The sequence below is a fragment of the Nymphalis io genome, chromosome 16 (genome assembly GCF_905147045.1).
Source record: "Nymphalis io chromosome 16, ilAglIoxx1.1, whole genome shotgun sequence".
Taxonomy (NCBI): Eukaryota; Metazoa; Arthropoda; class Insecta; order Lepidoptera; family Nymphalidae; genus Nymphalis; species Nymphalis io.
The window spans coordinates 7,752,002-7,979,971 of NC_065903.1; the positions used below are offsets into that span (position 1 = coordinate 7,752,002).

The 227,970-nt window shown below is 32.6% G+C and overlaps 13 protein-coding genes and 1 long non-coding RNA gene across 27 annotated transcripts; 9 read left to right on the forward strand and 5 right to left on the reverse strand.

The window, feature by feature from the left end:
- Nucleotides 1-23,197: 23,197 nt before the first annotated feature.
- On the forward strand, nt 23,198-26,751 carry LOC126774175 (ribonucleases P/MRP protein subunit POP1). Its single transcript, XM_050495573.1, has 4 exons — nt 23,198-24,774; nt 24,852-25,213; nt 25,725-26,000; nt 26,402-26,751. The coding sequence occupies exons 1-4, from the start codon at nt 23,361-23,363 to the stop codon at nt 26,699-26,701; spliced, it is 2,352 nt and encodes a 783-aa protein (XP_050351530.1). The 5' UTR covers nt 23,198-23,360; the 3' UTR covers nt 26,702-26,751.
- Nucleotides 26,752-27,052: 301 nt separating this feature from the next.
- On the reverse strand, nt 27,053-39,170 carry LOC126774170 (zinc finger CCCH domain-containing protein 18). Of its 5 annotated transcripts, none has more exons than XM_050495557.1 (16): nt 39,055-39,170; nt 37,559-38,350; nt 36,764-36,918; nt 36,241-36,360; nt 36,012-36,150; nt 33,624-33,774; nt 33,189-33,336; nt 32,762-32,943; nt 30,273-30,438; nt 29,937-30,181; nt 29,273-29,356; nt 28,844-28,997; nt 27,931-28,018; nt 27,672-27,789; nt 27,486-27,565; nt 27,053-27,413 (listed from the first exon to the last, which is right to left on the reverse strand). In XM_050495557.1, the coding sequence occupies exons 2-16, from the start codon at nt 38,346-38,348 to the stop codon at nt 27,271-27,273; spliced, it is 2,763 nt and encodes a 920-aa protein (XP_050351514.1). In that variant the 5' UTR covers nt 38,349-38,350; nt 39,055-39,170; the 3' UTR covers nt 27,053-27,270. The 5 variants fall into 5 exon arrangements, with proteins under 5 accessions (XP_050351514.1, XP_050351515.1, XP_050351516.1 ...); XM_050495558.1 differs by having other exon boundaries at nt 36,012-36,141; nt 38,773-39,148; XM_050495559.1 differs by having other exon boundaries at nt 29,273-29,341; nt 38,773-39,147.
- Nucleotides 39,171-39,505: 335 nt separating this feature from the next.
- Nucleotides 39,506-43,698, forward strand: LOC126774224 (meiotic recombination protein DMC1/LIM15 homolog). Its single transcript, XM_050495646.1, has 5 exons — nt 39,506-39,828; nt 40,212-40,379; nt 40,498-40,600; nt 42,017-42,184; nt 43,431-43,698. The coding sequence occupies exons 1-5, from the start codon at nt 39,506-39,508 to the stop codon at nt 43,686-43,688; spliced, it is 1,020 nt and encodes a 339-aa protein (XP_050351603.1). The 3' UTR covers nt 43,689-43,698.
- A 1,044-nt stretch (nt 43,699-44,742) lies between these two features.
- On the forward strand, nt 44,743-51,183 carry LOC126774217 (ethanolamine-phosphate cytidylyltransferase). 2 transcript variants are annotated; one of them, XM_050495637.1, is made up of 8 exons: nt 44,743-45,020; nt 45,330-45,580; nt 45,960-46,026; nt 46,102-46,179; nt 46,446-46,602; nt 49,453-49,641; nt 50,322-50,480; nt 50,673-51,183. In XM_050495637.1, exons 1-8 carry the CDS (start codon nt 44,968-44,970, stop codon nt 50,853-50,855), a joined length of 1,137 nt encoding a protein of 378 aa, XP_050351594.1. In that variant the 5' UTR covers nt 44,743-44,967; the 3' UTR covers nt 50,856-51,183. The 2 variants fall into 2 exon arrangements, with proteins under 2 accessions (XP_050351594.1, XP_050351592.1); XM_050495635.1 differs by having other exon boundaries at nt 44,745-45,020; nt 46,443-46,602; nt 50,673-51,181.
- A 4,330-nt stretch (nt 51,184-55,513) lies between these two features.
- On the forward strand, nt 55,514-90,160 carry LOC126774169 (phosphatidylinositol 4,5-bisphosphate 5-phosphatase A). 8 transcript variants are annotated; one of them, XM_050495548.1, is made up of 8 exons: nt 55,514-55,668; nt 68,794-68,852; nt 74,335-74,380; nt 83,024-83,249; nt 83,483-83,625; nt 84,972-85,037; nt 85,346-85,479; nt 85,567-90,160. In XM_050495548.1, exons 2-8 carry the CDS (start codon nt 68,832-68,834, stop codon nt 87,688-87,690), a joined length of 2,760 nt encoding a protein of 919 aa, XP_050351505.1. In that variant the 5' UTR covers nt 55,514-55,668; nt 68,794-68,831; the 3' UTR covers nt 87,691-90,160. The 8 variants fall into 8 exon arrangements, with proteins under 8 accessions (XP_050351505.1, XP_050351511.1, XP_050351509.1 ...); XM_050495551.1 differs by lacking the exon at nt 55,514-55,668 and adding an exon at nt 58,222-58,344; XM_050495549.1 differs by lacking the exon at nt 55,514-55,668 and adding an exon at nt 67,708-67,834.
- Nucleotides 90,161-91,970: 1,810 nt separating this feature from the next.
- LOC126774256 (protein cornichon homolog 4) lies at nt 91,971-92,444 on the forward strand. Its single transcript, XM_050495691.1, has one exon. It carries the CDS (start codon nt 91,971-91,973, stop codon nt 92,442-92,444), a length of 474 nt encoding a protein of 157 aa, XP_050351648.1.
- Nucleotides 92,445-92,454: 10 nt separating this feature from the next.
- On the forward strand, nt 92,455-94,585 carry LOC126774206 (uncharacterized). Its single transcript, XM_050495619.1, has 4 exons — nt 92,455-92,977; nt 93,056-93,404; nt 93,800-94,049; nt 94,164-94,585. Exons 1-4 carry the CDS (start codon nt 92,455-92,457, stop codon nt 94,461-94,463), a joined length of 1,422 nt encoding a protein of 473 aa, XP_050351576.1. The 3' UTR covers nt 94,464-94,585.
- Nucleotides 94,586-98,693: 4,108 nt separating this feature from the next.
- On the forward strand, nt 98,694-160,176 carry LOC126774210 (heparan sulfate 2-O-sulfotransferase pipe). The gene is made up of 10 exons (XM_050495624.1): nt 98,694-98,722; nt 100,667-100,944; nt 129,796-129,932; nt 147,213-147,301; nt 150,452-150,665; nt 152,388-152,526; nt 154,533-154,689; nt 159,000-159,124; nt 159,265-159,419; nt 159,673-160,176. The coding sequence occupies exons 2-10, from the start codon at nt 100,901-100,903 to the stop codon at nt 159,891-159,893; spliced, it is 1,281 nt and encodes a 426-aa protein (XP_050351581.1). The 5' UTR covers nt 98,694-98,722; nt 100,667-100,900; the 3' UTR covers nt 159,894-160,176.
- A 1,151-nt stretch (nt 160,177-161,327) lies between these two features.
- Nucleotides 161,328-209,281, reverse strand: LOC126774196 (glycogen-binding subunit 76A). 2 transcript variants are annotated; one of them, XM_050495600.1, is made up of 2 exons: nt 209,065-209,281; nt 161,328-164,038 (listed from the first exon to the last, which is right to left on the reverse strand). In XM_050495600.1, the coding sequence occupies exon 2, from the start codon at nt 164,030-164,032 to the stop codon at nt 162,419-162,421; it is 1,614 nt and encodes a 537-aa protein (XP_050351557.1). In that variant the 5' UTR covers nt 164,033-164,038; nt 209,065-209,281; the 3' UTR covers nt 161,328-162,418. The 2 variants fall into 2 exon arrangements, with proteins under 2 accessions (XP_050351557.1, XP_050351556.1); XM_050495599.1 differs by lacking the exon at nt 209,065-209,281 and adding an exon at nt 179,316-179,769.
- On the forward strand, nt 205,767-206,181 carry LOC126774267 (uncharacterized). The gene is made up of 3 exons (XR_007669795.1): nt 205,767-205,803; nt 205,908-205,938; nt 206,011-206,181. It is a non-coding gene; the product is annotated as an uncharacterized LOC126774267 (long non-coding RNA).
- A 2,758-nt stretch (nt 209,282-212,039) lies between the features above and the next one.
- Nucleotides 212,040-214,761, reverse strand: LOC126774193 (SRSF protein kinase 3). The gene has a single exon (XM_050495596.1). It carries the CDS (start codon nt 214,647-214,649, stop codon nt 212,835-212,837), a length of 1,815 nt encoding a protein of 604 aa, XP_050351553.1. The 5' UTR covers nt 214,650-214,761; the 3' UTR covers nt 212,040-212,834.
- Nucleotides 214,762-215,468: 707 nt separating this feature from the next.
- Nucleotides 215,469-217,400, reverse strand: LOC126774530 (monocarboxylate transporter 6-like). Its single transcript, XM_050496095.1, has one exon. The coding sequence runs from the start codon at nt 217,398-217,400 to the stop codon at nt 215,469-215,471; it is 1,932 nt and encodes a 643-aa protein (XP_050352052.1).
- An 858-nt stretch (nt 217,401-218,258) lies between these two features.
- LOC126774188 (DNA replication factor Cdt1) lies at nt 218,259-220,806 on the forward strand. Its single transcript, XM_050495589.1, has 3 exons — nt 218,259-218,893; nt 218,968-219,100; nt 219,210-220,806. The coding sequence occupies exons 1-3, from the start codon at nt 218,343-218,345 to the stop codon at nt 220,374-220,376; spliced, it is 1,851 nt and encodes a 616-aa protein (XP_050351546.1). The 5' UTR covers nt 218,259-218,342; the 3' UTR covers nt 220,377-220,806.
- A 641-nt stretch (nt 220,807-221,447) lies between these two features.
- LOC126774231 (pyrimidodiazepine synthase-like) lies at nt 221,448-226,416 on the reverse strand. Its single transcript, XM_050495653.1, has 5 exons — nt 225,896-226,416; nt 225,169-225,336; nt 223,498-223,655; nt 222,952-223,194; nt 221,448-222,776 (listed from the first exon to the last, which is right to left on the reverse strand). The coding sequence occupies exons 1-5, from the start codon at nt 226,056-226,058 to the stop codon at nt 222,645-222,647; spliced, it is 864 nt and encodes a 287-aa protein (XP_050351610.1). The 5' UTR covers nt 226,059-226,416; the 3' UTR covers nt 221,448-222,644.
- Between the last annotated feature and the right edge of the window lie 1,554 nt (nt 226,417-227,970).

Consider the following 227,970-nt stretch of genomic DNA (forward strand, 5'->3'; position numbering starts at 1 on the left):
AAACAATATATGCAGTCAAAAAATGGTCGCAGGTGGACTTGAAAATAGGAAGGCGTCTCCAGTAAGGTTTGTTTAGCTAGATAAACAATAAATATGTATTTGTTTGCGTCAGTATTTTTTATGAACGTTTTTTTTAATAAGATATTATAGGCTTTATAGCTAAATTATAACCCTCATTCTCTATAGGGAATGGGTTAATTACAAGGGGATAAATCTACAAGATAGAGACGTAATTCTTAAAGTTTAAGTTCCAAATTTAAAAAATGATAATTTTATTAAAATATTTCTTAAAGCTTTTAATGAAATCTTTGAATGATTGAATGAAGTAGGGGCGGTGGTAATTAATTTGTCAGTGATAATCATATTAGGAAGAGATCGATCAAATCAATTGCATAGCTGTTAATTCTCGGAAACATCCGCATTCCAATAGATCACGATGAACATGTTCTTAATATCCTACGCTGACCGGCAGATCGAAGATCAACATGACTCATTTATGACACTGCACCGCAGTCATCAACATTCCAGTAAACACTAGTACTTCATCAATCGGCTCATCTAACTCGCCACTGATTGACTCTATTCGGACCTCTCGACGAACAAGTTAAATAGGATTCCGAACATTCTTGTATCACATTTATGAAATTAAACGTGGTCGTTAGTTAAATGAAATATCTGCCCAAAGATGTCGGACTCACATAAAAATTTTAGTGAACATATTAGGGAACAAATTTAATACCTACTACAAGGAGCACATTGGAGAAATAAAGATTTAATCAAATAACTGTTTCCGAATTGAATCCGAAACTTGTTTACATCTCCGTGGGAATCCTTACATGTGTATTAGCAAGAAACAACGTGCATGTAACCTTATCTACCCTCGTAGACTCCCTTCATAATGTTATTAATAATTATAAAAAATGTATGTATGTCATACACAATATCATGATTTGTCATAAATTACAACCTGTACACAGTTACGTGAGTCAACGTCACTTCGTTCCTTCTTTTAATGGTTGGTAAGATCTTATTTTATGTGTCTTTAGTTTTAATTTTCTTTAAGATTAAGATATACATAGATAATTATTCCTATTCGTCGATTATAAGCAAATCCATATAGATTTGCTTATAATCGACGTTTTTACGTACACGTACACGTATCAACATCTACCTTTCAATTAAAAATAAACCGTTCATTACAAGCACTTTTAAATATAACTACTTTATATGCCACTGTCAACTACATGGAAAATTGTATTGAAGTAGACACCTGTTAGAATTGGTTGTAACGATTGTTAGGAGTAATGTCGTAGCTGCGCACGCGCAGGCATGCGAGTCCCCCCCCCCTCTTTAAGTTTCCTCCCCTCCTCTCAGCGCTCCTCACCATTGATTGGAATGCGGGAACTGTACTTCGATACACCTCATTATCAATGCTTACCATTTAGTATTATTTGAGGATAGCTTTGTACCAAGAAACTACAAAATTGAGGAAGAAAGATATATTTAACTAATTTTCTCATTTAATAGTTTAGCGGATGGAATATTTTATTTATGATATATTAAGGATCGCGAGAAAGCTTGTTTACGTTATTAATCCATTTGCACAGCCTTTTCATTTTAACCCGTAAAACGACCTATGAAAACAAGAGGACAGATTATGAAGACAGTTTTACGAATTCATTGAAACTTATGAACATAATTTAAAGGGTTTTTCAACAACAGCTTCTAGGTATCAGAGCCCGTTATTCGCCATATTTAGTAATACTTGGGTATTACTAAATATGGCGACACTTTGATAGATACCTAGGGATTATTGTAAATATAAGTTCTTATAAAAATACTACAATCAGCAAATTTAGTTTTTACACTAATACGTACTTTTATGAGTTTCTTTCTATTTGAAACTCTTTGACAAACCAAATTAAACTAAGCCTCATTACGAATGTGTCCTACACTTTGTTCCTTACAAAATATAGCTTATATAATCGGTTTAAATATTTCACGAGATCTTCCCAACAATATAGCGCATGTGACAGTTACAGTAGCATTTCCTTTAATAGAACTTGAGAATCGAGACAAATTCTTGGATCGCTAACGGAAATAGACGTTACAAAAGCGATGCATGCATTACACTGCTTCGATAGTAAAGAGTTGAACAGAAAACAGTCGAATACAATAGTAATGGAAGTGATTCATGAATCGTACTTTAAGTAGGAGTGAATCGCTACAAGTGGTTGGGTGGCGGAGCGCAGGGCACGAGGCACGATAGGAATGCGCGGCCCTCGGCGCCGGTTTACAAATAGAAGGGCCGCTAGCGCGGACTGCACGTGTGATACATTGCCGTGATCAATCTGTTAGCGCTGATGGTTGCGCCTGAGCTGACGACGCGTACGCACCGATACTCTACTACAATTATTAATTAAAACAACATTCATCACCGACCCCAACTGCATAAAAGGCCGTAACGCAAACGATCGATTTCGCATACGAGTGAAACGAATACATTACCTATGTACGAGTAAATACATTGCTTTAGAGTTGGCAGACCAACGCGGTCCCTCGTTTCTGGACTTCAGTGACTTCTTCGTAGATTGTGACAGAAATAGTGACATTTAAACTGTTCCGGTGTATACGTCTAGGAAGGCAGGAGAGATCATGTTAATGACATCTCGGAGGGTCGTTTGTCGGGCATAAGAAAGTGATCAGCGGCCCTGCGTTCGCTGACCCCGGCCGGACGTCACGGCTGAGAGAAGACGAGTGCAGCACGCCACACGGCGCCCTGTGTCTTTCCTCTGATGTTCCCATTCGTGATCCCGTTAAAGACATGAAGAATGACATATCACATCTAATCACGTTTCTACGAAGGTACTATTATATATATATATAGACTCACTACTACCCTCCGTTTTAAGTTAACTTTAATTCAGATGTACGTTGACTGATATCATTATATTTGACGTTGTTTTTTATAACTGGTCGACAAAGTACTTATGTTTATTTACAAATTTATAAATAAATTGCATATATACAACATGAGGCATGAAGTAGTTATATGTTATCTGTAGCTATATCGATATCGACATTTTAATACCAAAGTGCACTTTAATAAGTTCGTAGAAAAATAAATTATTTTTGAAATATCTAAATTTTATTTTAAACGAAACTTATAATCTGGATAGTGTTGCCATCAATTTAATACGATGCTTTGTAATATTATAGTATACTTAGTAATTTATTAAGTAAAAACAACGATATTTATTTCTTAAAAACTTAAAACAATCATTGCATGTTTGACATTCACTGTTACATTAACTTAAATATGTCCAGCACTTACTTACCTACATACTTTTAAAAACTTAGGTTACCCATACTATTAATAAAGCACCTAATCGTTGGAAATGTTTTAAAAGCTTTTTCTAAAATAGGTATGTAACTAGAAAAAAATTATATATAATTTTTTTTAAGTAACCAAATTCGGGACCAATGAATTAGTTACTTAGCTTAATCGGCCGAAATACCGTATTATATGTAGATACTTAGTAATATTTTTAAGCTGGCAACTTTTACGTTAGTAAACATTATTTTATTACCATTTTCAAAATAATTTAATAGTTATCTATTACTATAATTTTTATCAATCAACGATGACAACTTGCCACTATTATAACTATAATTGTTTCCATATAATATAATAAGTAATTATTCGTTACAAATTGTGTTAATGATGTTTTTATTGTAAACATTTAAAAGCTTTTTAAATCTTAAAAGTAATATGGATAAACGACAATCTATAATATGATATACTTAAATTCTAAATAATGTTAGTATGTAGGTGCCTATATGAGTGACAATTTATATGAATTTGTTTTAAAAAGTAGTTACTTTTATCTGAGACTGAGACCAAGATTAGATAGGCACGGCCCTATGTTGATAAGAATACCGGATTCCAACAATAAACACGCCTCAACTTTTAACGTATTTAGTTAAAATGTGTATTTTCTTTAAATATCTAAATAAAGTAATTTTTTATTCAATTTAGTTGACATTTTTATTTAAAATTACATATTTTATAATATGATAAAATTATTAGTAATATAATAACTGTTTAAAATGAGGTCATCACAACAGATACCTACCTACACACATGCCTATAGTACTTTTTAAAAATAAGATAAAATTATAAAACTTTCTTCGTTAAATCAAATCAATATAAAGAGGTATTTTTAAACCTAAGCGAAAGATTAAAAATAATAAAATGTGAAAATTGGTAGAAATATAAAAGAGCGAGCGCGTGGCGAGCCGCGGGGCACCGAATCACGCGCACTATTACGCCTGCGTGTGGCAACACTAACACGCACTTTTCGCGCAATTTCTAACCGTCAACCCCCTGTACAACTCAGCGCCTATATGGGGTTGTAAAAAAATTCAACATTTTAATCAAATTTCTGTAAAATATAGACATTTTATGGACACCTTACGTTTGGTATAATTCAATTTATAAGATTCACCTTTTATTTATTCCTTTTCTATGATTATATATTAGAAAGTCACCGAATTTAACTCGATTAGAAAAACCAGCACTTTAACGTGTAAAAGACAATATGAATAATAAGAATATTATATTATGAATTAAAATTATTAACAAAAACGGATAGCGCTGTAAACAAGAAACTGATCTTACACTTGTTTACACTGTAAACAAGCAATTTTACTTTTATTACTAAAGCGACACTAGTTTTCATTTATTTATTTCATATTTATTAAAGTCATTTTCCAAAAAATATTTTTTCTTTACATTATATTCTGCGATTCAATACTTTTAGGTGAAGAATGTTGAATAAACATTCTAACAACTCAAAGCTATAGGTGGTATTTTTGTTTTTATTTTACTATAGGTATCTAAAAATTTTATAAACCAGGCGTAGGTATATTAACTTTAATTAGGTAGGCGTAGGTATATTAAATTAATGCATTAATTTATTCTTAATAATGCATTATTCTATAATTTCAGCTTCAATGGAACTATTGCCAGTGCAAAAAAATGAAATTAATATTGAGATTTGTTTTTTAAGAGATATTTAAAATTATTAATTTGAAGAAATATTAGGTTAATATTTGAACGTTATAATTTAGAAAACATATTCTTTTGTAATAATGCTGTAGGCGGAAAATATCTGACAATTGATTATTGCAATATTAAGTAGCATTAAAAAATGGCTTCTATGCCTAATCAGTAAAAATTGGTTTTAATTAAGGAATATATTTAGTGTATTGTTATTTGAAACCATCTAAATTACATAAAAAAAAATAGAAGGTAGGTAGAATACGTACCTAATTAAAAATATTTAAAAAAACTATATAACACAAATTAATAAATTATTTATTAATATTGATTAAATAATATTTTAATATATAATATTATATGATATAAATAGAAACAAGTTACAAATTGTAAGCTTTTTCGCTGCGATGTAGTTTTCATATACTTTTTAAATGCAGTTTCCGTTTCGATCACTTGACTTCAATATTAAAATTATTAATATAAGACTGTTTTGTGATTGATATTTTAGCGCATTTTAAGAGCACTGGCTTACTTTAAATAAGTTGATTTTGTTTCAAGACCACTCTGTAAAGTGTGTACCTAAATAATCACTTCCTACAGATGTGGGTGGTTCTCACAAGACTTGGCCATTTCTAAAAAATATGCTATCAAGGCTTTAAAAATTCTTTATCATATATTTATTGAACGTTATTTTTGAGATCTTAACCATTTTAAAAATAAACCCTAACTAAATTGTGTACCTATATCTTATAGAAACAATTTTTCTGTATGAATTAGTAAAAAAATTACTAATACAGTTTTAATATAATGATATAAATCTGCTTTTACGTTTATACCAGCAACTTAAAAAGCCACACATGGCTGAAAACATTATTGTAGTTAAAAAGACGTGTAGTAACAAGACTATTGAAACTGACATAATTGCTTATATTTAGACGAAACATAATTAACGTGCAATATAGTTTGCGGTTTCAGGCTTAAAAAAGGTTGAATCTGGAGCAGTACATCATCTAGGTACAGCCACGTGGCGCAGCCGCGCCTCGTCCACGGCAGCGCTGCATGTCAGTTTTCTGGAAAAATTGTCAAAAGTAGCACAGCGGTGCGGTGCGACGGCGCGCTGCGACGAGCAAGCAATTCGCGAGGCTCATGCGCATGTGTGTATCTCGTCGAGACCGCGACGCGCTCGTGTGCGTGTACGTAAAGTGAAGGTCGAATATTTTGTCCCTACTCCTCGGTCTATTGGTGTTCACGAGTCGACACTGTGATAATGAAGTGTCGCGGTCCCGCTCGCTCTGCTCGACTCGCATTCCCGCCGAAAGGGACGGCAGGTGGTGTGCGCGTGCGTCGGAGCCTCCGCCGGCGCCGGCGCGGCCTGCCCTCATCAGTCTCCCCGCGGCGGGGAAGCAGTTCGTGTGTGCGATTCCGCGTCGGCTCGCCCCGCGGCCTCCGATCGCTCTGCGTCGCAAACGAATATTTTTAGATAACGGCGCGAATAATTTATTCGTAAGTTGGTGATCGCGCGCACTTTTGCGGATATCGGAATCGGCGCATGCGGGTCCGTGCGTTCCGTTCAACGCAAGGAGGCCGCCGGCGGAGACGTCCCGATAGGTAAGCTGCGCACTTCCTGCGCGCGCGCCGCCATGTTCAGTGGGAACGTCACTTCCGTCAGCGCGAACGCCGGAACCGGCGGCCGCGGATCTCAGGCCTGCGGAGCTGCGCGGCGGCACCGACGGCGCTCGATCCCGGCTCCACTCGCCGCTCAAATGCTCAGGTCAATGAGCGACGGCTTTCGATTCATAAAATGTCGGTCGTTCCATTCACGCCGCGGGGCGATGCTACGCCGACCGTTCACTCGTGACCCTCGCGTCTTCGAATATTCATGTCTCCATCGATAACATCGTAACCTCTGACTTCTTTTTGTATTATCGCGTTGTTTAGTGAACACCGCTACTTGAGGCCGGACTTCGTGCGAAGTGCTGAAAACAAGTGTCATTTCAATTGTTGGACGATATACGTTAACTGTGAATAATGTGTGCAAAGTGAATTTATATTGTGACTATCACTTGTTGATGATGGAATTTTACATACAGTAGCGTAAGATTAGAATTTATTTCTATTCATTTTTCAATTCTTAATCATTTGTCACTTCGATCTACTTTTAAATTACAATTGAATATTTTATTCTCTATTTTTTGTTAAATATATAAAATTCAAGTGTATTTAAAAAAATACAAGTGTCATTTTTTGCAAATAAGGGTTGAAACAAATTGCATACTTTAAGGATGACGTATACATAGCAAAAAAAAAATGATGACACACGAAACAAATGATAAGTGACGATCGAAATGATAGCAATCTCTCTCGTTCGTAAGTAATAAATTTAAACAATGAGATGTAGTAGCGGCGGCCGCGTTATCGACAGGACATACGTCACTAGCGGAGCGTGACGTCTGGTTCTAGCGTCCCTCGCGCTGCGCCCGCGCATGCTCCACTTCTCGCTTCTCACCCCCGCCTGTTCATTACCCTCTGTTTGTAATCCGCACCATATTCATTTAAACCCGTACGCCGTTAATTACAATGCATTCATCACCGCTATTTGATTTTATTTTTACAATATATAATATTTGTGATGATAGTATTTGCTGATAACTTAGTAATAGATTTAAAGTTTTATCATTTATAAATATAATGTATTTATTTTAATATTTTAGTTTAATTATCATCAACTCAGTTTTAAAAATCATTTAATCTATAATACTAATTTACGTGATGAATAAGAATAATTTACATTAAATTATAAAAAAATAATTAGTAATATAATAATTTTTCAACGACATTTTTTTATGAATGAAAACATTTTTTTTTATTTTCATTATGTATGAAGTAGTAGCAGTTAATATATCCCTGCTAAATGTAATGTGAGATAATTAAGGTGCTACGTCAGCGACACGTGTACCTACTGGCAGCTAGTAGTTGTGACTCAACTCGCAGCATCTCATGCTGACGTAGTTTTCGCCGCCGTACGCGCCCTTCGCTCACTAACCTTTGCTTATGATATGTAGTATCGCCTCACCCGCTCTCCGACTCATTCATGCCTAACCGACACTTGAATATAGGACATTTCGTTGCGACGCCTACAGGCGATGCCGAATCATGAGTGGTGCGCCTCCGCTTCCGTCGCAGTGCGCGGCGTAGGCGCACATGTCATAAGCATTTCCTTCGTCGTACTTCCACCGAAGGGATAAATGTACACTGGCCGCGCTGTGACCGCGCTGCTCCTATACGAAAGGAACGTGATAGCCAAATTTGCGTGCAGGTCGATTTCGAGTGCGATATGCAAATGTCGCTACTGTTACTAAATTGGTCAGTCATTATTATATCCGCAGTTATGTATATACGAGTATAAAACGCGACCGTTTCGTCATTCATGATCGTATTCAAGTCGGGTGGCGCGACGCTTCCGTCCACGCATAATCCGCACTTTAAAATTTGTGATTGCTGATTTCCGTTGGAGCACGGCGCTGGGCGAATCGCGCTGGGCATGTCTCAGTGAGTAGAGGTAGGTGAGACGGCGGGAAAGAGCCGCTTCGCACGTCTCGCTGCGCCAGTTCTCAGCCCCACGATAAGCCAATAAGGGTCGCGCCACAAAAAGCAATCATTATAAAGGTTGTAAAGACTGCACCGGCGCCGAGCCTTCCCAGAATCGGAGCCATTCTTATTTTGCGATCCCGCCTTATTCACGGGCCTTTTTTGTTTAGCGTTGGTCATTTTTTTGACGGGAGCGGTATTCTTGTGAGAGCTTCAAGGAAATGGCTTATTGGGTTTCGTATAAGAGTCGGGCTTATCTTAGAAGAGAGATCGGCACCGCAGCCGAGCATGGGAACGTACGTCAGAGGTCTCGCGAGTCGCGACGGACCGTTACGCGAGCCGCATGCCTGCGCCACATTCCAATGCATCTACATGTCATCGCCTGTCTTGAGTTCGTGACGTCACGCAGCAATCATAGATAGCACCGGATACTTAGCTAATTACTTTGTGAAATAACTTAGATATATACGCGCTCACTTTGTTGACTAATGTCATTTAAGTATTTTTGACTCGCAGTTGTTTCTTCGTTTAAAATAAATTATTATTAATTATTTTTTTATAAAGCAACATTATATTTATATATATATAATATAATATATATATATATTATTTTATATATTTATATAATATATATATATAATTTTATATATATATATAAAATTATAAATAATATATCTATAATTTCATCACATACAAATATTTATTTCACATTAAACAAAGCAATATTTGGAAAAAGTAAAAGTGCTATGCTTTTATTATTTCGATAATTTTATTGATGACGCGTATAATGCGCCTTCGTATCATGTCTAAGGAATATATTAATTGCTATTTTTAATTGAAACAAATATTGTCTGATATATGTCGAATAATTTCTTGACATAGTTTCACACAATTAAATAACATTTATAAAGCGCTACAAATATTAAGCAAACATTCAACCAAATTAGCACGAAAAATTGATAATTGCCTAAACATGCTATTTTCTCACAGTGAACGTACCGCGGCATTTCCCACCGTCTGCTCGAGGCGCTGGGAAACTGACGTTAGCCTTATTTCCATTACAAGTAACACTGATAAGAGCTTCTGTAAAAACACCACGGATATTTCACCTTGTCAAGAATTTATTGAATCATTTCATATTATTCCGACTTACAAATATTCTGGAATTAACGAAAATTATGTGGTTGTTTCTTTTTTTAAGTGCTTAAATGTCTTAAAGAAATCTTAAATATATCCAAATAAGTTTGTAAATATTTTGTATAAATTTTTTTATTGTTTATTTTTATCCGTAAATTAATTTAAACTTTTGCTTTTTTCAGGAGCTGAAAGCTATTTTCCTGGCGAATGAATACAGATCCTATAACTTCAAGGGAAGTTTAACAAGCAGCGGCTCTGATAATCTGGGTACGTATATCCTTAAAAATTAATAATTATTTGTATATGAATTGTCACGAGCCCGATATTTTCCAATCTGACACATTTTAATTTTCAAAACACTTACTTCAATCTTCAATCAATCAACTTTGGATTAGGTAAATATGATAAATTGTCTGTGACCTGTGTAGTATTCATAGAGTAGTTGAAATGTATGTCATTTTGTTGAAATGTATTTAAAAAAAATCATTAAAAGATAACTTTTGTTGTAAAATTAATACGTTTAGCGAGCGATTTTATTTACATTATAATAAAGTCAATAGTACACACGTGTCGAAATATTTCCGTTGAGGAGTAGAGTAGAAGGTGCTGAGGTCACGGGCCCTTATTGGGGGCAAAGGGAAGTTATAAATCTGTCGGCGCGAACAATAGCGCGATAAGGAGCACCTTACGTTCGAGCGATAGTGGCGCCCTCACGCTCTGTGGCGCTCCCGCAGCCAAAACATTTTGTTACTTTCTTGAGCTTTTAGCTTGGTAAGCCATACCCTTTAATGTAGGTAGGTATATAAATACATAACTATTATGAGTAACGAGTAGGTACAAGAATTTCAGTGTTAAGCTCCAAGCGTTTAGTATTTATTGTTTTCTGATACTTACAAAAATTTTAATAATTAAATCTATGTACCGAAAGATAAAGTGAAATGGGAAATCGGCGTAACTCAAACCTTATCGGTCATTAACCTTCACTCCTAAACCGGGCCTCACATCTCATTTGATGAGCGCGTTTTATGTACCTACATACAATTTTATTTATGTTCGAATTTTGTCGTCTCATTTTTTTACAACTTATACGTATTAAACCTTTAATAAGCTTATTATATATATATATATATATATATATATATATATATATATATATATGGTATATGGTATAAACTTATAAATAAAATAGTATAAATTACAATAAGTTCATACTATTATGATATAATAAAATCTGGACGTCAGGTAGGCGCCAACGAAACCTTGACCTCTTTACCCAATACGCTAGCGGCAGCGGCCCGCGGGGGGTGGGGTGTGTGGGGGAAAGCGATGTCGTACACACAATGGACTATTCTGTGACATCCGAACCCACCACTAATATCAGCAATCTCATCCCTTGTATATAATAAATACATAATACATACTTATGTAGACACATTTGTAGTAAGAAATCGAAATACTGCATCTGATGATGATGATCTGCATTCGATAATAGTTCTTTTCGTAATTCGCTTTTTAGTTTTTACAATTTATTGTGTAAACCATTGGCAGTCATCAAAATAATCGTGACACGGTAAAGTTGGTCATGTTAGTATGTAATTAGAGGCGTCGGCGGCGCGCGGGACGAGACAAGGCTAACAAAATTCAGGGGGCGGCGCGGGTCGCGGCCCGCGCTTGAATAAAACATGCCGTGTGCGCCGCGCCTTGGCGCCACCGCGACACGTACCGTCGATATACTAAAACAATACACGGAATCTAGGTCCTAGACGCGACGCTAAGCGGCCTCCGCCGACCGTCGAGACGACTGCTGCCCTGAAAACTAAATCGATGTCACACGCCGCCCGCGCGTTTCGCTTAACCATCTACGTCTACGCTTAAATATATTCGTGCACAACTTATAGTCCTTTCCAACACGATGTTTACATCGTAATAAACGCTCCCGATGTAATAAAACCATTCACATGGTCAGGAGATTTGAATTTCATTCTATTCCTATTGCAGTTGCAAATTATTGTACTTAAATATTAATATATTTTTTTCAAATATGTTTATCTGGAAAATAAGGTGTTTATATGTATTAAAAAATTAAACTCATTAGTAATAGACAAAAGATTAGAAACAAGAACATAAAGATGTTTTAATTCAACTTACTCGCTAAGTCTCGTACTTAGTTTATTTTTTCTGTAATATAATGGATTAGGAACGTTCTTAAGTATTATTTTTGTAAACGATACTCTTTCGGAAATACGATACGAATTACGGAATGTAATTTCTTTGTAAATAAATTCACGAACGCAGTAGCAATAATCAGGAATGTGAATTGTCTGCAAAAAGTGTGCTTTGAATACGTATCGTGTTAGGCGACATTTTTGTTTTAAGTCAAATAGGTAATATAAAGTAGTTTTATACTTGAGCTTATATTTCAATCTTTTCCTCTAAATATAGCCTTTTCAATATATGTATAATGTTTACTATCAATTTTAATTATTAAATCTAAAAATCAAATAGAATGTTAGAATATTAATCAATATCATCTCAATTATTAATTGATTACGCTGAAGGCTTCGTAGCAAAACCGTAGCACCTACGTAGCACTGCGTTTTGTTTGCATAAGTCTACAGGTTTATGTTATAACCGCTAAAATTTAAAACATTAAAATGCAGCAGAAGTACCAAACGAGTATACAAAACAAAAAAATTAAGATACGAGCAAATAACAAGTGTTTAATAGTTTGTAATACAAAAATGGTTTATTTAACCGTATCATTTAAAAAATGAACCCTGAAAGACGAATTTCCGCTAACTTCGAATCCCGGGACCATAAACTAAAGCAATCTATATTTACTCAGAGTGTCCAGTCGCGTCGTGATGATTTTTAAATGTAAAAGCGCGCCTTAATTACATGCATTAATATGCGGGACGCGCGCTATGGGCACGTCGGAGCTATTAGCTCGGAGGAACTCGTGTCGCTTGAACACGCCGCCTTGTACATATTGAAGTGACATTAGCACTCATCTTTCATTAAACATTTTTTAACTTATTTTTATTATGCTATTATATATTTATATAAAAAAGTTATCAAAGTCAACTGATTTCGATTTTCGATAGGATAGCGCGGTCGGAACTTACATTGATGTTAGTATCAATTTATAGAATTAAACTTCATGTATTAAATTTTTTTTTTCATTTAAGCCTGACATTTGTTAAAATAGCTTGTATAACATTTTTCTTAAATACATAATGAGTAGTGTGCACACATGCGTTTAGTTAATTGTTCTAGTATCGTGGCAAATCTCTTATTAATTATGAGTCATGGAGGTGAACATTTATAGACCTTATCTCCGGTGGGCCCTTACGCTTTCCTTGCGGGTTGCGCGCTCGGCTATGAGAATGTGCGACACCGGAACGAACCAACAGAATTACAACTTGCCGAAAACAGAATTAAGCCCACCATCTTATTAAATATGTAAAAATTGAAGACTACCGAACGTTATATGACATTTTTAATTTTGAAATTTCAATACTTCGTTGGACATTCTGCATTCAGACCAACAAATTGTGTAACGCACTGAGAATTTTAAACGCCAGATATTGATAGGAGTTATTATAAAAATAACAGTTATCAATTCTCTTGCATTATACGGTGAAGGGCAATTTGACGTCAGCGTTCGTCTCGCGTCATCGCACGCGATTTCTACGTCTGATCAGAGTCTCGGTTTCTTTGCTATTGTACTATTTAAATTAGATCTAATTTTGCATAATGGATCCGAAAGTCTTATTCTTTTGTAGTACATATTAAACAGACGAACATTGATCACTCTTCAAAGGACTAAGTCTGAAACGAGCGCATTGCATAACAGCTGTTGATGAGCGCATCCGCACCCTGCACCGATTATAAATAGCTCGTCGGTCCCTTAAGGCGCGAGCGCAAGTTTCCGGGCTGGAAGTGTGCCGCTTCCGCTGCGCGCGGTCGTTGACGCGCGTGCATTGTCGCCGCACATTCCCCGCCGCGGCCGGCGAGCGGTGCGAGGTGCGCGGCGCGCGGCGTCGCCGACGACGTTTTTAAATAGAGGACCGATTACGAGCGTCTGGCTATGGCGCCGGGCACATGACCGCGCGAAAGTGCAGCGCTCGCCGCGCCGCGTCACGGGCTATTTGCGACGCGCCACCTCCGCGCTCGCCTCGCTCCCGGCCGCCCCGTCACTCGAGCTGCACGTACCGACTCTACACCGTCTCTATACCTGCCGGCTGCCAACACACAGCTGATAAATGCCAATTACCTACCTCCAACTCTTTTCACACGTCCCAAGATAATGACTCTTAACAGCAAATATTTTAATATTATTCTAAATTAATCACAATAATATTATTTAAATTCAATGATGTACTCTTTTGACGTCTAAAAGATTGTATTTTTATTACATTTAGTAACATAAATAATTGATATGTATAAAATAAAAATTGCCTCCAAATGAAATAATTTACTCATAGAGAAAAGAAAATAAGAGATTGAACATAAAGTCATTCATACATCATAATAGTATGTAAAGATATATCTCGCTATAAAACAGCAATCTAGAAATTTTTCTAACAGCATTCATTGTAAATCAAAATTAGCATAGAAGTGAGTAATATTAGAGTAGTTGTAGGACTCGCGGCCGTAAACATGGGCCGACGCCAGCTTTGGAGTAGCAGAGGAGCTGCGGCGATGCGGCGCGAAGCGGTTGGTTCGCGGCTGAATAAATTCGGAGGGAGGCGCGCTGGAATGCGGGAGGCGGCGCGGCGCGGGCGGGGAGCGCCGTGCGACTGGCGCGCGCGCCGCTGTCCCACGGTCGCGCAGGCCCGCTCTCCTCACCCCTCACACTTTCTTTCGCGCCATAAAGGTCGTTTCAAATATTTCGGAATGCTGTTTGGTGACATTTCACCGACAAACAGAGGGGGACGATTTCAGCTTCCAGCGTTTAGGTGAGCATTGCGCTCGACGTCGAAGCCTGCTTACTGCGCCCGTTCTCTACCTTAGCGAACATGCGATATTCATTTGCTAGCTACTCACTACAGCTATTCGGGATTTCCCATGTGAATTCACATACCTGATTTTTTATATCTATTACAAAGCAAACATGTTATTGTTAGGCATAGTGCTGTATGCTTTATCAAAGTTTTGACATCAGTAAATTCTCACCGAAGATTTACTACTTATCTAGTTTTTAATCGACCATATCATCACCAAAGGTGTTATAATAATGTGTCATAATGAATAAAATAAGGTGTCATACATGAGGTTAGCTTTTTAGAAGGTTATTTTTCAAATGATTGGCGCTACACCGTTGCAGGTTCAGCTTCGTTAGATTAAGATTTTGTAGCAAAGCTTACTCGGTCTACTTTCCACGCTCATGTGTGAACTAAGTTTCTCCAATTAATAGATTCGTTCCAATAGCAAACAGCGAGTTGGAGAAAGCCGCGGCAAGGGGTCAATGTCCGGCGGAATTCACGGCGGGCGACCGTCGTGAACTTTATCAAGAAATGTGGCGTAACGTTCTAAATTTTCAAAAACTGTTCTTGCTTAGCCTTTCCGAGAAGATGAGATCGGTGGCCGCAAGAAGAAGCAACCGTCAGCGACAAAGGCAGCGGTCGCAGTCGCGGAACTAACTCACTGTTTGTTGAGTCGTGACTCGTGCGCCGCTATGAATGGAATGTGGCGGCGGAGGTTGCGCAAGCGGCGAGCGGCGCGCAGCTCGCGGCTCGCAGGAATGCGGCGCGCGCGGGACGGAGCGCAGGCCGAGGGGGCGCGCTGCAGCCTGCGCTGCATCTCCCGGCCATTCACGCCGGCCGCCGTGTGCTCCGCGAAATAACTCACCGTTACAGCCGCGGAATGCTCGCTCTATCTCTAAACCTGCAGTCGCACCATCGCGCTTCTACTATACCACATTCCTACAGTAATGCCGGCCGCCCGCATCGACTGCGCTCGCTAGTGATATTCGCCGATAACGAGTGATATTAATTCCGTGATAAGTGTACTACTCTTTGTTTACTACGTTCACACCAGGTCTAGAATATCTCTTGTTGATTCAATCGCTGATTAGACAAATAATACTAGCCTCTCTTGTTTTATAACGGGTCATTATAGTTTACTTATGACACTAAGATAAATATGACAGACAATTGGAATAAATATTTTATAATCTCGTGATTTTTAATGAGTGATCTAAATATAGGTAGGTACCTTCCTATCTATATTAATTATTACATGACAAATACTGTTTAAATATTATAACGACTTCATAATAAATCCGCTGGTATAAGTAACATTTATTTAAATTTAATATGAGAAAAAAATATTTGATAGATAATTTTAGATTGTTATAAATATCCGATACACAATGTACACTTGTATATATATGCTGATATGCCCGATATGCTGAACCGATACTGGTTGTTGTGGCATCGTAGGCGCAGTGTTAATGCGCGAAAGTGAGCGACGCACTATCAATAGTCTGCTCGTCACTCGCCCTACTTACTTGTCGGCTGTCGCGATGTCGCATTTACTATATTTCAATTGTATATATACTAACATTGCTTTAATAACGTTTTCTAGTTGCTTGTCCTTATTATTTTTATACATACACAAGGTATCTACATAATGTATAATGTATGCGGTGATTTAGATTCGAACGTAATTTTTCATCAAATCAAACAATTGATTAACTCGTGTAAACAAAAAATAAGTTAAATTACTTTTTTTTATTATTGAACACACAAAGTTATTATTACAATTATACAAACATTTAAAGTAACAACACAAGTGCTAACATTTTCGTTGAACTTACTATTGAAATTGCTTGTGTTATGGGGTTACTAATGTACCTATTATCGGACCGAGTTCACAGTTAACATTATTTAAAACGAGTCCTTGTAATGTTCCAACGGTACATATGTCATTATCACAAGTGTAAACACAGAGTTCTTGATAAAAAGTAACATATTTGCACTATTTCCCATAGTTGACAGCAATTAGAACAGTGTTTGCGAGTACGGGTATGGTATGAACGGAGGTGGTGGAGGGGAGAGGAGGGGGCGGTGACACGTGTGGCCCACATAGTGCGAGCCCATTGAGTGTTGCGGACGTGACGTCATCCTAGCTTCACGCACCTGCAACTGCGACGATTCTAGTGCCGCTGATGCAATTATCGATGCACTTTTTATTTTACACAAAATATGAAGTATACTGTTTACTATATAATAAGTTTCGTTTCTGGCTCAATTTTTTATTAACTTTAAGACTCACGTTCGAAACTTTACTACTACATCGGGTGACGTATTAATAACATACCGCAAGCGATCGGCGTCGATAAATTAGCAAAATAATTGTAACGGCGCCGCGACTCCCGCGCAACCGCCCCAACAAGGCCGGAGCGCTTATTCGGACCATTTGTGGTAACCACTGGCGCACTCCGAAGTCCACGCCTCGCCTAATTAGTACCCGGTCGTGGTGTGGGTGAGCCCGCATTGCTTTACTATATTGCGCGAGCCGCCTTCGTTACTTCTATATCAGTGAGCGACACTGGTAAATATACTCTGTAAACGATGCTTTACGTCGGTCGGATTTACTTATTGATAGATAAATGATCATCATTATTAGGACCATATTCAAATGTATGTTTGTTTAATGTTACAGAGAGGAGTGAGGTTGCCGTGGTAGCGGCTGAGTCAGCACCAAGCATGATGTCATATGGCATGCGGATAATTGGAGCGTCCCGGCGCACGTCACATCCCATTCCCGCCGCATACTTCACCCAATCGAGCGATGACAAATCCATTCATATTACCCACTCTATTGTGCGTTTATTGTGCTCTGTTTAGAATTAATTTATCCTACACTTTATTTGCCTTATTTGTATGTTATTGTATAATATAGTTACTATAAGTGCATTATATGAAATACGTGAATCTAGAAACGACGTAGCCTTTGAACACACGAAGAACCTGAAAAATCGAAGATAAAGAAGAAATAAGATTTACGAAACTGGTTTTCATAATGGTTTGACAGATTGTTCTATATTCTGAGATCATTGTGAAAGCTGATTTTGTTCCTAAATCGATTCAGTACTGTCAACGGATCAACGCAGCACGAATACTCGAAGATACCATGTCAAGTTATTTACAAAAAACTCAATATTACTTGTTTGTTAAATTTAAATGTTTAAACCTATTATATGTATGTAATAATAGTTAAACTAATTGAAGTTGCAGAGGGCACGATCAATTAGTTCGATTAATGTGTATTTTTAATGCTATTTTAATGATAAATGTTTATATATTATTAATTTATAATTATGTGTTTGTGTGTTGTTAATGTGTGTACCTACATTTCCTGTATTATATCTGTTATGACATTGTTTAATATATTTGATGTTATGATTTTCGGTATGAATATTATTTTTAACATTTTTGTCTCGTGAACTGTTATTTTTTTTTATGTTACAGCATGCATGTTCACTGTTGCGTTTATTTTATTACTTACAATGTTAATACATACTTTCTTTACAGGTGAAATATGGGTATGGCTAATTTTTAAAATGTATTGTTGCCTTTTTGAATGAACTACGTTTATATATTTTTTAATCTGATTTATGTTATTTTGTATTTCTAATAAAAGTATAATTTTTCTTACAGCATTAGCTACGTCATCGACAATGCATAAAAAAGACTTTAATTGGCATACACACTATACATTATAAAAAAAAGTTCTATAAACGAATAAACCTTACTAAGCAAAGATCAAATGAGTTTTTTTTCTGAGCGAGTGTCCTCTTTTTAAGATCCCGTAACTACTTTTTATTAACTGAATCCGTTCAAACGACTATATTTTTAATTATTTCTAAACTCTTAATGAAAAAGAGACAATTAAAAAAAACTTACGCACTTTTTTATACCTACCCGGTTTTTAATCACCTAACAATAGTATTACACAAACTAAACTTTTCTCACATAACTTTTTCTTGTAACATACCAACATATCTACTTGTATAAAATATTTACTTAATTTATAATAACTTTAATTATATTTTATAAGTCTATAACCTTCTAAACAGAAAATGTATTTCTTGTTTACATTTAAAAATTGAAATATAAAATATATAACTGAATCATATTATTGTGGAATAAATTAAGAATTCTAAATGCTCCTTATAATAAACATATAACCAACAAATCAACAATTATACTGTAATGAAATCTAGATATTAATTGTTTTATTATTTTATTATACATACTTACTATACTTAATCGAGAAATAATAATTTATATATATAAATACAGATATATGTATAATAGGTAACCGAAAGTACCTACCCACATTACATTGCATAATTAGTTTAAATTTGTGAAATAATGAATAAATACGAAACATTATTTTATAATTATAATAATAATAATATCCTGGGACATTTTTCACACACGGCCATCTGATCCCAAATTTAGCTTGTACAGAGCTTGTACTATGGAAACGAGACAACTAATATGTAGTATATACTATTTTTCTTTTGTAAATACATACTTATATAGATAAATACTCAGACTCAGGACAAACAGACATGTTCATGCACACAAATATCTGTCCTGGATGGGAATTGAACCCACAACCGTCGACGTGAAAGGCAAGCATCCGCCAACCACGCCAACCGGCTCGTCAAAATTAATAATATCTATTAATAATTAGATGTCTCGACATAATATCAAATATAAACAATGAAAAAAATATTATTTCTCGATCAAGTTACATATTTATTCGTCAATTTTTGATAGCAATAATTATTTTGTCCTGTGCGTGCATATGCGGCACCGTCATGCGTGTCGTTGGCCATCGGTACACTAGACTAACGAGGCAGTTAAAATAAGTACCTATAAATCCATAAATGGAGAGATACAATTACCACCCTCCTTTTTGCTTAACCATAGTCGGTTAAAACTATCTAAGAATAATCTGACTATAATAAATTATTGTTCTCCAGACAGATTTCGGCCACGGCGGCCAATCTCAAGAGAGATTAGCCAACTACGCAGAAGATATTATAGTGTGCGCACAAACACAAATGCACTCTCTATTCCCTAACTCTCATAATCCGATGGGACGGCAATCCGACACGACCGGAAAGAGTTCAGGCGCAGGACCATCGGCTTTACGTGCTTTCCGAGGCACGGGAGTGTACACACTTCCAACTTCCAGACTCCGGGCTGATACTGAGAATTTTCTGACAGAAAATCCCAATAACTTTTTATAAGCCCGACCTCGGAATTGAATCCAGGACCTCCGGGTCTGCGACCTTACATCAAGCCACTAGACCAACGAGGCAGTCAATCTGACTATATATATGTATGTATAACAAATTACGTGCGACTATACATCTGATACTGATAGCAATGTCTAGGCTTGAAAGTTAGATGACTGTTATCATCTCTCTTATCAAGTAATTTTCTAAAATGAAATAATCTAGTAGTAAGCATGTAGGCTCTTTTTAGAAACACTTTGGAATATACACTGCTTAATATTAAAGGTACACCTTTTTTTCGCTGGAAAAACGCTTTACGCGTTTCCCCCACGGAAACAGTGGAGGGGTATGTGGGGCTCGCCGGTGTCCAAGGCGTCAAGTGAGCCCCGAACATCGGAATACCCACCAAAAAATCAGCGGTACCCTTTCCATCTTAGCGAGGGGCGCCACAGGATAGCTTTCGCATGCTACAGTGACGCTCTGACGAATTAAAGGTAAACCTGCCACTGTGTAGGTTGCCACAAATATGCAGATTCTGAAGAAAAGAACCAGCTAGAAAATTAGTAGCTACTTTTTTATAGATTACACTCACATTATCTAACCATCATCATCATCATCATTACCCTTTTCGCGTCCACTGCTGGCCATAGTTCTCTCCAATGGCACGCCACTGAGCTGGATTTTCAGCTCTTAATCTCCAACCGCTGCCAGCCACCTTGCGTATATCGTCACTCCACCTAGCTGGAGGGCGTCCTACGCTACGTTTGCCAAGGCGTGGTCTCCACTCCAGAACGCGTCTACTCCAACGGTCGTCGGTTCTGCGACATATGTGTCCAGCTCAATGCCACTTCAGCTTACTAATCCTTTGGGCTATGTCGATAACCTTGGTTCTCTGTCAGATCACCACATTTGGGATTCGATCCTTCAGAGAAACTCCGAGCATAGCCGTCTCCATAGCTCGCTAAGCGACCTTAAAATGGTGGACCAAACGCACTGTCAGTGTCCACGTCTCGGCTCCGTAAGTCATAACCGGTAAGACGCACTCGTTGAAGACTTTTGTCTTCAAGCATTGCGGTATTCGTGACGAAAAGACTTGACCGAGTTTTCTATACGCTGCCCAGCCCAGCTGTACTCTTCTTCGTGCTTCCCACTCGAAGTTGTTTCGACCCAACTGCAAAGTTTGCCCAAGGTACACATACTCCTGAACAACTTCGAGAGGAACTCCGTTAAGAGCTATTGGTTCCGGACTGACGTGTTCGTTGAACATTATCTTGGTTTTTTCAAAGTTCATCCGGAGACCAATTCGAGCAGAAGAATCAGCCAGGCTGCTCAGCATATATTGCATGTCCTGCACGGTTTCTGTCACGATGACGATATCGTCTGCAAATCTCAAGTGCGAAAGGTACTCACCGTTTATGTTTATGCCCCGCCCTTCCGCCCAGTGCAGCGACTTGAACATATCCTCTAATGCATTAGTGAACAATTTCGGTGAAATGACATCCCCTTCTCTCAGTCTTCGATGTAAGAGTATAGGGTCAAACTGCTGATTCTGTACTTTGACGGTCATAACAGCAGCGTCATGCAGGCTTTTCAGCACTTGGATGTATCGCCAATCGATTTGGCACCGTTGTAACGACTCCAGAACAGACCAGGTCTAGAGTCAAAAGCCTTCTCATAGTCCACAAATGCTAAGCACAGGGGCTGATTATACTCTTCGGTCTTCTGTATAATCTGCCGCACTGTGTAAATGTGGTCTATGGTTCCGTACCCTCTTTGAAATCCGGCCTGTTCCGGGGGCTGAAACTCGTCAAGTCTGCGTGCTAGACGATCCGTGATGACCCTAGAAAACAGCTTATAGACATGGCTCAAGAGGGAAATAGGTCTGTAGTTCTTCAAAAAGGTTTTGTCTCCCTTTTTGAAGAACATTACGACAACACTCTTGTTTCATGCCTTTGGAGTTCTCTCCGAGAATATGAGCTGCGCTAGTAAAGGATTTCCAGCTGCCTTTATTAGCTCCGTCGTAATTCCATCTTCCCCGTGGGCTTTTCCATTTTTAAGCTGCCCCAAAGCCATCACGATTTCGTCTTGGCTTACTTCTGGCAATTCTTCTGTGAAGGGGGCTAAAGTGGCTCTAGGATCCCTAGGGTCGAGTTGAGGACGAGGCGCTACTAATGTATATAATTTAATTTTTAATTTTTTTTATCTAGTGTCCTACAAAGTGCAGTCTAAAAATAAAATATTATCCTTCCTTTAATATCATTATATTAACGTCCGCGCGCTATCAAAATGTAGTCAAAGTAAATCGAAAGTGACAGAAATCAAGTGAAAGAGCGTTAGCGAAGAAGTTCTGAATAATGACTTTTCGACTCTGGCAAAGACGAAATGGTAATTATGGTTTAAGCAGATTTGTCTATAGCCTATAATTCCAATCGAAAGATTATTCAAGATGTCGACGAATGATACGGCGTCAATTCAATGTCAAAGTATTTTTTTGTCTTTACTTTCCTTGTGGTTGGAATAGGCTATATGTAAGTTTGTTAGAATTTTTGTTAACATGACACATACAAGTTTCCTACACCGCCGAGGGCTACAGATGAATTATAAACAAAAATTTAGTACATGAATATCAGTGACAAGCACCATCAGTGACCATGGGTTAAAATCCATGGAATTTACAGGGCCATCTCAAAGCATCGAAGATGACTTTTGTTTTTTCTCAAAAAATCATATTTAAAAAATTTCGCCACTTTTTTGCATTATTCTTGATTTTATTTATATTTCGATTAATATTTAAAAAAAAACTATGCCGACGACAGCAAAGTAGACACCGGCCGCGCTAATATTTTTCAGGAACACTTCTATGAGAATCGAAACAAACTTGTGACTGAAATCGTGTCTTTATTAACCAAAGTCTCGGTTTGAGGCCAACTAAACTTGGTAACACTCAACCCCAATAAGACTCAAGTTTGCGCGTTACTACTTATTTTAGTACTTTTTGTACTATATATATATATATATATATATATATTTTTACAAGCTGCAAAAAAGAAGTTTACTACTTAAATACAGACAAAATTTGTCTATTAAAAAAATGTTGAAATATTTATTTTCTATATATACATACGTTTATCACTGACATCAGACGTCTTAAGGTGTTGACAGTTGACTTGACAGTCTGTTTTAAAACAGTTTGAGGTTATTAATGTGTAAGATGCGAAGCAAGTAAACCCAAAAAGCAAAACCAACAAAAAGGTGTTGATTCATATTCTGTTATTATAGAAACGTTTTAGATAATTCTTCTGCAGCAACATGGAGTTGGGTGAATTTGATGCTGCTCTTGGTGGACCCGAACAGTTGCCACATTCAGCAAATAGTTTGAAATTTGCTGCTTCTAGAAGTGTAGAAATAGCTGCTATGACTGAAAGTATCCTTAGGCCAAGTAAAACGAAACTCATATTCCAAAGTTTACCGGTACACATGCGCCGAAGGGTGATGAGCCACAATTGCAAACGTTTACCTAGACGATTACGAGAGAGTCATTTAGAACAACTTAAAAAGAGTGGAATATCTCCACAACAAAAGCGAAAGCCTTCTCGAAAACATAGACGGAGGAAAACTAATTTACTAGAAGAATATAATAGGCGGCAAAGAAGAAATGTTTGGTTAGAAACTCATATCTGGCATGCTAAAAGGTTTCATATGGTAGAACGTTGGGGTCATCGCTTAGCTTACAGACCATGTGATAAAGCATTCAGAGCCTGCTATCGTGCTAGCTCTGCCCACTGTCTTATGCAAGACATATCATACTACACTTCTTTTCAAATTAAAGGACCTGTTGACATCATCAAAGACTTGTTCAGTAATATCACAGACAATAGTTGTGGGCTTGGTGTTTGTGCAAAAGCATATGTAAATGGATATAGAGAAGGCATAATTAATTTATATAAACCTAATTCTTACCCATATGAATTTATTGGTCAAGTTGATTTTTTATGGATATCTTCTGAAAATAGCCATAAAGAAATGTGGTTATTTGTACATCCATCTCAAGCAAAAATGGTAGAGAAAGTTCTAACTGACTTTGTGAGTAAATCAAGTACCGATCTGTCAAAACCAGATACAGAAGAAAATTTGGCTGTAAAACGAAGAAAAATATCAACAAAATACTCGGATGTTAAAATTAAAACATTATCTGGTTTCAATAGAATTCGCTTGACTGGACCCAAAAGTCATGCAGTATTGGTTCAAACACTTAAATGTGTAGAAAACATGGAAAATGTAGAATCTAATGATTGGGTTCAGTATTTATTGAAGAAAAAAGTTAATTTATTACTAAAAGAGAAAAAAGAATATTGGGACAAAATCTCTTCTCTGACTTCACCATCTCAACTATCTCCAAGATTAATAATTGGTTTAGTTATAAAAGACCCTCGATGGAGTCGCCCAAGTAAGAGGACAAAAGCTAATAACAACTATGTTACAAGTATTGATGAGGAAACATTAATTAGTGTGCCTCCATACTTATCCTCATCTCCATTGTGGGACACATCCATATGTGATATTATAAAAGATAAAAAAATTACTAATGCCAAATTTATTGAACATGTAACTAAAACACATTTTGTCCCAGGAGAAATCAATGAAGATGATCCAACACTACAATGTATACCTATTGTTTTGATACAAAGACCTGGATCACAAAATCCAGAACACAAAAAAATTGGTACTTAATTTGCTTCTTATAAATCCTTACAAATCATTTCTTAAAATGTAAAAATATTATAATTTATCACATTTTAGGATATGGCAGTGGGTGGGATATCATTATACCTCCTGGATATGGTCTTCCATTTTGGCTAACTTTTATAATGTTTGGAGCAAGGTCAGGTGGATTGAGAGAAACAGAAAACTTAGCATTTGAAATGGGTCAGTGCTATTTGCCGCCAGACTCAGAAGCAGGAAGATTAGAAGAAATAAGAATTGAATCTGATTTAAGAGAAAAATATTTTAAAAGACCACCAAGTAAAAGAGTTAATTTTGTTAAGCTTGCAGTTCCTTGTCCATTTTTATGCCCATGGAAAATATTACTTAAAGATTGGGGCAACAATGTTGAGGACAAAATGTTTGTTCTGCGTGATAAAAAAATGTTAAATACATTACAGGTGATTTATGTTTTGTACAATTATTCTTTATTGCTTGCACATTGGCTATTGTCGCATATGCTTGTGCAATTGTTTTAGCTGTATTATATACTTTAAATAACTTTTATAGCATATAATTTACCTAACACCACAATACACAAGAAAATATTTGTTACTTACTGAATACACAGCGATTCTCTACCAGAATTTTTTGGGTATAAACAATCATTCTAGTAAATATTTCAGTCTTAATGGAATTTTAAATCAAGTTCTAATAATCGTTTGTTGTGTGCAAACAACATTTTATATCTAAAAACAAACTGAAGACATACATAAGTTACATATTAATTTAGGGGTTCACTACTAGAAAACATCAAATGTATATAAATGACATAATTATTTGTTGTCATACATGATCAAAAATTGATGACACCATCTTTGATTTAAATAAACGTATAACCTTTAAATAAACATATAACCACATTTTGTACATTAGCAATTATGTAATATAGCCACTATATATTTTTTTCAGGATTGCATAAACAAAAAAATGAAGCCACCTAAAATTGAAAACTCTGATGCTTGTTTAGTGCCTGTTTACATACAAATGCTAGGAAGAGGAAATTTAACCAAATATGCAACAATTTGCTTACCACTTATAAAAGACATCACTGCAAATCAAGAATTAATGGAACCCCACCATGAAGATCCTAATACAAAATTAAGAAAACAGAAACGGATAGAACATAAGAAATTACTTAAGCAAAGGAGAAGAATGCGTATTAAATTGAGAAAAAAACAAATTGTAGTAAGTAGGTTTGTTATTTTAATTCTAAGAAACTCAAATGCATACTGAGTCTCAGCAAGTAAATTCATAATTTTCAAACATCTTACTATAAAAAACGTGTAATTATAAAATTTCAATTATTAAAATATATGAATATGTAAACAATGACAATGCTTGTGGGTTTATTTTCGGAGGGACTTTAAATTTCTATTATTTTAAAAAGGTACTGTTACTTTACAAAAGAAAACTGGTAAGAATTAATCTAAAAGTACAAATAAAATAAGAATTTCGTTCACAAGCGATGCTAGTAAAACAAGTTGTTTTGATTGGTTTATAAAATACAGCATGAGTTACTGTGAAAGGAAGGTTTATGTATATATTGTTTTGATGTACTAGTTTATAACTTTTACTTTATTTTTCAGATAAATAAAAAAACTAAGAAGGGTAAAAAAAAAGAACCATCTGAATATGTTAAAATTATGAGGCAATTGTGGCTTCCTTCGAATACAGAATCCGTTCGCAACAAGGGTATTAGAGAAGTCATGGGATATGTGACTCATGGAGCTTTTAGTTTTTCTGAAGCTAAAATTTGTGGAATTGGATATATAGCATATAATGCAATTAATAAACTTGACAATCAATTTTTAAACAAAATTCTTGTAAGATGCACAACTTCAAGAAAGTACAGGCTAGCTAATATTCATATCATAAAATCACCTTAAGTTTTAGGTTGGTTTGGAGTAAAACTAACCTCATACTTAAGGTTATTTTATTACACATTAAGAATGCTGGATCTTATCTATCCAGAAAATCAAGTATCATCGGACAATTAAATCAAACTTAATTTTTATACTATTAAAGTATGTAGTCAACAAAATTAAATTACATTTCTTTACAAAATACTTTTTTATTTTAGCTCACCAATGTCAAAATTTTTAGATTCATAAACCGAAGGCCTAGGTTTAGTAGTCACTTTGTATGAGGATAACTAACACCCAATTTACAAATACTTACGGTCGATATTAAAATAAAGATGATTTTAATATTCATACACATGAATTAATCATAAAAAATTCAATATTACTTAAGCTAATTTACTTTCAAGCTTCAAATACAACATTCAAATGCTGCGATCTGCCAGTATAACACTTTTATTGCTGCAGTTTGATTTGCAAGCAAAAACAGTTAACAATATATAGGTCTTGTTTTTATTTTCTCAAAACCCTGGTACACACTAGTAGTATTTCAACTACTATCTGCGAGTTCTGCTATACCAGCGTTTCTCGTACTCCTATATCTTCGACCTCTTCCTAGCGATTGCATCCTCGACAGCTTTCAATTGTTTTAAGAGTTCTTCTCTTCTGGAAACAGATTTTTTCGACGACGCTGCCCCACTCAGGGGTGAAGTTGCTCCTCTCTTCTTAGCTACTATTTCTAAATAAAAAACAACATATTAATATATTATGTTTACAAGGTTTCACATCAAGAATGTGAAGTAAATAATACCTTTATCACTTGAGACTTCCTTTTTACTAGTGACAGCTGAAACAGCGGTTACTAAGCCCGTATTTGACTTTGCATTTAGCCTGTAAATATATAAAATGTCAAAAATCTGTTTATACATTTTATTAGAAAAATACCTCATTTTTCGCTTTCATTTAATCAATGTCGTAGCACCCTTATGAAGCATACCTCGGCCTAGCGGCAGCATTAAGTAGACGCGCATGTCGAGCCCGTCGTGCGCCGGAACTGCCTGATGAAGACGACGAACGCGACTCGCTCTCAGATTCGCTGGATGAAGATGATGATTCTGAAAAATATAAAAGAATTTTTATGATATTTCTTCGATTAATCTTAATCATAGTGAGATACCAATAACAATTATTTGGCATAAAAAATGAAATAAATTTTCATCAACTCTATATAATCTGTTTTGTAATGATAATTTTACCTGAACCAGATGATGACGACCTGGAATATTTTTTTCTATTCCTATTGCGACTTGCAGGTTTATTTCGACCATAGGAATCCATTTCCTCCTGCAATTGGATAAAAAGAAATATGTTTAAATTTATATTACATGCTAGCTTCAATTTCTTTAGTTTTCGTGACTATTTCGTTTTTTTTTTATATTATAGGTAGACGGACAAGCAAATGGGCCAACTGATGGTACGTGGTCACCAACGCCCATAGACATTGGCATTGTAAGAAATGTTAACTATCGCTTACATCGCTAATGCGCCACCAACCTTGGGAACTAAAATTTTAAGTCCCTTGTGTATGTAATTACAGGAATTACACTGGCACACTCAGCCTTCAAACTGGAACACAACAATACCAAGTACTGCTGTTTTGCGGTAGAATATCTGATGAGTGGGTGGTACCTATCCAGACGAGCTTGCACAAAGCCCTAGCACCAGTAATTTTAAACAAATTACAACTTTTTAGAAACAAAGTTATTATTTTATCTGTTATAATATCTACATCACATAAAAATTAAACTGTTGTTTCTATTTATACTATCCATTTCAATTAAATTTATTTGACTATCAAATTGCACTACAATTTTCAAGCTTGTCAACTGTTGCTGTGTTTCCTAAAACATGTGCTGTTTCCCAAAAAGGTAATTACTACGATATTTATACACTTTACTACTAGATAAGTATGGCCACTTTCGATGTCACATTAATTTCATATTACAACTTTACTTTCACACAAGAGACAATTGTTTTTTCACGAAATGCGGCTCACGCCTGTAAGTGTGTAAGATCAAAACGCGCTGCGCCGCGCTCTTAAAGTGACATTTTAGCATCTCTTTAGTTTGTATAAGGGTCGTTTTCTTTCCAGCGGGCGGGCGCGCTCACCTTGTGGCGGTGCGGCACGGGCGGCGGCGGGTTGGCGGCGAGCTGGCGCGCGGCGGCGGGCGAGGGCGCGCGGCGGCGCGGCGCGGGCGGGTTCATGGCCGTGGCTCGGGCCGACGCCAGCCGTCGCTCGCGAACTATCATCGATGGCGACAGCCTGGACACAGATATAGTTTCAAATAGTTAGGACTACAGCATATTCATTATTACGAGAGTCATTTATTAATAAACAGAACCAAATTCAATCAGAATATGTATACATATAACTAGTAATTTTATCTAATCTATAAAATAATGTTATTTATTGATTGAACCGAAAAATATAAAAATACATTTAAAAATGATTTACAATGAGTATTAAATATATATGAGTGTTTTCATATTCAATAAATTAGATAAACATGCAAGTTATATATATATCATATTATTCACCTTTGTCGTGAAGATGACGATGCTCTTCTTTTACGCCTGGCCCCAGGCTGGCTGCCTGAACTACGCGAGCTGGAATTTGAAGAGCTGTGGGCTCAAAAGGAAGCCAGGGCGGGTAGGTGGAGAAACACACACACGTGCAAACAAACAGGTGGGTACGGAGACACGCATATTCGTAGTCGCGTACACACACACAATTATATCGCATACACGCACATTCACAACCAGCAGCAAATTCCAGTGAGTTTCATGCAGAGGTAAACGAAGTAATGAGAATCGTAAGTGAAGTCCAAAACACCACGACATTAGTTATGAAAGCATAACCCAGCCGGGAAAATAGTGGGGAGGAAGCGGATAAAAATAATATAATTAATATATTTTTTTATTTTAATAATATTGTCTGTTAGTTGGTTACTGTATAAACAACAGGTGTAATGATTATAATATTTATGCTTTTATTCTCTTTAATATTATTATTTCAGAAAATAATTTATTATATTAATATAATTCAACTGTGTTTGTATAGTAATAAAGTCTCTTCTATTTTAATACAACTTCCTTACTTTACTTTTCACTACACAAAACAGTGCTAAAAGTGCACTATCACTGATACAAGTCTCATCTTAATATTAAGTCTACTAAGTTTTCATAACCTCAAAGCACATACCTGGACGACGAGTAGGAGTCCTCAGAAGAAGGAGGTCTTCTTTTCCTGGCTGCGGGTTCGGCGCGCATCCAAGGATCGGCCCACTCGTCTCCGCGTCCGTCGCGCCCCTCTCGACCCTCTCTGCCCTCTCGTCCTTCCCGCCCCTCCCGACTGCGAACTTCTCGCCCTTCTCGAACTTCACGGCCTTCCCGACGCTCTATTTCAGCGCGTTGCACTATGACTTCGCGAGACGAACGGACTCGTCGCTATAGCGAAATTAAATACCAAGTCCAATTACGTTAGTGTTTTTGATTTTGCAAATCGTAATCAGCGATATACATGTATTGTATATGATACCTTGTGGTACGGCAATTCTTCAGGAGCAGGCATGTGTTCGTCGTAGTACGGTGGACGCTCAAAAGGACGTTCACGATCGAAACCACGTTCACGCTCGTAGTATCGTTCGCGCTCGTCCACAGGCGGACGAGGGAACCGACCGCCACGATACATCATGCCGTATTGCCTTTGAATAAAATTAATTTTACAATAACCTCATAAGTATTACTATAATAAATGAAAGTGGAAAAATGTGGAAGTCCCGAGATCGCAATTTACCGAAAAGCTCTAACATTTGAAAAAGTCATCTAGTCCCTGAAATGTACATCATCAGGCAAACAGAATTTAATTTTACATAATTTGAATTTAATTTTGTAAAATTGTTAAAATTGGATAATCAAATAGATAAAACGATTGATATTTCATTCATAATTAATGTGACAAGCGAGAAATGTGACAGGTCCTCAGACACCGAGACAGACACCAAAATAATTCAAATTAAATATTTATTAATAATTGGTAATGAGGAAGATGTAAATTAAAAAAAATATATTTTTTTATTAAAATAATCTTTAACAGGTGTGAAAAAATTATGATTATAACATATAAACTTTTTTTTAAGCAAATCAATTTGACGCTCTCGTATAATTTCTGCTCGCTCGGTGACGTCACTTCGCCCATTCGTTATTGCGGGCGACTCTTTTGCGATGCGCGCGGTGATAATTTCGGTTTTTTTTTTATCCCTCTTTGTGATTTGACGCCCTAACTACATTCTTTCCCTTATAATAATATTAGAGCGATTATAAAATAAGAGCAGTATTTTCACGTAAACTATCAAATAATCTACCGAAAGTCGGATTCTTTCACAAATCATGCTAAATATATTAGTGAACTTATTATTATTGTTAATTTTAATATTTTGTTAATGCAGATTGATTATAACTGTGATCGGCAAAGTCCGTATTCTTCATGTCGATACTAGAGCTTTCCGCTTTCGATAAATGATAACATCGATATAGAATATAATATACAATTCCTACATTTTAATTTTACGTGCACAGTTCGAGGCGCGATAGTTACGATACAGAGCCACGGCATATTATTGTAAATTTGTTTCCGATCAAAGTGCAAATAAAATTAACAATCTCGAATGTGAATGATGCAAACATACTATGGCTTTGGTCACATAGCGATGTGAGGAGCCTACTTTTAAGCAAATAAACTGTTACTGGAAGAAACCTTTTTTATGTAAAACAAGCAAACAGGGGGCAAACAAGGAGGAAGCTCTCCTGATGGAAAGTGATTACCACGGCCCAAGGACACCTGCATGACCGAAGTGCTCGCAAATGCATTGTCGGCCTTAAAGGAATGCGTAGGCTTAGGTTTTTCTTGAAGATTTCTATGTCATAACGGTTTGGAAAAGTCGCCGGGTAATATGGTTCCGCTTTGCGGGGTAGGATTTAGAAGTCATCGCGCTAACTTGTGTCGTATTGGGGTTGAGTTGTACCCAATTTGGTTGGCCTCAATCTCAGGCTTTGGTTAAAAAACACTTGTTATTTCAGACACAAGTTTATACTGATCGACGTGTTCCCGACAAATGTTAGCGCGGCCGGTATATAACGCGTCTACAGTGCTGTTGTCTGCCAACATTGAATTATGCTAATTTGCACATGTCATTAAAATGCAGAAGAAGCAGAATAGGTGATAACACGCATCCTTGTGGAACACTAGAATTGACGATTTTTAATGCACCGTCGACAACGACCTTGATCTGGTAAAACTGGCGATCCAGTTGCATTATTTCCTGGGAAGCCCATAAACGAAAGCTTCGAAACAAGCGCTTTATGCCATACTCAATCAAAGGCTATTTCTATGTCCAGACTAGCCACTAATTTTGTTGTAGTTGAGCCATTGGTCAGGTAAACTAGAAGATCACCGATGGTGGCTTTCGTTTAATTCTATACTGTAACATGGCGATTCAAAAGTGCCCTTATTAGCCTATTTGAATGAAGAATTTTTTGATTTCATTTGTATCATATTTACTATTTTATATATTATATATAGTACCTATAACTAGCCTGTAAAAATTAAATGTTTAAACGACAATTTTTTTCTACTAAGGTACTCACATTAATATGCTCATCACGAAAACATCTACTTGTTTTTTTTGGTAATATATATGAAAAAAGTAATTTTTTTGAATTATATTTGTTGAATTAGTGTGCTATGGTACTGTATAATAAATATATAAAAGTTTTTTTTTATATTAACCAAAATATAAATAAAATCAAGAATAACGCGAAAATACTGGCGAATTTGTATGGGCGAGCGAGCGACGTTGGGTGATGTGACGTCACGCGTCGATCGGTCGCTCCAGAAAAGAATTTAAGAACTCGCAACGTAAACAAAAAAATTAAACGAAAAAAATATTTAGACGAAAGGCAAACGTAAATTTGAATGAAAACAATGGTAGAAGTACTGTGTTCCAATCAAGAGTGTTTGACAGCTACCTGTAGACGTCGGGGTCGCGGGGCGCGGGCGGCAGGTCGCGCGGCGGCGACGCGCCCACGGCGGCGGCCGCGTACGCCAGCTCGGCGTCCGGGTCGTGCACCACGCCGCCCACGGACAAGTGCAGCTTCTTCTCCTCGAAGTCCATGTCTTGTTCCTTGCGCTTGTTCGCTATTCGGAGCATCTGATTTATAGAACAATACAATTATAGAATCATATAAGTTACATGTTTACGACAACCATATCACTAATATTAAACATAATACAGCTCGTATTATGTTCTTTAATTCACTCATGTCCTATTTAAATTACTAATATTAGACTGCATTGTTTTTAGAAGAATTTACATAAAAACATAATCATGCCACAGTGAGAGTTATACTCAAATTGACTCAATATTATTATTAGGGTGGGTGCGGTGAGAGGTACCTCCTTGGCGGTGCGCAGGCCGCGCTCCCAGGCGGACTCGGGCGGCGCGGCGTCGCGCGGCGCGGGGAAGGCGGCGCCGGCCGGCACGCCGCGGATCACCTCGAACATGTTGTAGTTGCCCTTGTCCGTTACGCCTGGGTGTAGGAATCTGCAATGCATCATTTTATTTTATGTGGGTAGGCAGAGTGGCGTGTAGTTGTACTGGCTAACTTAAGAGTTCAAACTGGAACACAAAAATACTAAGAATTGCTGTTTGGCGGTAGAATATGTGATGAATGATTGGTACCTACCCACGCGGGCTTGAACAAAGACCTACCACCAAATAAATACAACATGTAGTATAATCACATTAATAAAATGAATAGTTACATTTATATAAAAAAGGTTAGTTCATTTATATAAAAATTACTGGGAAGAACGAGTTCCCACAAGCACCTGCAGCTGACGCCCCAGGTGCAGGCTCCCCTCGAGAAGAACCTACAGACCGGCCTTGGCTCGTTCTCCTCGGGTCGCCGCTCTGCCTCGTCGGACACCTCGCCCTCTTCGAGGGAGGAACCTCGCGACCGCCGAACGGCTTTCACTTCCTCTGAGAATGCATTATTAATTTAATGTTAGCCTAGTTTTGTAGTTTTTTTATATTATAAGTAGGCGGACGAGCATATGGCCCATAGACTTTGGCATTGTAAGAAATGTTAACTATCGCTTATATCGCCGTTGCGCCACCAACCTTGGGACCTAAGATGTTATGTCCCTTGTGCCTATAATTACACTGGCGCACTCACCCTTAACACGGAACACAACAATACCAAGTACTGAGAATATCTGATGAGTGGGTTGAACCTACCCAGACGAGCTTGCACAAAGTCCTACCACCTTTAAATTACTTAATATTTTTATTTACAGTTTATTTATCAAACATTATGGATAATCGGAATCCTATTGTTTTATATCGAAAAGCGCATTTGCGGTACTTATTCAATACTTTTGAAACGTTACTGTTCAAACTAATAACAATGCAATTTTGTCCTTGTTACGGCTTTTTCTTACAGATTATAACATTCCCTATAATTTTCCCTATGTAATGTTTTCATTACTGATTTAATTTTACCTATGGATATAACTTTTAGATTCGAGATTTAACTCTTCCCTGTCCATTTAGTTATCCTCTATAGTTTGATGAGTAATTCTACAGCCTGCCTCGCCTGACAATTACAACCTTGAATCTGAACGTCGGAGCCTAGCTTCCTCTGCGTCTAGGGTGCGATTTACTACCAACAGTACTTGTCCTTGCTTGTACTATTAAATCAAACTGCACACTGTTGGTAAACTCAATATTTAATTAAAGCAAAGAAATGTATTGTACAAATAAAGAAAGAAAACTGTTGCGTGATCTAGGATTGGGTACAATGCCATCTACTGGTGGGAAGCGCAAAACAAAAAAAATAGTATTACTTATTATAATTTTGACTTGAGCGAAACTATACCGCGATTCAAGAGTATACTAGCGCCATCTATTTTTTTTTTTTTTTTTTTCGCCGGGAGGACAAATGACTCTACTCCACCTGATGGTAAGTGGTAGTAGAGTCCAAACGCGACGACGGCCAGTACAGACGGGAAAAACGTTCTGCACTAGCCGCCTTCGCCTTGCCGGCCCGCAAGATGCCTCTTCACGCCTTTTATTAAATTTAACTTTAATTTAATAAATATGTAATTCATTAACTTGTTGTGAATTTATCATTCTTTTTTTATTTATTACTTTATTTAATTTATACTTAATTGAAATATGAAGCATCCACTTTGAGATGAAGAGTGCAATGGTCTATCTGACATAGCATTCCATCTGGCAACCACAGCACTGTCTGTCTGGCCCCGATTCTATTTGTTATTATCTTTTATTATTTATATGGTTGCTCTTTTACTTATAATGGACAAGGCACTACGACCTGGCAAACATCTAGTACTTCACCTTCACCAATTTCTATATTTTTCTTCATAATTATATAAATCGATCGATTTATACACCACATTGGACGCACATTCACTTTTAAATCTTTTTTTATAGACATGGTACAATTTCAATATTGAAAGCCTAATTTTCCACATTGATCTAATGGTAACGTAAAAGGCTGCTAATCTAGAGGTTTAGTTCAAATTTGTTTTTTTTTTCAAAACCGAATATCATGCTTGATGTTTCTCTAAAAGTATTGGACAGATTACCGTACCATACTCCTGCACTCAACAGTGCCATTTTATATTTTTAGAGGTACATACTTGCCCACTATAACAAGACACTTCTGCGCAATTGGTTAGCCCTGGAGACTGACCGCCATAACAGAAATTTTGTCAGCACTTAGTTAAGTCTGTTATAGTGAATAGGTGTTGTTAGCAACTATACATTATCTTTTTGAACATTAAAAATATGATTAATAAAATAATCTTAAAACGAAACTAAAATATAATTGATTGATTGACTGGGTCCAGATGGGTCCAAAAAATCTAATTTAACTGTATGAAGTTCAGGCAAGTAGAGAAGCTAAGTAACATTGATATATATTTTCTTACTTATTTCTCTGGTATATGGTATGGTATGCTATATTCTTCTGGCACCTCATAAAAGTATAATCATATTTAATTATAGAAAATACCTTCACCATATAAAGAAACTTAATAGTTTTAAACATAATTATATTTCTTGAGAAGAGAAAAATTGCAAAAAGATTTTTCGTCAGATTATATTAATTTCATCACTTCAAGTAAATAGTGTGGTATCTATTTTACCAACATGTTAATGCAATTTAACAACTTAGACCAACTTAGCCTTACCTTTCTCTCTGGGTTGTGCTTCTATGTCTCCATTTGACTGATCTCTAGTTTTTGCAGGTTCAATACATTCACCCTCTTCTGCCTCAAAATCTAATTGTTCTTCAGCATCTTCAGTATTACTTATTTTTTCCTGTGGCACCTCATAAAATTATAATCAGATTTAATTATAGAAAATATGCCAAGCATATAAAGCAAAGTTTTATATATATTGATAAAAGAGAGCTCTTACTTTTTCCACTTTGTAGACTCCTTTCCCACTATCTGACTTGGGAGATGATTGGGAACTTGTGCCTTCATTACCGTTGACAACTTCTTTTCTCTTCTCAGGTGATGGAAGTTTTGATTTAGTCTATAAAATAAAAAACAAATGCAATTTCAATAAAAATTTTAAGTATAGGATTTTTTTTAATTCTGTGTAAACATTTCAACTCAATTTATTAATTTAGGTGTTTGAAATTAAAATGTTTTAAAATATACATCTACAAATTTGCATATAATAACAATTTTTAGAAGAGAAGAATCAAGTGGCTCTCAAGAATTGAAAGAAGAATTCAAGATTTTAATGAAAATGAAAAAATGCTTGTCTTGATTTTTAATCAATTTATAAAGATATGTTTTTTTAATTAATTGGTATTCGATCAGTTATTTTTTAAATTGATTTTATCGTGGTACACCTCATGAATCTTCATAAGAAACATGTATAATCATGTTCATTGAAAAAATGTTTTAATGATATCCTCTACAAGTCTTACCTTTGTTTCTTTTTCTGTATCATCTGGTCCTATTGAATCGACATCAGAAACATCTGACAGGTCTTCATGACTTATATTGTGATCTTTATCTTGTTTGTCGCTTGTTACAGACTTGCTTCTTGACTTTCCATCTTCTTGATCTGATTCCATTTCACCTACATAATTTTTTAAACTTTATTTAAAAAAAAAAACAATTGACAATTATATGTTTGCAAATAATTAAATTCAGGCTAAATAGCAACTGTACATTTCTTTTGTACTTTAAAAATAACAGATGTTTGATAAATAAGCTTCAAATTAAACTGAAATATAATCGATTGATTGACTGGGTCCATATGAGTCCAAAAAATGTAATCTAACTTTATGAAGTTCAGGCAAGTAAAGGAGCTAAGTAACATTGAATTATATTTTCTTACTTATTTCTCTGGTATATGGTATGGTATGGTATATTCTTCTGGCACCTCATAAAAGTATAATCAGATTTAATTATAGAAAATACCCCCAGCATATGAATAACCTTAATAGTTTTATACATATTTATAATATTTCTTGAGAAGAGAAAAATTGCAAAAAGATTTTTCGTCAGATTATATTAATTTCATCACTTCAAGTAAATAGTGTGGTATTAATTTACAAATATGTTAATGAAATTTAACAATTTTTCTTATTTTACTTGAAATAACTTGTAAAAGATATCAATCTCACTTATGAAACTAAAATCTAAACCTTAATAGAATATATAGGCAGGGAGGATATGGCAGAAATATGTTCATTTTTAGAATAAAAAAAAATTACCATCTGATATAGCTTCAGTAACGGGATCCTTAGAATTAGTTCTTTTGTTATATGTAGTAGAACTCCTGCTTGATTGACTTGACTCTGACCTACTCCTGTTTCGAGGTGCAGCAACCATTTTTTGCTCAGCCTTTGTGTGTCTTCTCCATTTTTCTTTTGGACTCCATTCTTTTTTCTTAATTGGGGATCTGGGAGGGGATGACCGAGATGATACTCTGTCTGGTGATGGACTTGAAGTAGGAGAATGCGGCTCTACATTTCTGGAAGGTGGTGAAGTGGCCTGAGATGCAGAATCAGGAGACATAGGTTCTGATCTGTTTGTAGGTGTAACAGGTCTAGACTTAACAGAGCTACCAGGGCTCTGAGGTGTTTTTGGACCCTCCCCAGCAAACGGAGGGGCTGATGAATAATGCTCATGTTGTTCTGGAGAACCAATGTTTGAAGCAACATCACTAGGTGATTTTGGTGGATCTGGAGACTTAGGGCCCAATGGTGAAGCTGGCAATGAATTTTCTGGTGAATTTATATCTGAATGTGCACCACTCAAGTTATCTGGTGAATGTGGTTGTTTACCCATAGATGCAGATCTCTGAGATAGTTGTGAATGACTCTCTGGTGAAGGAGAATGTGGTCCATTAGACCTAGGTGAGGTAGGAAAATGGGGCGGGGACTTTGGGTCTTTTTTAGAACTTTCTGATGATGAACTTCTACGACTTCTGGAACTGGAACTACTACTGCTTGATGATGATTGTACGTCTCTGGTAGCATCTCGAGAATCTTCTGAATCCATTTCTGAAAATAGATGTTAATATTCTATGGAATTATTAGGGAGTTAAAAAGCCCATCCCAATAAGCTTTTTACTGTTGTTAGATTATTATGCTCAAAAAATGCCAATTCAATGTTTAACAATAATAAATTGATTAACATATTCTAGATACACAATAAAATACAGCAAAAATATATATTAAAAAAGTTAAAATATACTGCTCGCTGAAAAACAATATAAATAATAAGACGCTCATGTTTTTTATAACGTAATTTAATATTTAAATCCTATCTGCTGTTTTAAGAAAAGAAAAATTAAACAGCCCTTAATTATTCTCAAATAGTTATATTACGAATTCTATTCCCTGAGTTTCACTATTCTTGATAAGAAAAAATTGGTTTGTTAGAACTACGTTCTGATGTATATTGAAGACACGTCCAGCCTTACCTTCAAGATGACGCCTCGACGCCAGAATTGGTAGCACTTTATAACACTTTTCATTTTGTTAAGACTTTTCAACTTTATATTCACAACACAACTAAACTTGGGTCTGTCACATACTTGTGAACTTGAATAAACTTTTAACTTTCTATTAAACGATATAACCGACGGAAACTTAGTAAAATCAACACTACTTCAACATGGCTGTGATACAGGAGGAAATATATAATATGAACATAATAAATAATCACTTTTCATAAGTTCCGTAGGGTTAATATACGCCCTTACCTTAACTGAGATGAATAAGACGGTAAATTCTTGAAGTATTTAAAAAGATACAATAAAATAATCTTCAATTTGCGCCGCAACAAGCCCTTTCATCGCATCGCAGAAATTAAATTCATGATCATAGACAAAAAATATTAAACGTCACAGTACTCAAAATTCAAAGTCAAAGAAACGGTCCAGATTAATAATATACACAGTTGAAAAAATAAAAAATAGAATAATAAACAAAGTTATATATATATATTTAAAACGTTTCCATTTTAAGATAGAAAAATAAATAAAAATATTTATAAATGTTTTTAATAGACCTTACAAAACATACCTTTATAAAAAGGCTTAAAGAGCTAACATTTATGCTCAAATTAATAAAAAAAACGAATACAATTTTCGCGGCAATTACAAAATAATTTTAATTTGATTTTGCATGAGGTGTTAATTTTTTATTTCAGTCATGATCGATCAAGCGTTGGACGATAATATTTCCGAAAACGAAGAAGAAGAATGTTTTTTTCAAGATGTAGACATTTTACAAAAACATGGAATTAACGTTGCAGATATTAAAAAATTAAAAGGAGCTGGTATTTGCACTATAAAGGGTATTCAAATGTCCACGAAAAAAAAACTTTGCAACATTAAAGGCTTTTCTGAAACTAAGGTAGAGAAAATCAAAGAAGCTTGTTTAAAGGTAATATCCTTAGGTTTTATGACTGCCCTAGAAGTTAGCGATCGAAGAAAACACGTCTTTAAAATCAACACTGGAAGTAATGAATTAGAGTAAGTGAAAATCTATAAAAATATTTATTTATACAATTGACGAGCCGGTTAGCGTGGTTGGTAGATACTTGCCTTTCACACCGAAGGTTGTGCATTCGATTATTAGCCAGGACAGACATTTGTGTGCATGAACATGTCTGTTTGTCCTGAGTCTGGGTGTAATTATCTATATAACTATGTATTTACAAAAGAAAAGTAGTATATGTAATATATCAGTTGTCTTATTTCCATAGCACAAGCTCTGCTTAATTTGGAATCAGATGGCCGTGTGTGAATAATGTCCACGATATTATTATTATTACATTGCTTATATATTATTTATATTTAAAATATAAATTTCTATACATTATTGGCAACAATTATATAGGCATATTTTATGGTAGTAAACTTCTTGCTGGTGGAATAGAGTCAATGGCGATTACGGAGGTATTTGGCGAGTTTCGTACAGGAAAAACGCAATTATCTCACACTTTATGTGTTACAACACAAATGCCTAATTCGTCAGGCTATAGCGGTGGGAAGGTTATGTTTCTTGACACTGAACACACATTGTATCCTTTTTTGAAATAAGCAGTTTGTCTTAATATGGCTTTATTGGTTAGTTTTAAAATTATTTGCATTTTATGTATTTAGCACAATAATATGAATAAGATACCCTTAGTGTCACAGTCGACCAGACAGATTAAGGCCCATCGCAGATAGATTTAACTTAGAACAAAATGCCGTCCTAGACAACGTTTTGTATGCAAGAGCTTATACTTCTGAACATCAGGTAAATTAACTGAAGTTATATATTTTTATAGACTTGACATTAAAAATTGTGTGATCTAGTATACATTTATTTTAATTCTGATCTACAGAATGATCAATTGATTGAATAACAATCGACAATATAAAAAAAAACATTTCATTTATCCTTCGTTGAATACCTCTTAGCCGAATATATTTCAGATTAAGAAAGAGTACAAGTTACAAGCCATTTACAGAGTTGCATCGTTTTAAAATTTCGGTCGGATAGTTGACCTTCGATTCATTTAAAAATTGGATCCGCGCTAATTGCAATTAGCGAGATTCAATCGCTAATTCCAAATATTCGTTAGGGTCATAGGGTAGTAGAATTGTATTGTCCGAGGATTATTGTTTTTTATATATATTAATTATTTTTAAGAAATAATTTATATATTTATAATGACATTATGTATGTATTCGATAATATTAATTATGATTTTTAGTAATACAAACGACGTGCAGTTTGTCTGGGTAAGTATGTACTTCGTATACATTACCCACCAATTCAAAGTTGTAGATATACGTAGGAAAACCTATGACAGCCGATCATTGTAGATCGGCTCGTTTTTAGTAGGTAATCTGGCATTCGGCCCGGAGTCACATCGCCTCCCACGCTTACACGGGGAGATGAATCAATGTATATATATTATGTCAGTATTAATACTTATCGTCTGCCTTGGGTTTATTAATCAGTGGATTCATTGCTATTAACACGTATAAGGAAATACTTCAGTAGGTACTTTGACGCGATTGTTATATTATCAGCAGGTAGGTGTGTTCATGAGTCAGGTGCGTTTTTCATAGTGGTGATTTAAAGTTAATCTTTCCCATCTTTATCAATTATTATTATCGTATTAATTTAAGATTATACACTGTAAAAAATTAATTGCAATGTGTATTTTTATCTAGACTATTTTAATCTAATACTTATATAATTTACGTAATTTTATCATAAAAAGATAGTTTCCTTGTTTAAATAGTAGGTTATTGACTATTAAGTTATAATTTGTTACATTAATTTAATTTATTTTACATGGTGTCATCGTGTTAAAAATAAATATATAAAATCAATCCGTTTTATTTTTATGAGAGCCTCATTGCCAACTTGGTGCTTCCTTTTTATAACTCGCTGAAAACATATTTAGGTACGCGTATCTTCTTATTGTCGTCTCGAGATCGCTTGCGCATGTTGCCTTGATGTCCCAAGATATGTGGTTCCTCTTACGAGAACCTGGTGTGACTTATTGTCTAACAATTCGCAAGAGCTCTCCACAAGGTCCAAAAACAACGTACATGTCTATTTCAATACATAAATAACCTTTAGTTCGTCATCCCAATATAGTAAAATTGTGTTTGTCAATATGTAGTATGATTTTTTTTTATAAAAAATTTTGGACAGGCAGAACTGCTTGATTTCGTTGCTGCGAAGTTTCACGAAGAAGCTGGTGTATTCAAATTATTAATAATAGATTCAGTCATGGCATTATTCCGTGTTGACTTCTCTGGACGTGGTGAACTAGCTGATCGGCAACAAAAGCTAGCACAAGTTTTATCCCGATTACAAAAGGTGTGTTTGATACCTTTTTTATTTCTATTAATACTTATACTTTGTTTTGTAAAAAAGCCGAGATGGCCCAATGGTTAGAACGCGTGAATCTTAACCGATGATCGTGGGTTCAAACCCGGGCAAGCACCACTGAATTTTCATGTGCTTAATTTGTGTTTATAATTCATCTCGTGCTTGACGGTGAAGGAAAACATCGTGAGGAAACCTGCATGTGTCTAATTTCATTGTAATTGTCACATGTGTATTCTACCAACCCGCATTGGAGCAGCGTGGTGGAATAAGCTCTAAACCTTCTCCTCAAAAAGGGAGAGGAGGCCTTAGCCCAGCAGTGGGACATTAACAGGCTGTTACTGTTACTGTATACTTTGTTGATCTTTTGGTAATAATATTCATCTACAAAAAGTTGCGTTGCTGTTAATTACTGGTACCTATGTTAAAACTATTGTACCCGTAGGTTTTGCAGTACTAGATTGATTTATCTTTTGAAATCTGCTTGGAAAAAATCCTTGATTGCCATGTAAAGTACTAGCGAGAAAATAACTCCCAAACTTGGGCATCGTCTACCAGATCTAGCCTAACTACTTACAGAGCTGTCTTATAACTTATATGTATATATGTAGTTCCATTATTTACATTTTAGATCTATTATGTTTTTGGTATAATTAACGAGTAATAAAAACCAAAAAAATTGTGATAAAGGTACATTTCTATTTTAAATACTGGCATTGGTTGTAAAAACATTTTCAAAAACAAATTGTTATGTAATCAATATAAATAATCACACCAGATAAGTTCTTTTGCAAAATTAAATAAAAGTTCATCTGTAATTATTCTTATTAAATATTAAAACAGAGTACATTGCTCCGATCTCGTCTTAGATAATAATAGGAATTCTCTTGTGTACGAAATGCAAGTTCACTGGGTGAATAGATAAACAGTATCCGGGTATACCATGGTCAAATTATCGTATGTTTCGCCACTCTTGATAAGACAAATTAATTGGTCTGAAATAAAATACTTTATCGTAATATTTAAGCATACATAGGTCAATGCTAGGACGCTTTTAAAATAGTTTTCTTGAAAACAAAAAATAATTTAATTTCATGAAATTATGATTTATACAATATAAATGTACAGAAACTATATTATTAATAAGAATAGATCGTTACGCTTTCCTTCATAACAAATTACAATAGAAATACAAAATTAGGTATGCACACACCTCCAAATTTTACTTTCGTACCAGATATCAGAAGAGTACAACGTTGCAGTTTTCATAACAAATCAAATGACTGCGGATCCTGGAGCCACATTGTCTTTTCAAGCCGATCCAAAAAAACCAATTGGTGGTAATATTCTCGCTCATGCTTCCACGACGAGAATATATCTCAGAAAAGGACGTGGGGAAAATCGTATTGCAAAAATATACGATTCACCAGACTTGCCTGAAAGTGAAGCTACTTTTGCTATAACTAATGGGGGAATCACAGATGCTAAAGATTAATAAATTTATTTGATACAAAAATGACCTTGTTATTTACGCACTCCTACAATTACTTATACCCGAAACTTTCACAATAAAATACTTAATTTAACGCTGACCATGAAGAAGCGGCTGCTTGATATACCAGCATATTTTTATTTCCAACGACATTAAATAATAAGGTATCAATTATTACCTTCTTTTATCTTATCAGTTTATGTAATATCTTGAAATGTTTTTTTTGTATGGATTAACCAAGGAACTATATCATTGCAATAACGCATAGTACTTCGAGATAATCATTGGCTTACGATGCAGAGAGTTATACAATATTCATAATTATTTTTGTTTGTAAATAATAATAGAAGCGAAGTTACGATTTTTTTAATTTAAAAGTAAAATTTCCCTTAATTCATATAATTTAATTGTTAATTGCGCATTTAGTTTATTTTTGTCGCTACTGTTTCTTATGTATTGTATATAATTATATTCTCGATACTATGTTTTAAAGTTATTGACCTGTCAATTTAAGACTTATTCTGATAACTTTGTAACCCGTTTGCTTAGAAGTTGCTAGCTCGGAGAACAATAAAACAAAGTCCAGCCATTAATAAAATGGTAATTTAGTCGTCACAGTGGCGTGATTTGTGTGAACCAATTATATGCGTCTTTAAGATTAGATAAAATAATATTATTTTATTATTGTCTAAATATACGCACTCTTATAAAATAATGTAAAAAAACGTGTTAATAATTGAGATTACATAAGGAAACAATCTGATACAATTATTACAAAAGCACATATTTCTCTCAGTCGAACTTTTTGTTTTTTGTATTATATTGGTACCCATTCAAATAATTCCATGAAATTTGCACGGTAAATTTCCTTTAGATGGTGAAAATGTAAATGACGCTCTTAAAAAATGTTTTTTTAAATAATATTCAAATACTTTTTATTAATTTATTTTAAATAAAAAATAATTACAATTGTAGAATCGTGTGATCAATGATCACTACAATAATGAATCACGCACCCGGTTCGGCAATCGTTATACACTATCGACAGTCATCAATTCATCATTCGATTCGATCTCGCCAAGCTGAACAGGCCGCTTTTTATCAGTAGAATCCATTCAGTTAAGTCAGTTTTCAGTGTGCCAGTGTAACTGTCAACCGTAAATCGTGTTGTCTGTTTATATTTCAATATTTTGTTCGTGTTTGTTATAATTTACACTTTATTTATTATATATTAAATAAACAATCATTAAATACTCAATAGTTTCATATAAAATATCAAAGTATGAGTGACAACAAGGAAGATAAAAAGCAAATACGTGTGTGGTGTGATGGATGGTAAATCAATGATTTTTAATTTTTATTATAGTTACTTGACATTTTTGGTAGTATACTGTTTTTAAAAAGTAGTTATTGAAATCGTAATAATGATATCATTCTTATTATAAAAAAGTGATTTATTACGCCGGTTTTAAAATATTTTTTCTTTCAATTTTTCCCATAGTAAAACGAAAACTAACAGAATAAACAATTAATATTGTATATGTGTTTGTTGTTGCGTTGTATATTTATTATAATAAAATAAGTTTAAAATATTGTTGTAATGTTACTTCATTAAGAAAACATCAATATATTTTTGTATTTCAGCTATGACATGGTTCATTTTGGCCATGCAAATTCTTTGAGACAAGCAAAAGCTCTTGGTGGTGTATTAATAGTAGGCGTACACACAGATGAAGAAATCTCAAAACATAAAGGCCCTCCTGTCTTTACACAGGAGGAGAGATACAAAATGGTTCGTGCTATAAAATGGGTCGACCAAGTGGTGGAGGGAGCACCTTATGTTACAACATTAGAAACGTTAGATAAATATCAATGTGATTTTTGTGTGCATGGAGGTGGGATATGGTTTTAATTTGTTAATTTTTATATAGCTTATTAACACAAATCTAATATTATAGTTTTTAATTTGTATGTCCAAATAAATGATAATAAGTAGTTAATATAAGTAGTAAATGATATAAAGTATATGATGCTCAAAATAAATAGGTATGTGCATTATTATAATAGTTATAAAAATGATTTCAAGCTAAATATTATATGATATATTGGCATGAAAGTTTCAATTTTATTTATAAGTTAATAAATTGTATTCAATTAATTATACAATTGAAATCTAGAATATAAAATAGTATGATGTATATGGTAGATTTTATTTGGTTTGATATATTACTATGTTGAATGGGACAAAAATTATCATACTCTTTTGTATTTCAGACGACATCACAGTAACTGCAGATGGAATTGATACATATCATTTGGTCAAAGAAGCTGGGAGATACAGGTGTGTATAATGAGCAATATCATAATAAAGGTGTTGATTTACATGTAACTAATATATAAATTAATGTTTTTGCAGAGAAGTAAATAGAACTGCTGGTGTGTCTACCACAGATTTGGTAGGAAGGATGCTATTACTTACAAGAGAACACTTCAAGTAATTAACCAATTATTATAATTTTTAAATTGATATAAATATACCTATATATATCATTAAATAATATATTTTTTAAAGAATTAATATTCAGTCATTATAGATGCAAGTGTTAGTGCTGCAAATGATTTTGACATTTTATATCTTGAGTCATAATAATAATGCAAAAAATAATTTTAGTGTATAATAATAATAGAATATAAAACTCTTACATTGTCCAATCATTTATTTAAAAAGTGTCTCTTAAGGCTTGCTATAATTTTCAGGAGAGGTGACAAAGAATACTCAGTAGCCCTGGAACACTCGTCAAATCTCGGTACAGATTCAACTGCAAGGTCACCTTACACTGGCTGTTCACAGTTCTTGCCCACCACTCAAAAGATCATCCAATTCAGCAGCGGCCTCTCACCAAAACCTTCCGACAAAGTATGTTATTTTTTTACCTATGAACAATACAGAGTGAAGATAATATCTGCGATTTCCAAATCGATTATTTTAGAGTTTTAGCCGATCATTTGGATGAAGTAACTTATTTCTTCTACTATATTAAATTTGTAAATCGCTTATTTACGGAAATAGACAAAGACACGATTACGCATTTTAAAATAAAAAACTCGTGCTCAGTTTTGAACGCTCGACCTTTTGTTAATTGTACTAAATTCTCAAATAAAATAAGTTAAGGTTATTAAAAATAAAATTATGTTAGCTGTTATTGAAATCGCAAAAAAGTTATTTAGAATAAAAATAAGCTATTTTTATCAATGTTCTAAACAAAATAATGCAATATACTAGATATTGTAACAATAATCAACTCTAAGCGATAATGAACTGGCAGTATGGGTTTGTACGCTATGCTAAAGTATTTCACTTATCTATCTCTACACATCAATTAGTGCAGACTGCTGTACTTGGTTAAAAGGATGTTTAAGCCATAGTTATTCGAACTTGTTTTATTGTTATTATCTGTTTTTATTCATTGTTTATTCAACTATATACTAATAACGTATTAATTGTTACTGAGCTAACTGACAGACCGTATTCATCCGTAGCCTTGATGCGGATCTTATGAAAGACATCAAGATGAGATCATGGACAATTTTTATTACTTTTTATAGTTTTGACATATTCATAACGAAACTATAATTATAACACAACATCTAAGAGCTCATCCTTGGCGGCGCATTGACGGCGCAAGGAAGCTATCGACTTCTGCTGGTTAACATACATGTTTATCGATTTTCATGCAGGCTAAATATTAATTTAATTAATGTGTTACTACTAAGTGCGTTATTCTAATTGATTTATATTTTATAATTTAATCTTATGAAATTAATGTGACGATATCTGCTAAAATTATTGAGTGATACCAGCAATCAAAACCAATTCAGAATTAATTATATAAATAAATAATATAAATACAAACGTTTCTCTGTGGGTAATTGTTACTTACTCGTGACCGGAAGTGGAATACCAATAAAATTTGGCATAGAAACTATGTCAATAAATATCTAGATGTTATGGAATTTTACTGCCAACCCGCAATTGAGCAGCGTGGTGGAATAAGCTCCAAACCTCCTCAAAAAGGGAGTGGAGGCCTTTAGCCCAGCAGTGGGACATTCACAGGCTGTTACGGCTTACAGATGATTTTTTTTTTTAAATAATTCATGAAAATTAATTAACGCCAAGCGAAGTGCAAGATTTTTTTTTAATAATGAATGTGGTGGAATTATATTATAAACCGTGCCGTACTTCGTCAATGCGCCATCAACCTAAGTTAGGAACTAACGTGTTATGTCCCTTTTTCTTGTATTTACACTTGTACTGTACACTTCTTCAAACTGGCTCCCAGTTTGAAGAATAAGTACTCACTCACATGCTTTTTTTTATTTCTAACTAAACAGTTATTGTTTATCAAATGTCGAGATTACTCATTGTCAAAACGTACTAATTACACCTTTTAAACAAAAAAAAAAAAAAAACGTTTTGTTGAAATAATTTAAATAAATTACAGTTGTGATTGTAATTGCATGTGAGATAAAATGTTAATTTACTAAAATAATATAATACAAACAAAACTAAAATAATATTAAGTAAGTAATTTGTATGTTAGACCTTGAACTTTGTAGAAAAACCTTGAAAAATGTAGAAATACAATAAATTTATAATAGATTTGTGTAGAGTTGTGTATAGATGTTGATTTTTGTCCGTATAATGATTACATTTTTGTGGACTTATTGAGTCTTTCAAAGTAAAAAAAAAATTTAACATTTATATTATACATTTTTAGCAAAAACATTACGGCTTTAAAGGACTTGATCTTATTGTTGGATACTTAGTAAAATGATTTATGCGTTATTTTATTTACCTGTAAAATTAATAATTAATTATTCTCAAACCCTTCGATGCACCTCTAACTATAAAAACTAGCATGTTATGTTTTGTCTGCTTGTTGTTGCTTTGTCGTTTGTTGCTTACACTGATTACGAAGCTGCTGTCTCGCACTAGAATATTGATGATCGAATGGTAGGCCCCTTCTACGCGAACTTAGACCACAAATCCCTACCACCGGTAACTAGTCTAGTAAAATAATCGTTTTAAAACGAATTTTCATGTTACTGGCTGAATTTTTGATATAACCTGTGTAACAATTCAAATGAGAGAAGAGAAATAATAATAATTAAAAAGTATATTTAATCTTGGTGGTAGGTCTTTCTGTAAGCCCGTCTCGGTAAATACCACCCGCTCATTACAGTTGTGTTCCAGTTTGAAGGGTGAGTGAGCCAGTGTAAATACAGGCGCAAGGGCCCTACCTCTACATAAATCAAAATATGATATATATTAATTTGTCAACTTAAAAATTTGATTTAAATTTTAAGTATATTTATGTATGTAAAATATGTAGAGTTGTCACAAATTTAGATAGTTAATTTATTGAGAATTGAGGTTATAGATTATAATTTTCAAAGCACGCTACGATTACGATACACGGGGGGCGGAGCTTTTACCGCGACTTAAAACCACGCGTAGCAGCTAGGTCGGTTCATGTAGGGAAATTTTTACGGTAACAGTGTCGTATATGGTATGGCCGAGATTATCGCCCGCGTATAGGTGTGGGTAACAGGTACCCTATGTTCTTTTCTGTATCCCTGACAACGTGTATACAAAATTTCTTGACGATCAGTAGAGTGGTTAAGATGTGCAAAGCGTAACAAACTAACTTTCGCATTTGTAGCAAGTAAGAATGATGCATGTTAAAATGAGCACAATGTATTTTAGGTAGTGTACGTCGCGGGGGCGTTCGATCTGTTCCACGTGGGACACTTGGACTTCCTCGAAGCGGCGCACGCGCACGGGGACTTCCTCATCGTGGGCCTGCACACCGACCTCGAAGTGAATCGATACAAAGGCTCTAATTATCCCATAATGAACCTCCACGAACGTGTGCTCTCTGTTCTTGCTTGTAAGGTAATCGCTTTGTATTTATGTTTTGGTTCACTATTACAAGTATACGTATGATATATATATAAAATTATTTATCACTTACCAGTTATTCTACCGAGCATTGTAATTAATACTTAAAATGCAATATTCCCGTATTAAATTATGATTGAACTTAAGAAACAAAATGACTTAGTTCCCACGGTAGCAATAGCATCGGCAATACAATGGTTTACAGAACGATCTATAATATATTATAACCGATGTTTCCACTACGTGTTAATTACACTAATTACTTGAACCTACGTAAGCTATGAAGGTGTAAATAAGTAATAATAATTATTATTTTTACTTATTTATAAAGGTTGTGTAAATCGATTTAACTTTACAGTTTTACAATCACGTCCTACCCAAAAAAAAAACCAGCAATAGTAATATTTAGAATTAAACAATTAGTTCTCATAAACGGGTCATATACATATTTTTTTTTCTTAAATGTAGTACTAGTAAATATCCGTTTTTAAATAACTGCTAATATTCCTATTTATCCTTCCAATTAAGCGTACATATAGTGTTAGGAGTGGAGACGACAGTTTACATCGCCAGGCGAATTATTATATTATATTAATAATGTAAAATGTATTTATATTATATTAAGTAATATTGTAATTTAAAAACAGTAAATAATTAAATTGTTTGTTGCGCAGTACGTTCATGAAGTGGTGATCGGAGCGCCGTACAGCGTGACAGCGGAATTAATGGATCACTTCAGAGTAGAAGTTGTGTGTCATGGCCTAACGCCCATTGCGCTGGACGCCGATGGTTCTGATCCTTACAAAGTGCCCAAACAACGTGGATGCTTTAAGGTAAAAATGATGTTTTTTGTTGTTAGATAATTCTATTTTTTGTTAGAGCCGAGATAGCCTAAGGAATGAACACATGAATCTTAAAGTTTTTGGGTACAGTTAGAGATACTAGTTTTCGCCCACAGGCTGGGCGAAAACTAGTTTTACTTTTATAACATACATTTAAGGTTCTGAAAATTCGTAATTTCACAGGTATTAAATTCGGGCAACAACATGACAACTGAGGACATAGTTCAACGAATAATCCGCCACAGATTAGAATTCGAAGAAAGGAACTCGCGCAAAGAACAAAAAGAAATCGCCGTAATGAAGTCAGTACAAAAAGAACATATTAAACAGAATGGCAATTGTGAATACAAGGGATATTCTGGTTAATAAACATTAGAACAAAAACTAAATTATCTGTACCCAGTACATTCGTTGAAAGTTCATGATACTCTGAATATTATTTCTCATTCGATAATGGCTTTCAATTAAAATAATTTTATTATTAATAAATAAATTATATTTAGTAATATATTGTATAATATTAGATACAATCGTAATATCAAATTAAAAGTAATCAATCTTAAGCTAAACAAACTGTATTCATTCGCATTTTATAGAAATAAAATTCTTCCATTCCGAAAAATAAATTAATTGTTATTATGTCAAACAAATAATGTTGACGAATATATTGAATTTCAATGAATTTTAAAATTTAATCGTGCTTTAACACTCAAAATTGTAAAGTTATTATATTGTAAAAATATAAATATTATTTATTTCATGGATATTTTTTTTTTATATTTTTAATCTCAACTGATAACAAAAATATAATTTAAAAAACCCCTTATAAATTATGATTATCCATATAATTTAAAGAATATATAAATTATTTAATTTTCCTTTTGAATTTATTTGTTTCCTAGACTATTATTATTTTATAATTACATATATTTTATTATTGGATAATTATAACCATTCACTATAAAAATATGCTTTGAAGTTATTTTACGACATTATGCTATAATGCTAGAATCATTTATTTGCATATCTGAAGCTAAAGGTCAATTAACTATTAACATACTCTGAAATAAATTTTCCATGCTTTACAAATTGTGTGTTTCTAGGTGAAGTTTTTCTTACTGTATGGGCTTCATGCCCAGGTGATTGCATTCTGCAAAGAAAAGTTATCTATTATAATATTATAATAGTTAAATGATAACTGACTAAGTATGTTCGTATCTAAAATAAGGACAATATATATTTATAATTATTATTATGAGCGTACAGAATGCTACACATTTCAAAGTAGAAACCTTAGTTCGTAGGCTGCCAGTAGTCACACTGGGACGATCTGATTTACAAAATGCCAAGGAACGTTCAAACTTGGTAGATTACATAGAAAAGCGTCATGATTAAAATTCGCAGTTTGCGACCTTAAGCGACGCCGTCACTAAAAAATTGTACCACATACAAGTTATTCGAAAATATTTTCTCATCAGCAACATCTATGTTAAAAGTATTTATATTTTTTATAAAAGATAAAATGTGTTGCAACATTTTTGCAACGTTTTTGAATCAAATTAGTATTAGGTCCTTTCATATTAAATTGGCGTTTTGTACGGGAGGAATATAAAGTCAAATTTTTTTTGTAAAATATATTTAATTAATCAAAGTATGCACCGTTGCTATATATGCACTTTTGCTATCTCATAGGTAGTTCATTGATCCTTTTACTAAAAAAAACCATGGGGGCGAGAATCAATAAACTCTTTGAAGGCGGTTTGGACTGCCGCATCGTAGTTGAATTTTTTTCCTTGTAAGAAGTTGTCCAAATTCCGGAAAAATTGGTAATCTGTTGGAGCAAGGTTTGGGGAGTACGGTGGATGTCGCAGACATTCCAATTGTAGCTCATCTAACTTAGTGGTTGTTTGTTGTGCAGTGTGTGGTCTAGCGTTGTCGTGAAGCAGTAGTGACCTAGAGCGATTGACCAATCTCGGTTGTTTAGCAGCTAGTTCTTCCTTCATGGTTTGCAGTTGCTGACAATTGATATCTGCCGTAATCGTTTGGCCAGATTTTAGAAAGCTGTAGTGAACGCCACCGGCGCTAGTCCACCAAACACTCACAAGTAACTTTTTCTGAGTCAATTTTCGTTTAGGGAAGAATTTGGCTGGGTCTCCAGAGTTCAGCCATCGGGTCGAGCGCTTCCGATTATCGTACAGTACCCACTTTTCATCACAAGTAATGATTCGATTTAAAATCCCTTCATTATTGTGTCGGTTGAGCAAAATAACACAGCAGTCGACGCGTGTTTGCAAGTTCGACTCACTCAATTCATGAGGTACCCATCGTTTAAGTTTTTTACTTTCCCGATTTGCTTCAAGTGGATTAATACAGTTTTATCACTTACCCCGAAGCCTGCAGCTATCTCTGAAGTACTTTGTGATCGATCCGCTTCCACAATAGCCTTTAATTCTTCATTCTCCACTTTGGTCTCCGGCCGACCATGGGGTTGGTTCTGAAGGTCGAAATTTCCAGAACGAAAACCTTGAAACCAAAAACGTACTGTGCTTTCTTTTGCGACACCAGCGCCGTACACATCATTAATCCTTCGAGCTGATTCTGCAGCACTGGTGCCACGGTTACTCGTAAATATACCAATATTTCATGTTTTCCATTGTGCGGTAATAAGCGACGCCAAAGAAAAAAATAATGAGGAAGAAACAAATGAATGACTGTTTTCAAAACTTAAATGTACCAGCTAAATGAATTTATAAATTTGAATTTGTAATTCTTAACCAAAGAGGAGATATTTCAGATTAAAGTCAGTACAACGAAACGCTAATTTCATATGTAAGGACCTAATATTTCACGAATTACAGCCGAGTTAAATTCAGCAAATCTTACATCACAGCTCTTTTCGATCTTACATCATATAATGAAATATATAATTTCTAGGACTAAAATAAATATCAATTGCATTTGACCAAAAGTTATTTGCTGTTTGGCTATAGTTTTATCCAGTAATTTACTGCTTTTAATGTTGCAGAAGTGCCGATCCCGAGCTTATGGGGTCAGGCCAATGAATAATTTTATTGGGGTTTTCTAACGAGAAGGCACTTATTTTGATTTTGCTCGTGTACTCTTCCCGATCGAGTCGGGTGTGGGGCTGCTAACTACTTTCTACTGGCAAATGCTAATACTACGTCATACGTGCTAGTATTTGTGTTTGCACACACTTGTGCTCTATAATACCTTGGCAATTTGCTAGAGACTGCTCGCTGTGAACCGAAATCGGACAGGAGGATATCATCACTAAGAAAATACGTTCTGTATGTTCTAATGCTACCCCAGTTAAAACATATGTATTTAACCTTTTTCCATACCTTAATATTCATTTGTATCCATTTTATATTTGGATAGTAAATATAAGAGATTTCTTATAACATACTTTTTTCTAAATAACAGTATGTTTTAACACGAATAACAATAACATTATATTTTCTTGACCATATATTTGACTCATTTTTCGATGAAAAAAGTTATGTGATAAATCACACTAGACGAAATTTTCTTTTAATTCATGTACACTAACAGTTTTTTGTAATGTTACAGCTTACGAAAGCAGCAAACCAACATCCTGATCCATCTACAGTCTACACCAACACGCGTTTTTCGTATATTACCCATCATAAGTACCATCCCAAGTATAAAGAGTTGTTTGAATATATATTTATTGTATGTTTTTAAATTTATAAAGTAAGGTTAACAGTAAACAACGCTATCTCGTGTCTTCTATGATATAAAAAAGGAAGAAAAGTGGATCAAAATAATCCTTTTGAGTCTCCCACTTTTACTGGAGCTTCGGTAGATCTCTGTCTATCCACTCATTGAATGCCATTGCTCAGGTAAGAATTAATTATTCATAATGATGTAATTTCCTAATCATTTTCATATTGAAAACTATAAAATGCTTTGTATTAAAAAAACATCAAATATTATAAGGTACATTAAAAGGTAATTTAAATTAAATGTTTTTTAAATGTCTCCCAATTTTGAAGATGAGTTTATTTTTTTATAATCTCAAAAAATCGTATTTAAAATATAAAAAATACTGGTGAAAGAATTTTTACGATAGCTGCAAAAATTAATTTTTTACAATTTTTTAAAGTTACGAGTTTTTAAATTCTTTTCTGGAGCGACCGATCGACGCGTGACGTCACATCGCCCAACGTCGCTCACTCGCCCACACAATTTCGCTTGTATTTTCGCGGTATTCTTTATTTTATTTATATTTCGGTTAGTATAAAAAAAAACTTTCATACATTTATATATGACATATACAGTACCATAGCACACTAATTCAACAAATAGAACTCAGAAAAAATACTTTTTTCATATATTCCAAAAAAAACAAGTAGATGTTTTCATAATGAGCATTTTAACGTGAGTACCTTAATAGTAAAATTTGTCGTATTTATAAGCTTTTAGTTTGAGGATCAAATAATTAATTTTTACAGGCTAGTTCTATAACTAGCTTATATTAAAGGAATGCCTATGTATTCTTTTAATATTCGTTATATATCGTTTTGTGTCAAAAAGTACTAACTTTCGATGCATGTACTTGGAAACATTGTTTCAAATATTATCTCGCTAAGAGTAGTGAAGTACCCTTACTACTAAAAGATTAAACTACTTACAAATTTGATAAATTTATCGATATTTATTTTCCATACCTGTGAGGATGTAAAAGATATGCTTAGTACGTATTTGCTCTTAAATTTCCTAAACTGTCAACAGTATTAGTATTTTAATTTAAGCACATTTAACGTCAATAAGTATATATACATACTGCAAGCGTAATCTAATCGATTAATACTATAATAATAAAAAAGGTTTTTGATTTGTACTATTTATTAAAATTATATATAGCTATTCAATTGGTATTGAAAAATCATAATTACTAATAAAATATTGCAACATTTTTTAAGTCATACTATTTAATTTTTCGGCATGGCAATTACTGAATGATTCAAAATGGCAGAAAAGTGTAGAGAGAATATCGTATCTATTCTATCTTTACGCGACAATAAAATAGTTAGTGACGTGGTGTAACGGAATTGTAGTGAATTTGCAAACAAAATCTTTCTTTCTACATGGTTTTCGTACAAGAACGAGTGACTAAAAAGTCGTGATTTGATAGGTAAGTTTATTTTAAAAGCCGCCCACTACGACAATCTGCTCGCTTTTATCTAAATATTTATGTATTGACTAAGTATTAAGGAAGACAATACCTTTTGATAACTATACAAGTTATCAATAAATGAATAAGCATGCTATATTCGAAACCAAATTCAGAAACACCGGATTTTTATAGACATCAAGGCACTGCGTATTGGCAGCAAGTTATAATTATCGATTTGACTAATTCATAGTTAATTTAAGTAATTTTAGTAAAAAAATAAAGGCAGTTTTAAAAATTTATTTTCAAGTACCTTACAATAATTTTTTCTAAAAAGTTTTTTCGACGCACAATACATTCCACAGCTTGTTATTAACAAATTAATATCGCTCATTTGTTCACTTTTTCATCACTGAACAAACATTTTTTTTCATCACTAAAATAGTGTTTTAGATTCGTATGTGTATAGATTGTTAATTTTCATTTTATAATAAATTTTATCTTTTTAATATATTTATATTAAGAGTAAAATGAATCTTTAACATATTTTCAAAATAATCTTTAGAGTCAACCCTTAATTATTTGAAAATACACAAAATTTAGCAGTTTAGAATTTACTTCGTAAGTAGTACGGTCATTAGTATAAACCATACATTGCATAATACTTTCCGCTTCATTTATATAAATATGATTTCTACTATTGTTTTTAAAATTGAGCCATTACTTATTGTTTCAAACATTATTTGTAACAGGTAGAATAAAACTGACCATTAATCATATTTATAAGATAAGAAGAATCTAACTTACAACAGATTTTTATCAATTGAATATTGATTTGAGTGTTTGAATATAAATGATAAATACTATTTTTAATTTACACATGCTGCCAATGCCTCATTTTATGAAATGTGAAGACAAGATTGACAATTTCTTGCTTGTTTTATGATTTAAATGCATTAGGATGTTTTAATGTTGTAAAGTAACTTACAATGTTATCTCATTAGCAAATTGCTGACGTTTAATATCATTTCATTGCCAAATATAAATTTATATAACAATAAATCTTGAATATTCAATGTAATGTTGCTGAAATACAGTTATCCATTCAATGTGGATTTTAATAATTTATAAAAAGGCACGATGAATGAAAATCAATGATTCCAATTTAAGACCACCATAAACCTTTGATAATTCAAAGATAAATGGACAATAAATAAATATAGCTTTAATTGATAACATTAATGTTAAATAGAGGAACTGTATTTTCACATTTTATGATCATAATGAGATAATTAATTGTTAATGCATAAAATTTTGTATGAAAATATTTAAATAAAACTGTTTTATTTTATAACAATAATAATAATAGTTTATTTGTATAAAACATGATAGTATACATTTTAACACACACATACATGTTTAATCATATAAATGACATGCAAATATTATTATAGACTTACAGAATTAGGGCAATTGTATGTATTTATTCCATAACTTAAATAATTAAAAAAATATATATTCATAATTGTCATTACCATTACATCATTAAATGTCAAGTCAGTATACATCACATTTTGTAAATTTAAATACATGGTAGGGTTAATAAATTCATCGCTTTGTAAGGGGCTTGCATGATTGCATCGGGCCTTTGTTGCAAATTGCTCGTATGCACTTTTTCTGAATTCGAAAATCTTATTTACCTCCGAAGTGTTATGCCAAGCTAAAATACCCTAACAAATATTTGACACTATGTACCCATGATATGCCGAAATGATGGTTTTTTTGTCTACACTTGTAATACATACATCGACACAAGTCAAGTAAGGTTGACCTTAAAATAATATTTTATTTAATGCTTTAATATAACCATAAAACTGCATTGTATTTTATTTAATTTTAATTATTAACAAAATAATCCAGCAATTATTTTTTATAGAAATATAAAATATTGAATATAGTTTTCATCGCATAGCATATTAAGTAAGTTTACTTAATCAACTGATAAAAAGTTAACATTAATATATTCTATGTTCTTTTATTTTGTTGCAAACAAACTGGTAAAAATATTTAATAAAAAATACATGTTATTTTAAAGTAACATAATAAAATTAAATATATGTAGGTATTTATTTTGTTTGTTAACACATTTGGCAGACTATTCTTTTATTCTTATTAAAAAATCCATATATAACATAGAAACAATTTTCATGAATGATTTTATTCATAAATTTCAATATCTTGATTGAAATAGGTAGTTCCTACAATCGAGCTGGTCACTATCTGGATGATCTGGATAGGATAACAATGAAATCTTTATAATAATAAAAAAAATTATCAACATTGGGGAAAATATTGTATAAGAAGTGTCTATCAGAACACTTCATTTCGAATAGGGTACCGTAAAAAAGCCTGTGATGCGCGGGCGCCGCTCATCGCAAACATTGCAGTTGAGCTGTGACTCACGGTTGCCCAAAATAACTTGCAAATGGGCGCCGCCTACCGGCCGGGGCGGGCGGATTGATCAGGCTCAGTGGCAGCCGAGCCGCTAGAGAAGCGGTCGACGTGAGACGCGTGAACCCCGTACTGACACGGGTGGTGGCGGCGCCGGCGCGGGATGCGCCGCCATGCCGGTACGACATCGCGAACTCGGCGACGAGCTCGCACCCCCGGAGCCCAAACGCTGCAGGCATTGCGACGGTACGATTATTTATGTTGGTTTGAGGATATTACTACACAACTGCCATTTACTTTATTTCCATATAAATTAATATGAGAAAGATACATATTTTTTTTATTTATGGTATTTTATATTTATAATATTGAAAAATCACCTTAGGTAGATGTTATTATCATTAGAATCTCTTAATTCATTAAAAAACTCCCGTGGTTCTTAATTGTTTTCACGCCGCGTTGAGCCACGTGCCCTGTTGTTTACATCGGATACCTGTTCGATATTCATTTGCATAATATTATTGAATCTTTGATAACAATTTATTGAATCATATTGTTTGCTTTATCCTGTGTAAAAGTTCCATTTTGACTTTATCCTAATACAGAAATATTATATATTTTAAATAAATTGACAATTTGTTTGGTGTTTCTTTTAAAGTTAGGATTAAAATTAACAGTAGCGGTAAATAAAAAAAACATGTTGATAAATTTATTGCTTTAACTCATATTTATTAAATGTTGCGTTGAAATGAATAACATTACTTAATTGCCTAGTTTATTCAGTTCAATTGAGTGTATTATATTGTTTGCTCTTTAATTTGAGATCATAAGTTTATAATGTTCATTTCAGTTAACATTTTTTTAGATTTTAAAAATGATAGGCGAAATAGTACGTGTAACCGACCAAAACATCTCGCAATCTAATTAATTAATTCTACAAAACCGTTAATAATCAAAATTCCTAATTTTAAATGCAGTGGCAAGTTAATAAGTGGATTTATAAATAAAAATCACGTATAAGCTTAGCTAAGACGTCCATAGTCGTTTTATAACCTATTCGTATCAAATTTGTTACTGCCTTATTTCTAACTGCTACATATATATGAAAAAATGCTTAAGTAATAAAAATTTAAAAAATAAAAATAAGAACACAATCATTAATAAAAAGTTAATATAAATATAATATACGTAACCTCGTTTAACGTCTTGCTAGCTAAATAATGAATAAGCAAACCTAAAATTTTGATTAAGTAATTACATAGTTAAAATGTTACTGCGCTTTCTTAAACTAAATTTAATTACATTACGGTAGTATTTTAACGGGAACGCAATGCAAAGCGTGAAAAGTACTATAAAATGCTAATACGACGTCCGATAAATTCGGCTAACGGCTTGGTTAAGGAAAATCATCTTTAGAGCTCCCTTATTCCGGTACGTGATATGTGTCACGGGGCATTGGAAATGAAAAGTGTGTATTATAAATAGGTAGGACACTCCAGATCCAGCCGCCTTATGTAACGGAAGACTCGTAAACAAATGCAACTCGAATGCCGTGCAATCCGCGCATACACATTCTATTCTTCACGTAACTTGTCTCTTGCATAATTAGGACGAACTGCAGTGAGCCCGTGTGCATTTTATGACGCAGAAATTAATTTAATATGGTATATATTCATTTATTAGTTTTTAAATACAATAATAAGTACGAAACTGACAAAGATATTGTATGTAAGCAATCATGACATACATGACTTACATCTTCTTTTTCGACGAAACCTCATGAATAAGGGTCGTGACTACTGTGGAGTTCTCCAGGCCGGCCGATTTTCTAAAATATTTATCGTAAATATAAATATAACCCATAGTTTTGCCGGTATTTTTTCACATGAACAATTTCTTGGTGATTAATACAAATAAAAGTTAATAATTATTGTCTTGAGCATATACATACCTATCAATCAAAAATCAATCAACGAACGAAGATTTGACTTGATCTTCAAAGGGAGGTTTGTTTGTTTTTTGAATATATAAATTTAATTGTATTTATATGATTATTACTACATATTATTGAATTGAAGTGACTACAGTTTCTAGTCGGGTCTTCTCAATATAATCTACACGCCAATTTGCTGGTAGTTCAATATAATGCCTGTAAAGTTAGGATTTGCTTGTGAGATTCTATTTCAGTATATTTGATTGTTGTAATTATTACAATTATAATACTATGCAAGCGTGTTGTTTTATTAATTTACTTAAATATGTAACTTTAAGAAAATATTTTTAATTTAAAAACTACGTCGTTCAATAGCTTCATTTACAGTTCGACTGCAATTTACCTCTCTCTCGTCTCTACAACTGAAACACCGATGACAAGATCTGAAAACGTTACCTGCATTGTTATTGGATTAGTCACGTTATTTATATACGTTTAAAAGCACGTTACTAGAACGTTTATACCTGGCATCCATTAGATTCGTAGCCCTGCGCAACGCCTTGCATAGCTCTTTTGTAACAAATTATACTTTGTCTTTATATCGCTTTTAACATTCAAGACCAAATATAATACATAATATAAAGCTTTCATGGCGCTAACCATCACCCTTATTCAACTCGGGTGTTATTATGACTGCGTTCAGAAATGTTGTAGCAGGTGTCGGCCGTCCTCCGACGCTCGACGATGCCAATGCCAAGCACTGTTACTGTGTGTTACTGATTACAATGACCTGATCACCCCGTATCGTGCCATTTCAATGCTAAACTATTATTTCATCGGTCTATATTTGTATTAAAATCGCCTTGCATATTAATAGATGATGTTAATTTTTTTTTAGAAATATTTATAATTTTATGACATAAAAATTAGACCTCAAAGAAATGTTTTAATTTACAACATTATTTTTAGTGATGTTTTACCTTTTTAACAGCCAATTATTCCTTACTATTATAGATAAACGATATTAATTATATGAATTTGCATACAATACATTTTTCTGTGCGTAAATCGATGATCTAAATATTTGTTTTGCGTTCTCGACAGCTTTTGTTTAACTTTAAAAGAAACTTTATAGCCCCTTGTCCTGACATTGATCTATGCCTCAACACAAAAAAATAGTTTACCATGTTTTTTTCACACAGAAATAATTCACAAATGTTGCTATTCGAGCTAACGTATTTCTTTATTGACAACATGTTTTGTCAGATCGTAAATAGGCCGTGACTACAAACATTTTCTCGCTTTTGATGACGGCCCTAGTATAAAAGTCGTGAATTTCCATCCAAGAAAATGAATCTATTTATGCAGCTCGCGTTGGCGTATGGGTTGTAGGTAATTCTGTCGCACATAAGAACGGAATGTTTGTTTTGAGGAATCGCAAACAAACGCATTATTATTCGCAGAAATGAAGCAGTGTTACATTATGTAGTTAGAATACCGTTGATGAAAAACAATCGCTTACCATCCTATCTTGTAGCTTTAAAATCCACAAAATGTTTATTTTATTTAAAACCAGTCACTTTGACTAATCTGTTTTAACGTATTATTTCTCCTAGTTTTATTAATTTTAACTTTAGATCTGCAAGGTTAGTTAGTATTTTGCCGATTCAGTTTTTTCGACTTCGTAAACTATTAAGGGTTAATTTTCCACAATACTCTTGTTGAAGTCGTCCATAGGTATTGGTTATCTTAATCTTAATGAGACGAACAATATTTTCAATAATTTTATCAAAGTAAGTAATAATTTTATATACCAACGACTGTTTGACTTATATTTATAGACTACGGCTACGGTATTCATTAAATGATTATTGTTATTGTTTATATTGTGATTGTCCCGTGTACAAGACAGCGTTCAACAGTTTATGGGTGGCAGTTAAATATACCCGTCTCGGTTTGTTACAAATAGAATTTTGGCACTGGTTGTCTGTGGTTGTGTAATTCATATGTAAACCACTTGTATAATTTAAACTATGTTTTTCTTGTTAGTCCACATTCTTTCGCTGTGATAAATAAAAAATATATATATTTCGAAATAAAGACGTTTGATATATATTTTCTGTTGCTATTAATTAAATGCTCCTATACCTACATCGCACACCTGTTGTACCCTTTGTTTACTAATTATATTTATATACTCGATTTAATATACATGTCACGTCACTGTTTAATTACATGTATTCCATTATTTATTTATTTTGCGGCATACTCTAAAGACTACCTGATTTTATTCATTCAAAACTACGTCTACGTCTTTTTTCTATGTGTAATAGATTATTTAATTTATTTTGTAAATCCATATTCAAGTATTAATTTTTATTAACGATTAAAAATGTATTTATTATATATTTATTGGGCACTTTTCTTGCTTGTGTCTCAAAAACAATTAAAAGTTTATACTTAAAAGTATACAAGATATTAAGTAAAAAGGAAAATGAATAAGTAAACTTTATCACCAAATTGTAGATATTTATATAAGAACTGTAGTTTTAACGCTATCGACATGGAAGCGTAATTAGTCGTTCCCATTCTAAATCCACCTTGACCTCGTTGTTGCTGCTTTACGATGTTTTATCCAGTTTTATTCTTTTCTTTCTAAACACAACTCGTAAAACTGCAGGTGGTAGTTTTGTCGGAACATTATAAATCTTCATAACGAAAATATGTACGACACTGATTAAAACAACACAATACTTTTAGCCTATAGCTTCGAAAAATACATACAAACTAGACATTTTCAAAACGATTACACTATTATAACAGCTTTCAGATAACTGGTGGTACTGGTGGTAGGGCTTTGTGCAAGCTCGTCTGAGTAAGTACCATCCACTCATCAGATATTCTACCGCAAAACAGCAGTACTTGGTATTGTTGTGTTCCGGTTTGAAGGGTGAGTTAGCCAGTGTAATTATAGGCACAAAGGACATAACATCTTAGTTCCCAAGGTTGGTGGCGCATTGTCGATGTAAGCGATGTTTAACATTACGTACAATGCTAATGTCTATGGGCGTTGGTGACCACTTACCATCAGGGGATCCATATGCTCGTCCGCCAACCTATACTATATATTAAAAAGTATAAGTATTAAGTGATTAACAATAACTAAAGAAGGAAACGTCTTACGCGTGTTACTTCATGATATAAAATTAAAAATCTAACTAGTATCTAACGTTAAGCAAAACGTTAGTGGTGTATCTATCTCTAATGGTACATGTAAAAATAAACCTAAAATAATGGTATCCCCGCTGTCAGTTTACTGCCAAATTCATTACCGATTGAGACACAAACTTATGGTACTAATATGTTGGCTACTGAGCCACGAACGTATATTATGATTAACGGTGGGGTGTCGTCGAACGCGATTAACTCAAGGTGTGACCACGTAAACCGTATTACCGTTATCGTCGACAGCATCTTGGACCTGTGTCAACTGTCCGCTGACTAACACTTTCATTTTCGACTCATTCCTTATCTCTTTCGATACTGTGATAACGTTGATCCTTTTATGTTATTGTGTTATTTCTTACTATTGCCAACGTTATATGAGTATAACTATAGAGTAAACATAACCACTCGAAGCCCAAACACGCTTAGAAGCTAAAATATTTGGCAAACGTATGAACCAGTCCAATATGAGATTGGAATGCTTGGAGAGCATGTCCATATAACTCCATACATTTAATTTATCGTAGCATCAAAATAAACACTAAACACACGAGACTGTATATAAAATAATCAGCTCATCATGGTCCAACTATTTAACCTTTTAGTAATAATTATGTTAGAAGCGAACGAGTTACAAAAATGAACTTCCGACTATCCTGCATAACAAATTATTATATATTTACATTAATCTGAAGATTTAAGCAACTTTTATTGTTTTAAAAAGCTTATATTTTTGAGATTTTTGCATGTAGTTAAGTTTTGTGAAAATCGAGTCAGCATATTAGTGCCATTTAGCCATTTATTGAGCGTTGTCAAGCATAACTTTGAACATTTAAGTTACGTAATAGATTTTAGTTACTTAATAAACAATTGATAACTACATTTTTAAGTATTGTGATTACATATTTAGCTACAAGTACAGTCACTCAGTCAGTGTGACCTTAGCCCGCCGGGCCTAAATATAAGACACGGCAAGATAACTTGCCGGAGAGAAATAGCCCGGGTAAAAGGGGCAACCCTGAGGCTCGTACCCAGACTGGCTTTTTGAGCCAGTCAGAAAGAACCTTCACACACACACACAACACACTCCTAAACAATGTGTAAATAGAAAGGAAGCTTTATTTAGTCTTGTAATGCAAAACTACTTATTAAATGCAATAAATCGAAATTTACGATTTTGTAGAAAATACAAGCTAAATTTTTGAAAGCTTACCGTGTTGTATATAATTATAGAATCTTTGTGTATATTTTAATGTTATATTTTTTCAAAATTGTTATGTGCGAATGAATAAGTTTTAAAGTTCTTAATATCCAGTAGCTAACGTCAGTTCACTGATCAGTAGTAATCTCCATTTTGGCAAACGCATTGCATGGTCACAAGCACAACTTGCAGTGATAATAATTAATTAATAACACATATTTTACAGGTTAATAAACGTATGATGTTTGATGCCAATTATCTATAATTCATTCTTCAATTGATTGGTTTTAACAAAGTTACAGGTGTGATCTTATTTATAGTGAGCTGTTAGAAGGCTCACAGGGATGGATGGATGTATTCTCATATACGATGAATTTGAATTTTCGTTTATCCGGGAAAATATCCATAATTATGTTATTTTTTCAATATCAACGGCTCTATGTGGAATTAATTTCCACAATCACTCTCCTAAGTAAGTTTTTTTTGTTTTTTTTTTCGAATTGACTTGTTGCTGTTGGCCCAAATGACCTCGACAGCGTCACCGGGCGGGGGCGAGTCTTTAAGATACTCAGCCAGATGTTGGGAGCCCACTTAAGGGCTCAGAATACACACATATACGTGTCCTAAGGGTGCCTCCTGTGAGGCCGAACCTCGGCTTAGGACACCGTCGACGTCAGGAAGGAGAACACTATGTGTGCAATAACCACGTCATACGCCTAAGCGCGGGCGGGTTATAATAAAAGAGGGACCCCGCCGGCGGGGTCGGTGTTTGTATTGGCCTATACCTAACGTGTTGATATTGGCCGATGTAATCTTATCATCGGGGGCAATAAGGATATCTTTAGGACGCCTACGGATCGAAAAGGTAGCCTGAGTAAGTGCACGTTTTAATTGCCGCGTGCGCCCGAGAGAGTTAGAGCCACCACATCTCACGGAACATATCATACCGATTTTTACAGATTTTTTAACTATGTGTTGTAATAAACTCGAAGCCAAATAACCCTCATATCTACGTAAGTTATGTTTAGTATATTTAAATTTAACAAATAAACAGGTGTGAGAAGTCTACCCAATTTAGATACGATAATTTCATACTTGTGACTCAGTTAAGTAGTACGAATGCTTTTGCGTAATAATAAACATATATATAATATATTGGATTTAGAAAACGATCGCGAGCATCATCGCATATGCATTATTTACAATTCGAAAATAGGTCAACGGCAAATATTTGTCTGCTTCTTTAAAATTCACTTATGAAATAAACGTATTATAAAGTAGTAGCTAATTTCGGGAGACTTAATTTTGCACCGTGCACAGTGCATACGTGTTTGTGTCTGCCGGAAATGATGAGTTTGTTTAGCTTGCAGATTTATTTTTGTATTTTTGATGTCGTCTTATTACATCTTCCACTTTAACCGTTCCGCGACGTCGACGGCCGGGGGCGTTTGGCTCTTGATGACGTGAATTTTGCAATCTCTTGCATTATGCGTATAGTATTGCATTGGCCGACAAAGTTATGATTTTTAATGCCTCGTACATCTGATGATTTTCTCATAATGGACTATATTAAAATAAAGAATTAGAAAACGTGCTAAAAGTATTTTAAGAAAACAATTGCAACTAACAGGTATTTAATTCTTCATTAAAACAGCGGGATATTTTTTACAGGTGCAAACGGGTAAATAAATCTTGTACACGCATATTGTATTTTAAAACGTAGGAAACTATGAAAGCGTGTAAAAAATACTGGTGGTCTAAAATTACTGTTACTTTATGCACCTGTCACTTGTGCACGTCCAAGATAAACAATTTCACGCCTCCATTCAATTTGGTTGCTACTTTTGCAATTGCAAGCGTGTAAATGTTCTTATCTCAGATTCAGTAACTATTTGAATCAAAAAGACTCGTCATGGAAAGACCAAGAAATATTGTGATATTCTAATAACTTTAAAAACTACTGTAAATTATTATTCACGAGGTGTCGGTTATAATGAAGCTTACGACTTGTTTCTCAGAAGATATTTTATGTTTACGCTTTTTACATTTTTTTATGTACGGCAAGTTAAACAGAGTGAAATAATGATTTCTTTAATAAACAAGTTTCTGTGGTGCGGAGGTATAACTATATATCTGTTTAAATATCTCAAGATTAAAGTATAGAATTATATATTTACTAAGATTAATATTATCGTCTTCACCATGCCTATTATCGAAAGCTGACAATAGCTAAACGAAGTACGCATCCGAACTCCCGACCAGAGTCACCAGAGAGTCAACAGTTAAACAGTCGTCTGCAGGGTTAATCTTGGCCTTGTGAACACCACGTAGCAAGCCTAGCAAAACCTTAATGCTGGAGTTTGAGAAAAAAATCGAACTATAATTATCGCTTTGAATAAAGTATAAAATTGTAGTAATAATAAAATGTAGGTTATACACATGGTATTACCATTAAAAATCAACTCTTTGAAATATACATAAAAAATAATTAATTCCACCGTAACGCAGGTCAACGACTGTGCAAGGAGGAAAAACTAACACTTATACTGTGACGCTATGATCACATATAATAAGTTTTAATTTAAATAATTGAATCATCCTGTTTGTAGGGAAAGCGATGGTATACTTAATGAAGAAGACCATACGATAAGTCGACTAAGAACCTCAACATAGTTGCATGTTGGCGGCCAGACATTACCGTTCAAAATGCCAACTTGGGTCACGTAATACACATTAGTTAGGCCTGAATTCACGTTCCTTGGTACACAGCCAGAATGACCGATCCTTTTAGCTTGTCGATACGACGCCGACGGTGAGCATAGCGAGACTTGCACGAAATAATGTCAGTAGAGAGATTAACGAACCTGATTCGCCTGACCTATAAAATAAATGAAAATTAATTAAATAAAGCATTAGCGATAGCATTACGTATGAATTTATATAATTTGATTTATGGCCTTTTTTAAATTAACAATTGACATTATAAGAATAGGTCGCTTCAGACGCTGTTTTAAAAGTTTTATTTTTTTTGGTTAAAATTACTTTGAAGTATTAAATAAGCTTATTTATAATACAATATTAAGAATCATGAATATGCGTTGATTTATTATGCCGTTGTAAGTCTGTAAAAGTCATTGAGTAACCTTGTGAAACCCATGCGTGCTGAGGGTTAGTTTACGACGCAGTGCGCGTGGGCCGGCCGTATCGCCGCCGCTGGCGTAGTGTATTTGACGTGGCTGTCAAACTTGTTTACCCACCGTTTATCTATTCGTGTGCAATTGCTATTTAGTGATGTATTATTGTATAATGTGAGCCCCGGCTCTGTTATTTCTGTTAATTTTCGTCCATTTTACATAAAAAAAACACCTTATAATATTGTAAGTATTGTATTAACTACCCGACGAGAACTATCTCCATTAATTTTGTAATAGTATTACCATTGTATCAACTGTGTGCTTAGTGCAATTTTTTTACTTATGTGATAGCGTTGACGTTACCTGCGATTTGTATAGAATTCCGGTTATTATTGTCATTAGACGGAGCTGTTTTCATTCCATAAAAATCGCAATTAAAGTCAACGCTATCGAATAACTAAAAAAAAAAAAATTAGCACTAGGCACACTGAAAATAATCATTACTTGCTTTTTAATATATGGATATTTTTAATATATGGACGTTTACGTGCGACTTGAAATATGCCTAGTTACCTGAAAGTTACCTTATTAACTAATAACTGAGGGTAAATTAAGCTTACAACAAATATGACTTAGTGATAACTTTAATGTCTCTTCAATTGTATTTAACATATTTTTAACAGTCATTCACTTTATTTTACATGTTTTTTTAAGCTTATTTTGGCTCATGTGATGGGTATCTACGTCACGGTAGCATGCGCAAGCGATCCCGTGGCGCTCCTTGTTAATACGGAAAGGGTACTGCTGGTTTTTAGTGGGTATTCCGATGTTCGGGGCGCACTCGGTGCCTTAGACACCTTGGCGAGACCCACATTACGCCACACTGTTCCCGTGGGGGAAAGGCGTAATGCGTTTTTCCAGCGTTAAAAAAAATGTGATGAATCTCGAGAGTTCGCGATAAATGTACGACTGATGTTTGTGTATCAAAGGATACTAACTTATGTAAAACAGTACTGCTTTTTCATATATTAGTAAAACTGTCTATAGTATTGTTTGCTTCAGTTTATATCAGAAATTTGTTTACATCAGATAAATGTGTGTATGTTAATGTGTTGTTAGCCATAAATTTTCAAAGTATATACTTACGTTACAGTTTAAACTAGTTTTTGCAGTGATACTAATTGTATATTCTATACTTTCAGGTAATTAACCTTCACGTTCCTCTTTACCGATTGGCTAAATGCTTGGCAACAATAGATCGGTGAGTTCAGAGACAAACATTAGATAATTAGGGTTGCAGTGATAATTATGGGCTTGGACATATACATGTTGTCAATGATGCAACTATTTATTTCGTTTGTGTATCTGTAAGTAGTATATCGCTTTTTATACTGTATATTGTAATGTGTTTGACATTACCTTAACCGATTAGAATACATGACACTTAGTTATGAAATATGTTTTTCTTATTATTGAAATTATTAATCGTAAAACATGTTATATGATATGATTTTCATGAATGTTATGTTTCTGTGGGTTTGAAATATTTTTGGATTATTGTATTCAATTGTGCATGAAATTAGTTATTGTTCAATATTAGCTTTTTATATACATATTTTTTAAAGGTGGAAGAGTAATGGTGTTTATTAGGTAATATTTGCAACGTATTTTTTTTTTATTTCTGCTACTACCCACTAGCTTGAGATTTAAATTACTTTTTAAATCAGTAGCATATTACAGTTAGTGATACGTGTTCACTTATACTGTTTCAGAAAATTACACTTAACTAGAAGGGTTTTTATTGTCCTATCTTCGAATTAAATATTTCATATAATTTAGAAATATCTTATATCAATGGATATGAAACTAAGAATGGTATATCCATATCCAATATAGTGACTCATTATATATATATATATATATATATATATATATATATATATATATATATATATACCATTAAATACATACCATACCATTAAATACATAAAAATATCTATAATTCTGTCCAGTATATGCGTTTGGTTGTGAATGAGTCCGAATGTGAAACTAACTGTGTGTGTATTCCCCACATAATTAGATGAAATATTCGATGCGTAAAAAAACATAGCTGATACTATGTTCTATATTATTATTACTGTAATTATGTTAATTCAATTTAATTATGTATGATGTAGTTGCTAGTTGACTTACATAAAAATCGAAACAAATGAAAATCGATTTGTGAAATAAATATCTTTGTACACGTAATATCAAATGGTACATGTAAGATGATTTTAATAAAATTTTTGTTGCTATGTTAGTTCCAGTACGATTCGGCATACGCCTACGCTTCAACACCAAACTCAGTGTTTTACATATAAACTATTTTTGAAAACCGTTGAAAAATTATAGTCGTCAAGCGTGAAATTTTCTATCTTTTATGAGCTCCACGAGTATTATGAACTGTATTAATGTTTGTGGCTTTAGTATCGGTGTCGAGGTAATTACTCCGTTTTATATTCGTTTAATGTTCACTTTTTACGTATTGTTTTCACCAGCGTTCATTTAGCTCAGCTTATAATAATCAAGTTAATAGTTATAATCAATAAAAGTAATCATTGAATATTAATATTATTATTGTTTCGAAAATGTTGTAACTTACAAAAATACGTGTGCGGTATTGTATATAGCACATTTTAATAGGTTCTTGTTTTTCGCGTCTCAGAAATAGACACTTTGCTAAATAATAAGAAAAAGCTCGGGATTGGCCGTGTACGAAATGACCATCCTCATCAATCAGCTTCTTGGAATGAGTCCAAGATTTTTTCCACGTTTAGGTTTCGTAGTTTAGTTCAATAATTCTACTAGCGCTTGTCTCCCTCGCATAGCTCTGTAGAATATATATATATATATTATATTCATAATTTTATTCATGTTTAGGAAGTGTTAAAAACCTATTTACAAATGAGACCTATAATGATCTTAGAGCTTTTATATATAACATATTCTAAATTACTATTAATTGCAATACTTATTTATGTACAGTCGTAAGTATTCGTGTCGTATTTTAGATCGATGAACTGCAATAATACAATCGAAACAAAATATATAAATGAAGAGATATGCTGAAACTTTGTACAAATTAATTGTATATCTAAAAGTAGGTGACAGGAAAGTCTATGACAGTGTTTAATTAATATATATAGCTGGTTGGGAATGTTAAGATGTCACAATAAGTGTTTTTAAGTTTTTATTTGTAACATATTATTAATCTTAAGAAAAAATGAAGAAGTCATTTTAAACATAGATAACTTTCTATAATTTGTAAGACGAAATCCGTAGGGCGTGTATTCGAGCTGGGTGATAAATGGACGAAAATGGGAAGAGAGATAGATTTGCGCGGATTACTATTATTGATTCGAATATTGTTTATTACTAATATGCTTACAAACCATAACTATAAGAGGCTGCTCGCTTGTCGTCAATAAATATTATGGGATTGTAAATTCATAGATATTTTTGTGTTTCGCAAATGATACATCTGATGTAACAAAAATGTTACAGTTAAATAAAATTATAGGCAATTTTTCAAATTTACAAGAGCCCCAATGATCATTATATCGTATTTATTTCTGAATAAACAGCGTTCTGATAATAATGACCATGTTTTGAATGTTCTCTGGTTATTTTCGACGCTGTTGACAGACGCTAATAGTATTTCTGTATTATCGATGTCACAAAAAGTTTTTAGGCATTCGAATGAAGTGTTCACGACACCTTTACGCAATTCCTGTCTCAAGCTTTTGCGCTTGCCAAGGTACTACGTCATCACAATCCTTCGGCCGAGCGAAAGTATTCCACCAGTCGTTTGAAATTTAGTCTAATTTTCTACGAAAATTAAAGTCACGTCACGCAAACACCACAGATGACAGGTATACTGACCCAATTTACCACATACTCATTTTCTGCCACGTGTATTATTTCTTCAAAGCGGAACTTCGTTATGTGTAAAATACTTCTCATGACTCGTTCATTTCGTTAATGTCCAATTGCATTCCATACAAAACTCTTATAGTAACAAATAAAAGGAAGGTTTCCAACTAACTACGCCTAATGTACACTATAGCTACAATTGGTATGTAGAAACAAATTTATAAAGAGTCTAATTTGATTGTTCGATTATGACTTGTCACATCTCTTAGGCTATCTATTTCCTCGTCGGTGAAGGGGGCCGTTGAACTTTTGGTCCTTATTTAGATAGAAGTTAAGACGACGACCGATCGAAACGTGCTGTACTTGATCCGCAAAATTCGATTGTCCGCTTCCGCAATCTCTGCGGAACCTATCCCCTAACTCTCTCCTTATATCGGCTACAAGTAAATTATTTTTGGGCAAGACACTTGAAATGTAATGAACTTATAAAAATAAATTACTAAAGATCGATTAAAATTTAATTCCTGATATTGTAATAATAAAAATATCAACTAGAAGAACGGCTAAAAATCTTTTAATAATAGTAATTCGTTACAGTTTTAAGCTCTAATAACTTGCTTCGACAGTGAATATTTTACCACTTCATCTATAGGTCAAAGGTATAGTATATAAAAGTAATCAAAGAATTATAAATGGCAATAGTCGCAAAACTCGACGGTGCAATATTCCAAGGCGTCGTTTTGATGAAGTTCAGAAATAGAACCCCGGAAGCGTCCGAGCGACCCGTTTGGTATGTTCAACGTTGACCTAAAACAGAACTCGCTTTGCTCGTTTGTTATTTGCATGTCCCACCCAGCCGACTAGCTTATATACGTTAATGTACGATTTTTCAGTATCTTCTATTTTTATGACAACACTTTTTTTATGTGTCGGAAGGATTGTCGTAAGTGACTGAACTTTGTTCGACACCAACTGACCAATGACCAAAAATTATAAGCGACGCTTTGTTATTTTTATAATTTTTTTGGTGTATTAATACAAATAGTTAATTGCTTGCCGTTGTATCGTATCGTTCCGCGGCACAATGCCAAAGCGTGAGGAATCGTACCACACATACAGTAAGACAGATGAATGGAAAGCATAACGTGCAAATCAATCTTTTGCTAAAACTTATCTGTAAGGAAAAAATACTTATATACATATACAATATATGTATATAATATAAATCAATATAATATAAATATTGACTGCCTCTTTGATGATTGGTCTAATGGCTTGATGTAAGACCGTAGACCCGGAGGTCCTGGGTTCAATTCCCAGGTCGGGCCAATAAAAAGTTATTGGGTTTTTCTGTCAGAAAATTCTCAGTAGTATCCCGGAGTCTGGAAGATGGAAGTATGTACACTCCCGTGCCTCGGAAAGCACGTCAAGCCGTTGGTCCTGCGCCTGAACTCTTTCTGGTCGCGTCGGATTGCCGTCCCATCGGATTATGAGAGTTAGGGAATAGTGAGTGCAGCTGTGTTTGCGCACACACTTGTGCACTATAATATCTCCTGCGTAGTTGGCAAATCTTTCTTGAGATTGGCCGCCGTGGCCGAAATCGGTCTGGAGGACATTATTATTATATACGGCTGGCCCGTTACCCACTTTGTTGGGCGGTAAATTTTTTTATTATCTCTTTAACCTTTCGTCCAAATTATATGCAATAAAACTGAAAAGTCTTTTGTTTTAAACATTTGAGACGATAAGTTTATCGGACTCAGAGCTTAGTGTGATACACCCTTACACGTGCCAGCGGTTTTTCAAAGGCACTCTAAGGTGCCACCTGCCGACTCTGGTGATGTCACATTTAAAAAAATTTGCTCGATGTTGGGAAATTATTAGGGCACTAAAATGTGCATTTTAAATTACAATTATATTTTTATATTAATCAATATTTGATTTTAAATACTTTTTTAGTAATGTCATATATGCCCCTTACGGGTCAGACAGGGTTTTTTTTACACATTGTATATATAATAACTGTTCGCTGATTACATTTCCTAATATGCTTTTAATTTATTAATATGAGAGAACATTATACGGTCAAACAATCATCGAAGTAAATCCACATTCTGTTATTCCTTATATGTAAAAATATTGTATATTTATGCGTCTTATTGTATACTGCTATTTAACTAATGGACAGGTTGCAAATGTAAAGTTATTGTTTATATGATGACGGTATAAAAATTATTTCAACTAACTGTTGCGGCAATTGGCAATAAAATCTTGTTATGGATTTTCGTAGTAAACAAGATGTCTTTTATTTGCCTATATATAATAAAAGTTAAGATATTAAGAATTATAAAACATTCTAGAAAAAATAACTACTAAAAAAGTAAAGTAGTGTTTTATGAAAAGAAAAATATTTTACTGGTCGACGTATAATTTAGCAATTTGTTTCTTTGTAATCGCGACATCGTTTTAAATGCTGCCAAAAAGTGAATTTTATTGTGCCACCCATTGCTTTTTGTCCCGGGTGAAAAAAATTAAATTTACGAGTTTTTAAAATAATTACGTTGCTAGATCTGATCAGGTGCCAGTGATAGTTAAGCCCTGTTTACCTTGGGACGTGTATAGCTGCTTTTGGAAGGCCAAAATTGCGCTTCAACTTCCTTTCTTTATTTTACTATGCTATTCAAATAAATTAGAAATTTTACCCTATTTAGATAGATACTAGCACGCTTTTAATTATTTCATTTATTTATTATGCACTTAATTTATGTAGTTGGCATGTTAAATAACAATAAAAATTTTTACTAACATTTTTCGTCTTTCTGTTGCAGGCCTTTACTCATAAAGGAATTGAAATGAAGATTTTGAAAGTCTCAGGTTAGGTTAATTTTATGTATTATTTAGGTACTTTTCTAAATATAAACGGTGTCTGGGGATAACACTATGAATGGAATTTCGTATCAAACGGTTCTGATTAATTTAATTAAACACACATTTATTTAGTTTTACACAAGTATTATTTAAGCTTCCTTGAATACGAAAGTAAAACAATACTATTTATTTATGAACGACCTATTGATTTGCTATATTCAATGTTGAATGATTGCTTACAACCTTCCTAAATAAGAAGTATAAACCAGTCGTTCGTTTATTGGTATAATTAGGTATTTCAAAAACTTTCTACTACTAATATATAAAGATGGCTTGCATTGAGCAATGGAAGATGTCTACTATATTTTTATAATTTTGTCTTCCTGTCTCAAAACAAAATATCTAACATATTTTTTTCTTCAAATAGTTGTCCGCTATGATATAAATTTGTAAAAAAGCTTTTAGATATTATTTTGCTACAAAATTTCCATGAAATAAAAATTCTTTCGTATTTATTAATAACAACAATACTCATATAAGTACGTATTCTTAGATATAAGCCAAGCAGTAAATTAGTTTTATTGCACTCACACATAATTGAGTTGAAATAGATAGTGGTCCGCGACCAGGAATTATTTTAGTATTTTTACCAATAGACGTAGACGGAGTATCTTAGAAATATTACGTACAATATTAGATTATAACTATATAGTTAATATTATTTAATATAAGAGATGTGGGTGAAACTAATACTTTATTACCTAAATATAAATCGGAGGAACGTGTAATATTAAACATTTTTTTTACATAACTCGTGTTTCCTCTTAAATTAGATGACAGCATCTAGTCATTATTTTTGTGGAGTTTTAACATTGTTGGCATTCAAAATCGATTTAAATTGTGAGAATAAAATTGCGTCCTGACAGTTTATTTGTCTTAAGTTGATAATAGATTCCTACATTTATATAAGTCTATTGAAGATCATTAAAATTTTACTTTAAAAAACGATTTATTGATGAATATTTATTTTGTCTATACTTATATATTTAACTATAAATAAGCATAAATAATAGAGAATAGCCTACGAAAGAAAAATATTGGAATCGTTACGCTAAATACAAAATTTATATTATAATAGAAACTGGTGGATGGGCTTGTGTTGTTAATCCGAAGAGGTGCATTCAATCCCGATCCAATAAATTAAATTATTCCCATAACTGAAATATAGATTGAAAGAAAAACGCTTATTCTAGTAATAATATAAAAACAACTATGAATACTTTTTTGTAAAAGTATTTTTTTAAGTTTCAATACTGTTGAGTATTTAAAATGATTGTAATTTCTAGTTTTGTATCATGTGAGGTTAGCACAGATGCGCAATTATCACGTAAGAATAATTGTTCCATGCTCGGCCGTAAAACACTGCTCTATCACTGATAATAAATCTTTCTCGTGTGATATATTAAGAAAATATGTTGGAGTTTTTTCTTTGTTTATAATCTGTTGTTATGTTTCCATTTACGTGGGCGCCGCATGCCGCCAGTTGCGTAACGGGCGAGCTATCACATTGTATGAACATTTATTGCGAATGCTAGAAGTGGTGTAATTCTGTGTGTTTTTACAGCTGCATTTCGGTATAGGCAAATCTGGGTGTAGCTCTAACTGTTTTCCGACGATAAACAGACGGCCGCTGTTGCCTACTCGCTGAAAACATCCTTTTACGTCATCACTCCGTTGTGGTTTCAGCTACGAATTATTCTAAGCTGTCTTTCAAGACAATACCATCTTGTTTGGATAGCTGTTTTGTATGCAAATAAGTATATCACGATTAGTAACCGATTAAGATGCTCGATACAGTTATGATCGTAAACATTGGAAACTTATAAACCTTCGTTAAAATTTCGATGACTGTAATAGTCATCGGAATTAGGAAGCATACAAATATATTTTATTTACACACGAATGTTTGATTTACACGATTCGTTTTACATTTAGTTTTATGAATATATTGTCATCGAACAAAATAATTTATATAAATGTACGGTACAAGTTTAGTGTTTCTTGCGATTCATTCATCGGCTTACAAAGTCAATTGAGATCCGAATTTAGCCTAGCGCAGAAAGCCAAATCTATATTGTGTTGTGCAACGGGCAACTCGCCTCTGAACTGCTGTCTATCATTCCGATTAACGATATATAAATATGTAAGTAATTTATCATTCGCTTTGTGCATTCTGATTTCCTATATTAAATAAAAGGAGATTTAATTTTTGGTTACATATTTCGTTTTTATTTGAACTTATTTTATTCGTAAAGCTGTCACAATATTTATTAGAGAATATAGGTCACTCGACAATCTTATATTTAAATCTGAAATAATTTAAGACGCGTTTCACAGTAAATAAGTGTTCATGGTAAAGATGCTGTTTTTACTTGTGTATCTGAGCGACAAGCCTAGCAGTGGGCATTGCGCGGAACGAGGTCACTCGCCTGTTGTTTTCGAGATTTGTCCCACAAATCATATTTAGCTTAACGCTGTGAACTGACGAGGCTATTGTTGTTTAATGAAAGTGTAACAAACAAGAACTGTCCTGACATCCATAATCTATAAGACAATAATATTAATACTTTTATAGCATTTAAGTATTTATATTAGTTATTTAGTAGACCCCACAATCCCGTTTTTGCTAAACCATCAATTTACTGATGCTAGGGCTTTGTGCAAGCTCGTCTGGGTATGTACCACCCACTCATCAGATAATCTACCGCAAAACAGCATACTTGGTATTGTTGTGCTTCGGTTTGAAGGGTGAGTGAGCCAGTGTAATTACAGGCACAAGGGACATAACATCTTAGTTTCCAAGGTTGGTGGCGCATCGGCGATGTAAGCGATAGTGGACATTCCTTACAATACCAATGTATATGGGCGTTGGTGACCGCTTACCATCAGATGGCCTATATGCTTGTCCGCCTAATTATACTATAAAAAAAACCAGCTGAATAATATTAATCATTAGCTTAACTGAATATTATAAACTGGCATTTATTAAAAAAATCGGAAAAATAACGACTGTGTATTTATATTTATTTCATTTGTCGAGAATAACACTTTACCGTAATAAATTACAATTGTATCATGATAGCAGTACGTACAAGTCTAGTCATTGGCTTAGGTATATAATATAAGAAAATGTATGTACATCAAATGCTCCCGTGTACTAATAATATACAAATTAAACGAAACTCATTAAATCCTTAACCTCTAAAAGACGGGTGACTAGGTGAGTGGGATATGGTAATGGGAAGTAATAAACAAGTGTAGCCAGGTTGTGGGCGGGCGCCCACGTGGTCAGTGCCGCGTGCATACGTGACGTAACCCATATAGCCTTCCACAAACGTTCCTTTCGAGGGAGATAAGTATGATTGTGTTTTTGTAACTGACCTAGCCTTTGTGTCTAATAGGTACTGTAAGCTTAAATGTGTTACAAATATTACGTCATGTGCCTTTGAATTAAAATTTCACTTAAAATTATTTATATTATTTAAATTACCTAAATAGGCGAAATTAAACTTTAAGACATAAGGTGTGATATATATTTTATATATGTAATTTACTATATAAATATCATACTTTTTATTTCTAAGAATGTTTATATTCACTCAGTTTAAGAACGTTTTTCAATTTAAAATAAATGTGCGTATATTGTATGCGGTAACAAGTACTGAATGAGTTTTGAACTGAACTGATCTCAACGATGCCTGCGTCTGTTTCAACGTTGACATTTTGATTGACGGACTTGATGGTTCACACTTGATGACCAGCGGCTGTTTATTTTTTACAAATTTTTACTTAAAAGTTATATGTTTTTCAATCTTGAGTTGAATTTACCATAAATGTTATATTTTTGTAATTATCTTTAAAAAATTAAAATCTAATACATAATAAGTATCCCAAACCAAACTGACTGAATGCGAACTGTGTTTGTTTTTTTTACTTTTTTTAATACGTTATATTTCAATGATAATTTCCTTTATAAGAACTCCAAGCGTCGACGATGACGTCGGAACTGGACATCGTATGATATGTAGACCACGGCGCCATTTAACAATCCAAAAAGGGTATTACCGTTTAAGTATGAATGCGTTAAACTACCATTAAAGTAGATATATAACAACTATAATGGTTATAATATACCTATGTGCTATTATAATATGTGTAATAACCATTAAATTACCATTGCCTTGTATTAAATAATTCCACGCAATGAAATGTGACTCGCATAAAATCTAAAAATCGTTCAATGCTTGTGATTAATCGCCGTAGCCCATAGGTTATTTGAAGTAAAGTACTATGATTTACAATAGTTGTACATACTTATGATTAATTCCATGCGTTACTCCAATGTTAGAAAAAATATTAAAGAATTATTTGAACGAATGCACTTAGAAAAGTCGAAAAATAGATTTGGCATCGATAAAAGCATTGCTTATATTTAGGTAAGTGAATAGAAGGCCATTCTGTAGATGTGGATTCGATTCTATTCTTAAAATTATACAGACCAGTCATAAAGGAAAATTCATTCGAGATGTTAAATTATCTTAAAAGTATCTACGTTTATAGTAACGCAATCATTGTTTCAAATATGGATATAAATAGTAAGTCCAATCAGTCTGTTACGAATAAATGTATTCAATGATTAAAACTTTATATAGCGTGGGAAGATGGTAACAAGACTCACGAGTGACAAATCAGTGCCACGTAATGTATCTGTCTACGTTCGTAAAGTCTTCGCGAAAGGGAAATTGGCAACTTTTGTGATGTCAACAAGCATTGGTGACTAAAATTCTTGTAATTACCTAAGCTTTGTTTAGAATTAAGAACTAAAAACTTAAAGTGACAACCATTTTAGAGACAAATGCACCATAAGACATCGCTAGTCATTATAAAGATTCGAATATGAAAAATCCTAGTTAAAAAGCGAAAAATGGTAGGAATAAAAAGTTGAAAATAAAGCCTACTAATAAGTATTTCCTACTGTATTGAACCACAATTCAGTAGGAAATACGTACTACAGGTACATATTTTCCTAAGGGCGATCATACCTAAACGCATACAATTTATTAAGAATTTTTTTACTAATTTTTTAGTGATGTGAATTTTATTTTTTTGATAAAAGATTGAGATAGTAACTAAAAAATATAAAGCAATATTATAATTTTAGAGTAAGTACATGTTTTATCTTATTTTATTTTAAAGATATAAATATCCGTATGTAGTCAGTTTCAATTTTTTATTAAATTTAAATAAAACCTTGGAATATTAATCGTACTGTTCAAAGTAGTGAGTAGTGTATCGACATCTAAAATAGTATCATTTTTTAGTTGTTTCCTTTAAAAAAGATAAAATACAAACAAAATATAAAACATTTATGCTCTCACATTTTACTAGAAAAATAACAAGTTATTTGATTTGTGTTATGTCCAATGAGTAGAATGCTATCAATAAATAAGTAAAATTTTATTTCTACGAAAAATATACGCTAACATTTAACCGTATCAGACAAATACGTCACGTATTTCAATACAAAATACTCTCATTTAAAGGATCTTTTACGAATTTAGCATAAATATATAAATATTTAAAAAGCATTTAAATATCAATTTGCAAAGATTAAGTACATCTGCCATTATAATCAACACTAACTTCGCAATGAGTCAGCGACTCAGCGGCGGTACGCACGTGCGCTAGTTTGTTTACAAAATTGTAATCTGTAACATTTTAAGAAGTGTAACACATGATTTATGTCTTACTGGTCTTGTGTAACAACTGCCAAGGCCAGTTGCATTCATCCTTCGTATACTGTAACCGACTAAAAGATTATATTTAAATAATTTTAATAAAATGTTTGTGAAGTTTTGTTTTACATTTTTTTATCAATTTTATAAAAAAACATTGTGGTAGACAATCAGAGGCGTAAACCTTTTACAATATTAGCAATAAAGTATTTGAAGTAAATGTAGAATTGTCACACTTATACCAATAGTATAAGTGGTATCCGTAGCAGTGCGGTGGAATAAACTCCAAACCTACTCCTCCTCTTTTTAGGGATGATTAACTAAAAAAAAGATTGCGATATATTTTCCAGTATATACCTAGGAGTTGCCAAATGTTTTAGAATCCAAAATATAAAGAAATTCAACTATATATTTCCCTAAATTTAATAAAGAATAAATATATATTTGTAATAATAAGATTTTTTTTTCTTTATTATTATTAAATTCCAAACCAAAGTTGGCACAAAGCTGTACCTATTTATTTATCATACTTATATGTTACAAGCCGAGATGGCCCAGTGGTAAGAACGCGTGAATCTTAACCGATGATCGTGGGTTCAAACCCGGGCAAGCACCACTGAATTTTCATGTGCTTAATTTGTGATTATAATTCATCTCGTGCTTTACGGTGAAGGAAAACATCGTGAGGAAACCTGCATGTGTCTAATTTCACTGAAATTCTGCCACATGTGAATTCTACCAACCCGCATTGGAGCAGCGTGGTGGAATAAGCTCCAAACCTTCTCATCAAAAAGAGGAGAGGAGGCCTTTAGCCCAGCAGTGGGACATTCGCAGGCTGTTACGGTATATGTTACAATATGTGCTATAAGAATATAAATAAGATTTATACGTAATAATATTTATTTTGTTACATTTTCTGATCAACATTTACACGACAATAACAACGGACAAATACATATAGTATTTTCACATTGTTAACGTTTTGAAAAAATGACCTGAAGTATCTTATATCAGTCTTAATAACTCTTGCGACTGCTACCTCGACTGACTAGAACTTTGACTGTAAGGGCAAATGTTACAACCTTAATAATGTAGAAATAGTAAGAGGAGTCTCTTTACTAAAGCGTACTTCTAACGAAAAAATAAAAATCACGATATAACCTTCAGTACATCAACATAAATAGAGCAAGAGAGTTATGTCTTAATCATATTATATTTGTTATTGGGTACGGTAAGAATTTGTTTACACAAACTTAAATTTTATAACACATAACTCACATGAACGCACAAGATTTATTTATTTCCGACAATATATACAGGTATACTGCGATATAAAAATATTACGTAATGCTTCATTTTTCCGATTTAACATAATAACTAGTTTTATACGTACATTTAAAATAAAATTTATGCTTTTATCATAATTATTACAACAGAATGAATATGAGAATATTAATTTTTCAACAAGGTACTTCCACCATAATAAACAGATAACAATATGTTTATATTTTTAATAGCATAAGTAATCGACAAAAATCTCCAAGTGTTGGTACACTAAGCTAGTAAAATCTTAGAGCGCTCCTACACCCTCTATGAAATGACATGAACATAATCTATCTTATGCATAGTCTTGAAGGTTTTTTTATGCATAATTCTATAGATCTAAATAAAAAAAAAATACTAAAGCATATAAAAGATGCGTATTAATATTTGTACCTTATGTAAGAATCACTTTAAATATTTTCAAAGGAATATGGCCTTTAACCAATATTACTCAAAGTATCATATAATACTGTGAGTAATATTGGTTAGACAACAATATTAATGCTGCATAACCCGTTTATACGTTTGATTAGTTTTAGTTCTCTCGTATTTCAAACCGTAACCGTAAAAAAATGCCGGCCTATGCTTCAACCTCACAAAACATCTGAGATCAAAGAATGATATATCTCCGTGATTTGACATTTTTATCTTAAAAATACTCATACTGTTGTAGACAAATAAGTTTTGATTGTAAGTTTTACCGGAGTCACGCAAACTACTACTAATCCGATTGATATATAGTATAGTTTCATAGTATCATGAATTTGTAGTAGCAAGATAGACGTAGCCTACATAATATATTAATTCATATACGGTATACTTTTATTATGCCAACGGAGTTGGAGGAAAATTGTTAGTTCAAGCGCTTTCTTAACGAAAGCTGCCAAAACTATGAAAGAAAAAAGAAAACGTGGTATGCATCATTTGCAAAAAAAAATCAATCATTCATCCTCTTATATATATATTATAGATAGTGGAATAAAATAAACGATGACTTCAGTTAGATTTACTTTTATTAAACTTTATCAAAATAAATGACATATTCTTTTCCGTAACTAATTTGAAAAATTGCCTTATACAATTCGCCATTTGAGCTAGTACTTGAAGATACATGACATAAAAAAGACGTGTTGCATGTGGTATAGATATCGCGACTCTAAGCTCATTCCACTTTATAAAAATATTTGTATAATAAATTTAAATAGAACCTCATTGAACTTGTGCGTAGTCAGTACCGGTAGCTAGTAGTATATTAAACAATTTTCGGCAATCGTTTTTGTTCAACAGCGTTATTTTACATAAGATCATTGTGGCTGTTAAATATGTACTTATCAATAAATGAGAGCGATTCATTGGAGCGATACGCCCAGGCCACACCTATCGCTATCCAAATTGCGTTACCGATTTCCGATCTTTATTCCGTGACTCTTTACTATGAGTACACTATTAGTTTCTATTTCATGTCACTGAGCAGTCACTATTTGAATTAATTTACTTAAATATCATTTGTATAAATCATAAAATATTTCAGAAAGCCGTTCGTCGTGCGGCGGAGGCGGTGGGTCGGAGGGCTCTGAGGGTCGCGCGTCGTGGCGTGTGACGCTGGACCACGACCTAGTAGAGACTTTGAGTGCGATATATCCCGAGTGGTTCAAGCAGCCCCGACGTGCCCCCGAACGTAGTCGTGCGGCTTCGCCCTCCCACTCTCCCGCCTCGCCGCGAACCCCCTCAACGTCCCCTGAAGACGACACCTTCAGGTATCTTATATTTTGAACATTAATAAGGACTCTTATTTTAACACATTATGTAGTCTAACAACCTCGTAAAAATGTAAAATCTTGTTTAGTTTAAATATTTTCAATTTATCGACTGTTGTTTGTTTATGATGTGTGGTTTTAAACAATGAAAAAAATTATGGTGACAAATTCAGCATTAATGATTATTTGTAATATTAATTAATAAATGTATTAATATTAGTAAATTGGTTTAGTTCGGGTGCAGAGGAGATGGCCGGTCGACAAGCGAGTTGTAGCGGCACGAGCGAGCCGCCGAGCTCGCCGCCGCGAGTCTCACCCCCCAAGGTCGTCGTGGACGATAGCCCGCTGCAGCCGGCCATGGGCAAGCATAAGGAATGTAAGTATCGCGCATTAGCGAGAGAGACCGCTAAGACCACTCGCATTGGGTGCTTCATGGTCACCAACGATTAATGTGTATGCATATACAACTTTAAATAAAATACATAATATGAAAAAAGACAAACAAGTATTTTTTAATTTAAGTATAGACTTCGTCAGTAGTGGATTAGGCATTGGGTTTTAAGCTATTACATAAAAAATTAATTTTTTTACTGGTTTTATATTACGTAATGATTTTTTATGCATAGCTTTAAACGATCCCCGTATAAACACCATTAAATGTCGAATATAAATTGCATTCAGTATCCGGGAAAAAAAGTAAAATTTGCTCATAAAATAGCGTAGCTGCTTATCTTCATGCAGCATTTATCAAGTTTTCTGCGATATACGCATCAGAATGCGGCGCGCAACGTTCACATCCGGCCATACTTGCGTCTCCGCCTGTCTGCGCGTGCATCGCCAATAAACAAGCCGTCTCTCCGTCGGTACCATCTCGTACACATTGAACTATATATTACGGCTCACGTAACATAATCAAATGACTGAATTGACACCGTAGTCTTTTAATATATTTTCTTTATCTTAATAATTTTTTTATCAAAGGCGATAAAAATATTTATGACGTACATTATGACTCCCGAAAAATATAGTAGCTAACGACATCGTTAAGTTTTAAAATAATATATTGCAATGGCTGTCCACGTCATTTTATATATAAAAAATAGTGGCAGAATGCTTAGGTTCGAAAGACTGAAATATTTTCATAAGTGAATGCTCAAGGAAATCGAAGCGAATGTTAACGCCCAGTAACCCACAATATTCGGCCCACTGGTAGTGAATGTTTCGTCTGTAATACGGTCGCGGCATAACACTAGTTTCCTTGTGCAGTGTTTATTTATATTGGCACTTTGCCAACGATGTCCGCCCGTCTCTCTGCTCTTTGCTCGTCTACAGCAAACAAGAATATAGTTCTGTATGCGCCCACGCCCATTTGCCATCTATATCAATATTATCGTAATGTATCGATCGACGTATCGACGTCCACATTACTTTGCATGTTACGTCAAAGTTCGTCACCTGGATCTGGACCGTCATAGCTCTTATTCATTCTTTCGGTTAGCTATTAAACACTTATGATATAATAAATGCGGTGGCCAACGATACCGCGGTCGGGGCCATATTTTTGCTTGTACTTACGTATAAAATTTAAATATTTCAATTAATATAAACAGGAAAAACAATTTATATAAAGCGTCAATAATATTGAGGAAAAGTCTACATAATTGAATAAGATTAATGAACTTAACTATATTTCGTATCATTTAATTTTGTTTTGTCTTTCAGCGTTAAAAGTTAAGTTGATGATGCGGCGTCCGATCAACCAGTTGGTGGCCCAAGGGATTATGCCACGTAAGTGTTCAAGTTCTTGATTTATCAACAATATGGTAATAAAAAGTACTGTAACAGAACAATTACTAATCAACTAATCATGTAAATGACGAGTCTTGGTTAGGCGCCCAAACGCCTGCGCAGCTACGCTCTCGTCGCAGCTTGCGCGTGGGCGAAGGAATTTTATTTACGGGCTTAAATGCCGCGGCTAATGAGATTTTCTAACCGATTGGCAAAGAAATCAACATTTTTGTTGTTATAAAGTACGAGAAAATTAAAGCTAATTATTGAAATGTCTAAAATATTTTAATCCGTAATCTTACTTACAGCTTTAAAAACGCCACCAGCGTATTTTAAACAAAGAATGCAGTTGGAAAGAGCAAAAACGGGAGATTTGTTAAAAGCTAAGATTCAGAGTCGACCGGATCGTCAAGAATTGGAAAGGAGACATATATTAGAACAGGTTAATGTTTATTTAATATAACTAAATAAATAATATTATTATATAAATCATAAAATATAAAACATTAATCGATACATTTATTTTCAGGAAAGCCATGTAGATCCAAGTTTGGCGGAGAAGCAAAGAATGCTTAAAAAGGCGCGTTTGGCAGATCAACTGAATGATCAATTGTCGCATCGACCCGGTCCACTTGAACTCATAAAAAAAAATATACTACATACAGAAGAAAACATTGAAACTGCTGTAAAAAGCGGAATTCTAGCTTTTAAAGCCACAAGCGAAGGATCCTCCGGTCGGCCTCAGCATCCATCTTCGTATTGCGGGCCTTCAGAGGAGGTATCGCCTTCGCCGTCGCCGCCCTCGACACTTTCGCCAGTCAGTAGTACATCTTCTTCTCAGCATCCTGCACCCGGCAAAGATCCGACGAAACGTAAGAAGACAAAACAGAATAAGCAGCTAAAATCCCGTTTTAAATTTCACGAGTACAAAGGGCCGCCGAACGCCCAGAAGGCGTCGTCGCCTCCGGGCTCAGTGGAGACACCGTACAAGTTGCTCCTCCAACAGCAACAGCTGCTGCTGCAGTTGACGCTGCCCTCGTCGCCGGCACCGTCGCCGGCCGCGTCCGACTCGTCCGACGCGCTGGGCGCGCCGCCGCCGCCGCCGCTGCCGCCCGCGGCCGCCTCTCTGCCCACCATCTCATTGGCTCGCTTCGAGGACATGAAGGTGTCGGACCTGCGCGCAGAGTGCAAGAGGCGCAACCTTCGCGTATCCGGACCCAAGCCGCAGTTGATCGATCGCTTGCGTCCTTACCTCTTAGAGATGCAAGAGGAGGCGCCTAGGTCACCGGTGTCCGTCGCGTCGCCGGAATCGAAGGCTGAATCCGAGCCTTCCGAGGATATAGTGCAATCGCAACGCCGACTTATAGAGGAGCTCGAGCGCCAACTCGAAGAGTCTAGGCAACAGCTCGAGGCGGTTAGAAGGGAAGCCACCGGCGCGGCCGCTAGTGATCAGAGACGAAGGCTCATTCAGGCGCACTTGTGCGTCACGCAGTTACGAGCGAAACTCGATGCATTACAACAGCACCCCGCACCGCCACCGCCTCCGCCGCGTTACGTTATTGCGGCTTCCGACGCCGCACCTGAACGATTTCTTCGTCTGTTTACTGTCACTCCACCGACCGCCACGGGTGAGGTGAGCGCTGATGTTACCTCGTCGAAGTCAGGAAATTCGGCATATATTTTAAATGGTGTAAAAGTTGTCCCGATTGCTATTCTTCCGACAACACACTACGAGCCCGAGCATAGTATTCCCGTGCCTCCTCCGCCGCCGCCGCCGCCGCCACCGTTGCCGCCGGTATCGCATGCTGTGGTCGCCACTTCTATACACGATAGTGCCGAAGATAGTCAGATTATGGATGACGTCCTTGAAATACTTGTAGAAAATGGAGAGCTTCCGGCTTCGGCAGTCGGAGAAGTAACTCCGAACCGATCACTCGATACCGGCTACCTCACTGCTGGTTCTAGTGAATTCACACCAACCGATGTACTTAGTGATGAAATACTTGGAGATTCTCACGTTCGCGACTCGCTCGCAGCCGACGAGTTGCAGAGAGAACTTAATGACATCGAAAATGAAATTATGAATCATGCGGATTTAAATTCGGTTACCAGTCGATGTGACGTCGATCACACCGTTACCGACATCGATTCGGATTTGAATGTCGATCTATTAGCAAATAGCGAATTTAATGCTAATTTCTGTAATTCGGATTCGACGTCTGACAATCATGACGACTTCTTCGGTAGATTACTAGCCGGGGATACTCACGTCGCCATGGACATCGACGACGACGTACCCGAGAGAATGAGCATGACCGCGCTCACAAATGGAGACATCTTAGATCATACACGAACTGGCTTTGAAGATATGAACGATTTATCATTACCATCTTTACAAAACGAGGACACGCATCACCATTCCTTCGATGAGCGGTCTTGCGAGTTTGACTTCAAAGATTTCGATCTAAATTCAAATATGAACGTCGACAGCGATACGTACGACTATATGAACCATGAGCTAATTCCGAATCTGTTCAGACGGGGCCACATGCCGCAGTGCGACCCGGTGCTGGGCGGCGTGCCGGCCCGTCCGGCGCCGCGACCGGCGCTCAAGCACTACTCGTGGGACAAGATCGAGTTTGACGCTACCTGACCCGTGCTCGCCTGTTTATCGCATTGAAGTGGCGCTCTCTAACGATACATAAACTATGATCTCTTAATACACCATAATGTCGTAAGTCAGAGGAATCTTCGTCTACATGATTTTTTTTCAAGTTTTCGTACTCCCAATATCGCCAATGAACTCTCGGCGGTTAGTGTTTAGTTTAAAAAAGTAGAATTATTGAAAAGCTACTGGGTAGCGATTAACGTAAAAAACGCTAGTCTCGTGCAGTGACACGTTCTTCCAGGATGGTGACTTAGTAAGGACTAGACATAAACTTAGGCTTATTTTCATAAAACACATAGTGTTTGCAGTGATGAGAGAACTGGACGTTATAATATTTGGTACTTAATATACGATTGTTTGTATTGCTAGTGGTTAAATTATATTAAGTGATTTGTGTTTTATTTATTAGTGAGTGTTAAGCGTCAGTCACCAACACGTGTGCAGTGACATTCTTGGCTCACATATTTATGATAAATCCATTTATTTACTGAGGCATATCTACTTATGTATATAATGAAAGTTTAATAATAATACTCAACATAGTTGTGGATAACTGCATTCCGCCCGATGACTAAAACTTAGGGGAAAAAAATTATCATAAGGGATATTATGTGTCCTTAGAGATGGTTCATCATTAAAATCATTTGACTTTTATTTTTCAACACAATGACGTTTATGTATTTAAACTATCTCTTTTGCATGTTTTACTAATTTCCCAAATCAGTAAATGACATTCCAGTCTTGTTGAATTGCAAATTGTTATACTTACGATCTCTCGGGCTTACAAAGAATTCATAATAACTGTTAAATGAGAGAGCAAAATGCATATTCACAAGTCATCGTCATGGGTGGGACCAGCTCGGGAACAATATTAGATATGAATCATTTAGTTAATATAGGGAGCCGGCTCCACACATACAAAATCATATGCAAGCATTCCTAATTCATTGTTTATAAATTATACCTACAACTTCCACTTATTGTTTAAGTTTAGACCCTTCATAAGTTAGTGTTGTTTAAATGATTCAATAAAATGTTCTTTTCCTAATTTGTTTAATATTTATTATAATCTAAAAAAATTATTATAAATATTGTATGAACGTAACATTCTTGAAAAAGTATCATTCCAGTGTATTGTCTAAAGCTTAGGATAGGTGCACCTTTATCTATAATAATTATTCTTAAACAATATAAGGAATGTTTGCATAGGATTTCGTTGTATTATTTATTTGTAAACCCTCATTAGAGTACCTTCGTATTTTATTTCGATTTCGTTCAGATATAATAATTAGGCTTTCGTGTAATTGCGTTCATTTTAGTTTTGTTCCGAATCAAAATTATTCGTGAATCGGAATTAAATATGCCATTATTTGCATTTATATTTTTTAATAATAAAAAACCGATTACGACAACGAATATGGCTTTGCTGCCTCAATGTGCCAATGTTTAATAGTTTGAAATTTAAAAAGAATATTTTCCATGTATGTAGTTTATTTTTAATAATGTTAGGTTTCTTTCGCCAGTGGTGTGAATGTATGTTGGTGGGTAATATGTGATAGTACTTTAAGAAATAATATAATTTTAAAGTACATTCACATATGGTATGGTGCTATATTTGTAAGTTATTGTATTTAAAACTTATATGATTTAAAGTCAATATTAATTTGAGCCATTCAAAGTTAACAGAACAATAATAATAATTAAAGAAAACTTATAACTTAACATTGTAACGAAAACGAAACTTTGGAAGTAACAGATAGTCATTCAAATGTTTTTATTGCTTTACTAAAATTAAGTAATATTCCATAATCTAAGTGAATTAATAATAATTTTAATAAAAATATTTGTTAAATTTAATTGCTCATCAAAATTGTACCTATCCATTTAACAAAATATTATTCTTATAAGGAAAATGTTTGAAACACGATCTAACTTTCGTTAATTAAGTGTGTTTGGTTTATAAGTTTTGGAGGGTTAGTTTAAATTTATATTTAACAAGAAGATATTAAGTGAGATTAAAGTTTTGATATATATGTATGTAATCTATCTGCATATTTGTTATTGTTGTAATTATTGTAGGAGAGTTTTAACATTTGTTTTCTAATAGTTTTTATTCCGAAGTGATATACAGTGCTAAATTTGAATAATTTTAGCGGTTTAATATAGTTATGGATAGTGTAACTGGCTTCGTTATATTGCTTGTATTAACCGTACATATTGCGTATTCTCATGTAATCACCTTCATAATTATATTTTATATAAATTACTCTACCATGTTAAGAGTCAGATGTTGACTGTGACAGACCCAATATTATAGTCATGTGATAAGATTGTATTGATTAGTGATTCTGTACATTTTAATAATTTTTTACCTTGCCGTATAATGAAGCCTTGTAAATAATTACCAAGCCTTTACTAGTAATAAGGAATTGTTGAAAAAAAGTTTTGACATAAATGTTGTTTTATTTTAATATCGAAAAAAGCCTGTCTTGAGAGCTATATATTAAAAAGTTCGTCTATATACAAAATTTTGATTTCTTAGAATATAATGCTGCCGTAATGAAGTGATGCATCTAAGACATAAATTGAAGAAAAAAAATTAGAAAATAATATATTTTTTCAATGTGTATAAGACGATAGTAAAATAATCTTGGTATACGGTGTAAAACATTTTTATTGTAGTTCTTACTAAACATAAAATATATTATATATACTATAAACTATAAAATACACTAATATAGTTTTAATCTTTTTTTACGGAAATTAAGTGCCAATAGACGGAAAACCCTTTCTCATTAGGTATTATTTTAACATACGTTTCGAAGAATGTATGTAATGTCGTTTTTTCCCTTTCGGTCTGGAGGACTATTATACGTATAATAGGTGCAGGTAACATTACCGAGATGACCCAGTGGTAAGAACGCGTGAATCTTAACCGATGATTGTGGGTTCAAACCCGGGCAAGCACCACTGAATTTTCATGTGCTTAATTTGTGGTTATAATTGATTAAAAAAACATCGTGAGGAAACCTGCATGTGTCTAATTACACTGAAATTCTGCCACATGTGTATTCCACCAACCCGCATTGCAGCAGCGTGTTGGAATAAGCTCCATACCTTCTACTCAAGAAGGGAGAGGAGGCATTAGCCCAGCAGTGGGACATTCACAGGCTGTTACTGTTAACATTAAGCGATCCCGACCGCTGGCCCAACGAGCAACAATCTAATAGGATTGCTAAACTAACTATAGGTATATGGAATTTTATTTATTGTTTCATTCGCAAAACATTAAATAAGAATAAATTAATTGTATTCTACTAGATTCAAATACAGCATGTTACCATAATTATTTATTACAAGATTAAAGAGTTTAATAAATAATTCCTTTGGTATAAATTTAATATCGTTAAATAAAGGACAATGAAGTTACTATGTTATCAATAAATTATTAATTAGTAATTTTGAAAAAGTTCAGTGGCATCGGGCGAACGTTACACGATCATCGCGTAGACGTACTCGATAACAGATACTCTGTACACGGGTGCAGAGGTATTCGAGAAAGCTTCACCAATGTTTCCATGCAATAAGGGAATCATATTAATCATTTAAGAAAGATCTAATTCACAGATAAATCATTGATGTAGGTGAGAAGCAGGGTCGGTCATATGCTGCTATTCTGTGTCAATGTAAAAATTTGGTGAAACTCAAAAATTAATTGTATCAATTATTGTACTGTCAAACAGCAGTACTTAGTATTGTAGTATTGTTCCGGGTTGAAGGGTGAAATTAGTATAACTAACAGGCTCAAGGAACATAACATCTTAGTTCCCTAAGGATAATTTAGTGGGGGTATTGACGATGTCAGTAATTGTTAATATTTCTTACAGCTCCAATGTCTATGGACATTGGTAACTATTTACTAGGTGGTCCGCTTGTACATCCGCCTAAATATGATATAAAAAATACCACTATTTTAAATGTTGCTATTGAATTTAATATTAAAATGTTTCTAACTGAAATATCTGTTTCGATACTATTAACGATAAATATTGTCTTTCCTAGAGGCTATATAGTCGAAATAGCAACACTCACAAAACGTCCATAACTAACGTGAATTTATACTCTTTGATAATTAAAAAAAATCTCGAAATTTATATTTTATTTTAGTAAAACTGAATTCTGAATTGTGGTTCCTTAAAAAAATTATTATAGGGGTATTCGAGTGACATCTTTTTTAAAATCGCTCAGTAATAGCAGAAATAGTGATGATATTGGCTGAAACTTTATTGTTTTTTTTGGCTCTGATCGATAATGGTGCTATATTATTTCTTTTAGTTTACTATATAATAACATTATCTGATTTAGAATGCGATTACTTGAATGCTCAAGAGTGCTGCGAAAGACTTAATTATTGGTTGCTACCTAAATATATCGCTCATACGTTTCTTACTATTTTGTTACTTCTCCATGGTCATGTCATTCTTTTTTTGTTTCATTTACCCATGTTTATTTATTTGACGTTTGAGTACTTTACGATACCACAAGGAAATTTAGGAGCATATGATCCTGCTGAAATTCATAACAGAGGTCAACTTAAAAAACATCTTAGGGATGTTATGGTCTACATTGGATACTACTTGTTATTTTTCTTTGTTTATTTGTATTGTTTTATTTTGGCCTTGTTAAAAGGAGATCCTATTCGTCGTGGTAGTGATGATGAGATTGTGACAGAAATTTAACAAAACAGACATGTCCGCCAACTCCCTGAACGTTACATACTCGGGATCGGGGGAGCAAGACAATGAGAATACTGAAGCTGTTGTGAGTGAAGTTGTGAGTGTTAAATGTGTTAAAGTACCGTTGGATGAGCATATTTCTGCACATATAAACAAAAAACATCTTGTAAGACAAGAAGAACCCTTAAAGTGTAGTAGTAATTTAGTAGACAAAGTAATTCAAAACTATATTGTTGTTAAGCAAATACTTAGTAATTTATCATGGCAAGACAAGCAGCTCTGTGAACTTGTTTGTACTACATGGAATTCCGCTGTGCAAACATTAAGGAGAGAGCAGTTAAGTCCAGGAGACTTTGTAACAGACTTTCGGACTCATTCTTTAACATGTGGAACTGTCTACAAGCAATCCGGAAAGTTTTACAATAATCCATTGGTAGTTATGGCTTTTGTTAATACATCTGGGTTTAATATGTCCTGTCAGTGTAAGTTGATTAAACCAAGTCCATGCCCTCAACCATGTAAAAAGGAACATTGTTGTAAGTTGCAAAAATGTATTATTATGCTTAAATTGTATTTAAAATTCTAATTCTTTCATAAACAACTGTTTTTTTCAGTGATTGATGTGGTACATAAAATCAGCTGTGCTCCAAAGGACTGTATGAATATTATCAGATCAGATTACATTACATATATGCCTCTTCCACAGTCTGTGACATTTGAACACACACTTACGAATCTCAAATCACTTCCATTCATTGGGGGATTATATATTCCAGTAATACCCAGTGTGAAGTTTCATACCATAAACTTAAAGTCAAATGGTAATATGCAAGATGACTTCTATAATGTTGTGGATGAAATAGCAAAAGATAGAACCTTAAAAGGAGTCCTCGTATATGTTACTGATAAGTATCTATTGAGATCTGTTGAGGATATTGTTTTTTTAAATTATTTAAAGGATGTGTAAGTATCATTTCTTTTTTATTTGCAGACTGTTTTAAACACATATCAGAGAGTATTTTTTTATGATTTCTTGTAATATACATATAATGCTACATATAAATTTTTATTATATATATATATATATGCTACATATAAATATTTATATTTAAATTTTTACTGTAAGTTAGAAAATGTTATTAATGGCTAAAACTTAATATGTACAAAAATAATAATAAAAATTATAATATACAATAAATAAATTATAACATGCTTAATATAAATGTATCTTCTGTTATTATTTTAGCACTATGACTTATTAAAATTTCTAGTTGTATATTAAGCTGTTTTCAATGTAATTGATGTCAAATAAAAAATAGCTTTTGTGTTTAATTAAAATTAAATGTTAATTTTTCTAGGCAACCCAATATACCTTATGCTTTAGGAGGCTGTATCATTGAGGATACAATATTTGAACAGAGGGACATAGACGGAATTGTTGAAAGTGTTAATAAAGGGAATGACTTCATTAGTGAAAACTTGATCTCAATGGGCTTATTTACTATCCCAAAGGAATCTCCATGCAATGAGTACAATTTTGAAATGTTTTCTTTCATTCTTGAGTCATCAGACTGGACAAAGGCTAAAATACAGCAGGCTATTAATGAGGTAAACAAACTACTTTATTATTATACATTGGTAACTATTTTCATTTTCAAATAGGATTGGCACGACATGCTATCTCTAAAATCTTTATTAAAAATACTTAAAAAAATTTTACAGTTCTCAAAGAAAGTTCCCAAATTTGAGTACAGTGTTGTAATCAAACTCTCCTGTGTGGGTCGGGATCAGAAACATAAATGGGAACAAGAATGTTTCCGAGCAGTTTTCCCAAACACAAGAATTATTGGATGTTTTGGAAATGGTGAGATAGGTGTAAACCATCCAACAAGACTGCCACCTGTGGTGCCCACAAGCTGTGTAAAGAGACAAAGACATGACTCTGGACCACAGTTTGGTATTGTTTATTCTTATTCTACTGTTTTTGTATACATTGGTTGGGGAAAAATAACACTTCCTTAAGGGTTGAGGAAATATTTTAACATTTTACGTAATGTAAAGAATCTTTGGGTTTAAGGTCACACTAGTTTAAAGAATATGCTAAGAGATTTTAAATAAAAAAGGAAGCATTTTTCATTAAATTACTAATTTTTTTTTAATTGGTTCTTTATCATAAGGAGTTCTAAGTTCAAGCTAAAACTTGTCTAAGTCACCTCACATTTGAGGACAATTGAGGGTTAATTTAGTAGATTAAGCATGATAATATTTATTATATTTTCATAGTATTAAGAAAAATATTAATTACATAGGTATGGTAACTAATATTTGTAAAAAAGTAAAATTAACAAACATTTTTGTGACAAAATCAAACTTATTTCGCGTTTTCAGTTTTATTTTGTTTGCTTTAAAAAAGAATAGTTAATGTTAGCCATATTTTATTATGGTTAAGGATTATATTTGTACAATTTTTAAAATGATTTGTAATCATTATTGTCTTATGTGAACAAAACCATTATTAAATGAGTTTAAAGCATCATAACAAATATTTATTCTAATCAATGACGTTTTATTTCTAAACACTTATGTAACATAAATTAAAAAAATGTCATAAGCAATATCCAACGAGTGCCTCTCTTCACGAATATTCGTGTCGGGCATTCAAGATAAATACTTTGTGTTCGGTCACCGACGATGTTCCTGTCCACGTTTAGTGTCCAACGTTGGCATATGGTGTTCGGGAATAAAGTTTGACGGAAAAAACTTTTTGATGTGTACTAAATTACCGATAGTGTTAATGTGTGTCATGTAATGAACACTTTGGTCAGACATGTTGCGATAAAGCTAACCTCCGCTGAATCCCGACAGTGTGGCCGCAGGGTTAGAACACTAAACAGCCTCGTTGCACATGCAAAAGGTGCTCGCATAATATATACTATATCAACGAAAGGCGGCAGATTGAATGATTGACATGTTCATAGTATTTTTTTTATTTAGTACAATACAATATTACTAATTTTTAACGTACGATAATCTATTAAGATTAATTTCAATGCAAAAGACAGTTGCGCGGGCATTTAGATAGATAGCGGCGGAACTTAATGAATACAGGGCATTTTATTTAAAGATATAGTAAAAATAAGAAATTACACACCAAGACAACTCCTGCATCTCCACTTGATTTCAAAGCTATTTTGTACGACACAGTTTAATACTATTGTAGTTATGTATTAATTATTCAAAATAAATAAATAAATATTTAACTGTATTCAGCAAGTGTCATAATTTTGTCATTAACGTATTATAAATAAAAAACAGGAACACCGACCGCCTCGCTCACCTGCATGGACGCGATAGCCGTTTTTAATTAACAGGTTTACATTATTTAGATCATACACGATCTGCACTTTCTTAGCGAATACCATATAAAAATATTAAAAAAAAAACCTTTTGTGGTAGGTGGATAATTTTCGTGATGTAATGCTATAACCTTTTTTTTTGTGTGATGTAACCTTATTTTATTTACTCTATTAACACATTAAAATGCTACTTTATACTATAGTGGGTACATAAGATTACAATTTTATAAATTATTTTAAATTCAGAATTTGTAAGATGTCAGGTTCATCATTCATGTGATTATTTAAAAAATAGTTACCAATAAAATATAATTGAATTTACAGACTAAGAAATAATTATTTGTAGTTTATGTAGGTACGTATAAAATATTTAAATTGTAATTTAATGAAACCTACACATTTATACGACAAGAGGTTACTGATAAATAATTTAATAATTTTTACCTAATCAAGTCTAGTTGTTTGTAACGGTATCTAAATATAACTGGAGCGCTTATCTTTGTAACGACACATTATTGAAATAAATTGTACAATGAAAATAAGACGAGTAAATGATTGATATCCATACAAAGCACGCTTTTTATTTGGTAGATTCATCATTTCGTCGGTTTGCTTACAACAATAATAGTTAGCTCGATTCCATCGATTATGGGGTGTAAGAAAGGTAAGGAGAAGTATCTATTTCTTTGTATAAAAAGTGTCCTTCCAGACGTATAATTTTTTTTTGGCGCTGCCGGAGCTAGAGGGTGAAATTTGAAGGAATCTTCGAATACTCTGTAAGTAAAACAGATTTGGAGGTAGAAACATAAACACCCGCCATTAGAAGGCGCTATTTTCAAATTATTATATTCATTAATTTATAAGTTCCAACTATACTACTATAATAAACACATAAATGTAATACTCTCTAGCTACAGTCCCGAATTTATGCCCCTAGGCCTGCCTAGGGGAATAAACTCTGCTTCGAAATGAGGCAAATGTCAAAATGACTAAGGCGCCCAGGCATTGGGTATGTTACAATCCTAATCGAGGTCAATAAAAGTGCCTATCAAACCATGTGGGCAAAGCCTGGGCAAGGGTTTGACCGAGGCATCATAAAATCATTATAGTTCGTAACCAACAACATCTTAAGCAAATCCGTAATCCGACTCGCACTTGATCGAATTTCGAAGGCTTGATCTGCTAGAGGCCTTGGATATCTAAGTCCGTGTCTGGCTACAATAGCCAGGCAATTTATGGATATTAGAACCCTTAATTCGTTTTTAATTACATTTTGGTAGACATTTTGTTCAGACCCATAGTATGAGATATTTTCCCTTAACTCTACACTCCATTCCCGTGATAGACTCGAAGTGAAGTATTTCTCCTACTATAATAGAAAGGCAATCCGAGAAAACGCAAATGATAGCTACATACTTTGGGCTTAGCACACATTAAAAAAACGAGCCTACGTCAAGTTTTTACTAGTGGTAGGGCTTTGTGCAAGCTCGTCTGGGTAGCTACCTCATAAGTATTCGAATACTCATCAGTATTCTGTCGCAAAACAGCAGTACTTGGTATTGTTGTGTTCCGGTTTGAAGAGCGAGTAAGCTAGTGTAACAGGCACAAGGGACATAACATCTTAGTAATTGGTGGCGCATTGGTGATGTAAGCGATGCTTAATATTTCTCACAATGCTAATTTCTATGGGCGTTAGTGACCACTTACCATCAGGTGGCCCATATGCTCGTCCGCCTACCTATACTTTAAAAAAAATACATGGCTGTTCTGATGTTGTTGGATATGCCGATGTTTTTGGATATATAGATCTGTATTGTTAAAATAATATTGCAATTATAAATAATATTACATTAATTGGTACTTCCAAGATAGTCTAATATGGCGGATTTAAGGGATGGAAAAATTTCTTAATCATAAAATCACGATTAACACTTTAATGCAAAACTCGAAAGTGTTTAAATACTTATTACCAAACCAGGTACTTGCGGGTTATGGCACAAAAGTCATAAATCTTTGATGAAAAACACAATTTCTTGCGACGAATTTAACCGATACAAAAGATAAATTCATAAGCTTTGTTTAAATAATAATACATTACAATAGTTATCAATTATCATACAGTTACGATTTAATAAAATGAAATTGTATGTAAACTGGTGCAACAAACGGTGTCTCAAACAATAATGAACGCAGTCCCGACTTAGTTAGCTTGTATTTTTTGAATTAACGTGCAATTGCGTGCACATTATAATGTACCATGCAATGTTTTGTAGATATTTTTCTTCAGATAAACGAATCTGATATGTATATTCCGTGATCATGAGAAAAATCGCATCGCATGATTATAATAACCATTCAAATTGTATTACATACTCCCGACACCCGTCTTATTATATATGTTACCTAAATTAAATAAGGTTAAAACTTTATTGGTTTTACATATTTCGCATAAAACAAATTTGCACCTTAACCTAACTTGAGGCAAAGCAAAGAAATATCTGCTATACACATAAAATGTTAATGTAGGTATTTAAGTAAACATTAAAAAATACTTCGAGGTAATCTTACTATTAATCAAGACTATTCATCAAGATTTTCAAAATTATTTCATTTTACTGTAATACTCCTATTCTGATCTAATAATTGTACACATAATAAGAGATTATAAATTTGGTTGTTTTCTTGTTAATGTTTCTTACGTTTTTTCATATAAATGTAGTATAATCAATGTAAAATGTACAGATAACATTTCACTGATCCTCTCTCCAATCGCCCTCTTAGTAGCAAATCGGTCGTCACAGCGACTCCAGTGTTCAGTAAAGCGCTCGAATAGCTGCACGCTTCCTAAGCTTAGCGCGTTGTAACGATCGCGCGCGCAATAGCTAAAAATATTAACAAAAAGTTCTTTCATTTTATTTTCTAGTGGTGAGAAAAATTACACTTAAAAATATATGGTTAGGGTTTATACTAAATTTGAGCTAGTAAAATTAATGTGTGCTGGTTTTAGATTTAAATTCGGTTGTCTATTTTATTATTATTAAATAATATATATTACTAAATAATACATTTTGTTGTGAATTAGAGTAATCTTGCAGAAAGTAGAAAAATATACTGATGAAAGTTATAAAAAATAAAATATAACGAATTGAAAAATGGAATTAAATACAAACTCTCTAACGTATTTCATTATAAAAAAAGTAATATAGCTTTAAGATTATGCATCACTTTAACTTTTTAAATTAAAATATGTGCAAATATGTGCATGGTAATGGTCATTTGTAATAGAAAAGATATAAATTTTATTTCCTGTAAAAACTTTACTATAAGTGCAACCTATGTCATTTATTTAGTTATTTTTTTGGGAAACATACAATGTGATGACACTTATGAGATAATAATACAAAATAAAGTTTCTACCGATAATATCGTCATGTTGTGTCTTATAGCAAAAATAAAAGCATTTGACTTTGTTTTGATTTTCGTTAGAATTGCATCGATAATGTTAGTTAACAAAATATCGCTGATAGTGATTTTTTAAATAAAATTAAATGAAATTGAGCTGAATAGATAAATAAGTATTCTGTTATGTTTTGTGAAGAGTTTTTCAAGCTTTTACTTCATATCTGCTAGACCAGTTTTTGACCAGCTACGAATAGGCAAATCGGCGAATAGTATTGTGACATATAATTATGTTTTAACTAGTTCATTTTAGAAAATGTCGTAAAATATTTAATCCAAATAGCTTTTGCATTGTTTTAAAATCAAATTATTTGTTGATAAAAGTACAATATGTTTTGCTGATAAATAAACAATATTATTTTCGTTGATATCATCTTTTTATGTAATAAGCCTAAATGGACTGAATTATACGTAAATTATTTATTTAAATCACGAAAAGAAAGATTTAGATAATATTATATTTGGTGATTTACTCATCTATTTACAGATCTTGTCTTTCTTACAAGAGGTTGAAGTTAGCGTCGATTTCCTTTCGTTCATGTGATTTTAAGGTTATAGGCATGATTATTATTTTTTAATTTATGTGATTTACAAATTTGATATAGATATAAATATCGCTTTACTGGAAAAATCATATGAAACCAAGAAAATATTTTGACTTCAAGTTCAGAAATGATTTATACCTACCGAAAATTATTATTACAAAACAGGCAGGCATCTTATTGCCTTGATTTATTATTGAATTATATAAACTATACATATTATTAACAAAGAACAAATAGAAACATATTACGCTTGTTACTCGAATGTTGAAAATTTTGTGGCATCTCCTGCTTCATTTAAAATAAATAAATAAAGAAATTGAAATTTAAAAAAAGTAACATCGTCGGTTTAGAAATTTATAAAATTAGCTGTAGGTGCTGTGACACAACATGGCATCTTGGTACCTTAAAGCTACATTTATATAAGCATTTTTCATTCATTAAGGGACAACGTTTAAATGTTGAAACCAAGCAAACACAACTAAACAAAATTATTTGTCTGACAAGTTTTATTACTAAGGCATGAACAGTAAACTACATTATACTACCATTCTGAGCTATTAAAACTCAGCTACTGGGAAGTTTAATAATAAAATTATCTATAGTAGTATTCCCTACTGTGCAGCAGTAGGGACTACTACTATAGATAATTTTATTAATTAAATTTTATAAGCGATTACTGTCTGTAAGATGGCCAACATGTAAAATATAAATAACATTTAATTTTGCAAATTACAAAGCACCCTACTACTATACTCGTATTGTAGTATATTAATTATATCGTTTATAGTATTTATGTTGTATTATAGTTTTAGTTAATTTTTTACTCTATTTTAATGGTATTAAAGTTAAAATATATCTTTAACAGAAGCCACCGGCGTAACCGACTGTATAAATATAACTTAACACTTCAATGATTGTTGAATGATTAATGAACTATTGTGAGTGAACTTTTTTATTGTGAAACACGAGCGGATAGACATACTATTTGCGTATAAGTATATTGTGAATTGTGATTCCGAGCTCGTTGGAAATAAAGACAAGTGAAAGTTGTAATTTTTATTGTGGGACAGTCGGCAAAAGTGAAAAGACTCAAGAAACAATGGACCACATTTTTCGGCAACGTAGGATTAGCGTGCCTAAACGGTAAGCACTATAGATATTTTCTAATTAACATAAGAAAATAATTTATTGTGACGAACCGATTATTTTTACTCAAACAAATACCTATGTTCAAAAGTTTCAGTTATTATTTTTTTGCAAATAAAATATTTAATTAGACCTAAGTATACTTTTAATAAGTTATTTTATAATTTAAACGTTCTATGAAAAATTAAAATATTTACTACACAAACAAACATTTTAAGCGAACATATACCGCGGAATAAAAAAGCCTATTATTTATACACTTTAAGACGAAAAAAATCGTTGCTAAGAAAACAAATATAAACACTTCGAACAGAGAAGCGTGGCCTACCACTACACCACTGGTAAAATCTATGTGAGCGTATCTGCTCAGGTACCCTCTTTGTCGCGGAAACAGCCTCATTTCCAACCGGACGCGCACGACCTGAACGAAATGCAATTATAAATAAAAATATTGTATGAGAAAAAGTTTTTTGAAATTTATATTAAATTATTTTTTTCTATTAGTTAATCACAAAAAAAATCCTTACAATGAATTTTTATTATAATATTAATTGTTTAAATATTGAAACCTGCGTCAGATTTGTAGAGATAAATAATTTTATTAAAGTTAAATAATTTTATTACCTACGTTAGCTCTGAAAAGTATATTTTAAGTAAGACTGAACGTCATTGTCCAATGTTACTTGAATACTTACGTTCTGTAACTTCAGTTATATTCATACTAACTTATAAGTTTTTAATTTAATGGTAGGTCATCACTCGAGGCTTTTAATTTTTTGGAAATAAAATATGTCATTGTCATATAACTAAATAACCTGATGTATATTTCGCTGATATTGAATGAATTTTAGTGACATTACGTAGGCAAATATAATAATTGGATATTAACAGTCTAATTGGTTACTGGCAGTGCTTCATATTGATTGCAGGTGCAGTTCTTATAATCCCTAGTATTAGCCATATGTAAGTATACAGTTAACTTGTACGAATCAATTTATACGTTTTATTTATTTTTTATCGTTCTAATATTGTAAAAGCCATTTATAAATATTTAGGTAGAAATGTTCAAAATTATTTGGAAAAATTCACCGCGAACAACTTTCATGTTTTCTCGTAAAACATATTTTTACAATTTTAGTCAGTTGTGTAATACTAAATGAAATTCGACCTGGGCTAATTCTTATTTTTAAAATAAAAATATAATGAAATAAATAAATTAATTAGAAAAAAAATCAAGATGCATCGCGTTAGAAACCGATTTAGCATTATAAACATAGATTTCCTTAAAGGTGAATGACACAGAAGCGACAGTGTTTTTTTTTGTGCAAGAAACTTGCGCATGAGCATTGTTGTTGACAATGAGGAGTCGCAGCACAAGAGTTCCTACACACGACGGTTTTATAATTTTTTTTGTAAAGGCGAATTGAATTCATTGAAATCTATTTTATTTGCCGTTTTGATAATTCGTTTTAAATGTTTCTAACAAAACTGCAATATTTGTTAGTTAGGAAATATTTTATATTTAAATTTATTACAATCTGTTGTTTATTTAATTTACTACTGTAACTTTTTCTTGCTTATCCAAATATTTATTTTTTATGATTAAATATATATGTGATTCTTTAAAAGATTAAGATATTTTTGAACTTTAACGCTATTCTTAGTTTTGAAGCGAAAGGTCATGCCGACAGGATTACCCACCAGTTTTGTGTTCACATTTTCTACTTTTGTTCGGATCCCATAAATATCGATAACGTCCAACCACGCACAAAATAAGGAGAAAACTTGCTGCAATGGAAGCTAATACACTATAATTTATTGTTTGGAGACATGCCACTGAATATTAGATAATTTATTTTTAAATGTTTCCTAATTTACAATATTCGTATCTACTTCATTTTTCTTCAAACAGATTCAACGTCAATATTTTAATGTTTCATCGTGTATTATTTAATTATTTGAAATACAATTCCTAATTAAGCAAACAATTTTAAAACAAGCTGGTTTCACTCCACATTAATATAGATATAACTAAATGGCATTTTTACTAATACTATTACATATAAAACATGTCAGTATAGATACGCTTAGAGCTAAAACCTTCAACATTATGAAACAAAGTACTTGCTGTAATTTGACTTCGTTACGTATTATTAAAAAATAATCATGGTTTATTTTTTGTTAACGTCACAGAACTTTGAAAACCTTTTAAGAGTGTGAGAAATGCAATAATAATGATGTCATTTACAGTATATTTATTCAGAGCGTAGTTATTAAGATAGATGGATAAAACTTTCTAGACATAATTTTCTCTAGATTCATTCACCGTGCTCCACATTTTTATCACTGAGCACAGTTTTTATGTTTATTTTTTTTCCAACGAATAAGAAATTACTGCTTCTCTAGCATTATATTTTACTGTTATTACTTTATATACTGCATATAGTTCGAGTTAAATAATACTCCTACTCACTAGGATACTTACAACAATGTAAATGAAAACATGATGTTTTTAATTGACTGCTAAAGTGATGAAAAGCGGATTACTTTTTTTATACTTAAATAAATATTTTATTTTGATTATGTATTTTGCGTACCTGTACGTAAAAGGGTTTCACAAAAATATATAAAAATACATAGAATTAATAAGAGGTTTATGACTAAATTTTATCGTTCTCCTAGCTGGAAGAAAATTTTAAAGCAGGATTTATTTTTTATCTTTTCTGCATTATTCAAATTTTTTTTACAATTTGTTTCTGTATCGACAGTTAGTCTGCTAGCTACGCTTCACTTGCCCCCTCGCTGCGTGGCCAGCGTCTTCCAATAATTACCCTACTCGTCCACTTACCAGCACTGTGTGTAACTGTGATTGTAGCTCGATGATTACTATTAAACCTGACGTATTAGGTTTAATATTTACCACTGGACTAGCCTTGATTTATAATAAGTTACCGTCATTATACTTTATGTATCATAATATGTTGGTTTTGGTTTTCGACCTCGATGTCAATTCAAATGTTCATAATAATGAAATATAAAATTGACGAATCCTTCAACTCACAGCATTTTATTCGTATTGAAATCGGTCCAAGCTGAGGGAAACTATAGAACCTAGAAAGTTTATGATCTAATCCCATTTTATTGTAGTCATGATATTAACTGGTGTAATAGGCGGTTTAGTGAAGTTGCTTTCGGATTGTAGTTGGATAGGAAATTGGGTATCAACAAACAGTTACATTATTTTGTTCTCGAGGTCAATACACATTGATCTTTTTTTATCACAGAGTCACCGTTCGATGTGTATTCTTGTCGCGTTGCTCATCGTAATTGTCACTGCTTATTTGTATAAACTCGGCTATTAGGTCGGCTCGATCTCGTCTTCTTTTCGCAATCTATCGATAAATTCTTAGTGTGGTTAAATTGGATTTTTTTTTTATAGAATAGGAAGGCGGACGAGCATATGGGCCACCTGATGGTAAGTGGTCACCAACGCCCATAGACATTGGCATTGTAAGAAATGTTAACCATCGCTTACTCTTCACCACTGCGCCACCAACCTTGGGAACTAAGATGTTATGCCCCTTGTGCCTGTAATTACACTGGCTCAGTCACCCTTCAAACCGGAATACAACAATACCAAGTACTGCTGTTTTGCGGTAGAATATCTGATGAATGGGTGGTACCTACCCAGACGAGCTTGTACAAAGTTCTACCACCAGTAGTCTGGTGAGAATAAATAGTGTTGCCCGTGTAAGGCTGACTGGGCTAATACTCGCATATATCTTTACTTAATGTATCTGATGACTGATCAAGTGATTTGTCAACTTTGGCATTTGGGTGTATCTAAATAAATTAAAAACTATTACATTTTGTAAATATGGCAGTCGAATAAGACAATTTTTAAAATCGTAAATACTCGGTATTTAAAGTATTTAACGGCCTGTAAATTGTACATTGCAATGTGCAGAGGACTCCTTTTTATTAAGGGGTAGGCTGGAGCTCATCATTCATTTTTCATTCATCATTATTTGGCAACATATTTCCTGTTTCTGCTTAAATTGTCATACGAGAATAATTAAAACTGCTTAGAATTCGATCAGTTTTGCACTGCTCTAATATTTGTACTATCTTTTAACTTTGTTGGTTCAAGTACTTATTCGAAATAATTGTTTGATTTAATGTAATACTAACCTAACTGCTTGCAAAGTAAATAAAAAAAATCTGCTCGAATAGGTAGTAGTAGCAACAAGGTAGGTTATACTCCTAGGGTCTCTATAGGAAGGTTTGGAACTTATATAGTAGTATATCAAAATAAAATTGGTACTTAATATAAAATAATTCACATCTTGTAATTTTTTTTAAAAAAACTTATATATATTATAACGTTATGGTAACTTTAGTGTTTACTTTTTCGAAATAATTTTTTTTTTATGTAATTCTAATTTATATCGGTGCGATGAAAGTTGACTGTTCGTTTTCTATTAAGACGTTATAACTTTCTACGTGTATTCGCGTTCGACCACGTTAATGACATGTACGGGTCTCGAATATCATTGGGATGCGATGCGCGTTGGCCCGTTAAGTCTGACTTACTTGATGATACGTCCATCAAAATTTATGTAGACATTTTGTTGCGTATGCCATATTGACTTGTTTAACAATGATAGTAGTATCCATTCTTATATAAGCCATCAAATAAAAAAGCTCACCTCACTCAGTGGATGGATGGCTTAAGTATGGGACAATTCAAGTCCATGTTAATTCTCAGTAAACATAGTCAAGCTTACTTGATTAAACGGTCTGAAATAGTCGGTGGTACTCAATGTATCGCCGCCATTCGGTGGCCACATTTATTTTGTTCCATCAATTGATATTATTCTATGTTTAAATTCGTAATTTCTTTACCAAATTATTTTAAGTAAGGAATAAAATTAAAGAACCTCTTGGTAATAACAAATGCATGAAATTAAACGTGACTTTAGCAGGCTTAAGCGGAATTTACGCTTATAAATAAACTATTGTAAAGAAAGTGGCGCGTGTAACTCGGAAGAATTATCAGCTAAGGTATCGAGATCTGGGGTAGGAATCGATTTTACGCGAAAGCGTGTTATCGATAACGGGTTCTTCTATTGAATCGGAAATAGATTTAAAGGTTTTATTCGTTTTAAGATTATCGCGGTCACAATACGGAAAATAGAATCGACTGATTTGGTTAATTTACCGGTTCTTACCCTGAGCAACGATTCAAGTAACGATTGGCTTTACGACTTTTTACTTGTCTATTTCGTCTTATTATAAAAACACTTGTCGTATAGGATATTTCTAAGCTATAATACTGTAGTTATATATAACTATTATTTACAGCGAGTACATAAGTAAGTATACTTATACAAATCAATATTAAAAGCTAAAATTTTTCCATCTCATAGATAGTTGAATCTTTATTTCAAATAACAATAAAAAAAACATTTAACTGCAACATTTTCAAATTATTGTTATTGATTATATTCTACAGTTTAAATATTTACATATAAATAGCATATTATCTGATTCGGAAATGTCTTCCGTTTTGTAATGTAGCATCATAGCGAGAGTATCATTGATTAGCAAAGCCTACGCATTGATTTATCTCCGAGTTCCTTAGAATTAAATTCACTTAGCTTTTATAACTAAGAATTGAGAACAATAAATTTTCCACAACATACATAATTTATTTTATTATTATATAACTACTCGTATATTACTTAATCAAGAAATCTTATTCTCTGTATTATATTTTAACTTTTCTTTAAAATTTTACTTCGGGTTTTGTTAAATTTTAACGTTTATCTAAACACTTTCTAGTATTTTTTCCCATGTTTAATATAATATAAGCCACGGTGTAATTACAATTTTAATCAAGTATTTAATTTTATCAAAATTATATGTCAGGTAAATTTTAGTTAAATTTATAGTGATAAAATGACAAATGTGAATTTACAGACTATTTATTTATCCGCCATGGCGGATTAGTAAATTGGCCACCTGATGGTACTAAAGTGATCACCTACGCCCATAGATATTGGCATTGTAAGATATGTTAACCATCGTTTACATCGCCAAACACAACAATACCAAGTTCCGCTGTTTTGCGGTAGAATATCTGACGAGTGGGTGGTACCTACCCAGACGAGCTTGCACAAAGCCCTACCACCAGTCGATACGAAAATCTTTACAACATGACTATCGGGATGATCTATATTATTCCCTGTCCTTTTATCAGTGTACGCAAAGCTAAATGACCTAGCAAACAATCACTGATTTATCTTGAAACGTCTATTTTACTTTCCGACCGGACGAGCCTACTGTTACTGCGCAAGTAATTGTCTAGTAACTGACACATCTAGATAAGTGCAAGACAATGGTTTTCCATGGAAAACCCGAGGCATCTTTTGCTATGCAGTATGACCCTATAAAATTGATATAAGAACAATTTCTTTTAAGGCTTTGCTTTAGTTCCAGTGTTACATCGAGGCTTAAGCATAAGGCTGTTTTCCTGTACTTCTTCTTTGTCTTGCTCATTTATATGTATCATTTTGTTTGTAAAATTCTTAGTAAAAGGGTTTTGTCGGTTAGTCTGATAATAAAAACAATCGATTCAATTGTAATGGAACACACATTTATACTTTGCACGTACGAACAGTAAAATTGCTAATCTTCAAGTTCATGATTCCGCGTGAATTAAATGCTTTGAAATCGAATTAAAATTTGCGCTTGAGAACATTTTCATACGTTAAATGACGATAATAATTTAATTAAACAGACAGAGGTTGTACCATATTTTTTATTATATAGTAAAAATATTCATAAATTATAAACGATTATCGTATCGGATGCAGTAAATAAGCCTCCGATGTGATATGGACATCGCAACGTACGAATAGATAATCTGTAGTAGGCGTTAATCAGAGCGTAAGTAAACATATTAAGCCATTTAGGTGCTAAGTTAATGACTATTAAGAAACCGCTTGACAATGGGGCGGTATATCTCGTTATTTCCAGTAAATTTACTATTACGGTATTCGTAACTGTTATATGCAAAATATGAGTTTCTATTTAATTTGCATTCATTATCGAATGTGTAAATTTAAATATAATATTATCTAATTACAGTCTTAACATCGTCTACCAGGAATGATCTTCTTTTGGTTTCGGTCTAAAAATATTTTAAGTTTTTTTTATTGAAGGAATGTAATCATGAGTCTATAATAAAATATACTCATTAAATTGATTTGAAGTCAATATGAAGTCAATGTTGGCATATCTTTTCGGGGACCACAAAACTTTATTAAAATACTAACTTTGAAACTAATACTTCCAAATGATAATATGAATAATTCATCATTCATTCTTTAGAAAAAAAAAATTATGAAAATTTTCATAACAAATGCGTTTGTTAAGTGTTAAGACATTGATTGAAAATCGTACTGCAAAGCCCTACATACAAGAACAGTGCATTACATTCCAAAGCGTATTGAATTATAAAAGCTTTTTACCTTTTTGAAATAAGCTGTAACGCGCTGTATATATTCTTGCGAGTAGATATGTACTAGTTTTTAATCAAATTTTGTTTGTATTTGAGCGCCACAATGCGTATTGAAAATGTAGTTACTGCCTTATTAACTATTTAGTACGGCTTTGAGGTCGTTTGATCTTGAATATAATGGAAAGGCATTTGATTAAGTATTATTATTAGACCTTTATATTTTAAATTGGTTTATTAAATTTACATATTATCTAACTAAAAAGGAATATCATTTCACGTCTGAATTTAATTGTTAAAGAAGAAAAGACATAAAACATAATAATATATTTTGTCGTTACTTTTGTTGTCAACAAATTTATATAAAAGCATATAAATGCTATGTTTATTAAGTATTAATTTAAGCATCGTGCTACATTAAATTAAATTACTTAGATTTGTATTTGACACGGCAATCACGTAATGTTTTTTATATTCAATACGTGATGAAGTTCATTGGGTCTAGCTTCGAATCCACGACCCCATTATATTTTGGCACGTATGTTCATGGAATTTAGTTATTACCACTTACGACACAACTACCGCATGTGTCTTTAAAAAGAAAGTGACAACGCTGCCCTTCTTTATTTCAAATTCCACTTAACTTTTAACATATTAGATTAGGTTTTTTCTTTCGACAGCTACTTATACTGTGACTGTCACATACTCGTAAGAATAATTACAAGCGATATCTTAAAGAACCTCGTACCACCGTACTTAATGGTAGGAGGTTTTGCAAGCCTGTGTGGGTTAGTACCACCCACTTATTACATGTTATAGCGCCAAGTAGCAATACTTTGTATTATTGTATTCGATTTCGAGTGCTATTGAGCCAGTGTAATAAGAGATAGATCATTTCAGTTTCCAAGATTGACGCATTGACGATGTACTCAAAAGAGATGATTAGTATTTCTTATAGTGTCACATCGATGGGCGTTGGTGATCACTCTCCAACAGGTGACCCATTTGCCCGTGCGCCTACCAATTTTGCATAAGAAAACAATTTCGGAACCAAATACATAAATATCAAGTAATGAACCTACTCAGTATTCTTTTTTAAATTAAATTGACGATAGTAGTAAAAAAGGCAACCTAGATCGTACATATCAAACGTCTTGTCAGACTTATGTATATTGTAATTATAAAAAGAAGCTGAGCACAAGCAATAACACAAAAAAACTAATAGTTTTACAAGATAAGTTATGAGAGGCGACAGGATATTAAATTATCTTGTTTTCTCTTACAGTGTCGGTTAATTTAGTGATTAAAACGTGCCCACTATATGTGAATTTTAATTGATATGTTTTTACGTAGATATAATTTATGTATGAGCCATACTGTGAATGAGACAGTGTAATACAGGTACATGGGACATAACAACTAGAAAGGGATAATTAATATTTCACAGTGTCAATGTTTATGAGCGTTCGTGACTACTTACCATCAGGTGATCCATTAGCCAATCTACCTACCATTATGAAATAAAAAGATAAATTCAAAAGTTTGAAAAGTTCAGTCAACGTTTTACTTCATTAATAAATAATTATAACCTTTGTTATTTTAAAGACTTTTTTTGTGATTTGAATTTTATTTTTCTTACATATGTTAATTGACGGGCCGGATGGCGTGGTTGGTAGATACTTGCCTTTCACTCCGAAGGTTGTGGGTTCGATTCGGACCCAGGTCAGACATTTGTGTGCATGAACATGTCTGTTTTTCATGAGTCTGGGTGTAATTATATATATATATAATTATGTATTTACAAAAGAAAAGTAGTATATCAGTTGTATGGTTCCCATAATACAAGCTCTGCTTAGCTTGGGATCAGATGGCCGTGTGTGAATAATGTCCCAGGATATTAAATAATGTTTTTGTATAAAACTTGTATTGTCAAAGATTTTTGACGATCCTAAATAATTAAGTTAAGTAACAATAGGCTTGTGCCATTTTATTACAGCAAAGGCAAATATAGGTAATTATGACAAAAGTTAATGTTTGGAGGTGAGCTACAAACAGAAATGTTAATCACAAATACATACATAACTATACATATAGCTATTAACATTATTTTTTTCGCTTAATAGCATTATTTGCACACTTTTAAGGCAAACATAATGCAGCGCATTAATATTTTATGAGCTGTGACCCAGAACTTGAGATTTCTAATCTAGTAGTTAACCCAAGCAACACCGTATTGTATGGTAATAAATTGGAACCGTAAGAATACAACAGACATATTCATTTATAAAGACGAGACAGACTTGCTAAATTGCTAAGAAAATATTTAAAAAAAAGTATTAAAGTTTGATTAATTATACACATTTAATATGATAAAAAATAGGCTCGATCGATATCGTGATCCATAGACAAGTGACAGTTAAAGAAATCATTAGGAATGCTCGTTGGTTTCACGTATGAATGTTTTTATTCAGCGTGCTTGAATAACAATATTTTTATACAGTTGTTGTCCTCCAGACCAATTCGGCCACGGCGGCCAATCTCAAGAGAGATTAGTCAACTGCGTAGGAGATATTATAGTGTTCAAGTGTGTGCGCAAACACAGGTGCACTCTCTATTCCCTAACTCTCATAATCCGATGGGACGGCAATCCGACGCGACCGGAAAGAGTTCAGGCGCAGGACCAACGGCTTTACGTCTTTTCCGAGGCACGGGAGTGTACACACTTCCAACTTTCAGACTCTGGGCTGCTACTGAGAATTTTCTGACAGAAAAACCCAATAACTTTTTATTGGCCCGACCTGAGAATTGAACCCGGGACCTCCGGGTCTGCGGCCTTACATCAAGCCACTAACTACTAACCCAACGAGGCAGTCAAATTTATAAATATAACATAATGTGTAAATAGTTCCATTGAGAGTATAGAAGTAGTGAAAGTGAAAAGTGTATACATCAAAAGATGTTTACAAATGATAATCGCTGCCATGTCAGACAACTTGACTGACACTTAGCTATTGAATGCGTAACCATTGATAACTTGATGTCAAAATAACGAGGTATTTAAAGCGGTATATTAATGTACGCACACGTTGTTAACAAAGGAATAAGTAAAGATTATTAGAATAAGTCACATTACTTAATTTGTAACAAAAAAATCTTATCTCATTTTCAAGTGTGGACAAAAGTACGGATTAAGCTAAAAGTTAAAAAATCCTGCTAAAAAAAGTCTACGTTAATTTGATGTATCAAGACAACGGAAATAAAGGAAATCAAATTGAATATGATACTTACAATTAAATATATACCCGTGAGCGTCCCCGGGCGTACTACGTATTAAAGTAAATAATTATAACATAGTAATTGCGGGTTTATATAAAATAAATAATTAACATATTATCGACTATCGACGTTTAACACATTGGTACGACAAGCACACTTTCACATTTATTACATTATAATGATAGCAAGATTATTTAAATCTTTATTACTGTTTACGGTTATTGTTTCGGCCACATCATCATTGCATATCAAAGTCTTTGTCCTGACTGACTATCAAAATTCGGCTTAAACTATAAGACAAAGATCAATAAAAATAAAAGAGATTTCAATTTAGGGATCTTACTCTTTCAATATTTGATTGAACGGTAGGCTCTGCATCCCCAATTATCAATCAAGTTCTTCATCCAATGGACCCGTTGAAAGTGCTATTCTTTTTAGCACCCAAAGAAAAGTTAATAAATATTTTCACATGCCGATGTGTAATTAGACAAAGCGTGGCGCTGTAACGCCCTTATATAGATATATATGTATAACTTTCCGCGGGCGTATACGCGACGTTAAGTACAAGTTTTAAAAACAAGTCACGTGATTGAACAAACAAAGCAATTTAAATAAAGACTAATGAAGTGAAAAACGAGAAGCTTGCATACATATTAAATGCTAGTTGACCTCTCGTATAACAACGTTCTTATCCTACCATCTGTGCTTAGAACTCTAAATATTTATGCTGCAGCGAAGTGTAAATAGTTTGTACAACTAAATTGGCTTCATTAGCTTCTAATGATGCTTGAAAATTTTAATTAGTCATTTTAAAGTGTTACGTGCTTAGTTCATACCTCAAACATTAATACGTAACGGTTATTAAAAGGAGCTTTTATCTCAGTAATTTATGTAATGTTTTGACGGCGCTCGGCGCAACTATTTAGTTTCGCGAATAGAAGCTTCGTACGTGGCTCCATGTCACTGTCAGCTAACAAAAAACTAATGGATTCTCATTGAGCTGAGATGTTTTTCTCACTGTTTGATGACTTATAATACGTTGTATTTCGTTTTTGCCTTCCCTTACATAATTTTAAACAGATGTTAAACATAGTGTTGTTTTTTTTTTTATAAAGTAATGATAATAAAAATGTATGTATTTTATGTACGATTTTTTATGACGTATTTAATTGATCTTATCTTTGTATTCGTTAAACGAGGGACTTTATGTGTTTTTTTATTAATATCGTTTTCTACATTATTCGCTTTTACCTTTATTCCATATATCTGAGATCCATGTATACACTGTAAGGAAAATATCTTCTCAGAATTTTACTGCCAGCTGCCTGCCTGACGCCAAATCTTCTTATTTTCATTAAGTCGGCTCTAACGATAAGGATAACGATAGCCACGGACTTAGATGCGGTGCTTCTATTCTACTCTACCTGCAACCACGTACACTTATAACATTTTATCTAAAATACAAAAAATAAAATCTTAAAATACATATTTGTTTAAATTAAATTACAGGGAAAACTGACTTTTACCTTCTTAATATAAAGACATATATAACTTTTAGAATTCCCAATAGTATAGTTAGTATTTATATTAACTCTTAAGTTACTCGCGGACAACATGCGTATGACATGATTGAGGCCAAAAGGTTGCTTATTGAAATAAAACCGTCTTATGCGTTTGACATTTTAATAAATTTAAACGTTGCTTTTTGCCGCTGATCTATGCAGGAACATGTGACGATAAGTCTTCGTATCGAAATGACAGATTTACATAATATCTTACTCTGAACATTTTAGTTTTGTATTGATAAGCGATGTAACAGAGATCGATGTAGTTAGCTGACGCTAAATACTAATCTTACGAATGGACAAGTGACAATGTCAAATAAGCCGCATTATGTCAATGCGAACGTAGCTAATATATCCTCTTAAGCTCGTAATTACATTGGTTTACTTTGTCAATATTTTAGAATATTATCTTGTTACATATTGTACGGTATATTTGCGATGAATTGCGGTAAACTTTTGCTTTTAATTTTGGACAAGAAACTAATACTGATACTCTCGCTAATTGCGAATCTAAAAATAATTATCACAGCAAAATAAAAAAAATAAGTATTAATTTTTTATAAAAAGTTTCATATTTTTACGTTATATAACACTAAGGTGGTCTCATCGTATTTTATTATACCTTTACTGTCGATTAAACTTTCAAATTAAACACGTCATTGCGAATATTTCCAAAATCTTAAGAGTATAACAAACATTTTGGAATAAAATAAAACACTTTATTTGAATGGCAAATGTATCCGCCTAACTTTTTTTTATTTTAAGCAGACAAGCTTTCTTAATTAATTATTTAAAAAGCCTTTAAAGTAATAAAGTTAAGCGTTATCTCTTGTTAATAAAAAGTAAAATTAACGTCTTTTGAGCTTTCTGTGGAGGAAAAAAACTTACAATTATATTAATAAGTGTATATTTTATTTAACTGCATCGGATGGTAATACTTTTTATAATAATTTAATTATTATTTTGTAGAATATCATTGTTTTTTTCACAAAAAAAGTAAACTACCTTACCTCCTTAAAGAATAATATTTATATAATCAAACGAATACATTTTATAACTGAGATATAATTTAAAATAAAAAAAGTGCTGGTATTCTGTCCTTAAATAAAATGTTATATATCAGATTCTATTGAAACAGAATTTTTTGGCTCTTCCACTAAAATAAATTTAACAAAAAAAAATTAGTAAACCTTTAGTTTCTTAATCATAATTTAAACTGAACGGTCAGTTTATTAATATTTTACTAAAAAAAAGAAAAAGTGCTTTTTAAAATGTTATCTGTTAAAAAAAATCACTATATGTTTTGAAAAATATTGGACGCAGTACAATTGTAATTCAATGCGGCAATACATAAAACTATCAGAACGATCTGTTTTCATTAGATTTTGAATGTATTAACCAATTAACACTTAATTGGGTAATACTCCGCCTTGGGCACAGTTGAGCGCTACGCGAAAATGATTAAATATTCATTAAGAGCGATACCAAAAAACTGTTATGGGATTAGATTCGTAAACATGATATGAAATAGACCAATTAACACTATTGAAATACTTTAGCCAAACAACGGAACATTCAAACATTTTTTTTCTCCTTTTGCTTGACTTTTTTCATGTTCCTAATGTAACTTTTTGTGACTGTTCGCAATACGTAGAACTATTCTACTTTGTCAAAAAGTAATATTCAAATTTAGTGTTGTAATCATCCGGAGTAGATATATATTTTCGTATATTTTTTTTAATATTTCTATTTTCTTTTATTTATTACAAAACTTATCAACAAGGGTTTCATAACAACTTTGATTTAATGTCTTTTGTAATTTTGCATATGTAACATAACAGCTGAAATCGGCCGAAATGAATGAATTTGAATTTTTTTATACTTTTACAAAGTATAAAAAAAACAATATTATTTTTCCATTTTATACATTTTTTCATGACAACAAGGCATGGTTCCAGTATTCGTAATTCAAGATGCACATTGTTTTTTATTTATTTCAAGAAGGTGGAGCGAATAAGCAACCTGATGACCTGTATGGGCTCGTTTTCGTCCGCAGACACTGATACTTTAAGAAGTATAAACCATTGAATGCATTGTCAACGTGCCGCCAACCACGGGATCTAACGATAAGATGATATGTCCCTCGTGTCTGTAATTTCACTCGCGTACTTACCCTTCAAACCGGAACGGCAATACAAAGTATTACAGTTTAATTATACATAATTAATACATTGTATTATATTAATATTATATATAATTGTATGTTTTTTCACATGTAAAAACAACGAATCCGATTGATATGGATCTTATAATTTAAGTCGGTTGTTTTAGTGATTTCATAAGATATTTTGAATAAACATATGAGAAAAAAAGGCGAGGTGAGTGGTAAAATGTATTAGAACAGTCGAAGGGCGTAGGGACCTTTTGATACGATACATATTGTACCTCTTTGTTTGCAGTATGAGACACTAATTTTATTCATGGAGCTTTTCTTTTATAATTATCATAATAAAATAATGAGTGTTTCTTGCCGCTTCTTCTTAGATATATCTACATTCTCAAAACGTATTATATTTAAATACAATTAATACAAAACTCTTACGATGTTTGCGTTATGTTAAAACACTTAACATGAATGAACATAGGATATAACGTAACTCGCAAAACAGATTTTTTTAGTAGATCAAAAAGAAACAAAACAGTTTTAGAGGTAAGCTGAGCTTAGCATATTACAAACCAATTTACAAGTGATTTAAGTAACGGAAACATATTCGACTGTAATTTTAAATTTATTAAAATAAATCGAATAAGAAATGTTTGTTTGAATACGAAAGCGTGCACGTAATTGGCTGAAATAGCATTTTAACTATGTGACGTATACTTATTCTGTGTTACTATCTGTCTGAGAACACGTTCTAAATTTCTGTAAAGAAACGAGAAAGTTTGTTTTGTATTCGAATATTAAATTTATTAAATTCTGATTCGAAAACGCCTTTAAAATGTATCTATAAAGTATGACATAATTATCGCCGGTTCTGATTTAAGTGATCACACACGTTTATTGTGTTCGTTTTAAAAATATGTCAAGTTAAGTTTCAATGCTTTATATAAGACAAGATGTGCCAGGACATACAAATTATTATGGATTAGAGGGGATAGATATTTTTTAATTATTATTATTTAAAATCATTTTATCATAACACAGTAAAAAAGTGACAACTTGTAATCAGTAATACTACTATTTACTGTTATTTAATGTTTTTGTTCACGACAACATACGACATGTCAACAATTTGTAATATATTATCTGCCACTCCCATTTGGGATGCAATAGCAGTTGGAAGAGCAACATTACATATTTATATACTGATATATATATAATTATTAAACTTTAAAGTACATACTATATACAATTAAAGCCATGTTGCATTATTATTCAGCGTGTTTTATAAATTAATGTTTTGTAAATTCAATCTAAAACAATAGACAGAAGGATATTCCCATCACAGTTTGCTATTTAAAAGTAGATATTTATCTTGAAGAGACTTCATGGACATATGCCACCTTTGTGTTCAGTTTAACTTAAGGGAAAAATAATAAAGAAACCGTAGTGGTTCAAATATTTATTTCAGTCGTATAAAAGTCAGTCTGTCTTTCTGTGCGACGAAGCATGCGATTTCATCGTGAATTCTTTTCTTTTGAGCGAAGTGTTTGCGAGTGGAACGGACGGATGCTGCGTTACAATAGAGATCTATTGTTCGAAATTATTATGACATCAATGTCAACTAGATGCGCCTAATTGAATTTACAGTCAGAGATTCAAATTGTATAAGTTTTATTGTTTTACGAAAAATACACATCAGCGGACATAGTTATTCAATAAAATCGTCGAAATTATTAGACTTTTTTTATTTTATTTTTTTATTAATGTTTAATTTTATTTTTGACACCCATAAGTCTTGTCAGCTTGTTTAAGTGCTGTTTAAACTAACAAACATAAACTCTAGACAAACTAACATATATAATTAAAAGACACATCAAACCTTATAAAAAGAAAAACAAAGTAAAACAAAAATAATATACAGGTATATACAGGTAAAAATAATATTCACTAAATAAAGAAAAACAAAGCTACATTAATATTGTACGTATTATGAGCGTACAAACATATTTACAATATTAAATATAAATTATATTTTGTCAAATTAGCTTTCAAATCTAATTTTTTTAAACGTTAATTAGCTTTGATAGGAGATAATCTGTAGTTCGTTTTCCATAAATGTAGTTTGCTTTAAATGTGATTAGCTTGTGTCTTGTTATATAATATAGACCGTGTTGTGATTTTATGTGTTATTAAGTTTTTGTTGTAGTCGAAATAATTTTGACAAAGGTACTTTATAATATTCGAATACTTCTTCGTTGTCGTTTTAAATTCTTCAAAAATATCCTTGACGTTTTGGTGTTCAATTATTTTCTCTAAGGTAATTTTAAGTTGGCTTTTGTTATTATTGCTTTAAACATTGTGATATCCCCGCAATATTAACATTTTTCAATATACAGTTCCCACTATACTCATAATTATAAAACGCTATGTTATATATGTGCAAAATATTTTCTTAAACTTCATACCTTTTTAACTATTATTATTTAGCAACTTTATAATTATTGTTGTCTTAAAAATGTTAAGATAATACTTCTATTATGAATAAAATAATCTTAATTTGAAGTCTGATATAAGCAATAATAATTTTCATTATAAATCTTAACCTTTTTAACACAGACCCCGCATAACAGAACGCATAGGGAAAAGTAAGATATACTAAACCGATTTCATACGATAAAAAAACTTGATTGAACAACGTTGATTACAAACTAAGAGTAACTTTCATAAACACTTTAATAGTTATCTCACATTACGAACACACTTTGAGTGAAGATGATGTCATGCAATTTATCTAACTTCTCATCTTGCTCGTTGGAAAGTAAAAGTATATAGATTGGACAGTGTTAATTTGCAGTAGAATGGATTATAAGGCATTGAGCAAAACCCACGCCTTATCTCGCAAAGTGAGAGGATGAATTTGGGTTGTAAAGGTTGGGTTGTAACGCATTGCATCTTATGTAGAAAAAAATTCAATCAACAGTTTTGAAACTAACTTTTGTTAGTTAATAACTAACTACAAAATAAGTACATAATGAGGCAATACCAGGCAAATACGTAAAACAGTATGTAAGTTTCAGTTCCACATTACATGTTTATATAACTTTAATAGTAATAAGTTTATGACCCCAAACATATTTTTTTGTTTAAATTAATATATTTTTTCGAACTTTCGAAAAAAATTATTTTACATTTCAATATTCGCCTTATACGTTAAAATAATATTGCAATACTAAACGTTAGGAGACAAGTCTTTATTTATTTTTAAAAGGCTACACAGAGTATGTATAACGCGCTTAAAAAATGATATGACCGCTGCTCGGAAATAAAAGTTCCTATGCAAAGCGTTAGAAAGTAAACTGATTATGCAACAACATGACCTAGCCTAAAAAATTTAGTGGATTTTAAATAATATAAAAAAAATCCTTTCTATCCGGTCACGAGATTTTTTATTATCATTAATTAAATAAACATTTCCTTAATGTTTGGAATAATATAACCTTTATTGCATAACATTGGTGATATGTTTGTTCCTTTTTTAAATCTAGACTGTGTTGATTTAATATATCTTGCATAATGGTTATCATCATGTTTTATCTTGATGATTAATTTCGGTTGTTGATGTTTTTGTATGTGCTACGCGTAATGAATAGTTTATCTTGGAGCCCTTGCGGCTTGGCGTAAACCCGTATGGGTAGATACCATCCACTGATTTATTGACATAATGAAAAGTGATCCAATGTAAATTCAGGCACAAAGGAACATGGCATCTTAGGTTAGTGGCGTATTGGCACCTACCACTTCCATCAGTTGGATAGTATTGCCAGTTTGCTTGCCTATTTTAATAAAAATAAACAATCAACTGTTAAGTTACATACCGTTCCTGGGGGCTGTAATACGGAAGTGTAAAATTTTAAGTTTTAACTCATTAACTCATAATATTTTCAAATCATAAAAAATAAATCGATATTATAATACAATAGACTATCTATGTATCTGTCCGTCTGTTTTGTAATACATACCATACCATACCACACGACCGACGTCTTCTATTCATGCATTATTCAAATTAATTTAAATATGTATTAAAAATTCCAATATATCATAAAATATACAAAAAGTTTTTAATTGTTTATTAAACTTAGTATTTTTTGTTATTTTATAGAAAGTTATAATTTCTATATTTAATTATATTTTTTTGATTATTTGAACAATTAAATTAAAAAAATTGGAAATACTCTATTGGAGTTGGTTTTATTCGTTGTTGGTTAAAAGTTTTACGATAGACCACATTTTAATGTTGGGATTGACGGTCTCCATCTCAAATGCCGTTGAACCAGTTTCGGGTGGAAATCCAAGGTGAGCGGTAACCATTCAGGTTCCACGAAAATGAGGCGAGTCAAGGCTCTAGCTCAAAGAGCCCTGACACGCAAATGTGAGGAGGACCTGCACTCACCTCATCAGCAAGCCTGGTGACAGTGGACGTGATCCACCAACACCCCCACTTAAATTGCTGGATAGCAAGAAGTAGTACTTATATAGTAGTATATAGTACAGGCTGACGCTGTAGCTTACCGGACACTACTGTTTCAGTCACTTCCAACGTTACGAGATGGTAACAGAAATCCAAAAGAGTAAATGAAAATAACATATATATCATTATTTGATTAATTATTTTTGTTTGTTATTTTAATTAAACATAAAAATGATAATTCACTCACTCATCAAATGTCTAACTTAAAACATTCCGTTCCGGTTTGATGAGCGAGGGAGTCAATAGAAGTACAGGGAAAAAGGGTAAACAACAATTTAGATACTATTTTAAGACCTATGAAGGTATAATTAAAGGATTATATTTCTTACAATACCAATGCTTATGAGCGTAGGTGACCACATGATAAACTATATAGTCATTTGCCCGTCTTACTAAAAACAATAATAAAATATTGCCGGGACGTGTTGCGGTTACTTCTCCGAGGCAGAATAGTTGTTTTTATAACTTGTACAAACAAATTGTACGTGTGCGCAAATTAATGACACGAGCAATAATTACAAGGCTTAGAGGCAGCGAAACGACCGCTTGCATATCGCGGTTTTAGATCATGCTTGGGAAATTGCTCGTTGTTAAGTTTATAAATACAACGGGCTTTAAATAGGATAAGGTATCGTTTTAAATGGCTAACTGTGATTGACGTTGAGAGTAAACAAGTCGTCAAATTTCTCAACAATTAAGGATAAGAATGCGGATCGTATTCCACCACGTTATCCGAGATGCATTTCATTCATAATGTTTTAATTTTTCAACAGATCGCAATGTGTATTACCAAACAGCATAAAATATCTGGCGAACACCTGTATAAATGTAATGTAAAATGTAAATTTAAAGATATGGGGAAATTGGTATGTTCTTTATCGCCTTGTGTCGGATGAACATGGTTAGATGATATCGAGATCATAATCAAACTATTAAAATTTCTTATCTGACTTCATACAATCCGTGGACAAGAGTAATTGAATAAATCTTATACTGCTTGAAAAATCTTACAACCGTACTTACAAAATTCCAACTCTTACCAGTTGCAAAATCTCTAAAATATATAAAGATATTGTTCGATCCTTGGGTTTGGATCCCTTTGGGTTACTGTCGTTCTTGCTCCTAACACCAACTTTACGTTTAAATAGAAGGATAAATAGGAATATTAATAATTCCTTAGAAAACAGGCATTGCTATAATTCTGTTTAAAATATATCCGTTTAGATATTATTATTATATAATTTTATTGAACGACAAATGCATGATTTCACAAAACACAATCAAATAATTTCATTTCCTGTATAAAGTATGCAGATGAGACGGCAGTTTATGTAATGGTAAATAGTCACCTCTACCAATGGACCTTGACGCTGTAAGAGCTAGCAGTAATACAAACGCTCTCACTCGTGGACCCAAGTTGTTTGTTCTTCATCTCTACCAACCGGTTCACTCACCCTTTATAACAAACTACTAAACAATAATGTAGTGTTTACATTAAACTACTAGTAGTTTATTTATTGGAGGATATGCAATATTTACTCAGAAGAATCTGTATCGATTAGACAAATTAAAAGTTACCAGTAAAGTGACTATTGCTTAATCATCTAACAAAGACCCTAGCTTTGAAAATTAATTGTAAATAATATATCATATTTCCAATTTTATCAATCCGTGTCATGTATAAACCGTTTACTTTTATATAAATAGGTAATTCAATTGTGACAATTGTTTGTGCTAGCTTTGATATGAAAGCGCATCTTGTGTGGAAAGTGCATTCGCAACCCGTCGGTGTGGTCCGGTTGCACCCAACTTTCCAATCTCGTCTGAAGTTGGGCTTACAATTAATCAGAACTTTCTAGGTATCTGTACAGATTATTGACTTACTTAGATTTTACTGTATACCTAATTATACGACCGCAAAACACGACTGCGCTGATTCTTTTATACAATCATTAATAAATAACGAACATTTTTTAATTATAACTACTGACAGTTATAGTGATTTTCCATCAATTGATTACGAGGTCAATTTATGATTTATTCATACCATTCTTTTAAAAATAATGCATTTATTTAATTTGATTAACATAATTAAAATATTTTTACTTTTTTAAATCTATTCCCATAATAGGACGTGAGTACAATTGTACAATTGTACGTTTGTGTAATATTATTTTATAAGAAGTTATTTAAAGAGAGAAAAGGAACTTATATCATTACAAAGGTATTAAAAATAAGCAAAAGTAAATTAGTCAAACATAAAAAAATATATGAATTTTAAACATATGTGATACATGTAAATATTAATATACCTAAGGCATATAAAATGACTTGTAATATATATAAATAAAGTAAGTATGATTTAAGAGTAATAGTTTAAAGTAAGTTAGTACGCTGTGTAAACCAATAAAAAATTTACGATATAAACGTTTTACGTGGATCCTTATTCTACCCGTGCGAAGCCGGTTGGGATAGGCAGTATGATATATTATAATAAGACAGGACAAATAAGAATAAAATGCACTTAGATACATAATATTAGACTATATTTTCGATAGGCTTAATATATTTTACCCTAAACTTCCATTTTTTATACCTAACCACATTTGAGTTGTACTAACAACATATACTTGTATCATATAATAATAAAAGCTCAGTATAACTAATTGTATAATTTCGCTACAGTACCATTACTATGCTGACATCTATCATTGGCTCTATTTATTTACAAATGTAGAAATCAATGTAAATAACTTTTCGATATAAATTTTATCACAGGAAAGTAAATGAGATGCGAGACATTCGTAGCGAATCTAACTAACTGGGCTGAATATATGAATATTCTCCATAAATTAAATGTAATTAATGCAATAATCGATCACGATGACTAAATAACATCTATAGTCACGTGCTATATACGAATATAATATACGAACTAGTATCGCACCGGATAAATGTTCCACTCAGCTAAGATACTTTCCTTTCCAATGCAATATTTCGTATTGTGTGATAATAATACGCTAATAATTTTGCAGTACTTGGTCTGAATAATAAGTTCTATGAAATGAACATTTCGATGTGTTATGAAAAGTAGAAAGTGCATAAATCATAAACTCGTGCAATTTAGAATGTAACTGTTTTATGCCAGTGTTAGAACATCTAGATAACACCTGGTTGGAAATAACGAACAGTCGATTCACGGTTAATATATGCATATTAAGCCTTAGGTGCATACACTTACCAGCTGTAGTTTAACCGGTAGTATGGCTTTGTGCAGGCTCTTCTTGGTAGTTACCACCTACTCATCATTATTCTACCACTAAACAGCGCACATAGTATATAATAGCTATGTTCCGGTTTGAATGGGTATGGGCTAATGTAATTACAGGCACAAAGGACATAGCATCTTAGACCCTGTGGTTGGCGGGGCATCGATAGGGACGGTGACTAAAAACAAATGTTTCAAAATGATTTACTTCTTTCACAGTGGTTTATAATTCTTAATTTTTGTAAGAGGCTCGTTTAGTCACTTGCTTTTCTAAAATAAAAAAAAAAAACACATTTCTGAATGCACAACAAGACCCCAAATTGTGGCCATGAATCCAAGAGTAACTTTCACCTTAAAAATATTTTTTTACATTTAGTGGTACTTTACAGTAACTATATTCGTTTTATCGTAAATATTAATGACTCTTTTTCTACGTAGGTTCGTTCATGATCCTGCCAAAGGTAGTCATTTAACTACACTAGATTAATTATTGCAATTCAATAGAAATGCTGCCACCATTCTACAAGGTCACGATCAGTACAGTTGCTACTTTTAGTTTGTATATATAATGTAAATAATGGTACTCTATTATGTATGTAATATACATTTTTCATTTGAATATTTAGTCGGCCAATGTACTCACGTCCTAAATATGTTAACCGCATTAATCAAAGTATTGCAAGCGGATTAATGAGACACGGAGTTGTTAGATCATTCTATTGAAATGGATAAATGAAGCACGCGTCTTGTTTTATTACCTTCGCAGCTTCTTCGTGGGATGCATGTCAAGCTGGGAGATTGATGTCCGTTCAGATAATAGGTAGAATAGATCTGTTATTTTATAAAGCTACCAAAATATTATCGAAACTGAATTCTTAAAATACATTTAAAGGAAGTACGGAAAAAAAATAGTTTAAAAATGGGTAAAAGCATAGTTTTATATATATGTATTATAATTTATGTGCTTTTGTCATGCACATAAATATGTAAAATGTCCAAAAGAATTAAAAATATAAATATGTAAATAATATATAGCCGCATTTATAACAAAGATTAAAATTCTTCTCCAGTTTGAAGTGTCAAAATAAATAATAAATGAAATCACAACAAAAGGACAACAAATATATATAAGGCTTAAAGCTTTGATTGCAAATAGAATTGCAAATTTGTTCCACATTTCGAATTCAACTCGTAACTCGATAGGCACTAAACGTGTAAATAAATTAAATTTCTCCGTTTGCCTTTAAAGCTCAGCATTACTTCGAATTCCTAGATCATTTAGATAAATATGTATGAGTACTTATATAATAATAATAAAAAAACTTTATTCACCAAAAAGAAACAAAGACAAAATTAAGGTACAAAGCCATAAAAAAAAGAGTACATTCGCTCAAAAGTTTCAAACTAAAGTTAAGGATATCTCAATTTTTTTTTATTATCATTGATAGACATGGGAAAGATGATAAAAATAAGTAAAATAAATAATAAAAACTTTTAAAAAATCATGAAAACATCACAAGTATCAAAAGACTGCAAAAATTCTTCTTATTCAGTTGAATGGAGGTGATTTACCATTAAGTTTCAAGTTTTAAAATATGCAAAGTAACAGGTGGAGTGAAATTAAAGTTCGTAACTCCAATAATCGTTAACTTAAACTTAATTTGTGACTGATTAAATGAATAAATGGTACATACATAAATGTCGATAAAATGTAAAGTTGACAAACTGCAAGATTTAAAGTAAAGATTCATACGTGTACAATAAACTACACAAATTATATTATTTTTTTCTCGAAATATTCCTGATGTCAATTCCCAATTTAAAACGGTGCCAGTGAAAGCGTTAACGACATTTTTATTTATTGAAAAAATATTTTTATAGGCTAATTTGCATTTTATAACGTTTATTGTTCGCAAAATATTTGAAAATGTAATCGTAATTGTTTTCATCAATTCTTTGATAACTTGACTATCTTAAAATCAAATGATACAATATAAAGAAATTAACTCATACTTGACAGTATTGAAATATAAAGCTTTAGTTATATATAAATATATATATATATATATATATATATATATATTATAAGCTTATTCAAGAAACTAATGTAAAATATATATATATAAGCATTCACATTTAGGTAAAACAACGAAGCAGACTCCCAATTGTTTGATTTTCGTTGCATGACCATAGGCACGAGTAAAGTGCTCATTCATGTCGACGTCAGCTCACGTTTAGACACCGCAAGCCTAAAGTAGTAGTTTCACATAGAATTTAGTCCTATCTTGTGGTTAAAACACAAAATTTCACTAGTCTCACTTATAAAGCGGTGTATGTGTTTGTTTTAAAAATATATTAAATGTAAGAAAATAAACAACTTATGAATTATTCCTTTGATTAAAAATAAGCTGAATTCGATTTTATATTAACCACTAGTTCAGCAATTATTCGATGCCAGTCGCGCATTATCTATTGTATAGTAAAACCTTCGTATGCGTGAGCACTCCAAGACACCGAAGTTTCATCGCAATAGGATTAATGGTATAGGGATAAACAAAAAAAACATTGATTAACGCTTATCAGTTAAAAGTAAGATATATAAAGTTTAACACTAAAAATAGACAAATACATATGTATATGTATAAACACAGTGCATTTGTTTTCACATATATTTTTCTTTTTATAAGTCCGATGTAAAAATATGGCTAAGTACCTTATAGTGAGCCGTATTAACGGTAAATAGTGTTGCTTTTATCTTAAAAAGTGTGAAAAAAATCAAAAGCTGTCGATTACAATCGTTAATATTTTTATTACAGAAGTTGCAGTTAAATAAGCGATTGTTATTGTTATTGCCACATTTAAGCTGACTTACTCTACGTGACCTAAATGTGAAACCGTTATAAAAAGATAAATAACTTAAAATAGCCCTAACTGTTCTGTTTTAGCTGCAATACATATCGGTCAAATAAAAGTCGCTAAAACTGTAATGTAATTATTATTTATTTTCAAATACTACGAAATTGATTTTAATACTTTATTGCATAATCCACAAAATTAGAATAAATCAAACATTTCTATTACTTCGTATTTTATTTAGCAAATAAAATAGCGTGTAATGAGTCTTCATTTCCCTCCCAAATCTGCATGCAACTAAAAATTTTATTTATGCATGATATACAAATGTCAATATTATTGAGGACAGTGAAAGGATCGTTTCCATCGCAATGCATTTGATACAGTCGGTAAAAGGGAAAGGGGAAAATTAGCGCTCAAATGTGGCTCTCGTGGGAAAAGGGTTCTTAGCCTCGTTTTATAAGACGCCTTAACTGTCCTAATCATGGAGAAATCTACAATTTACGTACTTACTTATATTTAAATCAGGTTATTTAGAAAATGTATACATATTTTTTAAACATAAACATATAAATTTTTCCTTTTTTTTCTAAATTAACAAGATTAGGTTAGCTTAATTATAAAAGAATGAACGTCTGATACGTTAGAAGCTAAGTTTTCCTTATTAGAATTGCAACCGCAGTTAATTGTTCAATTAGTTATATGTTATTAAATATACAAACTTGAAATTCCGCAAAGACCCAACAAGAAAAGTTTGCAATTAAGTTGATACGTGACTTGTGTATTTATACATTTTAAACGAATCTGTGATGGATCGAATCCCTCTACTCTCTACTATTAGTTAATTGCTTACAGATCATCTTTTCTATAAATATGAAGGTTTTTTTTATAAAAACCTTATAACTATATTTAATGAAGATGCTTGGCTTTTATAAATATAACAAAATTTTAGAAACTATTGATAATTTCTTTACCGAGCATTAAAATTGTGTACAAGAATATATTTATTTTAAAAAATTGCGTTTTATTTAATACATACCTTGGGCAATAAACAAAATAAAATTATAATTAATATACATTTGTTAAACTTATATTTTAATCTTTCTTCTAATATTAATAATTAATTTATTTATATTATTTAAAGTATATATATTATAATGCACACACCTGCACTATAATATATATACTTTTTGTTTTAAACATATTTATCGTTGACAAAGTTGGAAATACTACTACTACTACCAAAACTTAAATGTTTTACTTTTTACGAAATATTTAAATGTCATTTTGAAAGACATAAACAATATCAATGTCCATCATCCTTAGACAAGATACAAAAAATAAAATGCAACATTCGCAGCAGTTCTCATGTCATAAATCTCTACAGAAATTGTGTTCGTAAAAAGTTTATTGCTACTAATGCGCCACTCCTACTTTCCTTTTTCGCTATTCTTGTTATTTATTTTATTTAAACAGAATTTCAGATTGCAGTTTATGTGGACTCATTCTAGTAACAAATAGAAGCATATGGTATTTAATTTACAAGTTCTACTAATAAGGAAAAATCGTGTTTTACCGATGATGTAATTTAACCAAAGACACATCACATACGGTAACATCGATTTACATTTTGTAATTATAAAATACGTTCAAGTTTTATAAGCACGAGGCTAAATTCGTTTCTTAATAAGTACAAGATTGTATGCATGCGTTATATAATCCCCTTAAAACTAAAAAAAAATACCTGTTATAGGTTATCATTTTAAAAAGTATTCATGTAACAACACATTCACATTCTAGAAAAATATATTTATGTGCAATCAATAGTGCATTACGATGCCATATCGAAATGATAAGTACATACTCAACTTCCTCGTGACCTTTTATAATATTAAAAAGATTACATACTTCTGATTACTTTTTATTCACAGTTAACTATCTTTTCTAGATATATAAATAAACACCGTTCACTAACTAACATTTATCAATTACCTATTAGGAAGTTTGTACTTAGTCAATATGACAGAAAAAAAAAATCTGTCATATTTCTGCACATCATGCAGAATCGAAATTACGATAATTTCCTCAAAACGTGACCACTTCGATAATGATCGACATACTTATCAAAATCTGAACATTATAAACATTCACGTTCAAAGAAATGTAACGTATATATTTGCTTTATTAATTTGTTAAAATATGATTTGAAGTACAATATATGTATACTTAACTACATTATGATAATAACATATATTTCATGTATCTTTTAGTGAGAATGAAGTAAGAAGTAGATATTGGAAATATTATATATTTAAACAAAAAAAAGTACTGACATTAAACATAATTAAATAATTTTCATAATTATTGTGAACTATTTATATTACCTATATAACCTCTCAAATAAAATAAAATTTTCATAGGCTTTCCTTTTATTCGAGAGTCTGGCGAGGTTAACAATGAAAGGCTTTATTTTTAGAATTTCTCCGGCAACATCGAGGTCTGTTATAATGGTCTCTGCATGCATAGTTATATAATCTACTCTATTTTAATGAATGCCTTTTATAATCTTTGTTTAATAAAATGTAATAAAATGTTTAATTTAGTCCACACAAGCACACACATGCCTACAGGTACATACAATTATGTACAGGCGCAAATGACATTGACAAATGTCATGTTTTTTACTTTTAAGAAAATTTGTGTCATAATTTTATTTAATTGTGTGAAATGAAAAGGATGTAAATGTAGATAAAGGCTGAACGACTGACATATTTTTGCCTATCTCCAGAGTCGAGAGTCAAGCACTTTATGAAGTACCTACTTTTTTGATGGTACCTAAAAACTTATTAATAGTATTATTTTGCTTCAATATTAAAGGGCATAATGATATGAGGATCCTGTTTTAAAGTTGGAAAAACTTGAAGCTATACACTGCGATACATGAAAGTTCAAATTTAATTAATTTAATTTAAATTCTTATACACGAAACATTTCTTTGGTATTTCAAGAATAATTTAAACGAATTAAGTATAATCCATAATTAAAAACAATATTTATTAAACAAGGTTAAAAAAATAATATATAATGATGATTACAATCAGATTGCAAATTGATAAAAGCCTTAATTAATACGTCCTTATACAATTTGCTTGCAGACACTAATAATAATTGCGTGTGACTTTATAAGAAGACCATGAAATCGTAACGACATCAATTTATTCAAGTGTAAAAACGGTTAATTATAAACAATTACATTAAAAAAGGTCGCTGAATAAATTTTGGATTAAACTAGTTTTTTAATGTAGAAGTGTTATATTTGTATTTGAAATATTACTTTTAATTCTATCTTTCTTTATTTTAGGTCCCTATTCATTAATTCATTTAATATAAGAGATAACTCTTATGAGAAATAAACAAATTACAACAAATCAGTATAAATCACTTTATTTAATGAGTTATTTCGTCAGTTCCACAGTGGTGTAACTCAAAATACTAATCTTTACTCTACTTTACCTACTATTTCCTTTTATTGTTTTCATTTATTTTATAACAGCTTATTATATTTTTTGTATATGATTAAAATTAAGCTTAAATTATAAAAAGTTAGTAATAATATTCTGTAAGGTTCAGGTTCGGGTTGGTTTAAATAACATTATAAAATATTTACAGGACGAGCGAGCTAGTAGCGCTGGTGGCGGTTTCCTGTACATTGTTCCTGTTCCTACACACGCGAGACCTTAGTACCAAGCTCCGACGCATGCAACGACTTAACGATGACGTTACTGCTTTCAACCATCTCACAGACAGTAAGTTTTTTTTTGTAATATTATATGCTTTCATGCCTTACGCTGTACAATCGTAATATTTAAATAATGAGTCCGTAAAACTCTTTCATAACTAATTTTAGATTTAATGAGTGGATAAATGATCGTTTCCTTAAAATCTAACAAATTAAAAAAACCATACATAACAAAACATACATCTTCAAATTCTGAAGCTGGGTTGAATGTTTAATACTTTTGTTTGAATTTTGTTTTTATAAATTATTTTAATTCTACAACCTAAGTACATCATTATTAAAATTGTTACTAGTTTCGAAAGATTTAAATTTTGATACATATATACTATTATATATTATATTTGATACATAATACTATTGAAACTTATATTTATATAACTATATTTTAAAGTTGGAGAGTTTGTATGTATTAACGCTATGGACCAGACCGCTTGGAATAATTATTGTGCATTAAATAGTTAATTTATTAAGGAAAGGCTATATAATTTAACACTAGAGCAATAACATGAATACCTGTAACCATAAACGCGAACCACTACGGCTTTATAACTTATATACGACCGTAGCAATCATAAACGTTAACCAATCTAGCAAATTGTATGAATTATCACTCAAACTTATTACAGGATTAAGTAGCTCAGTCAATACTAATTGTAACAATAATGAGTAGTTGTTATGTAAATCTTTATATTTCTTATAAAGACTATCTAAATATTTGATATAATAACATAAAAATTTGCTTCCGTAATAAAAAAAAAAAAAAAAAAAAAAAAAAAAAAAAAAAAAAAAAAAAAAAACAAATTATTTCTTTGATTGATATTTCATGTGTTCGTAAAGAGCATCTACCTATTCCTTTTAATATTTAAAATTAATTAATTTAAAAATTCATTAAGTAATATATTATAAATTAAAATAATCAGTGTTTTTTTTTATTACCTCAATTACTCATTGTCATTCGCGTCGATTGTCAGGCTAAGGGAGACCGAATTAAAAGTTTTGGACAGTTCTACGAAGAACAACGCAGTGACCTTTGTTCCACAGATATTTTCATCTCATTGAAATGTTACGTAAATCGTAATATATTTATTTAAAAGTTGGTACACACTGTTAAAGTTTTGATCTGGTTACATTGCTTACCCTTAGAGATAAATAATATTCATCTAATATTTCATAAAAAATAATAATTGACTGAATGTAATTAAAACTCAACAAGATATTCATTGCTATTAATAAGAAGGCATGTATATATAAAAACACCTATAATACGTAGCATCAAACTCATCTCCGAATTAAAAACGATTTAAAACAAGACATACACATACATATATGTTATAATTTGGACTCGGAGAAATCGGTCACATAGAGATAAGTTTCGAAAAAATAATTTTAATTAATTTAGCTATAAGTAGATATTTTTATTCAAAATTCTTCTGCTCTTATTCGTATAATTAATATAGTGTGCATAAGTATATAATTTATATTGCATTTCCTAACTTTGAACTGCTTGAACTTTGAACAGAAAATATCATGATCCAAATTTTTTTTGGACCTAGAACATAAACATTAGTATTTAAGCTAGCCATTAAACAAACGAGGCTGGTGAAATGTAATAATTTATTTACGGATGCATTATAATTGCATTATAATATTGTAAAAGAATAAAAGGGAAGTATGTCTTGCGTGTATTAGCTAAAAGCTTATTAGTCCTAAGGCTCAAAGCAAACGTATCTCGCTGTCTATGCCTGTAAATCTATTACAAAACAGCAATGTTTAGCATTGCTTTGTTCCATTCTGAGTGGTAAATGAGCCAGTGCAATTACGGACACAAAGGACATAACTTAAGCTCAATCGTAAAATATCTAACACCTCTTACAATTTTAATTTAAAGGTCCATTCACTGTCAAGTGGTCTACTTGACTTTTCTATTATTAATAAAATCATGTTTTGTTTTGTATAATTATAAAGGATACCGAAGTCGCAGTTATGGTCCAATAAATCGCGTGAACCGAAAAGAGAATCGTGTAATTAATTATTTAAATTTTATTTTGTAGTACAAACTAATAACTAGTTACGAAGCTACTTAATTACGCTAATTAGTTATTACGATTAAAAAATAATAATGAAAAACACGATTGAAACAAAGTCTAGCTACTTCCTTTCTTCAGCGGGATTAAAATTTATTCGCTAAAAGATCAGGTGGACCGGAGGAGAAATCTCTTCGAGTAATAAAAAGTATATATTAATGCAATATAAAATATGCCTTGACTATGAGTAATCGAAGTCTACCGCAGACTTATACGGGCTGGTGTTAAGGTATTTGCCCATTAACCACGACCGCAAGTTGCGCGTGCACGTAGGGCACGATGCACGTACACACCACTTCCTTATTAGTTGATCTACATCGGACATGTGTAACATACGTAACCAACGTAGTTTGAAAAGCCTCGCATAGCTTCATGGAAATTGCGGTACCAGAGACGACACCATTATTTTAATTATTTTTCTTTTATGTAAGAATACGGCAAAGTACATGAAGAATAATGATGTTGCCGTTGTGGATGAACAAAGCGTTTAATCTGAATAGTGGACTGTTACGAGTATATAAAACTGTAATATAAAGATTAACGAGGGCATTTCTAATATTTGTACCGCTTCTTAAGTAACATCATTTAATTATTAAGCGCTTTTCGCTTATGTTTTTCACGAGCAGGATATAATCTTTTTAAATAGGTATATTTGTAATCATTTATGGAGTTCGAGGCGTAAGACTTATCGTTAGTTCTCTAATTGAGTTTTTAAGCAATGGTGTCACGAGCTGTGGCTGATCCCTTTTAGGGATATATGCCTAATTAAGCTCTTATTTTTAAACAGTAATTTATTTTTGCTGGTGGTAGGGCTTTGTGCAAGCTCGTCTGGGATACCACCCACTCATCAGATATGGTTGTGGTCCCGTTTGAAAGATAAATGAGTCAGTGTAATTACAAGCACAAGGGATATAACATCTTAGTTCCCAAGGTTGGTGGCACATTGACGATGTAAGCGATGGTTAACATTTCGTACAATGCCTACCTATAATATAAAGAAATAAAAAAACTAGTCTATAGTCAATTTGTTCATAATTGAACCTGACGTCTACCTAACAAGCTTTAAAACATACGAAAAATAACAAGGAGGACTTGTAGTTACGGTTATAGAATCTACAAATAAGACCACGGGCATGTTCGTGGTCAGAGCCGGTTGATTTTATAAACTTAAGCATAATTTATTTTATTAACATCTTATGAAAGTTAATCGAAGCAACCAATTAAAATTGGACAAGTGATAGCTTAAAATATAAATAACACACATGTTACTACCACTTTTGTAGCTTAATAACCCGACGATAATTAAGCTACTTTCTCTGTTGATATGAAAATATTTTATAAGAATGCATATTTATTAAAAAAAGAAACAAAAGTTTAATTCAAGGTACCACATTATCTGAAAACATATAAAACGCACCGACTATCTTAATTGATATGGCGTTAAGACTACTATTGAGGTGGTAAGGTACTTACGAGTACACTAACCACGAACCAAAACAGGTTAAATACATTAACCTATCTTCAGATTAAAATCAATGTGCGTTGCAAGCGTAGAAAGATGAATGAGATAATTATCATTTTGACATCTGGTTCTTGTCTCTTATAATTAATTGTTATTATTAGTTAACGTCGCACAACAGAGACGTTATATAATTTGACAGCTTACTAATTAATAAACATCCATCGACATGAATGTCATAAGAAAAGAAAAACAAAATCACTCGTGAACATTGGATTAATTTATTTATTAAGGGCCTCCAACACAGAATACACACTTACGAGTACATTACATCGTGGAAAAATGTATTAAAATATGCTTTAATTATAGTAAGACCACATCAAGCACATTAAATTATGACTAAAAAGAATTAAAAATATAAAAGATGTTACATAGTTGTACTGAATAAATTAACACATGACTTGATATTTAACGATAGCGTTGAAAAGAATATGTATTTACTGCATTCTGGTTTAATTTTTTATATACAGAAAAAATAAACAAACGTCGTAATTATAGCCAATTTAACGTAGACTGAGTTTGTAACTTTTAACGCGGATTGATTCTGTTCCCGCCCACAATCTTTATACTAAAACACTGTTATTACAATCATAATAATCACTATTTATATTATTAAAGTTATGAGGAATTACGAAATTAGGCGTTTTCAACTTTTTATAGTAATTTAATCAAAATAATAAAAACATGATATGGTCTTGCTTTGTACTAATAGTATTGTAATGAACATCAATATTAAAGCTACATGTGAATTTAGCAATTATATATCACTAGCTGCCACTAGCTGCCCGCCCCATGCGAATTCGTGAATGTGATGTGCTATTTTTTAACGAATAAGAAGTAACATTCGCCAATAAAACGTACCTTTTATAATATTAGTACGATTATAAGAAGTAAAAAAAAATAAAAAAAAAACTCATACAAAGTGTTTGTGTATCTGTGATCGTTTTGGCTGCATTTGCTTCGAAAGCACCTGGGCCTATTTTTTCTCTGCCTAACGTCGCCAGATCTCGTTATGTATTATATAATATGTCATATATTAATATGCTTTGTAGTTTATATCCGTCCTTAAATATATACCTACTAAATACTAAAATAATATGAAAATTATATATTATTCCGATTATATATTAGTAGATTTTTATGTGAATCTGAAAAAAATAACGAAATAAACAAACACCACCTACCTCCTTCAAATATTTGCAAGTATGACGATAAGTAAGGCCTTGTCAATTAAGATGATTAGGTACATATATAATATGAAAAAACTTAATTTTATAATATCTTGATTCAAACGCAATTACACAATATTAATAATAGACATACCTACATACATCAAATATATGTTTTGAAAAATCCATATAATTTTAACTGTTAATTTTCGAAATAAAGTAATTAGAATAAAACAAATAAAACGGAATACAACGGTATTATAATATAGTTATTTTAATAACAAATCGGTTGTAAATATGAAACTAGTACTCATTGATAATTTTATATCTTTAGTAAAATGTAGAACTATAAAGCAATAAAACAAAATAACTTCTGTAAAATAATTCCTAAGAACAAATCATTGGGCTACGCATCAGTAGGTCACCTCTCAACTGACATAACACTTGCATGATTGACATACAATGCTAATAGAAGAAAAGTGGTAAAAAAACAGTTACTCTTTTAATTTGATTGACGGTAAATCGATGCGCACTGTTAAAGTGTGGTATTACAATTAAGCGTTCACACGATATTGTAAGCTAACGATTAACGATTATAGTTTTATAATTACTTTCCAAAATTTTATACTAACCATACTAAACTATTAACAATTTGCAATAATTTAAACATATATTTTGTATATAATAAAATTCAGTTATTATCTACATTGAAAATGTAATGTGTTTATTTTTAAAGAGAAACATTTGACAGAAATATACAATGATTTCAATTGATCTGATACGGGATTTGAGCACGGTTCCTCATGATCTCGTACATTGTAATCACTAGACTCCCGAGTTATAAAATATTTTATGTAAATATTGAGAAAAAAGTGAGGAATAAATTAAAATTGATTTGTTTAAATATATTAATACTAGTTAGTGGAGGTAGGTAACATATTATGTCCTGTTCTGTGCCCGTTGCCGGCAATGTGTATGAAAAATTTCATGATGATCGGTTGATTTGTTAAGAAGTGAAAGCGTAACAAACTCACTTTTGCATTTAAAATAAAAGTTAGGATGATATCTTAACATTTATTATATTATGTTAAACCTATTTTGCTTTCTTCGGAATTCCCAGTTTTTTTATAAGTGTAAAGTTAATAATTATTAAAAAATATGCGACATGATCAATCTTTGCAATAATATGATAGAGTTTCATGTAATATTTAAATGTAATATTGTATTCCATAAAAGTTATTTGAAACCGTTTAACTGAAAATATTCTACAGATCTAAATATTTTATGATATTGTGAAATGTAATAAATCTTCCTTATAAGATAAGAGACTCGGATAATATTTCACAGAGAATAACTAACCCGAAATGATATATCTCTCCTAACAAAATTCGAACACAGAGTATAAAAAAAATAAAATTTAAAGCAAACAAAACTTAAAGAAGATACAGGTAAGTGAGCTGATTATAGTCATACGCGTAGTTTCTCGAACTTATTAGTATGTTGCATTTATATGCTTACATATTACCTTTATCATCATCATCATATCAGCCGAAAGACGTCCACTGCTGGACAAAGGCCTCCCCCAAGGATTACCACGTTAGCCGATAACTAATATTATATATATATATATATATATATATACTTACCCCCACGTTGTTTTCTGCAAAATATTGATTACATTGAATTATTACTACCTGGTGTTAGGTCTAATTTAAAAGTACACAAATCAATCACACCACGCCACTTTCTTATTTCTTCGTTAAATTTATTTAATTGTTTTGCCTATTCCACGTTCGAATTATGAACAGATTTAAAATTGTGACTTGCCGGCATTGTAAAAAAAAATTTAACAATATATCTATTTAAAAAAAAAAGTGTATTAATCGACATAATTATACGATTAATTTACTCAGATTAACTTCAAAGGTATTTAGGAAAATGGAAAAAAGAAATATTTTAATAAAGTTTAAAACCTTTTTTTGTCCCTCAGATTAACAAATGACTGCATATTTTAGCGTCGAGCTATCATTTTATTGCTTATTATTAGAACATTTTATAACTATCTTATTACATTTTAATGATACAGTTGCAGTTAAATATAAATATATTTATTTATTTTATTTTTATTATAGATTAACAGTTTCTAAGAGAACGCTGCTCCACGGCAGATCGGTAAATACAGATATTGCAGAATATTAACCGTCAAATGAATATTACCGTACTGTTTTTATTTATCGCAATTATGATTATCTGAGCAAAATGCTGCCCCCTTATGAGTAATGGATGCAATAAGGGGAGTTAAATAGCTTAAATTATTTTCGCGCTTACATCAATTTTTCAAGTGTACAGGAAATTAAACACAATAAGCTGTTTATTAATCAGAACTTTTCTATGCACATTTCCGATGTGCATAGAAAAGTTGCTATTACAGTTCCTACTATTAAATTATATAAATAAAACCCTTTAAATCCTTCCTATATCAGTCATAGATGACTTGGTTCGATATTTATTTATACATTATACTTATTTATCAAATTATAATCAATTTATATAAGTTATACCTATTTTTGAGTTTCCATAGCTTCATTTCCAATTAATCCACCATCAAGGTTTTAATTACAAGTTCGAAAACATTACAACATCTACAATCTTAGAAAGGATACGTTAATGCAATCTCATTGTCTATTCAAAGGTCGGTCAGTGACCGCGTCAAGCCCTTAGGGACCCGGAAGGCTGTCGTGATTCGTTTTATCATCCTTCGAAACAGAGGACCATTGTTACATCTATTTATTGCTCCTTATGGCGAAAAGACATTCTTTGTGGTATTGTACTCTAAATGGAGTGCATTCAGATACAGTTAGATAAGTTGGGATTGATAATATTATTACTACTCTTTAAACGAGCTTGACAATCCATGTTAAGCATTTTAACATGATCTCATTTTCCATTAATTTAATGATGTCAACCTGCAGAACCCGTTATAATGGCAACACTGCCTAAATTAAGTGTTTTAAGTGACATTTTAGTACATAAAAACGATTTCAATAAAATCTCTTTTAAATAACCTTATTCGAAATTGTAACGCATATTATTTAGAAAAAGAAATAGTAACTATTAATTATTTTTGTATAGTTATTCGTATCATTGTTGTTATAATTCCAAACGCATTTACATTAATACAAAATAATAAAATTAATGCTGGAGTTTAACTGTAATATATGAAATAAGATTTTTATATAATTATTAATAATTTGCATTGTCCCCTGAAATCTGTGGAACAACTTGAATAGTTTATATTAAAGGAAGTAAAGTAAGCCTTTGATGCTTGCGATACTGGGAAGTCACGCTTTTAATGTAATTACCATGGAGCCCGCCTTTCCTGGTATAGACTGTGTTGGTTCAAACACTTGATCCTGAGACATGAAGGCTATTCCACGAAACATTCGTGTTCCTAAACCTTAAACGTGACATAAAATGTAGATAGATTTTGTTGGAATACAATTTTGTATTGACTTTTCCTGCCGTGTTCACTGCTTGAATTTACTTCTTACACGAACATATCCAAGCCGTTTTTCTTCGAGAAAGTAATTTTTGTTTGTTGTTTCATATTGTCATTTTGATTCATGACGGGGCCATGAAGAATACTTTGGTTTCGAATTTAATGAAATCGCCTTTGAACTTTCCCAGTCATCAAGCAAAATTCAGCCAATTAATTTATAAATAAAAATAAAACGATTTTTTTATGATAATCAGGATCAATTTTATATTAAAAGTTAAGCCAACAATGAATTTCCATTTAATAATATCTTATCTAGTAAGACTAATAAGTAGTCTACAAGTTCTATAACATCTTGTCTAAGCCTAATAATATAATGAGCGCACATCGATATGCAAAACGGTTCAATTACAGCGACTGATAAAAAGCAATTTGCATGCGTAGTTATGTAATGCTATAGCTGTGTCGAGTTTCTTGAACTGATAGGCTTAATATCAAGGTGAAGAATGTTTTATGGATTTAAAAATAATAAATTTAAAATAGTACTTCCGTTTTAGCCGTTTAACAGGACGTTCTATGTTTATTTTGTAAAAACTGCCAGCCATTAAACTATCATTATGCCGTTCTGTGATTATTATATAAGAAGTGACTTCATATTTTCGGTAACAATGGATTGTTATGGAATTAGATGTTTTTACAAGGTTATGTGTATTATTATTTTTCATTATAAATAATCAACTTTGTGTTTGAGTTGTTTTTAATATTACCTTTGTCATTGTAACTACAACTTACAATTAATTGTGTGCTGACAATATGTAGTACTTACATAATTGTATAATTTTAGTATTTCAACGCATTACTAAATGCGTTAATATTCTATAGTTACGTATATAACAACTTTTATAACGAGTTTGTTATTCGTTTGGTATTATAATAAAGGCTCGAGGGTAGAAGACGCTTCATAATACAACTTCCATCCATATTTAAAAATAGGTTTCATGTCATACATTGAAATGTAAATATTTACTAAATGGCAAACTATATAAATATAAAAATAACTAAAAATTATAGAAATGCTCTAAGCTAGTACCAGCTTAATATTATTATATTACTATTGTGGTAATGGCTTATTCTTTTTGCTAAGATAAGTAACCAATTTAATAAGTATGTATGATTACACGTGATACAGAGGACATTTTATTCGTATTGATATTCTTATCAACAGTAAAAAATAACGGTACGAAAGACATCATTTGTTATACAAGAATAACAGATTTTATTTCATAATCAGGAAAGAAATACAATTTAAAAGAATTGCAAGCATCTGATTGCCTCTGCTGGTGACAGGAGCGCTGGTTAATTTTACGCCCAGAGAATCGGAATTGCGATTCATCGGGTAAGTTAATTCAACGTGGTAATAATATCTGTAATTTAATATTAGAACCTCCATTTTCTTGAATTGTTTCTTACTCGTTCTTATTCGTTTAATAGGTTCATTTAAATAATTTACTAAAGGTCCCTCAGTTGGTAATAATAAATATTAATAATAAAATAAGACTTATTCAACAGACGTACGAGTGAATGTGCCACAATCCTAACTTCCTAACTGATATTATAAATGCGAAAGTGAGTTTTTTTAGCATATACGTTATCTGGCTTCAGAAAAAACCATAGGCTGCCTCACACCTGCCCCTTCGCCTACACGCGGGCGAAACTGCGGGCAGAAACTATGTATTACAGGAATAAATGTCATGATAACTTAGCTGACATTATTGGCGAATATTTGACGATGTAAGGAATAGTTGATATTTCTTAAATTGTCAATGTCTACCTTCGTTTCTACTTCTCGAGTGGGATAGCCGTCCAGCTCATTTTCCAACTAAAAATAAAAAAAACATAAAGATCCTGCAGATAAGATAATCTTGTGTCTTGCTATAACAACGAAATAGATTTAATCCTAAGAAAGCACTCCGGTAATTCCTAAAATAACTTCAGACTCCATTAGGAACAAACGATCAGGTTACAAGTTAATATAAAAACCTGAGAAAACATCCTGTATGTTAGAATTGTCGGTGACATCTTTCCGGGAAACTATATCACATTTTTTTGAAATCTATATCGATCCTATTTGTATACAGATTAAAAATAATAAAAAATGTTGTCTATGAAAATATGGTTTAATTTAATTACACGTTTACATAACCAAAAATTTGTATGTTATTGTTATTTAAAAGTACAACTAATAATTATATTTTAGTAATTATATCAACGAATTAACTAAATGAAAATCAAGAATATGAATGGGAGTAATTAAATTTGTTTCCTTAAAGGAAAGACTCGTTAAATCTTGCAAATAGTATTTCTCAATAAGGCATTCGTTTCCTCACTTAGGAAAGCTTGAAAAATTCAAAATGAAATTACATGCAAAATGCATTTTCTTATAAGTAGTACGTCCGTATACACTGCACTAGTAATTAAGTCGGCTAGCAATAGCATAGGACGAAGTAAAGCAATCCATACGCAATAAGTTACCTTACCTTACCTTAAATAGTTTTATAATATATAATGTAACGATTTATTAATTCACTATTAGTTATTTATTACAATGTCTATCTTTTCAGTAAAGTTAATAAAAGCAGGAGGCAGGACTTAAAACAAAGTTATTTTATTTGTTCGTAAATGGTACTAAATTAAATGCAAACAAATAAAGAATTATAAATAAATGAACCGAATAATAGTTTCGTAGTTAGTAGCAGTTTGAAATGTTGGCGAAAATTCGTTACAAATTATTTATGAGTTAAGAAATAGTAAATGAAATAGAATAAAGAAACAAGAATCAAGCATTATTTTTCATAAATATTTATATTAACCCATTTAAGTTTTCAATATTTGTTGCTAAAAATATTTCTGTAAATTATTTTGAATATTCTTAATCTAATGCAACATTATATATTTTTTATCAAATATTTATAATAAAATTAATTAACAGATATGTTGTTTTCTAACGTAATATCGATAGCCGTGGAACAAGTTTTTAACATAACGCAGTTTATTACTATATGTTGTGTCTGAAATAAAATAAAATGAAATACGCGTTCAAAAACTTTCACACATTTTGTCATACGACTGTTTAGGCCTCATGGTAAGTAACATGTTGTAGTCCTAATATAGAATAATATCGCATATACTTAAGTATTTACGAATTGTCGGTGACATCTTTCAATAATTCTTTATCCGTAAATAGTATTAAAAGTCATCAACTACCTATGCTAATAAACCTGCTTCGACCGGTGCAGGGTGTAATTATTATGAAAAACTCGCATTTCCCTCTTGTTATTATGTTAATATTCAACATCTTCGCGCTTGACTTTGAAATGGTTTCGTTTAAATATATTCTCACGGCGTTGGAGCAAAAAATTGCAAGTGCCACAGTTTTTATAATCAAATACAATTGAATAACTTTATTTTTACTCTTTAATTCGTCTGGGGAATTTTGTAATAAACAGAATCTGATATTACACATTACACTCTTAAAAGTATAATAATAATTGTTAATAAATAGGTACTTTTTATAACTAATCTAATACTAGATATGATTACTTAATTTTATTCGAAATTCATCTCTTGTTATCATTCAGATAACAATAAAGCATTTATATAATAAAAAAGCCGAGATGGCCCAGTGGTAAGAACGCGTGAATCTTAACCGATGATCGTGGGTTCAAACCCGGGCAAGCACCACTGAATTTTCATGTGCTTAATTTGTGATTATAATTCATCTCGTGCTTTACGGTGAAGGAAAACATCGTGAAGAAAGCTGCATGTGTCTAATTTCACTGAAATTCTGCCACATGTGTATTCCACCAACCCGCATTGGAGCAGCGTGGTGGAATAAGCTCCAAACCTTTTCCTCAAAATGAGGAGAGGAGGCCTTTAGCCCAGCAGTGGGACATTCACAGGCTGTTTCGGTTCGGTTTCGGATTTATATAATTCGGTATTTATATAGTCGGTGTGGACACCTTGGTGGCTTGACCACGGCTTCATCTTTGGTGGAGCCAGTAAAAGTTATTGTTTTCTTCTGGCAAAAAATCTCAGACGATGGGAGTGATGAATTGGTAAGTGCATCTGTGCTTGCGTACACACGTGTGTAAGTGGCTAGCCTCTGAAAGAGTGGCAGATATGGCTAAAATCGATCAGAAGGACACCATCTCTAGTCATAGCCTGAGTTACACTTTCCATTTTTTTTCTCATAGGTATCTACACTCTTACCTAATACTCTTTCTTTTTCTTCCAAGTTTCTTTCCTGCCATATGAGCTGATAAAACTTATGTTTGGGCAAGAAGACATTTATACTGTATCTATTATTTCCGCTTAATATTACCGTTTACTACCACTTTATATACGTTCATCTTAATATTATCATCTCAGCCTTTTATCTGCCATATTAATAATAGTTGAACTAATCGAATTCAAATTATGTGTGTAAAGTTATACATAAAGATTAATTTGGGAAGCGTTTCAAAAGCCGCATACAAATGCAATGAAATTAGTTTTAAATGCACCACTCAAAAATTACAAGTCATTTAAATCATCGCATGACCGTGGAAAAGGCGTCTTGTATAATTATATGATTTTATATACAGTCGTTGATTGTTATCGAAATAATTTTCTAAATCAATGATTTGATAAACTAATAGTTCATTACATTTGCTACCGCTCGACCCTGATAAACATCTTGCTATTACCAGCATACAACTTTTTTTTTTAATACAGTTCTTCATTTACTGAGTTTAATTATTGTGTCGCAATCCGCTTTCCCCGCGTCCAAGAATTAAACGCGGAACATCATTAAATTTTTAATTTATTTTATAGTTTAGTTGAAAATATATTAATTTATGTATGATTTCAAATCAAATGAAGTTGTTGAATTTACAAAACACCACACTAATTAGATAAAAGATACAAATAAAGTATACAGAATTACGGCATTTTACCTAAGGCGGTGGTGATAATGTCCCTTTACGAGTATATAGCGAGACTTACTTTTATAGCCAGGTAAGCGCCAATTCTTCTTTACCAGAACTGTGAACCAGTTTTGCTTAAAGGTATTCTAATATATTTTTGTTGTGACTGCCGTGTACAGATCTAGACCGTTATGAGTAATTGCGCACTGTGAATTCTTAGTATTTTTTCAATAAGAAACATTTTAGTAAAAAGGGAAAATGCTATGAGTAAAGTTTGCATCACATAATAAATGTAACTGCTATACAAGTGTAATTGTAAACACTGCTGTGCAAGTTTAATTATAAACAGGTCTTTATATTTAAATTTTCGATATTGTTGATTCAGCCACTGCATCACCTCCGGGTTCGAAATTAAGATTAATCTCTCAAGCGCTATACAAATTGTTATTATTTAAAAGCAAATGTTTCCTTTCATTAGGACGCGGGAGTCATGCCATGTCTATCATAATTTTCAAGACCACAGTTATGTCTTCATTTCGAAGCCGCAAATTCTTTTGCGGTTAATCTGGGTTCCGCATAATGAATATAAAAAAGAAACAATTAAAATCATTTACATTACAGAGGAATTCCGGAAATCCATTTAAATATTAATAATAGGTACTATTATTTATATTTACGATTTATAATGATATGTATCCACGAATTTGGTATGATGTTTTATATAAAATATTAAAAAAAAGCCTTATGACATGATCTCATTTAAAATCAACTCCATGACTCTTAAGGTAGCCTTTCCTTTTTTAGAAGACATCAATGTTATAGATATATTGATGGGAGACAGTGAGATCGCAATAATTTGGCTCGCGGACACGACGGTTTCATTTAGCTATCAATTTCCTTGTCAATATTTGAGAAGTGTATTGCAATTTTAATATTGTAATCATCTTGGTTATTCGAATGTTAACTAGTTACTTTCGTTACGATCAACAGTAAATGTTATGTACTTATCAGTTAATACAAAGGAATTATGAAAAATATTTTTAGTATTATAGTCGTTTTATAAGACATTATATTTTGCAAAATCTTACTTAGATACGATAATCCTTATTAAATACTAAGTTATATCTAGAGAATGCAATCTCATATTTACTTATCGTAGTTCCCTAGATACGTACTCTACGTATCTAGGGAAGAACAATGATTTATTTCCTTATTATGTTTAGCCATCCATGTGAGTTTTATATCAGTTAAAATTATTCACTATTATATTCCAAAGGTGTAATAATTTAACTAATTATCAAACAACAAAAGAATCATTACTGTTCAATCTTACAGTATGAACCAGAAAACGATGTTGGACGGAAGCCGGCTGCTATAGACGTTTCATTATGGGCACGTTATTTCTTCGACAATATCATTATTACTCACGTATCAAAGCGACCTTATTTATTTTCTTGCATCGTTATTATTTAAAATGAAGATGTAGTTTTTGCGGTTACGCTTCCGAAAATCTTTTTAGTGATCGCGCTCTAATGATGGGCACACATGGGTTAATGGTATTTTTTTTATTTTAACCCGTACTCATTTTTTCAATTTTCAAAGATACTTCGCTATATGTTTGTACATAAAACAAATTAATAGATAATAATAACATACGGAAGCCGTTAGCTATGACAAATTCACTTGAAATTGTTGTCAAAAATTTTATTTCTTACTCTACTCATATTTATTTGCAAATAAATAGGTAGGGATTAAATTATTATATAGAAAAGGTATTAAAATATCAATTCAAACATCTTAGTTATCTGTTTTATATCTCTTAATCTTTAAAATAAAGCGAAAACACTGTTTTATATTTTTACCAGACATCTACAATGTGCCTTGTGGTGTGGGTCAAAGCATTAGTAAATTTATCTTCATCAACTAAAATGCCTGATAACATCAAGTGCTGAGTAATGTGGCGATTTTTTTAAGATTAAGCGTTTTGATACGATTCAATTTAAAAAAAATACGCGTTCCACTTTCAAGTTCCTTTTATTTGTATAAGACCGAATAGCAGTAAGATCGAATGGATTATATCAAATGGGATCATCTGTTGCAGTGATATCGTTGTTAACATATTTTTGTCGAGATAAATCGTAACAGTTATCTTTTGTGAAACCACGAACGATTTGGATTATTTGCTCATTATTTTGTAATTTCATACTTTTTTTTTTAATTTTCGTTTCGTAGGCAAATGTAAAGACATTTTATTGTTGTAAAATTAAACTAAAACATAATTAATGTAGGAATACTTCTACTCCTAAATCTATACATTATGACATGGAACTTAATTTATAGTTTCTTAGTTTCTAGCGTCGTTTCTATGATTATTTGCTTTGTTACGTTATGTTGCAGCTTGTATTCTTTATATCTAATTGGTAAAAAATATAATCAATGTCGCATATCATTTTTTGACATTTCACTATTATGTTCCTAAAGACGAACAGACAACAGCGTACCTATAATTAATACGGTGAAGATTCAACGAAATATATTTATATAGAAAAATATATTTAATAATATAAATTTAAAACATCATATTTTTCACTGGTTACATTGAGGGATTTGTCTACTCTCCGCACAATACTTGCATTATCGATTCGTGAAAGACAATTTACATCCGGGGGTCACGAGTACGGAACCATTCGGGCGTGATTTATATCGTACGATACAGTTTATCGACGACACCACCGTTATATTCAAGACCGGGAAGATTACTATACCATCAATCTTTCTTTGTCTACGGGAGCTGAGGACACAGCTTTACCGAAGAATTTCATATTCACTCATATATATACATGAAATATTTTATAATAAACCTTTTTGATTTAAATCACTTGTTAAAACATATATTTAAAAATACATTTCAAATGACCAAAAATACTTTATTTCGTCAGCGGTCATACTGATTCTATGAGTTTTTATTATATAATAACTTTATTATAGCCGCAAAATATTAATACAAATCCATCCCAGTTTATTCAAGCTTAAGCGAATATAATTCAATTGAAGCGATACATAAGCGATATCATCTCTAAAAGGATAATATAATTCAGTTCGTATTTGTTTCAGTTAAAGAATGACAGTTCAAAATCATTATAAAGTATTATCTTGTTTCGATTATACTTTGTAAATATAAAAATGGAAGACTTATTTTATTTTATAAGATTTGTTTTTTTCGATTTCCCTTTATATAAAACCAACACCACTTTGAATTAAGATTAAAAATTAAACTGAGTATATTATTATAAAAATGCTTAAGATATCTTAAGTACATTCTACATACAATGAAAAAAAGAATGATCAAAGAACATGGAATCTTGAAGTTTTACTGATAGAAATACAAAATTATTTAAGACGTAGGTACTCGTAAAAGTTTGAAGACCAAGTCACTGGCCTTTGAAGCACTTTTTTACCATAGATTTCATGTTACCCATACATTTCGGTGCCCATTACTACTTTATTATATATCGATGCAAATTATTGGTTTTCAATACGTAAATTAGACACCTAATTTGTAAATATGGTGCATTATCTATCTTTGGTACTCGTGAGATTTGAACACCATTATTACACAGTAATAATGGTTACGAATACCTTTTCTTACGCTACGCTTGTGTTTTTTGTGTAAAGAACTTAGTTCAATAGCATTAAATTACTTTTTCATTATCATTATATCATCTTAAATGGGTTTTCCTACATATGTATATTTTAACTTTTAAATATTCAGTATGGGTTACTTTTTAAGGACTCCTGAATATATACTTTTTTACCTGAGTATTATAAAATTAATATAGGGACAGACGCTGATCAATCGCTGACAACCTCTATACTTGATATTGCAATACAAGTATAATGATATAAATATAGCATTTTCACAAATATCAATAACTCAATATTATTATTATATATAAGTAACATAGTTTAAAAATAAATAAATTTTAAACATAAATAAAACCTAACAAACATTATAAATGTCAATACATTACTCTGGATTATTAATGTTTTCGCAGGAATCCAGACAGACCGCACGGAGCTTGCGTACGCTTCTGCACAAGAGTACAAAGAGGCGCTGGAGGCTATACGGAGAAACACCGGCGCTGTAAGTGATGCAGTTTTATGAACAAGTTGAAGTTCTATATAATGCAAGCAACATATTTATGAATCATCTGATTCTGACCAAAATTATCATAATAATTTATTAAATAAAGAAATAATAATTTATTGATACTAAAATATTAGTATCAATAAATTATTATCCCGGCTACACGCTTGAAGAATCCTTCAAAGCGAAAGCCGGAGTATGCTTGTTCGTCAGGACGGATGTTTGCTGTCACCGACTGCGCTGCTTGGAGGACCCCTCCTTCTCCATGTTGGTGGTACGTGTGGACCTGGTTCGTCAGAGCCGAGTCTACGTGTGCCTCTACAGATCCCACAATGGTGACTTGGAGACAAGCCGATTATTTGACCATCTTAGTCGGGTGGCAGATGCTGCGCAAGAGCAATTTCCTAACGCGGAATTGGTGTTTTTGGGGGATTTTAATGCTCACCACGAATCCTGGTTGAAATCCCTCAAAACTGACCATGCTGGAAGGACTGCTCATGCTTTTGCTCTCACACATGACTTGACCCAACTGGTTGATCAGCCCACCAGGATCCCAGACATTGATGGGCAAGCACCTTCTCTACTGGACCTTCTGCTGACTTCTCACCCGGTGGAATATCAGGTTGTGGTTCAGGCTCCTCTTGGCTCTTCGGATCACGGCCTTATTTCTACCAGAGTGCCACAGGCCAAGCTGCCGCCACTAGCGGTATGCAAACGACGCGTTTGGCACTATAAGTCGGCGGATTGGGACGGTATGCGCGATTACTATGCGTCGGTCCCTTGGAAGGAACGTTGCTTCAGTGGGAATGACCCGACAGCTAGTGCCGCTGCTGTTGCTGGCGAGATCATGCTGGGAATGGAATACTACATTCCTAGCTCAGATCTCGTCAGTAGGAGTACGCGTAACCGTTGGTTCACTCGTGAATGTGCCGATGCTGTATCATCTAAGCAGGCGGCATATCGCAAGTGGATCAACGGCTGTATTAGCGGGGCATCTAACATTGACTCACTGAAAGCAAACTATAATAAAAATTCCAAGTCCTGTAGAAAGGCATACACGAGAGCGGATGCACAGCGCATTGTACAGATTGGTCATGACCTTGTTTCGCATCCTAGGGGCTCCCGTAGCTTCTGGCGTCTGACCAAGTCTGTGCAAAACAATTTCTGCCAACCTTCGCTGCCACCGCTCAGAAATCCGGACGGATCGCTAGCTCACAGTCCGCAAGTGCAAGCTGATCTCCTGGCTAAAGTCTTTGCCGACAATTCCGTCATCGATGATTGTAGTGCACTGCCACCTACAATACCTGCATGTGGCCATACGATGCCTGACATTAAAATCAGGCAACGTGATGTGCGTGCGGAGCTGCAATCACTTGATGTACGGAAAGCTAGCGGTCCCGATGGAATACCAGCCATAGTGCTGAAGAAGTGCACAGCGGAGCTGTCTCCTGTGTTAACGCGCCTGTTCCAACTTTCTCTCTCTTCGGGAAGTGTGCCGGAGGCTTGGAGAAGAGCTAATGTGCAAGCGGTTCCCAAAAAAGGGGATCGGTCTGACCCGGCAAATTATCGGCCAATAGCTATCACCTCAGTACTTTGTAAGGTGATGGAACGGATTTTAAACAACCAACTGATCCATTACCTAGAAGATCACTGTCTGATTAATGATCGTCAGTACGGGTTTCGACCAAAACGGTCCACAGGTGATCTTCTAGCGTACGTAACACACCTCTAGGGTGAAGCTATCGACAAGCATGGAGAATCGTTGGCTGTCAGCCTCGATATCTCCAAGGCTTTCGACAGGGTCTGGCACAGAAGTCTTCTCTCCAAGCTACCGGCATATGGTCTGCCTGCTCAGCTATGCACCTGGATTGCCAGCTTCCTACACAAGCGTAGCCTTCGTGTTTTAGTTGATGGTTGCGCTTCACAATTCTATGTAGTGAATGCTGGGGTCCCCCAGGGATCTGTGCTATCTCCCACACTCTTTCTTTTGCATATCAATGATATGCTCTCCCTTGGGAACATACATTGCTATGCAGACGATAGTACAGTGCATGGTGGATACCACGGACGCGCAGTGGCTTGGCGAGCGGAAATTGAGGAGAGGCGGAAGAATCTTGTCATTGAACTCGATAGGACGTTAGAGCTCATCGCCAAATGGGGCTCTGATAATCTTGTTGAGTTTAATGCCAAGAAAACACAGGTATGCGCTCTCACGGCGAAAAAGTCAACATTTTCCCCTCTTCCCTCCCTCTGTGGTACTCCGCTGGTGATGCAAAGCAAAATCGCCATGCTGGGGATTGACGTTCGCTGCAACCTTAGTCCAAGGGATTACATCGAGGCTGTTATAAAAACAGCTTCACGGAAACTCGGAGTTCTGAACAAGGTGCAGCGCTTTTTCACGCCACAACAACTGTGCCTGCTGTACAAAACACAGGTACGGTCTTGCGTGGAATATTGCTCGCACCTTTGGGATGGCTCCGCTAAGTACCTACTTGAGGCCTTGGACCGGTTGCAGCGACGTGCCGTACGCATTATTGGCGACGTAAAGGTCACAAACACCCTTGAACCTTTACAATTGCGTCGTGAGATAGCAGCACTGAGCGCTTTCTATCGACTGTATCACGGCGAGTGCTCTGAGGAATTATTCTCTCTAATTCCTGCTTCCCCCTTCCTTCTTAAGTCCACGCGAGCTGGTTCTCGATGTCACCGCCTAACTGTGACATCAATTCCATCGCGAACAAAGAAATTTGGCAACTCCTTTCTTTGTCGCACTTCCAAAAAATAGAATTCCTTACCAGCTCACGTGTTCCCCTCCTCTTACAACCCGGGTTCCTTCAAACGAGGCGTGAAGAGGCATCTTGCGGGCCGGCAAGGCGAAGGCGGCTAGTGCAGAACGTTTTTCCCGTCTGTACTGGCCGTCGTCGCGTTTGGACTCTACTACCACTTACCATCAGGTGGAGTAGAGTCATTTGCCCTCCCGGCGAATATAAAAAAAAAAAATATAAAATATAGATCTCGCAAAACATTTCTTTTTCTCTCATTCCTGAAATTTACATGTAATATTCATATTCATTCATGCGTATTTTATAATGTTGTATTGAAAGGCAGATAATTGATTAATTTTAAAATTTTACACATATTTCTTAGGAACGCAGTAAGCCACAACGTACCCTGGAATCAGAGATCACTAAGTCCGATGAAGTGGATCAAGAGTTGCATGAAGAAGTGCTCCCAGACCCTTGGGAGTTAAATAACACGGCCCGCGCTGATGTTGAACTATTGTTCTTTAACCGGGTGCCTAAGGTCGGCAGCCAGACCTTCATGGAGCTGTTAAGGCGATTGGCGATTAGAAATCAATTTGGTATATTTCACATTTTTTTACCGGCTTAAGGGGTATACAAAGTATTGTTGATTTGGAGGGTGAATGAGCAAATGTAATAACAAAAACATGGTTGGCAGCGCAATAAAAAGAGGTTTATAATTCTTGTAGTGCACGTATCTGTATGTAAACGAGACAACTTATACCTGACTACATAAGGTATAAAAAACGCTCCCGCCAAAAAGCAACAGGACCTTTTCAAAATACAATCATTATATTATTACTTGGTGGTTGGGCTTTGTGCAAATTCATCTGCGTAAGCGTAAACCATTAATCACAAAAATATACCGCAAATTACCAAATCTTAAGTGTTGTTGTGTTCCGGTTTGAAGAGTGAGTGAGCTAGTGTAACTACAATCACAAAGAATAAGATAAAATATCACTTGAATACCTATTTGACATAAAATATATACTTGTTTCTATAATTTTCATATGTTGTTCAATTAATTGATTAATTAAACAAAACAGCAAATATAGTTCATCTCGTTCCTAGAGTAATGATATTGTGGAAGCTACATACTATTTTATAAGGAAGGGAGACTTTTTCCGATGCGTGGGACATTTTTGAAACAATATAAAAACAAATAAAATATCTTAATTTATTGACAGTACATATTTATAAAAAGTATAATTAATTTTAAACATCGTCTCACTGAAATCATTTAATATATAGTCGCTAGCGCCATCTACTGAATAATGACCTGAAAAAATATCAATTCATACTTATAAAGTATTACTCGTGAAAACAATAAAGACGAAACACGCGATCAAAACATAAATTCTGCTCTTTAGTTGGTTCATCGACCAACTATCGCGAGTAATTATATTATTGTTGCCAACTCTCACAGTACATTTCACCATAGATTCTTGTATTCTCACTAAAATAATGATATTAAAAGAATGCGTTTTGAAAGTTACATAATATTCAAAGTTATTAATTTAAAATATATTTACATTAAGGACTTAAATTTATAGAAATCAAAATTAAAAATAGCTGTAGTATAGATAAAAAGCCGAGATGGCCTAGTGGTTAGAACGCGTGAATCTTAACCAATGATCATGAGTTCAAATCTAAGTATCTAGATAATTTTCATGTGCTGAATGAAATGCTGACCCAAGAGCTTATTTAGCCCAAGCTTATTTAGCCCAAAGTCTGAGTCTAGCGGTGCAGAAAGACAACAGTGCCAGCGTCTTGGGTACAATGCCACAGGACAATCTTTTAGACGGCGTGTTTCTGCTTTAAATTTGTAACATGTATTTTGTTCTTTTTATTTTTATTTTGTATTTTATAAAAATGTCTGTATACATAACGTTAAAATATGAAAATATTAACTAAGACGGAAATAATATCATGACTAAATGAAATACATTTAAAAAAATTCAATACATTTAAAAAAAGAGTTTGTGTGCATTTGTTAACTTAGTCAATGTTTTTATTTTATCTATTTAATTTTTATTATATAATATTGTTTTGCTGTTGTTAACTGTTTAAATCTTAATTATTATTATTTATAATTTACAAAATTGCTTGTTTACTGTCATACATGAATTAGTTTTAAGTGGAAACTTGATTGGTGTGTGATCGAGTTAACTTGTTGTATAATGTATGTGGTGTATACTGTTTGTTTCCCAAATATAATAAAAATAAAATAAATAAATAAAATGTGGTCTGTGGTCTTTACCGACTAACTTTTTATGGTGCAGGTTTCCACCGCGACGCAGTCCAGCGCGTAGAGACGATACGCCTGGCGCCTGCAGATCAACAAGTGCTCGCGAGTCTTGTATCTGCGCACACGCCGCCTGCCTCCTACATCAAACACGTTTGCTACACAAATTTTACAAGGTATTCACAATATATTATTATTAATTGTAGTTATGTTGTTGTAATTATAGTAATATTGATGGCCTTACACTTTAAGGGTTTTTATCGAATAAACCTTATAATTTAAACATTCAATTTTTTTTACTATACGATAATAGTATAATACAATAATGAGTTATAATCATCGGAAAAAGCAGAAATTGAACAGTTTTATTTGATTTCCTTTATATATTGTAAAAATAGCCGTAATAAAATTGGCGTCTTAATTAATTTTTAAGAAGGTAAAATTTTAATGTATTTTCTATTCTGCATCAATAAAAACAAAAATTGACTATCCGTTACTAAAAAAATATTAAAATTATAATATTTTGCAATAAATAAATTAGGCGCGAATTTACAGATTTCTAACCACATATGCACACACAACGGCTTCCGCTTAAAACATCATCTTTATCTTATAAATATTAAAATCATATTAACACTATTAGAATAAGCAACATTGCTGAATTGCTAAAATTACAAAACTTTCTCTAATGCATAAAAAATGCAACTAGTGTAATTAAGAACATACGCTAGATAATCATTTCTTATAATAAAAAATAAATTGCAAGCATCAATCAAAATATAACCGTCGTTGTCGGCAGAGGTTACGATAATTATTACAATGAATATAAGCGCCAGCATATAAATCGAAACTAATAAAATAAATAATCCTATAACGCCGAACGTTTTTAAATCCTCATCGGATTGTGGGCATTATTTTAGAGAAACGATTTCTGTTTTTACATAGAGCATTTTAAACAAAGTATTACGTGCATGGTCCTAGTGGATAATTTATTCAAATTTATTTTATCTCGTTACAATGATAATTTGCATTTAAAACAAAAGTTCTTACATATATCCTTAATTTTTCCTTATAATTTCTAAGCATTTTATATAGATACCACTGTGTATCTGATAGAATTATTAAATTTTAATATGTTATTTTTATAGAAAACCCTTGTAACAACATCCATACATATTTGTTCATGTTAATTATGTTTGTATAATAAATTAACGGATAAAACCCACTTATTAGGAATATTCTACCGTCCGTGTGCTGCTGTTTATCGGTTTTGAAGAGTGAAAGAGCCAGTGTTATATATATACATCAGGGGATATAACATCCTAGATTACATGGTTGTAAGCGTATTGACACCAATGTCTTTAAGCGTATGTACGTACCATTTACCTGTCTGCCTATACCTATCATGCAGGCAAGCACAGGTATTTGATATAGGATAAAGAGTTTAACCGTAGTCAAAACAGTCTCCATAAATAATTTTCATTTGCATCATTATAAAAGCTCTCTAGATCTGTATTACGCTCTACATTTGAATATGTACCTTAAATAACCTCTAGTTTTGAAAGACATCATTGCGATTCAAACTAAATCTAGCACTAAAATTCACACACACACATGTAATCGTACCTATATGATTAATGATTATCGATATTAATGTTACTTGCATTAATTCCACGGATAATTTAACAGTCACCCACCACACAACCGGATAATTACGTTTAGAAACTGTTCGAGTGCTCTTAAATTGCTCTATTGTTAAGACCCAAATGGAAATTACGTTTTCGTTAATCTATAATTTTAGTTCCTTTCTGTTTGTATATTGAGTTTTTCAATATTTGTAAGAGTAACACCAAGTATTCTGTGTAAATATACAAAAAAAAAACTTAGACATAACGTGTCATCGAAAAAGAGTATTATTTTCGATAATCATGCATTAGCTGAATAATATTTCATTAAAATATTTGTAATTAGATAGAACACAATCTTAAATTATGATATAAGTAATAATTAGAATTAATTCCTTGTGTACATATTAAAAATGGATGCGGGCTGCCCAAGATCGGGAATGCTGGCTTTCGTCCAGCAGTGGACGGCGATAGGCTGAAATAAAATAAAATAATAAAATTATGTTACCAAACTTAAAGGTATAATACTATAAATGAAATGAATTATTTATTTTCAGATACGGTTTTCCGTCGCCGATCTACGTGAACGTAGTACGTGACCCCGTAGAGCGAGTTATATCATGGTATTACTACGTACGGGCCCCATGGTACTACGTGGAACGCAAACGAGCCTTCCCTGATCTGCCTTTGCCTGATCCAGCGTGGCTGAAAAAGGTCAGAAAACGTTATTTATAATTATACCAAAATAAATATAAAATGCAATTTCTTGATTCTTTTATTATGGTGTCACGTTCTACTGTCCAAGGATGAGTGTAAGGATAAGTATTTCACAAACATATTTTAAACATTTATCATGGAATTTTTGCAAGAGTGCACATATATTGGTTTAAAACAAAAGAATATTAGAAATGCCCGTTTTTCCTAAGGAATTATTAATATTCCTATTTACTCCTCCAATTAAACGTACTGGATGTGTTAGGAGTGGGGAAGAGCCCAAAGAGTCAGGATCAAACCTACGATTTCTACTTCAAACAAAACATATGTCATGTTGTGGCATTACCCCGTTGAATCACAATTCCGATTATCTGATCAAATGTTTCAACTACTTATGTAATATATCGATGTTTTCAATGCAATACTTATGCTGCTAGATGCGTTTTAACTTCCGTTAGGAACCTCACATGTGTATAACGTCATGCAATAATTGGTCTTGTGGTAGCGATATAGTAGCAGCAATTAATATTCATTAAAAATATTCCTTTCTGAAGTTTTCATCTGCCAATCGCTATCTAAAGTGAGACTAATGCTGTGTTCCTCACGCCAGCTGGATCCACAAACAGAATCGGTTCGTGTAATCATCCAAAGATAAATCTTATTTCCGTAAGAGCAAAAATCATTTTGTAATGGCTCAATTCAATTTCTTCCAAAGTGAGGAATCATCATTCATGCTGCGAACTTCATTCCCCGTCAGTTGTTCATTAGCCCCGGTCCGCCGACGCGGGCGTCAATTTGCAGATCAATAGGCTAACAATCAGTCACGCGCTGCTTCTAAAGACGCTTCATACTGCAACACCGGATGTTTTTATGAATCGTTTTAAATGACTTGTGAACCTTTCTTACATTATTAACACGATAGTCTTCAATGTTCGATGTTCGATTGATACTTGATATAATACTTTACCATCGGTTAAAAATGAATTAAAGAAAAGAAAGAAACTATAAAATATTGAACACTTATAATATAAAAAGATTTATTCAAAAATGTATTATTTTAACTATAATTAAAGTATGGGAATGTATGGTATGCGTTAAACTGAGGTTGCCCTAATAATACTGATCTACGAGTAAATGCGTAAAATAAATGCAATTTCTCAAACTAATAGGATTAGGTTGCCAGCGGCGTTTTCTCTGCAATGGTCTGTCAGTTGATATTCATTTAAACACAAACGCTTGTTATGCGTTCCCATATCATTTCGCTATTTTTAAATCTTTTACTTTATTACAAATACGAAAAACTGAAAAATAAATTATATTGGTTAATGATTCAATTAATTAAATATTTGCATGGTTTTATGTTGTGATGATTCAACTTTGTTGAAGTGTAATTAACTACTCCAGTTTCATTTACGATATTGATCGAAGAATGATTGACATGTTTCGGGAAAACTGGTTCCCATCATCGTGGAGCAGACGCGTGAAATAACGTCGCCGATGAAACTTAACGTAAATAACATAGCTAAGCTAAACTTCATCAAATCAAGGTTCATTTAAGTTATAGGAATTAAATTTAAGAAAATAATTATGAATCAATTTTCAATAATTTATATACTCATAAAACAGACACATTTTTATAAAAACAGAATTATTAAAATATCAGCCGAACTGATCTCCTAATACCAACCGTATTGTACTTGTATAGAATTTTATCGACTCGGGAGCAGCGAACCCTTACACATTCTTTTATTTTTTACAACCTGCAAAAAAACTGATATCTTTTCGGTAGCGACAAATTGGTTTTATTGATCGTGAAAAATATTTCTCTATAAAAACATATTAACAAATTGGGCGTTAAGGTGACAATAATGATCGACAAAATCTGTCCTTTATGCTCCAATGTAAAAATATTATTACGTTTGATAGATTGAATTGAAAAGGATAATATTTCTTTAAGCTCGTGACTCAAAAGAGCCCGTGACAGATTACTATTGGCAGTTAATAGACTGAGCGTGCGCGGTCACTATAAAGATCTTTTCAGATTGATGACCAATAAGTAAGATTAATCTTTAATTAGTAGTCAATCTACGGGCCTTTAGTTATGCATTTACAATTTCATAAAGATTTCTATTTTTAAAACAGTCTTGCATTGGCGATTAAAGGAATGTATAATATTTCTTACAGTGCATATGGCTATGGGCGGTGGTGACCATTTAAAATCAGGTGGCCTAATTGCCAGTCCGCCTTCCAATATAAAAAAAAATCTAGATTTCTTAAGACCAACATTAATAATTTTTATTTTAGTCAATATTTACCACCTGCTCATTTCATAGGTCTTTAATATATTGTTATAACATTAATTAGTATTGGAAAAATAAATCAACACCGACTACGGCTGCACGTGGAGCGAAGTTTTTTCTAGTTAATTATTCTTCTATTGTTAAACAAAGTGTTCACAACAGCTATTTATTTTATACAAACAGGACAAGGCGAAGCGAGGTGAAGGCAAAAAATAAATTAGTTTTGGTGGAACAAAAAATATGATGGTCTAATTAGAGTTTCAAAAATCATAATAATATATTTTCAGTTACCTTTATTACTGCGGCGATAAAACAATATAATAAATAATAAGCACCCCGTGTATTTTAAGTAATACATTTTAACACGCGTTAAGAAGCAGCACCATCGACAACAATCTAAAAAAAAAAATAACTAATTTATACATCCATCTTCTTGAACTGAAGTATCAACTGTAACTTTGCGCACTTATTTAATCTCTCTCAAAAACTGAACCGATCCCTGGAGTACTGAACCAAGGACTTTATAAAAAATTATTAAAAAAAAATTGAAAAAAATAAAATTAATCGTTTTGTGTAGTAGAACAATCTACCTGCTAGGAATGTAGAAAATAAATAATGTTTACAATTTTGCGACAATATTAGAAATTAACAAGAGGTAATAAATAATAGTGTAGGTAAAGTTTCAGTACATGATGCTTTATCCAACTTAAATGTCCTTTGGAAATGAAAGGCACAGTAGTGTAACAAATGAACAATTACCGGACACTTGCTCATCGTGTCTCGATCCTTAAATAGGAGAGGTACCCAGTTTCACTCCTGGCGACCATTTGCTCCTTGGTCAAACGCAAGCATCTATCACTGGAGACCTTTCCTTGCCGAGTTTGGTAAGTAATGTGATTAAAAGTGAGAGATGAACGGAGATAGGAGATCTAAATGCAAAACTAAAACAAAAAACACGAGGTAAGACTGTTTTTCGGCCATACTGTTATAGAAATATAAACCATATAGGCGATATACATACTTTTATGCTATGATATGGAAAATAAGCAAGTGTGTGGTCATAGCTTACAATCTCGGAACATGCTATATAATAGGTAATCAAAATAAAAATCAAATTGAGTATTGTTATTGAATATCCAAAATTATCTATATAAACGGTCTGAGTAACGTACTGTTACTTTACATTCTCGTGAAATGTAATAAATACTAACAGAGGATCTATTAGTATGTATTACATTCATTCTTATCACATGTTTTAATAAAACACTCATAAATAAATAAAAATAAATAAGAAATGGGGATAATCAAGAAATGTCTTGTATAAAAACTGTGAATGATTTTGTTCTCAAGAAAAATCAATTTCCGCTATTAAGAATATCTCACAAAAGCTGTTTTTTTAAATACATTAAAACGTAGTTAAACGCACTAAAATAATATAAATAAAAACTTAAAATAAATTAAATACCTTCCGCTTATTGTTAAGGAATCGAAGACGTGCGTATCGAAAGTGGCTAGTTTTTGTTTAAACAAAGCCAAAATACGTGATGTTCTTTCCTGAAATATTTACTCGATGACGGCCTTGCAAAAGTATATAATGTATTTGACCTGTAATCAAAAATTCATGGTACAGTTTTAACTTTTCAACTACTTTGTTTTTTAGGTAAATGGAAATAATGACACGATGTAAATTGTATTCAATAATCATTATTTAAGATTTTAAAAAAGAGCCTTCAACATTTACCATTACGTAGCCATACTGCACTATGATCTCTGGTTTGCTCCTAAAAATGGAATTTGCGATACAAATGCACCGCTGCATCTGCGCTGGTGTAGCACCAGTACGGCTTCAGTGGCGTTTTGCAGTTCTATTTATCTATTAAATTGTCCAACATAGTTTGTATATTAAAAATAACTTGCTTGAAATTTTTAATTTAGCATAAAAACATACCTTCGAAAGGTGATTATTAATTATTAATTTATTGCTATTAATTTATTTATTATTCTTTACAGGATTTTGAAACGTGTGTCTTAAGCGGCGATCGCGAATGCCGCTATCTGGAGGGCGAGACACACGAAGGTATCGGCGACCATCGCAGGCAAACCTTGTTCTTCTGCGGTCACGACCCGCAGTGCACGTGAGTATGCAATCTCTCATCTTATAAGTATAAATTATTATAATCATGAACCGCCCTTATTAAGAACAAAATACGCTTTATGCAGTGGAATACACTAGCATATTTATTTTAATAGTAATTAAAAATAACATTTTTTTCAGGCCATTTAACAGCCTAGAAGCTCTTCAGCGTGCCAAGCGCGTTGTTGAACAGCAATATGCTGTAGTGGGTGTGCTCGAAGACATGAACTCCACCCTAACAGCCATGGAGCGGTATATACCGAGATTTTTCCGTGGCGCTTTGCAAATGTACTGGGGTAAGCATATAATAATGAACTTTTGTATGATTTGGAAGTACTTAATGGCTCCTCCTCTAAGATTGAAAAAAGGCAATCACTTACATTTTATCTCTTGTGAGTGAAAGGCCATACAAATGTACATTATAAGAATTTTGCCAACAATAAATTAATTAATATTTATTTTAAAACATTAAATCATACTGTGTCAATTAAACATGAATATAAGAATTATTTCATTGATATGATACATAATTGTATACATTCTTTGCAGAAGAACTCAATAGATTCAATCGTATCAATCGCAACGCCTTCAAGCCTCCCGTATCGGAAGCGGTTAAGCAGATAGTCCGCGCGAACTTCACGCGAGAGATCGAGTTTTACGAATTTTGCAAACAAAGACTGCATATGCAATTGAAGGCACTCAAAGACTCTACCATTACACTGCCTGAGCCTACTAACACAAGAACAGCCACTAATTTTAATATGCTATAACAACTACAGCGAAGACTGCTTGTAAATTTATAAACGTAAGTTTAAGAGTATAAACTATTCAAAGAGGAAAAGATTTTGATAAAATAAAATAAGATCGTGGAGTTGTTAATTATTATAAAAAAATGGAGGAGATCCAAAATGACAACTCCTTGTCATTGTTGTTGTTAATAATAGTATATGATACGTCGTACTTTTTAGTACTAGTGACATCTATTGAATATTCACTAAACTATATACTTTTGTAACCTTAGAAAAGCCATCTGCCCATTTTTGATTCATAAACATTTAAATATTGTTCTTATATCGCCAGGTTCTTTACTTATATGATTTTACATATAATTAAATTTGAGAAACAAAAAAATCAAATTCCGTTATCATTTCTGTTTTTGAAATTTTGCAAGATTTAGGAATCTATTCCATGTCTAAGTATTATTACTTATCTCAACTTCGAAATAAGACAACTATGAATAGGAGATGAGCATAGGACCAGTCCCGTATCATTATGAATCACGCCAAAATTGATAAATTTGGCATATCACGTTTATAATAATAATTAATCTACAGTAACAGCCTGTTAATGTCCCACTGCTGGGCTAAGGCCTCCTCTCCCTTTTGAGGAGAAGGTTTGGAGCTTATTCCACCACGCTGCTCCAATGCGGGTTGGTAGAATACACATGTGGCAGAATCTCAATAAATTAGACACTTGCAGGTTTCCTCACGATGTTTTCCTTCACCGTTAAGCACGAGATGAATTATAAACACAAATTAAGCACATGAAAATTCAGTGGTGCTTGCCCGGGTTTGAACCCACGATCATATTATATACTACATATTATATACTACATAAATTGATGTTTTATCATGTAATAAAAAAAGGATATTTATGTATAATGTGTTGTTGACGCTTTTAGAAGACATCGTCAGTAATACCTACATTACAAGTAAATATAATAAGAGGCGCTATTATTAATAATAATATCATTTTTACTTTATTTAGAAACTTATTTTGTATCTACAACTATCCACCAGTTTCAGATAGGTGACCTTTTGTACAGTATATTTTTTTCTTTTAATTCGAATTTAGCTGATAGTTTATTGTGTATATGTTACTTTATTTACTAATTTATTTACTGTATCATTCAATAATTGTGATATGTTTAGTCTTTAAACGATATTGTAAAATAAAAGTACATCGCAAAATGTTAAATGTTTTTTTTTTGTATTTCATTATGTATACATATATAAACGATTCGGTAATTATAAAGCGATATAAGTAACTTTTTTTATTATTCCATTATTATTATTATTTGAACTTATTAAATGGAAACTTTTTAATTGTATGTAGAAATTATGGACAAAAATATATTAAACGTATTATTAATTATAATTATATTAAAGATTATGGCATGTAGTGATAAATTAAAAACCAAGCTTATGATATTATGCACATTCATTTATTCGTAGATTTATTGCTAAAACAGGTGTCAAAAATAACAATACTAAAAAAATCCAATAGAATAGCGTTTCCGCGTTTATAAAGTAATCAATAATATGGCCACATTACAAGATTTCAGGTACATACAAAATAAAAATCATTGTTATAAATATTAATAATAATAATTTAATTCCGTTATTTCTATTAGTCTCATTTTAAAAATAGAATCTCAAAATCAAATATACTCGTAACAAATAATAAATCCCCTGTATTCATTATGTATCGAGTTGTCATGATTCTGTATTTAAAAAAATAGAAAATATTACATCGATTTCATAACATTTTACATTACCTACTTAGTACAGCACATACAGTATTAGGGTTGACAGTAAGGACACTTAATTATAACTGACATCGATGTAGACAACGTTTGTAACAATTCATAAAACATCGTAAAAAAACTAACAAGTATAATAATTCTGTAATATAGTTTCATATTTTTTATTCGTATATTTATTTATCTAATTTCGTAATTAATGTGACTAAAACCTTGATAACTAGTTTTATTTTCGAGATAAAGATATTTAATATGACTAATAGTTTCGTAAATTTTTTTATTAAAATATTAATTAATATCATTCAGAATTTATCTCTCGATCTATATACAAAGAAACAGTGAGGGCGGCTCGCACCTCGCTCGGCACACTCTTCAGTACCTACTATTGCTTTTTATTGTCCACAGGGACGATGTACTACAAATTAATAGTACATACAAAAAATTCTACAAATAAACATCGTTACGGCAAATGGCACTCTAAACGAGTCAAACGCTCATGTTTACATATCCTACGCCTAAACTAAATTGTATATCACAAAAGTTATACGAAGCCTCAATAATTTAAGTTCATATGCAAACGAACAATATTGCAGCCGCAATTTATACAGGCACAGGAATGTGACCGGCAACGGGCGCTTCCGCGAGCCTCTCTGCATACACACAGCTGGACCGAGACGTGCCGGACTCCTCGTTCCCGATCGTTCGCCACCGACGCTCAACATAAACGCTACACCTTTCGCGTTAGGCACTAATTCAGTAGAAAGACGGGTGCCAGTCCACGGTAGGGTGGAGCGTCCCCGGCGATGATAGTGCAGGCTGCGCTGCGCCGAGAGCTAAACAATCGAAACAGTAGTTAGTTCCATTGTTGCTGTCCCAGAATTGCTGACCTTTACATTGAAATCTCACTGCCAATTCTAATCTTTGTCCGGAAGAAATGCAGGGTGCGTACAAAACAAATTGAAAACGATCTGAGTAACCATCGCATGAACCTTGTACATAAGTTGCCTGTAGGTCTGTGTAAGTTCTCCAACGGTTCATAGTGTAGCGAATGTGAACAGTCTTATGAAAATCCAAATTTCGTACTCGCACTGAGCCGCAAATTGTGACATGGACTCCGTCGCAGACTCTTGAGCTTTCCAAGCATACAGTTTGTTTTTCTAATTTCTCTGTTACGTCACGCGTTAGTTGGAATAAAGGAACTAAAGTTAATGCACCGAGTCGCGGTGGAGGTCGCGATGGTGGTGAATTATGAACGTCACAACCAGAGAGATCATCGTACGCAGACTTTGGAATAACTGGTATTTCATCCATAAACGTCTTCACATCTGCCAAGTCGAGCCCTAGCACATCGGCGAAGCGCACAATTTTTTTACGACCCGGAGTACCAGGGGGTGTTTTTCCTGTTTTTAATGATGAGCAACGGCGTACTCGTTGTGGCTTATCATCTTCAGATTCATCTTCTGTTTTAGTCTCAGCGTTAAGCAACGAAGGGTCAATTTCAGGATCAGGTGATAGGTCTTTATCAATAGGAACTTCACTGGTAACTATTTCTGTTAGCCCATTACTTACACATATGTTAATTTCGTTTAAATTCTGATCACCAACGCTTGCTGTTGACATTTTTTCTTGTTCGTTGAGGGTCTCATTGTCAGTAATTGATACATCTTCAAATCCTTCTGTTATATGATTTTTTGTAGATTGATTCACTTCATCAATGCTAACAGAAGGATCGCTTTTCGCTGATTCAAATTCAGGGTCGCTGTCTATGGCTGAATTTAAATGTGGAATCAAACTTCGATCTGACTTTATAACTGAATTATGTTGTATTGCACTATCGCTTTCATCGCAACTATTGTGTCGGGCACAACCTTCAAAAGTTATAGGAGAATATAAGGGCTTATCAACGTGACCATTTTCTTTCGATCCTGGTTGGAGCTTAACCGGTGATTCTGTATAAAATGCTGTTGAAAATTTAAATCCATTCTTCCCCTTGTCTGGTTGTTTTAGCATTAATTTACTTTTCTCTTTAAGTTCTGATTCGGTATCGACATCGTAAAATGGCGGATCTCTGGTTTCATTTTGCCTTTCTGAAAAAGATGACTCAAAGCCATCAACAGGACTTGACGGACTTTCGCATTCTAATTCAAAATCATAAAGGTCCCGTTGCGAGTGTGTGGAACTGGAAGGTCGATGAGTGGAACTGTCCCCTGTAGAAAGCCAGTTATTTTCACAGCCATTCTCCTCTGTAGCGCCAAGACTGCGTAGTCGTGAGTGTAAGTCCCGAGCGAATGCAGCGGCCCGACCGCGACACGACATCGGGAGCAAAGATGTCAGACCGCACTGTGATCCGGCACGATCACCGCTCATCTGCGTCTGAAAAAAACAAGAAGCAACTTTACTTCGAGTCCTATTATTAAAACATATTCTTAATTATCAACATAGTTATTATGATAATCAGCTAAATTTAAGTAACACAAAATTAATGAAAATGTATCCATAACTAACTATGAAATAAGGCACTTTAGATTAACATTTCGCTCATAACTGGCAAGACTTAAAAAGCGAATGTCAAATGTGAACAACCTCGATAAGATAACACACGCAGTTAGGATCAGCACGCATACTCTCTAGATAAAGAGATGATAAATGAAATATCCCACTATTTATAATATTTTATTTATATTTTATATTTATTTGATATCGTTTTACAAAAATAACATATGTATCACTTATGTTAATATGTGTAATCATTTATTTTTATCTACAATTAAAAAACGATTACAAAATTTTATTTCTTCTTCACCACAATTACATTTTAATTATACCCTTAATCGTATCTGATGAACAGTTATTGCTACATATTTACATTTATTTTAGTTTATTGTTATGATTTTTTATTAGAATTTAATTTATAAGATTGATCGGCTTAATTGTAAGTTATTGTCCTAATTAATTTGATTTGAGCGAGCCCTTTTTTCTGAGACCCCGTGCTGAGGACCTTGACCGCGTAGTGATTAGATTGATAATTAGTAATTTTCAACGTTACTGATAACACGATATTTATTAATAAGCTTAAAATACTTTGACATATACACCAGACTATCTTAGATTCCGTTCAAAAATCACAAGCTGAGTGAATATAAATATCTGTGACAGAGGAAAGAAGTTCATTCGTTTATTTATGGAAGATATTAGGAATTTGTAGATCGTGTAAATAAATATTTAAGATATATATGTAATAAACTATAATATATATATATATATAAATTGAAAGCAACTAAATGTTGTGATTTAATTTATATATATATACTAACAGATTTACACGGATATTCATTTTATAAGCCGAAATGTATGATTTATTGTACCTAAGTAATTGTATTTAAGAATATTATTGAAACAAAACTACGTTTTACATGCGGGCCCTTTTTACTGCTATATTTATATTTACTATAAATTTAAATACATTTCATTCATGTGATTCTTTAATCAAGGTTTCGACATATATGTATATGTACTTTGAACAGCCTCGTATTTTTATCAAGGCGAACACAGACCTTGGCGATGGCGGGATGCAGTTTAAGTTGTTAATTAATTGAGAAATTAAATGTTAATATACAAATTCGCTTGGCACTTTGGCTTTTAATAAAAATACAACGTCATATTTTTTTAGAAGAAAATTGTTACCAAACTTAAACAAACGTTTTACTGTCGCTTGTTCGCTTGTACATCGCAATTAAGATCAATTCTCAATTGAGCGAAATACGCAATGCTCTTACGTGACAGACGTTCTGATTCCCGGCATTTTTTAATAAAAACAATTTTGTTTATACATCGTACAGTGCAACGGAGGCCTTAATGTTATTTATATTATATGCAATGAGAATGACGAAATCCACCTACGACAACACGTCACGTGATCCATAGAGCTGCCAAAAGAAATATACGGCGCGAAACAGAGACGGCTTAGAAATAACCGAACAGCGCGAGACTGCTGAGTATGTCGAATGACGATTTCCTGCGGATATAATTTTAATGTTTTTTGAATATTTCAAAGTAATAATAATAAAATGCTACATACAATCATATTTCCGCACTATTTTATTCTATATTATTGATAATTTAATTCGACTTCTATCTATTGCAAAAAATATGATATGTGTTTTATGTGAATGTAGATAATATATTTCTACATCAATCTGTTACACAATAAATTCTCCTTGTCCTAGTATTTTACTTAAATTATGAATTAATAAAAGAAACTCTTTCGACACAAATTACTAAGTCGGCGAAAAATCCTGGAATTCTAATTTTAAACAGGCAATGTCTAAGATAAAATACTGAACGCATCTCAGAAGGCCCTTCAGATAAATTTATTTCAGTCGTCCATTGGTGTGCCATTATCCAATCTCGTCGGTCACCGCTCCGGGCTACTCGTTATCATATAAATAACTAAGCGATGTACACGATTATGTTTATCTTCCATCTTTACAATATGATTAAATTTATTTTGAAATAGTATCTCTTATTCCTCATTCATCATCAGCATCATTGTTCAAATGCCCTTTACCTAAATGTGAAAAAATAAACAAATTACGAGACGACAACTGTTACGTAAATTTTTAACTGTAAGTTTTAAGACTGCCAAAATACGTGCCAACATCGCTTGTTCACCATCGTCTACTGTCATAACTGTACTACATACTGTCATAACTGTGATTTCTTAATTACTTCCTTATAAAGTTAATATAGCTATATGCATGTTACCAAAACCTAAATGAGATTTTTTTCCAGAAACAATCAATTTCAACAAAAATATTTATTTATATATATGCCATATGTATAATACAAATTCACCGCGGGTCAAATCGTAGGACACAGCTCAAACTCTAATGAAGCAATGTCTTTTATAACATTTCTTGTATTGTCGGTATTTTCGGTGAACGGTTAGTAGCCATGTATAAATATACTTCTTTTCTTATTATTATCAATGGATAATATCCTCAATTACTTATCATTGACACCCCATTTTAACTAAAAAATAAAACACATTATAATATCAATTTATAAAATATTTATAAACGACAATTATTGTTATCATCCGTTAAAAAAACAAAACGCAAAGGACGTTTATTGTTTGTAAACAGCATGTTGAAGGTGAGTTTGATTATAAGCGGTGAAAGCGTTGTATTTTTCTTGTAAACATAAACATAACCTCGAAATTTCATTATAGTTTGCTTTGGTCATTTATGCATTTTTTTATTTGGTAAGAAATTCCATTTTTTGGAAGTACGACAAAGAAAGGAGTTGCCAAATTTCTTTGTGCGCGATGGAATTGATATACACACACGTGTTATGGGTCTCGATGTCACAGTTAGGCTGTGACATCGAGACCCATAACGCGTAGATTTATGAAGGAAGGAGGAAGCAGGAATTAAAGAGAATAATTCTTCAGAGCAATAGCCGTGATACAGTCGATAGAAAACACTGAACGCTGCTCTCTCGTCAATTAGTCGGTGACAACAAACATCCGCCCTGATGAACAAGCATACTCCGGCTTTCGCTTTGAAGGATTCTTCGAGCATGTAGCCGGGATAGTTAAGGTAGCTGGTATCGGCAGGGCGGAGTATTTATGTCTCCGTGAGAAACAACATTGCTGGCCGTGCTGTCTCGAGATGGTGGTGGACAGCGTTGAGGTTAGCGTGGAGTCCACGGATGTTAGAGAACTCGACCTCAAATACTACGCACAACTAAAACGCTAGGTATGGTGGGGGTGTGGACCGCTGAACGACCGTAATTTCTTCTTTGTTGCGCTACCTGGTGGTTGCCAAAAGGGAAAATACACTGATCCGCCGGACGGAAGGACCCCCGAAGCCCCACCCCGGATGTGGCCACCGGGACCCCACGTTCTGGTTACCAACTGTCACGACGGTCCACTCCGAGATTATGCGTGGCCTGGTGAGGCTGCCTCGCGAGCTGGTTAGGCACGCTCGGGCCCCTGTACTCTGCCACCGGCGGCCAGCAGAACAGCCGTTTCTTCGAGTCTCCCTGTCCGGCAGGTCAATACAGTTTCCTTCGGCATTGGTTCAACAGCCGTCTCCACTGGACCAACACCTATCGTGGCAATGCTCGCTCGGGCACTGGCTGTACGCTGGCTGACCTCGAAACGACAAGCAGTCACTTCACGAGTTTTTCACCATGCGTACGGTGGTAACAAGCCAGGCAGATGTTTAGCATCCTACCATCAGATGAGCAGATGGTCGCTCAGATATCCCTTACTCGCCTCTTACGACACAAATGGGAAAGAGAGTTGCAGTGAAATGTATTCTTCCTCCGTCACTGCACGGATAAAGAACACATTACAAAGGATGCATGTTCGGAAATCGATAAATCACTAAAAAAAAAAACTTATTCCATTAAAATGTTGTTGTGACTTAATAGCCTGAAAAGATTTTGTTTTTTAAACAAATTTCGAATCGTTTGAGTAGTTAAAAAATAATTCTATCTCTTCTTGATTTATATTTTATTTAAATTGTACTCAATAGAACGAAGCAAAAGTATTCCCATTTCATATAAAATCAAATTTTCACTAATCGTGTTATATAAACCCAATCACATTTTATCAGCCTGACCTGAGCATTGAGTAAGGACCTCAAGTTCTTCTACCTTATAGCCACTAGACCAACAAAAGCAGTCGAAATTATCTTTGATTTTCTTAAACTACATTTTTTTTTAATATTTAGCACTGACTAGCACCTGGGCAAACACATATATATATATATATGTAGTAGCCACGATAGGTGGACTCATTCCAAGCGCCTCGCAAAATAATAAATACATGATTGCGCTGAAAATCCTTATATATTATACATTAAATCATTTTTATGACAACTTGTACGTAACTGAAAAGCTATGTTAAACCACTGACCTCACAAATAAAAACTTTGTAAGGTTAGTATTTAGAAACAGAATAAATTCTATATAATATAGCGATATGATAAATGATAAATATTTCGTAATTAGATCACTTTCGCTACAATATGTGTAATTGTGTAGTACGTACCAATTACCACAGCTAATTCCTAGACATAACGTATTTAAAATCGTAATCTTTTGAAGGAGACATACTTGTGCTTCAGTTTCACTGTTTGCTTTAAAATATAATATAAAGGGATATGTAGGTGTTACTGTTTGTATTTCGAGTAACGTCTATTTATAAGATAGATGTTTTATTTGATATAATTTCAATTAATCATTTACATGCGTCCTCTCCCTTTCAATTCAGTATGCGATAAAGCATTAAAGCGGTCGCATATGGCAAGCTTCAATAGGTTTATTTATTTTTGCTGAAACTATATACATTAATAGCATAAAGCTCAATAAAAAATTTAATTGTCGATAGTTCGCACAATAGCCCATTCCATCTGAGTTATGGAATTAGATAATTATCGATAGTAAACATTAGACATTACTATCATAAGGAGCTCATTGAAGAATGTTGATAAGGCAGTCATTGAACCCTGAGATAAGACAATTGCAAATGACTGAACTGATATTGGCAAATTTATTACGCCGTCTGCGGTTGATTCTCATTTGCTTTTTGATTTAACAAGTGTAATGATACACAATAGATAGTCCAAATATCAGGTACTATATTACCTAATCTTACTAGTTTTTTCGATGAAAACAGATCATTTAGTTCGTAACATTGAAAATTAAGTTACAAGAAAACAATTACAAATAAACAATGATCATTGAGTTGAGAATTTGGTTTATTGCAATTATAATATATATATATATAATATAAATTTAAACAAAGTAGTCTTGAAGAAAACAAAATTGTTACAGTTCTAATAATAATTTCATTGTCTTTGATTTCATTGTCATGAATTGTCTTTGACAATAAGATGTCACGGCTGTTCAATCGCTGCAGTGCAAGTGTGCAATGTAAGGTATAAAAGTGTAGCGTTGTTTTTTGTTTATAAAAGAGTGGTAACCGTAAGAAACAATAATCAATACTCTCTTGTTCCTGTAGTTACACTGGATCGCTCACCCTTCTAACCGAAGTTTTTTAAATTCAAAAGTGCTTGTGAAAACCCAACTTTACTAGTTCCTCTTAGCTGATGTGTTATTTTATTTTCAAGTTTGTCATGTTTATAATAATGTATTTAATATATTACAAAATAGTACAATTAACTCTAATTAACTCTAAGCAGCAACGTGTACCAGAAGCATTGACATTTCTTTCAAGATCATATATATAATATAAAGTTTATTATCTGTCTAATTAACAAAGTCTTAGTCGTAAACTTAGATATCCTAATAATCACACGATCAACTCCTTTATATTGTTACAATAAATACTTGTATGAAAAGCCGAGATGGCCTAGTGGTAAGAACGCGTGAATCTTAACCGATGATCGTGGGTTCAAACCCGGGCAAGCACCACTGAATTTTCATGTGCTTAATTTGTGATTATAATTCATCTCGTGCTTGACGGTGAAGGAAAACATCGTGAGGAAACCTGCATGTGTCTAATTTCACTGAAATTCTGCCACATGTGTATTCCACCAACCCGCATTGGAGCAGCGTGGTGGAATAAGCTCTAAACCTTCTCCTCAAAAAGAGGTGCGGAGGCCTTTAGCCCAGCAGTGGGACATTCACAGGCTGTTACTGTACTGTAAATACTTGTATGAACGCAAGAGGAAAACGACAATTTATACAATAAAACGATACTCCGTCGTACGAAGGTACGGAAGACGGAACAAGGAGATGACAGTGCCAAGCACGTGGTCAATAGTTATTTTAGTTTCCATGAAGAACGTCTGGATGTGTCTTCGCACTAATTTTAAACACATTCGTATCTGAAAATAGTTCAAAAAGTTTCTCGGCATTCGAAAGTCACGACTGAGTGTTGATTTAAATAACTCTCTTGAAAATAGTCGTTACTGCATATTATAATAATAATAATAATAATATCCTGGGACATTTTTCACACACGGCCATTTGATCCCAAATTAAGCTTGTACAAAGCTTGTGCTATGGAAACCAGACAACTGATATACTACATATACTACTTTTCTTTTGTAAATACATACTTATATAGATAATTACACCCAGACTCAGGACAAACATTCATGTTCATGCACACAAATGTCTGTCCTGGGTGGGAATCGAACCCACAACCTTCGGCGTGAAAGGCAAGTGTTCTACCAACCACGCCAACCGGCTCAATTATTAAGTATTGATGATTAAGGATTGATGATTCAAGAGTAACAACAGTAACAAGATAAAAGAAAAAAAAAAACTATATGAACTATTGTAAGCTTATGTGGTCTCCTATAACTACAGCGCATATATCTTTTAAAACAATATTGCACTAATAAGTGCGTATCCTTTGTTGGAGATCCTTAATAAATAAATACAATATATAATGCATTTGATTCCAATAGTTTGTTATACATCACTGGAATTAAAATAAGAATAACACTTCTTCTCCTTCTGAAGAGAGGGTTTGGAGCGGTTGGAGGATATAGGATAAGCTTATGGTTGACATTTGTCCGACATATGCAGGTCAAGCAGATCATGATGGTTCCTTCGTAACCCAGGAGGGGATGAATTATAGAAACCAAGTACATGAAAAATTAGTGGTGATTGCTTGGGTTTGAACACGCAATCTTCGATTAAAATATACAGTTTTCTAAGTACTCGACTCCGCTTAGTTGAGGAATTCAATTGATAATATTTTTTTATTGACATCTGTGACCCTAACTTTGTCTCATAGTTTCATCGTGCCATTTTCCACGTATTGTTTGTATATATATCGGATTGTATATATATAATATACTTTATTGGATTTAGGGAAATGTTTCTTTGGAATTCAAAGTATTTTATCAGTTACGAGTATATACATGTAATAACTCTACAAGGAATCGGAACATGATGCAATAAATACCTTCCATATGAACACAGATCTTACTAAATAATAGTAATGTGAACTATTAAGTTTTAAATGTAAATGAATAGCCGCATATATATTTTATAAATATTTCATCCACGTAGAGGCGTGAGATATTTGAGCGCGTCATATTGAAATACTAATGGTATATTATCGGGCGTACATCATTGAACCAAATTAAGGTCATATATATCAAAGATCATTCCGGTATATAAACTAAAAATAGATTAACACTCAGAATTGTGATATAGCCCTTGGCATTGCGCTCCTATGTGATGGAATTACCTAGAGTTGGTAGACGAGAATGACCGCTACTTGCCCTCTAATATGGAGACGCGCCATTTCTTTCCGTTATTTGTATGTTTAAATACCTACGAGATATAATTTATAATTTTTTTCGAAATTTTATAATTAATTTGTTAATGTTTCTTAAAAATGTATAAAAAACTAAATGTTTTAATTTTTTTTGAGACGCTCCATGTGTTCCTAAATTTTCAGTCAAAAAATAATTATACCTACTCAGTAAATAAAAATAAGAAATAAAACTAAGAACAAAAATATAGTAGAAATGGAAAATAAAAAAGTAACTTGTTAACAATTTGTACAGCAGTCTGTAGCGGACGAGGACAAAAATAGTAACATATTTTTATGCGCATAATGTAAAACATAATCTATTTTTTGTGACATTATGTTATACGTACATAATCTCTTAACAAAATATAAAGATGGTTTGCAACATGGTAAATAATATATTCAACTTTTTATTTCTTGTAAGCATTGATATATGACAATAAGCCTAGTTTATACCAAGTATGGAGTTTGCAGGTTTAATCTAGACTTGTAGTGCATAAATGTAGATTAGAAGTCGTCGGTTAAAACCGGTTTATGGTAATTCCTACGCTTTCTATAAGGCGACATTCAGTACAATATCGCTGTTTCCCGGTAAGAATTCTATAATTAAAAGAACAAACTATGAAACAAATGTTTTATTGCAGGACCAAAGGCTTAACGTGCTTTTCGAGGGACATGAATGCAAACAGTCCTGACTTCCAAAATCGGGGTTGCTACGGAGAAATTGGTTGAAAATCCTTATAATTTTAATTAATTGGAATAAGTCGGGATTTGAATCCAGGACCATGGAACCTAGACGAACTAGGCAGTAAGTCAGTATTAGGTAAAACATATACAATAAAGAAGTGAAGTATTTGACTATAAATAGAAATGAATGGAAAGCAAAAATATGCGCTAACCCCAAATAAATGGGATGCGAGTAACAAATGATGTACTAATATTTTTACTATATTTATTGTCCCTACACTCGTTCGGTTAAAATTATCGATTATTGCACAAGCAAATTTAATAAACAATCATAAACTGAACATCTGTAGCTTTGTACACTCTTACTTAGTTAACGCGGTAATAAAGCTTGCTTTACGTATATTCTAATGAAATCTATTTTTATTTAGGATTTTATGCTCCATTTCCGAGACAAGCTACGTCAATATGATTCGGTAATCGGTATGACTTGTGTACATACATATGTAAAGATCGGACGACCAGCCGAATGAATCGCATAGTAAATGCTAATTATAACCGATTATCATTTATAATAAGACAATATTTCTTCTTTAATTGAATTTAAGGGTCCATAGTCGTATATGACCATGTTATTTTGTATGTTTTTAATCAAATATGTCAACACAAATAAATCAATTTGTTATTGTTAGTAAATTTTAAAATCATGACACAAAAACATTAAATGAGAAATCTCGAATCTAAATAATAAAGAAGCACAGGACAGAGATACGTGTTGGATTTTGTGTTTCCTTGAACAAAATACAAGATGCACTTAAAAAAATATTTTTTAAGTAATACTTTCTGAATTCAAAAATCAATAAATTGTCCAATAATGTTATTGTTGTGTGCGTAGACACAAAGACATTCTAGTTTTATATCTAATGTAAAGAGTTAAGTAAATATTTATACATCGCAAAGTAAACGAGTGAATAAATAAAGATAGCCTTACGACTTTCTACATAAATAAGTAGGCATGTTTGGCATGTGCTTGTAAAGATGTCATCCCTTACAATTATGGATATAACTATTCTTTTTCATAAAATAAATATTCTACCACCTAGTCATACATCTTTCACCTGAACAAAAATGTGTTATTTGGAAGTATTTTGATCTGAAGTCAACGTATAATTGCCGCCTCTTTAAAATTTGATTGTGCCGCGTTTCACAGCCTGTGTTATGGGCAGCTTTGTGACGGGGGAAAATTCTTTAAATTTAATTTAAAAAAGGCCATTATAATCAACTTATTAATTTTAAAATTGGTTGTATGTTATTTAGTTGGTATTAATAGCATGTCAATAAAGTGTTAAACAAAAGACCTATATAGCTTAAATACATTAAAATTATTAGCTCTCTTCATTTCTAATTTAATAAATTATTAATAATATATACATAGATAAACAAATGTACTCAAGAATCAGACTAAGTTTGTTCTATATTACGCCGGTGTGCCCTCGTTCTTGATAAGGATTTAGTTCATTTTTATCAACACGTGAGTCGGCGACATGTTTTCCTAAACATATTTTAATAATTAAAAACATAACTGAATATTTTTATAAATTACCAAAGAAATGTACATACACTGGTGGTAGGGCTTTGTGCAAGCTCGTCTGGGTAGGTACCATCCACTCATCAGATATTCTACCGCAAAACAGCAATACTTGATATTGTTGTGTTCCGGTTTGAAGGGTGAGTGAGCCAGTGTTTTTTTACAGGCACAAGGGACATAAAATCTTAGTTCCCAAGGTTGGTGGCGCATTGGCTATAAGCGATGGTTGACATTTCTTACAATGCCAATATCTAAGGGCGTTTGGTGACCACTTACCATGAGGTGGCCCATATGCTCGTCCACCTTCCTATCCTATAAAAAAAAACACTATACTTATTGTTTTTAATAAACATAGGTCTTTTGAAATAATATACTAACTATTTTTACTCATTATTTACCTATTTACGTAAAAGATAATAACTGTCTGGCGTCATATAATAACTGTCATCACTCTCGTGTATTATAATAATTTCTGTACAGTCAATTCTAACTCGTTTATTTTATATAAATAATTTACATGATTGTTAAGCAATTGAGTTACAAGACTACGGACATACTTAAAAGTTATATATAGAGACTATACTTAAAAGTTATATATAATATATAGTAAATCGATAATTAAAAGAATATGTATGAAGTGCAGGGAAAATTTCCTTGACTAAAACATGCCAAGAAAAAAAACAACTAGAAATTGTATAATGTTCTGTCATCATATGATTTCACTATTCGTAGTGCCAACGTAATTGACTTAAATAATTTTTAATACATAATCTTTTTTTTTTTTCATTTGAGTCCTGATTCTATCTTACTGCCTCCACAGGTGATATACGGCCTTACTTATAAACGATACTTAGCGACTCTATAGTTAAAAATAGGTTTCTTTCTTTTTGTCTTTCTTATTAACTTTCCAAAGAAAAAACCACAACATTGCTTAATTAAAATGCTAAACAATGTTTATGAGGGCGTTATATTTTAATTGTCGAGCATTTTTGAGTTAGGTGATCAATTGATTATAAAGATTATTTTAGAAAAACATCAGTGAAAACTAAAAATACTTGGTGGCAGGTTAGCGTACTTGACACACGATCATGATTAAATACGATATACTTATTTAAATCCTCAATGTAAATAATTCATATGCTTTCAGGTGTAGGTAGGTGCTATATTCATACAACTTATTCGTCTGATATCGTTGAATGTATCTAATTATAATTTAACAGTTTTTGGATGAGACTCAAATGATTGATACAATTGGCATCCATTGAGAAACATTATAATTATTACTGTTATAGTTAAGGTCATTAGTAGTGCTAAGTTTAGATTCATTAAAATTTACAGAAATTTCCTTATTTTTTTATTTTTTTTTTATAGAATAGGAAGGTGGACGAGCATATGGGCCACCTGATGGTAAGTGGTCACCAAACGCCCTTAGACATTGGCATTCTAAGAAATGTCAACCATCGCTTATAGACAATGCGCCACCAACCTTGGGAACTAAGATTTTATGTCCCTTGTGCCTGTAATTACACTGGCTCACTCACCCTTCAAACCGGAACACAACAATATCAAGTATTGCTGTTTTGCGGTAGAATATCTGATGAGTGGGTGGTACCTACCCAGACGAGCTTGCACAAAGCCCTACCACCGGTAATCGAGCTAGAAACCCTATTAAGGTACATTGATTCGACTTATAGATACAATTTGTATGAAAAAGTAAATACTATACATATCTTGTTGGATTCTCACTTTGAACCAATGATTTGATATCATAACCTTGAACAATGACGATTCTTATGTGCCCGAAAATGTTATTTCTTTTATTATACAATTTATTGTCTGGCTGATCACCAATTATTATCACTTATCGCTTTTGTGGCTCAAAAAAAAAACACATTCTTAGTCAAAATAGATCGTAATCCCGCGTGATAATTATTTTCGGTATATTTTCATCGACCTTCAGACTTGAAATAACCAATACAATGTGAGGTCAATGACAAGTATTTTAAAACACATACAATATTCATTCGTTGTATGTACCTAAAGTATGTTTTCATATTAATAAATTATAATGAATGTCTGATTTCATATAACGAAAAGTAACTTACATAAGTACATTTAATTATAGTTTGGTTCATTACATGTTTTCATAAAATTATAATTTAAGTATTAAGTAGTAATATTGCTTGTTCGCATTTGACTATTGACAAATCTAAGATCGGGTTCGATGAAAAATCAACCGAAACCGTAATCAATTAAAGTGCCAAGTTTTTTTCCACCAACTCGTAGTGGAGCAGCGTAATTATATAATATGCTCCAAACCGTAACCTTTAACCTTAACCTTTAACAAAATGTCTAACCCAGCCAGCTGGGTTAGACATTTAGTTCGTCTCCAGAGGCGAACTGTTTTTTTATAGTATAGATAGGTGGACTAGCAAATGAGCCACCTAATGGTAAGTGGTCATCAACGCCCATAGACATTGGCATTGTAAGAAATGTTAACCATCTATTCCGTGCCTCGGAGAGCACGCAAAATCGTTGATCTGAACTCTTTCCAGTCGTGTCGGTTTGCCTTCCCATCGGAATATGAGAGCTAGGGAATAGAGAGTGCACCTGTGTTTGCACACACACTTGTGCATTATAATATCTTCTGCGCAGTTGGCTAATCACTCTTGAGATTGGTCGCCGTGGCCGAAATCGGTCTGAAGGACATTATTATTATTATAATATGATATATTTTTAAGTATTTTTAAATACTTTTAATATTTTTCTTTGATTTTAAAGGAACAGCACTTTTAATGTAGAAAAATCGAAAAAAAAAATACAAATAAATTGTAAGTATAAAAAATATATACACTCGGAAAAACCGAAACCCGTTACAATAACCCCTGTAATAAAACATAGGAAAACATGCAATATGACAACAGTATTAATAGACTTTGCTATGATTATACAGATCAAACGAGCTCGCTGATAGACGGGTATGTAAATGAAACAAGACTACAATAAATACTGCACATGCGAACGGTACATAAAAAATATACAACTCGAAAGTATATATATATAGCAAAAAGTATTAGTTATATTTCAATACTATTATTTTGTGTATTGTATTTATTAGTCTTATTGGTTGGCAAGTTATTATTTTTTATTGTCAGATTTAGGACCTAGTTAAATAAAATATGGAAATTGGATCTTAATTTTGAATGACACTTCTTTAGAGAAAATTGCGCATTACAAAAATATTCTGTCAAACATTGTCCAGCAAAAAAAGGCTCGTCAAGTATATAAATGGTTATCTTAATCAAAAACAGTGAATTATGCTAGAAACTCAATCACAAAACGTAATACATATAAAATAACAGATATGCCAGTAACAAGTATATCGAATAATTTGCATCCTCAGGCGAAAGATGTTGAACAATATAATTACCAGCTAACAGAAGATGGGATAGGTGGCATTCCTATATGAAGGAATTACATTTTAATCGTACGTCCAATATACCTGACTGGCAGAAGCTTGCGGGTATAACTTTTGGTCTGACGGCTAGGCTATAAACTTTATGACGTTGTCTAAAATATTGTTTAAGGTTATACTATTAATTATAAAGTTTTATTATTTTTTCTATTTCTATTAACATAAGAAATTTTTATCACCCGTAAACCTACAAAAAAGTGTATTGCATAATCTACAGCTTTTTACGTTTGCAATACAAATGAAATATGTTTTTTTTAGATAACTTGTTGCATTTCTCATATTTTTGCATTCACAATTTTTTTATCTACCACAAGATAATATTATTACCGAAAAGTTTACTGGTGGTAGAGCTTTGTGCAAGCTCGTCTGGGTAGGTACCACCCACTCATCAGATATTCTACCGCAAAACAGCAGTACTTGGTATTGTTGTGTTCCGGTTTGAAGGGTGAGTGAGCCAGTGTAATTACAGGCACAAGAGACATAACATCTTAGTTCCCAAGGTTGGTGGCACATTGGTGATGTAAGCGATGGTTAACATTTCTTACAATGCCAATGTCTATGGGCGTTGGTGACCACTTACCATCAGGTGGCCCATATGCCCGTCCACCTTCCTATTCTATAAAAAAAAAAGTTTTTTGTGAACCTTTTGTTTGACTTACATTACAATATTAAAATAAATTGTTGTTTGTCAACAAAAGGAATGTTGCATTACCTACATGCTTACGCTACAGGGTTACAAGCTTATATAAGCCCTCGTGTATGTGGATGTGTGTGCCAGGTTATGTAGTCTAAAACTACGAGTAAATATTATTCATTCTGATGTCAAATTTTTTAGCCTTCTATATTGATTTAATTAATGTATGATTTAATTTATCGTATTTTTTTTACTAATCGTAAGTACATATTCAACGTAAGATTCTTATATTTAAGTTAGGTGTATTAATGAACCTACCAGAGTAATTTTATCAATATCATCGTTTTTGCCTTTAACACTAGTATTGTTTTGAGTTTTATCAGATAAAGTAAACGGTAATAAATGTGTTTATACATACGCCTAAGTAATGCTTACGCTCTAATATATGTTGACGTTGCAAGCATGTACATATAACAATAATAAATGTGCTTAGAATTATAATATATTATATATAAATCCGTGGTAAAACTTTCAAATTAGCAAGCACTTTTCAAAACGTGATTATTATTTTAGGCTTATTATGAATTATTCAATTTATTATTACTAATTATTTAATTTACTTATTTAGTGGTACAGTGTAAATTCTAATTCTTTTGAGAGGACTTGATATGTAACAAAAAAGACCAATAATGATAAATTAATATTCACTCAAGAAGTTTAAGCTTTGAATAGCACAAGATTTATAAAAGAAATGACACTTCTTCAAGGTCTAACCTTAGAGTATATATAAGCAAGTCCTAACCTTGTAAAATGTTAAAATCTTAGCTCACAAAAACTGAGTGTTATATAATTATATTATATATTTGTTATATAATATTATCTTAGTAAAAAACCATACAATTTTAGATTTACATACATACAATGTATGCAGATTTTGAAAAAAAATAATAACCTACTTATTACCTTTTTTATCAGCACCGGCATTTGATGTTCCAGAGACATCTTTAACTCCTGAGAACTCATGTAATAATTATTCTTGTGTACAATCTCTTTGACAACACCACTATGATTTTTTACTGTACCACAACAAATAAATAAATACGTTTATTTATTAACACACCATTCGATAATTATGACACTACAGATAAATCACACTCAGCAATCGACTGATTTCAAATCGGTCCGTTGTTTTTTTTTTATTTTAAAATATTATTTTTTATTATTAATTATATAAAATTTGATTAATTTGCGGGTAGTTACTAAATTCGGAATGACGTGTCGATATGCACGGCCACCCGATGCCGGCGCGTGAGACGAATGAATTGATATAAGCACAGAGCGCCGGGCGCCGGATCCGCTGCGCTCCGCATCACACAACACCAATTCTAGTCACCTAATCGACTTTACACAACACGACACCTCGTTTACTTTTGCTTATACTAATTATGTCAGTAGCAGATAATCCATCGATCCCGTCGATACGAATATTAACATGTTGACGAGGGTATTATGGAGTATAAATAATATTCACGCCGACGCTGCGTGATGCTCACGCGACGACGCGTGATACGAAAGCGCCCTCGAACTTCCAGCCACCATAGATGTGCGAGCAGCCAGTTCTGTTTATTATAATTGCTTTAAAAAATCAAGTTCTTATAGCATCGTGTTTATTACGGTATTTTGAAATATTCGTGTCATATTCACGGTTAGCTCATACTCATTTATTGATTGTACCAAACGATGTGTCTGTTGCAATCAATTGATATCCTCTTAAGTCATCTCAAGCATTTAAATATAAAAAGATGTAATAACTACTTACGACATTTCAAAGCTTAATAACGCATTTTTATGCCGTAGTAATACAAACTTATAGCTTTATATGTGTTATTTTACATTAAAATATTAATTATTATACTAATGTCTAATATAATTATGTAATATATAACAAGTTTCTTGTCATTAGTATATAGGTATAGAGGTATATGACTCGACACAATATTAGGGAGAGAGAGTAACAGCCTGTTAATGTCCCACTGCTGGGCTAAGGCCTCCTCTCCCTTTTGAGGAGAAGGTTTGGAGCTTATTCCACCACGCTGCTCCAATGCGGGTTGGTAGAATACACATGTGGCAGAATTTCAATGAAATTAGACACATGCAGGTTTCCTCACGATGTTTTCCTTCACCGTTAAGCACGAGATGAATTATAAACACAAATTAAGCACATGAAAATTCAGTGGTGCTTGCCCGGGTTTGAACCCACGATCATCGGTTAAGATTCACGCGTTCTTACCACTAGGCCATCTCGGCTTTTTTAATATTAGGGAAAAGAGAAATATTATTGTGAGACAATTATCTGACATTTTCCCGGGGATTTTTCTGTCCAAAACACATAAAAAGAGGAAGATTCTCTGTAAAACCAACGAATACATGATGTAAACTATTTTAACAAGAACCAACCTAAAGTCTCATCACCAACTTTTTAATATTTCTTACTTTACCGTTTAATAAAGCAGTATCTAATAAGAAACGTAAAAAAATAAAAACAAAATATATTTATTTAATGTCTTTCCGAAATGTCATAAAGCAAATAATAATAATGTCCAGACCGATTTCGGCCACGGCGGCCAATCTCAAAAGAGATTAGTCACCTACGCAGGAGATATTATAGTGTACAAGTGTGTGTGCAAACGCAGGTGCACTCTCTATTCCCTAACTCTCATAATCCGATCACGGGACAGCAATCCGACACGATCGACCGAGTTCAGGCGCAGGACCAACGGCTTTACGTGCTTTCCGAAGCACGGGAGTGTACACACTTCCGACTTCCAAACCCGGGGCTGCTACTGAGAATTTTCTGACAGAAAAACCTAATAACTTTTTATTGGCCCGACCTGGGAATTGAACCCATGGCCTCCTCGTCTGCAGCCTTACATCAAGCCACTAGACTAACGAGGCAGTCAGCAAATATTATCTTAATAAAACTTCATTTTTATCAAAAAATTACAACTCTATCTATTCCTATTGTCACCGGCCCCGAAAAGGAGTTGCAACGTTAAAAAGAAGGTGCAATATTTGAAACACACATTCAACTAATAGATAATATTTATATGTTATAAGTATAAGTTTGTACGATTACATATACATCAATAAAAAAATAAATTAAATGTAATAGCTTATACATATTGTCCTTGCTTGTACTATTAAATCAAACTGCACACTGTTGTTAAACTCAATATTTAATTAAAGCAAAGAAATGTATTGTACAAATAAATAAACAAAACGGTTGCGTGATCTAGGATTGGGTACAATGCCATCTACTGGTGGGAAGCGCAAAACAAAAAAATAGTATGACATATTATAATTTTGACTTGAGCGAAACTATACCGCGATTCAAGAGTATACTAGCGCCATCTATTACGCGTATGCTTAGTTATAACTTACAATATGAATAAAATATATTAATTATTAACTTTTATCTGACAAATTAACATTGAATTCAACATTCCGCCCACCAAAGAACTTGTTCTTTTGGTAGTTCATATGAACTATATAAATTCTTACATGACAACCGCCCACCGTGATACACAGAAACAAAACAAAGTACAAGAATATATCAAATGACATATAACAGTCTTATTAAAATAACTTAACCTAACTTACATACTATGCTTTAGTAATGCCCATACATTAAATAGCACTTGGCAGAATAGAAACCTTATTGAGTGGACGTTTGATCAATCCATTTTTAGTTTTAATAGTCAATACTCTAGTGAGTCCATCATGGCCAGAATGCTTTTGTTCTATTTTGCCTAGTAACCATTTTGTTGGTGGTAGGTTATGATCCTTAATCACAACAATGTTGCCTATATCCGGATCTTGCTTCTTCGTGAACCACTTGTACCTTTGATTGAGGCTAACCAGGTATTCTTCTGACCATTTTCTCCAAAAATCATTTACCATCTTTTGTGTCAGCTTCCATCTCTGCAAGCCAGTTACTTGTACGTCAGTCGGAGCCTCATCGGGAATCGCAACCATTTGCTCACCGATTAAAAAATGACCGGGAGTTAATGGCTGTGGATCTCCGGGGTCTTCACTCAAATATGTCATAGGCCGTGAATTAAGGCAGGCTTCAATCTGGGTCAGAACGGTTGAGAGTTCCTCGAAAGTTAAAGTTGAATCTCCAATTACGCGTTTAAGGTGTGTCTTGGCTGATTTTATGCCTGCTTCCCATAGACCACCAAAGTTAGGTGCATTTGGTGGGATGAAATGCCAAGAGGTTCCGTCGTTTGCAAGTGCCTGAGCGATTTCTATAGGGAGCTTGGATTGGGCAGTGAGGAACATGTCTCTTAACTCCTTTTCCGCTCCTACGAAATTAGTCCCGTTATCGCTATATAAATCGACGCATTGGCCTCTTCGAGATACAAATCGTCGAAATGCGGAAATAAAGCCCTTTGAAGATAAATCCGATACTGCTTCCAGATGTATCGCTTTGGTGGACATACATATGAAGAGGCATATGTACCCCTTATATGATTTTGATCCTCTGCCAGGTGAGAACCTTATATTTATAAACCCAGTGAAATCAACACCAGAAGATTTAAAGGGTCTTGAAGGTTTCAGCCTGCACTTTGGTAGCTGACCCATAAGCTGATTGTTATTTTGTTGGGAAAATCGTAAACATTTAACACATTCGCGATAACATTTTTTAACTCTTTCTCTAGCCCGTACTATCCAATACTTGGAACGTAGGTAATTTAGCATGATTTGCGGAACTTCGTAAATCAATTTAGTCGCGAGCAAGGCGGCGCATAATTCTAGCCGAGGAATACTTATTTCCTTTTCAACTGGAGATACCTTTGTTTTGGATGTTACCAAATTAACATGAATATTGCCGAATGCATCCGTCACTTTCATATAGACAGCACCAGCGTATGCTGCCTGAGATGCATCTGCAAACGTATGTAATTCTATTTTATCACCCTTATGAGACTGTAACCATCTTGGTATAACAATATTTCTTACGTTGTGCAGATCTTGACGAAATGAGCACCATTCCTTATACAACTCGGCGGGTAAGTTCTCATCCCAATCTAACTTAGCCTTCCATAATTTTTGGATGAATATCTTTGCTGTTATAATTACTGGCGAAATCCAGCCCATTGGATCATATAATCTAGCAATATCAGAAAGAACCTTGCGCTTCGTAATACGTTCGCATAAATTTGGTAGTTGTAGTGTATACTCGAAACTATCAGTGGTTTTATTCCAACTAATACCCAACACCTTAATCGTATTATTGATCTTGAAAATTAAGGGTTGGTCTAATCTCTTGCATCCATCTTCAATATGATTCATTAATCTCTCACTGTTACTACACCATTTTTGTAGACAAAACCCACCTGCACTCATCAGGTTATTCATTTCTTCAAATATCTCTACTGCTTCCATCTCCGTCTCACATCCTGTTAGCAAGTCATCTATGTAATAATCCTGAAGAGCGATTTTAGCTGCACGAGGGTACTGTGCTTCTTCGTCCTTTGCAAGTTGTTGTAATGCCTTTACAGCCAAATAAGGAGCACAGGCAGTACCAAAAGTAAGTCTCAAAAGTTTGTAATGTTCAATAGGATCTTTAGGGTTCGATCGCCAAAGAATGCGCTGAAAGTCAGTGTCCTTCTCCTCTACTCGAACTTGTCTGTACATTTGTACCAGATCTGCTATTATGCAAAAAGGATGACGTCTCCATCGCATCAAAATGTGGCGCAGATCTTGCTGCAGCTTCGGTCCAACAAGAAAACAATCGTTCAAAGACACCTTGTTCATGCCCTTGCAAGACGCATCGAAGACGATGCGTACCCTTGTTGTCTCTTTATCTTCTCGGATCACTGGATGATGAGGCAAGTACACTGCCTTTGGGTTATGTATGTCTTCAATGTTCTGAATCTGTACCATATGATTTTGGTCCTTGTATCCATTAATTACGCGTTTGTATTCTTCATATAATGGTGGATTATTTTGTAATTTTCGCTCTAAGTAGTGGAATCTACGCAAGGCTATATCTCTTGTCTTACCTTCAACACATCTTGGCTTATGTTCCTTGAAAGGTAAACGCACCACGTATCGACCTTCGTTATCTCTTGTAGTAGTGGCTTCAAAAAATTGCTCACACTTGATTTCTTCTTTCGTAGACTTCTTCAAAATTGCATCAGGCTCTCTTTCAATTTCCCAGAATTTTTTTAATAGGTCATCCTCTTTTACTCTTATATGAAACCCGACTAATTGTGGGTTTTTTGAAGTGACATTGTTTCTTACTCGACCAGATAGAACCCAACCAAATTGTGTCTCTTGCGCTATCGGGCCCTTCTCTGTTGGATGTTTCAAGAGGCCCTCTAGAATTATGTCTTCATACACTTCTACTCCTAGAATCATATCGATTTTTGCAGGTGATCCATACTCAGGGTCAGCCAAGCTAAGTCTCTTAATTTCTGGCCAGTCGGTAATCTTTGTTTGACATGTTGGTAAAAATGATGTCAACTTTGTTAATACGTAGGCATCAACATTTATTGCGTGCTTTGATTTTTGGTTGTGAATTGACTCTAGGCTTAAAGACACCATGCTTCTTGACCTTGCCAACTTGTCACCTATACCAGAGACTAGACCATTGATATTGGTTCTCTTTAAACCCAGTGATTGTGTCGTTGCTTCGTTTATAAAAGAACCCTCTGAACATGGATCAATAAGAACTCGTATAACTTGTGAGTACCCATTTGCGGAACTTGCTCTGACTATGGCAGTTGCCAACAACATCTCCTTCTGATTCCTTTTTGTAACCAAATGAGCTATCACTGGTGTCTGCCTCTCAATACTATCCTTATTGACCGGTTGAGCTTCTGGTAAACTTGGTAGTTCGCTCCTCTCCAGATGCAGCAAAGTGTGGTGTCGTCTACCGCAGCGGCGGCAACAAGTTGACGATCGACATTCTTTAACGGAGTGTGTAGGTGCAAAACAATTGAAGCAGAGTCTCCTTGATTGTATTACTTCAGTTCTCTCTTTAGGAGTTTGCTTTGCAAATTGTTTGCATTGATATAACAAATGCTGACCCTTGCAAATAGTACAAGAAGGATTTGCTCGTTTATTATCTTCTTGGGCGGTGGAATGAAACACCTTTGGTTTGGTGTTGTTGGAATGTACATTTGGGGATTTTACCATGGACCTGTTGTTGCCACAGATCATTTCAAATGTCCGGAATCTTGACTCTAAGAAATTTACAAGTTGATTCCACGTTGGTAATGTTTCCGAATCTAACTCACTGACTTTTGCTTCCCACAACTTTCTTGACTCTGAGTCTAGTCTTGACACCACGATGTAGTTAACGATTACATCCCATGAGGTGGTGTCTATGCCCATGTTTTGCAATGATTTAAGCGATGAAGATGTAACATCCAGTAGTGACTTGATGGAACTTGCAGAGTCAGTGGCATTTCTTTGTGAGAGTAAACGCTTCATAATTTCGTTGCAGTTATAGCGTTTGTTGTTATAACGGCGAATCAACTGCTGATAAGCGTCTTCGTAATTAGAATCTGTTGTGGTTAAATTCCTTAGTAATGTTTCCGGTTCTCCTGTTAGACTACTCTTTAAATAGTGCATCTTCTGTACTGGACTCAATGCAGTATTTTGATGAATTAATGAGGTGAACATATCATGAAATGTTTGCCATTCCTCATATAGTCCAGAAAATTTCGGTAATTGGATCTGTGGTAATTTTACCTTTGTATTCGATAGGACCGATCCTTCAGGACCAAGTGATTGTGGTGAAAAGGTATTTGCACTAAACAATCGGAGATCATCTTTAATTCTAGCTTTGTATTCAGTATAAATAGCTTCGAATCCTGTGTACATATCATCGGTGAAGTATGGCAATTTAGCCCTTTCCTCTCTCTTAATGCTGCCAACTATATCACCGTGTATATTCATGAAGGTTTCGAACAATCTATCTAAGTTTTCTAGTTTTGATTCGATATAAGTTACTTTCAATCTATCTTTGGGTGTTTTTTTATAATTTATGAAAGCTTTCTTTAATTGCTCAAACGTATCTTCCTGTTTCATTAGTAACTTCTCCATTGTACAATTTCCAAATACTCTCTAAGTTCTTTTAAAATGATTTTTTTTAAGCGTTTTCAAATGCAAATTTTCTAAGTTAATTTTTTAATCCAAATTTTCTAAGTGTTTTTTAGCGCAAAATTTTCTAAGTCAATTTTTAATCCAAATTTTTCAAAGTGTTTTTTAGCGCAAATTTTTCTAAGTCAATTTTTAATCCAAATTTTTCTAAGTGTTTTTTAGCGCAAATTTTTCTAAGTCAATTTTTAATCCAAATTTTTCTAAGTGTTTTTTAGCCCAAATTTTTCTAAGTCAATTTTTAATCCAAATTTTTCTAAGTGTTTTTTAGCGCAAATTTTTCTAAGTCAATTTTTAATCCAAATTTTTCTAAGTTAATTTCAAGTTCAAATTTTACTAAGTTAATTTTAAGTTCAAATTTTTCTAAGTCCTTTTCAATGCAAATTATAAGTCTTTAACACAACTCACCAAAGTCCACAGTTTTTATCCCGAACATACACTTAAACACTTTTCACTTAACACTGTCATCTAAATTCCACACACTTCCCGGGTTTCGGCACCAGATGTCCTTGCTTGTACTATTAAATCAAACTGCACACTGTTGTTAAACTCAATATTTAATTAAAGCAAAGAAATGTATTGTACAAATAAATAAACAAAACGGTTGCGTGATCTAGGATTGGGTACAATGCCATCTACTGGTGGGAAGCGCAAAACAAAAAAATAGTATGACATATTATAATTTTGACTTGAGCGAAACTATACCGCGATTCAAGAGTATACTAGCGCCATCTATTACGCGTATGCTTAGTTATAACTTACAATATGAATAAAATATATTAATTATTAACTTTTATCTGACAAATTAACATTGAATTCAACACATATTTTTATTTAAAACATTAAAAATAATTTATAAAAATATAAAATCAACAAATATCTAATATACAAACATAACCAATTGTAAACTTTATATGACCTTTTTTTTGCTTATCGATTGAACTTATGATATTAATCCTTAAATGAAATGAAGTCAAAATACTTCGTTTAGCGCCCACGTATTTCGTGCCAGCAGGGCTTTACAAATATTAGCTCGGTAATTTTCAAGTCTATCCGGTCGTCAAGAAACGCAACACTGTTAAACACCTCTCCCCTTTAGAATATATATAACAAATATTTATTATTTACTATTAACCGTACATATACGTCATGGAAATCGACAAATACAAGCTTCATATCTATGTATAGTAAACATTTTTAAAACAAACAAATATTATACATTTTAGTTAAAGACTTGAAATTTTGACAGTTGATGCATTTTATAGTGAAAACACGCACTAAGAAAGGATTTTTGGAAATTCGACCCCTGAAGGATTGAAATAAGTGATGAACCGTTGTATGAAAACCCGTCATTTTCAAAGTTAGAAGCACGAAATTTCGTATACAAACTTCTGGTTAGAAATAAATAAACTCGTAATTCAGAGTTTTTCAAAATTCACCACCTAAAAGAGTGAAATAAATAATGTGGGTTAAAAGTTTATACGGGGAGTTCATTTTTGATGTAAGAAGCATGAAATTTCATATACAAGCTTTTGGTTAGAAATAAAAAAAAATATAATTAAATGTTTTTGAAAATCTACCACCCCCCCAAGAAGGTGAAATAGCGGTTCTAAGTTTGTATGGCGGGTCCATCATTTTTGATGTAAGAAACATACTGTAGATACTTCTGGCTGAAAATAATAAAATGAAAAATATACAATGTCTCAAAATAAATATCTCCTATGGAGGTACAAGAAATACTTTTCTTTATACAAAACCTCGCTTCCAAAGTAAAGTATTGCTGGTAAATTTCAGCTTCCGGCTTATTTACCTCTGGACTGTTTGATAGCTTGATCATGGGTCAGCATATTGAACACAAACATTTCATGTATTACGGTATTACCAATATAATCAATGTTTGCAAATGTATACTTCTTTTGAAGCCAAACAAATTATAGAAGATGAACTTATGCAGAACAGTACCATTTATTTGGTGGCCTCGAAGCTTTACCTCAACATGACCCACAATTCCTATACATTTATTGAAGGATGTGCTAGAGGACTGACTTAAATCGATGTTTGATTTTTAAACAAAAATAAAATTATAATTGACATTACGATTTTGTTATGAAAAACAAAATAATTAATTTTCACCGATCATTAGTCGATAGGTAAACAACATACTTTTGTTAATAGCTTGTGTAGGACTTTGGTATGTTCCACGTCTACAGATAAAACTAATTTACTAGTAGATGTTAATAATTGTAAATAACATAATTATTCGTATCAAAATAATTTGATGTAGCTTAATTAGTTAACGTTTAATAATTAATTTGTTTACGATAAACGTTACAAAATAATATTTTCTGTAATTAAATTCAACAATGTTTTGATATGTTTTCCTTTACAGCATCAATCTTTGACAAGAACGTTTCATTTTGCCTGGCCAATAAAATAAGATAATCTTTGAAATTTTAATAATTAATTTTAAATTGTTACTGTAGTTGGTTATTATATGTGGTACCTAAATTTTTTTCCCACGTAGCTTTAAATAGTATCCATCTACCAAACCTACCAGTATACTCGGATTTTCAGTATCTCGGTTCATTGGCAGGGAAGTGAGAAACCGGATCAATGCAGGGTGGATTAAATGGTGACAGGTATCTGGGTCCATTTGTGACCCACGAACTCCCTTGACCATCAAAGGAAAGGTTTATAAGACCTGGTTTTAAATGTTGGGCAGTAAAAGAAGAGGATGAAAAAAGAATGCATGTAGCAGAGACACGCATGTTAAAAGGAATGTGCGGTGTAACTTGAATAGACAAGATTAGAAACGAGTATATCAGAAGAAGTCTGAAAGTAGTATCAATGGATGAAAAGTTGAAGAGTAATAGACTCGTAGAATACTACACTCGTAGTATGGGCATAAGATGAGAAGAGATGAAAATCATGGTACTAGAAGATTGATGTATGTGATTGTGGATGGATATAGGGGGCAAGGGAGGCCGAAGAAAGTGTGGATGAATTGCGTAAAAAAAATATGTGTATGAAAAGTAAGTATTGAGATGATGAGTGATAGAACGGAATGGAAGAAGAATACATACTCATATATATATTAGGTCCTTACAAATTAAATTGACGTTTTGTACGGGAGGAATATAGTCAATTTTTTTTTGTAAAATATATTTAATTAAACAAAGTATCCACCGTTGCTATCTATGCACTTTTGCCATCTTATAGGTAGTTCATTGATCCCTTTACTAAAAAAAACCACGGGGACGAGATTCAATAAACTCTTTGAAGACGGTTTGGCAGTCCAAAATACATTCACCGCATCGGAGTTGAATTTTTTTCCTTGTAAAAAGTTGTCCAAATTCCAGAAAAAATGGTAATCTATTAGAGCAAAGTCCGAGGAGTACGTTGGAAGTCGCAGACATTCCAATTGTAGCTCATCTAACTTAGTGGTTGTTTGTTGTGCAGTGTGTGGCCTAGAGCGATTGACTGAATCTCGATTGTTTAGCAGCTAGTTCCTTCTTCATGGTTTGCAGTTGCTGACAATAGATATCTGCCGTAATCGTTTGGCCAGATTTTAGATAGCTGTAGTGAACGACACCGGCGCTAGTCCACCAAACACTCACAAGTAACTTTTTCTGAGTCAATTTTCGTTTAGGGCAGGATTTGGCTGGGTCCACAGGGTTCAGCCATCAGCGACGAGCGCTTCCGATTATCGTACAGTATTCACTTTTCATCACAAGTAATGATTCGATTTAAAATCCCTTCATTATTGTGTCGATTGAGCAAAGTAACACAGCAGTCGAGGCGTGTTTGCAAGTTCGATTCACTCAATTCATGAGGTACCCATCGTTCAAGTTTTTTACTTTCCTGATTTGCTTCAAGTGGATTAATACAGTTTTATCACTTACCCCGAAGCTTGCAGCTATCGCTGAAGTGCTTTGAGATGGATCCGCTTCCACAATAGCCTTTATTTCTTCATTTTCCACTTTGGTCTCTGGCAGTCCAGGGGGTTGGTTCTGAAGGTCGTAATTTCCAAAACGAAAATGTTGAAACCAAAAACGTACCGTGCTTTCTTTTGCGACACCAGCGCCGTACACATCATTAATCCTTCGAGCTGTTTCTGCAGCACTGGTGCCACGGTAGAACTCGTACTCGTAAATATACCGATATTTCATGTTTTCCATTGTGCGGTAATAAGTGACGCCAAAGAAAAAAATAATAAGGAAAAAACAAATGAACGACTGTTTTCAAAACTCAAATATACCAGCTAAATGAATTTATAAATTTGAATTTGGAATTCTTAACCAATAAGGAGATATTTCATATCAAAGTGGTCAGTACGACAAAACGCTAATTTCATATGTAAGAACCTAATATTAACAAGTTGTATTTAATTTATACAAATTTTTTTTCAGAAAAGCTCATTTTTTAATTTTTAATGCAATATACCTTTTGATAGTTATTTTATACATTGATATCCGTTGTTCTTAGAATGATAGATGAAGGATGTCGGATGCATTTATATCCAGGCATTAATCACTGGAATCAATACTCAATACATAATTGATTCTTAAACACAGCTTTTTCTTTAAAATATTCGCAGCGTTAACTGTACTATTTAGATGAAAGACTAGATAAATGTTATTGATGCCATAAAAATAATAGATTCCAACCAAAATCGTAATAATTAAAAAAACAGTACTTTATCTATTTTAAGATATAAATATGTACCAGAAATAAACTCCAGACATGCCCATTGGCCAAGTATCTCAATGTTCGTAGCCACACGCTTCCATTGCAACTTGGTATTGAATATCAGCCTACAAATATTATACGTCTTATAATTTATGACTAACGAAATTGTTTTTCTACGCCAAGCCATGACGTGTGTTAAAGTTAAGAAATATAAATATGGGTGCACTTGTTTGAGTAATATACAAACATAATCTCGTTGAATATAATATTACGAAACAGACCTTTATTTGATGGGATATACTTTAAGTTTAAAATATATTCGTTTAACAAGTAATTTACTTTAAATCTTATCAAGATTCATAATCATACTCGTAGTTAAGCCACTCGTAGTCCACTGCTGGAGTTCCTGAATACTTGACATAGGCCTCAGCTTATTTAGCACTGCAGTACATTTGGCTCAGCTAATGTACTGCAGTGCTAATTAAACTCAAAGTATCTACTAAGTAATTAACTTAGTTGTTCTTAATTTTATACTAATAAATTAAGAATACTTTATTCATTTTATATTCAGAATAACAATAATATTCGAACAACACAAGAAACTTTTCTACACGCTTAATTGCAAATAAAATAGTTTACGAAAATCTTAATCCAGTGATACGGACGCTATATTTAATATTTGAAATAGATAAATTTGTAACATAACAATTTGTAACAATTTAAATATAATTTATTATCTCGGCCTATGGTAGTTTATTATCGCCCAATAATCACGTCGCCCGAAATACTATGCATTAATTAGTAGAAGGAACTCGGTAACTGTCACAGGGTACGATTACGTTGGTGTTAGGTTGAGCAATCTGTATTTGCGTGTAGGGCCACTATATGGTTTAATATATAATGCAAACCTGTTTTTTGAATAATTTGTAAATCTTAATAAGAACATTCTAACAGGACAAACGTCTTGCTATTTATTCTTTCTATATAGTCTTAAGTTTGAAACGCATGCCTCTCGATATAAAATAACAAAACGCAGTATATCTTCTGTTTAATAACTCTGAGCCAAACCTATATTATATTAAATTAGTTGTATTTTTTCAATTTAGGAGATAAAGAAATGGCTATTAAAATATCACCATAACTCATTGTTCCAATAACATTAAAAAAAGAGGATTAACTATTCTGGGAGTCATAAAATCCAATTTAACTGACAACCCTGTCCTCGGCTGGAATGTAACAACGGGACCGGTCGCTTGCGTACCGCAACCGCTTTATAACATTAGCTGAGGATAGGGTAAGTTGTAGGTCCCGTTTTATTTTATATATTTTGTTATGTTTTAATTTATACTAATCATTTGAAAGAAGGAAAAAAAATGTTATTGCTAAAAATTGTTAAGGGTCATAAATAAATGAAACAGTTTTTTTGTAATCGCCTTTGTAACTTTATTTGCTTTCCATATGGAGCTGTTTTGGGGCAGAGTATCTGATGAGTGGGTAGTTACCTACCCAGGCAAGCTTGCACAAAGCCCTATCACTAGTAAAACCATTGATCCGACGTGTTATATCAAAAAGTAGATTTTTTTATAAGAAAAAATCCATGAGCGGGCATCAATTAGGAAGTTGATGTTTTAGGCAGAATAGACCAGGCCAGCCCATATTTTGAAACCGTTCTGTTTAATTTATATTTTAATATAACAGGTCATATTTTTCATGTTTCTTATTATAAAACATCGCACCTAATAAATAACTATGTCATCGATATGATATCTTTTGTATTAAATTAGAGATAATATGTATCATAATGAGATAAAAAGAAATACATTTATTTATTTAGTGTATTAGGCTTCAGGGTAACAAGGCAAAAAAACAACAACCTTTGGTAATAATCTTATTTATAAAATAAATTTAACATTATTTAGAGTAGTCGATCACGTTACAGATAATTTATTATAATATTATTATTCTGGAATAAACAAATGTAACATTGGTAAAAAAAAAACTTGACTTAACATAAGAAAAAGATTTGCTTATGCATTATATTTTATGCGTAAATTACCTTTTGCATACTTAATTTTCAAGGATTTTACTATTTAGAGACATTTGTATTTGATACACATTGTAAAAGTTTTTCCTTTACAATTGCAGAGCGATATATTCTCATCAAAAAGCAAAAGATGAGATAAAAATAGCTGTAATGGGAAACATGTCTTGCGATTTAAACCGCCACGAAACTAACTTACAGTGCACGACCCCATAAAATATACACCGAGTATGTTGGTAAGTGTCCCGAAACAAAATCAATGTCCCGGCTTACGAAAATACCAAACTTTATTTGCCAAAATTGCTATCGCGAGACATTTCTATTCCATAATAATTGTAAAATCAAAAGGCAAAAGTTGCATTCAATTTTTACCTACATTACATATTTAGATAAAAAAAAATAATGATAAACAAATGGTATAAATTGTCATAATAACTTCAACAATATGAAATACCATAAGTTTTAATTCTATACTCCAAGTTCACAACGCGAGTCACATTTTTATCTTTCTAGAACAACTCTATCCTTGAATACCGATAAATAATGTCGCCTGAGATTTATACGCCCTTTCAACCTATTTACCATACACGAAGCTATCTGCTATTGTGAACAAAATGCACTGCAACATCATTGGATGATGCTTACGATCACAACCATTTTCACAATAATGACATTGTGGCAATACTGACTTCAATACATGGTATTTTTAATTTGACTTTCAAAACATAGGTTATTTTGAGAAAATAATTTGGAATTGAAAACACGAAATTGCCTAATGTACAACTGCATGACAAACATTCGTCATGATGCAAGTATTCCAAGAAATATTAATGCAGTTAATATAAACAAAATCTAAATTTGTAGTAGGAATTTGTGGATAAAAAAAAACATCAGAATATATAAGCAAATTTAAATTACATCAATGGAAGGAGATTATCATTGTGAGAGCTTGAGCTTGAGGCATATTGTACCCTATTTTAGTGAAGAAGCAATGCTTAGCGATGGACTATAAAAACGCCAAGTATTTGTCAGCTACAAATACATAAATATTTGCAGTTTTGAGTGTCATATAATTGCAGATATATATTTTTTTAACAAACTGTTCTGTACTGCGGATTTTTTTGTAATCATTTCCTAACGTAAAAGGTGGAATAAACTCTGTGTTGGTTACTATTAACTACTGGAGTACGGCACGAGGTAATGGTTGTCAATACAGACTTTATTCAGCTATATGAAAGAGAATCTAAGAAAATATTTACAAAACAGTAAATACTCTAACTTACAGCTTGTATTAGAATAATAACGTTATTTGAAAATAATTCAGACTGTAATACCGTGTAAATTAAGTAGGTGTGTGTTTTAAATGCGAGTACAGCGTTACTAAATTGAATTATTTTTAATTCATCTGATGTGGAAATGGAAAACTATAAATATGTATGTAGCTTCCAACTTCAATTTATAAGATATTTTAATTTAGTCGATGCGGGTCATCGAACTCATAACGAACTTGTTTCTGGGAGGGCGGGCGGCGCACACGCATCGCCAGTGACCTTCAACGACATTAGCGAAAAATAGAAACACGCATATCTTACAGCGTAATGGTCTGCAATTTGCTGGCACCTCAAAATATCTGTTACGGCATATTTTCGTTTAGTCCTTAGAATTTTACTTTGAGTAAAAAATATTTTCATTCGAAAAAGTGCACACAAAGTCAGTTTAAGTTTTATGTTATTTATTATCTATCTGTATAAATAAAAAAGAATGTTTGTATGTTTGTGCATTATGTTATGTTTTTCTAAGCCCTTTGTCCGATTGTGATGAAATTTGTTGGATTCTTTGGTGTTTACACGCGAGGTTTCTTGGTTTAGTTACTTGTAATACCTTTAACTTTATATGAAATAAGAGACAAGATGCCGTCCGCGACTTCGCCCTCATGTAACCTATCATGTCATAGGTTACATATGTCCTATGTAGTACCCGTGACAACATGAATGCAAAATTTCACGATAAACGATTGAGTAGTTAAGAGGTGAAAGCGTAACAAACAAACCAACTTTCGCATTTATAATAAAAGTAAGCACTATCACATCTATAATATTATATACCAGCAAAACACCATAAAACAGCCAGTACATGGCTCCTGCTTGGTAAAGGCTTGTGAAGAAGATGGTGGAGGGTTAAATAGTACTCGTACATGTGCCACAAATTGACATATTATAAAAATAAAAAGGCATTTGGACACTCAGTAGTGCTGGCCCGAATTTGAACCCGCTTCATTTAAGATCAACGTTGTTTTGCTATTGGAGAATCTCAACTTTATTTTGATTTATAAATTGTATTATTTTAGACGTTTCAACTGATTTCTTTGGATCGAGTTAAAAATAACTTTTTTAATAGTAATAATAAAATAAGCGACATAGATAGTGGCATCTTAATAAATTGAACACAAACCGAACTCTGAACTGAACAGATTCAAACATACATGGCTTTTGTTGCCATTGTTATAAAAAAATATTGCATTGTTTCATTCATGATCTAAGTCGTCGTTAAACCTATTTTGTGTAATGCGTAGGGACTTGCGGCAACGCCCACGGGAGCATGTGATGAGACGCGACGCAAAGCAGCGTGACGCCCATGCAGCGTGACGACACACACATTTAAAAGACAATAGCCAAAAGACACCATTCGCAACACACACGTGAGTTAGGACAATACCACGCGCTTAAGTTAGTAAATGAACATGAAATTATTAATATAATTTCTAATTATATCAAGACGAAATTCTAATATTATTTTATAACACATTATATTATCCCATTAATTAATATACACAATAAAAAGTGAATACACATTCTTTAAAAAGTCGAAGTCCAAGGAGAAGGTTTATAACTTACTCGTATTATACCACGCTGCCTACTGCGGGCTATTACATACACAAATTAAGCACGAGTGATTCATCGGTGCTAGCCCGGATTTTAACCCACGATCGTCGATTTAGATCGGTCGGTTAGATGGATCCGTTAGGCCATCTTGAAACAACGAACATAAATAGACAGCAAAAATATTATAGGCATTTTGAAGTAAGTATAATAAAAGCTAATTAATTAACCTGTGATTAATTAATAACATTTCCTATTTCATCATATTTATCTCGAGTAATGTTTTCCGCAAACGTAAAGAAGACCTGGCTTGATCTCTGATGTATGCACCAGATATAAGATCAATATTAATTATACATTTTCATCAATATTAACCTTACGCTTTGCGATCTTTTTTAAATAAGCTAAAATGTTTTGGATAATTAATTAATTTGTGGAAGTTAGCGGAAAGAGAGAGAGAGATACAAGATTATTTTAGTCATTATAAACGAAAAATATTTTGTATTGCTAAAGTTATTTCTGCCACAATATTTACACATGATATTATTTTTATATCTCGGATTCCTTACAGAAACATTTCTGCAGCTGAGAATAATATGTGGATCGGCGCCGTTTCAATAAAATGCACATTGCATCTGGGGACACGCTTATTATTGGTGCGATAACCTTTGATGCACCGTGTGTAATCAAGCTATGTAAATTACTTTAGAATTTCTTGGAATAAGCCCTGAGTGATTAAGTAAAGGCAGAACGAGAGCTATTTTGAGCCACACTGTTCAAAACGTATCAATAATCTTTCTCCTAATCGTTTATAATTACTTACTCTTATAGTGTACTAATTTCATTACCTATTTTTATTTAAAGATTTCCAAGTGTAAAATAATATAAATATTTATAGAACAGTTTTCAAATAAAGAGAACAATACTCTGACATTTATTGTTCTTATATATTTTATGAAATCTGACATAATTTTGGTCGCTAGGAATGTTGACGATGACGCCTAATTCTGGCCAGCCATTTTCAACGGATACTAGCCAACTGCGTATTAGATGTAATAGTTCACAAGTGCATATGCAAACCTGCAAACACCCTCACTTTTAAATTATGGCAATAGAACAGCAACCCGACTTGATCGGAGAGTTCAGTTCAATCGCAGGACCAACGCCTTTACTTGCTTTTGTGACGTAATTCAAACAATACCAGCTTACAAACAGCTGCTACTAGGAAAGTCCTGACAAGCAAATTTCTGGCTTGAAAAAAAAGAACCGTGGTATGTACAAATTTATAAGCTAGCCGCTATACAAACTAGTCAGTTGAAAACGATTATAGAAACAAAGTCACTGTTGTTACTTGTAAAAACACATTACTTAAATTAATCTGTACTTAAAAAATACTGGTATACATAGACATTTGGCGCTGAAAGAAATATTAATCATTACAATATTAATTCTTACATACAAAATGCGTCATCAACTTTGGTAACTAAGATATTATGTCCTTGGGCATAAAGTTACACTGGCTCACTCACCCTTCAAACCGGAACACAGCGATACTAAGTATTGCTTTTGGTGGTAGAATCTTTATTACATAATATTGTGTTTTGTGAATTTAAAAGGATAAAATTAGTCAAAATTAATATAAATTAGTCAGTGTAATATACAAAGGATATCAAATTATCAAATGCACATTGTCAGCCGAAGGTAATTTCAATGCCAGTTTCGTCTATTATTCATAGACAGATAAATTCCATATATAGTCCAGCCTTTCTTGTTCATCCATACCTGTATTTCGTTTTACTCAGTTGTATAATCCCGTAAATGAGTCAAGATTAACGATATTTTGCTTCGACAATAACAAGAGTTTATCTCATATTTGAAAATAACAAACTGAAATCCGATCTTAGAGGACTTATCGGGTCGGGTCAGGTCAGGCACGTAATTATAAATTGACTATGATACTACTGTCACCGTATACAGTATTTGCCAGCATGATTAAGTGATAATTCAATTATTATACCATTTTGATCCAGTTCGTTCCGATATAAACAATACCAAATGTACGGAAGAAAATATTTAAAGAAAAAACAATAATAGAACAAAAACTTGCTCGTACCAATATTTAAAAGAAGTAAGTTTTGTTTATTTGTGTGGTTCTTTCCGGTTACCTATGTCCGGTTGATTTGGAATATTCATATTATCATATAGGATTTATTTAATATATAATTTTAGGATATAGCCAATTGTATCAATGTAGTCGGATAAAAAAAATGAGTGAGTTTTTTCTAAGCTAGCGCTAACTAAAAATTATTACATAAGCTTCGTAAGATTTCTATATACTTCCAAAATATTTACGAAAAAAACTGTAAAGGAGTACATATTTTGTAGATAAGAATTATTAAACACAGAATTATTAAAAATTAACGTTAACGTTACATTTATTTATTGGTAACATCTAAAAAAGCAAGCGTTTGCCGTAAATCTAAACTGCCGTTAATATTTTGTAATTTGGATTATACAATATACTATATAATAATTACAGATATTAAATAGTATTTAAACAATAAACGACGTGGCGCGTGTGGTAAGACGTAAGAACAGGTCACCTGATTCATCGTTTGTTTATATAACATTCTTTTAAAAACATAATGGAGTTTATATTTTTTTTGTTATAAAACTTTCGGTTATAACCTTAACTTTATCGTGTGAGGTCGGGTTTACGGTATACGGGTTGTACGAGTAGGTATATTCGTAAATGTTTCTCTTAATTTTAATCGGTTTCTAATGCATAATTAAAATGTTTCTTTTGTAATTGTATTTGTGGGTCATAATTAGGTAATATTCAAGGAGCACCTTGCACTCACTTTGAAAGAAAAAATATTATGTAAATATTTATTATTGATATGGTCTTTACATAATAAATTATTTTCAAAAATATTTCATAACATAACTGGACTTTACCCTAATTTAATGTCTTATCTGTTATTAGTAAAAAAGAAAGATTTAGATTTTTTATATACACTTACATACTACATGTTACTAACTTTAGTTTTTGTCAAAATAGGATGGTAATTAAAACTTACATGTCATTCAATAAGTACTGTGTTATAGATATGTACAAAAACAAAAATGCTCGATTTTTGTACAAAATTATAAATTATATCGAATTTGAGTTTCAAAATTAGTAGAACGGTAAAGGCAGTTTCAAGTTAAAAAAACATGTCGACTCGTACATTTCAATTTGGAAATAATTTGATTACATACATATATTTAAAAATGGAAAATATCAAATATCACCTTAATATGAAATGAGCTTGTCCAAATAGTGACAATGATATGTAAAGTCAAGTTTAAGGTTAAATTAAATTTAACGTAACGTCAGTGTAGAAATATTTGACTATAATGGGTATTAAAATAATTACTACTATAAGTCAATTAAAAACCGCTTACCTGCATATCCATTTAATTCAAAACATTTAACAAGCACGATGTCACCAAGTATTTATGTAAACAATAAAAACAAAAAAAAAGGTGTTCACAAATCAAGATGCGCGTGCGTCGATCGCGTGAGGGTGACTGGTCTACTGAATCCAGGTTCGCTACAAAGGTCCAGAAAGGTCGGTGTTTGGTATGTTTTAAAATTACACCTTATTAATATTTCACACATTTCGGTATTAGTGAATCTGAGAAAATATATTTCATTACGATGAAAATGATCACTCGATACACTTTTATGATAATTACTGTAAGTTGAAGTTAATATAATTAACAATAATTAACTTCATAATATCATTATATTTTCGCATAGATTTTTTATTTTACATTCCCGGATATACGTGGATTTTACTTATTATCTATTCATATTTTACAAGTTCAGCTTGAATGGAAAACAATATTTAATATTTAGATTTATAAGCCAACTGCTAAAGTGTTTAATTATTATAAGTATTTTTACCGGCTAGTATTGTTACAATTAATATTTTCATTAATGACTTTTAGTCTACAGTGGCTTTAGCATATTTTGTAAACATCTAGACATTTTATCATTGTATAAATTTAATATTTTTATCTTTATGATTCTATTTAATTAATTAAGATACACCTCTTTATAATCAGCTCTTATTAATAATAAAAAAAATAATAATAGTTTGAATACAATATCGTATGCGGTACCAAAGCTCAAGCAGCACTTTCTCCTTATCACTCGGGGTTAACGATTTTCGCATGGAAAAGTACTAACAGGGTCGCTTGTATAAAACAATGTCACTTTATTTATAAATAGAGGTGCAGTGCGCGGGCACAGTGGGCGGGCGGCGAGAAAAATTGGCACGCGAATAAAAGTTCGTAAACGGCTACTTCGGACGCATCTACACACGTCTGACACCATTGTGGGGCAAGAAATTCTATGGAACAACAATTATATTTATGTTATCGCCTTGTTGTTTTTGTTATAATTAAGTCATTAAATTATTGTATAAAATTATTTAACTATGCAATTAAAATTATAAATTAATTAATTTGCTAGCATTCATGCCACAATTCCACGCGATCACAATTTGTACAGTACCAATTTTTGATTTTTATTTTTCTATATTAAAGGCTTTATGCAATTGAAAGCAAGGAATACACTACTTGAATTAAAAAAAAATAAGTAGATAGGTACAACAAGTACCTACTTTTTTTTTAAAACATATACTTTAAATTCAACCATATTAAACGACTTACAATAATCAATTATTCGCTTGTTACCCAAATTTCATTTATCAGCGCTGTTATGTATTAGCTCAATTCACATGATCCTCAACATGATAAATTATTAGCGATAATTATATACAGTCGTAGTAAAAGATCTTTTGTAAATATTTATACAAGATCTAATTTTAGATATAAATAAGTTATTTACAACACAGTATACTAGTACAAACGTAAGTAGGTATTAATTAAAGTAATCTGCAACTAATTAAACTTTCGAACGTGACTGTAGCGAAGCTTAATCTTTTAGCAGGTAAATAAATTATGTATTTCTTTACTTATGTATATTAATTTTGCTGAGGAAAGGAATCATTTCAATTATAATATTAATAATTCATATTACTTAACTTTGCAAATGTTCCCTTTATAAGTTAAAACATTTGGCATTATATTAAATAACTATTAACAGACAAGGAATATTATTTAATCAATATATATGTATATTTTTGTGTATAATTTCTGTTTATCCTAATTTATATTAAAATGTGAAAGTGAGTGATATTTTTTTATTATTCTGTCACGTCAACTACTCAACCGATCATCAAAGGATATAAGTTACCTAACATGAGGCCGAAGCCGCAGGCCCAAACTAGTTTATCGTAAAGGATTTATGCAATTCCAAATTATAAAAATAAGTGTAATGTTAATTGTTTAAATGTTGTACTAGTTAGTAGAAATAGTTTATTTCAGACGTACATAAATATTATAGATTTGTATTAAATACCTACAAGCCTTTCTAAACGTCAAAACCAGGCATTACTTGTGCTTATTTTACACACGCAAATTAAATTTTGCTTAAGTGTTATGTATGCTGGGCCGCTTTTATTGTGTACTTAGCGCTGGCTGAAAGTACTACGTCGGTATATCCACCTTATTGACATGCAAATACAGAAATTTAAACTTAAAATCGGGGTATACAAACGCAAGAAGTAAATGAACTTTACGTTAAAAAATCATCTTTTTATTTAAGTAACAAAAATATGTAATTAATTTAATATACGTCCTACAATTTTATATACATAATTAAATGAATATATTATTTACCTGAGAAATTATTCTCTACGCCGAGCCTCTTTAGGTGTTTTTGTAATTTGTTTAAAAGTTTATTCTGGTTCGTAAATATTGAAATATTTAAATTATTGTAATCTCTAATATTTTATTTGCAGTGATGGGATTTTTCAACTTAAAACTTTATTATTACGTAATATGTAATGTCAATGAATGAATAGAGTAAGTGAATGACGAAGTGCCTGTGGTTAACCGCTCGTCTCTATTTCATTGCAATCCACCTCGATGTAAGGCTATATTAATTTATAATTTATGTTTGGTTCAAAACTATTTTGTAAAATTACATACATATATAGTATAAAAATCTTAAATTAATTTGCTATATTGCACACGCAAGCAAAATACAGAATATGCTGAATGCACATTCACGATATCGACTATTGACCTCTGCACTCAAGGGTTAGAGAAAATAAAACACAACTACACTGTTAAATATGCGGAATAGGTTTTATATGTAAAATTTGCATGAAACAATGTAAGTCATGTAATGCACATTGCATTACATAAAAAAAATGAGGATGTTTGTTCGAATTTCGAAATAAAAGTGACGAAAAGTAAAGAAAAAGCAAAATGATAGAGAGTAAAATACAGCAGCGTACGATTAATTTGCAGATTGTAAAGTTTAAAATAAATATGTATATAGGCAACAAAAATTAAATAGCTTAGACACCACAGACAAAATTAAATATATAAGTTATTTATATTATTTACTAATCAAAACTTTCAAAATATTAAAAGTATAATTATGTCTAAGTGACCATTTAAAATCATCCACCTGATTGTAAGTAGTGACCTAAGAAAACAGACGTTAAGCTTTTTTTAAATTAATAATAGAGGCATAAACATACGGTTTAAGATAAAAAAAATCTTTGTACAGACAATCTATTAAGGTGTGCAAAACATATAGCTTTAGAATATGAGATTGTTACTTCAAAAGTAATTAAAGAAAAAATTTTAAAGAAAGTTATAATATACTAGCCATTCCCATGCTAACAGATAAAAAACAGGATGCGCCCTTTTTTAAAAAAAAAATATTTTATTTTCTGTCCATTGTTACTTAATATATTTTTTTAAATCATTTAACGACGGCAGACGTATAAAACGCCACACCACTGGTATAATTAGTAACCCTTCATCCACGCATGCATTGGAACTAAGATGCTATTTATCATGTGCCTGTAGCACTGACTCAATTGCCATTTACGAAACACAGAAATACACAGTATTCTTATTTGGCGGTAGAATAATTGGTAAGAGGATGGTATATAGATAGACAGCAATAAATACACAAACATTAAAACACAAGAAATCCAGGCAATCCTATCCTACTACTATGGAAACCAGACAACTGATATACTACATATACTACTTTTCTTTTGTAAATACATACTTATATAGATAATTACACCCAGATTCAGGACAAACAGACATGTTCATGCACACAAATATCTGTCCTGGATGGGAATCGAACTTACAACCTTCGGCGTGAAAGGCAAGCATCCAACCACGCAAACTCATGCCTTCAGAAGTTACTAGGTAACATCATGCTTGACATAAATTTCTTTAATAATGTGGGCTTTGACATGTATAAAGACATATAAAAAATTCATCATCTTTGATTATATATATAATTAATATAAAGAAATTACTGCACAATACAAATGGTCAATTTATAATACATATTTGTATTGTCTATCGGATATCAAACAATGTACTTTTCCATTACAATAACGACAAAAAAAAAACATGATAATTCTGATAAATTTATGAAAAACATTTTGTTAAACAAAATAATAATATATGGTTATTTAGTTCTTATATAAGTTTATATGTATAAGTGTATATGTATATATATGTATGTAGGTTGGTATATTACAGATTTGTATTAAGCTCAATAAATTTTAAGTATAAGTTGTCCGCACACTATGCCCGATTAGTGATCCATGGCTAAAAAACACATAAACATTTCTCTTTACAAAGGTTGCCTGGAAGAGATCACTACAAGTGATAAGGCCGCCTTTCCATACTATATGGTCTACTTGCTATTATATGTTACTAAATGTTTGTAGTGTGTGCAATAAAGGATTAATAAATAATAAATTAATGGATTTCTTGAATTTATTTAAGATTAAAAATTGATTTAATGTTTAGAAACCATTATTAGTTTTAACTAGTAGTATTTTAAATTGTCATCTAACTATATATATGTAATCTTATTAAGATTATTTTATTCGTTTCGTGTTAAAATACAATTATTATAAATCTAATACTAAATATCAAACATACTTATGCATTTTCAATCATTTCAAAAGGAAGATTCCACTCGGCTGATGCCCGATATTTGCTTTAATCACAAAGTTATCTCCATTTATGAAGTACACTGCGCAGCATTTTGTTTTGATAAATTTATAATTGGTGTTATATTATAAAGCAGGTTATAAAAATACAGTTATTCAAGAAGTCAAATTTAAAATGTTTATTAAATATAGAAAAATAAAATTTATTTAGAAGAATAACGCTTCTTGAATATTATCAAATATCTACCATCAGTTCCGTAAAAAATAAGAACTGAGAAGACCGTCGAAAGAGACTCATATGGTCACATGTTTTATTGTCTCTGAATTAGAATTAATTTAAAATGATCGCGTAATTCATTTACGAAGCTAATAAAAAATACGAGTTTTTTAAAAGACATCAATATATACGTGACATACAAAAATGCAATAAAAACTGCGGTTTTATTTTACATTTTAACTTTTGTTAGTCTAAATAAAAATATATTTAACTATGGACTTTGGAATATCCTTTTGCCAATAACTAACGCTGCGTGAATCGCGATTTTTATTTTTTCCTAATAATAGAGTATCTACCAGGCCGCTTTGAGTTCAAGTTGCACAATAATATAAGTATGAAAGAGTTATTTGTAAGTAATAATATTATGAATGTAATATATTTAAAAAGAAGAGAAATTGAATTGAAAAAATGCCATTGTAGTCTGCCTGTCTCTAGACAAAATCAGGAAATAAAATGTCCAAGCGCCTACTTAAAAGTTTGTTTTCGTAGTCACCGTAGCAGATTGCTATTCTGCATACTTGTCACAACACACAAATAAATACAAATGAGCTGTACTTGACTTTTCAATACAGAAAAAGAATGATTTGTTACTTAGGTACCTATACTTTATTCTATCCAGTCTATGTATTTTGTCTTTATACAAGATCTCAAGCTCAACTGATAAAAAGCGATATCAATAATTATGATAATTATTAAAAATTATATTTTTGAAAATTATATGGTTATGAATTATATATAGAACAATTAGTAGGGACTACACCATAATACATCAAGGGTTATAGGCGGGTACAAAATATTATTTGCTATTTAATAAAGAAATAACTTCGAAGAATGTTCAGATGAAACTAGAAAACTGACATTTTACCTTACGACTTGATCAGGCGACATATTTGGCAGGCCATCCCTGATAGCAAGTGCCAAGGTGGCACAGTAACGATTATAATTCGACAATAATTTTACCCACCGAAAGTCAACGTGACAGAGATCATTTATTACGCATTATATAATCACATTGACGTGTGTAAGCAACATTGATCCTTAAAAGCTAAAACATATAACATTATGACGATACCATTTTTGTTAAAAGTTAAATATAACATTTTCTTATATAAATGAATATTATTTATTAATTCAAATCAGTTCAATCACATTTTTAAAGCATGTTATTACTTTTTCTCTTACTAGAAACTTATCCGAGTAATTCAGTTTTATATGATAGCAATAACCATGAAATTAAAATAGCTTCAAGACAAACGCCAATGGAGCTTATGGCTGTGCGGTAATAAATAAAATTCACAAATAAAATTGCACCTACTATCACCTACTATCAATTTTTACTATAAATGCCTACTTCTGTTCAATATATTTATTTATTTTAAATAGGTAGACGGACTGGCAAATGAGCCACCTCATGGTAAGTCTTGCACAAAGCTACTATCTTTTAGTTTGACAGATTAATTAACGTTAATACTTCTTCACTTTTTAGGCTCGTACTCTTAATGTGAAGTTATAACCTATATCCTTGAAGTTTAAGGGCTGGCCAGACAGCAAACGGGGCGGGTCGGTAACGCGACGCTAATGTGACAGTGACGCGGCGTGGATGTCACACTGCGAAGGATGTTCAAATCGAACAGCTGTGTATATCCAGAGTTTAGAGTATTTTGTAATAACTTCTTTCTAACAAAAAAAATTTTAGGCCAGAAACTGTTTTTCATTAAAACTTAAATACAATTATTCGTATGTTTTTCATTCCGCCTACCTATAATATTCTCAGAAAACAATAATTATTACAAAAGAAAGTTTAACTCTTTAAGAGATTGCTTCCAGCCTCGATAGTGCTAGTAATTGTAAGTAACAGCCTGTAAATGTCCCACTGCTAGGCTAAGGCCTCCACTCCTTTTTTGACGAGAATTGTTGGAGCTTATTCCACAACGCTGCTCCTATGCGAATTGGTGGAAGGTGGCTCCAGTGCTAGTGATATCAGTATGTAATTATACTGATGTGGGCACAGGCAAAATAATAAATTATTATATTAGGTATATATATAATTACATTCACAGAAAATTCAAGCAATGGTATTCTTTTTAAATTTTTGTTTTTTACCAGTTGCTACCAGTTCGTGCATAATAATTGATACAAGATTACTGCATTTGCGAATCACACAATAAATTATGACTATGAAACAACAGAGCAAATATCTACATTAGTAGTACTATCTAACTATTATGACACAAAATTTAAATTATTATAAATAAAATATTGTAAAATAAACGAAATGAAATATAAGCATTAAAATAATAACAGCCTACCGAGACTGAGAGAAAAAAGTCTGTCCGTGTGATCTTGCAAAATCTTCTGGATGGATTTAAAAAAAAAACGAAAATAAATATTTATATAATATAAACCACTCTACGAGACTATATTTATTATCGATCCATCCCAACTTTTAGGAAATGCTCTTATTAAAAATTTTACTGACCTGGAACATTTCAACAATTAAACATTTCAGGAAACTGCATTTATAATGTATTTTTTTGTTGCTTCTGTACGTATCTACTATATTTAATATTTATGATGTTAAATGAAATTGTTGTTTCCTTCATGAGAGGCGAAGCCAATAAATACATGTTAACATTCCACATCAGCTTTTCAAACGGAGCAGGACCCCGCCCTCGAGCCTTTTGATTATAACTTATACACCCAGCATCGAAACGATATTAAACAACTATATTACTTATTTTTTATTAATTATAAACAGTAAGTACTTATATTTAAAAAAAAACTTTGTTGTTATTCACTCCGCAAGATCTAAGTAACAATTTGAAGTAAAATTTAGTGATTCACCGATTAATATTTTATATAAAATATGTATGTCGGTACATAATGAACTTCGATACCCTTTTGACCAACAGTTTAACGGGTCACCATGAAAATTGAAACGTATTTATTTACATATGTAAGCGAAATACCACTCATCACGAGATCTCCTAAGCTATGCATTAACTTGAAATTTGTCTTTTGTCTCTGACGTAGATGCTCACTAAGAATGGATGGAATTTACGCAAATCCTATCCAAAATACAATTTTCTTCTTACCTACCCGCGCAAAGCCGGGCCGAGTAGATAGTATTTTATATGTATATCTTTATGGAGGTTTTTAATTTTTATACAATCCATAACAGTTGTAACTCGCAAACTAGATGCGTTGCAACATTTGAAGTTACCGTTTAAGCTTTGTTTGAATTTAAAGCATTTTTTAAATTATTACCATTACCATTAATACAAATTGATCACAAAGATTATAGCGCAAGTATAACCAGATAATAGTATAATAATATAATATTATAATAATTTATACTATAATAATTAATTATACTATAATAATTAATTGATTATACTATAATAATATAATATTATAATAATAATATAATATTATAAACAAAACAGCAATACTTGATATTGTTGTGTTCCGGTTTGAAGGATGAATGAGCCAGTGTAATTACAGGCACAAGGGACATAAAATCTTAGTTCCCAAGGTTGGTGGCGCATTGGCTATGTAAGCGATGGTTGATATTTCTTACAATGCCAATGTCTAAGGGCGTATGGTGACCACTTACCATCAGGTGGCCCATATGCTCGTCCGCCTTCCTATTCTATAAAAAAAAAGTTAGATAATAAGGACAAACAAATTTATATTCGGATTGGATTAATAAGCAGTTAATACAAATTCTGACTTAGGTAAGATCTTAACTGGACCATACTTAATAAAATCGCGATTTAAATAGAAAATAGAAGCTAGTGATACAACTATTGATATCATATCGGTTTTATAGCCTTGAAAACTAGAAACTTCGATTATTTTTATATATCACTGATAATAACACCAATCCCGTACGTGAATATTTTCAATAGACAAAATTTGCATGGAGACGACGTTTTTATATTATTATATCTATATAGTTCATTTCTTTGCACATAGCATGAATGTAAATATAGTTGTAACTTACCCATCTACATGTTTTTATAACAGTTTTTACTAAAACTAATATATAATTGTGACGATTTAAAATATTAACTAACGAAGAAGCCAACTATTGAATAAACTTTATTTATTTTATTTGGTTGAAACTTTAATCGTTTCCCACTAAAATTAAAATTATTTCACTTTATTTATGTACCCTACCCCTGAAATGTAAGTAATAGTCAATAAGAAGGTTGTCGATATATTTCGATATATCCACATCAAGATATATTTTACACATAGGAAAGACGAAATGAATGCCAAGTTGTTTGGTTATCCATAATAATTGTCACTGATAAAATTGATAAAGCGTAGGTTCATAACTCTGATAAGGGCATTGACTTAGGTCAAGGGTTCAAGGTCACACTTCTCCTTTATTTTGACTATTAATTTTGAGTTAACAGTAGATACACATTTTTCCCTACCGTAAGCAATATTTGAAAATAGATAATATTATTCATGAATTTCATAAATAAAAAAAATAACATTAAAACTAAATAATACGCACAAATGTACAAACCTTTTGTCACGTGAGCCGCTTGTATGTTACCGCATTCAATAATCCGCACCACATCACAATACGTCAATGTAATATTTAAGCCGGAAAATTTATAACTTTATCGAAAACGAAATTGAAAGTGAAATGTTACTATTTGTTTACATGTGCGACGTTTCGGCGTGAGCCGTCGACTGGCGGTAAGGACGCGGGAAGGTCGCGTGCATCCACGCGCATGCGTCTTGTGGCTCATCAGAGGCGAGGATGCCAACTGCCAACATCTCACCCTCAAATATCAAATGTTACAATATTATAAACATAAATAATAAGAAATTGAATCATTGTCTAGCGATAGACAAGTTTGACTCATTTGCCTCTCAAACTTTATTAGATAAGCACTTCTTGAAAATTAATATGTACTTTTAACTAAGTAAATTTGTCTGAATTAGATTAGATTAGAAAATTGAAAGAGATTTCAATAAAGATCGAATAATTGTTAGAGAAAAATTAATTAATTATTCATGAAATTTGATATACCTACTTTTAAATCCAATATCTAGACACGCGGTAACGTGTCAAGCCAAGTTAAAGCTAACAGAACTGGCGAGCAGCACCGTATGTAATATTACACGAACCATTCGGAGCCACTTTTAACCCCCTCACATCTCAAAAACTATATAACAAAATTATGTCAAATTTGGCTTATATATTGAGACTTGCGAGATACATATGTGCTCAATTACATAAACACACCTCAAACGGTTATTTAGATATTCACGTCCAAAAATCGTCATTTTTATCACTGACTGACCTATAAATCAAAACTCTAACCCAGTTCCAGATGACCTAGAAAGTTCAAATTTGGTATCCAGATAGGTAGTTGGGTGAATACAAAGGAATAAATCAGAAACTAGTAAATTTTTATCATTTTATTATAATTTTTCAATTAATTGATTCTATTAGGAACACTCACTTACAGTGCCTGTAATGTAAGAATCAGTAATCAGAACTGATGACAGCCGGTCTTTATCTGGATTTTAAGGTCTTCACGTGAATATATAACGAATGGAATACCACTTAAATTTTTTTTAATCCAAAAATTCAATTTTAGTACTTACTTATAACTAAGAGTATAGTCTACAGACTTTCGTATTTATAACTTTATTAATAATAATAATGATTTATAAGAAATGATCTTACACCATTGATGTTTGCTTAATATTGAAATAATAATTAATACTAAATCCCAGTTAATATTATTGATATTTTAAGTTGTTATAACATATTCTATGTTGTTTTAGTTTTATAAATTTCAGTACTGATTATTGAACTTGGCTCTCATTTCACACTTACGTTTTACGTGAATATTACTACCAAGGAGTGAAATAAGCATATTAATTAATTTATATGATTATTAATCGAAATTTAAAAAGGCATGGTAAGAGATATGTAGGTTTCAAGATCATGAATAATATTTTAAGTGGCAATATAACAATACAATTTAGAATCACAAATTATTCTATTATTTTTAAGCGATTCTAATTCTGCGGGTTCTGCAACAAAAAACCTACAAAACCTTTTTTTATAATATAGGTACCTAATAACTTTATTCCATTTTGAAATAGCTCACTTCCATCCTATGATGGCATTTATAGAGTTATGAGTTACTGATGTGATATTCTATTATTATATTTTTTATATAATATGCCTAGCTAAGAGTGCCATCTATTACTAAATGTCGAAACTAATACATTAGAAAGAATTAAAATTAATAAATATTACGCTTACGTTTCGACTAATACTCTAGGTAACTTTAAATATTTTCCTTGTTTTGTTTTATTTACAATTCTTAGGTCTTTGCATCTGTCGTTTAATATTATTTTTTACGTGGATAGCGCCATCTGTCGATTAAAGGCGACTTCGGTCTTCGAGAATGTGGTTAAAACTAACAAAATTGAATATTACATACCTACATTCCATAGAATGATAGAAAGAAATCATTCGGCATTGAATTAAATGTAATTATATATATACTTTGTACACAAGCGTAATTTTTAAGAACAAAATAATTGTTCAGCAGCCTTTAGTGAATACTTTTTCTATGCTTATATTAAATTGGTGTTTAAAATTAATCTTACTTTAGGCATTGAAGAAATTTAAGCTTAATCACTACCTCGACGAGTTTAGCTTTAAATCCTTCTCTTATAAATCACGTCCTCATTTACTTAATTCTTGTTTTGTAATTTACTATAGCCCAATATAAGTAATGTAATAACAGGGACAAGGGACATGACATCTTAGTTCCCAAGATTGGTGGCGCATTGGCGATGTAAGCGATGGTTAACATTTCTAACATTGCCAATCTCTATGGGCGTTAATGACCACTTACCATCAGGTGGCCCATTTTCTCGTCCACCTACCTATAATTTAAAAAAAGTTTCCGAAATCTGCAGATTCTAGTAAAAAATTTCAACTTAAGTGTTGTAGTTCATTCCAGATGTGAATTGTCTTTCGAGGTCTGTACCAATAAACTTTTAAATTACATTTTAAAATAATTACCTGTTCATCGTGAATCCATCTGTCTTTATCCAGGTCCTAGACATATTTCATAATTTATGTTAATTGGTTAAATTGTGATGAAGCCTCATATTTGAGACTTACTTTCGCATTATAATATTATTTTTGATAAGAGTAAGCCTATTGATATTTACTCATAGACATCTATGGTAGTAAAAAAATTACATATGCATATAAAAGTTTCAATTTAATTTGAATTCAGATGAAATTGATAATTGTGGTCTTCCTATAATAGCCATATGTATTTATAAAAAGGTTGGTAGCTACAATCTATTCTTTGATACTTCCTGCCTCACCTGTATTGAAACCATACATGTTGACATTTATGTATCATGCTTAGATTATAAAATTAACAACCAATATGATCACTAATTCAAATTGGTGTTATTTACGTTTTAAAGGAGTTCAGTAAAAATCGACCGTAACAAGCTCGTTTCGTAATTTTATTTATGTAAATTTGCAGATATAATTAATACAAATTATGGTCATGTAAATTGGGATCTATGGTAAATAATATAACTATTAACTGGTTTAGAGTCACTGTCTCACTGCCTCTCAACAACAGTTGATTGCAACCATTTATAATTTCAAGTGACCCATTCAAATATAAAAAGGCAGTCTCAGAAATGTGGCTTTACAAATACTGTCTTACCTCTAAGTTTACATTATGAGATTTTTGTGATAGTGATAAAAGACAAACTTAATCTATGTGAACATACTTACTACCAGAATGGCTACAGTATGCATGCATGACTTGCATAGGTTCTCACATACTAGGTGGTGTTTAGTGCATATAACTATGTTAAGTATTTAATTCTAAATGTTTTTTTGAATGTGATCAAACCTATATTGTCTATATGTCATCATACATCACAATTTTTACTACAGCTATCTGTACAATTTTGGAAATTTGTAGACTTTTAAATGCCAATCTAAGTTGATGCTACTTATTTGAGCAGCAGGTGTATTATATACATTGCTACCGTCAAAAAAGAATCTCTAATTTATTAATTATTCAGCATCTTTCCTCTATTTGCACACAATTTAATTCTGAAATCAAGAATTGCTAATAAAACAATCTAGATACAAATTAAACTATTCACAAACAATTCCATAAATAAACTTTGATTAAAACATAAAACACTGAAATACTTAGTATGTTGACACTACTGATTTTATGAACATGTAAACAGCATTCACACTATGACAGAGAGCAATTATTCCTCAGACTCATTTTGTTCTAGCTTTATTTGCTTCAACCAAGGGTGCTGAAGGCACTCATAAGCAGTGGCTCGCCGATTAGGGTCAAAGTCCAGCATAGGCTTCAGAAAATCAGCAAATTCCTCTGCATCCCTTAGACTCCACTCATACTTTTCAGTGAGAACAGATACTAAGCCCCATGGTTTTAGCCCAGTGATATTTCTTAGTTCACCTTTTTTATTGAAAAATATTTTTGAATATTTTCCTGATGCCGCAATTCTTTTAGGAATGTCTCCAAGAAGCTCAATAATGTGAGCCAGATGATCTTCATCACGACTATACCCATCTCCTGAGTGTGGCTCAAAAAGATAATCTCCAGTAGCTAATTCAAAGGCCATGCAGGCTGTGCTCCATATATCGGCAGATGTACCATAACCTGCACTAAGTAAAACTTCTAGGGAACGATACTGTCTTGTTTGGATATCTTCAGTAAAGTGTCGATGAACCCAACAGGCATTACCTAAGTCTGCTATTTTAACCTCCACTTCACACACATCAAATGCAGGGTCAGGTTTTTTTTCTAATGTTTTACCTTTGTTTTGTGAATTAAAGGAAGGTGGAGTATCTGTCATCTCCCCTTCTGACATAGGAGTGCTAGGATCATCTCCACATCCATACTGCTTACTTCTGACCTGAACTGCCTCAGCATCAGTATCGAAAACATCATCGTCTGTTCTTTGCATATCATTACACCCATTTATGTTAGTGTCATTCTCAGAGCGCGTGTTTTCTATTACACTAACTTCCTCTGGTGTTTGGGGAGAGTCATCATTATCTTGGGACATGGGTGCCGACTCACTATTATTACCCGTCTTTTTTTGTTCTTCCATTTCTTCTATTTGTTCCATTTGTTTTTTAAGAAGCATTGATTGACGTTTAGCTTTTTTCTTTAACTTCTTCTTTTTATTTCTACTCATTTTACCTGTGACAACCTGTTCCTGAAATTCCTTTGGTGCAGTGCTGATCAAGGAATGGGGTAATCTGAGCCCCAAGGAATGTAGCTCAGTAGCTTCAGCTGCCAATTTACGAATATATGCTTCATCAACACACACTAACACATTTTCAGGTTTAATATCCGTATGAATTATTTTACATTTAGTATGGAGGTAATCTAAGCCTTCCAGTACTTGGCGTATAATAGTTTTCACATTTTCACGGGGAATGCCTCTATAATTAGACTTTAGTATCAATTTTAACAGGTGATGCCCTAGGACTTCAAACACCATACACACATGTGTTCCATTCACCCCTGTAATTTTAAAATCATTAAGCAATTGAACCGTTTTATTTCTCTTGGGATCCGTTGGATCACTGTCACGAACAGCTTTCAATATTTTGATTTCATCTAAAGCTGTTTCTGTAAAATGAGGCGCAGACTTAACAACTTTCAAGGCGACAAATCGCTTGTCAACGAGATCCCAACACAGCCACACTGTAGAAAAATGACCCCAACCCAACTTCCTAGTGACGTGGTAGCGATTCAGGAATAGGTCTCCAATTTTGACAGGATGGTATCCACCCTTACAGTAGTCGGCGCTGTCTTCTTGTTCTTCGTCGTCACTGGCATATTGCTCGTCTTCGTCCTCCTCAATCGTTTCATTAGAAGAACTATGTGTCGGTTCAAGACGATTCTGATTTTGATTGCGCAGCCCGTTTCCTTGTCCACCAGCGCCGTGGTCTTCCTCACGATTTTTCTTCTTTCCGAGTTTATGCCTTTTCTTTTTCGCCTGAATGGCGAGTACCCTTCTGTTTACATCTGATTTAGAACTCATTTAGTAAATTAAAACACTTTCAATAAGTTCCAATATAAATAAATTTATCTTTTCATCTCAATCTTTTTGTTTGAGTATGGCGGCCGGTTTCAGACAGAACAAAATGCGCTCGAACATGAACCGCTCTAGTGTTACCGGCAAAAAAATATTCATAGATAAAATATGTTTTAACTATCCTATTCTTTATTAGAAATTGTTTCAAACCTATGTATAAATAATGTTTTTATATATAAAAAAAACAAGCAGATTAGTTTTAATAATAATGATTATTTAAAATTCGATTTATTTACTATAAACCTTATGCTAAATACATAGATCTTTGGTATGAGCCATATACGCATAGTTCTTACTTTCCAATTCGAAAGAGAAATTGACCTTGTAATATACTAAAATATATATTATATACCTAATTATAAAATAAAACTTTGTAAATGTAACAGCATCTATATTTTCAGGTTCAAAAAATAATATTAATCAATGTAATTACATTATTAATTCTTATAAATATGTAAAAAAACATAAAAGGTGTCTTTTATTAATAGTTTTTATTTATATTTTAGTTTTTCTATTTTAAAATATTAATAAATCTATTTAAGTTATTAAAATAGTAAAATAGATAGATTTTAAAAAAGTAAATAGATTTATCTCAATTTATGCTCAGGATATCTAATCTAAATAACTTATTGATTTCAAATTTGTAATTATAATTAATAAATACAAATAGAATCATAAAGAATAAATTATTAAAAAATAATACTCGAATATAAATAGTAGCCCTGTTTATTATACTTGCTTAAAGTTATATTTGACATCAATTTCTTAAGTTTGAACTGTTGGTAAAGTTCGTTTTTGTTCTTTGAAAGACATTCCTTTGACGGGCAATAGAATAAGACCACCGATCGTTATAAATATTCCAGCAATATAAAAGGACACCGTGAATCCATATACATTTTTAAGTACACCTGCAACTGGAGTGCTAATTAAACTACCAATGCCCTGAAACAATAAAACAATCCCTGTAGCATTTGTTAAATTATCCAGCCCATACAAAGTTACTAATACCATACTTCTTAAAGAAGCAACACTTGAAACAAAGAAACCAAAAATAAAACAATACAAATATTGATAATATAAACTAAATGACAAGTTTGAAGCCATCGTGCTGATTCCCGATATTAACATAGCAAATACATACACATATAGCGGATCAAAATAACAGGCGACAGCCCCTAATATCAACCTGCCTGCAGCATTAGAAAAGCCTATAACACTCACAAATAAAGAACAATGCTGGGGATCTAGGCCAGCTTCAATATTTTTCTCTTGTATGTATACATAAGGAACTAAAAACCCTACATAAATTAACATGCCAGCAAAGCATAAACACAAAAATGATTTTTTCTTCAATAGTTTAGGGTCCATCATTGTTGCAAGCACTCTTCTAGCAGCTGTTGTAAATACTCCTCTTCTTTCTCGTAAGTCTATAGCTGTTGCTGCTCTGGAGACGGCCAACTGATATTCTAAACCAGTTTTGGATGTTTCTGTTGTCATCTTACTTTTTTGGTAAACTGGAAGTTTATCTAATTTGCCATCGTAAAATACATCATCTCGATACATTGGGCGAGATTGGGGTACATGTTGATCCCAATTACATAAACGACCGCAACAACCAGTTTTTTTAGGCGGTTCTACAGTTACTGTTATTTCAATGGTCTTTTTATCTTGAATACTTGTTCTTGACATAATAGACTGAAATTGTTTTAACTGTCTAGGACTAATACCACCCTGAGGAGCATTTGCAGTTAATGTTAATTTAGATACTGCTCCCGTTGACGGACCAGGTTGAGCATCTGATGTAAATTTATTGTCATCTACTACAGCAGCTGCAGTTGGAAAATTCAAATTTGAAACGGCACAAAATAAGCGTTCGGTAGCTGTGGGCACTAGTCCTTCAGCCTTGGTACGAGACACCATGGGACGTACTGCAGCAGTTGATAAACTTGGTAAATAGGTAACAGTACGTGTAGGGTCCTCTGTTGTCTTCGCAACTGTAAATGAGAGTAAGGGTTGGAAGGTCATACCCAAAAAGTAAGTTATACCAAGAAGCCCGGAGTGCAATAGTGTAACAGTTCGCCATCCAGCTAATTTGACCAAGTAGGTGTTTAATGGATAAAATACCATGATACCTATACTTGAACCACATGTTGCTATAGCCAACGCTAGCGAACGTAACTTTTCAAAATAGAATCCTACAACAAGACCGGCTGCCATATTAATTAGACAGTAGCCAAAGCCTGCGAAACAGCCATAAAATAAACAAAGTGATGGATAGTTGGTTGAAAAATAAGAAATGAACAAAGATAACGAGCTAAGTACAGATCCCGACATTATACAAGATCTAAAACCAAAACGATTGATAAATGCGGAAGCCATAGGACCTGCAATAAAATAAATCGCTATTGCCAAAGAGTTCACAAAAGCTATAAAAGAATCTGAAATATTAAAATCGTTCGACATATCTTTTATCAAACTCCCAAAAGTGAAGGTTACTCCATCTAATATAAAAACACTTAAAAATGAAGCCGCAACTACAATCCAACCCCATCCACCTTCTTGGGGCACTAATATTTGTGCAGCTATTTCAGTTTCTTCACCGCCTTCAAGATTATCGGGTCGACTTACTATTCTACTTGGTGTTAATATAATACTCTTTTGATTTTCAGTTTTCACAAGAATTGGCTTAGGAGACATCTTCTTTCACATTTGAAAATTATTTTAGTTCGTTTACTGCTTTTGATAATTGGTCAATGAAGTCATCATTATGAGAAAAAGAAACAACTTAAGCTATATTGTGAATTACGTAATTCAGCTGCTTTAAATTAAATTGATTTATTTGTTTACATAATTATTAAACATCAAATTATTGTCAATAACTGCTTTTAAGATGCTTAAATAGTTTATATATAGTCTCATAAAAATGTTATATATAATAAGAAAGATATGTATGAATATGTATATTATATACTTGTAATTTTATATGTATTGATAATATATTTTATTTATTGATATACGTATTTTATATTTACATTTATTTATTTGTTTGGTTAAATCATAGATTAATGTTATTTTATTTATTATTATACAGCACCACCTACCTCATATCCTGAGTTATTACTAACATCGTTGGTTGCCTGGAAGAGATCACTATGTAGCGTCGCCAAAATCGTATGCTTTTATTTGTTGTATGTATGTTTTGTATTTTTAACTCTTTGTGGCGTACAATAAAGTATAAAGTAAACTAAAGTAATTATGATATTTTATACTTTATTTAAAATCATATTTAATTTTTTTATTTTGTATAAAACTATATTTTTAAAATAAAGATTTTATCAAGGTATTAATGATTAGTTAGCATAATTTATAGTTAAAGTTGTAACATGAAAAGATAAATCGGAATATTATATATGTATTTTTAATAGGACATATAATAATTTAAAATGTTTTTAAGATCAACGCTGTAGGTCTGCATCTGACACTGTTTAATAAAAAAAAACTAGGATTTCGCTTCGTTTGACTTTGACAGTCAATTTGACAGAATACTGTACGTTTAATGTTGTAACGAATTTTGGAGGGAAATCAGATATTTTTAATCCGTATAAAATAGTATTCATTTTATATAAATTATCATAAGCAATGTCTCAAACAACACTTACAACTTTTTTTAATAGTAGGAAGAGACCAGCTACCGATGATATCGTAAGTTCTAAACACAAAATTGCCCACATCGATCGTACGACAGAATGTGCTACAAAATCTAAGAAAAATCTTATACCAAAGAACTTTGAACAAGGTACAGTAAAAGATAAATTGAACACCAATATTAAACAGTCGAATGCAATCTCTAATAAAATCAATTCAGAATTAAAACAAAACGTAAATGTATCTGAAGCAGCAGGAAAGAATAACTTAGCGGAGAATCCAAAGAATGTAGAGGCTTTTTCAAAAAAAGTAAACGCTGCAAATATTGTTAAAAATAATGACCCCTCCAAAATTCAAAGTGTTGATTTGGCTAGAAAAGAGCTAAGCCTTGGTGATATCAAAAAGAGGTTAACGGGAAGTAGTAGACTAGCTGAACTAAGAGCAACGGCGGATCGTCTTAGCAAAGGTATTCAACAGCTCAAAGATACAACTGAAAAGAAAAATCTGAAAGAATTTAAATCAATTGATGTGGATGTCCCCCAGAGGTACGGATTTTATTTATTAGTCTACTTTAATATACATAATTTTTTAATCTAACAATTGTTCTGTATCATTGTAGTCCAAGCAAGAAATCAATAATTCGCAATGATTTGATGTCACCTAAGAAGGAAACAATTACAGAAGTTTCTCAACAGAGGCTTTTTCTATCTCCTAGAAAAGTAGTTGTCAGCCCTATCAAGAGCCCCAGCAAGGTTTGTTATATATGTAATTGGAATTCAATTAATTTTAAATCATAGTTCCAAGAAATAAAAGTTTTTCAAATGTTTAACACTAGATTTTAATAAATTAATATAATTGCAGGTACCAGCATACATACGACATGCATCTCTTGCATCTTCTACTCCTAGCTTAAATCTACCTCATCACTATAGGTTTTTAGCTGAGTTATTCCGTAGCATGGAAACAGCTGTCACACTTCTATATAATAGGAAGGAAAAGATAACTTTTAGCAAACTGAAGCCATCTGTACAAGAAATGCTTAAAAGAACATTTTCTGAGAAACATTTGGCTCAAATAAAGCATTTAGTTCCAGATTTCTACAATTTTGAAGTCCAGAAAGTGAAAAATTTCAGTACATCATCCCACAAAGACACATTTGAATTGATAATTTCTCCTAATTTCCCGAATGACATCAAAATGATTAATCCTCTAGTACAACTAGAACGACGAAGATATTTCTATGATACACTCTTACAAGTGGTTAAGAAGCATCATGCCCAATTCTTGGCATCTCTTGACCCACCAATTGATATACCAGATAACAAATTGGTTCGTTGGCATCCTGAGTTTGACCTGGAAAAAATTCCAGAAATAGAATGTGCCAAGTTGCCTGAAATGCCTAATACTGAGAAATATTCTTCAGCTCAAGATGTTCTTGCCAAAGCAAGGGAATTGTTTAAATGTAACACAAAGATGGAAAGGGCACTGGAGAAACTTGCACAGGCCAAAGCAAGAGGCTTAACTGAACAAGAAAAAGCTGTAACAGGAATAAATGATACTCCAGTTACAAGAAATATTTCAACACAAGCAAGTCAATCAACAAGTGGAGTACAAATCTTAAATCCGGCACTTCGCAATTTGCCAACCGCTTTATTAGAGAAAGTAAAGGCTAAACAAGCAGCTAAAGCCCTTGAAGCTATGACAAGATCTACTGAATATGAGCAAAACTATTTAACCTATAGTAGACTTCCTGATCTTGCTAGGACCTTGAGAAACATTTTTGTTACGGAAAGAAAAAATGTTTTAGCGCTGAATGTTGTTCTGTCTAAACTAGACAGCAGTTTTAAGTCTAATGTCTCTGCTAGTGATTTACACAAAGACATTAAACTGATAACAGAAGAGGCTCCTGAGTGGATTAAACTACATGATATTAGAAACACTACTTATTTAAAATTGGATAAAAATACAGATTTAAAAGTCATTACTTCCAAACTAGAAAATGCTGCAGCCAAATACAAAACAAATTAGATTTAATTGATCAATGACTGATTTTAATAACACATAGATTTAATTATGAATAAGAATACAAATTGTATTTATAATTAGTTTTTATCTCTATGTGTAGTCAACTTAATATATTGTTAGCTGTAATAATATTTAATAATTAGGAATATGACATGAAATTTATTATCTTAAGTTTTTTTTTGACATCTATTTGTAATTATTATAAGACAAACATTTTTGTATTCAAATGGTGATGATGCAAGCAATTGTATGTTTCTTTTGACATTATGCAATTTTGTTGACATCTCATTTTCTTGTATAAAATTTACAATAGGTATTATAAATGTGTCTTTTCTTCTTTCATCAAGTTTTTTTTTTTAGTTACAATCATTGACGAGTTTCGACAAGTTTTTCTGAAACTCTGATGATACTTAAAATGAGTGTTCCGATTAAATTCTTTAATAAATGAGTCGTAGTTTCATTTTCAATAGCATAACTATTTATAAAATTTTAATAATAAACTACATACTTAATCAGTCTACATTAAAAGTATATAGGCCTTGAATAATTTTGTAGGCTGGTGCTAAAAGTGCCAAAGTACATTTTTGAATAAAATTAAACTAAATTTTGCCATTTAAAAAATAATCTATTTGTGCTGAATGGCTAAAGTTTAATATTTCGCAAAAAGGCCATATATAAAACAACCAACATCTGTTCGTGGTTTTTATTCCGATTGTCAAAATTAAGGGTTATTGATATTGACCCATATAAATAAGTGGTGCTAACATCACTACCTAACTACCTACATCACGAATGTAGTATAATTCAGGTTGGCAGTGCAAGTGTTAACAAATACATGCAGTTTCTAATTACGGTTTATTGAAGTAATTTCATTACTTTTAAAAGACTAATAGTAAAATAAGGTGTAATTTATTTATTAATGTAATTAGTAAATGCTTAGAATGGAAGTATCCATTATCTAATTAACTCGTTTAGTAAAATAAATATTAAGACAATGAATAGAAAATTATACAAATTTCCTTGCCTAAATATTGAAAAATAATAATATTTTAATGTACATAAATAAAACAATAGTTGTAGCTGTATATTTTTATTTACTAAAATGATAGATCATTACGAATAAGATGTTTACGTTGTTTATATTTTCAGTGACACTCAAACGACATGTACTGCTGATTAAGTCAGTTTGGTTATCTTGACCTAAATTCTGAAATTTATGTTTACTTTAAAATATCTAAATCAATTTTAAGAAAAATATAATGTTTTTAACATACATATACAATTTCAAAATAACAATCAAATAAATAATATAATACAAATATCACTTTAGATAGTAAAAATAACTTTGTTTATAAAAAAATACATAAACGGACATGTAAACAAAATGTTAAACCAGAAAAGCACATTTTCTACTCAAATGGTGATAAGATAAGTAAGTAAAAATCCTGACTATATTTTAGAGACAAAAAAGTAAAGTAACATATTTCTTTTGAAGAGGTCCTTACTTCTGTATATGGTTGGTAGATACACATGTGGAAGAAGAAATTTATACATATGCAGCTTTCCTCACGATGTTGTCCTTCGCCATTGAGCACAAGATGAATTATAAGTTATGAATTGTAAGTTTGCACCCTAATCATAGATGATTCAGAATCTAGGCTTTTTTTTAAATTTTAGAATCATAAAGTACAATATGTACAGGCCCATGTACCTTGTACCTCTGTATGCTTTATTCTGATTTGTTGGTCTAGAATTCTAAACTATGTGACTCAAACATCTAGGTTTGGACCTTGGACAGTCACTGGGGCTTCAAAAAGATAGGAGAGATTTATCTTCTTCCGGATCCGAAGGTAGGAGGTGCCATGCGTAAACTAAATCTCGGGGGATCGAGGGTATAATTTCACCGCCTTTATGCTGATGTCGTACGATCAATGGCCCTCTACCGCGACGCCCGTTTGGTCACAAAAACTTTCAGGTGTCCGCCGCAGCATAACTAAGATCCAAAGCTTGCGGTGGAGAATGTTCGGTTCGTGGAATCGGGGATATCGAATGATGACCTACGAGACGACAATCGTCGTCCTCGTCGACCAGGAAATTATAAAACAAATCGATCGAGTTATTTAATGTATAATGTTATGATGGCCTTGAATAATTATGCTATCAACAAATAACCCAAATTATTTAATATATATATATTATATATTGATACAATGCTATATTAAAGTGTGGTTCATTTGTTTTTGCCATTTTTAAATGTGTAATATCAAGTAATTAATTTTCATTAAGTAGCTCATAATTAGGACATCCAAGTTTGTAGCCATTGACAAATTTCTCCATAATGTCATTAGGTATTAGATACTGACTCACTGCTGGATCTTTAAGCATGTTATCTATATACTGCATCTGAAATAAAAAATGCAAAGTAATTATGATAAAAAAATCCCAAATTAAACTAAAATCCCAATGTAAATTGTATTTTAGTACATTTAATAAATGTAGATAAAAAATAAGAAATGTAGGTATATATAGTGCGGTTTTAGTTATAAACCAGTTTATTAAGAAAACAAAAAATACAAACCAATAATGGATATTTAAGTGGATCTATTTTGATTCGATGATCACCATTTTTATAGCCCTGCACCCTTTCAAACCACGGCCAAATCATATAATCGGCATAACCTGGCTCAGCTCCACCCAAAAATGTAGTATCACGACTTTTTAACTGATCCTCAATAAACTTTAAAGCTCTATGATATGCTTTCACTGTCTCGTCAGTAATGGTATCTGGTGCTGTAACTGCTTTGAAGAAAATTGTCTGAATCTAGGAACGAAATATAAATCAATGAATAATCTTAAATTGACTATTTAAAAATCAATTGATCTACAACTTCATATAAAACCTAATTATTTTATTTTAATGCAACTTGACGGAAAAACAGCTTGGATTATACTTTAATATATTGTAGAACAGTTTTCAGACCAGAAATAAAAGATTTCTCAAAATATACAATAGACTTAAGGTTCACTAAAACCTTTACTAGAAACAAACACACCACAACAAAACAAACAGGTTTACGAAAAATTACTTTCAAAAGTTTTAATTGTACTTTGAGGAAATGCTTACAGCTCCGGTGGTTTCGACAGTTATTTTGTCAAAAGCTTTCTTGACAGGATCCTTAGGTAATAACGGTCGCTGAGGATACACCTCATCTAAATATTCTACTGTTATTAAACTCTCGTAGATGCACACATCTTCCTTTATTTCTATCGATGGTACCTTACCTGTAATATAATTTGGAAATTTGGTAAATTTACTTCAGAATATAAAAGAAAAAAATATGATACTTATTAGTATTTAATAATATAGTATGTATTGTTATATTTATTTTATTTAAATGGGATTTTTATTTTATTTTTTAAAACGATGTGCACTCAACTTTATAATGTATAAAATTAAAATATAAAAACACATTACAAATTTATTATTATTTAAAACAAATAAAATCATTTTATCACATATTTATTTAATAAATTAAGATAAATAAAACGTTTCGAAGCATGAAAAGTTTCATAGGAAGATACTATACAATACAACGCAATATTATATACGGCCAAATTTGCCGGATACCTACTTATTTTCGATCATAAACGATATAAGTTTTTTTATTCAGATTTCACCTATAATATTTTTTAGAGAAATAATTGATAAGTTTTGAAGATAAATTATTAAACCCGGATGAAACACGGTGGTATCGGTAAGTTTAATTACATTAAGCTCGAAGGTTTTTTATTATAAAACATTATATTATAAATAGACAAAACATTTATTATGGAAGTCCAAATCTTTATATCCGTAATAGTGTACGTGCTTTACGGTGAAGGAAAACATCGTGAGGAAACCTGCACGTGTCTAATTTCACTAAAATTCTGCCACATGTGTATTCCACCAAACCGCATTGGAGCAGCGTGGTGAATTACTCCACCACGCTTCTCCAATGCGGGCTTCTCCAAACCTTCTCCTCGAAAAGAGGAGAGGAGGCCTTTAGCCCAGCAGTGGGACATTCAAAGGCTGTTACGGTTCCCGAATGAGGTATTCTTTCTATACTTTTATTCTCTATCCATATATTCATAAATCTCATTATCTGCAACCTCAAATTCTCTAACCATCTACGAATATATGCGACGACTTTTAGCTAAGATAATTTTATATGAATTAAAACAAATGGTTGCCTAATTAAATAATCACACAAAGCTTTCGAAGCGCCCTGACGATAGTACATCGTGAGGGCGCTTTGAAATCGAATCGTCATCAACATCTTCGATGTAGCGTAATCTTCCTTCATCGAAACATGTCTAACATTTTTCGTTAAATAACGTAAACTTAAAAAAAACCACTATTAGTTATATAGTACTTACAAGTTTATTTATAATTTGAATGTATTATTCGATAAGTTATAGAACTTTTACATGATGAGAGATCGTTAATGTTATGTTATACATTTTATGACAAATAACAAATTATGTCAACATATATAATTGTAAGAATTACAGCATTTACCTTAAATAAAAAGATTTTCTGATATAATGTACTTATATAATTTAGTTTCTGAGCTATAATTATTATTAGCGCTGTATTAAAGTTACAGTTCTTTATAAATATATTTGAAAGATGAATAGAAGCGCTAGCTTGCATTAGACCATCTGTCTTTTTTTGAGTGTTCAATTGAATTGCGTGGTCACTATAAACCGGTTGTATTAAATTATTTTAACCACAGAGACCAAATGCCTTACCTACCCAAAGCACTCTTCCTTATCAACCATTCCGGTTTTTCAACGAGATTAATATTCACCACCTCATAGTCGATTTGCTTCGCGTTTAGCGCCAAAATCGTGCGCTGAGCGTACGGACAGTAACGCATATTGTATATTCTTAATTTTCCATTGTAAGGTGGAAGAGGATCACCTAGAAAATAGATCTTATTTAAGAACACAAAATGATACCGTAGGTAGTTTCTAAAAATGGTGAATTCATGAAACATTAAATTTAAGATTAAGAAACATTAAATTTAAGCAAATTTAAGATTTTTCTTTTAAAAAACTGTTTTTTATAAATAGGTAGGTACTACAAATTTGTATTCATTGGATAACGGTAAAATATATAAAAATAAAGGATAATGGGGAAAGATTTTAATTACACATTAATTCATAAAACTTTTCCTTACAATCAGTTTATTAATTTAATTTTGAGATAAATAGTTACAGATTCATCTAAGCATCCTATATACAAACAATAATTGGCATGCTAAGAAGTGAATAACATAATTACGTTTGCGGAGGAAGACTACGTGCTCTTTGTTAGTTCAGTGTAGATCATTATTTTTTCTTTGTTATTATAACCTTAGAATTTTATTATTAGAATACCTAATATAGTATTTCACTAGAAAATTATATTACTAATCGCAAAACATACTTAGCTTACAACATTAATTATACTGTATACTAATTAGAAATCATATGTGTACCTTTTTTTAAATGTTTTGTGTTGAAATTGATACTTCCAGTTATTGCTTTTGCAGCCATGTTGCGATACGGCAGGACGTATTCTAATAATTGACCAACTGGGGCCAACACTTTATAAGACGAGACAAGTATGTGCATGGCAAAACTTAATGTGGACATTATCATGATGACTGGGCTATTATCTTTTAGTAAACAATCTTATCTAACGAAAATAATTCAGCTATTTTTTCTATAATTCGGCTGTCATTGAATTTAATCATAATATTACATATTATTATTTAATATTACTTTAAATCAGTTTATATGTTTAAGTTAATTCGTATTGTTTACGTAGTGACTCATGAGTCATGACTGACATTTAAAAACTACACCTTTACTTGACTTGATATATTAATAGTATACTTTTAGGGTTGTTACAAATTGCTTTATTTGCAGTTATTAAACTACAACTTGTTTCGGAGAAATGAGACTTAAGAGTATAATTTCAAGGTAAAATTATTATACTGCAATATTTGAGTGAAACGTTTCTGACGCAATAACGTTTTACTTCTGTCAAACAAATTTACATGTGCCATAAAACTGTAAATCTTAATAATGATCTAGTTCTTATAAATCTGTACTAATAATTACATTAGCAAATAAATCTTATAGGCTAATGTATGTAGGCATGGGCGATACAAATCGTATATAGATACAATATCTATATATCGGTACAAAATCTAATATCTAGATATCAGAGCGCACAGTATCTATATATTCGGATATCCACCGATATCGGTTTTGTATACTCTGCATACAGTATATCCGATATCGAATATCGTTGTAAATTTGTAAATATCAATTGTCAAACGAGTAGGCGCGAACGCGAGTAGGATTGTTAGTGAAATGTCGATATATCGAACTTATTATTTAGAAATCTATATTTAGTACTATTTATTATTATTATGTTATTTATGTTTATCTATATCTTAGAGCGAAAAGATATATATCTCTTTTTTCTTCTTAATGATATATTTTTTTTTTTTATAGTAAAGGAAGGCGGACGAGCATATGGGCCACCTGATGGTAAGTGGTCACCAACGCTCTTAGACATTGGCATTGTAAGAAATGTCAACCATCGCTTACATATCCAATGCGCCACCAACCTTGGGAACTAAGATTTTATGTCCCTTGTGCCTGTAATTACACTGGCTCATTCACCCTTCAAACCGGAACACAACAATATCAAGTATTGCTGTTTTGCGGTAGAATATCTGATGAGTGGGTGGTACCTACCCAGACGAGCTTGCACAAAGCCCTACCACCAGTATAGTTTGCGCAAGTCTAATATTTAATAATTACATATTTCTATATTGTATTTGATTTAATAAAAATATAATCGGTTTCAGAACAATTCATAAATACGACTCACGCTTAGGTTATCTGTTGATAATTTTTAAAATATCGGATATTCGATATCTACGTAGACAGAGAAACAAAGTTTAGTTTCTCTGTCTATGGATATCTAGGTATTTTAACCGTTAAGGATATTATGATATTTTTACTGGTATCGGTTGTTTGACCTTGGGTGTCATTTTAGAAATTGCTATTATTTTTATGATCTATTTTATTTTCGCGGTCGCATTGTTAGGTTTGTAATTTAATTACTCGCTTTTTTTCTAAATTTTAGGTGTTTTTCGTAACTCATGTATTTTTTCTTGTTTAGGTAGATGTATATAATAATTTATCATGTGTGTCAAATAATGTACATATTGTATTGAACTTTTCAAGGAAATGAGGTATTTAGGGCAAGTGTTCATATTCATTAAATGTAATTTTAAAGAATGATTTTTAGTTAGATTAATGTTTGTGTTAAATACAATGAAGAATTGTCTCGTCCCAATACGAGCGTAATTTTCGATAAATTCAACTGTAGGCAAAAAAGACAAGGGCTCTTCAGGCATTTTACAGATATTTTTAAAAGTCAAATTAGATCAAAAGAGATACGAGTTATTACTCTTTCGGCAACAGTTAGAAGAGATGTATATACGAAGAAATGAACTTTTAAATACGCCGGCATTACAGAAAAACATCGCTA

Excerpts from the sequence above, each read along its gene's own strand:
- LOC126774224 (XM_050495646.1), top strand. The coding sequence starts at position 39,506 with ATGATCGATCAAGCGTTGGACGATAATATTTCCGAAAACGAAGAAGAA. Across the intron at positions 40,380-40,497 it reads CTTGACACTGAACACACATT|TCGACCAGACAGATTAAGGC; the intron begins GTATCCTTTTTT and ends TTAGTGTCACAG. Across the intron at positions 40,601-42,016 it reads CTTATACTTCTGAACATCAG|GCAGAACTGCTTGATTTCGT; the intron begins GTAAATTAACTG and ends AATTTTGGACAG.
- LOC126774206 (XM_050495619.1), top strand. The coding sequence starts at position 92,455 with ATGTCCGCCAACTCCCTGAACGTTACATACTCGGGATCGGGGGAGCAA. Across the intron at positions 92,978-93,055 it reads ATGTAAAAAGGAACATTGTT|TGATTGATGTGGTACATAAA; the intron begins GTAAGTTGCAAA and ends TGTTTTTTTCAG. Across the intron at positions 94,050-94,163 it reads TACAGCAGGCTATTAATGAG|TTCTCAAAGAAAGTTCCCAA; the intron begins GTAAACAAACTA and ends AAAATTTTACAG.
- LOC126774530 (XM_050496095.1), bottom strand. The coding sequence starts at position 217,400 with ATGTCTCCTAAGCCAATTCTTGTGAAAACTGAAAATCAAAAGAGTATT.
- LOC126774188 (XM_050495589.1), top strand. The coding sequence starts at position 218,343 with ATGTCTCAAACAACACTTACAACTTTTTTTAATAGTAGGAAGAGACCA. Across the intron at positions 218,894-218,967 it reads GATGTGGATGTCCCCCAGAG|TCCAAGCAAGAAATCAATAA; the intron begins GTACGGATTTTA and ends GTATCATTGTAG. Across the intron at positions 219,101-219,209 it reads CTATCAAGAGCCCCAGCAAG|GTACCAGCATACATACGACA; the intron begins GTTTGTTATATA and ends ATATAATTGCAG.
- LOC126774175 (XM_050495573.1), top strand. The coding sequence starts at position 23,361 with ATGGAGTTGGGTGAATTTGATGCTGCTCTTGGTGGACCCGAACAGTTG. Across the intron at positions 25,214-25,724 it reads AAATGTTAAATACATTACAG|GATTGCATAAACAAAAAAAT; the intron begins GTGATTTATGTT and ends TATTTTTTTCAG. Across the intron at positions 26,001-26,401 it reads TGAGAAAAAAACAAATTGTA|ATAAATAAAAAAACTAAGAA; the intron begins GTAAGTAGGTTT and ends TTTATTTTTCAG.
- LOC126774231 (XM_050495653.1), bottom strand. The coding sequence starts at position 226,058 with ATGATAATGTCCACATTAAGTTTTGCCATGCACATACTTGTCTCGTCT. Across the intron at positions 225,337-225,895 it reads CACAAAACATTTAAAAAAAG|GTGATCCTCTTCCACCTTAC; the intron begins GTACACATATGA and ends TCTATTTTCTAG. Across the intron at positions 223,195-223,497 it reads CTGTCGAAACCACCGGAGCT|ATTCAGACAATTTTCTTCAA; the intron begins GTAAGCATTTCC and ends TTTCGTTCCTAG.
- LOC126774170 (XM_050495557.1), bottom strand. The coding sequence starts at position 38,348 with ATGGATTCAGAAGATTCTCGAGATGCTACCAGAGACGTACAATCATCA. Across the intron at positions 36,361-36,763 it reads ATACAGAAAAAGAAACAAAG|ACTAAATCAAAACTTCCATC; the intron begins GTAAGACTTGTA and ends TTTATTTTATAG. Across the intron at positions 28,019-28,843 it reads CCGTGCCGCACCGCCACAAG|GAGGAAATGGATTCCTATGG; the intron begins GTGAGCGCGCCC and ends ATCCAATTGCAG.
- LOC126774169 (XM_050495547.1), top strand. The coding sequence starts at position 58,272 with ATGCCGGTACGACATCGCGAACTCGGCGACGAGCTCGCACCCCCGGAG. Across the intron at positions 83,250-83,482 it reads CCTGAAGACGACACCTTCAG|TTCGGGTGCAGAGGAGATGG; the intron begins GTATCTTATATT and ends AAATTGGTTTAG. Across the intron at positions 85,480-85,566 it reads GGAGACATATATTAGAACAG|GAAAGCCATGTAGATCCAAG; the intron begins GTTAATGTTTAT and ends ATTTATTTTCAG.
- LOC126774193 (XM_050495596.1), bottom strand. The coding sequence starts at position 214,649 with ATGAGTTCTAAATCAGATGTAAACAGAAGGGTACTCGCCATTCAGGCG.
- LOC126774217 (XM_050495635.1), top strand. The coding sequence starts at position 44,968 with ATGAGTGACAACAAGGAAGATAAAAAGCAAATACGTGTGTGGTGTGAT. Across the intron at positions 45,021-45,329 it reads CGTGTGTGGTGTGATGGATG|CTATGACATGGTTCATTTTG; the intron begins GTAAATCAATGA and ends TTTGTATTTCAG. Across the intron at positions 45,581-45,959 it reads TGATTTTTGTGTGCATGGAG|ACGACATCACAGTAACTGCA; the intron begins GTGGGATATGGT and ends TTTGTATTTCAG.
- LOC126774256 (XM_050495691.1), top strand. The coding sequence starts at position 91,971 with ATGATATTGGCTGAAACTTTATTGTTTTTTTTGGCTCTGATCGATAAT.
- LOC126774210 (XM_050495624.1), top strand. The coding sequence starts at position 100,901 with ATGGACCACATTTTTCGGCAACGTAGGATTAGCGTGCCTAAACG. Across the intron at positions 150,666-152,387 it reads GGCGATTAGAAATCAATTTG|GTTTCCACCGCGACGCAGTC; the intron begins GTATATTTCACA and ends TTTATGGTGCAG. Across the intron at positions 159,420-159,672 it reads CGCTTTGCAAATGTACTGGG|AAGAACTCAATAGATTCAAT; the intron begins GTAAGCATATAA and ends CATTCTTTGCAG.
- LOC126774196 (XM_050495599.1), bottom strand. The coding sequence starts at position 179,375 with ATGAGTTCTCAGGAGTTAAAGATGTCTCTGGAACATCAAATGCCGGTG. Across the intron at positions 164,039-179,315 it reads TGCCGGTGCTGATAAAAAAG|ACGCAGATGAGCGGTGATCG; the intron begins GTAATAAGTAGG and ends TGTTTTTTTCAG.